At 50.5% G+C, this 248182-nt stretch overlaps 4 protein-coding genes, 3 long non-coding RNA genes and 1 other non-coding gene across 14 annotated transcripts; 5 read left to right on the top strand and 3 right to left on the bottom strand.

Annotated features, from left to right (window-relative positions):
- Positions 1–8440: 8440 nt before the first annotated feature.
- Positions 8441–44713, top strand: ZC3H7A (zinc finger CCCH-type containing 7A). 5 transcript variants are annotated; one of them, XM_053894430.1, is made up of 24 exons: positions 9501–9625; positions 16599–16820; positions 19006–19107; positions 20236–20275; positions 22227–22424; positions 23825–23983; positions 24224–24304; positions 24418–24456; positions 25097–25130; positions 25621–25904; positions 28375–28579; positions 29667–29731; positions 30293–30479; positions 31180–31341; positions 32927–33123; positions 33399–33499; positions 33963–34144; positions 35031–35107; positions 35737–35870; positions 36327–36432; positions 38796–38904; positions 40825–40958; positions 42820–42983; positions 43799–44713. In XM_053894430.1, the coding sequence occupies exons 3-24, from the start codon at positions 19040–19042 to the stop codon at positions 43986–43988; spliced, it is 2916 nt and encodes a 971-aa protein (XP_053750405.1). In that variant the 5' UTR covers positions 9501–9625; positions 16599–16820; positions 19006–19039; the 3' UTR covers positions 43989–44713. The 5 variants fall into 5 exon arrangements, with proteins under 5 accessions (XP_053750402.1, XP_053750404.1, XP_053750405.1 ...); XM_053894427.1 differs by lacking the exons at positions 9501–9625; positions 16599–16820 and adding an exon at positions 8441–8577; XM_053894429.1 differs by lacking the exon at positions 16599–16820 and having other exon boundaries at positions 9496–9625.
- A 3925-nt stretch (positions 44714–48638) lies between these two features.
- On the top strand, positions 48639–108712 carry TXNDC11 (thioredoxin domain containing 11). Of its 2 annotated transcripts, XM_019468608.2 has the most exons (12): positions 48639–49045; positions 55786–56002; positions 59664–59761; positions 63335–63464; positions 73480–73573; positions 90007–90119; positions 92217–92417; positions 96615–97407; positions 99874–100016; positions 100335–100444; positions 103562–103642; positions 107955–108712. In XM_019468608.2, exons 1-12 carry the CDS (start codon positions 48789–48791, stop codon positions 108595–108597), a joined length of 2880 nt encoding a protein of 959 aa, XP_019324153.2. In that variant the 5' UTR covers positions 48639–48788; the 3' UTR covers positions 108598–108712. The 2 variants fall into 2 exon arrangements, with proteins under 2 accessions (XP_019324153.2, XP_019324154.1); XM_019468609.2 differs by lacking the exons at positions 48639–49045; positions 63335–63464 and having other exon boundaries at positions 55888–56002.
- On the bottom strand, positions 108636–118565 carry SNN (stannin). The gene is made up of 2 exons (XM_053894432.1): positions 118431–118565; positions 108636–111686 (listed from the first exon to the last, which is right to left on the bottom strand). The coding sequence occupies exon 2, from the start codon at positions 111597–111599 to the stop codon at positions 111336–111338; it is 264 nt and encodes an 87-aa protein (XP_053750407.1). The 5' UTR covers positions 111600–111686; positions 118431–118565; the 3' UTR covers positions 108636–111335.
- Positions 118566–118777: 212 nt separating this feature from the next.
- LOC109278334 (uncharacterized) lies at positions 118778–184825 on the top strand. The gene is made up of 5 exons (XR_008419386.1): positions 118778–118899; positions 129563–129741; positions 180874–181151; positions 181556–181731; positions 184795–184825. It is a non-coding gene; the product is annotated as an uncharacterized LOC109278334 (long non-coding RNA).
- Positions 179625–179709, bottom strand: TRNAP-UGG (transfer RNA proline (anticodon UGG)). Its single transcript has one exon. It is a non-coding gene; the product is annotated as a tRNA-Pro (tRNA).
- Positions 184826–184852: 27 nt separating the features above from the next.
- LOC128774878 (uncharacterized) lies at positions 184853–187422 on the top strand. Its single transcript, XR_008419387.1, has 3 exons — positions 184853–185273; positions 185442–185614; positions 186989–187422. It is a non-coding gene; the product is annotated as an uncharacterized LOC128774878 (long non-coding RNA).
- An 8412-nt stretch (positions 187423–195834) lies between these two features.
- LITAF (lipopolysaccharide induced TNF factor) lies at positions 195835–223257 on the top strand. 2 transcript variants are annotated; one of them, XM_053894582.1, is made up of 4 exons: positions 195835–195948; positions 215781–216005; positions 218742–218898; positions 221638–223257. In XM_053894582.1, exons 2-4 carry the CDS (start codon positions 215786–215788, stop codon positions 221744–221746), a joined length of 486 nt encoding a protein of 161 aa, XP_053750557.1. In that variant the 5' UTR covers positions 195835–195948; positions 215781–215785; the 3' UTR covers positions 221747–223257. The 2 variants fall into 2 exon arrangements, with proteins under 2 accessions (XP_053750557.1, XP_019324151.1); XM_019468606.2 differs by lacking the exon at positions 195835–195948 and adding an exon at positions 196619–196638.
- LOC128774879 (uncharacterized) lies at positions 222518–225668 on the bottom strand. Its single transcript, XR_008419388.1, has 2 exons — positions 225180–225668; positions 222518–224498 (listed from the first exon to the last, which is right to left on the bottom strand). It is a non-coding gene; the product is annotated as an uncharacterized LOC128774879 (long non-coding RNA).
- Positions 225669–248182: the final 22514 nt, after the last annotated feature.

The raw sequence follows: 248182 nt of genomic DNA, 5'->3' as shown, positions 1-248182 counted from the left end.
TGCTCATGCTGTCTCTCTCTTTCTCAAAAATAATAAATAAACATTAAAACAAATTTTTTTAAGCTATTTTACTTCACAGCCTTTTTCAGAATTCTGACTTAATTGCCTTCGTGAGGCAAATCCTTGCCAGTGCTGAATTTTTCAGTTGTAAAAAGCACAGATTCAAAACCCCCACGCTTTGCCGCTTCTGTTGGTAAACACCCTGAACTTTGTTCAGAAAGCTTTGGCTTTCCTGAAGGACAGTTTGCTCCTTGGTTCATCACATCTCATTGTTGACTTTTCCTTCCTTGTTTTTGCATTTCGTTCCTGGGGCTTTGCTGATCTCATCAGTCTCTGCTTTATTTCCTCCCGGGGAGCATCGCCTCTCTCGCGCTGACCTGCCCATCAGTTCGGCTGTACCGCGATCTCCCACTTGCTGGATTTTCCCCAACTAAATACAAAATGCTACACTCACCCTTGGGATGGCCTTTTACTTAGTTATTTAATTTTGTAAAAAAAAAAAATTTTTATTACTGAAGTACAGGTGACATCAGGATGGCCTTTTATTTTTTATTTTTTTTTTATTATTATTATTTTTTATTTATTTTTGGGACAGAGAGAGACAGAGCATGAACGGGGGAGGGGCAGAGAGAGAGGGAGACACAGAATCGGAAACAGGCTCCAGGCTCCGAGCCATCAGCCCAGAGCCCGACGCGGGGCTCGAACTCACAGACCGCAAGATCGTGACCTGGCTGAAGTCGGAGGCTTAACCGACTGCGCCACCCAGGCGCCCCCAGGATGGCCTTTTAAATTGTGGCTCAGGCAGTTAAGCACCGACTCTTGGTTTCTGGTGTTGACTCGGGGCTTCGTGAGTTCGAGCCCCCGCTCTGGGCTCTGCGCTGTCTCTGTCTCTCTCAAACAAATAAAACTGAAAAAAAAAAATCCCCTTAGAAGCCCTGTTGCAGACCAGTGGTCATCAAGGAGCATATATTCACAACCAGCTTTTTTTGTTTTGTTTTGGGACAGAGAGTGCTCAAGTGAGCGAGGGGCAGAGAGAGAATCCCATGAGGGGCAGAGAGAGAGAGGGAGGGAGAGAGAGGAGAGGAAGTAGGGCTCACCCGATTTGGGGCTTGAACTCACAAACCATGGGCTCATGACCTGAACTGAAGTCCGATGTTGTTTTTCTTTTTTTGAAGTTTATTTATTTATTTTGAGAGGGAGACAGCACGCGCAAGTGGGGAGGGGCAGACAGGAGGAGGGAGAGAGAGGATCCCAAGCAGGCTCTACGCAGTCAGCACAGACCCCCAACAGCGGGGCTCAAACCCACGAACCTCCAGATGGTGACCTGAGCCGAAATCGGGCACTTAACCAACTGAGTCACCCAGGCGCCCCCACCGTGACTTAGATTTAGAATGCGTTCACATTTATGCCTTTTGGCAAATGTCTTTTAAATGTTGACTTCAATTTTGCTGTAAGTCAGTCTAGAACAGCAGATGGAAGTCTGTGCTCAGTGCATTTTATAACAACTTCGCAGAAGGGAAAAATGGCTTTGGACATATTTTTGGAAACATTCATGGGTTTACTCAAGGGGGAAGGTGTGCCCTCTTTATATTTATGGTTTCTGCGAGTTTCCTAATAAGCCTTGGCACCCAGCCAAGGGATATAAATGACTGAGTAAAATTTATGATCCTTGAGTATGTTAAAAAAACAAAAAAACAAAAGTCAGCCCTCTCTTGTCGATCTGTTGCATTCATGGAGCCTGACAGCACTTCCCTTTCATTGAAGGCAGTGTTTTTTCAACTGCAGTCTTGGTGGTGAGTTACCTTCTGATGTCACATTAATTTTCGTCATTTATACACATCCCAACAACCTCGCATCTCCAAAGAAAATTCTTTTGTGTTAATGCTTACTTATTTTGGAGAGACAGAGAGACAGAGCACGAGCAGGGCAGGACAGAGAGAGACCCAGAATCCGAAGCAGGCCCCAGGCTGTCAGCACAGAGCCCATCGCGGGGCTCGAACTCACAAACCGTGAGATCCCGACATGAGTCAGTGTTGGACGCTTACCAGACGGAGCCACCCAGGCGCCCTCCCCCCCCCCCCCCCCCGCTCGCATCTTGAAAGACAAAGATCCTGGCCTCTACATTCAAACAGATGAGGTTTTTGCTTCATCACAGGGTCCTGGTGTTCCTGCTGGTTCCGTACTCCGTTTTCCAAACCCACGTCCCGGAGGGCCTTCGAATGGCATGTTTTATTCTAAGTATCTTGAGTGTGGGAACCGTGACTGGCGGACTTGGCTTCTGGCAAACTGCTCTGAATGTAGTTGGTGCTTGTATTTGTTGAAAAGGTGAATGAAGTTCCCTAGGTTCTATCCACAGTTCTGGAAGGACCAGTTCCCAGTGGCCTGAGCTCCAGAGCCTGGAGGCGGTTGAAAGTACTGGAAGGATTAACTCCATAATCACAGGGTAGGGGAGGAAAAATCAGCTGGGAATAGTATTGAGGGGAGACAGAACACAGGGGAAAAGGATCCTCTATGCCCATACTGGGGCAAAAAAAAAAAAAAAAAAAAAAAAGTAGGGGCAAGAACTGAGCCTGGGGGGCGCCTGGGTGGCGCAGTCGGTTAAGCGTCCGACTTCAGCCAGGTCACGATCTCACGGTCTGTGAGTTTGAGCCCCGCGTCGGGCTCTGGGCTGATGGCTCAGAGCCTGGAGCCTGTTTCCGATTCTGTGTCTCCCTCTCTCTCTGCCCCTCCCCCGTTCATGCTCTGTCTCTCTCTGTCCCAAAAATAAATAAAAAACGTTGAAAAAAAAAAATTTAAAAAAAAAAAAAAAAAAAAAAAAAGAACTGAGCCTGGGTCTCAGAAGGGAGAGCCCTCATTTCTCATGCTTCTCTGTTCTCAGAAGCTACTACGATTTAATGGGGTCCTTTTTTCTGGTAAATGTGTTGTCTCCCCCAATACGAGCAGGGAACTGTGATACACCATGATATTAAACTAGGTGTCAAATCCAGAAAGACAAAATGTCCTTCAGAAGCAAAGATCTGCTTTCCTTTTTTTTTTTTTCTTTTTAACGTTTGTTTATTTTGACAGAGAGAGTGTACGAGCGGCTGAGGGGCAGAGAGAGCAAATCCTGAGCAGGCTCTGCACTGTCAGCATGGAGCCCGATGTGGGGCTCGAACTCACCAACTGCAAGATCTTGACTGCGAGATCGTGACCTGAGCCGAAGTCAGACGCCCGGCCGACTGAGCCACCCAGGTGCCCCAAGGATCTGCTTTCCTATCACTGTGCAGGGCGTCCTTCTGGAGAGCTCCTGAAAAGTTACTGGAAAAAAAGTGCTGACAAGTAAAATACAAAGGCTGTCTTATTGGCCCCCAAAACCACTTACGTAACTGCTTTTTTCCCCCCTTTGAATACTTAGGGTTCTCTTCCCTTATCTCATGTTTAGTAGCCAGCTTTGCAGCTAGTTACGTATTCAAATTAATGTCCAAGCAACCAGCCTACGGACATAAAGGAATCCAGACAATATTTTTGTAGGTTTCTGACCCTTCAGTATTTTGTCAGAGCTTAATTTGGAAGAAGTATAGCCCAGGTGATTCGCAGGGATTGTTCAGTTCACTTGATGATTCAAGAAGGAATGGAATAATATTAAACTTTTTTTATGCTGTGCACAGAGTTCCATATGATTAACTGACAAATGTCAATGCATGTGGCTTGTACACTTATCATATGGTTGCTGGGCAAAACATTTAGCATAGGTCTTTCACATCCTGAGTGCTACCAAATTTCCTTTTCTGGTACAGGTATGTAATGTGAGAAAACAGATCATTTTCGTTTTTCTTCTTCTTCTTCTTCTTCTTCTTCTTCTTCTTCTTCTTCTTCTTCTTCTTCTTCTTTTTTTTTTAGTTTATTTATTTGGGGGAGAAGGGGCAGAGAGACAGGGAGACACAGAATCCGAGGCAGGGTCCAGGCTCTGAGCAAGCGGGTCAGCACAGAGCCCAACGCGGGGCTCAAACCCACGAACCGTGAGATCACGACCCAAGCCGAGATCAAGAGTCAGACACTTAACTGAGCCACGCGGGCGCCTCCATTATTCTTTCTTATTTGACGTTGTCCCTCTGGTCAGTCCATTTCCGTAAGTAGTGATAATGGTCCCAAGATTGAGGCTCCATTTTTAAGGCAGTGAGTCTCAAGGATTTCCCTGCTGCAGTGCACCGAAGAGATAGGTCACCCCTCCGTCATGCCCCTCAGGAACAGTTTCTCCAAAGTCATCAACTCCGGGGCAGTGGTGGGGGGGCGGGGGGAGGGAACGGACCAGGGAACATGCTTCCCCACGTCTGGGAGGTGATGTAGCATTGTAAGTGCCCCATCCCACCCCCAAGATTATGCTGGAAAGCTTACTCTGTTCATTAGCTCCTCTAGGGAAAGGTAACTGAACACCCCCTCTGAGACAGGTGCCTTACCTACACACACTTTATACCGTCCTCACCACGCCCGAGGGGTTGTTATCCACATTTCCAGGAGATCGAAGCAAGCCTCTGAGCTGTGAGGTGCTGGCTGGGGCCACCCACATGGTAGGGAACAACTTGGCAATTAGCCCGTGTTTCCCAGGCCCCAGAGCCCCTCTCCACTCACCACTAAGCTCCCTCCTAGATCTCAGATGTTCACTGTCTTCGTCCGTTTGGCTGCTCTAGCAGAGTATCATAGACTCAAGGGCTTAAAGACCCTGATTTCTCAGGGGCGCCTGGGTAGCTCAGTCGGTTAAGCATCTGGCTGCGGCTCATGTCATGATCTCACAGTTTGTGGGTTCGAGTCCCACATTGGGCTCTATGCTGACAGCTCAGAGCCTGGAGCCTGCTTCAGATTGTCTGGTTCAGATTGTGTGTATCTCTCTCTCTGCCCCTCCCCTGCTTATCTTCTCTCTCTCTCTCTCTCTCTCTCTCTCTCTCTCTCTCTCAGAAGTAAGTAAACATTAGAAAAATTTAAAAAGAAATACACATTTCTCACAGCTCTGGAGGCTGGGAAATCCAAGAACAAGGTGCCAGCTGGTCTGGTGTCTGGTGAGACCCTCTTCCGGCTTGCAGACGGCCACCTTCACATGGTGGAGACAGATTGTCATCTCTCTGGGCCTCTTGTAGGAGGGCACCAGTCCCCATTCAGAAGGACTCTGCTCTCGTGACCAAATTACTCCCCAAAGGCCCCAGCTCCTAACACCATCACCTTGGGGATTACAATTCCGACCTAGGCATTCAGGGGGACACACACACAGATTTATTCCACAACATTCACCTTGTATTTATTTGGAGGAGTTTGAGAGAGAGTGTGGTATTTATCACAATATAGAACATTCTTGTTTTTTCCTTTAGAGGCAACTTAGGATGTAAATAGGTAAAACAAAAACCATTCTCATCGTGTGGTGCAGGCCAGCTTCAGCTGAGAATCTTGGAGAACTTTATCTTCTTTAAAAAATTTTTTTAATAGTTATTTTTGAGAGAGAGAGAGAGAGCAGGGAAGGGGCAGAGAGAGAGGGAGACACGGAATCCCAAGCAGGCTCCAGGCTCCAAGCTGTCGGCACAGAGCCCGACGTGGGGCTTGAACTCACGAACCGTGAGGTCATGAGCTGAGCCGAAGCTGGATGCTTAACCGACTGAACCACCTGGGCGCCCCGAATCTTGGAGAACTCTATACCGGAAACAGAGCTAACACTGCCACCCCTGCCAGGGTGTGGGAGCTGAGTCCTGAGACGGCCCAGGGGGCAGTCACTCCCGCATTTCCAGATGAGCACTGGAGATGACCTACCTTCACTGAGATGTCTACTCTAGTGCCCAGCTGAAAAGAAAACCAAGGGGACCAGAAAGAGTCCTATATAGTGACTCCTAATACAGTCAAGTAAGGAGGGCAAACCCCCCACCCCACCCCATCATATCCAAGGGAAGTAAGGAGACTGAAAGCACAGACTGACGGAACACACCCTGGGAAAAACAAACCTATAGAAAAGGAATGGTGTCTCTTGAGAATCCAGATCGTCGGGTCACAGGATGAAGTCCGACGGCTGGGCATTTGGGTTACCTGGATGGGCTCCGTGTCATCGCAAGGGTACTTCTGAGAGGAAGAAGAGAGCCGGAGAGGAGCCTGAGTCAGGCGTCCAGTTGGGGGGAGGCACCGGGGGCCCAGGAACTCGGGCGGCGGCTCGAAGCTGGGAAGGGCGAGAGAATTCTCTCCTGCAGCCTCCCGAAGGAAACCAGGCCTGTCGGCACCTTGACGTTAGCCCGGGGAAGCCCATTTCGGTCTCGGGATTGTCAGATAATGAATGCGTCAAGCCGTTGAGTTTGTGGTGATTCGGTAGCAGCAGGTGCAGGCGACTGACACGAGCCCATTGAGTTCTTCCTCGTACTGGCAGAATAGCGTGCAACTTCCCGTGGCTTTTCGATGTCCTTCAGGGCCTGGCCTTTGCTCGGGTTGTCGCCCTGGTGCCCCGCCCAGCTGGCCACGGTTTGGCCACCTGGCGATTTCAGGATCTTCCCACTTAAATGTGTCCTTTTCTCTCCGTGCAGCCCGGCAGCTCGTGACTTCTTGTACATCCTTGTTGGAACGGAGACCTGACAGGCTGCTGGCCCGGAGAAGAGCCTCCTTCTTAGAGGACCCTTCACTGAAGTCCCAGCCCCGGTCAGTGCTCCTTGCATGTTTCTGTCACAGCGCTTCCCTGGACGGATTTGCGTCCCCTCTGAATTCGTATGTCTCTGTATCTGGGGATTAAGGCCTTTGCCGAGGTGATTAAGGTTAGGGTACAAGAGTGAGCCCTAAACCAGCAGGAGGGGCATCCTTATGACTCACCAGGGACGTGTGTGCACGCAAGAAAGGCTACAAGGGGACACGGCGAGAAGGTGGATACCTGCAAGCCACGGGGAGTGCTCACAAAAACCAACCGTGCCATCACCTTTATTTTTAAATATTTATTTTTGAGAGAGAGGGAGAGAGAGAGAGAGAGACGGAGTGTGCAACTGGTAGAGGGGCAGAGAGAGAGAGAGAGAGGATCTGAAGGAGGCTCCGTGCTGATGGTAGAGAGCCTGACATGGGACTTGAACTCACTAACGGGGAGATCATGACCTGAGTGGAAGTTGGACGCTTAAGGGACGGGAGCCCCCCAGGCGCCCCCCCCCCCCCATACTATCATCTTTATCTTGGACTTCCAACCTCCAGGACTGTGAGAAAATTCTTGTTTTAAAGCCTCCAGGTCTGTGGCCATTTTGTTAGGACAGCCCGCGCAGGCTAACACATCTGGTTTGTAAATCTATGTCCCCTTGGCGACCGTGAGAGCCACCTAGCTAGTCCGTCTGCTCTCTGCTCTGTCTTGTCCCTCCTTCGGCCTAGTCTCTGCACAGGAGCCCGAGAGAACTTTCCAGAATGTAAACCAAGGTTAGGCCCTCTGGATTCTGATTTGTCAAGGAACTCCCACACCACACAGAACGGCACGTTCCCAATCACGGCCCCTCTCTTCTTTCAGACCTTTCTCCCCTTACACCCACTCACCATATGTGCCTTTCCTGCTCCCCAGACACCAAGCTCCAGCCTCAGGGCCTTTGCACTTGTTCTTCCCTCCGCCTGGGGCACGCTCCCCATCTCCGCACAGCTGTCACCTTCTGAGGCCTTTCGTCACTCAGCTCCCACCTTCGGTGTAGCCTTCCATCACGGTCACGTCACCTGGCCTCAGTGTCTTTGGTTTTCACTGGTCTAAACGGTGGACACCCCGCTCCCGATCCCATTCCTGGGTGGTAACTCTGCCTTGCCCGCGGTTGAGCCCCAGAGCACAGGGCAGGGCCTGGCCCCCAGGGGCACCTGGCTGTTACAAGTGGGGTGGGTGACGTGGCATTTGCCTGGCACCTGCAGGGCAGGGAGCCAGGCCCTCGGAGAGCCAGCACACGGAACGCGGCCGAGGCGGGCCTGGCATCCACAGCTGCCCCCTAGCGCTCCGCCTCTTTTTCATCTGGAAGACGGGGCGTGGGGGGGGGAGTACAATATGGTTGTTCCGCGGCCCCCCAGTTTCCATTCGCAGAGTAGGGAGCACCGGAGGCGGGCTTGCCAAGGGTGTCGGGAAGCCCTCTCGGTCCCCGAAAGTGGGTCAGTTCCCGACCGGGCGCCGCGCTAAGTCCCCGCTGCTCCGCACACGCGGCGCCCGGAAATGTGAACGTGCGTCAGCCAGCGGTCGGCTCTCGCGCCCAGCGAGCGCTCCACCGGCTCCGGCCGCGGCCGCAGCCCGCCGCGCCCCGCGCGTCCCTCCCCGGGGCCGCCGGGGCCGCCGGGGCCGCCGGGGCCACCGCCGCCGCCGCCGCCGCCCGGCCCGACGTGGCGCCGCCGCCCCCGGCAACGACGCTCGCGGGCGCAGCCAATGGCGGCTTGTGCCGGGAGCCGGGCGCGGCCTCCCGCCGCCAGAGGGCGCCGCGCGAGCGCAGCGGAGCCGCTGCTGCCGCCGCCGCCGGTCGCGGAGGGAAGCTGCGAGCGAGCGAGCGCCCAGGCCTCCGTCGCCGCCGCCGCCGTCGTCGCCGCCGCCGCCCGCTCCGCCGCGCGCCGCTGTCCGCCCGCCGGCCGGCGCGGCCGTCCCCGCAGGTAGGGGGGCGCCGCCGGGCCCTCTTGCGCCCCCGGCCCGGCCCGCGCCGCCGCCCCTCCCCCGCCGGGCGCCCCCGCCCGGCGCGCGCCCGCCGCCGCCTCGTGCTCGCGCGCGGCCGTTAACGGACGCCGGGCGGGGGAGGGGCGGCGGCGCGGAGGGGCGCGGGCAGCGGCGGCGGAGCGGGGGTGCGGGGGGGGGGGTGGGGATCGCGGCCCCCCGGGGTGGGAAGGGCGGAGCGCGCGCCGCCAACCGGGCCCGGCTGCTCGCGGCGGACGCGGGCGGGCCGGGTCCCGGGATCCCTTCCTCCCCGCCTTCCCCTCCACTTGCCCTCGGGGCGGCGGGGACCCCCGCCCCCCCGGGGGCGCGTCGGCGGGACGGGGGCGCGAAGGGCTGCGGCTCGCTGTCCTCCGCGCCCGCATGCGTTTCCGCTGGCTCCGCACCTCCTTTCGCCTTGCTTACCCCCCTCCCCCACCAGCAGTGTGTTTTGATCATTTGTGTGTGTCCGCTGACCGTGGGTCCCCTAATTGAGGATTTCGGGTTTGGGGGGCGGGAAGGATGCGCGCAGAGTGCGTGGCTCGTTGATTTCATACCCCCCCCCCCCCCCCCCCCCCCGCGCGCAGTCCCTCTTTTCTTTTGCGCCGGGCGCACATCTAGGACCCGCGGCGAATGGTTTCCTGTCTTTACCGGGGATGCGGACACCGCCGGGCTTTAGGTTTCTTTCCCCCACCCTTAAGGAATGGAGACCTGTCAGTTCTCATTAGCGCGAATTCACGGTTGGGGACGGTCATCGCAGGGGTGTGGTCAAGCAGCGAAGCGCCGGCTGGGCCCGAGAGTTTGCGCCTGCGCCCGGGTTGGGGAATTTGTCGTGCTCGGGCATTCCACCCCCCCTCCCCCCGCCCCGGCCCCCAGTGTTTAGAGATCAGAGGGGGCACCCTTGCTTAGGGATTGAGAGAGCGGGGATCTGCTTGACATTGGACCTGCACGGCCCTGGAGGGTGGCCGCTGGCCTCTCGGGACTGTGGAGCACTTGGTGTGTGGCTAGACCCAGGTGAGATATGCTCAGGGTGAAAAATACATACGTGGTTTTTTAAACACTTGGTATGGCGGGGGGGGGGGGGGGAGTTTATCACATTTATAATTTTTGTGTGTAATACATATTAAGATGGTATTTTGAACACAGTTGGGTTAATTAAAAGCGTTAAAATAATTTCCTCCAGTATCTTGCCACTTTTGTTTAACGTGGCACCTTGGAAATTTGAAATTACATATGTGGCTCGCATTGTATTTCTATTGGACCGCGCTCAAACAGAGCATCTGAGTGGGGGCAGGTTGGCTGGGAGCCTGTGCCCTCTGCTTATCTTTCCCTGCTTCTCTGATGGCATGTGGCCTCCTGTCCCCCAGGCTCTCAAGGAGGCCCTGCCTCTTCCTTCTTACCCTGAGCTGAACTGAACCGTGGAGCTGATTGCAAATGAGGATCTTGTCCTAATTTGCAGAATAGTTCAAGTTATTAGAATTTTCTTTGTTGAAAAATGTTCATTCTGTGCTGTCTCTTGGAGTCTGGAAACGGTTATGTTTAGTTCGAATCAGAATTAGATGGTGAGTTGTCCAGGCTCTGTATTACCAGTATTTATGTGCATACTGCAGAGAGCATGTTAATTTTCAGGGCCTCTGCCCCTGAAATGAACTGGAAAGCCCATGGCTTCCTTTGAGTTATTGTGACTTTTGCCTGGGGGCTCATCATTGCTCTCCTGAAGTATCCAGTAGAATAGTCACTCTTCCAAGAAGATGGTAGAACATCTGTGATGTTGCCCTATCTGGGTTTGTAGTCTCTGAAGGTTACATTGTAGCCGTATGCTTTTATAAGTTTACCAGAGTAAACTAACTGTTGCAAGACAGGCTTGACAGTAATGTTACTTTGAAACTACTTTTTGTTTGTGTGTGCCCTTACACAGCAGAGGCGGGAGTCTGAGGATAGAATTTAATCCAGAGCGGTATTACAATCTTTCACTTGAAATTTAGGAATACCTTTTTAGGCAAAAATACCAGCACTGTGCCATATACCGTCAGACCACTTTCTCTTCCTGTGTGTGTCTTGTAGGACTGTTTAATATTCAGTCTTTGCGTATAAAGATATTATGGTGTGGGTGGAGCATATTTCCATATGCAAAGTTTCCCTGGACTGGTATTTTAACCCTCTGTGTCCATTGCATTCCCCCGGAAACCCTCTGCTTTGTCTAAGTTTCTTCAAATGATGTTCTTTGAGCATGTTGGTGTGTGTGTGTACAAGGGTGTGATTATTCTGTTCGCCTTGAGTGGCTTTGAAATGCCCACCTGTCTGTCAGAGCTGTGTTTGTTTTTCAGAGCCCAGCCCAGGGCTGACTTAGACTGCTCGCCCTCCTCCTGGCGTCCCTGGCACTTACAGTGCAGAATAGGGTGCTGGATCAGGATTCGGGCTTGGAGCCAGACTGTCTGGCTCTGAAATCCAGCTCAGCCACTTCCTAGCCATGATCGTGCACTGCTTGCGTCACTTGTCTGTGCTTCGGTTTCCTCCTAGTACCTATCCCTTAAGACTATCACGGGATTAAATGATTTAATACATGCCAAGCGTTTAGGACGATGCTTGGCATCCAGTAAGAGCGCTAAGGGTTAGCTATTGTATCTGTCTATACAACATGTTGCAATCAAATTTCTCTTGCCTCCGTGTCTTGTGCTAATGGGAGCTAGTTTCTTAAGTTACCTTGTGTCATGGGCAGGAATACACAGCGGTTGCTAGCCTGGAACATGGTGAGTATAATCAGTTTCACGTAAAGCAGGCACTGAGTATGTACTTAAGGAATTATAATGAAGAGCAGGGGTACCTTTCCTCCTTACATAAAAGGTCAGAATGAGTAACATTTAAGACCAGCTGATAAGCAAAAGATAATGTTCCAGCTCACAAAATTTTAGATGATTTAATGAAATTTACATTTAATTGGGCTTCTTTGCTTTGCCGTGTACTCTTCAGAGCCCTCCCACTCCATTTCCCTTTCACGTAGGGAGAAGACAGCGCGTCTGACTTGCTCCCCACCCCCAGTTGGTGATGAAGGAAACCCATCCCTGCACTACTTCCTGGGTCGCTTGTGGTCTTTCTCTGTGGCTGTCTCAGGTCAATCCCCGCCTTGTCGATTGTCTCCCCACCTTGTGCCCCTAAAGGGTCCAGGCAGAGTGCACCAGAGCCCAGTCTGCCCGCGTGGTCATTTCCTCCCTGGGGACCCCCCCCCCCCCCCCCCCCCCGTCGTGCTTGCCTTTTCATGAACAGTTGTGTCAGGCGTTAACTCTTGCGCCTCTGAACTTTGTGTGAAGCATTCTCTCCACGCTTGGCCACTTCATTCGTTCTTCCCATTCAAATATGTATCGACCCCGGACCCAGATGTTGGAATGCGGTCAGGACTAAGACGAGGTAGCTGTGGAAGTCAAGAGCACAGTGAGAGTGAGGTGGGGCAACCACTTAGGGGGCACGGCAGGGAAGGTCTCGAAAGGTGATATTTAAACCAAGATTCCAGGAAGGAAGGAAGGACCAGCTCTGGGTCCCTCTGGGAAGTGTGTTATGGGCGGGGGGAGGGGCTAGCGCGCAGTGCCCAGGGGGCGGAGCCCCCGCACTCCTGCACACCCCCGGGCGGCGGGGCGGGAGCACAGCCAGCCTGCTGCGCCTGCGTGGGGGCGGGGCCGAGGCAAGAGCTTGAGACTGTCTTCCTCGGTCTGAGAGGTCAGGGTGAGGACTCTGGGTTTTACTCCAAGTGCTGGGATTTAGAGCGTGGCTGTAATAGCTGGTGGACGTTTTCAGTTTAGTGTGGGAAGTGGGTGGGGGAGGGACAGGGGGAGGACCGGAAGCTTAGAGGGGAGGCAGGGACAGGAGGCCGCTGCCACATCGCGTCACTCGAGATGGTGTGATGGTGTGACCGGGCCAGGGGGTGCGGGGAGCTCGTGGGAAGTGGTCAGAGTCGGGGTGCCCTGTGCATAGTCTGCAGTGTCGCCGGTGGGCTTCATCAGCAGGGTGATGGGTTGTGGGTGTGGGGGAAAGAAGGGCGTGATGCCAGGTCTCTGGGCTCTGGTTTGAGCAGGTGGCTAGCAGTGGTTTCAGAACTTTGAAAAGGTAAGAGCGGGCAGAGGGGTAGGATTGGCAGGAGAGCCTGGGGTTAGGACCCTTTAAGTTGGAAATGCTGAGTAAAAATCAGGGGCAGCCCCAGAATTTTGTATGCATAGCAGTGTAGACTAGATGGCCTTTTTGTAAACAGTGAAGGAATATATATACATCCCTACATCACTCCTTACAGTCAACTGGTAGATCTCATTAAAATGTTTGTTTACTTTTTTTAATTTTTAAAAAATCAAAAACAATTTTAGTTTTTAAAAAATTAAAAACAATTTTTTAAATTTTTAAAAATGTTTATTTTGAGAGAACATGAGCCGGGGGGAGGGACAGAGAGAGAGGGAGACACGGAATCCGAAGCAGGCTCCAGGCTCGAGCTGTCAGCACAGAGCCCCGCCGTGGGGCTTGAACCCCCAAACCGCGAGATCATGACCTGAGCTGAAGTCAGATGCTCAACCAGCGAGCCACCCAGGTTGCCCCCTTCCCAAATTAAAACAAAACAAAACAAAACAAAACAAAACCAAGAGTACTAGGAGAACACCCAGAGAATTATTTTACAGTTTCAAAGTATGTCAAAATCAGGTGCCATTAAAGAAAATATTGATAATTTCAACTACTTAGAGATAGAAGCTTCTGCTGTCAAAAAGTACCATAACTGAAGCCATAGGATTGATACGAAGTTGGGAAAAATAGTCCAGCGTCACAGAAGACTGCTTTCGTCAGCACATGAAGTGCCTTCCTGAATGAGAAAAGCTCAGCCTGGAAGGAAATGGGCAAAGGACACGAACAGACAGTTTACGGAGAAGGACTAACCCGGCGACTCTGAAACTTGAAGGGCTGTGCAGCCTCACGGGTGACGGAAGGGCCCAGACAAAACCTCGTCACATTGTCTCCCCATTGTCACATGCTTGTCACTTCCCCGGTTGGCACGAGTGGAGTGAACCGCGAGGCAACCGCGTGCCGAAATGGGGGCCCTCAGGCCTTGTTGGTGGCAGGGTGGTGTCACACGTGGGCAGGAGCAGGTAGAGTAGACGGAAGACACGCTCCCTTTAGCCCGTGGACGTCCTCTGAAGACGGACTTCTGTGAAATGCCCTGGGTCCCTGGTGAGCTTCAGAGACTGGACGCCACCAGAACGTAGCGTCTCTGGTGGCCTGCAGCCATATCGCGGATCGCAGCCGGTAAAGCCGCTTCACGTGTCCTGTCGGGGAGTGACCTTTGAGGTTAGGTACTGGGAGAAAAAAAGCAGGGTGCAGACACGTCAGGAGCCTCAGTTTGTACAAAAGATAACATAGGCACAGGATGCTTGTAACTTTTTATTTTGAAGTGATTATAAGCTCGCAGGAAATTGCCCGATGGGTATGTAGAGCCTCCACGAAGCCTCCCTTCGTCCACTTCCCCCAGTGGGTACCAGGAAGCTGGTGTTAGTGGAGTACTGTTAACCAGACTGCGGGCGCTTACTCTTGCCTGGTTTTTTTTGCATGCACCTGTGCTGTGTGTGTGCGCGCGTGCGCACAACGCTGCGCGCGATGTTATCCCCAGGTGTAGATTCACATATCACCACCGCAGTCAACACAGTTGAGACCCACTGTTCCGCAGAGTTCCTCTGGCAGGACACAGAAGAGCCCAGTAACACAATGGGTGGTTGTCCTCGGGAAGGGCGGGTGGGTCCTGAGTGACAGGAGAGGAGACCATCCTTTTTTTCCTCCGTCCTGATGTTAAAATCTTGCCTTTTAAACTATGCGATGTAGGGGCCCCTGGGTGGCTCAGTCGGTTAAGCGCCCGACATGTGGTGTCAGCTCAGGTCATGGTCTTGTGGTTGGTGGGTTTGAGCCCCGTGTTGGGCTCTGTGCTGACAGTGCAGTGTGCTTGAGATTCTCTTTCTTTCTCTGTCCCTCCCCGCTCGCTCTCAAAAAATAAACATTAAACACTATTAAATAAAGAGTCTGTGATGTCTGTGAGCTATCTAGTAGAACCATCAGAACGGCAGGCAGGCGGTCTCCAGCGTTGGGCCATGTGGGATGTCCCAGAGGTGAGCGTGTGGCTGGGGGAGGGAAGGAACTCCAGTGATGCCCCAGGGCTCCCACGTTTAGAGACCAGCTGGACAGAGCCCCAGGCTCAAGGACGGAGTGTGCACCTGTTGTGTGCTGCTGAGTTAGGATAAGTAAGATAGGGGGCTGTTGGGTGAACTTTATCACGTTCTTCCTCACTTTAAAATTGATGCCAGATTTTAACTGCGTACCCAAATAAGATGATGTTTCAAGCGTTTATCTTTTCTTTCTTTCAAAGTGGGAAGTGGGAGGGTGAAACTAATCTGTGGTGGAAGAAAGAACAGTGATTGCCGGGGGGTAAGGGTGGGGCAGGGATTGGCTGAGGGAACTATCTGGACTGACCGTAATGGTGAACTCAAGACTGGGGTCTGGGTTACAGGAGTGTGATGTTTGTCAAATCCTCCCTTACAATTTGTGCATTTTATAGGGAAAAAGATTTTGTGCATATAGCCTTAAGAAAACCCATAAATCTTGAAACCTAAGTAATGATACATATTCTGAAGCATTTATTGATGAATTATAATTGATGTCTGCCACTTTGCAGTTCATCAAAGTAATAAGGTACATTGATGCATGGACAGAGGGATGGGCGGATGGATAAAGATGGGTCGATGTACTAGGTGTTTATCCGAGGGGGACAGGAGTGGTGATTCTAAGGGCCACACGCACCCCAGTGTTTATAGCCAATAGCCAAAGTATGGAAAGAGCCCAAATGTCCATCGATGGATGAGTGGATAAAGAAGATGTGATACATGTATACAATGGAGTATTACTCGGCATTCAAAAAGAATGAAATCTTGCCATTTGCAACTATGTGGATGGAACTGGAGGGAATTATGCTAAGCGAAATTAGTCAGAGAAAGCCAAATATCATATGACTTCACTCATATGAGGACTTTAGGACACAGAACAGATGAACACAAGGGAAGGGAGGTAAAAATAATATAAATACAGGGAGGGGGACAAAACAGAAGAGACTCTTTTTTTTTTTTTTAAACTTTTTTTTTTTTAACGTTTTATTTATTTTTGAGACAGAGAGAGACAGAGCATGAACGGGGGAGGGGCAGAGAGAGAGGGAGACACAGAATCGGAAGCAGGCTCCAGACTCAGCCATCAGCCCAGAGCCCGACGCGGGGCTTGAACTCACGGACCGCGAGAAGAAGAGACTCTTAAACATGGAGATAAACAGAGGATTACTGGAGGGGTGGTGGGAAGGGGGATGGGGTAAATGGGTAAGGGGCATTAAGGAATCTACTCCTGAAATCATTGTGGAAATAAATAATTAAAAATAAATAAAATCCATTAATATTTTCAAATTAAAAGAGAAAGATGGGCAGATGTGATAAACAGCAAAACATTAATTGTAGACCATAGGTAGGTATACAGTGTTCACTGAGAAAGATTTTTAACTTGAGGGAAAAACTACAAGAACCTGAAATTCTCCTTCCTACTGTATTTGACTCTCCCCTGATTATCCGTTCCCAAATCTTTAAACATGGAAAGGAGAGGTGGTTCATGCTATTAAAAGAGCCTGAGTCTTATTTCCTCTTAATCACCTACTTGAGTTGTCAGCTCTTTGCCACATGCCCTTTGTCCTTAAGAGGTTGAGGTTCAAGGTTTTCTGGCACTTTCTGGGGAAATGGCTCTAAGGCTATTAACTTAGTGGATTATCATTACCTGGGAGTCCCTTCTGTGCCAGCAGATTTGCCTTTTGAGTGAACCTCAAACTAATTCCTCACCTTGCCTGTGCAGGGGTTGAGGGGTTGGGAGAAAGGTGACTAATCATTGAGGACAGGCAAGAATTCTTGCTTTGGGTAACCCTTTCCTTGGCCCCGTCTTTCAGGCCTGACTGCCGTGACACCCCCAAGTGCCCTTCTGGGTGCCTTTGGGCAGTCGGTTCTGGCTCTACATCGGCCCCATCTTACATAAAATAGGAAGAAGGCTTGGTGGTCCCTTAAGTCGTCTTTCCAAGGAAGGGGTCAGAGGCTATGTGGATTTCTAAAAAATACTTCAAATTTTTTCTCAGCGGTAATTCACGTTCAGCGTTCAGGAAAAAGTTTTAAAGGTAGGTATGCAGTGCAAAGGCCCTTCTCACCGCGCCCTGAGCCCCCAGGTTTCTGCCATTGCTGTGGTTTTCTGAAATTCCCTCTGGAGCTGTTGCGAGGATGTACAAGGAAATATGAATAGACAGCCTCCCCTGACCCTTTCTCTAAACAGAACAGGGTCCTATTGTGGATACCGCACCTTTACTTGGTCTTTTTTTCCAACACACTCCATGTCCTTGATAGACATTGGATACGTTTTTGATCTTTTTCTCTTACAAATAGCGCCTCCTTTAAATACCTTTGTACATCCAAGTATGATTTAACTTTTTTTGTTGTTGTTAAGGAAATGGTCAGACGAGTTCAAGTGGAAGATTAGAAAGACCCCTCCCCCCCCCCCCCCCCCCCCCCCCCCCCCCCCCCGCCCTCACACGTCCCCATCACAGGTTAGGACAGTGGTCCATGTTTTTGGCGGTCTTGTCTCATTTCTACCCATTCATCCCCCTCTAAGCTAGACTGTCTGAAACACAAATTCCAGAAATAATGACATCTCGCTTCAGCATCCTGGGCTTTGTACCCTTTTGATTTTGAAACATTTCAGACGTTGACAAAGTACAGAGATTCCCTGTATTTGTCACTAGTTTTGGGAACATTCAGCTGTTTCACCCCCTCCAGCCCCCTTTTGTTTTTGTTTGCTGGACTATTTCGTGGCAAATCTTGGATAGATCATTTCACATGTAAACACTTCAGTAAAGTAACAACTTTTATTATTAAACGTTTTTTAAGAATTATTTTATTTTTGAGAGACAGAGAGGGATCGAGCATGAGCGTGAGTGGGGGAGGAGCAGAGAGAGAGAGAGTCCACAGCAGGCTATCTGCACTGTCAGCACAGAGCCCGACACGGGGCTTGAACTCACAGACCGTGAGATCAGGACCTGAGCTGCAGTCAAGAGTTGGACGTTCAGCCGAGTCACCCAGGTGCCCCAGGAAAGTCAACAACTTTGAGATTAGAAGATTGAAACATGTAGAGCTACAGTGTTTAAACGATGGAAAAAAATGATCACCAGTTACCAGCCTTCGGGGCCTTTCAACCCTTGTCCCCACCTCTACACTTTGAAAAAGGTAGATTCTATAATAAAACTATGAACGTCAAGCAATAATGAAACTAGAATATTTGAGCTTGAAACCTGGGTGCAAGTTCCCCGTCCGTCATGCGCATTCAAAGACACGGTTTGTGTGCTAAGATGTCCTCTTAGGTTTAGAGCCCAGCGCTTATCTTGGAGGGATGATGTGCCCCCTCCCCGTCCCTGCCAGGGGACACACAGCAAAGCCTGGAGGAAGTTTTGGTTGTCACCACTGGGGGAAGGGGCGTTACTGGCATCTCGTGGGTGGAGGCCAGGGGTGTATCGTGCACAGCGCAGGCCCCTAGAGTCAAGGACTGTCTGGCCCGAGCTGCTGAGGTCGCCAAACCCTGGTTGAGGACCCTGGGAGATGGTGTTTTATCATGGATCTCTTCCCTGTGGTTTTCCTTTAACTTGCTGGGAATTGCTTAACGAACATTGATGGGGATGGGCCAGTGGGGGGGGGCGGGGTGCAGATCCCAACGGCACTGTTTTGTGTTGACATTTGCCACTGTTATGTGGAAGGTGAACCCTTACCTTCTCGGGAATTCCAACCGGATGACTTCATTTAGATTTTTCATTCTATCAGTTGAATCAGCAAGGATTATTTCAGAAGTTTGTGTAACAAAACGTGTGTGAGGTTTCGGCTCTGCTCACCAGGAAGTCAGACTCCCTCGGAGGTGAGCGGATGTGAAACCTTTTCACTTCTGGAGCGCTTCCAGAAGCGAAACAAGGCCAGGACTGTTCCAGTGCAGCATACGCGTGCGTGCCTGCGTACGTGCGTGCATATAGACACGGAAGAAATGAAACCTGTAGCCCAAGGGGTGGGGGGAGATGACTTAGGAGGGAGCAAAGTCTGCATGGCTGTGCAGCGTTAAAGGAGAGTGAAAACCAGATGCTTTCGTGTGCTGGGCAGCAGGGACCGTGCGGATGAGCCAGGGTTCCTGGTGTCCAGCAGCCCAGAGTCAAGTCAGCAGAGAGGGATGTGCCCACAGCTGATAGCGTGGCAAGACCGCGGACTGTGGGTGTTTTAGTTGGGGTCCGGAGCTCTGCACCTCACGTGACTTTGTGCCTCGTTTCTTTCCAGGTCGATCGTTTAGAAAGTGGATGTGCGGGGTAACATGTCCAGTGTGTCCGAGGAGAGAAGAAAAAGGCAGCAGAACATTAAGGAAGGACTGCAGTTTATCCAGTAAGGGCCCGACTCGCGTGTGTTCACGCCACGTATACAACTGGCCCTTGTGCACCGCGGGGTCAGGGGCGCAGACCCTTGCACAGTTGCACATCCACGTGTAACTTTTGACTTCCCAAAACAGGGCTACGAACAGCCTACGACTGTTGACCGGATGCGTTGCCAATAGCGTAAACAGTCGATGAACACGTTTTGTGTGTTATGCGTATTATTTACCGTATTAAAATAAAGTAAGCTGGAGAAAAGAAAAAGTTAAGAAATTCATTAGGAAGAGGAAATGCATTTACAGCACCGTCCTAGGTTTATTGAAAAAGATAACGTTGTAAGTGGACCCCGCGCAGTTCAAACCCGTGTTGTTTAAGAGTCGACTGTACTTTTTTATATTAGATTAAGAAACCTCTACTCCTCTGTTTATAAGTCCTCTTAATCCGGGTTAGAAATTAGATATTTTTGTCTAGCAATATTTTTGGCTCGGGCACATTTGACTTCCCATGTGTTCTGAAGTCTACCTTCCTGTCCCTGATTTTTAGAGCTAAATCCTGTTGTGTCTCAGAAAATATTAGACCCAGAAGGATCAGAACCTAATCCCATCAGAGCGCTTCTGATGACTGAAAAGTGATGAAATCACCACGCACATAGGGCTTTTGTAATCAGACATTTCTCTTAAGAAGCTCAGTCTCTAACCGGCCTCCATGAAGCAGGACAGTGACAAGGCAGCCCAGGCCTTGGGCGGACACGAGCAGGCAGAAGTCCCTCTCTGTTTGTCCTGGGAGGAGACATTCTCTGTACTGCAGCGAATTGAGTCAAAAAGTATTAGTGGTTCTGTGCTGTAGGAAAAGTTTTTTGGTATTTGAAGAATTAGGCCTTCTTTTAGTAGAAGTAGGTTTAGGGAAAAAAGTGTTATACTTAAGAAAATATAAGGGAATAGTTACAGATCTCCCCCCCACCCCCGACCATGTTGTGTGTGAATATGGCATATGTGAATAATAGTCGTAAAGGAAGGTAGGTCTTTAAAATGTGCTTTGAACCCATAGCAAGCTGATAGAACCTTAGCTTTACAATGACGTCTGGATGAAGAAATCCTGATAAGAGTCTGATAATTAAAATTCATTGGTTTCTTTTTCTTAGGTCACCGCTGTCATATCCAGGGACACAGGAACAATATGCGGTAATGATTGGGAACATCTACTTAAAAGCTGTGCAAGTAACTTGTGAACCATAATGAATAGTGGGGGTTGGCAGACTCCAGCTTTGTGGGCCAAATGTGGTCCGTTGTCTGTTTCTGTAAATAAAGTTTTATTGGAATGCAGCCGCACCTATTTGGTGATGTATTTATGATCTGTGGCCGTTTTCACGACATATGGTAGCTGAGACAGAGACCATATGGCCCACAAAGCCTGAAGTATTTACTCTCTGGGCACCTACAGAAAGAATTAGTCAATCTCCTCCATATAGAGGACAACATTGCTTTTGGCACATGGGGACAGTTGTCCTCCATTTTCTTTCCTCCATGAGTGTAGTTTGCCTAAGTTTTCTTCCGAGCCCCGTGAAAAATACTTTTTTTTAAGTAAAGTTTTCTTTATGTTTATTTTGTGAGAGAAGAGAGAGACAGAATGAAGGAGGGTCAGAGAGGGAGGGAGGGCATCCCGGGCAAGCTCCACACTGTCTGCGCAGAGCCTGATTCGGGGCTTGATCTCACCAGCTGTGAGAGCATGACCTGAGCCGAAATCGGAAGTCAGACGCTTACCCGCTTACCCGACTGAGCCACCCAGGCGCCTCCTTCGAAAATTACTTTTAGCCTCCCTCTCATTTACCGAAGACAAGTTGGACGGGATATGTTGTGAAGGAGAGAACCCAGTATGTTCTATTTTTATTTAGGAGAAAAGAGGTTCTCATAGGAGCAAAGGATACCTGGATCCTAGTAGAGAGCAGCCGGAGGTGAAACTAGTTAGAAACCCAGAGAAAGCCCAGTTCACCGGGCCTCGTCTATGCAGGCTGTTAGTTCACCTGCGGCTTTTGGTGTCCGAGGGTTTTGATGCTTGCCAATGTTCCTTCTTTTTCTCCGCCTCTCCCCCTCCCTCTTCCCTGTTTCCTTATCTGTCTTCTTCCTTGCCCCTGCCCTCTCTCTCTCCAAACAGATGTAGAATCCTAGAGTATTATGGCTAGAAAGCACTGGAAACAATCCGTTCATTGTACAGTTCATTTTACGTTCCTGACTTTTATAACTGGACCCGGGATCTCGAGAGGTTAAGTGGCCTGTCCTGAGCTACCGCCCTTGTTAAAGGTTGATCTGTCCAGTTGGCTTTACTAATTCTGTCAGCTTAGACACGAATTTCAAAAAATGAGACCCAGAACCTGAGTATTTACCTGATCTCGTCATACGTATCTGATCTTGACGTGTGAAACATTAGCACAGTGATAGGAAATCATGAAGGAAACTTCAGAACTTTTATATGAACCAAAAGAACCTTGTATACTGTACTTGGCGAGAAAAAGGTTTAACATCCCCTCTCCCCGGACCAGTCCTGAGCAGACATTTACCAGAGAGGAAAGACAATGGTCCATAAAAATGTGAGAGATCCTTGGTCATCAGGCACAGGGATAAGAAAGGGTACCGGTTTTCACCTAGAAATTAGTAGGGGTTTTGTGTCTTCCCACACAGGCACGCACACGCTGCCCGGCGTTGGTGGGGGTGCTGTGAGCTGGGGACCAGACCGCTGGATGCGTCCACTGTTCTCGCCGCTTTGGAAGCCAGTTTAGAAATACTGGTCCAAGGCCCAAGATGCTCCTTCCTTCAGACCTAGAGTTTCCACTCGTAGGAATTTGTTGTAGGCACAGAGTTGGGGATGTGAACAGGTTTTTACCAGGTGCTTTTGCCGCACTTTTCCTCCTGATGGGAAATTGCATTTTCTCTTGAGAAAGCACGCGAGGTGAAGGCCTTGCTGGGACAGTAAGCGAGGTGGCCTGGGTCCCCCGTTTCTTACAGCAGCGCTCACTGCTGCGTCACATCTAAGACCAGAAGTCTCCAGTACAAAAATTGAAGTTTCCCTGTACCCTGTCCTGTTTCGTAAAGGGCTTCAAGTGGTCACTTTCTTTTTTCTTTTCTTTTTTTTTTAAAGGTATATTTACGTGCTCTTGTGAGAAATCTTTTTAATGAAGGAAATGATGTTTATCGGGAACACGATTGGAACAACTCGATAAGCCAGTACACAGAAGCTCTGAATATAGCTGGTTATGCAAAGTCGGAAGAAATTGTCATCCCTAAAGAAATAATTGAAAAACTGCATATAAATCGTATTGCTTGCTATTCTAATATGGTGAGTGGTGATTTTTTTTTAGAACAGAACAGGGTTTCTAGAGGGATAAAATGTTTTTGATAACAAAAGTACATTGTAAGTCAGTTTTCTAATTTAATTAAAAAAATTATTTTGTGCGGGAGAGAGGGGCAGAGAGCGAGAGAGGGAGAGAGAGAATCCCAACCAAGCTCTGCACTGTCAGTGCTGACTCAGGGCTCGAACTCACGAACCATGAGATCATGACCTGAGCTGAAATCAAAGGTTGCATGCTTAACCGACTGAGCCACCCAGGCACCCCTCTAATTTCAGTTTTTAAGAGAATCGTATTACTGCTTTAAAACATTTTTTTAAAATATGTATTTATTATTTTAAGAGCTAGAGAGGTAGAACACGAGCAGGGGAGGGCCAGAGAGAGAGAGAGAGACACACACAGAGTCTGAAGCAGGCTCCATGCTCTGAGCTGTCATTGCAGAGCCCGATGCGGGGGTCGAACTGACAAATCATGACATTCATGACCTGAGCCAAAGACACGCATTTAACCAACTGAGCCACCCAGGTGCTCCTCTAACTGCCTGCTTTTAGAGTGGTCTGGAGTTTTGAAAAGCCAGCTTTGGATAAATGTTGAGGAATTTTAAAAATAAAATTTGTTTCTGGGTGACTGGTCCTTGGAGTTGCCACGTGAGTCTGGTTTCTGGGGTGTGTCCGCTTATAACAAAAATCAGCCCAGGAGGACGCAGGTCCCAGGTCCATGCATCAGTCAAGTCCCTGTCCCGACAGTGCACTTGGTCAAGAGTGCGTTAGGCCGCTTTGGAGCCCTGTTAGTGCAGCGTGGTGTTTAACCTTGGAGAGATTTAACACGAGCTTTTCACATGTCTGAGCTGGGAAAAGCAATATTTTGGTGCACTTCGAATTGTCACCGTGGACATTCAGTAACATTTAACTGAATTTAAGCAAGGTGTCCATGTTGTCACCCGATTCTTACTGAGTGAATATTCACCGATGGCTCGTTTTGTTTTTTCTAATGGACTCTTCTCGGGCTAGCTAGCTGTTTGGGAGTTAACTTCCAGTCGACATTTTAATGATCTCCAACAAAGGGTAGCTAGTGGAGGAAGCAGGAAGGGAGAGTGCCGCCTGGGGCATCAACTGTGTCTGGAAAGCTTTCTTTCTTGGAGACCTGGGGCCTTTACGGCCAAAGGTTAACATTTGTCTGGTCTGGATGATGGTTACGTGGGAGTTCATGATATTTGTACTTTTTTCCATTTGGGAGTTTCATGATTAAAATTTTTTTTTTCAAAGAAAAATAATACTGCTAACAGAGTTTGAAAGGAGGGCATTAGTCCGGGGTTAATTTGTTTGCGTTGGCAGGAAGACGTGTGTGCCAGAAGGAATTGTTGCTAACCTTATTTGCTCTTACACCCCAGGGTTTGCACGATAAAGTTTTAGAAGACTGTGACACAGTGCTCAGTTTAAATGCCAGTAACTGCAAAGCTCTGTATCGGAAATCTAAGGCTCTCAGTGACTTAGGAAGATACAGAGAGGCTTATGACTCCGTAGCAAAGTGCTCCTTGGCGGTGCCTCAGGTACGGAATTTATATTTGAGTTCACTGGTTGACATGGTAACCATTTCGTTGCTTCCTTGTGGAGAAGGGGCGTCTAAAGAGTTCCATTTTCCAGTCCGCGGTCCACCCGCTTTATTTGGGATTACGTGCCCACCAAGCAAGTGTCTCCACGGAATATGAGTTCTAGCTGTTTTGCGATTTGCCTCCACAGTTGGTAAATATAACCCTCCGTTAGTCATATTTTCATTTTTTTTTTTTCAGGATGAACATGTGATCAAACTAACTCAAGAACTAGCTCAGAAATTGGGATTTAAAATAAGAAAAGCGTATGTCAGGGCTGAGGTAAGCTGGAGTTCTCCCCACGGGGTATTTTCGTTTTCTTTGGTTGTAACTTGGTTACAGTTCTGTTTTTCACGTAATTTTTTTTTTTAATTAGCATCTTTGTTTTCTTTCAGCTCGCGTTAAAATCCGTTCCTGGGGACGGGGCTACCAAGGTAAAGTTATTGCTCCTTTAAGACGCGTAACTTTTTGGGAAAAAGGAGCAGATGGCCACGTTAGCAGTTCTGCTTTTAATATTTTTGGTTTGTGTCTATTTTTGAGAGCTTTTTGTTTCTTAGACACATAATTGGCCAGAGCTTCCTGTCCTATAAAAAGAAACAAACAACTCAAGTAGTATCTTTCAACCAGCATTTCCTCAAGTCCAATGGCTCATTTTACAGGGTGTTCATAGATGTTAGGTTTTATTAGAAAAGTGGCCCGGGGCCAGATAGTAATGTTGGGAGCCATTGGGTTGAACACGGGTCCCAAGCGGTTGGTTTTTAAAAGGTAAGTCTTCGTGGAGCTGTTAGGATGCCTTTGTGACTTGGGGAGTGAGCGGTGGCTAGACGAGGCCCTCCAGAAATTGAACACTCCTGAACGGCCTTTGGGAAGCACCGTCCACGAGGGCCCAGCGGTCACGCCGGGCCACGCGTTCCCGAGGTGTGCCCGCTCCATTTATCTCTCGGATCTCCATTGGAAGGAAGTAAAATTTCTGCGAGAACTCGCATTGCTGTCTCGGAGTGAGATTTACAGACTGCTCGTAGTCTGGAATCCTGACCGTACGCACGATGATCGGTTGTTTGGTTTCATTTCCAGGCTTTGAGCTGTTCTGTGGAAGATATCGAGCCAGGTACGTTTTCTCGCGTCATGTTGGTCTAGAAAGTGGCGGCGTTAGACGCTCTAGATGTGATAGCGTTGTCAAATACAATTACCGTGCGGCCGTTGGTATGAAAGCAAGAATAATTCTGAAAACCACCTTAGTACTTCTGGACGTGCTGGCAGTGATTGGTAATTCTGCGTGTCAGTAAGCGGTCAGTGAGCGCCCCGGGTGGCTTTACCAGTGTCTCGTAGCTCTGCCCGGAAGGCGCTCGGGCATTTTGAGACACAAGGATAAGTTTTCACAAGCCGCTATGTCTATCCCTGGGTAAAACCAACGACTTCGAGAATTATTTTTACCCTTGTCTCTGACCTGCTTCTGCTACTGTCTCATCTATTTATTTTTATCATTGCTTTTGTACCCTCACCTGGCTCTTCCGTTTCTCTCTTATTGGCTCTTGACGCTAGTCTTCGGTGAGTAAGTACACCGAAGATGAGTGGGTACGTTTCGATCCGTGTTACAGATTTGTTAACTCCGAGGCAGGAAGCAGTTCCTGTCGTCTCTGTGCCTGCGTCCAGTTTCTCCCACCAAGTCGGAAGTGAGCTGGCCTCAGTTCCTATCATGCCCTTGCCCTCTATGCTGCCCCTGCAAGTGGACGAGAGCCCCCTGCCATCGGCGGTGTTGGCAAACGGAGGAAAGACCCCCTTCACCATGCCGGAACCTTTTCTGGATGACGGAGATATGGTCCTCGGCGACGAAATAGATGACCTTCTTGATTCGGCACCTGAGGCCAATGAAACTGTTATGGTAAATGTCAGCGTCACTCCTCTCTTAGGAAGCCAGGCTTAATTTTGTAAAAAAAAAAAAAAATTGCTGTACGACCTCCTTGGTATTTTCAGCATTTCCTGTAGGTTATACTTAGCTTAAAAGGTACTTTTGTCCTTCTCTGGGGGTACCATACCCGTGTGGTTATTTTTTAAATAAAACAAAACGCCAGTCTAGTAATGAGCCAGTTTCCCTCAATACCTGTTGGAATCACATAGTATGGAAAGGGTAAACTTAAAATTCTGAAAAAGAATAGGCATTTGGTATTTAAAGAAAAATAATTTCTTTCTTTCTTTATTTTTTTTATTTAAAGAAAAAGAATTTGTTTGTTTGTTTTGGATTAAAGTCTTAAAGGATAAATGCCTCAGGGTAACTGTGTAGCCAAGGCCCGGCCATATCTGAAATGCTGCAAAATAAGAATGGGTTTTACGTTTTTAAATGGCTGGAAGGGAGAAAAACAGACCAGTATTTTGTGACACATGGAAATTATATGAAATTCATATTTCGGTGTCATCAATAAAGTTTTATTGGAACACAGCCACGACCATTCACTTCTGCATTGTGTGTGGCTGCTTTTGCACTGAAGCAACACAGCTGAGTAGTTGAAACAGACCGCGTGGCTAAAATACTGAATATCTAGTCCTTCACAGGAAAAGTTTACTGACCCCTGCCACAAAGTGTATTAACATAGCAGCATGAGCAGCAACACTGTCATGAGGAGGATGGGGCAATTCAGGGCTGGTTCCAGCGTGGCTGAGATAGATGATGTCTGTGGGCAGTTAACTGATCCTGTTTGGGTTTGATTCTTACCACCTCTGTGGTCTTGGGCGGCTTTACCTCACCTCTCAGGACGTCAGTTTCCTCGTCTGTACAATGGCGATCACAGTAGGTAGGACGCATCTTGGAAAGTTGAAGAATTCAACAGATAGCGTGGAACTTGCATCAGTACTTAGAAGGCACAGGGAAACCCTCAGTAAGTTGTCGCTACGATGGGGGAAGAGAGGGGCAGCATTCCGTGTGTCCTTGTGAGATCGTAAATTCACATCCCCAGAGAGATGGTCCAGCGTTTCTGCCTTCTCTGGCTCCCTTCTCTTGAGGACCTTCCATTTCCCCCTGCCCCTACACTATTGCTATTGCTTCTTAATAAAGCCAGTTCTTCTGAGCCTCGTGTAAGGAATCGGAAGGAAATGAAACGTGAATGTAACATTGGATTTGAGACAATATTGGATGGACATCACACCCTGACCCCCACAGAGTATTCACGGGCATTTATTTGGGATTCTGAAGTCTATTCTAGTCCATTTGCCTTTTTTTTTTCCTCCTAATTTTTTATTCTCAAGTTAGTTAACATGCAGTGTAGTCTTGCCTTCAGGAGTAGAACCCAGTGATTCATCGCTTACATATGATGCCCAGTGCTGATGCCACTAAGTGCCCTCCTCATTGCCCATCACCTGTTTACCCCATCCCCCCACCCACCTCCCCTCCAGCAACCCGAAGTCTGTCCTCTGTATTTAAGTCTTTTATGGATTGCCTCCCTCTCTGTTTTCATCTTATTTTTCCTTCTTTCCCCTGTGTTCATCTGTTAAATTTCTCAAATTACACATATGAATGAAATCATATCTTTCTCTGACTGACATATTTCACTCAGCATAAGACCCTCCAGTTCCATCCATGTTGTTGCAAATGGCAGGAGTTCATTCTTTCTCATTGCCGAGTAGTATTCCATTGTGTATGTAAACCATATCTTCTTTATCCGTTTGTCAGTTGATGGACACTTGGGCTCTTGCCGTCATTTGGCTATTGTTGATAGCGCTGCTGTAAACACTGGGGTACATGTGCCCCTTCGAATCAGCATTTTTTTGTAGCCTTTGGCTAAATTTCTAGTAGTGCAAATTGCTGGGTCATAGGGTAGTTCTATTTGTAAGTTTTGAGGAACCTCTTCAGTGTTTTCCAGAGCGGCTGCGCCAGTTCGCATTCCCACCAACAGTGCAAGACGGTTCGTTTCCTGAGACCTTGATCCTTTTTTGAAAGTGGGCTTGGAAAGAAAGAAGCTCCATAGCCTAGATTCTTCTTCTTTCTGTTTTGTTTTGTTTTTAACATTTATTTATTTTTGAGAGACAAAGTGAGATAGAGCACATGCAGGGGAGGGGCAGAGAGAGAGGGAGAGACAGAATCCGAAGCGGGCTCCAGGCTCTGAGCTGGCAGTCCGACGTGGGGCTCGAACCCACAGACTGCGAGATCGTGACCTGAGCCAAAGTCGCAGGCTTAACCGACTGAGCCACCTAGGCGCCCCCGTAGCCTAGATTCTTCTCTTGAGTCTTGATACTGATTTCAGCTTTGTTATGTAATTACCCAGTGCAATAATTTGTTTCTGTACGCTGATGTTCAAAGCAGGTTGGCCCACTTGTAATCGCGTTTCCTGGGGTTTAACAAAATCTTTTTTCTTTTTTAGCCGTCAGCTTTAGTCCGAGGAGCCCTTCCCGCAGCCAGTGTCCCCCCTAGCATGCCTTTCTCGGCATCTCTGTTGGGCACCTTGCCCATTGGTGCGAGGTATGCCCCTCCACCCTCCTTCTCAGAACTGTATCCACCTTTGACCTCATCCTTGGAAGATTTCTGCTCTTCTTTGAGTTCATTTTCAATGAGTGATTCCAAGCGAGGTAAGAATCGAGCCGTTTGTTTAAATAACCGCAGTTCGTTTTCTAAAGAAGGCAGTCAGTTTGGCAATTACGTAACTCACTTTAGGTAGTTGGTGCTTGAGTTACTTTCGTTGTAGCTGTAAAAATGAAAACTAAATCTGCAGTTTTAATTCGCCTGGGCGTAACTGTGCCATTCAGGAGATGAAGGAGCAGGGGAATACACAGGAATGTATGTGGTACTTATTTTGGTGTTTTGAGTTTTTAAACAAGATAGTTTGCTAAGCCGGGTGTCTATTGTTTTGGGGGACAAAATGGCTTTTAATGTTTTCTCCAAGAAAGGCGTACCCCATCCTCACGGGTCTTAAAGGCAGGCTATCCTTGTGAAATTCTGAACGAAGCAAATAGTTAAAAGACTAATTTAAGGCGGAATTATTCAGAATGAAACCCATAGAATTAGATCTGTCTGCTTTAGGCTTTATCCCCAGAGGGCCCCAAATTGTGCGTGGTGCCTTAGTTTTGCAAGAGATTGCTGAGTTTTTGGTCTGGCCCCTGCCTCTGTAATTTTCTAATATCTGCTTTCAACAACATTGATCAAAATCTTCCTATTTTCCCAAGGTATTGTTAGGTGGTTAAAGAGAGAAAAATCAGAACGATTGATTTAAAGATTGACACCTGAAAAAACTAAAATTTGTGGGAAGCAGAGGGCAGAGAGAAGGTAATCGAGGGGCAGCCTGAGAAAAAGTCACTGCACCTTAGTAATTTTCCTAATGTTGTGGTGAATTCCTGCTTTGTAGTTTGAAGAGGCTGTTTTTCCCATTTCGGACAGGAGTTATTTTCTTGGTCTTTTTAACAGCCCTACTCGGCAGGCCCTCCTTCAGCCAATGTCTCCGAAAACAGTTTGCCTGAGGGTTATCTATGCCCCTGGAAATTTCCAGAGGGAAGGAGACCATCCACTGCCCTCTGCGAGTGTCCTTGATGAGCAAGAAAGCTCCTTGGAAGCGGGAGCGGGAGGGAAAGTAACACGGGGGAAGCGTAGTCAGCCACTGAGCCCTGATGTTGTTGTGACATGATTAGAATGAGGTCTGTTGAAGTGTTTTTATTATTTTAGATGTGCCCACCTCAACTTCTAGAGAGGGAACAGCGCTTAGCGGCAGTAATTCCTCCCTTTTACTTGTAAGTGCCACTTCCTCTTTTGTAAATAACGTCGCTTAAATTGAACGTAGGTCTTTTACTTAAGTAACGGAATTACCCGAATGGACGTGATGGTCTCCCTTACATCTCGCGTGTGCCGGGGGAAATGGTGGTGAGACAGGACCCTCGAGCAGCAGCCAGGGACGAACGCCGCGTGCGTAAGACCGCGCCTGTCACGGCACAGTCCTCGCGGTGGCACGGGGCGCAAGAGGCTTTAGCACCACAGAACCCACACAGGGAAGATGAGATCAGGGCATAGGAAGAGTGTGTGCCGTAGGAGCAGAACAATGACCTGTTACTTCTGTCAACTCGCGAGAAGCCAGGAAGGTGGGGGAGGGGCCCAGAGACCCAAAGAGTGGAAAACCCAGAAAGAACCAGTTTTTCAATAGAAGCACAGCAACGGCAGACTAGTACCAATTTCAGTACGTGAGGAAATGTGTTGTTTGTCACAAATTTGTTTCCTTCTTTAGTGAGAGTGCAATATTTGTTGGCTGTTTTTTTTTTTTTTTTTTTGGTTTTTTTTTTTTTCTTTCCTTCTTGCAGATGAATGGACCAGGCAACTTGTTTGCTTCTGAGAGTTTCCTGGGAATTTCAAGCCACCCTAGAAATGACTTTGGAAACTTCTTTGGAAGCACAGTTACTAAACCACCTTCATCCGTGACCCCAAGACACCCCCTTGAAGGAACCCATGAACTGAGACAAGCTTGTCAGATGTGTTTTGTAAAATCAGGTCAGGACCAAACAAAGGAGCTTAGTCGATAGTCTGAGAGTTCCGGACTCATAAATACGCGTGGAGAACACCAGCTACCATGGTTTTTCCGTCCCTGTTTGAGTTCTGGGTAGAATAAGTCTGTTCTTATTTGATATAATTTCATTTATACAATCACATGGATTAGAATACCTTACCTGATGATGAAGTCTTACTGAAATTTTTATGAAATTCTTTACTTTTCTATATATATATTCAAAAATGTGATCATTTTCAAATAAAGCAAGAACTAGAAAAAAAGCATTTTAAGACCAGTATCTGACACAGTGTTTATAAAGTCTTTTCTGCTGGTTTGTTTCATTATCCCCAAGTCAGGTGATATAAACACAACTTATCCGAAACCAAAGCCTAAATTCGTTTTCTTTCTTAGTTAGGTATATTTCAGGGTATTTTTTTCCCTTTAGAAGCCATCAGAATTCCTGTCCTCATAGTTAAATAAGTATGTTTTCAGGGCACTGGTGTTGAATAAAACTTTGTGTTCTCTGACAAATAGCATATAAAAGGCACAAATTACTTCGGTAGCTTATTTACATTAAGGGGTTATAAAAATAGGATTTTTGTGGGAATTTAATAATCAATATCCGTCTGCTTGTAAATGTGCCTGTAAAATGAAATGTCGCTCTTTGTGCCTATGAGCAATCCTTTTTTACATCTTTTTCAGGCCCTAAGTTAATGGATTTCACTTACCATGCTAATATAGATCATAAATGTAAGAAAGATATTTTAATTGGTAGAATAAAGAATGTTGAAGATAAATCATGGAAAAAAATACGCCCAAGACCAACAAAAACAAATTATGAAGGACCTTATTATATATGTAAAGGTATGTACTATAATTACTTAATTGGTGTGCATGACATTAGTGGTAAATGATTTGTTACATTTATTATAATGATTCCAGTATTACTGTTATTAAAAATGTGTAGGTAGAGTTAATTTTTTTTTTTAATGTCTATTTTTGAGAGAGAGACAGAGAGTGAGTGGAGGAGGGGCAGAGAGAGAGGGAGACACAGAATCCAAAACAGGCTCTAGGCTCTGAGCTGTCAGTACAGAGCCCGACGTGGGGCTTGAACTCACAAACTGTGAGATCATGCCGTGAGCTGAAGTCACACGCTTAACCAACTGAGCCACTCAGGTGCCCCTAAAAATGTGTAGGTAGAATTAAAAGTTCCTTGGATTGAGACATTTGTATCTTTTATATTATTTTTACCTTTGTTTTTAACTTCTTTCAGTGCTTGTGTCTGTGTGTGTGTGTGGATTTTTTAATGTTTATTTATTTTTGAGAGAGAGACAGCATGATCATGGGAGGAGAAGAGAGAGAGGGAGACACAGAATCTGAAGCAGGTTCCAGGCTCTGAGCTGTCAGCACAGAGCCTGACGTGGGGCCCGAACTCACGAACCATGAGATCATGATCTGAGCCAGAGTCAGAGGCTTAACCGACTAAGCCAACCAGGCACCCCAGTGCCTGTGTGTATAGATGGTTATGGAAACCGGGCTTTGGCCAATTTTAAACAGGTTTTAAACAGAAAACCGTCTTACACTTTAGGTTCCCTTGCTGAGTCTAAACAGAATCAGAATATTGAACTGAGGCTTTGAAAATATTCTTTTAAGTTGCTTTTGAGAGAACTTTATATATTCAATTTTTTTTTTTAACAATTTTAATCTTTATTTATTTTTGAGAGAGACAGAGACAGAGCACAAGCAGGGGAGGAACAGAAAGAGAGGGAGACACAGAATCTGAAGCAGGCTCCAGGCTCTGAGCTGTCCGCACAGAGCCTGATGCGGGGCTCGAACCCACAAACCGTGAGATCATGACCTAAGCCGAAGTCAGATGCTTAACTGACTGAGCCACCCAGGCGCCCCTGTATTCATTTTTGTCAGATTGCTTCATCTGAATGTGCTTTTGAATGTCTCTTAAGTGATTTTTTAAACTTAGGTGGAGTATGTGAGAGCCTTTTCCCCATCAAAAATAAAAATAATCCAGACCCGTGGTGCTATCGTTCTAGAGTGAGTTCCATCCCTGCATAGTAAAATGTGTATCATTGCTTGAAGCTATCCGTGAGCTATAGAGGTTCAGCTGGTGCCCTAAAAATGTTTCATAATCATTGGCTTTGAAGAAACAACGACTAGGAGCACCTGGGTGGGTCAGTCGGTTAAGCGTCCAACTTGGGCTCAGGTGATGATCTCATGGTTCGTGTGTTTGAGCCCTGCATCGTTCTCTCTAGTGTCAACACAGAGCCTCCTTCGGATCCTCTGTCTCCCTGTCTCTCTGCCCCTCCCCGGCTTGAGCACTTGCTGTTTTTCTCTGTCTCTCAAAAAGAAAGAAAACACTAAAAAAAGTCAAAAACCAAAAAAACCCAAACCGATGGCTGTGTTTTAAATGTCTTTTGATGGTCTGTCTTTCTAGATGTTGCTGCTGAGGAGGAATGTAGATATTCAGGCCACTGCACATTTGCTTATTGCCAAGAAGAGATAGATATCTGGACACTGGAGCGGAAAGGGGCGTTCAGCAGAGAGGCTTTCTTTGGTGGCAATGGAAAGATCAACCTCACTGTATTCAAACTTCTCCAAGAGCATCTTGGAGAGTTTATATTCCTCTGTGAGGTACTATCTCCAAACCTTATTTTCTGACATAAAATTGGTGATCGTTCCTGACTTGCAAGCCCAGAAATATAAAATACTTAGCACACGTCCTGCTACATGGTGAGCGTTCATTCAGCCAATAGTCGCACCTCCCAGTATCCAAGAGAATGCAAAAACTTCCTATGAGATATTAGTTGGCATCAGTTTGTAATGTATAAGTATGTGCATAAGTATGGTACAAAAGTTCTAATTTGTGTGATGTTGTTGTGGTAATTCTTCTTCTCTGTCTGTTCCAGAAATGTTTTGATCATAAGCCTAGAATGATAAGTAAAAGAAATAAAGATAATTCTACTTCTTGTTCTCACCCGGTTACAAAGCATGAGTTTGAAGACAATAAGTATGTTGGTAGTTTCTAATTTTTCTAGTGACACAATAGATTCTGTCTTTAGACCCAAATAAAACCAGAGTAGTGTTTGCCCAGGCATTTTACCCCTGTGCTTTTTCCTTGTTGCTGTTTTGAAAGATGATGACTATTTAAAAATGTCTGTTAGTATATTTTGCTGGGAATTTTTAAGTGGTTTATGAAATTTATGTTTAATACAAAAAAGCATTATTGATGTGTAGCTTCTCATGACATGGATTTCAGTATTTTATGGCCTAATTTATGGTGTAATTATCCACCCCCCCCACCCGCCCCACCCCCCGTTAATCCAACAATTGTGTAAAGGGACTTGTTTTTTCTGGTAAAGATTTAGCATGTATTTTCAGTCTAGAACTTGACGTTATATATATTTACTTATTTGTTTTCCTTTGAAAAAGCTAGGGTAGAACAATAATGTGTCACTCCGTTTTTATCTTAGGTGCCTTGTCCACATCTTGCGAGAGACAACGGTAAAATACTCCAAAATACGTTCTTTTCATGGTCAGTGTCAGCTTGATTTATGTCGCCATGAGGTCCGGTATGGCTGCTTAAGGGAAGATGAGTGCTTTTATGCGCATAGTCTTGTAGAACTGAAAGTCTGGATACTGCAAAATGAAACCGGTAGGTCGGTGCATGATTAGGAAATGGCTCCTCACCGGGCGCCTGGGCGGCTCGGTCGGTTAAGTGTCCGACTTCGGCTCAGGTCATGGTTTCAGTTCTGGGGTTCGAGCGCCGGGTCGGGCTCCGTGCTGACAGCTCAGAGCCTGGAGCCTGCTTCGGATTCGGTGTCTCCCCCTCTGTCTGCCCCGCCCCCCCCACTTGTGCCATGTCTTTCTCTCTAAGATAACTAAACGTTGAAAAAAAAAAAAAAAAAGGCTCCTCAAACCAAGCAAGAGACTCTTAAGTCATAGAACAAACATAGTTACCAGAGGGGAGGGGGGCTGGCAGGGGAGGGGGGGTAAAACAGGAGATGGGGGTTAAGGAATGAGTGGGCAGGATGTATGGTGGGGATAAGCGCCAGGATGTGTAGAAGTGCTCAATGAGCTGTTGTACCCCTGAAACTAATATAACACTGGATGTTAACTGTACCGGAATGAAGACTAAAAGCAATTTTAAAAAAACGTTTCCTCAGGAGCCGTCAGGGTTTGACAAAGCACTATCAGACAACTTTCTCCATCATCCCGATACGGCAACACCATTCATTTTATCCTCGGCTATAAACCGTTATTTTTAGAGTGGCTTATTTTCAGAATTGCCTCATGCACTTAATTGCTGGTACCAGTTCACGCACGTAGTATGCTTTTGTGAGGTCGAGAGACTCCCTAGAAGGCACCAAGAGCTGTATTTGTAAATATCCTGTTGCGAAAAAGAGGGACGTGATGGGCATTCACCTTTGGTGACGGTTTATGCTGCGTAGGGGATGGCGGGGGAGTTGAGGCTGTGATCGGGCTGGTGGACTGTTGATATGTAGAGGGTGAGCCTAAAGGAAGGCTTGTACGTTTCACAGGTATCTCACACGATGCCATCGCTCAAGAATCTAAACGATACTGGCAAAATCTGGAAGCCAGCGTACCTGGGGCTCAGGTATGTTCTCTCATAGACTCGCTGCGTTTGGTGTCCTTTCTGGAGCGGCTTAATGGAGGTCATTTGGCAGATGTAGTTTCCACTTGCAGTCAGCTTCTTTCCTTATTGTTCAGTGACTTGAGTTATTGTTTAATGTGAAAACGAATTCCAAATTTTAGGTGATCATCGTAAAAAAAAAAAAAAAAAAAAAAAAATCAGCCAGCCCATGATACCTGCCAAGATGGCAGGATACAGTTTTCTTACTCAGTTTAATTGGCAAAACAATTGGGTGCTTGGACCATGGGGACCCCGGGAGTAAGGGAGGTAGGTAGACTGTGTGTGGTTCTGCTTCCCAGCTGCCAGAAGTGCTTTCTCCCCTCCACCCCCGATTTCTAGTTGTCTCCCTTCAGAGCTGGCTTTCACAAATTGAGTTGTGGCATTGATAATCTGCTTCTATCATATTCTCTTGCGTTTGGGTGGGAACTGGAGATTTCGTTATCAGGTAATGTATATAATGGTCAACTCATCAAACCAGACAGTACCAGAAATTGTATGCTATTATGAAAAAAGAAATACGTGGCAATTCAGAATTTTGTTGTCAGAAAACTGGTATTCTGTTAAAAGTAAAACTTCGGTTTTAATTGTTTAAGGTACTTGGCAATCAGCTAATGCCTGGATCTCTTAATATGAAGATAAAATTTGTGTGTGCTCAGTGTCTGAGAAATGGTCAAGTCATTGAACCAGACAAGAACAGAAAATATTGTAGTGCAAAAGCAAGGCACTCGTAAGTAGTGTGTATGTCTTTGTGTGTGTGTGTGTGTGCATGTGCGCACGTGTGTGTGTGTGTGTGTAAACATTGCCTGTTTCATGATTCTCTGTTACTTGGGTATAAAATCATACGTATAAGAAAAAACGATTGACTTTGAAGAGAGCAGAGCAAAGTAGATAATGTAGGAGTGATTGCAAAGCAAAGGGAAGAGATTTTTACGATTTCATAGATAAGAATTCAGTCAGATTCCTGATCTTTCCTTATTGGTTCTTTGTTCAGGGTTCAAAGGGAATGTTTGTTAACAAATATCAATAGGAAGTGAAATGGGAGAATCATAAGGCATTTCTTTGAGAAGGGTTGAGAAAAATCTCTGGTCCTTCAGGTACGAACGTTGTACCTGTTCCTTTATATTCCTTATATGCTGCCTGTGCCAGTGTGTCTTTGTTTTTTCTGAACTCCCATGTTTCTTAGGTGGACCAGAGATCGGCGCGCGATGAGAGTGATGTCCATCGAACGTAAGAAGTGGATGAACATTCGTCCTCTCCCCACAAAGAAACAAATGCCTTTACAGTTTGATGTACATACGTAATTTTTAAGCCACTTTTTTTTTTATTAGGCATTTCAAATCATTAGAAAGTAGTAGTGATTGAGAACGAAACTTGGAGACCTTTAAATGCTCGTTGAAATGATACAATTTTCAAATGGTCCCGTTGCTTTCCTTCCCCTTTTGTGCGTGTGGCTCTGTGACAGTTTTCAGATTGACTGGGATTGGAGGAGTTACTCAGAAAAAGGAAATAGACAGTGGACTCAAGAAAGAATTATGGGCATGACCTAACTTATTTTTCAGATGAATTACTTGGGGAGTGAGTGGGGGAGAATTTCATTGAGATCTGATTCCTTGGCTTTGACATCAAACTTGTGTTACTACGAATACTATTGACAAGTTTCTTTGACTCAAGTCGTGGATACGAGCTAAAAGATACCCCCCTTTGTAGGCTTTTCTAAAAGTAACCCCCAGGAAAAATGTTGAGTGTGAGAGGCACGTGATCATCAAAAACCCAGAGAACGAAAATAGCAGACCAGCTGACCGTTCGGGTAGTATTTCATTCAGGAGGTGGCACATGTCATCTTGCTACCCTCTGGTGCCTTACGTGATTTTAAAGATGACCGTCCGAGCAAAGCCCTTGAGTTGGCTCTGGACTTCGCCCTTCATGAGACAGCGGAGGGTTCCACTGTGTGAGTGAACGGGGACACTTAGAGCATTGACAGGTAGTAAACTGTCTGTCCCGACGGCAGACAGGAAGAGAGATTTGCCCAGAGAAGCAGTGGGATGTATCACAGACCCCCCTCGTAAATGAGGCCCCACCCCCTCTGAATTGCCCAACAGAATGAAGGAAGAGGAAGAGGCACGTTGATTCCCCATCACCCAGAGTGCCTTGCGTTTTGTAAACTTACGCAGGTCACCAGGTCAGTGTCTGAAGGAGGCGGTACATTTGTGTTTCATCCACCGTGGTTTTAGACCCCTCCATCCAAGTGATGTCATCAGTGGGCCTCCGAGGAGGGGAAGAAGGCTTATTGGAACCATTGGCATCTGATGCTTTAAAAGACGAGGTGGTGCGTGTGCTCCTCATTCTTTGTTAACACGAGGGCGACTGAGAACGGTTTTAGTCCAGCCGCCAGGACTTCTCATGATTCCTTATTAATCTTGGACGTGCCGTACTGCTGTGCAATGTTACAGTGGCTCATTTCCTCTTTTTTTTTTTTTTCTCTTTTTATTGCTAAGGGATCCTTTTCCTAAAAGAAGAAATAATACTCTGTGTGTGCATGTGTGTAGACAGTATGGTGAGGTGGAAAGAGAATGGGCTTCAGGGTCTGCCAGAAGGGTCCTGGTCAAGTTACTCAGCCTCAGTTTGCTCATCTGCAAATGGGAATATTTACATCATAGGGAAGATTACATGAGATGGTGTTATGTAAAAACCCAGCACAGTGGCCGGCCTCCTCTCCTTTATCTTCTCTTTTCCCTGTTCCTTATCGTTGAACTTTGAAAGACTATGGTAAATGTCTCCCTAGTAGTACCCGACTAAGTACTTACTGGGGTTTCGCTTTATGCGGAAGATTGGAAGGCTGGGCCAGCGTCTGTTGAAGCACACACTAAGCCAAAGGTTCGTTGTACTGGAATGTGTGCTCTGTGAAGACAAGCACACTGATGCTATTTAAGAATGAGCTGTCTCAGTGATGGAGGTTTTCTTGATAGTTGTGGTCCTTAGAGACGTCTGTGTCCTGCTGATCGCTCTCACTTCATTTTCCTACCAATTTCCCTGTGTTTACTTTGTAAAAGCACAATGCAGATAACCAGAGGGGTGTAGCTGGATGGCCTGGCCACTGTCATAATCTTCCCCAAACAGTGCATAGCGAATGCGTGGAGGGTGAGATTCGCTGCCAGTGTTGGTGATGGGTCAGCTGAGTGGCCGAGCTTTTTCCCGAGACTCTTTAGTACCTGCAGCTTCTTTACTGCCTCCCAGAAGCTGACAAGGAGGCTTGGTGGGCATTAGGCAGGGAGAGCGTGGGAGCTGTCAGACCAAGGGGGCCGGAGAGCTGCGCTCTGTAGGTCAAATGCTCTGATGCGTTAAAAGCAGATACTCTGAACAAGGGAGATTGTTGACATTTTCTTGTATGAAAATGTTCCATCTCCCAGTTCCTTACTTTTTTTCCGTTGGAGATACTGTTTTGAAAAATTTCAAGATAGAAAGCTTAATCTCATCTCCTGTATGTTGGGCTTAGAGTCCATTTGAATATAAAGTAATCTTATTTAATAATTATGTTACTCAGCACTAGCACAGAGAATAATGCTTATTTGGCCTCAGTAAAAACTAGGCAGTTTTACTGAATGTACTCTTGTCTTAAAGCATATTCTTTTTTTTTTTTTTTTTTTTGGTACAGCTGTGCAATCATATTGCTTCCGGGAAGAAGTGTCAGTATGTTGGGAACTGCTCGTTTGCTCATAGCCCCGAGGAGCGGGAAGTGTGGACGTACATGAAAGAGAATGGCAGTAAGTTGCTGTCTTGACTGTGGCCTGTTGACCACAAAGTATAGCTTGTGGGGAAGTCTCCTTCCTCCCTGGAAACATGCGAGCTCACCGCGAACGCAGAGAGCGGCTCGCATCCCGCACAGTCGTGCCGTTGAGTCAGGGGAGCAGAGCCTGACCTCTGATCTGTGTTTGCTCAGGGCAGAGCTGGGTGTGGATCCGTAGGGTTGCATGTGACACAGATGTGTTCCTGAAAGGTGGTCTGGGAAGTTCAGTCCTTCCTGACCACCTGCGCCAGACCGTCTGCTCCTATTGTGAAGAGCCAAGGCCCCCCCCCCCCCCCAATCGGGCTAGAATCGAAAGTTTCTTCAAGGAGGCCTCACCGGGAGAACAGGCTCAGATTCAGAGGCCCGCGGAGAGAACGTGTGCCTTGGTCACACTGCATGTTCATTGTGGGAGTCTTTGAGAGGAGCCTCAGACAGCCTTTGACTTTTGATCAGAAAGGTTGGCTGCAAGGGCAGGAATTGGTGTTGTTTACTCTCTAGCAGACTGATGGAAATTGACCAACTGCTGAAGATCCGCGATCTCTGAATTACGTGAACCGTTCAGATTTAAGCGTGTCACCTACCATGTTTCACCAGTGTTCACGTTTGGGGACGTGTGGAGGGGACTCCTTCCCGCTGTCTTGTTTGGAGGAGGGACATGCGGTCGGGCCTTACTGAAGGTGTTCTTGCACACCAGGGTTCTGGTGGTGATTCCTGTTACCACTGGTCCGAACGAAGGATTTCTGGGTTATCTCTCCTCCCAGTCTGATGATGTATTGTAAGAAACACTTGGGTAGGCAACAAAGCCCATTTAAAAAAAGGTTTTTTTTACATTTTATTTATTTGAGAGAGAGAGAGAGAGCATGAGCGAGGGAGGGGCAGAGAGATGGAGACAGAACACGAAGCAGGCTCCAGGCTTTGAGCTGTCAGCACAGAGCCCAACGCGGGGATTGAACTCACGAGCAGTGAGATCATGACCTGAGCCAAAGTCGGACTTAGGCGCCCCCTCAAAGCCAATTTCTGGATCATAACCTCATTCCCAGATTTCCCAGCCGGGGATGAATTTGGCCAGACTTCCCCTCTCCCCTGGGGACGTTTGGCAACGTCTGGAGACGTTATTATTGTTGTGACTTAGGTGGGATGTCCTCTGGCATCCAGCGGGTAGAGTCCGGGAATGCCGTTGAATATCCCACAGTGCCCAGGACAGCCCCCTACAGCAAAGAATTATCTGGCCCAGAATGTCACCAGCACTGAGGTTGAGAAACCTGGCGTTAGCACTCGCCAGTACTGCTGAACGCACTTGCTCGTACTGTAGGAAGCAGCTTGTGGCCACTGCCCAAGACCTGGTCACAGTTGTGCTGTTGTAAATTGCACCCCAGCGTGTGAATCCTCAGGGATGGCGGCTTCACTCGATGGGCTCCCGTCAGGGTCAGAATCATGGTCCCAGTGGTAGTGCGTTTCTCGTCTTTTTCAGTAGACAGTGAGGAGCATATCTGTTCTGGGCCCCGAGTCGTGTAAGTGGCTATGTGATTATGGCAGTGATCATGAGTATTTATCTGGGGGCAGTGTGAAGCATTGAGAGGCTTTCTTTTTAGCAATATCCTTATAATAGTTACTGAATTTTCAGCACCCCCAAGGTGTCTTGCAAACGTAGGGAGGAGTTAATTCATCTTGAAGACTAGTGCTTGTGGTCTAACAGTCCGGAATTTGGTTCATACCCACCAGAGTTTACCCGTTGCATGGATGTGGCCCCTCTCCACGCCTACTGTAATCCGTCTCTGTTCCACCGTCTCGCTTTCCTCTTGAAAACGTACGCCACCTGATACAAAAGGTCTGCATGATCTTGTGTGTATTTCAATGGTGTATTCAAATCTGCTGAAATCGATTCATTTTTCTTTAGTACAAGATATGGAGCAGTTTTATGAGCTCTGGCTAAAGAGTCAAAAAAATGAAAAAAGCGATGATGTAGCCAGTCAATCAAACAAGGAGAACGGAAAACAAATCCACATGCCGACAGATTACGCTGAAGTTACTGTGAGTCCCCAGGGGTCCTTCTATCTTCGTCCTTCTTTTCTCCTTTCCCGCAGCCTGGCTCCCTGCTGCCCACGCTCCTCCCTCAGGTGGCCTTGGGCCCCTAGCTTACGCCTCCTGATTCTAGAAAATGCTTTTCCTGACTTTGGAGGCAGAGAATTTTGAGCCTAAGTGCTTGTGTCCCCTCTTACTAGCCTGTAGCCTGGGCAAGTCATCGAGCGCCCTGAGTGGGGTTGTGATGGGTAAGCGAAGCAGGATGGGTCCTGGAGCATTTACCCCAGTGCCGGGCCCCAGAAGATGTTTGGGAAATGTGGGTGCTATGCCCGCATTCCCGCCTTACGTGCCAGTGTCTGGCCTCTGGCTCCAAGGTTCACTGGAGACATTAAGTCATCTGTGGTTTTGTACTGTTTTGGTTTTCTTTTACTTTTTTTTTTTTTTTATAAAAGTAAAGGATAATATAATGAATACCTTGAAGCTACCATGTTAGCAGTTTGTTGTATTTTCTTCTGTGAAATAAATAAAATGTTACAGAGTTAGAACCCCATTTGTTCCCCTTCCCAGACGGACCAGATCCAGTCTGTATTTGCCAGGCTACGTTTACGTATCTTTGACATATTTCTTCCTCATCCATAGTTCTGTCTGGCTTTTGTTTGTTTGTTTATGTTTGAGAGAGAGAAAAAGAGCACAAGCACACGTGCGAGCAGGGGAGGGGCAGAGAGAGAGGGAGACACAGAATCCGAAGCAGGATCCAGGCTCTGAGCTGTCAGCACAGAGCCCGACGCAGGGCTTGAAATCACAGACTGCGAGACCATGACCTGAGCCAAAGTCAGATGCTTAACCGACTGAGCCACCCAGGCGCCCCTGCCTGGCTTGTTTTTTAAAGATGACATGGGTGTGTGCATTATCCCGTTTCCTATTTCTTGGTTTATATTTTGGCACCTCCCCGTAATTGATTCAGCTGGATTGGGTCACGTCTGGGGCCTGGCCTTGCCCCACGTGTGTGCCTGGGGATGTGCCCTGTGAACTCTCCCTCCTGTGCCAGGGTGCAGCGCTCACTCCCTTGACACCTTGTTCCTGTGTTCCCAAAGCAGGGTCACCTGGACTTCCTGGGTCTTGAGATTTACCTGGGCTGTTCAGTCAGGTGGATCTTCATCTGTCCCCCAGACATAGTGACGATCTCGCAGGAAGCCTTCAGGAATCTGTTCTTACCTGTGTGCACATGATTCTTAGCCAGTTGGGAACCACTGCTCAGACCTTACAGCTTGCATCTGTGGTCGTACCTACAGCGACCTGAGCACAGTTCCTTCCGTGCCATCTGTGCCCCAGGGGCAGTGTCTTCTCAGCGTCTGGACTTTCCTGGTCCCTGGCACGAGTGTGGCCCGTAGTAGGAGGCTCACTTCACGTGCCCTGGATGGAGCGGCTGCTGCTCCCTATGCAGCTGCAGAGCCCCGGGCTTTCACGTCCTCTCAGCTGTTCCTTAAGAGTTCCTCCTCCCCAGGGTCCTCTCATGAACCCTCGTCCTCCCCACAGACATCCTTGTTTGCACACCAGTCCGTCACCTCCCTGCCAGAGATCTCCCGGAACCTGGCCGAATCCATCACCCCCGCTCTCTGCTGCTGCCGGTGTCCTGGCCCGCCTCCTGGTGTTGGGATCCCTTTCTTGGTCCTGTTTCTGACCCTGAGCTTGAGCTTGATCTTCCTGCCTGGTTCCCCCCTCTCCCGCCCCGGCCAGACAGGCTCCCCGAGAGTGGAGGCGGGGTTGTAGGTCAAGTGGTGCCCAATCCGGGTGCCCTCCCTGAGCAGCGTGTGGCCTGTCAGGGGCACACGGCACCCCTGATGGCACGCGTGTCTCTCGTGCACTCCAGGCCGACTTTCACTGCTGGATGTGTGGGAAGAACTGCAACAGTGAGAAGCAGTGGCAAGGCCACATCTCCTCGGAGAAGCACAAGGAGAAGGTGTTCCACACCGAGGACGACCAGTATTGCTGGCAGCACCGCTTTCCGACAGGGTATTTTAGTGTTTGCGATAGGTACGTAGCGCCCCCCCGCGGGGACGGCGGGTCTCACGCCGCTTTCCTGGCCATTACGTCGTCGTTAGGCCAGGTCGTTGGGTCGGCGCGCGGGGATCACCCGGGGGTGGAGTCCTCCAACACTGGATGCTCGGATCGGGGCTCAAAGTGGTGGTTGCTCCTTGGACGCTCGTTCGCTCTTCTGTGGTCATGCGACAAGAGTCACTGGTCTGCTGATACGGGTCCGAAGTGTCTTGAGATAACGGAAGAGAGAAGTACGTGTGTTCGCATTTGTCCCAACCCCCTTCCCGTCGTCAAGGGCGGGTCGCTAAGCACAACCTGCCCTGTAGCTGGCGTGTGTGAGTGCTGAAACTGCCTTTGAATGACTGACTATTCAAGTGCACGTGTGGAACTTAGGTCAGAGGAGAACGTGACTCTCGCTCCTTTGTTTTCAGTGGACCTAGAACATCTTTTAGCCACCAGCCACGATTTTGAATTGCTCCTCATATTGTTAAATCACTCTTCATATTTAGTTTCCCCGTTTAGATGCACGTGATACCCCACACCATGGAAGGTGTCTTTTCCTCGCTGCCAGTTCAGATTTCCTTCCACTGCATCAGGAAGGACTGTAGTCTTTTCCGCCCCATCAATCGGTATTTCTCATTAATACATTTAAAAGTACTAATTTTTCCATTGTGGATGTCAAGGCTGTGTCATAGTCACTCCCGTAGGGTTAAGGTTTTGAACTAAGGGGGTTTTTTTTGCTGGTGAAGCAGGTGCTCCTCAGGTTTGTGTGAATCACTTGCGGGCACTCACCACGCTGACTTGCCCCGCAGGTATATGAACGGCACCTGCACAGAAGGAAGCGGCTGTAAGTTTGCACACGGCAACGCCGAGCTCCACGAGTGGGAAGAGCGGAGGGACGCCCTAAAGATGAAGCTCAACAAAGCAAGAAAAGATCACTTAATCGCCCCAAATGATAATGACTTTGGAAAATATAGTTTTTTGTTTAAAGATTTAAACTAATATGCTGGCTTTTATGTATGTTACCTAATCAGAGCATCGACCAGAAAAAATGGAAAGTGTTCTCAGGCACGTGGCAGAGAAGCCGCAGACTTTCTGCTTGTATTGGCGTCTATCGTACCTCCTGAGCAGCAACCCACAGTAGGTAGGAAAACGGGCTGTTTGACAGGTCTGGCCATGCTCTCGTGGCACCATTGGCATCGCATGGCGAAGTGACCGCTACCCGGTTGCCATCTGTTGAACAGACTTTTGGATGAAGCGTGTTGGGGAAGAGGATGAGGTTGTGTCTAAGACGACTCCTTGAGTTGGTCCTTTGGATCAGAACCACGGCGGTGAGAGAGTAGACACTAGGGCCGGAATACATGATGGATGAAATTCTTCACAGGTTTGAAACGGAACGACTTTGTTTAATATAATAAAGTTTGCTACTTATCTGTACGTAGGTTGCTAAAAAGGATTTTCTTAACTCAGATTTTAAGCCAAATAACCATTTAACACTAGTACATGTTAAATGGGGTATTTTTCTGTATTTGTATGTTTCACTATAATAAGGGAACTAAGGATAATGTGCATTGAGAATATTTTGAAAAATAATCAGTCGACTCAAATTTTATTTCTTGGTCTTTTGCTGTTTAAACGATGATTTTGAAAGATTACACTTGTACTGTTGGTATTGTGTAGTGTATGGACCAATATTGCCTGTAATAAACATTTTATATATAGAGGTCTTTCATTTTTCACTGTTATCCTTTGCCCACAAAGAATTATTGAAACTGGGACCTAACGTCACAAGGTTTGATTTTTCTCAACACTTTTATTTAAGCAGTTAGTGGCAGGATGCAAATTAGACACGAAAGCGATTTTTCACTCTGTCCTGCGCTCTCCCAGATTTGGCGTGAGAAGCAGCTTCTCTGGTTCAGGGACGTGTGAACCCTTGTGGGGCTCTTCTTTGTTTCATTCAGGTGTGGGCTGTGGGCTTCTACAGATGACTGGCATTGTTGGTTGCTGGAGAGCACCGAAGGCATGTCAGGACGGCCGGCAGAGACAGAGACAGAGCTAAGCTGTCCTGTGGGACCCTGACCTGCTTCCGAGGCTGAGACCCAGCGAGCGAGAAGGGCCGACAGTCGGGCTTGGGGGCTGCTACATCCTGAGGGTATTACCAGTGCCGAGTCCTTGCTGGGGATGGGGGTCAGGGGGCGCGGTGGACGGACTTGGAAGACAGAGATCTGCTGGGCTGTGATGTAACCAGCCTCCAAACGGTTGGGCAAAGCCACTCCCTCGTGACAGCCTTGACTAAGCGGGTTTAGGGGGTAACAGAGAAGGGTCTTTTTTCTGCATGTGAGTCCAACCAGGGTGGAGAGGAAGGCACAGTTGGTGGTGGTGAGACGAGACAAATAGAGCATTTAGAAGAACCAGAGGCTGCAGACGGACAAGCAAGCCCCATGACTCCTTCAAGGACAGACTGATTTCCCTCCATGTGTGACAAGGCAGTTGGGACCCACTTGACTTGGTGGATGTGTCAGGAGTGCCTCTTATTTGCCAAATAGATAATCTGCTACAAGTGACCTTTTCTGGAGAGTAGACCAGTAGTGTAAGTTTTGTACGAGGTCTCTCTAGGCAGAAGGCCTTCACTCCGTTTTTTCTTTGTACTTGCTTCCCATCTCCTTTTTTCAGGGAGAGTAGCAGGTGTTCAAAAGTTGTCTCTGGTGTTCTGCTTCGGTTTACAGATTAAAAAGTTGGTTGTCTTGGGGCGCCTGGGTGGCTCAGTGGTTAAGCGTCCGACTCCTGATTTCCTCTCACGTCATAATCTCCTGGTGGTGAGATTGAGCCCCGAGTCGGGCTCTGCACTGGGCTGGAGCCTGCTTAAGATTCTCTTCCTCTACCCGTCTCCCACTTACGTGCACATGGGCTCTCCCTCCCTCTCTTAAAAAAAAAAAAAGAAAAAGAAAAAAAGTTGGTTGTCATCGTGTTCAGAATCCAGGCTGGAAACTTAAAGTTTGAGATCCTGTGAGTGTCCAAGATGAGAATGAAAACACTCATCAGTTGGCCTTGAGAGATTAGAATTTAGACTTCCTGTGGGTGTTTGTTGCAAGGAAAGAACGCTAATTTCTGGAAAGCCAATTCTGGGGTCTTGACACAAAGTCTCCAGGAAGCATAGCGACCACTGCATGGACCACTCAGGCTCAGGGGTCGGCTTCCCTCCCGAAATTCCTGCCAACCTGGACCTCGTCAGGCACATCCTGTTGGCTGGGTAAATGCTTAGAAGCTTTAAAAGCTAATGAGTATACTTGTCTCGGGTTCTAAGAAAGCGTTTATATATGGTATATAATCTCCCTGCCCCTTTCTCCAACTCCACCAACTTGAGTATGGTATAAAAAGTGACCATGAAAACTCACATGCAGGTTGATGTGGACAAGTTAGGGCTGACTTAGCCCTGTAGAGCAGTGCAGTCTGATCCTGACTGCCTGGGATATTCAGAACTGAATTTGTCAGTTTCAGAAGTACATTCTGGTGTCAGAGAAGCAGCCACATGTCTACATAGAGAAAAGGAAATCAATCGCCTTTTTTAATCCAGGGTGGTTTCCTGGCCTATAAGACATCACGTTGTATTGCCACAAGGTATTGTGGGTCTTAAGAGACAACCCACAGGCAGCAAAAGTTCTTTGAACCTTATACAAGGCCTGTGCAAATGACAGGTGTCTTATAGAAGTGTAGGGTAGATTCTGTTCTAGCACCCTACAGTGAATGGGGACCGGGTGACTTTTGACCAGTGTCAAAAGTGTATTAGTAATACACTGTTGAATTCAGATCTACACGGACAAATTGAGGACTAGAAATGGTAAATAAGGTTAATATCAAAAATGTATTCCTAAATACATTTTTTTCCCCCGGCATCTATAAAAACAAGATTATATAAAACAGTAATAGAACACGGAATTACCGGGTTTGTAATCGAAGAGGTGGAAAAGTAATAATAGCACAAGAACAGGAAGAGGTAAAAGCTAGTTTGGAGAAGTTTTCAGATCTTCCTGGAATTAAGCTAGTAGAAATCTCAACTAGAAATTCTGAAATTCTGAAAAAAATGTATACAGCGATCCCCAGAACAACTGCTAAGGATAGAACAACAAAAAGGTTTAAAATCATTAAAGGAAGGGTGCCCGGGTGACATTTGACTCTTGATTTTGGCTCAGGTCATCACCTCACAGTTCATAGGATGGAGACCAGAGTCTTGGGATTCTCTCTCTCCACCTCTCTCAAAATAAACAAACATTAAAAAAAAAAAAAATCATTAAAGGAATTAATATACTAGCAAACATCCACTTAATACAAAAGGAAGAGCGAACAAAAGGAGAGATGTAAGACAAATAGTAAAATGGTACATGTAAATAAGTTACCAACGTTTTGGGCCTCAGTGGTGGACACGCTGAATGTCCTGGGCCCCTAGCAAGGTAGCCACTGGTGGCCACATTTTATATCCCTGGAAACCAGACTCAAGGCTCACACAGCTGCCCTGTGGCAGAGGGGAGGTCTCACCCTAACTTCTGGGTCTGAGCCATGCTTTTTGTTTGTTTTTTGCCTGCAATCATAACTGCTTTGTTCCCTCTGCGTTTTATTTGCCTAGTTTGTAGTCATTTACAGCGCTCTACGGCCCCCAGAGCTGTTTAATGATTAGTGCCAGATGCAGTTGTCCCTCTCTCTCATGGAAACGACTCCATCCCATCTCATCCCCTGGCTTGTCCTTTATAATCACAAAACGTATTCAGAAAGGACCTAACCTTCAGAGTCAGGGAAGTGTTGAGAGTCAGCAGTGGGTTCCTGGAGCAGTTTCTTGGGGGTGGGGGTGGGGGCTGCCTCTGAGTCTGAATTTCTCACCCAGTAGCTTTGCGGCCTCAGGGAAGTGACTTTTCCAAGCCTCAGTTTTTCTTCCCATCTGTGAAGCTAGTACAGGCGGCACGCACCCTCCCCCAAGGGCTGTGGTGGAAGGGATGATAGTAGGCTTAATTGAGGCAGGTCATGGACACTGGGAGACTACAGTAACTAAGAATAAGACCTCACTATGGGCCTGCCATTTTCCATAAATTCCATTGATCCTCAAAACAACCCTGTCAGAGAGGCACTCCTATTACCCCCATTTTACAGACGTGCAAACCGAGGCCGAGTGACCTCTCCTGCCCGCCTCACTCCTGGGTCCTTGGACACTTCTCATCTCTGCCGGTACTTTCCTTCAATACGGCGGAGATAATGAACGGTACCTATGTCCCCGGAGCCTGTACGGATTCGCGGGCACGAATGCCGTCGTCATTATGGCACCTAAAATGCAGCAGGCCAAGCTGGGAGCCCCGACGGCCGGCGGCTGCCTGCACGCGCCCTGAGCGGATCCCGGTGTGGACTGGAAGACGCTCGACCCGCGACTGCGCAGACTCCGCGGACGGAGGGCGGGGCCTGTGGGAAGACCGCCGGGCCGCAGGTGGCGCTTGCGGGGAGGCCGTCTGCGCAGGCTCCGCGGGCGAGGGGCGTGGCTCGGTCGGGGGCGGGGCTGTCAGGCGGGGCCGGCGTGCGCGCAGACTCCGTCAGCGGGGGGGGGGGCGGGGTCCGCCGGGAGGTGCCGGCGTCCGCGCAGGCTCCGCGGGCGGGGGCGGAGCCGCCTGCGCGGGGGCGGGCTTCGCGACGGCGGCGGGGCTGACGTGGAGGGTCCGGGTTAGCGGGCGCGGCGAACTGCGGGATTGGGGAGCGACGGGCCGGGCCGGGCCCTGTGGCCCGAAGCGGCGGCGGCGGTATAAAGCCGGCGACAGGGAGCATGTAATGTCGGAATGCGGAGGCCGCGGCGGCGGCAACAGCAGCAGCAGCAGCGACGACGCCGAGGACGAGGGTGGCGGCGGCGGCGGCGGCTCCGCGGGCTCCGGCTCCTTCAGCCCGGCCCCGGCCGGAGCGTCCTCGGCGGGCCGGCTCCGCCGCGGGCTGCGCGGCGCCTCCCTCATGGCGCGCCGGCGGCCCGAGCTGCTCTGCGGGGCCGTGGCGCTCGGCTGCGCGCTGCTCGTCGCCCTCAAGTTTACCTGCAGGTGAGGCGGCCCCGCGTCCCCGGGGCCCCGGCCCGGCGGCGGCGCAGGACCCGCTCCGGGCCCGCAGGGTCGGGGGTCGTCGCGGCCTTCGCGTGCAGCGACGGGCTCGACTCTGCCCAGCCTGCAGCCGAGCCCGCCACCTGGCCCGCCCGCCAGCCAGCCACCGGGAGAGGTCTTCGGGCGCTGCCCGGGGCCCCTTCCTCCCGTTTTAGCAGCGAGGGAAGTGCGCCAGCTTCTGAGCCGCTCGTCACCTGTTGGGGTTTCTTGGGGGTGCACCTGTCACTTCTGCCCAGGCTCTAGGGCCCGCATTTAACACGCATTTTGTTGCCCTTGTGCGTCGAGTGTGATGATTCACAGCTGTTGGAGCCCTTCGAGAATTCGTGCATCCATCGATCTAAAGATTATTTATCCACACGTGCCGTGCGGGGAGCGCTCATCAGGGGGAGCGTTGACGATAAAAAAATCACACTCTCCTTTCCAGTGGGTGGGACAGGCAGAAAACAACTTCATGTCATTTTGAAGGACTTGTGGAAGTGCTGTGCAGGCAATAATAGAAGGGATACGAGGGTGGGGCAGATTGGCCTTCGCGATGGAGCGACCAGGAAGCTCTTACAGGAAGGAGGAAGGGGCCAGCATTGCGAAGATTTGGGGGAAGAGTGTCGGAGGTAGAGGGAGCGCAAGTGCAAAGCGTGGGCAAGCTGGTGTTTTCCTGGAACTGGAAGGAAAGCCCGAGTAGGCTGGAGCACAGTGAACAGGAAAAATTAAAAGTTTATGTGCTGCTTTTGGGGGAAGGGACGCAGGTACAAATGTTAATTCAAATTTCAGGAGTGTTGGGGGCGTCTGGGTGGCTCAGTCAGTTAAGTATCTGCTTTGGGCTCAAGTCATGACCTCAGGGTTCCTGATTCCTGAGTTCGAGCCCCACATCTGTGCTGACAGCGCAGAGCCTGCCTGGGATTCTCTGTCCCTTTCTCAACCCTCCCCCGCTTGGGCACTCTTTCGCTCTCAAAAAAGTAAACTTAAAAAAATAAAATAAGACAAATTTCAGGAGTACTTTTGGTCTCCCAAGTCTTCAGTATTATCTCCTGGGACTTCCATTGTAGAAGTCTCGGTTGCAACTGACTGGCATATTAGCTAAAAGGAAGATTTCCCCTTGGAGCATTTGTACTGAGTATGTTCTGCATAGTATGTGGCCCCCGTTGTCAGAGAGGCGTCAGAGGCTTGGGAATTTTAGTGGAAAGAGAACAGACTATAACCGCCCTTGAACATTTGCCAAGTGCCAGGTGCTATGCTGCCCGCTGGGCGAAGGGGGCTGTCCTGTCCATGTTAGTGCCCAGCAGTAGCCTGGCTTGTAGCTACTAAATGCCAGTAGCACGCAGCCCTAGATATGATAACCGGCACTGTCTCCAGACGTTGCCAAGTGTCCCCTGGGGAACAAAATTGCCTCCTCGAGAACTGTAGCGAACATCAGTGCATGTATTCATTCAACGCATAATCTGAGAGCCTGGTCTGGACCTTTTAAATCTCAATCCCCAGTAAAGCCTGGGTATATTTTTATGCTTCCAGCTGATAGATGAAGAAATTGAGCTTTGGTCCGGTTACAGACTTGCCCAAAATCACACCCCCCCCCCGCCCCCCCCCATTAAGTGGCTGATCTGGAATTTGAATCCTTCGTTGTCAGTGCTAGGCTCTTAACCTTGCTCTTCATCGCAAGCTGCGCAAAGGAAAATGGATGAAGTATTTTACATGGTGAAGTTACAAGGTGTCACGTGGGTTCAAAGCAGGAAGAGAGGTTCCCCCCTCTCCAGGGTGGGAAGCTTACCGCTTGTTCATCTGTAGAAATAATGCTTAGTGTTTGTTCTGAAAGAACCTGACTTTAAATGGCTAAGAAGGTCCTTTGAGATTTGGGGAAGCAGGAATTGTGTAAATCGAGTTACTAGAGCAGGCAGAGCAAGGTCCCTTCCTGCTTCAGGCTAGGAGGGAGCCGGTGAATGGCTGCCTGCCTGTCCAGCTTTGCTCTGCTGCTGGCAAATCCGGACCGTCATTCAGTAGGCTGAGATTGATTTTGGAGAGTCTCGTTTGAGTGAAGGGTGTCATCATCTATTACATACACCAACACGTCTGGTCCCCTTTTTCTATTTTGCTTTTAAGATTTTTGCATTAATGAAGACAGAGGTTTCCGGGAGAGTAGGATTTTAAAAATTTTTATTTTCATTAATAGCTCCAGGCTTAAGATCAGTGACAGCCCTTGTCAGTATTGGTGGCTTAGCTGAGTTCAAACCAGATCACATAGAAAAGGTTGATTTAAGGGCGTGTGGGTGTCTCAGTCAGTTGAGCGTCCGACTTTGGCTCAGGTCATGATCTCACAGTTTGTGAGCTGGAGACTCACATTGGGCTTGCCCCTGTCCGCGCGGAGCCTGCTTGGGATTCTCTGTACCCCTCTCTCTCTGTCCCTTGCTCGCTGTCTTTCTCAATGTTAAAAAAAAAAAAAGGTTGGGCGTTGAAACACAATAATTGTGCATTTTGGGGGGCCTTAAATCTTTTTTTTTTTTTTAAGAGGAAGAGAGAGAGCACACTTGAACGGGGGAGAGGGGGGGAGAGAGAGAGAGAGAGAGAGAGAGAGAGAGAATCTTAAGCAGGCTCCACCCCATGACCCTGGGATCATGACCTGAGCTGAAACCAAGAATCAGATTCTCAAACCGACTGAGCCCCCTAGGCGCCCCTTTAATCTTTATTTACCTGCCTTTCTCTGCAGTGGATCTCCATAGCTTCATCCTGCTCTCTTTCCTTTCACCCTGGTTTTGGAGGGAAAAAAGTTGTGTGTCTGTATCTATATATGTACTTGTGCGTATATTCATTTTGCTTTATCGCATTTTCTAATTTCAAAGCTGCTTCAGATCCTCTTTGGATGGAGGTGTAGGGGTGTGTGTATTTCTTATAACACTTGGGAGCTGCAGCCTGCCTGTTTTGTTTGCAAGCAGCTCTGGAGTCTTGTGTACCTGAGACTACTTACTAGCCTTCAAAGCTGCAGGAAATCTTTGATCTAGATACAGTGTCTCAAAAATGTGTAGCGAACTTAAGAGTTAAATGGAAGCTTGTCACCCTTTCTGGTGGAGCAGAGGCAGATGTTTCTCTTCCCTGGTTAATGTTTCCCTTTTGATGGGCCACGTGTTTACCTGGCTGACTTAGTCTAGGACCCGCTCTGAGCACGCGGGGCAGTAATACTGAGTTCGTCAGTGCCCTTTGGCTGGCTGTCACAGACCTACGTTTTTCCTCAGATTGCATCATTTCACACTCCGCACCCAGTTTGAATAGTAGAAAAGGACTTCCAAGGAGGGGAACTTGGGGGCTTTTAATAATGTGTCACACACAGGGCCTCCGTCATCTCTTTGCATGACTGCCTGTCATTCGGGTCTCAGCTTAAAAGATGCCCTGTCACCTGCCAAATCACCCTGTTCCATTTTCCACGCAGCCGTGATCTTTTTGTGTGTTGCTTACGTGTTTGGTTGTCGGCGTGTCTCCTTCCTTGAGAAAGTAAGTCCCTTGAGGACGTTATTACGCCCTCTGCTATAGCCTTGGTACCTGTAGTGCAGTTTCTGAAGCATAAACAACATGTGCTTGATGAGCATTTTTTGAATTACTGTGTAAGTGACCGAGTTTTTCAGGTTATAAAGACATTTTGCCTAAGCTTCCTGACTGCTGGGTTGAAAAATTAGTTTGAGTGAGTAAATAGGGGATTTGCTCTTTGGTACTACCACTTCTTTAGGAGATTGATAGTTTTTGGCTAAAATAGGGAAGTAGTAATTTTAAATCTGTCTTCTTAATTCAGGAAGCTAACACCTTCTCGATGCAGAGGAAGGTGTGGGTTCCTTCCCTTGTGCTATATGACCCAAGACTCTTAGAGGAGTCTGGGTCTTGGGTGTTGACACTTTCTATTTTGGTTCTAAATACTTGTCTATCTGCTGCATGTCTCAGAGCTGGCAGCGCTCTCCTCCTCGTTCTTCCTTCCTGCTCCTCTGCTGTGTTCTGAGAAACCAGATCATCAGGTTCATTTGGACACATCTGTGAAGTTAGAACATAAGGATGTGGCCCTTAGGATCGTCTCTAGTAAAACACATGGGCCTCTGGTACTTGGGTTCTGAGTGTTCTTCATAATGTCTATCTGTATGGGTTTATATTTAATTTCCTTTTGTGTATGTTCAGGTGAGGTGAGTAGGGTAGGTTTGTTCATTTCACAAATTATTGAACTTCAGAGTACCAGGCGCTATAAATCGTGAGGATCTACCAGTGGAAAAGATAGGGTTCTTGCCCTCATGCAGTTAATGACGTGGTAGAGTAGATAAATAATTGGTAAAAGAAGTAAGTTACTGATTGTGGTGAGGGGTATAAAGACAACGAATAGGGAGCCGAGAGAAGAAGTCAGGTCTCCCGCTTCAGTTGTCAGAGCAAGCCTTGCTGACGAGGGGGCACAGTGGCCAAGCTTTTCTCCTCATCAGCTTCATTTTGGTGTATGTTACACTCAGTGGAATTACACATGTGACACGTACAGGTTGATGACATAAGTTTAACCACCTCCATGCTTTCAGTTGAGACGCATAAGATTTCCTTCTCCCCAGAAAGTGTCCTTTCTGGAAACGTATAAATGCATTAATGTTGTTTGTATCCTTTAGTGTCTTGCTTCTTTCATTTGGTGTACTTATTTTGAGACTCATCCAATTATAGTATGTTTCAGTTCTTTTTTTTTTTTTTCTTTTTAAGTTTTGCTTATTTATTTTTTAGAGAGAGAGCGTGTGTGTGCACGTGTGTGTGAGGGAGAGAACCCCAAGCAGTCTCTGCACTGTCACTCTGGAGCCGGATGCATGGGGCTCGAACCCACAAACTGTGATATCATGGCCTGAGCTGAAGTTGGACACAACCACCTGAGCCACCCAGGCGCCCCTGTTTCAGTTCTTTTATTGCTGAGTAACATTTGATTGTAAGAATATACCTAGTTTTGGTCTCTTACCTAATGAGCTACTCCAGCTTCCTTATGCATACTATTTAGATAATTTATCTTTTCCCATCCTTATACTTTCACCCTTTGAATTTATGTTTAAAATGTGTGTCTTTTAGATAGCTTACGGTGGGTCTTGCTTCATTATCCAGTCTGGCATTCTCTTCCTCTTAACTGGATGGTTTAGTCCTTTTATGTTTAATGTAATGATTGATATTGTTGGAAGTAAGTCTACTTTCTGGCTATTTGTTTTCCATTTTTGTTCGTTTCTTGATCCTTCTGCTTTTTGGGGTAATTGAGTATTTTCTCGGGTCCCATTTTTATTCTGTGGGTTTCTTGGCTACACCACCATTATGGTTTTATGCCATGTTAGGGCAGATGTGTGAACAGCTCAAGGTGTTCATAGGCTCCTTTCACATGGTGGGATATGCAGCTTCAGCCAAGACCGTTTTTGTCTTGATGGGAAAAGTAGTGGCAGCTCTGTGACTTCAGATCACTCAGTTTTTCCTGTCTCCTCTTGATCTCTCCCTTTTGAGAACCTCAGGGATTCAGGAAGCCTGGTGTCCAGTTAAAATGGGCTGTTACTTTGTTGTTCATCATTACTAGCCTTGGGATCATGACACTGTGGTGGCTCAGTCAGTTAAGTGTTTGACTTCAGCTCAGGTCATGATCATCGTGGTTTGTGAGTTCAGGCCCCGCGTCGGGCTCTATGCTGACAGCTTGGAGCCTGGAGCCTGCTTCAGATTCTGTCTCCCTCTCTCTCTCTGCCCCTCCCCCACTCACCCTCTGTCTCTCTCAAGAATAAATAAGCATTAAATAAAAAAAATTTTTTTAAGTTACTTTACCAGAAAAGTGGGTTTATTCGGGAACAGCAGAGAATTGTCATCTGGGACATACAAGCTATGGCAAGCCATAGGCAAGTCCCACATACAAAGGAGAGGAACATTATTTTATGGAGAAGGAGGAAATTGGGAGGGGTTGTTGTGAATGAAAGTAAATTGGAGAGAAGCAAGAGTTCAGGGGGATGACAGTTTTTCATTGGCTCATCGCTGATGAAGTGGTCAGTTTTGGGTAGGAGGTGTTCTATCTTTTCCTCTTGGGGCCCCTATTTCTTTTCCTGTTGAGGATTCTCCTGTTGGAGTCTGTAATTGATCATTTTCCCTGTAATTGACCTGGAGAGGTGCTGGCTCCCCCCATCTGGCCCCCCCAACTCCATTATAGTGATGCTTCCCAATATGTATAACTTCTGCCAGAATGCCCTGGATAAGTACAGGCCAACTCCAGCTAAGAAACTTAATGTCTTCTCAAAGTTCAGTTGATGTAAGAATTTGCCATACAAATCTTAGTAGCGGTAGCCCGCGTGTGCTCCCTCCCCTTAGTTCTGAGCCAGCTCGCTGGTTGTTCTGACGTTGTGGCTCCTGCCACAGAGAGCCGAGGATGGAGTGTTTGGGGTGTGGGAGGGAAGAATATAGGTTATTCCAAGACATCCTCCTTGTCTGCTGCCTTTCCATCCCACATCTGGGGAGACAATATTAGAAAGGCGTTTTCAGCTTATCGTTTATGTCTTGCTTGCTTTCTCTCAGCTAAATATCGCCTTAGCACAGAATATTTTTTACTCCAGGACAATGTTTTGGGAACTCCTTTTCCTTATGCCAGAGATTTGTCTTTTAAGCTCTGTTCTCCTTCCACACGAAGCTGTCCTCAGAAGAAGATAAACTTAGCGATCTTGTCTGTGTTTGCTCTTTTTTAGTCGAGCAAAAGATGTGATAATACCAGCAAAGCCACCTGTCAGCTTTTTCTCCTCGAGGTCTCCGGTTCTTGACCTCTTCCAGGGGCAGCTGGACTACGCAGAGCACGTTCGCCGGGATTCAGAGGTGGTGCTGCTGTTTTTCTACGCTCCGTGGTGTGGACAGTCCATTGCTGCCAGGTCAGAGATTGAGCAAGCAGCGAGTCAGCTGTCGGACCAGGTAATGCTGACGTTGAACCCGAGAATCGAATCGAGTGACCGTGTGCTGGGCGGGTCGTTCCCAGAGAGGCACACGTTGCCCCGCTAGCTGAGTTAGCCCGGGTGAAGGCCCGGAGCCTCGCTTCATCCATCGTGAAGGCTTCTGTAAAGAAACAGGATCTCTGGCTGGGAGGGTCATAGGTGGGTAGCGGCCGGAGAGGGAGCCGAACGTGCATTTCCCTGTAGCACAGCTCAGTGCTCACCGAAGGGGCCCAAGCTGTTTGGTTTCAGTGCTGGGAGACGTAGTTGACTCTCCTTTTGGTATTTGATTAGTTGTTTACCGTAAGACACATTTATGTGTCACGAGTACTACGTAGCAGTATTTAAAAATACTTGAAAAAAAATAAAAAATACTTGGACCAGAGAGCCACCTGCAACAGATGCTTAATGAAGGTCACCTTTGTGCTAGACACGAGGGATATATGGGCCCGTGAGTCCTCTTTGTGCCAGTGGTTTTCAACTCAGTGGGTCCCCGTTGCCATTTATGCAACAAGTATTTTGTGATGTGCCATTTTCTGTCCTGAAAAGGAATTCACAGGTGATAAAATTTCCCTACACATATGATTTCAAGATACTCAATCCAATACACTAATTACCGCATAAAGGTGGGGGAGACCAAAATAATGTATAACTAGACCATGTGTGTTTCCGTATGTAAATGCTCGGGCAAAGTAGTTTCTGTGCCTTTATGTGGAACGACTGCGGGTGGGCGATTGGAAATGCAGACTCATAAAGGTGTGGTGTGTCAGAAACTCAGTTACTGGAGGGGCTCTGCTTACAGTGATTCGAGTTTCCTAAGTGGTGAACAACTCTTGGTAAAGTCCGGAACCAGTCTTTTCTGCCCTGTATTCGTATAGGCGTTGCCTTCTGGAGAAATTCAGTGAATACAAAAGCCATGATGTGGCTTCACATATAAAAAGGAGTTCGGTCCTAGGCTTGAGTGATAAACGGGTTTTCCCCCCCACATCGTTTGGACATTTAAAGCTGCTCTGGGATGACGCAACATCATCCCAGGCGTACCCCTAGGGCAACCCCTGCCCACACATGCCCTGCAGCATCTGGGTCATTGCAGCCCCTGCCCACACATGCCCTGCAGCATCTGGGTCATTGCAGCCCCTGCCCACACATGCCCTGCAGCATCTGGGTCATTGCAGCCCCTGCCCACACATGCCCTGCAGCATCTGGGTCATTGCAGCCCCTGCCCACACATGCCCTGCAGCATCTGGGTCATTGCAGCCCCTGCCCACACATGCCCTGCAGCATCTGGGTCATTGCAACAAGCCAGAGAGCGAGCCTCCCACAGATTTCTGAGAGGCGGCTGCTGAGAACCACTGATCTGAGGTAACTCATGCAGGCAGCTGGGGTCCCAAGTTTCTTTGGAACTCTGGGTTGGTTCTTCTTAGTAACAATGTTATAAATGCTGGTGAGGCTTTTTGCCGGGCCTGGCAAAGCCTTTCAAACCGTTGTATGTATCCCTGAATGTGGTGCAAAGCACTGTTTAAATCTAGCTCTTCATTATACCTCTGTTTCCAATGACATGGATTCTCAGGGGTGTGATTCTGTGCTCTGACTTGGGACCCAGGGGATCAGTCAATTCCCTGTGCCCCCTTTACTCTCCTCCCCTTTGAAAAATGGCTAGTAAGAGCTGCAGCTGGCTGGCTCAGTTGGCAAAGCAAGTGACTCTTATTCTTAGGGTCATGAGTTCAAGCCCCACGTTGGGCAGTAGAGCTGACTTCAAAAAAAAAAAATGCAAATAACCTGGTAGACCCTTCCAGGGAGGAAACAGGAACTCCACTGGAGCCCTGGGAGGCAGGCGTTCCCCAGGCCTTCCCCCAAGTTTTCTGAAATTAGAGAACGTGTGGGGAACACGGGGAGCATGTACTGTGTTCCAGGGTGTCGGTTATTTGCGGTCTAACCGTCCTTCCGAGTGACGGTGGGCACGGCGTTCTGGTGTGCCGGGCTCTGTGCTTTCTCCCGGCAGCTCTGGGGCTGGCACTCACGTCCCTGTTGTCGGAAGCGGGACCTCACACCTCCACGGTGGCCCGCTCGGCTAGAGATCACGTGACGAGTGGTGGAGTGATGGTGCCATCCACAACTAATGGGCACTGCTTTTTTCACATTTTTTTCTTCCAGCTCCTTCCAAATGGAGAGCTTAGGTTATTCTGTGTTCTCACTAGGGAGAAGGAGGGGGTTTATTCTTGGAAACAGGCAAAAAATCTTTTAAGCCCTACCGCTTAGTAAAATTAGCAAATGTGGTAGAGTGTGCCCTATTTTTGAGTAAAAGAGTGAGATGTCCCCTTAAGTAAAGATTTTGTTGCTTTTCTTTTTCGTAAATGGCTCCATAGAGCCTCTACAGAGTTTAGAGCAATACTGCTACTTAGTAAGTACAAGGAAGGCATTTGAAAGTGATTTTTCATTTGTAGTTTTCATATTTTTTCAATGTTCTTATGAAAATTTCTTCACGTAGCAAAGATGAAGGAGTTTATATATACCTGCCACGTGAGTTTTGCTATTCACATTTTATTGTGCTTGTTTTATCATGTATTTATTCATCTTATTATTCCTCTAGTCAGTGGTTCTCAACTGGAGGAAGTTTTCTCCCCCAGAGAACCGTGAGCAGGGTTTGGGGCCATTTTTGGTTACCGCTGCTCTGGACGGGGAGCTGCTGGCCTGGGGTGGGTAGAGGCCAGGTTACTCCCGGACATGGCGCCCCCAGAGTGGGGGACGGCCCCGCACAACAGAAATGCATGTAACACAGACCCTCCTAACGACAGAAGGCCAAAATAGCCGTAGTGCAAAAGCTGAGAAACTCTGCTCTAATCTGTTAACTCATCTTGGTTTGGGGACGTTTCAAAGTAGATTGGAGATTTAAATACTGCAGCATCTACCTATAAATATGTATTTAATTCATACTTTTGCTGTGTAATATTCCATTTCAGAGCATGCCTTAATCTATCTGTTATCCTTATTCATGTTTAATATAGTCATTAATAACGGTCCTTTGGCTTTAGCGATGTTTTATTTGCAGGTTTTTTTTTTTTTTTTCTTTCCTTCTCATACCCTCAGTTTGACTATCAAAAGACCTGTCTTTCTTTCTACTGAGTTTTAGTGTAATGCTTGCTCATTCACTTTAGAATTCAGAGCAAATCCAGGCTCCTGGGTGGCTCAGTCAGCTAAGCGTCCGACTTCGGCCCAGGTTATGATCTCAAGGCTTGTGAGTTCGAGCCCCGTGTCCAGCGCTGTGCTGACAGCTCAGAGCCTGGAGCCTGCTTCAGATTCTGTCTCCCTCCTTCCCTCGCTCACCTTCTGTCTCTCTCTGTCTCTCCCTCTCTCAATAATAAACATGAAAAATATTTTTTAGGTTTCAAATGAAACCATTTCCCTCTTGGGCTAAACTATAAAATGCTACTAAAATGCTAGTGTCTGAGCTAGACACGTAGAGGAGAGTCTTTCTTTTTAATTGCAGAGGTAAATTATGATCTTCTTTGAATACTCGAAATAATTTTTTTTCATACTTTGTGTTTCAGAGAGGAATAGTTCCATTTCTATAATTTTATCTTTAAAATCTTGGTAATTTTTCAGTTGTTATTCATAGTCACTTGAAACCTTTTTTGGCTCTGCAGGTGTTGTTTGTGGCAATTAACTGTTGGTGGAACCAGGGGAAATGCAGAAGACAGAAGCATTTCTTTCATTTCCCTGTAATACATCTGTATCATCGGAGGTAAGAACTGTTAGCTAGTCTTCAGATTTTGATTTCTAATTCCAATTAAGTTCCAAAGCAAATTCTTTTTTCTGTTTAAAAGGATTAGATATTCCCTGTAGGGAATTGAGAAAATACAGAGAAGCAAAACTACATCAGTTAAAGGGTCTGGATATTTTATCAACCTTACATAATCTCTGTGTGTTTTGATTTATATCTTCTGTGACTCTACATACCCACCCTCTTTTTTTTTAATAAAAAAAAGAGGGGTCATGTAGTGATAGTATTTTCTAAACTGCTTTTTCGTGCTTTTGTGAAAATCTTGTCATGCCATTACATAGTCTGCAGCATTGTTTTTGATAATTCTGGCACCCCATTGTGTGGCTGTATATTGCGGATAACCTACAAGTATTTTATTGTGTGAGAATACGCAGAAGTCCTTAACCCTGCTACCTGGCAACATAGCATAGTCAGGAGGGAGTCGTAGCACCTTTTCAACTGGGACGAAAATTACTACGAGTCCACAATCCTGTGCCCATAATACTGAAACCCAGAGAGCTTTGAAACCCTAAAAGGTTTTCGTAAATTTTGTCCCCCAGTGCATTCATCTAGCCCGAAGTAACAAGAGGCTGCCTTTAGTCTGTATCCCACTTAGGGAGTCAGTTTATTATGCTGCACAAATACTGGTGTTTGAGTTTGGAGTACTGCCCAGACCTTGCTGTGTGTGTTAAATAATGTCTGAAATCTGACTTGAAGAAGTTTGAAGAAAGGGGATGGCTTCAGTGTAATTGGCTTGAAGTTTGTTAATGAAGGTAAAATGGGCACGGAAGCTTTCATTAGTAAGAGCTTTACTTTTTACGCTGCGTTTTCCCCTCCTCTGTCTGAACTTCTTGGGTTTCCGTCAGTGGGGATTTATGACAGACATCATCAAAGTATCACTTGCCGACTGTCATGCTCCATGACACTTCACGTTTCCAGTACAAAATGTTGTGTGGCTCATAGAACTGTTTGTTAGGAGCTGGTAAATAATACTTGAGCAGAAATGCACTTTTTTACCCCGTCTCCACCTTCAAAGTCTATTCTAGATAGAAGAACCCTTCTCATATCGTAATGTTAGATTTGAAGATGTAAAAGCTCTGTGCTCTGTAATGGGATCAATAAGTTTGCCCTGCGAAGGTCCCTGCATTTCTTTTTCGGGGGGCTAGGAAATAGGGCACAGGTGCCTAGCGAGGAGGATAGGCCTTGCAACTCTAGGTAAGCACGCCAGCTGCCCAGAGGTGGGCTTAGCTTGATGTGATATTGCAATCAGGAGAGTTCCCTTGAACACAGTGCAAAATACCATTTTGGGCTGTATGGCTGTGCAGTATATCGTCTCACCCTGTTTTCTTAGATTTATAGAAAGAGTGCAAGGCCACGCAGAGAACCTTAGGAGCATCTAGTCCAGCCTTCTCATTTTCCTGATGAGGGATTTGAGGTTTCTGCTGCCCTCGAGGTGTGGCCCCTCCTCTTCGCCTGTTGAGTGTTACTTGTTTAAATTAGTTCAGACCTCGTCCTACGCATTTCAGTATCCACCGTTCCCAGTGTACCTGAAACAGAAGAAAGCGCTCAGGCACAGAAATACCTAAAAAGCCCTCTGTTTTATACGTAACGCATGTGAACGAATGCGTTTCTTCACCCAACCTCTCTCGTGACCAGTCAGTAGACTTGAGGTTGTTTTGGTTAATAGCGCTTGCACACGTGGCACTTAGGCCCCGTCACTGGGCAGGACGTTGCAGTTTGTATTTTTGTTGTTGCTGTTTTTGTAACGGCGAAACTAGTGTCGTAGTAGCTGCTTGAAGAAATTAGTAGACTTTCTGTTTTGCTTAAGTGGATTTCATTTTTTGGCGTGTGTTGATACCAGTGAGGAGGAAAGTTTTTTAAAGGCTCTGAAGCAGGGAATCGTTTCTTAAAACACTCTCCCCAAGGCCCTGCAGCCCTGGACCAGCTTGTCCTGTGGTCGTGGCAGTGATGGCGTGTTGGTAAAATGCACTGTGCGTCCTGCATTCCGAGGTTCCTCCGCTTTCCCAAGTCACTGGGATCCTTATAGCAACACTCCCGGAGCCTGTTTGCCTGAGTAGATGAGGTTTCCAGGTTTTTGGCCCCTTTTTGCGGAAGAAAATAAACTATCAGATGATTTTTCGATTTCTTCCTTTAAATTAAGCATTGTTGGCAGCCGATGGGGTCATGGCGGTGGTAATTTTTGAACTTAAGTTAGTTACAAGTCTTGAATTGATAGAGCTGTTAACTCTATCTCCCAGCTGTGCATGTAGAATGCTGTTTTTACCTTTTTCATGCTAACATTCTTTTGTTTGGCCTCATCTTTTGCAGTACACACTGAGGAATTGTGGTCATCGCATCACATTATGTGTGTGTGTTCATTTACATAACCATTTACTATTGGGATCTCACAGCATTTATGTAATTCTTGACTGTTTATTGCTGCAATGAACAGGAAGCATAATGTCAGTTTCTGTGTGGACAGAAGAATGGTTATGGAGTTGTTGAATTTCACCTGACTCCACTTCCCCGCCACATACCCTTCAGTTATATTTGAGGAATGTCTGTGTTGTGCAAGATTGAAGAAAGCCATGTGAGGACTCTGATTAGCTTAGAAGGATAACTGAATGTTGGTATTATTGCTTAGCAATGCGAAATCCAATTCCTGGGCATCCCTCAGCACAGCTGGAAAGGAAAATAAGACCATTTTTGCAGGTCCCTGGCTTTGTCCCTTCACATAATCTTATTTTGTTGCAATAAAACTTTAAATAGGTTTAAGGTGATTTAGTGAGCCCTTGTGTAAGTGCCTGTGGGAATATTTAATAAGTACATTTTAGTAGGTCAAGGGCCAAGTGCGTACCTTGTTTCCTATTTAAGAGTGATGTGTATGGGGTGCCTGGGTGGTTCATTCGATTGAGCCTCTGACTTGCGCTCAGCTCTTGACGTCATGGCTCATGGGCTCAAGCCCCACGTCGGGCTCTGTGCTGACGGCTCAGAGCCTGGAGCCTGCTTTGGATTCTCTTGTCTCCCTCTGTCTCTGCCCCTCCCCCACTCATGCTCTCGCGCTCTCTCTGTCTCTCTCTTTCTCTCAAAAATAAGTAAACAATAAAAAAACATAAGAGTGATGTGTAAAAGTAAATTCTGCTTGTTGAATTACGTACTTAAGATCCTGGAATCCTGTAGCAGTTTTGGTCAGTTTCCAGGATTGCCTCTCTGTTTGGTTTTGTTTTTTTAAAGAAATATTGTTTGGGGATTTTTTTTTTTTTTCTTTTCTAGAGGCTAGAATGAATGAATGTTCTTTGCTTTGAAATTCCATTTGCAGTTGAATTAAGCTCATAGAAGGGCAGTGGCTGTTTGTACCTCTCCTCACATGAAATGCTTAGTTGGCCCTCCTTTCACCTGCTGGGACACAGAAGGCTACTTCCCTGTGAAGCAGTCGGGATCCTAAAGCGAGACATTTTCGTTTCGTGGTGTTGATGATTTCAGTTACACGTAACAGGTCTAATGCATGGTGTATTATTTTTATTTGTTATTTTTTTTTTATTTTTTTGGTACTAGTTTTGGACCAATCGAATACAAAGGCCCCATGAGTGCTGTTTACATTGAGAAGTTTGTCCGCCGGGTGATGAAACCACTTCTCTACATCCCATCTCAATCAGAGTTACTAGATTTTCTCTCAAACTACGAGGTACTTGTCTTTCATATCTCCTCCCGTCCCCAAGGCTTCACCGGGTGGTGTTGGATTGTGTACATTAGAAGGGTTTTTTATACCTCCTGATTTGCAGCATTGAAAAGATCGCATTATAGATAAGCTCCGCTTAAATGCTTTTTGAGATACTTGATTATAGGGATGGTTTGGCCAAGTGAGTTTTAAGGGAATAAAACACTTGTAAAACCTTGTGAATTTTTCATTTGGGAATTTCCAGCAATTTTCAATTTGTCTTGTGATGAACTTAGAGGATATAAGAATTAAATTACAATTTTTATGCACTGCAAATGTCTAAACATTTTATTTGACTCTCATGGCATGTTACTGTGAACTCCTTGTTTTTTTGTGTTAGTTGTAGTTTAGCTTTAAAAAAACCTAGGAATGTGTGCCTTTCTGTTTTATAAAGTGCATAACTGTTTCAAGGCCTTGTTAACAGAAAGTTTCCTAACATGGTTCTCTGCTGCTTTCCCATTGCCAGCTTCATCCCGTGGTAAATCACTTTCGTAGGATCTTCAGTGTGTGTTCAGGACAGCTTATTATTTCAGAGGCCAGTACAAAGCTTAAAATAATCTCAGTAGATTATAAGAATAGTTCCACAAAAATATTCCCTGGAACAAGTGTAAATCACATTTGGGTGTAGAAAGTAAAAATGATCCTTAGGTACAACAAAATCAGGACCATAAGTACCTGAGCGATAAACCCTATGAACCCAGACCTCACTGAGGGATTTACTAATTGTGATTGGGTTGGATTTTACCTTTTGCGTTAGGGAGGTTTTCTGTAGACTGGACATGAATTTCTTTTACTGGGACCTCACAGCTTTTTCAGTCAAGTTAGCAACACTCTTTGATGTGTTGTTAACTGTGGGTAGATTTCCTGGGCGGTGGTGTTAATATCTAGGTACTGAGCCTGTAAGTTCCCAGATGTGAATTAGTGCGAATGTGCCCTTGACCTTACGTGGAGACTAGATAGATTTTTACGCCCTTCGTGGGCTTGGCTCTTGTTCTTCCCAGGCACGCTGGTGGGCGGGAACCATACTGGGAGGCAGGGCACCTGGGCCTAGTCCTTTGGTGTAACAAGGACAGTTAGGTGTAAGAATTGTGTGGGAAGTGGGTTTTCATGTAGATTTCCAGTGGATGACAGAGGCACAGAGGCAGTACAGCCAAATGGTGACTTAGGACACCGAGCTCTGTCACTTGTTAGCTATGTGGCCTGTGGGCTACTTAACTTCTTTAAGTCTCCATGTTTTCATCTATAAATCGGAATTACATAAGACATGAAAATGCCTAGTGGATGTAGTCCCAAGAAACGAAAATTTAGCAGTAGAAATGACATCATGGAAAAATCCTGGATATTCAGCACTATCGAGAGAACCCCCCACGTGCATAGTACTTGCTGGAATTCCCTACTTACGTAAGAAATCTTTTGTGTGCAGGGGCAAAGAGGTTTTCCTTCAGGTAGGCTCTGTAGGGATTTTACAGAACACAACCTTCTTTTTTTTCTTTACATTTTCATTCAGTCTCTCCTCAAAAGTAAAGCAGAATGCCAGAGGAGCTGTGGCACACACACACACACACACACACAAAATAGGGAAAAAGTTGATATCATTTAGCCTTGTAATAAGAGCACCAAGAGGCGGCTTCATTATCTTCAAATGCCCTGTTAGAGATTTGTATCCGGAGAGTTCTGAGCCAGTTCTTAGCAGGGATCACATGATAAGGAGGGATTGCTAGAGGCCTGCGTTGTAGCCCTGACGTTTGCGGTCTCTGATTTCTGAGTTTTACGCAGATTTTTCATCTACCCAGATTTCTCATCTCTGAGTTAAGTGAATTGGCTCAGATAATCCCTCTGGTCTTGGCCAGGTGAAGTTTAGAGGCTGGAAAGAGGCAGGCAGAAGAAGGTTCATCCATTATTGGTTGGGAAGTATTTTTCAGACCATGCCTCTGGACATCTGTATCAGTGTTCTTTCTCATCTTGTTTTATTTATTACCTCTCTAATGTCTCTGTGGTTGGCTCTGCAGGAGAGAGACAAGTCCCTCATAGTGACAGCAGCAAGGCTGATTCCTTAACCTTTAGCCTCTGCGTTCTCTGAATCTGCTTTTCAGCAGTGCTTTCAGAGATGACGCTCCGAGTTTGACAGAGTCTATATCAGATGCACTGACGTGCCGGCGACATTACTCAAGGCTGTGTTCCGGCAGCCCACTTAGTTAGAATGATGTCCAACGATGATTAGCCTGCCTTTCAAACAGGACCAGGATGGGGCCCTGTGTGGTTTCTGCCGGCCTTGAAAACGCTTCCTCCCGAAGTGGTAGATTGCTTTTATTATGTTGGTCTCATCTTTGTCACTGGGCTGCTTCTCACTGAGGTGAAATTGTCTGGTTGGCAAGAGACAATATTTGATTAATGGTGGAAGAACTCGGGAGTCAGGCCCAGCACAGGGCTCGTGAAACCATTCAACTTGTGAGACGTACCAACACTGCGTAGATGTGGTCTGGGTTTCATACGCGCTGTCTATAAGATAGCACAACGGCACAATTCTAGATCCAGAAATGAAGCCACTGTCATGGCTTTGAGAGTTGAGTAGAGAGAGGAAGGATACAGGGATTTTTGGAGGCCCCACTCCAGAGCACCATATACTTTTGGATGTTCCTCTCAGTTAAGGTTTCTCAACCTCAGCTTGATTGACGCTTGGAGTCAGGTGATTCTGTGTTTGGGGGTGGGGGCTATCCCATGATTTCCAGAATGTTTAGCAGCATTCTTGGCCTCCACCTATTAGATACCAGTAGCACTCCCTTCCCCCCTTAGCTGTGACAACCAAAAATAGCCAGGCATTGCTATATGTCCCCTGGGGTGGGGACAGATCACCTCAGTTGAGAACCTCTGTTTTCAATTACTGTTTTTCCAAATAAGGCCTTCAATGTCTCACAGGTATTAGTAAAAACACATCTTTTTTTCATGTAGCACACAGAATGCCACCATCTGATTGTTCCAAGTTTATCCGCGTATGACAGGGCAGAGAGCATATGAAAATAAAGCAGTGCCTTGACTAGAAAATTCTGGAGTGTTATCTGTGGAAGATTAGAGACAGAAATTATATATATGTATATATATACCTATACATATATACGTATACACGTACACACACACACACATATACATATGTATACATACACACACACACATACGTATACATACATACGTACGTATACGTATGTGTGTGTGTGTATGGTGGTTTTTTCGTTTTTTTAAATTTTAGAGCACACATGAGCAGGGGAGACAGGTGGGGGGCGGGGAGAGAGAATCTTTGATCAGGCTCCACGCTCAGTGCAGAGCCTGACACAGGGTCACTCTCATGACCCTGGGATCATCATGTGAGCCAAAATTGAGAGTCAGATGCCCAACCGACTAAGACACCCAGGCGCCCCAGGAATGACTTGTATTGTCATCAGCAGAGCTCTCCCTGATACTCCACCTTTTATTCACATTGTTGGTGCCCCTCCCCCAAAAGCATGCCTCCTAAATATCTTAAGGATCTTGCCAATTTAAAGAAATCTTACTAACGAAAGATAATTTTATCAAAACCCTTATCTCCTAATTTCTATTTTTTATTAATAGGGATTTCAGTATCAAGCGTGTTTAAATTTGAGTATATCCGAATTAGGCTGAATCATGAATGTTTCTGTGGTACTTCTGGGGTTTGTTTGCTTTTTGCTTATGTCTCTAGGTGTGTTCGTGACATCTTGTAGGAATGCATTTGGTAGTTTCCCCTCTTTAGAAAAACCATATTGATTAATTGTAAGTTTGTCTCTCATCCAGATATTCGTGAGTAGTTTGGACCGACACAAAATTGTGCCATTAGTATTTATTCCTTGAGAAGTGATGATATTCTGAAGTTAACAACTTTGAATGTAAACTTTTATTATATTGTACGCATCCTGACCGTATGTGTATATGCTTATGTCGCTCTGATGTCTCAAACCTGTGCAAATCCGTTTGTCACTAACCCCGGTTTTGTTTGTAGAGTAGGACTCTGAGCCCAGATGCAATGTTGAGGAAAATAATTTTGCCTTTAACTTACGGAACATGACAGAAAGACATTAAAGGGTGAATATTGTAAATATTCTGTAAATTCCCCAATACTTAGCTCATTATTAGCAAACGAGAGTGTGTAAACTAGCCCTGGTAAGTGCCCTCCAGTGTTCACGTGCTTTTACTTCTGATCCTCCTAATAGCCGTGTAAGACAGAAATGATAAGATCCTTCTGAACAGATTGAAAAGATGGAGTACGGAGGGTGTAATTTAACCCTAAGTGGAGACTGGACTATGGCTTAGAGTTTCTTGCTCCCCAGATTCTCCCTTGTGTACGAAGAAATGTTTGAGGTCCCGGAGTTGAAACTTGACTATGTATCTAGAGGTCAAAACTTGGGATATTTAACGATTTTATGTCATTTTTGAGCCTTTCTCTTTCAGGATGGAAAAATTTTGAAGGTGTCGGCCTCTTAATTTGACTTCAACTTTCTTCCCTTCATTTTCAGGAGTGTTTTTTAAGAATGCTGATTAAGGATGGGGCCATGGCTATTGACCTGTTAAAGCAGCAGAGTTTTACCATTTCCTGTTATTGATTGGCCCATTTGCATTTATTCTGCAGGGTTGGGAGTGTTCTTTGGTAACCCCAACATTGAGGCAGGGTATGGTCTAGAATTTCTTCCCGGATGTGCACTCAAGTCTTACCAACTTGGGGCAATTGGCTGACTCAGTTGGTGGAGCGCACAGCTCTTGATCTTGGTTGGGATTGTGAGTTTGACCCTCATGTCCAGTGTAGAGATTCCTTAAAAAAATAAAGTAAAATAAAATAAATCATACCTGCCTCATAAATAATGAATGTAGCTAAAAACTGAAGTAAACTCGCCAACGAGGGAGAAGAGCTGGAAGTCCTCTCATTGACAAACCATGTTAAGACATTCTCCTTTCTGCATTCACTCCAACTAACTGGAATCCCTCTTCCTGGAGGGTTCTTCCTGCCTATTTGAGATGCAGACAGGAGAGTCTAGTTGATGACTTGTGGACAGCATGGACACACATATGACATGGTCATTTTGGTGGCTCTTGAGTTCAGTGGTTAGGGAATAGGAGTCAGTGATGGTAATGTCACTGGCAAAGAGACTAGATCTAACACGGTTCTAATTTTAGTATTTCTTTTAATTAATTTTTTTTTCAACGTTTTTTATTTATTTTTGGGACAGAGAGAGACAGAGCATGAACGGGGGAGGGACAGAGAGAGAGGGAGACACAGAATCGGAAACAGGCTCCAGGCTCCGAGCCATCAGCCCAGAGCCTGATGCGGGGCTCGAACTCACAGACCGCGAGATCGTGACCTGGCTGAAGTCGGACGCTTAACCGACTGCGCCACCCAGGCGCCCCTAATTTTAGTATTTCTTAAGGTATCATTTGATTTGGTATCACTAGCTTCTACATCAGTAATGCTTGCTTTTTTATTTTTTAAAACCCTTGACAGAATCATCTGATTTGTGCCTTATAATCTACCCACCAGTGCCAACAGTTTATTTAGAACTCTTTCCTTGTAATTTTTAATGAATTTCTATAATTTATCCATTTAAGATGAGTGATTTAGCATATATCCTTTCATTCATTCTTAGCAGTTTTGGCAAACCACCATTGTTTTAAGTTTAAGTGGCATGGGGAGAATCTTAGCAATCTTTTGGTGGGGGAAGCAGGTGTTAGGAAAATTGCCAGGTGAGAGAGAAAACCCGGGTATTGTGGAAGAAAATGGAGTAGAATGCCTGGCACCTGCCGTCCTATTGTTTGTTAGTAAAAGTCAACTCTGAATGTTGAGCAAATTAACAGATACTGCCTCTATCAATTCATAGTTCGACAGCACTGAGCGAAACGGTTTTAAATTTTCAGGGTGTGATAATAACATTAGTACAGAAATATTTCAATTGCCTTGGACTAGAAGCACTCTGAAGTAACTAGTGTTACGGCCACTAGAGGGTGTGTGCACCATTTGCTGAAATTTATGCCACCCTGCAAATGGTGTTCACTTAGTAGAGAGAGAACTCGTGTATGCTGACAAGGATATGCTGGCCTCCTATAAATAGCCTGTTTCCAACCTCATTATAGCAGGTGCTGAATATACTCTACCCCCATGGAATGGAATTAAAAACACGCAAACTGGGTCAAGTTAGAGTCTGGTGTTCATCATATTTTATTCTTTGCTGAATTGTCAACTTAACGGAGGAGCTTTGTCTCCCTTATCTTTTTGTCTCCATTCTTTCACTCGTTCACAAGTGTTTATTTTGTGCCTGCTCCGTGCCAGGTACTGTCGGAGCTGGGTATGTAGTGATGAACGACAGAGTCCCTCTGTTTTGTGGAGGTAAACACGGAGATAACAAACAGGAACACAGACAAAGTGCAGGGAGTTGAGTAGTGCCCCTACCCCCCCCCCCCCCCCCCCCCCCCCGGAACATCAGAACGTGGCCTTATTTGGAAATAGGGACTTTACAGGTGTCATTAGTTAAGGATCACGAGATGAAATCATGTTGGACTTAGAGTGGAGCCTAACCCCGCTAATCGGTGTCTTTATAAGAGGACGCAGAGACGTAGGCAAGAAGGCCGGGTGAAGACACAGGCAGACGTGGGAGGAGTGTGGCCAAGTTCCGTCTGGAGCCACCCAGAAGCTAGGAGAGAGACAAGGAAGGATTCTTAGAGCTTCCAGGGAGGGCACGGTCCTGCTACCCCCCTCGATTTTGGACTGCCAGCCTCTAGAACTGTGAGAATGCATTTCTCTTGTTTTAAGCCACCAGGTGGGTGGTAATTTGTTACCCCAGCTTTAGGAAGCTAACACACGAGGTCATTTCAGATAAGTGCCCCCAGACAAAGAAAGAAGAGGGATAGGATAGACACGAGGGCGGGGAGGTAGGGTGTAGCTGTTTCGGAAGGAAGAGGAGACCTCTCTGAGGAAATGAGGTTTGAGCAGAAAGTCACAGTGAAGCCTGTGTGTGGCCCAGCCCTGAGGAAACTTGGCGAAAGTGCTCCAGAGGGCGGGCGCGGTGAGTCGGAGGTCCTGAGGCGGAAATCGGGCCGGTGGAGCCAGAGCAGACGGGAGATTGGTAGGAGACGAGGTCCCAGAGGGGTCTTGCTGCTTTGCTGCCCTGTGTCCTGATTAAACCTGTGATGAGCTGCACACGTGAAGGAAGAACACCACTGGCATCTGAGTTCCTCTGACTGTTTGCGTGGTGGCTGCTTAAGCATCCCGGGAGCGGACTCACGGGACACTGGGGTGGGAACCTGGGGTCGGAAGACCTTCACACGTGGGTCAGCATCCAGTGAGAAGGGACAGCCTGTGTCCCAGCGCCTGGTTTATGTGTTCGCCCAGCTCATCCGAAAGGGCCTTGCAGGTGTGGGGGGGCGGGATAGGGTTGTCTGCTCTGTAGCGCCCCCTGGGTTTATTTGCGGCTGAGCAGACAAGGGCCCTGGATCTGGAAAGGTCCTGGTATGTGAATATGCATATGTTGTGTTTCCCAAAGTCCCCCTTTTCCAGATGTAAGAAAGGACCATGGAGGAACCTAATCATGGCTCAGAGACAGCTGTTGGGAGACATGGAAGTTCTAGGGACGTGGTCGGTATATTTGTCTTAGTTAAAGCACAACCAGAGCCAGTTTAGTAACGTTTAAGTGATAATTGGCAGTAGAAATAAACAGGTAATTATCACCTCACTTCTTTGCTTTTTTTATTTTGAAATATTTCAAGTTACATTCTGAAATATGCCAGTTTTCAAAATTTAATACAGACCGTTAATGGTACTGTGAATACTTGAAAAGTAACACTTGAAATCGACTTTGCCCATTTCTCGAGTTCAAAGTGGCTACTTTTTTTACAGTTTCTGTAGCCTTTTATCATCTCCTGTAGCTGTCGAATCTTAGGATTTTCATTTCTTTGGCAATGAGAAGTGAAAATAGTTTTTCTTATGGGGTTGTGTGCTTCGTATTGTTTATGGAATTACTTTGGTCAAACTGCTTGAAAATTTCGTTACGAGTTCTTCTGCAAAGAGAGTCTCCTTCATCTGAACTACGTAGCTCCTCAGAAAACAGCAGCAGTGACACCATCAGCAAGAGAAAACCTTTACGCGGTCAAGGTGTCTACACAGGACCCCTGCGAATGGTCCAACCATTACTCGTGTTTAAAGGCTTAATTTGGGTTTCCCCTGAAGACTCAGAATTCACATTTTTCTTACTTGCGTTGCTGTGTGCACACGTGTGCATGTGTGTGCAGAACTATGTGTGCAGCTGTGTCGTGCACGTAGATTTGCACATGCTCACAGGCCACACGAGTGAGCAGTGAAATTTGATTTTTAGCCACGAAACTTTTAATAGGCAGAATGGATTTATTCCATTTGATTTGGGTTTGGAACATTGGTCAGAATTTAAAGAAACTTAAATGAGTCTGTTTTCTATCAGTTTACATTTTTGTTAACCTTTGTGCCCAGTTTTAACTAAGTGCCTAGAATTTCTCAGGATTTTGTCTTCCTTTGTGCGTGGTAGAAAGGCTTGTTACACCGACCTAGCCTTGCTTGGAACATTCGGAACCCAAACACTATAATTCTCCTTTAAGCCAGTTCTGGGTTGGCTTGTTAAACACATTTTGAAGGAGTTAAGCAAAAGAAAATCCTGTTTTCAATAACTTTGCTTTTTGATTTCCTCAGTTGTTGGAAAAATAAATTATTTTTATGATTTTTTTTTTTTAGGTGTTAGAAGTAAACATTCTGACTATCCCAGCTTCTAAAACCAGTTCGTTTGTTAAGAGACTAAGCAAGTGATTTAGATTTGAAAGATAGTGTGTTCCACTACAGATGAGAAATTTCCTCTTTTATACCACGTGCTGATGTAAACTTTTACCAACAGATAACAGTTTCTCCTTTAGCTTTGGTATCTGATTTTGTCCCAGTGATCAAATCAGCTCCAGTTATGTATTAAGAGCGTGCTTTTGGGCCAAAAGAGTCTACATTTGCCTAGTGCTCTTTCAGGCTCATTCTTCTCAGTAACCCCATGATGCGTTGTCCCCGTTTGCCCGAGAAGGAAGCCGAGGCCTCCCGTTGAATGGTCCACCCAAGACCCTTCAGCGTCAGACTGGAGCTTAGGTCTTCTGACTCCAGGCCTGGCACTCTTTCCCACTTTGGCTCTTAAGATGGATACTGTCAGAACAAACACCAGACAGAATTGGTGCCACAGAGCCTTCAGACAAGGAAGAAATTATCCTGACCTGGAAGGCAGAATACGTCTGGACAGTTAACTGGCTTGGCAGAATGCAGGGGCGCCCTGTGGCGAAGCTTAAGAGAAATGGGATGAGCAGGTGGCAATACATGGATAGGAAGGAGGGGAGGAGCAAGAGAGCAAGAGACGAGCCCTCTGCAGACCGACCTGATGAGCCAGGAGGATTGCCGTTGTGTGGGCGGCAGGCTTCTGGGGTGGGGTGGGGGGGTAGGAAAGAGCCCCTGGAAGGATGACCTTGAAAGATATAACCTGATGTCCAGTAAGTGGGAAGGCATGTTTGGAGTGAATGAGAGGAAGTGATTGAGGACGAAGTCAGAGAGAGGTTAGAAAGAAATCATTGATACAACATGCCTGGAGATGCTAAACAAAAGCCGTGAGTACTTGAACTTGATGGTGAGGTTTCTCGCCAGGGACCTAGGAGAACTGTCCGAAGAGGCTGGAGAGACCTTGGGGAGAGGGAAGGAAGTGTCAACTCTGACACCCCCCCCCCCCCCCCCCCGTAAGCTGCGCCTCCGTCCTTTCCCCGCTTGTTGCCGAAATGGAGGGAAAGCTGAGTCCTATCCCCAGCTTTCCCCACGTGTTTAGGCTTTTTAAGAACTGAGGCACGACAGGTGGCACTTGCCAAATCATGATGTCCTAAAATATTCGCGTCACGCCATGTCCGACGGTACGTCAGTCACCCAATTCTGTTCTTGTTCCCACAGCCTGGAGTCCTCGGGTACTTTGAGTTCAGTGGCTCACCCCAGCCTCCTGGTTATTTGACCTTCTTCACTTCAGCGTTACTTTCATTAAAGAAAGGTAAACACGATTCGTATCTAGATGTCAGTACTTTTAGCAAATGTGTGTATATTGATACTTTCTTTTGTGTACGTTGTCTTCATGTTTATATGTTTAAAATGTTCTGATTCCTTTTCTCTGTATTTTTATTAAATGGTTACACTGTTTTGTGTTGTATTGACAAACACAATACCATGCTGTTTCAAATAGAGTCTCCTAGATGTTTAGCTTTTGAAAAATGTGGCTTGGTCATCCTGTGTCTGCAAGTCCGTGTTTTGTACTTGAGAATTGATAGCATAACATCTTTTTTGAGTGTGTAGGTACAAGGTTTGGTCAGAGTTTTTAGTGGTTGTATTATTGCCAGTCGGATGTACCATGATTTAGGAATATGTTTCCTTCAGGAAGTGTTTTTACAAGTAGGAAAGTCATACCACATTATAGCCTAAGCCTGCTGACAGTTTCACTATTCTCAAATTTATTTATCTACCTACCTACCTGCTTACCTACCTATCTATTCTTTTACTTGGTGGAATCCTCTTATTTGAGGTCCCTATTTGTAAAGTTAAACATTGTATCCTGGCCATCTTTTCACGTTGCCCATGTTCTTCCTCTGTTACAGTCACAACCTCCTTTCAGTTCTCTGTCCGGTACACTTTGTTCTGCTCCCTTGTCTCTGTCTCCTTTGTTACCACTCTGGTCCAGGCCCCTTCCCCCACCCCCTGGACTAGACCAATGGGCCCTTAACTGGTCTCCGCTCTTGCCCTCTCTTCTTCACATGGGAGTCTGTTCTCCCCGGCCTCTCGGGCCCAGCTCCCCACACAGCAGACCCCCTGTTCACCCTTCGGGGTCCAGTTCAAACACCCCACACTTTCCCCCCATCTCATTTGGCTACCCGCTTGGTTTCTTTCATAGTGCCGGACATGGTTTGTGTTTACGTATGAAGTTATGAGATTTGTTTAACGTCTGTCTTCCTCCCCAGACCGTGAGACTTCTGAGGGTAGGGCCTGTGTGTCTTCGGTTTAGTGTTCTTTCTTCAGCATCTGGCACATCGTGGTGTTTCAGTTGCTTTTTGCTGAGTGACCAGACTGATAGTTATGTCATCTTTCCCCCAGTAAATCAACCAAAAACACGTAAATATCCTTCTGTTACTGGGGTATTAAATTGCCTCAACATTTTGGGGGGGGGATTAGAATAGTAGAGTATTAATACTTTGAACAATCGTATGACTGGCCATTTTAAGATACACACTGCCTTAAGGTTTTGTGCACAGAGAATCTATTCATGTTTTTCATCTTGGGTGACATTGCAAGAGGAAATTAAGCCGTCACATAAGTATGTGTCTGTCCACTTGAAAGATTCCGAGCTGCACAGATTCAGGTGACTGAGAAGACTTAGTGAGTGAAAGTTTGAATTTTGGAAGCAACATACTGCCAAAATAAAAAAGCTTAAGAAGCAGATCCTCAAAAATGTTCGTAGAAAATGAAAGCTCTTCAGCGGTCCCAACTGAAAATTGTACGTGTAAGGCTAATCTGCAGTCATTCCCGGAAATGATGGTAGCGTCCAAGTTCTTGAGTTGAAGAGGGTGTTTCTCGATCATGGATGGATGTTTTATTATCCAGTTAGCTTATATTATGTGCTAATGATTCATCTTAAGTTAGTTTGTCATTCAGAGGTTTCCAAAATAGGACTTCTTTTTTGGAAAAACCTTTCCAAGTGAAGAGAGTAACTTTTCGCCTGTGTTTTCTTTTCGTTGTCTAAGCCAAGGAGGGTGACACATGGCTAGAAACTACTCAAAGGGACAAAAATGAACCTCTTCGGCCAAATCACTAATATTGACAAATGATTACATGACGTTTCTTCTCAGAATAAATCCAGTCAGATTACCTTTACTTGCGACTCTAGTTGGGTCTGGTAAAACCCTCTTGCGTCTGAACTTTGCGAGAGCTGAGATTCATTCTAATTCATCGTTTTTCACCTCTCCCTTAAGGTGAACGAACCATTTTTAGAAGCAAAAGACAAATTTGGAATGATACCTTTCCATAATCTGTGCCCTGAAAGAAATCTTGCCTTGAGCGTCTTGTTTGTTTTCTATGTTGCTTTCTCATACCCAGCAGTCACATGGTGTCTTACTTACTTTTAATAGTAGGTGTTCGGTAAGAGAAACATGTGCCCGCTGGTTGTTTGTTTTTGTTGGTGGTGGTGTTGTTTTATGTTATAGTTTGAAATGTAAATTTTAGGGCAGGGCTGTGTTTAGATTGTGTCCACAGATTGAGGCCTAAGACACATTTGCCACACTCAACGCTTGATTGTACAGAGCTCAACCAAAGAAGCGTTTAGACTGTTGCGGTAGAAAGCACATGTCCGGGCGCAGTGCACGGGTGTTCCCGAAATGCGCACACCTTTCCTTTGCCTCAGTCTTTTTGTAACTGTCTCAGAAACAGCCAGGACTCTGACATTTGTCTCGAAGCTAGCCGGCCGGCCATCGCTGTCCAAGAATTTGGAGAATGTCCTGTATGTGAAGCCTCATGCCTCGGTGCTGGGAGAGTGCTAAGAGTACACGCCTGCCTCAGGTGCTGGGAGAGGGCTAAGAGTATATGCCTGCCTCAGGAATGTAGGCGTTCAGTTGTGAGATCTGGTTCCGTGGTACTTTGCTGTTCTCTTAAGTTGGTTTTTTTTTTTTTTTTTTTTTTTTTTTTATGTTTTTATTTACCTTTGAGAGAGAGACAGAGAGAGAGCACGAGCTGGGGAGGGGCAGACACAGAATCGGAAGCAGGCTCCGGGCTCCGAGCTGTCAGCACAGAGCCCGACATGGGGCTCGATCCCACGAACCCCACGGTCATGACCCGAGCTGAAGTGTGATGCTTAACCGACTGAGCCACCCAGGCGCCCCTTTGCTGTTCTCTTAAAACCGTTTGTCTAATGTTTGATAGTTTTACACATTATTATAAGGGAAATAGGGAATATTGGCTTTCCACCTGACCACTTAATATTGACTGCTTTCTCTTGTCGTTTTAACTGTTTCCGCTCGTCTCAGTTATCCAGGCCTTTGCTTCACCGGCTAATCTCAAGTCTTGGTGTTGATTTGTGAGTTTATGTAGGTCCCCCTGTTAGGAGGTGTGGGCCCCTTTGTTACATTTCTTCCCTAGCCATTTTCATTTTACTTTTATTGTTTTTTATATAACACTTCTGTATTTTCATGTAGTTAAATCTGTGGTTCTTTTCCTTGGTTTCTTTGATTTTTTTTTTTCCTAAAAATTTGATCACTAATTACTTCGTTTTCTTTTTAAATTTAAAAATTGTCTAGCTCTTCATGCTACCTAGATTTCTTTTGGCTTAACATACAAGGCAAAATATATTTTTCCTCCTCTTCTTACTAGCTAATCACCATTTACAAAACAATGCTTCCATTTTTCCTCATCCTGATGATGCCTGGCTTTATCACAGAGTGTTGTCTTCTGTGTCCCAGGGTCTTTTTCTTTGTTTTCTCTTGGTCTGGATTCCTCTTTTTGTATGAGTAAATACCATTTCATTTCTTGCTTTGTAAGTTACTACCTGCTAAAGTCAGGACTTCACTTCCTCTGGTTCTGGTGTCCCATGGAATCTTCTTCCTCTTCTTTTTTTTTTTTTTTAATTTATTTTTATTTATTTTGAGAGAGAGAGACAGTGCAAGGTGGGTGGGGGCAGAGAGCGAGGCAGACACAGAATCCCAAGCAGGCTTCCTGCTGCCAGTGCAGAGTGCGACATAGAGCTTGAACTCACGAAACTGTGAGATTGTGACCTGAGCCAAAACCAAGAATGGACGCTTAACCGACTGAGCCATGATTCAGGTGTCCCTAGAATCTTCTTTTAAATCCATCCGTGCATCTTGCTGGATTTTGGTTGTAATTGTATTAAAGGTATAAATTGACTTAGAGGTGAGGGCCACGTTCACAATATTTGGCTTCCCTTTTTCTAAAAGGATCACAGCATGATTATTCATTTATTCAAACCTTTTTGTTTTTTATAATAGGCCTTAGGCATTCCTCATTAATGTTTAATCATTTCTGAGTGCTGAGTGATTGATGACTTGTGGGCCAGCAGTCTGTGTGTGTTTCAGGATTTGGAGGGAAACCAGTCTCATACAGTTCTCCACTCTCCCCAGACCGCAAAGCCTCTTCGAACCATTTCACACTTGATCTTGGCAGGCAGGCTTTCTTCTTTTGCCCAAAGAAAATTTGGTAGAAGGGTCAGTGTTTTTAAGTTGCTTACTTGATTTTTTTCCCATCTTATGATTATTTCGTTATTTGCTGTAAGACTGTTCTGGTACAATGTTGTTATAGTTTGCTTTGATTCAGTGACTTTCTGAAAAGAAAATTAGCAACCAGTTTTGATCCTGGTTTTCATTTGGCCTCTACAAAAGGGATGCAGCATCGGTGAGTGGGGGAACCCGTGGCCTGGGCGCCCGCACTGCCTGGTCCTTACCTTTTGTCCGCCACGGACGGGATCTGTAAACTTGAACAAAACATTTAACTTTTCTTTGAGTTTGTCTAACTGATATTGTAGAAGGTGAGGAGAAGAGTAAAGCATGCTTTATAAGGCCACGTCATGTGTGCGACACCTTGTGAGTAAGATCATAGTCCTAATGTCTGTAGTAGCTTCATGAGAAAGCCAGCTGGTGGAAAGGGCTCAAAATAAGTATTGGGTCTGTTTCCTCGGCTGATACCTCCACCAGGTATCGTGTACCCTGACTGACTAATGAACGGACAGGCCTTCCTTTGCTTGTAGCTTCTCCTTGAGCGGCCTGGTCTCCCTGTGGGAACGACTACAGCCCTCTCCCACCAGGATTTGAGTTGCTTTGTTCAGATAGTATTTCGATCGAGTGTCTTGAGGCCAGGGTTTTGTCCTCCCCTCCTCCAGCTTCAGCACCCTGCTTGACCAGTATTGTCGTGGAAAGGTTGAACGAATGGCTCTAATACAGGGCACTGTACCTTGAAATCGCTCAAGTGAGTGATTTGAACAATGAGATGTGAAGTCACCTTGGGCCCCTCCCCCCACCTCTCCTCATGCCTAGACTTTTGGGTTCCTGAGACCAGGGTGTAGGCAGTGGTCACAGCTGGACTGGGTGCACCCCTGCCTGATGCATTCTTCGTAATTACGCTTTCTTTCCACTGACTTTTCACAGTCCCCTGACACATGAATTGAACTGAAATTCACATGGTACTTAAATGTTACCTTGAGAATACACTAAACCATGAATTTAGGATGTCCTTTCTACTTTCTTCTGCCACCGTTCGGAATTCCTAAACATATATGACTAGGGAACCTTTGGGAAATAACTGTTGTAATGAATTTTTTTACAGAGGAATTTATTAAAGGAAGGGGTGTTTTTTTGTTTATTTTTCAGAGAGAGAGAGAGCGTGCGAATGCACAAGCAGGGGAGGGGCAGAGAGAGAGGGAGACACAGAATCTGGAGCAGGCTCCAGGCTCTGAGCTGTCAGCATAGAGCCTGATGGGGGATTCGAACCCAAAAACCATGAGATCATGACCTGAGCTGAAGTCGGACGCTTAATGCAACTGAACCACCCAGGTGCTCCATATTAGAGTAAGGACTTCAAATTCCAGTGTAGGGTCCCTCTACTCCACCAGGTGGCGTCGGATTAAGCTGTGATTTGCTGGTTGAATTGGGTCAAGGCACAGAAAAAATGGTCTCCTCCATATCCTTATTCATGAATAAAGCTAATTTTTTTGGAGCACTTTTCTGTTAGATTCTGAAATTTTATACAACATCAAGAAGTCTGAAGGGTAGGGTTTTCTTATTCTGTGACAGATATTCTCAAAGGTATAGAAAAAACGAGGGACTGATTTCTTAGGCAGCATTGATTCTGAGGTTCCTTTTTTTTCCTGGGTTCCTGGGTCTGACTCTTGGGAGTTTGGATCAGGCATTGGGTTTAACGATTCTCGCTCGTGAATGAAACAGGTTCTAGGGTCAGTTGGATTTCTTGGATGATCTCACTCATTGTCACTGTCCTCACTCATAGAGGGAAATCTTTTCCTAAGTATCGCCCTGTGTTCTGAGGCCCTCTGGGTACCGATTAGTGCACGTTAGAATAAGCATGTTAGAAATTCCATACTTTTTGTTCCTGTACTTAAAACTGCTTTTTTTCTTAGGTGCCGTTATTTTAGCAAGGATGTCATTCTATTTCACAGGAGATGCTTTTATTCCCATTCTGACTTCTCTCTTAAGCCTTGTAAATGCTTCTGGGTAAGAATTAAGGCCAAAAGCAGACCTCCCCGCACTCTAAGGTTCAGAAGCATGACTAACTCAACAGACATTTGAGATCTGTGCTCCAAGTGTAAAGATGAATAAATCCAGTACCAGTCAGTACCGCCAGATAGTGTGGTGGGCAGGTAGGGTCGCCTACAGTGTGAGTCCAGGGATGGGTCTGTGACAGGTTGTTGGAGCGTGGAGGCGGGACATCCACATCAGGTCACGGAAAGCTGCTCAGAGGGGATGGTGCTGGGGCGGGAAGGGTTTCCCAGGAGAGTGAGTTGTCAGCCTTCAGGTGAGTGTGTTGGAAACTAGAGAGAAGATGGAGGGGTGGGGGAAAGCAGAAGGTGTGCAGGAAGCTGAGGAGCAAGTTTGGTCACATCTGTAGTTGTTTTGATTCCTTGAACCCATATAGGAATATAGCTATTTTGATTTTCTGAATTCCTTGTATTTTAAAAATAGCATCATATTCATTTTCTAATTGTTTTCTGATGTTTTCTACCTTTTGAAGGTTGTCCTGTTTCTACCTATTTGAAGGTGTGTGTGTGTGTGTGTGTGTGTGTGTGTGTGTGTGTGGGAAAGAGAGAGAGAATCCTATTTCTTCAAGGTTTTGGTTTGCTTGTTTGATGTTTTTTGTTTTTGAAGCTGGAGTAAGACTCTAAAGAACCAAAAACATTAAAATCTTGAAAAACTCTCAGGGATCCTCTATAATGAAGTCACAAGCTTATAGCGAAATAACTCAGTGCAGACAAACCCATTTGCAGTCTCTACTTGACCACTTTTGATGTAAAGTTGAGTAGGTAAGCTGATGCTGGGCTGAGCCCTTCCCTGAGTCAAGCCCTTTGTCTGGATGAGCCAGTCTTCACTGCCAGTCTCTGAAGGAGGAGCTGTGACTGTCTCAGGTGGGGGACAGGCCCTCAGGAGGTTGTTAACGCCCTGGAGGCCACTGCGGTGGGCAGAATAATGCCCCCCCCCAAGGATACCCACGCCGTAATCACCACGGCCTGTGAGTATGGTACCTTACGTGGCAAGCAGGAACCCAAGTTGCTGATCAGCTGACCTGGATTATCTGGATTATCTGAGTGGGCCCAGTGTAATCAAGAGGATCCTTGAAATTGGAATTGAGAAGCAGGGGCACCTGGCTGGCTCAGTCGGTTAAGTGTCCGACTCTGGGTCTCGGGTCAGGTCCTGAACTTGCAGTTTGTGAGTTTGAGCTCCACGTCGGACTCTGTGCTGACAGTGCAGAGCCTGCTTGGCATTCTCTCCCTCCCCGCGCCCGCCCTAAACCGCTCTCTCTCAAATAAATGAACTTAAAAAAAAGTTGGAATTGAGAGCCAAAGAATAGTGTCAAAGTGATGCAATTTGAGAAGGACTTGTCCTGCCGCCCCTGACTTTGAAGCTGGGAGGGGCCGCGAGCCAAGGAGCGCAGGGGGTCCACCGGAAGCTGGAGAGGGCAGGACCTGGGTTCTCCTCCCCTGGAGCCTCCCGAAGGAGCATGCCCTGCTGACCCCGTGATGTTAGGCCAGTGAGGCCCGTTTTGGAGGTTCTGGCCTCCAGAACCGTGAGATTAATTTGTGTCCTTTTATGTCTTTTAATCTCCTGAATCTGTGCAACTTTGTTATGGTGGAGGGAGCTGACTCAGTCACGAAGCAGTGCACGGGGAGCCGAGGTAGGAAGCCAGGATCCCCTTCCTCCCATTTACTGTCGTGCTGTCCTGGGATGAGGAGAATGACCCAGTATGGTGTTTCCCGCCTCCTGGCCTTTGCCCCTGACGCTGCTTTACTGGAAGCCCTTTCCCTAGTTAACATCCGCCTTTCTGGTTTCTCCAGGCCTACCTCAAGGCCTTGTGGCATTTATAAACACCGCCTTGCTAGCGTTACGTCTGGCACGTTAGGGACATGGAATGGAGACGTGCATCCCACCAACCCCCTTCCTGGACCTCGTGCTGCACTAGTTGGCCGTGTTCCCACTCAGCAGCTGGCATTGTTTTCTAATGTTCCCTTGAGGTTTCTTAGTGTCTTCCCAGCACAAAGTTCCCATAGGCCCAGACTGAGCCTCCTCATAAGTCATTTTAGTGGCAGGTGCCCTGTGGGACCACAGACTACCCGGTCCTTCCTTCCAGCTGGTCTTCCATCTGTAAGATGCCCTGGTTGCATTGGACCTTGGCCTGTTTTTGGAAGCTTGGGAGCTAAGAATTGTTTTTATATCGGGGAAGGGTTGTTGGTGAGAAAAAAAATAAAAGGAGGTGTGACCCCTAACTAAGAGCAGCCTAAATGGGGTTGGAGGAGGGATTTGTAACCGAGTGGGTTTCTTTTGTGAAGTCCTTCCTTCTCTGAAGGTGTAAAAACAGAAAGGAATTTAAGCGCAGTGCGCACAAGGAAAGTGTTTGAATTGATCGTTGTAATGTGCTTTGGTTAAATGGGGACGGAGGGGGTGCGGGTGTCAGTTCATGTGTATCGCTGCATTTTGTGCTCCCCTGAATGCATTTGGAGGTACATTTCTGTCCTCCCTAATTCAAGAGAAAGTAGAAGTCCCAGCGAAAGAGTTCCGTATCTACTTAGCACTCAGCAGTGTCATGGCAAGCCCCGGAATGCGCGTGTTGTCGTCTCGGGCACCCAGTGCCAGATTAATTTCTAGATGATTGCTTTGTGCCTCATACTGACTTTTGAAAATACACACATCTCAAAGTGACATTTCTAGGAACAAAATGCAAGTAATAGCTTCAGTTCGTTATGTTGAAAACAAACATTTCTGTGATCTGTTACATTTCTTTGAAGGTTTTTTGCATCTGGATGAATGTTTTATTGGAAATGTGGGAAATCATCCATTGAAAAATTATGAATCACTGTGTAAATGCCGAATAACGGGAGGGGAGTAGTTATTCCTTTTAATACAATCCCATTTCCCTTTTTTGTGCCTCGTCTAAAACCTTGGAAAGGAGACTGGGAAAGCAGAAGGTAATAGAAATGGCAAAGTATGGAGTAAAATGAGGATCGTTCCCAGGGTGGAAGGTTCCGTGATGCAGGTTTGCCTTTTGGGATGTCACTGTTGCCCAGAATACAGACAGGAGAGCTGTTTTCCCAGGGGGTCTGTGGCCTCCTAACTATGCTGGTGAAAAGACTTGATCCAGTGGGATTAAAGTATCATGCTTTATTTGTTAGCAGTTCTCTTTAGGAGTATTTTTCTTGACCTGATACTATGTTTCGCTCCACCATCCCTGAGAGATTAGTTCACACAGATGTCTCCTGGATAGCACATGGCCCGTCCTGATGTCAAAGTTTCTGCAGTGCTCAGCTCCAGTGTTTCTGCGCGTTCTTTCAGTGTATCTTTGGGGGCCTTACTCTGCAGTGCACCAGGTGCTGTTAGCTCTGGGCTTCTGAGAGAATTTCACAGGCTCACTGGTTTTATACCTAGAGTCAAGATCTGGAGACCCACCTTTTCCTTCCTGAAGGAGAGATAGGGACACACACTATTAAAAATGAAAATGATTGGGGCATCTGGGTGACTCGGTGAAACGTCCGATTCTTGATTTCGGCTCAGGTTTGTGGGTTCGAGCCGTGCATCGGGTTCTGCCCTGACAGTGTGGAGCCTTCTTGGGCTTCTCCCTCTGCCTCTGATTCTCTCTCACTCAAGAATAAATAAACTTAACAAAGTTTAAAACTAATCATTCTCTGCTGTTGGAGGGGTTTTTGTGGGGAAAAAAGTGTGAGAAACATTCTTAGGTCTCCTTCCCAGATCATTGCCCATCATTAAGACTTACTGGCTAAGGGCGCCAGGGTGGCTCAGTCGGTTGAGCGTCTGACTCTTGATTTTGACTAAGGTCATGATCCCAGGGTCATTGGGATAGAGCCCTGTGTCGGGCTTCGTGCTGAGCGTGGACCCTGCTTAAGATTCTCTCTCTCCCCCTCCCTCCGTCTCCCCCACTTACACGCATGCGCTCACTCTCTCTAAAAAAAAAAAAAAAAAAAAAAGACTTACTGGCTGCTAGATTTATTATCTCAGCCTAATTTTCTTCCTGAGTTTATATGAATCTCACTTTTTCATGATTACCACTGTGGCATAGTCCAATAGAAATGTAACACAAACCATATAGATATTTTTAAATTTACTTGTGGCTGCATTAAAAGTTAAGAAGAGGGGCATCTAGGTGGCTCAGTCAGTTAAGTTAGGTGGCCAGCTTCTGCTCAGGTCATGGGTTTGAGCCCCGTCAGGCTCTGTGCAGACAGCTTGGAGTCTGGAGCCTGCTTTGAATTCTGTGTCTCTGCCCTTCTCCCCCTCATGCTCTGTTTCTCTCTGTTTCTCAAAAAATGAAGAAAAACATTAAAAAAAATTTTTTTAAGTTAAGAAACTGGTAAAAATAACTTCTATCTATAAAATAATACATTTTGTTTAGCCCAGTGTATTCAGGTTATTGCCATTTCAACAGGCGGTCAGTGTAAAAACTATTGAGATATTTTATAGATATTTTTTGAACCAAGTCTCTTATGCTTTTACACTTAACAGCATGTCTCAATTCAGGTGCTGAATTTTCATTGGAAACACCTGATCTGCGTTTCGATTATGTAAAAATTACAGTGGAAAAAGAGGTATATCCTCAAGCTGTTTTATATATACTTCAGAGTTGTCCAGGGACTGAGTTGAGTGTCGCTTTAAAATTAATTAAGATCAAGTAGAGATAAAAATTGAGTCCCTTACTTGCTCATATTTCAAGTGCTTGTTAGCGTAGCGGCTCCCATATAGGACTGTGCAGCTGTGGACAGAGGCCTCTGACCCCAGTGTCCCAGCGTGACGCAAATTTTTCTTGAGCTACTGAGTCCCCTGCAAGCACATCCCCGAGGTAAATGTGTCAGATTTGTGCTCCCGGCTACCTGTCATTGCTGAGTGTGAGTTGTATAATGTTCCTTCAGGCAAATGTATTATTAATTTTGAAGCCGTCAAAACTCTGTCCTCTTTGCTAACAAAAGAAACTATTGTTACTCTTTCTGGAATGGTTGAGAGTTTTAACATTTTTGCCTCCACGAGGTAGTTCTTGCCTCGGTGTGTGTGTGCTTTACCCCAGTACCAAACCGAAGTTTTAATATTAAAAATTGAATTTAAGTCATGTGGTTTTAAGTAAAATAAAGTACTTTGATGTTAAAACAGTATGCAAAAGCCCCAAAACAAAAATCTTGATGTAAACCAGAGATCCCAAATGAGCCAGATGGATCTGAGTAGAAACCAGATGGACTTTCAGATTCTCGCATCCTCAGCGCGTCCTCGGTGGCTGACGCGAGGTAAATGGTGACCGTGGAAGATGGAAGGCACAAGAAGGTCAGCAGAAGCCATTCTAGGGGGGAGTAGTGGGGGAAGCAGGGGTGGAGCTTTGCATCAGCGGCACAGAAGCAGCCCAGCCTCAGAAGATCACAAGGGCGGTTTGCCTAAGCGCCAAAAGTAGAGGCCCGATGATCGGATCCAAGTGAGACCATTTGGTACCGAGTGCACGCGAACCGTGATGTGGCGCAGGGGGCCCAGATGCTGGCCGTGTGTGCTGTGGGCCTCGCAGCCCAGGGACCCGGGGCCAGGGGCTCAGCGCCTTTTGTAGCAAGCGATGGATGCCTATCGCCGGTCTTCACGCGGTGGTCACCTTGACCCGCGTAGTTGCCTGAGGGACCGGCTGCAGGAACTGCTCAGCGACCACTGCTTTTGCCCAGACGGTTCTTTCCTGGTCTTGCTGTATCTTGCAGTGGTCTCTGTGACACCTTTCACTGGGTGGTGAAGAGACTTTACATTTTTAAAAATTAATTGAATATGATCATGTCTGTCATTGTTTGACCTTTTGGTGGAGGAGGGGAGAGCATTATTCTGAATTTATTTACTTAATTAAGTTTTTTTATGTTTATTTATTTTGAGAGAGAGCGTGCATGTGTGCAAGCAAGCAGGGGAGGGGCAGGGAGAGAGGGAGAGAGAATCCCAAGCAGGCTCCATGCTGTCATCACAGAGCCCAACTTTGGGCTCGATCCCCTGAACTGTGAGATATGACCTGGGTCAAAGTCAGACATTTCACCGACTGAACCACCTCGGAACCCCTGAAATTACTCACTTTATAAATGACAGAGATTCCCTACTGTAGAAAGCCTTGGAGCCCTGCTTAACAGAAAATGTTCTGGGCATAGAGATAAGAAGTGTTATTTTTTTGTGTCTTTCTTACGCTATAAACTTCCCCTGCTAATTCAAGTACTCCTTGTACACATGAGAGTGCAAATTTAAGCTGCTTCTTCTAGCAAGATTTCCGCTATATGCAGGAACTTAAAATAGATGTGTGATTTTCGTAGATCTCTCTATGTGTGAAAAATAAAATTTTGAAATTGTGATATGTTTGGACGTGCGAGAATCTGCTGTGTGCAGGCAGGCTGTCCATTCTTTTTAGTGCAGTTAAACAGGTTTTTGAATGGGCCTTTTCAGCTTACAGGGCAGGCTGTCCCTTATTATTCCTCTGCTCCAATAAACCATGTTGCTGACATTGGCAGACTTTCACATGAACTTCGTCACTGGCTGCCTCCTTCCTTTCCTTCTTGTCTTCTTAGCTGTGGGCATCCACCAAGATTTAGCCTTCTCCTAGAGGGTGGCGTCTTCCATCAGTTCATACCCTCTCTTACATCCTGCTTTTTCTTCTGACAGATTGGCATCTGAACTTACCTGCTGTGCCATTTTTTAAAATTCTGATTTTGAGCCAATTTTGTACTTGCAGAAAAGTTGCAGAAATAGGACAGGGAGTTCCTCAAATCTCTACCTTCACCTCGCTTCCCCCATTGTTCACATATTATGTAACCATTTGTTATAAAGGTGCTTGGGCCAGAATTAAGAACGTAAAATTGGTATGGTTATTATTATTATTATTATATTTTTTTATTCAAAACAAATGTTTAATGTTTATTTTTGAGAAGGAGAACGTGCGCAAGCAGGGGAGGGGCAGAGACAGAGGGAGACACAGACTCCGAAAGTAGGCTCCAGGCTCTGAGCTGTCAGCGTAGAGCCCGACACGGGGCTCGAGCCCACAAACCATGAGATCCTGACCTGAGCCGAAGTCCAACACTTAGCCGACTGAGCCACCCAGGCCACCCAGTATCATTGACCGAACCGCAAAGCTCATTTGCATTTTTCCCATGTTTTCACTGATGTTTCTTTTCTGTTCCAGTATCCAGTCTTGGATCCCACATCACTTTTAATTCTTTTTTCTCCATCTCCTCCAACCTGTGACATCTCCTTAGTCTTTCCTTGTCTTGTATGACCTTGACACTTTTCAGGGATAGTGGTCATTGTTTATTTTGTTGCTCAGATAGTTGCAGGTTCCACCTTTAGGAGTGTCTTGGGTTCGCTCCTGTGTCCTTTGAACAAGTTTCATCCTTTTTATGAGCACATCTTTATTGTGACACAAAACGTTTCGATCTCCTTTTGTACTCTCCTTGCCTCAGCTCTGGAATTGGCTTCTTCTCCAGGGAGCCCTGGTTTCTTTTATCGAAGAATGGCGTTTAGAAACCAAGATCTGGGCGTTGGGTGTGCTCTTTGGTATGAGGTGTCATAACTTTTAGGCCTTTTCAGCAGGTAGAGCTAGGACATCTATGTATTTATACCCACACGTATGTATATGTTTGTAGTTCTGTTTCTGTTACGTGTGTGTGCGCGCGCGCATGTGTGTGTGAAAAGCTGTAAGTTTATCAAAATTCCTTCTGATTCCAGTCTCACACCAGAGTAGAGCGCTCTTCCGTTAATGTCGAACTTCGTCCACCCACCCTGAGAATCCTGGCTCTCGTCGTCTTTAGATTTGCAGTGCTTGGTCGGGACACTGTTTCAGTGACTCACTTCTTAACTCTCCACCCCTACCCCCTCCACCGTGGAGTGGCAGTTAGTGCTTGTATTCCACATTGGGCTCCCGCACCTAGTGGTCGATTTAATGATTTTCGTTTCTGAGGATGTGAAGGGTGAACCATGCTCTGGTTCCAAGGGTCCGATACACAAAGGTCTCTGAGCAGGACCAGGCTGCCTCACCCCTGTTCTCCAGAACCCGTTTCCTTTCCTTTCCCGTCCTGGCCCCCCTTCCTTCCACACATAACCAATCTCTGTCACTTGTGACTTATTCTTCTGGTGTTTCTTTGGTTTTGTGCCGTTTTATGTTTTTGTTATTATTTTTTAATGTTTGTTTATTTTTTAGAGAGAGTGCACGTGCAAGTGGGGGAGGGGCAGAGAGGGAGGGACAGGATCTGAAGCAGGCTCTGCACCCACAGCAGAGAGCCTGGCATGGGGCTCGAACTCACGGGCCATGAGATCATGACCTGAGCCGAAGTCGGACGCTCAACCGACTGAGCCACCCAGGTGCCCCGGTTTTGTGCTATTTTAAACTCCTCAGATTTGGGGGAAAGATAGATGGTCCAACGTAGCCTCAGAGATTGCTGTTCCTGCTTCCTCCCTGCTGGTCGCACCTTGTCTGAGGGGAAGAGGGCACCTCTGCCAGGGAGTGGGGTTAAGCTGGAAGCTTGGTGTGGTCAGTACCTTAATATTTTTATATTTTGGCTGCTTGGGTATAACTTGGTAACATTTAAAGTTAAACCGATGTCTTACTTCACATCTAATAAAGCAGAAGGGGGATAGGAAAGAATGTACCTTTTCCTACATCGTCTTATCCGCTAGCTCCCCACGAGTACTAGATATTGTAGTCAATTTTTAGGCACACAAATGCTGTGTGTACTCCTTGAGGGAAAGAAAGCTTACACTTTCTTTGATCTCCCCCCCCCACCCACCCCCCGGCCACAACTATTTTTCTTACGTTTTGGAGGCTTTATTCTTTCCTGAACACATGTGCCTCTAAGAAACAAACGTATATTGTTTCATCAGGTGTGAGTTATTTTTTGTATTCTGAGAGAGAGACAGCACGAGTGGGGGAGGGGCAGAGAGAGAAGGAGGGAGAGAATCCCCAGGACGCTCTGTGCTGCCAGCGCTGAGCCCAAAGTGGGGCTCGATCTCACGAATCATGAGATCATGACCTGAGCCGAAACCAAGAGTCAGACGCTTAACCAACCGAGCCAACCTTTTAAATGAAGAGGTACACTTTATCTTTCTTCAGCTTGCTTTTTCACTCACATATGGCATTGTGTAGACAGCCCTGCCCCATTGTTTTTCACATCTGCAGAGTACTTCCTGGTGACTGTCCTTCGTGTGCCTCTTGGTGCACGTGTGCGGAGAAGCAGTGGGGCTGCAGCCTGTGTCCGCACCTCCCTGTGACAGGTGCAGCTGCTTGTGCTCCCGAGCAGCTGCCGTGTCACCGTTTCCCACCAGCGTTGTATCCGAGTATCATCTCTCTACCGCTCACCGTGCTTGGTACTTCCTGTTGTCTCAAGTTTGGGGCAGTTGGAGGGGAAAAGGGGGTATTTTGTTCTAACGGGCTTTCCTCTGAAATAGGGAAGTTGAGTGTGTGTTCATGTACTTGTAAGCCTTTTACATTTTTTCCTTTGGTTTGCCCATTTTTAATTGCTTTCTTTTTCTTATTAATTTGTATGAGTTCTTTGTTCATGCTAGGTTCATTCATTTAACCCATATGTTTTGAGCTCTTAATATGCCTAGGCACCACTACAGGTACTGGGGTAATAGCTATAAACAAGATTCCTAATTTCACATAAGTTCCGAGGAAGCTGGACTGAAGAAGAGAAAAATAAATCAACCAGATTCTGTAGATGTTAATAAGTGCTATAAAAAAATGGAGTACTGGTAGAGCATCTACGTGAGTCGGGGAGGAAGCCCCGGTTTTCCATTACGGACTTCATCCTCTAAATGTTTGCATCGAGGCGGGGTGGTCAGGGAAGGCTTCTCGGAGCAGGTGGGGCTGGAGTTGACATCTGAATGACGAGAGGCCAGCCGTGGAAGTATCCAGACAGAGCATCATGTGCCTGGGCTCTCCAGCGGGGCTAATGAGTGAGGGGAACCAGGTAGCCGGCGATGAGGTCGGGTCGTCGCAGGGAGACAGCGTGCGGGTGATGATCAGAGACGTTACTCAGGAGTAGACGTGAGGTCTGTTTCTGGAGGAGATTTCTCCAGCTCCTCCTCCTCCTCTTCTAGGCTAGGTGACCACAAAGAACTTTGCTCTGGGGAATTTGTGCGTCAAGACTTGATGATTGGGTTTTGTGGTGGTTTTAAGGCATAGGCTTTTTCTTTAATAAAGGAAAATTTTCTGTTTCAGATTACCTAGGAACAGTACGATTTGGGGTTATCACAAATAAACATCTTGCGAAACTGGTATCCTTAGTACACTCTGGAAGTGTGTATTTACATAGACATTTCAACACATCACTTGTAAGTATTTTGAAATCACATTTATATTAGTGCAGTGGTTCTTAACCTTATTTAGGTCACAGACTTCTTTGAGAATCGGATAAAATCTCTGGGCACTCTCCCTAGGAAAGCGAACATGATTTTATATGCAAATTTAGGGTTTCTGCAACCCCACTCTGGAGCCCTTGTCCCCACTTACGAACCCAGGCATTAGAGGGCTCTCGAATGTAACATCGAGAAATTCTTTGTTTATATTCTTTGGTTTGGGCCTGGCCTCATTAGTTTTCCTCCTTGGATGCAACTGCAGGCGTAATCTGTTGGGGAATTGTTGCTCTGGGCCCGTGTCCTCAGAGGTTAAGCTTCCATCAGGCGACGACGTTGGTTGTTCATTTGTGCCATTGGTCAGGAGTAGTAACGTGATGCGCTTTTCTCCTTAGCTGATGAAATGGGTTTTGAAGTTCTTGTTAAGGCACAGTGAGAAGTTGATGGCTTCTCACCCGAGAGCGCCTCAGTTCTCCATTGTCGTCTTTGTTCCCTGATTTCACTTGCTTTTTGCTGGACCAGCCCCAACTCAGCTATTTCTAAGCTTTTGACCTGTATGTATCCTGCTTAGTCGTGTGCCTCTGCTTAATTTATTGTTGCATCCTCAGTCCCATCACCGAGAGTTTATTTTTCTTAAGCATTTTCTGTCTCTGACTTCATTGACAGTGTCATTGACTGACAGGTGGAGTGAAGGCCAGTGTCTCTGTACCCTCTGTACGCAGCCCGTTGAACCTGCGCTCCCCTTAGCCCAGCGCGCAAGTCTTATGCCTCTGGGGGCGCCTTTAGGCCCTCTCCAGGGTACCCCCTTGGTGGCCAGTCCCCCTGGCTTCTGCAGGTCCCTCATAGCCCAGATGCTGTGCTTTATTTCTTGTAGTTCCTGTTCCCAGAGTCCAGTGTATTTTTGTGTTTTCCAAATAGAAATGCGTATGTGACGTTTGGGTATGTTGTTTCAACCTCCCGCCGTCCCACTTGGAGAGTCACTGTGGTGGTGGTTTCTCTCCCGCTCTCCTCGTGCCTCTGTCTAAGCTTCTGACTTGCTCTGCTTTCGCTGTGTGCCCTTCTCCTCCATCCTCCTCGTAGAGCCAGCACAGGGCGGGTGCATCCACAGGGGAGGGCGCTGAGCAAGGAACTTAAAATAGAGAAGAGAAGGTAGGGCTGTGAGAACGGCGCTGACAGATCCAGTGGGTTTTACTGATCAGGTTTGTAGTCTCTAAGGTTGGTTGGTTGGTTGGTTGGTTGGTTGGTTGGTTGAACAGCAGAATTCCTCTTATCAAATGAAGTATTCCTGGGACACCGGTTTTCTAAAATAGCCGTGGACGTCTTTGTCACGAGGCAATTTAAGCCTCTGCTTTGGAGAGTACAAAATATCTTGTTTCGTGGAATCCTCCAAAGCACTTTTTTGGGGGGGCAGTTTTGTTTGAAACCCAGTGATTCATCTCGTTGGAATTTCAGAAATAATTTTACGTTGATGTTCTTCGGTTGTTTCAGAAAAAAAAAAGCAAAAAATCTAAGTGTCTCTTTGCTTCATTCCATACACGTTAAGTGTGATCTGTGGCCCGATACAGGTTCTAGGTCATTCACAGATCCGTTCAAGTATTTGTTCTTCTAGTCCCTGGGGGGTACAGGTGACCAGAACCCATGCAAGCCTCTGCCCGAGCGGAGGGTCTGCTCCCGCCCTACGAGCCGATTTTCGAGGAAGCAGTGTAAAAATCTAAAGGCTCCTTGACTTGATAATTTCTCTGATTCATCCATTGATGCTTCTCTAAGAACCCAGTCAAATGAAATAGGTCCCCTTGGCCAGGGCAGAAGAGGTCCTTGTTGCCAGAGGCATCCAGGGAGAGTTCTTTGCTCTCTCCCTGGCTGGGTCTGTCTGAAGGGAGCAGGAGGCATCTGTGATGGGAAAGTCACTTCTCGCAGCCACTTTTTGCTTTTCCCAAGCACTTGGTAGGCGCCGCTGCGTCTGGAGGAGCGGGGGCAGGTCCCGTCCCCGCATCTCCCGTCTGCCCCTGGGCAGTGGTGGGGCGGTGGGGGCCCCCGGGGGCCGGCCCCGCGTCTACCCTGTGTCGCCCTCCGCAGGTCTTTCCCAGGGAGGCCGTCAACTACACGGCGGAGAACATCCACAAGTGGGCCCTGGAGAACCGAGAGGCGCTCCTCCGCTGGCTGCGTCCACACGGCGGCAAGAGCCTCCTGCTGAACAACGAGCTGAAGAAGGGCCCGGCGCTGCTTGTGTTTCTGCCTTTCAATCCGTTAGCCGAAAGCCACCCTTTAATAGACGAGGTAAGAGTCGTCATGTTCAAAGATGCCCTGTAAGGGGCAGGAGAACCTCGTGAACTTGGACGTCTTGCTCCACGTTCCACGTTCCGAGGGTTCTCCGCGTTTCCGTGGCGATACTCCCTCCGTCCGTCCGTGCCCGGGACAGGGTCCGCCGCAGCGTCTGTGGCCACACTGACAGCTGCTCGGGTCTGGGGGAGTCGGCGGGGACAGCCACACCGAACCGCGCCTGGCCGGGGAAGGACTCTTCTGTGGTGACCGGTTCGGGGAGTGGGATAGAGGGGCTGGCCAGCGGCACGGGCGGGTGTGGCCTCGGGGATGCCCGACCGCAAGCCCTGGCCGTCCTCAGCCGGCAGCCCGAGTGGAGTGGTGACACTGGCCCCCTTGTTTCTCTGAGCCTTTCCTGTCGCGTGGATAGAGCGGTTTCCAGAGGCAGCCGCTGTCAGGAGTCCCTGCCCCTCCTCCTGCCTCTCTGGTTTCGTCTGGAGCTCTCACTCTCTCTGGGTGTCAGTTTATTTTCTAGATGGGTCATTTGGAGGCACTTAGAGAGAGTAATGACAATAACCGGGGAGTGCCTGGGATTGCTAAATTGGATTTACTGGGGGGTTTTATTTTTTCCTTCCCTCAAGGATCCCTTCGTTGGCCAGAACCAATTTCAGACAGCCAGTGTAGCCCTGGCAGGGCTAACCAGACACCGCCTCTCCCTGAGCCCTTCCACGAGAGCCTGATGGTCTGCCTGGAGGCGATGGCGAGATGGGGTTCTTGCCCAGCCAGACCCCTGGCTTTGCCACTCTGGGGGCCTCTTTGTGAACATTGTTATTCCTGCTGCTACCCTGGCTTAGTGGAAGAGAGGAGAGAAATGAAATCGGTTTGTTTCTTCTTCTCTGATTAGGGAGGACCTGATGTAGTAAGACTTAATTCTTCAGAAAACCTTCACTGGCTCAGATATTTTATGGACTGAGACTTTCTCCCAAATTACTCGGCCTTCACTGCATCTAATAATAACAGCCTTAAGGCTCTTTGTAGGAGAGATGGGATTTTTAACCAAGATGTTAGCTCTGGTTTTGGATCTTTGCTCCAACTTTTAAAATTTCTTTCTGGAGAATTCTGTTCTTGTCTGGTTTGGGCAAGCCAGGGTCCTGGATGGGGTGGTGGTCTCTGACCGGAGCCCGGTTCCTCTGTTCAGGGGGTCGTGGTTGGATTTCGGCCCTTGGTGGGAAGGCACTTGGTTTTCTGCCTTTTTCCCTTCTCTCCCCCACTTCCTCCATCTGCGGCCAGGCCGCCTTGTATTATCAGAGTTTGCCTGTGGCTCCTTTCCTCAAGGCTCAGAGTGTCCCCGCAAGGTGAGTGGATTCCCGTAACATCAGCGTATGGCTGAGGGGTTGTTGAAAACGAGATGGCATCCTAACAGTATTATGGACTCCTTAGCCAAGCAGAGTGCTCTGCGCAGTACATTTCCCTCTTTGTTTTAAATCGATTTAGCAAATGTTTATTGAGCACTGTGTCAGGGAGCCGTGGGGAGAAGGATGGAGGAGACACAGCCTTGCTCTCATGGTCCCAGAGGCTTGTGCCGTAGGGCAGCACGAGCTTGCTCCTTGTAATTCAAGGCACAGGAAGGTCAGCCCCAGGTTTGGATTGGGGGGAATTGGAGGAGACAGGGCTCCGTCCCAGGAAGCTGGGGGCTGGGCTGGGCGGGGCTGAGGCTGGGAGAGGCTTCGGACAGGGCAGGCATTTGGGACAGAGTTTCTCGGTGGCCGGAGGTAGGGAAGTTGCTGCGGGTCCAGTGTTCGGATGTAGTGCGGGTGGTGACCCCCATAAAGGGCTGGCTGGAGAGACACAGAGTTAAAGCCTGAAGAGGAGAGGCCCTTGGGGGCTGCTTTGAGGACTTCAGGATTAATCGTGGCCATCGGAGCCTCACTGACCAAGGAGAGGTGTCAGCAGAACCGTGTGTTGCCATTATCGACGTTTTCCAGGAAAGTAGGAAGATGTAAAATGCTCGACTTGGACGGTGGTGGGGATGGGAAGTGGCAGACGGTTGAGGAAGCTTACGGGCTGTTGAGCGCAGGGAGGCAGCATATGGCGAGGGCGGTAGAGTCGGGGCTTTGGGGTGGGGGGCGTGGCGGGGGGTTCACGGGCGGGTGACCGTGTGGTCATTGCACTGCGAGGCCCGGTCCAGGACCAGCAGCTGCTCGCACACGCTCCCGGCTCCGGAGGACACGGCATGGGCCGCACACGGCGTCAGGCCGCTGACCCCCTTGTGTGTCTAGAGAGAGTCCTAGAGGGGTCCTGAGACATCTCAGTGTGCTTGTCAAAAGACCCGGTGACTTGTTTTCAGCTTGAACAGCACTGCTTTAAGGCATTCACGGCATCGGAGTCCGATAAGCAAAGTCACGGTTGTCTTATTGGGACTTGAACATTTATCTGATTAAAGAAAATGGAGGCAGGCATTTATAGCACAGACATTTCAGGTTATTTGTCACATTTTCCTTATTCGTTCACGTGAAATTAAATAGGACATGAAGTGATTCACGTGTAAAGCCGCCTGTTGTGTCAAAGTAATAGAAGAGTAAAAACCAGTTCAGTTTACAGGAGGAAACTAAGAATTCCTCACTTTTTAAGAGCATTACTCTACACAGAATATTTTCTTTCTTTTATTTTCATTGTTTGTTTTTGAGAGAGACAGAGCGAGCAGGGGAGGGGCAGACAGAGGGGGACAGAGGATCTCAAGCAGGTTCCCAGCTGACAGCAGTGAGCACAACGCGGGGCTCGAACTCAGGAATTGTGAGATCATGACCTGAGCCAAAGTCAGACACTCAACTGACTGAGCCACCCAGGTGCCCCCAAGATATTTTCTTCAATTAGAAGAAATCGGGGCACCTGGCGGCTTTGACTTTGGCTCAGGTCATGATCTCTAGGTTCGTGGGTTTGAGCCCCGCATCAGGCTCTGGTGCTGACAGCTCAGTGCCTGGAGCCTGCTTTGGATTCTCCGTCTTCCCTCCCTCTGCCCCTCCCCGACTTGCGCTCTGTCTCTTTCTCTCAAAAATGAGTAAGTGTCAAAAAAGTATTTTTTTAATGAAATAATAAATAATATAAAAGCATCCTTTATGTGGCTGTGAGGAAAAACGCGTTTTCAGGAATCTTGCCCTTAGTATGCTCCTACCTGGACTTTGTAAATACTTGAATTTTTGTGGGTTTTTTCTGGGGGCTGGGGGGCATGGCTAGGAGTAGTGATCTGTTGTGTCTTTGAGTGCAAAGCAGTCCTCAGATGGGGCCGGAGGGTTGCTGGGCCCTTTATGGATCATGTAGGCTTGACTTGGTTAGTCCCGTGTGCTCTCAGAGACTTATCCAGAAAGGGTTGAGAGGTTTTTGTATGGGGAAGAAAGTGAAACACTGGTTTATCATCTAAAATGATCTTTTTTTTTATGCCCAAGAATTATTCAGGGTATTTTTCTGTATGAATGCCTATGTCTTGAGTTAACATTGTCTGTAAATACCATATATAAAATTTGTAGGTTTTTTTTGAAATTGGAAAAGCACTCATTAAATGGTTCTACACACGTCCGTGTACACACACACACACACACACACACACACACACACTTTAATGAAACAAAGTCCTGAGTGACTTTACACCTTTTAACTAACTGGCAAATTTGATCCAAATTCAAATTTGATCCAAAACTGGTGAGTGGTTTGGAGCAGGTTGAATTCGGAGCCTCCTGTGAGGTGTGGATTTATTTGGAAACCCCTATGCTGTGAAATACTTTGATCCACTCAGGTGTTTGGGAAGTTTTTAGACTTAGTGGAGGTGAAGAAGGAAGACATCGTTTGTATGGAGAGGGGCAGAGGTGTGAAGGCAAAGGCGCTCCCCTGGGCGTTGAGATTTAAAACCTGTTGCTGGTCGCTCGACGGCCGGACGCACGTCGAGGGGCGAGCTTCGCTCTGGTCCTGTGCTGGACGGAGACGTCTGCCTCTCGGGCCCCTTCTCTGCACGGGTGGTTCACTGTCGTCAGAGGCGCGTGTTCCGAAAGAGACCCCGAGCCTCTAGATTCAGGCTTTTGGTGTGGCAGCTTCCCGTTTGAGGCGACGCGTCCGGCCGGGGCTCCTTGTGACTCACGCTCCGATGCTTTCCAGGCCTGACGGCTGCGGGGTCGCCCCCTCGGCCCTCGCTGCGCCTCTCACGAGCTCCGCCCTGTGTTTCAGATCACCGAAGTGGCCTTGGAGTACAACAACTGTCACGGGGACCAGGTGGTCGAGCGGCTCCTTCGGCACCTGCGGCGAGCGGACGCCCCGCTGTTCCGGTCTCTGGCGCCCGAGCCCCCCGCCCGGCTGCCGGACCCGTCGCCGATAGCGGCGTCCCCCTGCTGCAACACCGTGGTGCTGCCCCAGTGGCGCCCCGTCTCCAGGACCCACAACGTCTGTGAGCTGTGCGTCAACCAGACGGCAGCGGGCCTCGGGCCCAGCTCGGCCGGCGTGCCGCAGTGCAGCTTTTTTGAGATGGCGGCAGCTCTGGATTCTTTCTACCTCAAGGAGCGGACCTTTTATCACGTGGTGTCCCACAGCGTGGAGTGCAGCAACTTCCTCAGCTCCTACAGCCCTTTCAGCTACTACACTGCATGTTGCAGGACCATAAACAGGGCCGCGACGGGCTTCGTGGATTCTGCGCAAGGTGTCTTTGAAACCCCGGCCGTTGCGTTTTCTTCCCTGGAGGAGAAATGCCATGTTGAGACCCCGGGCTCCCTTCCTCACATTGAGGAGAACCGCTATCTCTTTCCTGAGGTGGACGTGAGCAGCACGAACTTCACAGGCCTGAGCTGCAGAACCAACAAGACCCTGAACATCTACCTTTTGGATTCGAATTTATTTTGGTTGTATGCAGAGAGGCTGGGGGCTCCGAGCGCCACCCGGGTGAAGGAATTTGCCACGATTGTCGATGTGAGAGAAGAGTCTCACTACGTCCTGGATCCAAAAGAAGCTCTTAGGAAGTTCACCCTAGGTACCGTGGGCGCCTCCCTTCCCCAAGCGTAAAAAGGATCCCTTAACCTCACACTGGGAACTTTCCTCCGGGGATGGCAGTACCCTTGGTCATGGGTGATGTCGGCTCTTTAGCTCATTTGAATTCTTTAGACTGCACTTGGTCATAGTTTTAAGAGAAGCTGGTTTTGTCTGTTAAGTGGACCGGAAACTTCCTGACTGCAAATTGTGGCTAAGTTTCTCATGCAGCCCCTTGGGGGGTGGGTAGAAGTCCGTGTTGCAAGTTGGCGGTCCCTGTCCTGTTTGGAGGTGGAGTGAGCTGCATGGGGTGGGAGCATCCCGGGGGCTGAGGAATTTGAGCCCTGACAGCGGGGTCCCTTCTAGAGGAGCTGAGACAGAAGGCACTGAACCCGCACAGCAGCCTGTCCTCCCTTTTGGCCCACGGGTTTGGATGTAGAAATTTCCAGGCCACCAGACCTAATTTGTTCTGCCGCTGTTTGTACCTCCTTGAGAAACGCTGCTGTGACCTTGGGTGCCTGAACTGTCACAAACACGTGTCACATTGCAGACCAGCAGAAACCACTTTTGGGGGCGGGGTGGGTAAGGCCCATTCTGGGAAAGCATCCGGGAGCTCGACCTCGGGGCTCGGCGGTGGCAGCGGCTGTAAGGAACACCAGCTGTCCTGTTCCCGGGGCTCTGCTGACATCCTTGATGTCCACACGAGGAAGTGAGAATTCAAAAGCCGTGTTAGTTCAGCCTCACTGGAAATGTGGGGGAAGCCAGCGTTTGCCAGATGGAGGCAGGAGCAATTTGGTAGAGAGGGAAACCTTTCTTTTCCAAGTTTTAGAGGGTATGAAAGCAAGAGGAAACTCCAAGCCCCCTAAATAATAGTCCTTTTAGCTGTCTTCTTTTAAGCCCAGGCGAAGCTTGTTTCTTACAATGGCCACCTTTGGAAAGGCTCATGTAAATGTTGATTCTTGTCCTGTGTCAAGGTCTATATTAGAAATGCGAAGCTCCCGAGTGTTTAAAGGAACCTGTGACCTATCGCTTTATGAATTGCATTCTCTATCGTTACTGTAAATTACTCCTGATTGGTGTTTTCTAAAGTTACGTTTTGGTGTTCGGAGTTTTTCTAAAGTGAAACAAGCCTGTATTTTTGGAGTGTTTATTGGACTTTCCCGAATTCTGTTCAGTAATACACAAGCATTCAGTGAGCTCATAATGTGTTCAATTTGAACTTGAGGGTAATCTGAAAGAAGCCTTCTTCAGATTTATTTTCCTCTCCCTTCCCTCCCTCCCTCCTTCCTTTCTTCCTTTCAGAGATAGAGTGCACAAGCAGGGGAGGGGCAGGGAGAAAGGGGGACAGAAGATCTGAAGCGGGCTCTGCACGCACAGCAGAGAGCCCTCTGTGGGGCTTGAACCCGCGAACCATGAGATCATGACCTGAGCCGAAGGCAGACGCCTGACTGACTGAGCCACCCAGGCGCCCCGTAATTTCTTCTCTTCCGTATCTGCTCTGAAATGTACATGTAGCTCAGCTCTTTGTCCTGGAGTTGGTGACAAAATTTGTAAGGGTCCTTGTGAAAAAGTACCTGTGTCTCGCTGGTTTGGAGAGTTGACTGTTAAGTCGGCTGTCTCTGGGGCAGTTTCAGAATTGAGGCTTCATTCAGATTAGGAGATAAGTTTTGGTTTTATGTTTCAGAAACATAGCCAAGTAAGTTATTCAGATGCAGATAATGAGTTCTCTTTAGTATGCACAGGACATCCTTCACTTCCTCCTCCCTCTGCGGAAAGTGTCACTCACTATTCGTTAGGACCTCAAAATGGAGAGAGGAGAGAGAGAAAGAAGGGACCCGCCGATCAGTGCTGCTCTAGACAGGTGCCAAGGAGTCTGAAGGCAGTGGGAGGGGAAAGCTGTTGGTTCGAGTTAGGTTTTTGGATTATTTGTGAGCCTTATGGGATTTTCCACGAAATATAATGTGAGTTTATTTTTCCTACACTTTCAAGAAAGAAACCTGAAGGACTTGAACAAAGGAAACAAAAACCACAGCTCCCCGCCTCAAGTATTAAACGCCTGTCACCTCCCAGTACCTTGTGGAGTTAGCCGCATCTGTAGTGCTGTTTAAAGGTCTGAGCGTTGTAGGTTGAAGTCTCTACGGGGTGGTGGCATGTCGATCAGGTGTCTGTTTGGGGACCAGCCCCGTTAGGAGAAAAGAGAACTCCTGGCCTGTAAATCCTAGAGCCTGTGACTCCGCGTGGTGTTTTGGTAGCTAGATTACTGTCTGCCGAGGTCGCACTCAGAGCTGAACCTGGTGCCCGCCCCCCACCCCCACCCCGGGCAGCCTCGTCCAGGGCGCTCCCTGTGGGCGAGGTGTTCAGAGTGCCAGCCTGTGAAGCCATCCCAGCTTTTACATGCAGAGTGTACAGTAGGCCAGCTGCTCCCCCTGTGCTTCGCCAAGAGCTGATCTCATTTTCTCTTTATTTTTAGAGTCTTTTATTCAAAACTTCAGCGTTCTCTACAGTCCCTTGAAAAGGCACCTTATTGGAAGTGATTCTGCCCAGTTCCCCCCTCAGCATTTAATCACGGAAGTGACAACTGATACCTTTTGGGAAGTGGTCCTTCAAAAACAGGTATGGAGTCAGAGGGGCACAAATCCAGCCACCTCTCCCTGGTGAGGTAGCTGCCGAAGCGGCGGGCGTCGGGGCGAAGGCTGGGTTTTGATAAGGCCCAGGTCAGTCGCGGACGGTCTCCCTGCACGACATACGCGTTACCCGACGCTTCTCTCACCGCAGAGAGTCCTTAAGAAAGCACAGAATTGGAACGATGTGAAGCTGGAGGTATTCCCTGGCAGGGGTGCAGTAAGCAGCAGCTCCTGAATGCCCGCTGGGTTCCGAGCGCGGTCGGGACACGCGTGCGCCCTTTGTGACCACCGTCTTCCCTTCCCCCAGGACGTGTTGCTGCTTTATTACGCACAGTGGTGCGGCTTCTGTCCATCCCTCAATCACGTCTTCATCCAGCTAGCTCGCCTCCTGCCGGCGGACGCTCTCACCGTGGCCCGGTAAGGAAGCCCCTTCTGTCCGTTTTCGCTCCTCACAGCGTAGCCGTGTGGTTGGCGAGGGCCTGCCCGCTTTTCATAAACCTTGGGTGAGACTGGGTGCAGTTTGATTGTCAGCTTGAAGCCAGAGCAGAACCTCATCGAAACCCGCGTGCTCCCAGTGAGTTCTGAGCGTTGCTTCCGTGGTGCCAAGTGTGTGTAGCCCCGACCGAATTCCCAGGAGGGTGAGTGTGGGGGCGGCGCTGACCCCTCCCCGCCAGCGGCCGGCTCCCCGGAACCCCATGGGAAGGGTGCCCACGGAGCTCCGTGGCACGGTGGCCTTGGCCCGGTGAAAGGGGGCGGTCCTGACGTGCCGCCCGCCGGCCCCGGGACCCGGAGCACATCCCTCCGCCAGGTCTGTCCTCCCTCCTCACTCCTCACATTAGGGAGAAACACTGGTTGGTACCTTTGTGTTCTGGTTTTGTGATTCCGTGGGTACCGGATGTGGGCTCCGTAGTCAGCAAAACCGTTTTTAAATCACTGTTTTGTAGAGACAAGCCTCAAATGAAGACTGGATAGGTACTAAGCTGTTGGGCGGGGTGGGGGGGGGGGTGCAGGTGGTGTTTAGATTTCAGCCTTCCAGACAGAATTCAGTACAAAGATTAAATCATAGGAAAAACAACAGAACATAGAATATTGAGTTTGCTAGTTTGAGAGATGGAAACTTTCCAAAGTGAAGCAGTTAAAAAAAAATAAAGAAAGATGGACAGATTGCACTAGAAAAGTGTGCAGTGAAACACATAAGGAAAATAGGCTTAAGAAAGAAAGAAAAATAGGTATGTTTTACAGCATCTCTGTTTCACCCGCTGGGTCTGCTCTGAGCAGCATAGAGCCAAACTGCACCGTGAGATTTTTCTTTGTACGTATCCTCTGACCTAATTGTCGCCGCACTCGGTGAAGCAGGCGCGGCTGTCACTCTCTTTTTACCGAGGAGGAGACCGAGGCACAGAGAGATGTGGTAACTTTCCCAGAGTCGCACAGACTATAAGTGAGGGCCCAGACTTCCGGTCAGGCGCTCTTACTCCGACCCTGAGAAATGACAAAGGTTTAAGGAGCTGCTGAGAAGAAAATGCGGTCTGTCCACACAGTGGAATGTTACTCGGCCTTAAAAAGGAAGCACATTCTGAAACCCGTTACGAGGTGGACAGACCTTGAGGGCGTCAGTGCAAAGTGAGATACAGAGATACGAAAGGACACATCCTTCGCGATCGCACATATGCAGGGCACCCAGGGCAGTCACATTCGCAGAGACGGAGAGGAGATGGTGGGTGCCCAGGGGAGCGGGGGTGGGGGCTGTGCAGCGGATAGAGATTCCCCAGTTTTTCAGGATGACAGAACGCTTCTGCAGTTGGGTGGTGGGGACGGCCGCGCGGCATTATGAATGCACTTTGCACGACCAGACTGTGCGCTCAGGAGTGGTTCGGATGGCACGTTGTGTGTGTATTTTACCGCAGCGACAAATTGGGGGTCCGGGGAGAAACAGCCGAGAGGGACTCCTGTGTGAAGAAAAGACACGAATAGGCTTTTTCACGGCCGGAGGAGGAGAGTATAAGTAAGCAAGTGTGGAAGTTACAGCCTAATAAATGTAAATGAAAACAATAACAAAGTATCATTTACACTTATTAACAGATGCTTTGACGTGACAGAATCTTGTGTTGATAAAATGGAGTGAAATTGGCACAGAGAGATGGAGCTAATAGCAGAAGTGAATTGGCGTCACCTTTTTGGAAGGCATTTTAGCAACATTTGTAAGAAAGCACAAAAATTGTTATACATTTTTGACCCAGTTAATTTTACTTTGGGGAATTAAGGAACTAGGACTCGCAGAGAAGCATGAGCTAGTCACTCCCTGTAGCATTGTTTGTATCTAATGGTAGAAGCACAGCTAAGTAAATTACAGTTGGGCGTTTGATGGGATTTTTGCCCATTTATTAGAACAATGCTTTTCGTAGAATTATTGAAAAGAATTGCATTCGAAATATATGAATACTGCTCTTAACAACATGTGGGTATATACACCAAGCCTGAATGAGAATCCCAGAAAGAAGGCCCGATTGGCCCAGTGGAATTCTGAGTGATATTTACAACAGTGTTTTTCTTTCAATTTTACATGATTTTGGAGTGAAAGTCGGGAGGAAAAACGGTATTTGATGATAGGCTAGAGCGTGCCCTACCACTTGTTTAAAAAACGGAACTCTGACGTTTCAGGTAGGCTCGCCCAGGCAGAGACGGGAGTGCTGTTGAGTTGTTTAAAACCATTCTAAAGGGGTCCCCCTTTTGGGCGAGTGCATGGCGCTGGTTGACGCCCAATTGCCATGATTCTCTGAGAACTACTATCAAGTTAATGATTCAGAAAGTCCCCACTTTTGTATGCATTATTTGTGATGATTGATATCCGAACCGCCTGTCCGAATGGCCCTCCAAGGTCTGCTCCCTTCTTCGAGGACTACTGTTTGTTTGTGTTTTTCGTTCCATCTGAGCAGTGCCTGCCAGCTGAGGTTGGGGGGGGGAAGCTGAGTGCCGGCTGCAGGAGGGGCCACTACCTGCTTCACCAGTAATAAACCCCAGGTTGGGTAATTCAGCACACATGGCATTTTCCAGATTAGAAAATTAATCTAAAATCTGCTAAGAAAATGTGTGTTTTGTGGCCTCCATCCGGAGTTACAAAATATAAATATAAAAGAGAGCATCACCTTTACTCTCCAGTTTTCTTACCTCTTCAGAGGCTTGATGTGTTTTGCACAATGATTTCCTTTCTCCAGAGCTAGTCCAGGGATTTCACTGCTTGCCCAGACCCCGTGAGGGGAGCGTGGACTGCTCCTGAGGTGTCAGTGAGGTGTTTTTCTTTTGAAAGTTCATTTTTACTCTCAGGACATGTCCCTTCTGCTCCGTAAGTTAAAGTGGAGAAAGTTGCATGTTCTGGAAGCGTCGGTTCTTGTCGCCTGAGCTGCACCCATCCTGGCGTAGTAGTACGTTCACTCAGAGGGCCAGGATCTTCATTTGTTGGAGAAAGTTCTTTGAGTTCGGAGTGTCTTGGGCCGATCTTTTACTTACTCTCATCTTTCCCTCTGCCGTTGTCAGGATTGATGTATCTCAGAATGACCTTCCTTGGGAATTCATGGTTGACCGTCTCCCTACTATCTTATTTTTCCCCTGTAGCAGGTAAGTTTTTTTCACTATTTTCGATCTTTACTCAATATTTGGGCAGATGGGATTCTTTTGAAAATGAAAAGGGTTTAAGGTGCTTCACAGAAATGAAATGCAAATCATTAGCTGTTACTAAACTATTTCGAATAGAATGTATTGTAAAAAAATGTTCCATTGAGGGGGAAAAAAAAGAAAAAAAAATGCGCCATCAGGGACCCGGGGTAAAAGGGCTTTCGTGTCACAAGGTCGGAGGTGGTTTTTGGTAAGAACTTCACCCCTCCCACAGTGTTTTCACGAGCGTGCATGTGGCCGTCAGAACTCGTTTGCCTTCTCGGTCTTATGAGCCTCCAGTGGATGCCGAGATGGATGGCAAAGAGCCACGTTCACCTGGGCCAGACAGCAGCTCCTCTCTCGAGTCCCCCAGGCGTCAGGCCCTGGCTGACCCAGGCTTTCATGTGCCTCATTTTCCATCGAGTTCTCCTGATGCCCGGCTTGTCCCTCCTGTGCAAGCTGGAAATGGAGACGACTCCTCACTGTACCCCGTTCATGGGATTCAAGGAGCCTTCTCCCCACGTGTGCAGACTTCCGTGAACGTCCGCCACGGGGCTCTCCCCTTGATGTCTTCACATCATGCAGGCGGACTCCAAGTCCAGTGATGACAGCAACTGCCCTGAAAGCCCGGCAGGCGGGGACGGGACCTAAGCAAGGAGGATGAACGGCCTAACTTGGCAATTACTAAATGTTGGGTGCGGATGTTTTGCTAAAAGGGAAATGAACTCTTGGCCTTTAAAAGCCTGATAAACGAGATGTTCTGACCCTTTTTAAAAAAAAAGATTCTCTTTTGTTTTCAAAAGGGTCCTCAGGGACCTAGTCACACAACTCTGATGGTATCTTTATAGGGAAAAAGCATTTGCAGGTTATTCTAACGAGGTCCTTAATTCGCGTATGTGGTGTCTCCTCTTTTAATTTCCTGCCCTCACTTTTACTGTTCACGGCAGCCACTGCCGTACTTTTTATTTCTCATAGATACCTAATCATTTCCTTGTTGTTTCCTCTTTATCTCAAGGAATTTTTGCTGGAATACTTCCTGGGGTAGTAGGGTCCTGTCACATCATGCACTAAAAACAGAGCGTGACTCATCCCGTTGTGCTGACTGTTGTCATGAGCCTCTTTCCTTCTAAGAAATAAAGTGCCGCACAGCCAAGGAATCATGGACCATAAAGCAGTTTCATCTGCGTGGGATGGAGGTTGGGCAGGAAGTTTAACGAAGCATGGTTTTCGAATTTCAAACATAGTTTGGAAAAGTATTAAAGTCCTAACACCCAGCAGGTGCCAGCAGCTAGAATGCATGAGTATGTCTTGAGCGAGACAGAAAGAGATACACCGAGAATTGGTGACGGGGTGTGTGTTGGGGGACTGAGTCAGGCTGGAGTGCCTTGCAGTAGAAAGTTGCCTGATTGTCCATGTGAGGATGTGCATTGGTGGTCCCTGCAGCCCCTTAGTGTTTTGTTTTTAGCTTTTTTAATGTTTATTTATTTTTGAGACAGCACTAGTGGGAGAAGAGCAGAGAGAGAGGGAGTCACAGAATCCGCAGCAGGCTCCAGGCTCCGAGCTGTCAGCACAGAGCCCGACGCGGGGCTGGAACCCACAAACCGTGAGATCGTGACCTGAGCCGAAGTCAGACGCTCAACTGACTGAGCTGCCCAGGCGCCCCTGCGGCCCCTTAGTATTGGAAAGTCAAGAATGTAAATACTGAACGTGAGAAGAGTGTCCAGCTCTTTGTTAACACAGAGAGCTTGGTAAACCAAAAAACCTCATTACTGCTCTGGAATGGAATTTTCCTTATCTCCTAAAAGTAAAGAGTAGTCGCAAGAGAAGTGAGCTCCCCGTTAGCTGGTCCAAATTGAATGAGTGCTCAGGTTACTCAGAGGGTGTGAACAGGCAAAGGGTGTGAGCTGACCGCTGGCAAGAGAGGAAAGGAGAGAGCCCTTTTTCACGGGGACTGTGCTTACGTCCTCTTCAGTGAAAAGAATGCAAAAGCGTACGTGCGTTTTGATAAAAGCAGCCTGCCCACACGCTCGGTTACGTGCGCAGTAAGTAGGGAAGTGTGAAGATGTTGACAGTTACTTTGGAGGAGGATTCCAGGTGATGGGGGGGTGCCTCGTTTGCTGTGCACATTGCCTCCAGCCAGCACGTGTTTCACAGTCCTGGAACAGAACCACATGCAAGGGCTTGTCCTCTGCCACAGGGCGCGCCCTGGGCCGCCTCCTGCGGCCGCTGGCTTTCCTGTGCAGGTGCGGCATAGAGCCGCTGTTCCTGCCACCACTGCGTGTGACGTTTCAGAATCGAGGCGCTCCTCTGGCCCCTGGGTGAAGACGTCACAAGGATGGGCTGGTTCATTCTAGCATGTGCCCTGGCAAGGACCGGGCCTCGTGAGAGGAGCAGCCCGCCCGGCCGCAGTAGCACGGCCCCGTCTTTGGAGAAGATGCCTTACACCCTCGGTCAGGTTTTTATTTGGCCGTTTAGGTGCTAGAGCTACGTGAACACACGCCTAGGGAATTCCGAAGGGAGTCGGACCGCGGGGCCTTTTACCACCACGTTTCCGAAATGATTCTTTCCTGGGGAGTTTGTTCACACTGTGTCCTTGCTACTTGTAAAAAGTGGGAAAGCGCTTTAGCACGCGTGTCAGGCAGATTCACGGGGGTGGCGCCCCGAACTCTGCTCTGAAATAGCGTGCTTACAGAGGTCGTTTGCGGTCACGTGAAGGTCTCCCACCCACGCTCCGGTCCCTCGGCAGCCCCCTCTGGGGGCAGTTCGGGTCCTGTGCCCTACAAGACTGGGTTTGCGCCGCCTAGATGGGTCTCAGCGCCGATCCGGCCTCTGCTCGTCCTTCCCCGCCTGCAGCCCACAGGCACCAGGTGGCTTGTAGTCGTCGAATGGCTGGGAGGGCGCAGTCGAAGAAAGCTTCTGGAGGCTAAGAAAACCATGTTTTAAAGTAGGGTGTGGTTATATATTTACTCTGAATATTTGACTTTTCCATTTCCCTGAAAGTCTCCCTGAGTGTGGTATAAAATGGGGCATATGCGATTTTAATTTCCCTGTGATACTTATTTCATTGGGAAAGAGCTACCCATCAGTAGAACACCTTTTGTCTTAGGTATTTGGCCTCTGGCTTTGTGTGTGGCGAGGGCTCGTGAGCTTGTAATGAGTGGTTTCTGGTTGGGCTTTGAAAGAACAGTATGATTGACTTTAGGCTAACGCTCAGCTTTCAGGTAACTCGTGCCCTCCTTCCAACAGTCCCGTGAGGGCAACAACACTCCCGTCACCCCTTCCACGGGTGAGGGGGTGCAGGGTTGCAGAGAGGCCGCCGGGCTGGGCACTCACGACGGTGGGCGGCAGTCTTACAGGTCTGCCTGGCAGGTGGCCCTGCCTCACCCCCGTTGCTTTAGGACAACATAGCTGCTCTTTGCCCACCTTGTGCGTCAAGCTGGTGGCTTTGATTTAGTGCGGCCAGATTGTGTATACACAGGTCACTGTACACACGCCAGACATTTTGGTCATCAGGCAGTTAAATGACAACTTCTCAAAAGGAATTTTCTGCATCAGGGCTTGCAACAGAGTTTTGGGGAAAACCCCCTTCCTACATCACTTTGCTTCCTTATTCTGTGCTCTCAGGGCGGGGCAGCCTTCCTTTCTCACAGTCCCTTGGTGGGTCTGTTTGACCGGAGTCGGGGCCTGAGTGACACTTCGCCCATTTTGCTAATAACAATGTCTCCAGATGTTGCCAGATGCCCGTGGCAGGGGCGGGTTATAGTCTCCCCCAGGTAAGAACTCCTGCTCTGAATAACGCGTCCTACCGGCTGGCTGAAGAAATCCGGCTGAGTGTTCAGTCTTCATTTCACCAAGCACTTTGACGGCCACAGGGTGACACAGGTGATGTCCTGCCCGGGGACGCCCTTCCTTACCGGCCACTGGGCCTCCCAGAGCTCGAAGAGGCCCCTCTGCCCACACGCTGCCGGTGCCCTCTTGGGCCTGGAAGCTCCTTGTCTTGCTTAGAAGGTTGTTAACAGAAACTGAGCTCTTTGTCCTGGGAACAGACACACAGTTGAGATAAGCGGCCTTAATTACAGAACAAGCACAGGCGACAGGCTCCGCCTTGTAGAAACATTTTTGCCCAGATAACATTTTCCTTGCTGACTTCCCGTAAGTAAAATCCTCAGAATGTCTCCTGGTGGGAAGCCAACAGCCTGGCCTCCGGTGGCAGTGCCGTCCGGACGGAGCGTGTTGACGGGGCTGTCCCCTCTGACTCCTTTCCCTCTCTCTCCAGGAAGGACCGCAGTGTGAAGTACCCCGAAGACCTTCCCATCACCCTTCCCAATCTGCTGAGGTTCATCCTGCATCACTCGGACCCGGCTTCTTCCCCTCGGAGCCGGGCTGATCCTCCCACCAAAGAGTGCGTTCAGAGCGAGGCCGTCTTCCAGCAGGGGCACATCTCCCACTTGGAGAGAGAGATCCGGAAGCTGAGGGCGGAGATCGGCGCCCTGCAGCGGGCGCAGGGGCAGGTGGAGGCCCAGCTTTCGAGCGCGCGCAGGGACGGGCACCGGCTGCTGCGGCAGAAGCAGAGCCTGGAGGCGCGCCACGGGCTGCTGCGGCTGCACAGCGAGCAGCTGCGGGCGCTGGCCGAGCGCAAGGCCCGCGAGCTTGAGGAGCTGGCCCGCAGGCTGCAGGAGCTGGCCGACGCCTCGCAGGACCTCCTCACTGAGAACGCGTGGCTCAAGATCCTGGTGGCCACCATGGGGCGGAAGCTGGAGGGCCGGGACGGAGCGGACGAGCTCGCTCCCCCGCGAGAGGCCCGCCCCGACCGCCCCGAGCCTTCAGGTTCCCCCCGGCTCCCGGGCAGCGCCCCTCCGCCTCCCAACGTCAGCTCCGCGCCGGCGTCCGAAAGGAGCGATGAGAACAGGACAGGCTGACTTGTAAAACGACACGAAGAAATCCGAGGAGAAAGCTGTACGTTGGGAATATATTTATGCAAATTTTATTGAAATTTATTGTAAATAAAGATTTTCTCAGTGGTCTAGAAAATCACGTTGAGTGTCATTCAGCTTTTCTTGAACAGGGATGACATCCCTCCGCTCATGGCACAGATTTGGTAGCTTTGAGACGGAAGCAGTAGCCCAGCCCGTTTGAAGATGTGGCTGAAACATCGGTCGGCGTCTCAGCGGCTCAGCCACCGGGTTCCCTCCCCACCCCCCCGTCGCTTCTGTGAGGACTCCCGGGATGAAAGGCTGATTTCCTGACCGGCCCATTGGAAGACCTCAGCACAACAGTCGGGCTCCTGAGAGAGAACTGAATGAGAGGCCGTGACTAAGCCATGTGGTTTGTGGCTCTGGACATTACGCTTAAAAAAAAAAAAAAGTAGCTGTCGATCCAGGAACAATGAGTCCTATTATGTGGTGGTTCTCGGCCTCTCCAGGCACTCCCAATGGCCCCACAGAGACACCCCCCCCGCCACTGGTGCCCCGCTGTGCCTGTGACCGTGACCGGGCACCCACTGCCACGGCAGGGATGTCACCCCTGGCAACTGGGGCATCGTGGGATCGAGGACCCGCCGGGAGCGGAACCCAGGACAAAGTGGCGGTTCATCATTTCAAAACCCAAACCTCCCTGGGACCTCCCCGCTCGGGGTCAGCCCCGGGGTCCTCGGCTCCCCAAGGGGACGCAACCTGGGCGTGCGCTGATGGCTGGCTGCGGGAAGGAGAGGTAGAAAGCCTGGAAGTTCTGAAATGCGGGGAGAACAGATCAGACACCCCGACGCCTTCCATGTTTGTCTGGAGGGCCCTTCAGCAGAAGGCCAGCTATCTCCCTGATCTCCTGCCCAGCATCTTGGAACGAGCTGGCCCCCTCCGGCCTCCGGGGGCTCTTGCCTGACTTCTCAGTCTCGGCCATCCCCATTTAGGGGCCGACATCTCTCCTGGGCTAAATAAGGTCCAGCCACCTTGCCCGGGCTCCTGGGTAGCCCCCTGGGGCATCTCATTCCTGCCTTCAGCTCACCCGGCTAAAGAGCTACCCTCCTCCCTCCCCCCGAGCTGATACTTCACGTTTGACCCCCAGTTTAAGTGCTGCCAAAATGAAGTGTTCCCTAAGCTCCTTCCTTGGGGGTTCCAGAAAGTAGATGAGTTCAACATGCTTTGTTGAGGAGACTTGGTGAGGCCAGAAGAGCCTCGGCCAGCCTGAGCAGGCGGCCAGAGCTTGGGAGGAGGAAGGGGTGGGCTGGGAGTGGGGTGGAAGCCGCCGAGGGCCAGGGCTCCCAGGTGAAGCCCGGGCCGGCCCCCAGTTTACTACGAAGGATGCCTACACAAGCCACGTTTTAATCACCATAGCTGAGGATGTGCTTCGGGATTGGGATTCACAATCTTAGCGAGTTCACCCAAGTGGGACGCCTTGGGGATGCAGGCTTTGGGGGTGCCGGCCCCACCGAGACAGCCACCAACTCATCTTCGTGGAAACCCGGTCCTGAACCTGACACTCACTCTCCCCCCACCCCCCTCCGCACCCTCCCCCAGGCGCCCTGTACCAGGGGCCGTCAGGCAGGTGATGTGCTCACAACCCTGGGCCGCACTCGGGGCTCTCCGAGCCAGGTCAGGGTACTCTCCCAGGTGGCCCGCCAGGGAAGGAGGGGCCTGGGACCCAGCAGGTGGGTGGTACTCTGAGAAGAAAGGAAACTAATGTGTGAACAGGGGAGGGAAAAACCCCTCGAACCTCCCCCCACCCTCCAGTGCAGAAAATACTAAATACGACAACAAACAAAAAAGCACGAGTTCCTCTTTCCCGGGCCGGCTGGGTTTCAGATGAAGGTTGGGGCCACGGGCTCTGGTGTTTCCAGCGAAGCCTGTGCTAAGTGATGCCAGGGAGGGGGACAGCACGGGGGGGGGGGGCAGTGTTCGGCCTGCTCGAGAAACTGCTCCGCCGCCAGGCCGCCCGGCAGCCCTCGGGACGCGTGCCCTGACTCGTCCTTCACCGGCTCGCCAGGGGCAGCGGCCTCCTTGCAGTAACTCTGCTCTCAACGGGAATTGGTCTCCGGCGACCGAAGCAGGGGCGTGTGGTTCCTCCATCCGTTGCCAGCCAAGCAGAAATCCCCACAGCACCCCAGCTGCTGAGCCACGACACTGAGAATGAACGGGTCACGTCCTCTGCCTGCACACGCCCGTGTGGAGACCCCTGCGCCGTGGACCGCAGGCCCTCCTGTGTCCCAGGCCCCCGCCCCCGGCGGAGCCTTGCGTCGGCTCATCGCTACGGTCGGTCCCACGTGCTCTACACGGTATCGTTAAAAATCAGCAAACCAGGCTCTAAGCACATGCTTCCAGGGCCTATTTACACTTCAGAGGGTTGTGAGTCCCCGCATTACAGAAGTAGCTCCTTCCGGAACAGGCTCAGCTAAACATTCAAGTAACAAGAGCGCTACGGGGTCGAGAGCCCCGGCGAGGTCAGGCCTGCCCACTGCCTGCAATGGGCAGTCCCACCAGGAGGCCGAGGGGACGCCCGGGGCCACCGGGTCCTGGCTCAGGACGGCCAGGACGTCGGGAGTCCGTGCATGCGGTGACGAAGCCCGGCGAGGCCGTGCCAGCAAGCGTCAGCCCCGCCTCTCAGCGGCCCCCGCCCGCGCCTCCGCACCGGCTGCAAGCGGGCCTGGGGGCCTCGGCATCCCGGCTCAGCCGTGGACTTCTGGGCCGCTGGGGGTCAGCTTGGCCTTCCTCTCCACGCACGGTCCCTTGGCGGAGTACTGCACCAGCAGGAAGGGCTCCTTGGTCTCGCCATCCCCCACGATGCTCTCCTCGTCTTCCGACTGGCTGATGCGCTGCAGCCGCAGGTAGCACCAGCAGCCCAGGATCAAGGCCCCCAGGGCCGCGATGGCGATGAGGATGACGATGACCGTGACCACGCCCGTGGTGGGGCTGTGGTCCATAATAGACATGGTCAGCGCCTGGGGACGCTTCCGCAGGAGGAAGCTCGCAGGGCGGTCGGCTCAGCGAGGCTGGAACTCAGGCTGGACGCAAGGGCCCTGGAAGACAAAGCAGGGGTGAGGCGCCGGCGGGACTCCGACAGCTAACAGGCTCGGAGTGGGGGACGGGGGCTCTCCCACGGGGTCTCTCTGTAATCAGATCTCAGGCCTGACCACCCTGCCCTCATCCCAGTGAAAGACACTGGGAAATGACATCAGTCCCTCTCTCAAACAGGCGGCATGGGGAAGTCACCCAGTCTTCTGGAACACCTGGGAGAGGGAGCTGCAGCCGGCCTGGGAAGAGCCCGAAGCAGCCCGGTCCTGGACCGTGGAGGCACTCAGGACGGCTCTGGGGAGGGCAGGGAAGGGCGGGACAGAGCAGACCCCACGGGCTCCAAGCTCAGCGGCAGGCACAGGACCCAGACTGCACACGGGTCAGTACACCAGTGCCTGTCACTACAGATGCATCAGGGCCACGCCCAGGGCCACGGGGGACCTGGTGTCCGGATGCTACGTTGGGCGGGGTGGGTGAGACCCAGGGAGGCGAGGCGGAGGCTGAGCTGGCAAGAGGGGACGGCCCTTGGGGAGGAGTGTTCCTGGCAGGGGAGTGGCGTCTTTGAAGGCTCTGAGGCAGGAGAGGGCCTGCTGCTGAGAGGGCGCAGGAGCCGCAGGCGGTGGGCAGCTGGACCCGAAGCGTCAGCTGGTGCCAGTGGGCGGCCGGACCACCGTCTGGCCGCTGCAGGCTCAGACCAGCCCCTCCGCCTCGCAGGGCCTCGGGATCCTCCTCTGTTAACGGGGCTGGGGACTGGCACGGGCGGCCGGCAGCGGGAGGCACAGCACATACAAAACACCCAGACTCTTCCAGTGATGGTGGACGAGGCTGGAGGTGCTGAAGCCAGCGGGCTCCCCTGGGTCCCAAGACCCCGCACTTTCTGGCTTCTCCTCCTCACCGTACACGAACCAAATGATAGTGACTCGTACCCGAATGGTGTGAGGGTGGGGAAAAGCCCGCGCCCTCCGGGCACGCGGTAAGAGCCAGCTGCGGGATCCATTTCTCTGGTGAGAGGGACGTCAACGCAAGGACGCAGCACTGGACGGGGAGGTTTTCCCTCCAGACAGGATGGAACTTGACGTCCTTGAGCAATCATCGCCTTAATTAGAAATGGTTCTCACCCACACCAGGGAGACTCCCCGCCCGCCCAAGGCCAGGCTAGCCTGAAGGTCAGAGGCAGCTAAGTCCACGCCCCTGGGGTCTGTCCTGGGACCGGGGGCCCCCCAGTACGGCCCTGCCACCGGTGCTCACGTTTGCAGAGGCATCCTGGGCAGGGGGGGTGGCACTGTCCCTGCAGTCTGCCCCCTTCTTCCCACCTGCAGGGTCAGGCTGCTGTGGTCACGGCCAACAGGCTCCCTGGCCCACCTGTACGGGTCCACTGTAGCCAATACCCGGTCCCCCAGAGGAAAAGCCCCGAGTCCTTACAGTGACCTACAGGGCCTGACGGGACGCATCCCTACCTGCTGCTACTCCCTAGCCACAGTGACCCCACTGCCTCTGACCTCCAGGCCTTTGGCCCCGCAGGTCCTCCTCTGCCCCAACGCTCTGCTCCCCTCGCCCTTGTCCAGTGGCTCTCAGCTGGGGCGACTGTGCCTCCCAAGGGACATTTGGCAATGTCTGGAGACATTTTTGCCGTCACCACTGGCTGTGGGGGTGCTACTGCTATGGAGTGGGCAGAGGCCAAGGATGTGCTAAACATCCCACAGTGCCCTCCACGAACAGAGATCGGGCCCCAAACATCAACAGTGTGGATGGAGGGTGAGAAGCCCTGATGCTGTTGACGCCAGCTGGGGGGAGGGGGGGGGGGGAACGCCTTCCAGGCTCCGCAGTCCAGCGGGGAGAGTCCAGGAGGGTCTCCTTGTCCTACAACTGCACCTGCTCTCCCCCCCCCCCCCCCCCCCCGCCCACCACTCCCTCCAGGGCACTTGCTTCAGTGCGCAACCCTGGCTCCCACAGCACAGCCATCTGGTTAGCACTCGCCTCCCCCATCGGGCTGTGTGCTCCAGGAGGGGCCCTGCACATTTCTGTGCTGCCAAGTGCACAGGCTTATCCTGGCTTGTTCCCCGTCCTCGGCAGGGCTGCCATCAGCTCCCACAAGCCCTCTCAGCCTGTCCCCCCAGGCCTCCAGACAGGACAGGTAGCCCCCCGCCCCCTCCGCACACCCCTAGATGGCCTGCCAGCTGGGCCGGGGAACCTGTCCCCACCCCCAGGCTCTCCTCCTGCTAGGGAGGACAACCCACGTGCCTCGTCCCTCTCCCCGGACCTCTTGTGTCCAGGGCCTGCTGGCGCACCTGCCTTCCCACCAGGCCCCCGGACAGGAAGACAGCGCGGTGTATCAATTCGGAAGGGGAAGTGTGTGTGTGTTTGGGGAGTGGGGGTGGTTTGGGGGCAGGAAGTGGGAAATCAAACAGTGGCAGCAAGATGGAGGGTGGGGGGACCCCAGGGGCCGAACCTGCCGGGGGGCCTAGGAGGCACCTACAAGTCCAGGGGGAAGCCAAGTGGCCCCTGGACTGATGAGGAAACAGAGACAGCAGCAGCCCCAGTTTAAAGGGACCCTTCGAGAGGAGTGGTGACCTCCAAGCCGTGTCTGCTGCACCTGCCCCAGGCCAGGAGGACTGGGCAGAGCCAGGTATGGGCCTCTCCCCGCCATGAGCATAGAGCCGGGTGACCAGGCCATGGGCATGACCGGCCTATGCTCCCTGGCACCCCCCGGAATGCGTTTGCTTATTGCTTCATTCACTCGGCAACACTTCCTGGGAACTGATTAAAAAACAAAAAATCTCACCGCGTCATCCGCTGCTCAGAACCCTGCCTGGCATCAGCAGAGAATCAAAACCCCCTGCCCCTCCCCGTCTTCCCACCTCAAGGCCTCTGAACTTTCTGTTCCTTCTGCCTGGAATGTTCTTCCTGGGTTGTCCCATGACTGGCCCCTTCCTATTATATGGGACTTCCTCTGCAGGTGCCTCTGGGAAGATATCTTCCCAGACCACCCTGGCTCCAGATGCCCCACCGCCCCACGCCTGCCACCGCCTTGCACAACTTTGTGTCATTCCCTAGGGCTCCCTGCTGCCTGAAGTTCTCTCGGGTCAGAGAACGTGCCGCCTTGGCGGACTCTGAGTCTGTAAGCAGAGGGCATTGTCCATCTTGCCCACGGCTGATCCCCAGCCCTATTCTCAGCACACAGCAGGCGCTCAATAAACGTCTGCTGAGAGTTCCGAGCCTGGGGACAGAGTGATGAGACAGAGGGGCCCCTGCCCTCATGGGGATCATGGTCAGCAGCACCCCGCCCCCGAGCCAGCTCTCCAACCCAAAGCCACTACTGGGACCCTACGCGTGGGTCCCCGCACCTGTCCCAACCGACTCCTGCCAGAGGCGTGCAGCCTGAGAGCGAGGGCAGAGGCATCGTGTGCAGGTGGATCCACAGCAGGCCTGAGCCCATGAAAGGCAGCTGCCTCCACGTGCTGGGGGGCAGGGAGAGGAGGGGGCCACCAAGAATCAGAGCCCAGAGGAAACCTGAAGCATGAGGGCGGCTGGCTGGTTCCAACCCCTGCACCCCCTTTGGCCCGGGCTGGACCCCACCTCTCCTGGACTTCTCTCATGCCCTTCTGAACCAAAGTAGCTCCTGCAATCAGCAGACGCCTGGCCCTGATCCAGGAAAACCCACGGGGTGGGATCAGGAGGGCCACAGCTTGGGCCGGGTGGGTGCCCAGGATGGCATGTGGGAGACCCGGACCCCTGAGAATGATCATCAAGGAGTTAACATTCATTCCCTATGTTTAATCCTCCTAACGACCCTGCTCGCTGGTCTCAACCCCCCCTTTACAGATAAGGAAACTGAGGCACAGACAGTTCGAGTAGATTGCTCAAGAGTGAAGAGCCAGAAAGCAGGATGTGCCCCCAGAAGTGGAAGCCCAGGTGACCAAAGGAAGGGGTCTTCCAAATGCAGAGGGTGGGGCCAGACTGGTGAGGGGGTGGGGGCGGGCAACAGAACGTACTCCCTCGTCCCCCACCTCAGCAGCACGTCCTCACGAGCTCCCTCGGTCAGGACAAAGATCAGCACTGGAAACCCGAGGCCATCTGGATTCCCTGGAACATACAGGACCAACCCTCCACCCTCCCACTCTGCGGACCCCCGGCCCTGCCTCCCTCGACCAGGGTGGCCTGTCCCTCAGGTCTCCCCCACAGCTCCTGCAAAAACAGGCCCTGAAGCCCCGCCTCCCAGTCTACTGAGGCCGCCCCCCTGAGCCCCCCATTCCCTGCCCCCTCTGCCCACCAGCAAGTTCAAAAGGAGAGTCCCCACCTCGGCCACCAGCAAGCTGAGGGCAGATGCCTTTCACTGTCCTGCTCTCCCTCAAAGGCCCACAACTTAGGTCTTCCCCAAGGTAGCACTGGGGTCCAGTTACCTGCCTCTTCATGGGACCCCAAAACAGAGCCTTAACCCCAGTCCACGGGTGACCTTACACACTCAGGCCCAGGGGGGCCACAGCTAGCAACAGGATTCACACCCCCACCTCCCCCACGGCCTTCCCCCCTCTACTGTGAGCTGTTCTGACCTAGCCACGCAAACTGCCCCGCATGGCCTCAGTTTCTCAGTGTGCAAAGTGGGAATGAGGCCCTGACCTCACCCCCCAGGCTGTGGGGAGGATGAGCGGTGATAAGCAATGGGAAAACGGAAGGGCCATGGGGCCATGGGGTTTGCGTGTCACCAGGCACCACGCCTTCCTGGTGCCACAGGGAGGACAGTGAGCCCTTGGGACCACCTCCGCCTCCTGTCCCCAAGGACCTGCCTCCCAGGAGGGTACAGAGCCTGGTCCGGGCCTGTAACGACACACAGCCTCTTCCTCAAGGACACCTGCCACCTTCTCGCTTAACTGGGCATATCACGAGTGTCACCCCGCCCAGCAGGACGCCAGCTCGCCACCCCAACCCTGCAGCCTCCATCTCTGGGACGACCCTGCTTACATGGGCCCCTGCTTACAGTGCTTGTGGCACTGCCCCTAGGGGTTACGCCATGCCCTGCGACAACAAAGCCATATATCTGCCAGGTGTGCCAAGAAACCAGACACTGCCCCTTGGGGGGACCCCAGTTCACAAGCCAGAAACATTTCCTGCCTGGTTTTCCGATTAGAAACACAGGATTGCAGGCAGGACACAGGTGAAACATCTACTCGGTGCCAGGCCCAAGCAGGCGTGGGGACCCAAGGATGCATCCCGTGAGGTTCCTGCACTCCAAAAACCAGGATTGAGAGTAGCAGGGATGCCGATGGGAAACTAACCATCACGGGGCTGTGCCCAGCCACGTAGCCAGTGTCCCCTCAGCCTCCGTCACCCACCCAACCATACCCCAGCCCCCCCGAAGAGGAAGCTCGCACCAGAACCCCCTAGGTTCCCCGCGGGCAGAAGAGGAAGCTGGTACAGACTGAGCCGAGGGATTGCCCCAAGGTCAGTCTTGGTCTTGCGTGGCCCAGGCCTGAGGCTCATGCCCCCACCCTGTGAATCAGCCACTGGTCATTCTCACAGGGTCAGCCACTTGGCCCAACGACTCTGGAAATAACAGTAGATGCTGAACAAAAGTTGGCAATGATTACTTTGTGCTAGACGCTGAGATGCTGAACGCTTCACACGAATCAGCTCTCCTTTCAGCCTCAAAACAACCCTAGTGTTATCACTATGCCCACTTTGCAGATAACATGCGGCTCAGAGAAGTTCAGTCAATTGCCCAAGGTCACACAGCTCAGAAGTAGCCGCAGAGGGATTCAAACCCAGGCAATCTGCATCTGGAATCCCAGATTTCAACCCTAACAGGGAAATATCATATTCTTGACCCCCACCTCCCCACTCCCCTGCCTCAGGCCCAGGTGAACCCCTGTCCCACTGGGGCAGGCAGAGTGAGGAGGGCTCGATGCTGGGGACACAGGGATGACAGGCGCCCGGCAGCTACCGCGTGCCTAGCGCGGTCGACGTGCAGGCGCGGTGCCAGACGAGCTCCACGCACCCTCTCATTTAACCCTGCCAGGCGACGCCATCTCCACCCCTCCACCAAGGAGCTGAGTGAGGCTAGAGGGACGAAGGGGCTCAGCCTACTGGGGGACAGCTGGAGGGGGAGAGACAGCTGGAGAAGCGACTCCAGTCTGCCCGCCCGGGGGGACGGAGGGGGGGGCCCACTATACCCAGTCATGCCCACGCCGCGCAGTCATTGCCGATGGAAACCCGGCACCAAATGCTGCGGCCCGTCCTCAGTTTCCCCACTTGCGAAATGGGCGCCAGACGTCGCCAGCAGCCGCACTCCCACCCCTAACCCCCGGAGCCCGCCGGACCACCCTGGGGGATGCCAGGACGCCCGACTTCTCCGTTAATTTTAAATATCCCGAGGAGCCCGGCGGCCGGCTTGGGGCGCGGAACTGCGGGCCGCGGTGGCGGGCATGCAGTGGGGGTGGGGGGAAACACCCGCTCCCCGCAAAGCGGCCGCCGCCCCCCGCCGCCTCCTTTGTCCCGATCTCGCCGCAGCGCAGCGGACAAAGAACCCCCGCCCGCGGGCGCGGGCCCCCCGGAACAGACCCTCCGCGCCCCCCCCGCAGCCGCGCCCCCGCTCGGGCCGTCCCTCCCCCGCCGCGGCGACCCCCCACCCCCACCCCCACCCCGGCTCGCGGCCGAGCCGCCCCTCGCGAGCCCCCAGCCCATCGGGGGCCGCCCCTTCCCCTCCCGCACGTCCCCGCCCGGTCCCAGCGCCCGACCCGTCGGGCTCCGCTCACCATGGCGCCGCCCGCAGCCCGGCCCGATCGCCCCGCGGCAGCCCCGCGGGCCCGGCTCCGCCCGCCAGCTAGCCCGGTCCGGCCGCCGCGCACCGTCGGGACGCTGGAGCCCCGCTCTGCGGCGGGCGGAGCATCTCCGGCTCCGCCCCGGCGGGAGGCGTGGCCCTCTGGGAGCGGCCAATGGAAGCCCGCGCTGGGACGGTGGGGCGGGGCGGACCGGGGCGGGGTCACGTGCGCGCGGGGCCGGGGCGGCCCGGGAGGGGCGGGGGCTGAGCGCAGCTGGCAGTCCTGGGGGCGGGGGCCGGGGGCCGGGGGCCGGGGGCGGGGGCGGGGGGCGGGCTCGGCCTCGGCGCGCGCGGATTGGGCGCCTGGGGCTGTGCGGGACGCCGGCCGCAGCTCTCCCTCCAGCGCCCCGTCGCTGCCCCTATTCCCGCCCACTCACGGAGAGGGAAACTGAGGCGCGCCGCAGGTAAGGGTGTAGCCTGGAAACGGGGAGCGGCGGAACCCCGGGCCGGGGCAGCAGAGAGGCGGGACCTTGGAGTTGAACCTGCTAGTCTGGGGAAGGAGCAGGTCATTCACTCGTCCCTTCATTCGTTCATTCATTCATTCATTCATTCATCGTTCATGCTTCCGTTGGCTCCACACTACGGAACACCCACGGGTGCCGGGCTCGCCGGTGGCCACGCGAACAGACACGAACACGACAGACAACGCCCCTGCCCTCACGGAGCTCTCATGCAGGTGCGGGCTGAGGCCGCGGGGCATTTGGCCGCTTGTAGTCATGGAATTGAACGTATGAACCCTGGGATTAGCCCCCACCAGGTGCCACGACCTGTACTAACCGCTCAACACACTTCTTCGACCCGACCTGGGACAGAAGAACCAACCCAGGCTCCAAAGTACTGAAGTACCCCCAGCCCTCTCGTGATAGAGGTGGGATTCGAGGCCGGGCCTTGTCTGCCTGTAAACCCCAAGGTGCCAGTTAGTAATCTCCATTTGTCCACCCAAAAAGGCAGTCCAGCGAGATGACACTCCCTTTGTGGCCAGCTGGGGCCTACAGGAGAGGTGAGAGTGGGTCCTCCAAAGCCTCTGTGGCCCAAGTTTCCAGGGCCCCCCCGGTCTGGAAGGCAGGAGGGGGGCAGGGGGAGCCCCTCATCCTGGGAGCTGGAAGTCTTGTCTGCTGTAACAGTCTTTCCCAGCCTCCAGCAAAGCCTCTGGGAGAAGATGGGAGGACCCAGCTCACCAGGCCTGGTGGCCAGGCCCTCCTTACTCCCCCCACTCCACAGCTGGCCTCTTTCCAGGTTTGCACGCACCCAGCTGTTTCCCCGCTCTGGGCCTTTGGCAGTGCTCTTTCCTCCTCCTGCTGCAGCATTCTTGCCCTTCACCTTTCAGATCTCCACAGCAGTCCCCTTCATTATTCTCCCTGGTCTGTCTCTCCCCCTCAGGACTGGGTCTGTCCTTTTCTGCCAAGTCTGCAGAATCGCACCTAGCACCCAGTAGGTGCTGAATATGGGGATGATGCGTGAATGAATGAATGAACAATCACACTGCAGAATTCCGGGCCTGGCCCCGCTACACCCTAGCCTAGGAGGTCCAGATGGTGAACTGGGGGAGGGGGGGTGGGTGGCTGGAGGGGGTGTAATTAAGCGGGAACAGGGGACAGAGAGGCACAGGGAAGCCCAGCTTGAGGTCAGGTACCCCTGAGGCCAGATCAAGCATCTCAGAGCAGCTCCTGGGCCCTGCCCAGAGGAGCCACACCTGGGAGCCCAGAGCAGGAGGAAACAGGTTCTTCCCAAGGAGCCAGTTCTAGCGGGTCTGGACAGCCCCATCCTTAGTTGGCAAAGACCTCATTAGTGGTGAGGACATGGCAGGGGTGAGCTCAGAATCCCAGTGCCAGGACTGGCAGATGAGTGAGGATGCCAGGGACACTCTGGGGAGAAAGATTCTGGGAAAATGCCCCATGACTTAAAAGTTGAGAGACCACTGGGTTCAAATCCAGCCTTTCCTGCTGGCTAGCTTTGGAAAAGCAGCCTACCCTCTCTGTCCTTCATGTGAAAATGGGGGTGGGAGTTAGGTCACCATCACAAGGTCATTGTGAGCCCATCAAATACTTGGTTCCGATGCAGAGGAAGCAATCCTACCCATTCACTTTTACAAATTTTTTTTTTAATGTTTATTTGAGAGAGAGAGAGAGAGAGCATGAGCAGAGGAGGGCGAGAGAGAGAGGGAGACACAGAATCTGAAGCAGCTTCAGGCTTTGAGCTGTTGGCACAGAGCCCGATGTGGGGCACCAACTCACAAACTGAGATCATGACCTGAGCTGAAGTTGGAGGCTCAACCAACTGAGCCACCTGGGTGCCCCGCTCTTAACATTAGTAACAGGGGCAGACAGGTGTGGGGTGAACTTGGGCTTCACCATGTGGAATTGGGGCAAGTCACCGCACCTCTCTGAGCCTCAGGCTCCTCCTCTTCACAGGGGGGTCCCATGAAACCCACCCGTGGGAATGCTCAGAGATGGGGGGGCTGGTCGTAGGCGACCTGGGACCAGGCTTCCTCTTGTCCGGAGTGACTTGTTTCAATAACAAGAACACGAGTAACAGTAGCAACAGACAGCAAACACCACATATGCATAAGCACATTTTAACCCCATTTGACGGATGGGGAAACTGAGGCACAGAAATCACCTGGAAGTCGTGATAAAATGCATATTCTGACTCAGTAGGTCTGGGCCTGAAGTTCTGCTTTTCTCACAAGCTCCCAGGGGGTAGTGATGGTTTGTGAACTGTGCTTGGAGCGGTGAGAGGTGAGGCCCTTGGCTAGAGGTCACACAAGTGGGGGGCCCCCCCGAGCCTGTTTCGTCCTCACATCGTAGGCTGCCGAGTGCCCTTAACCGTGGCTGTAACTTCCTGCCTGGCCCCGGCCTTCTCCCCTACAGAGAAGAAGCAGGAAGCGTAGGTCCCCTCCCCAAGCCCATTTCCTCTGTCAGGGCCCCTGCCACCTTCCTCCAGGGTGACATCTGGCCCTTAGAACCTCCCAGCCCCCAGCATCTCCCAGGGGGGTCCTCTCTGTTGATGGCGTGGAGCTTCGCAGATGCTCATTAGCCAGGAAGATAATTAAGGGCGAGCGATGAGTTCACCCTGGCTCCCTGGGGCTTGCTGAGACCCAGCTGGGCCTGCCCTGTGCCAGCCTGGCCCTGTGCCCGCTTCCCTGGGGTGCTGGAGGGGCCGGAACCAGGGAGGGGCTTTCTGGGGAGCAGAGAGGTGTCAGCCAGCTGACTCCAGCTGGGCTTCCCTGCTTAGCCACAGCTATCAGGCTGGGTCTCCCCCCAAAAGGGTACCAGGCGTAAATACAACTGGAAACGGCTGGGCCTTCGGGCCGTTTCCCAAAGGGAAAGGTGACCCATTGGTGAGGTCTGCAGGGTGGGGTTAGGTAGGGCACAGAGAAGCCGTCACGTAGCTCTGAATCACACAGCGATTGTCTGGTTCAAGGGGAAGAAGCTTCACCTCCTGTTATGCAGCTGTAACATCACTTGAAGGCTGGCTCAGCCCCTTGTCACCCGGAGAGAGCAGACCCTGGGCTCAGAATCTTGCTCTGTCTACACCCTTGACCTGGAACTTAATAGCGTGTCGTTCTCTGCCTATGTATGTTTGCAGTTACTTTCTCTTTGTGGCACAGGTATTGCTTTGCCATTGATGATAGTGATATACCCATTGCTTATTACATCACCCTAATATTTAGTGGGGTGGGAAGAGTGAGTCACCTTGAAGCAGAATGTAACGGAAGATAAGTGTAGAGGTGACACGGGAACAGGGAAGCAAGGGGACGGTGGCAGATGGTTGGATGAGGTGGGGAACCTGTCCAGCCGGCCAGAACTCAGGTTAGGAGCCCCAGGTGCACAGAATTGCGGGCACATCATAATCTGGATCATGGTGTATTCTCTTTGGTCCTTGCAGGACCTGCTCTCGTTTTCTTGAATATTTTTTAAGGGTTTGTTTATTTTTGAGAGAGAGAAAGAGAGTGCACGAGCAGGGAGGGGCAGAGAGACGGGGAAACAGAATCAGAAGCAGGCTGCAGGCTCCGAGCTGTCAGCACAGAGCCCGACGCGGGGCTGAACCCACAAACCGCGAGATCACAACCTGAGCTGAAGCTGGATGCTTAACCGACTGAGCTACCCAAACCCCCTTAAAAATTGCCATAATTATTTTAGTCACATACTACGCCCATCCATCAATTAGGACCCTAACAATGGCCAACATCTAATCCCGAGGCAGCCCTCCCATCCCTGCCTTGTATCCTGTCTGTCTCTCAGCCTGCTTTCCCTTTTGATTGGTTTTATCATACCCACATCCTAAAAAATATACAGGCACACGGTGGAGATATTGTCGATTTTTTCCAGACCAACGGAGTAAAGCAAATACCGCAATAAAGCGAGTCAGATGCTTTTTTTTTTGGCTTCCCAGGGCATGTAAGAGTTATGTCTACACCATACTGGAGCCTATTAAGTGCGCAATAATATTAGGTCTAAAAAAACGATGCACATGCCTTTAGCAATTCTAAAAACACACTAGCCATCGTCTGAGCTTTCAGTGCGTCATAACCTTTCTGCTGGTGGAGGGTCTTGCCTCGATGGTGATGGCTGGTGGCTGCTGAAGGTGGGGGTGGTGGCTCTGGTGGTTTCTTAAAATGAGACAACAGTGAAGTTTGCCGCATCGATGGCTTTCCTTTCCAGAACAATTTCTCTGTAGCACGTGACGCTCCTCGCGAGCGTGTCACCCACAGTGTAGAGCTTCTGTCCAAACTGGAGCCAGTCCTCCAAACCCCGCTGCTCCTTCCTCCGCTCGGTCTCTGGAATATTCTCGATCCCTTGTTGCCGTTTCAACCACCTGCACGGCATCTTCACCAGGAGTAGATTCCATCTCAAGGAACCACTTTCTTTGCTCCTTCATAGGAAGCAGATCCTCATCTGTTAAAGTTTTACCATGACACTGCCGCGGTTCAAATAGAACAATAATGAAAAGGTGCGGAACATTTTGCAAGAATTACCAGAATGTGACACAGAGACACAGAGCGAGCAGATGCTTTTGGGGAAAAAGTCACCCATAGACTTGCTCAGCACAGGGTTGCCATGAACTTTCAGTTTGTAAAAAAAAACCACAGTGTCCGTGATGCACAGTGAAGCGAAGCGTGGCAAAACAAGTTCTCCCTGTGTTTTTAATTTTAGTTTCTTCTCGCTCACTTTATTAGAAGAGTATATTAGCTTCTCAGGGCCGCTGGGACGCATAACCACAAACCTGGCGGCTTAGGACCATAGAAATTTATTCTCTCTCAGTCCAGGAGGTCAGAGATCTGATATCAAGGTGTCGGCAGGGCCGTGCTCCCTCTGAAGGTTCCAGGGAAGGATCTGTTGTTCCCTGTCGCTCCTGGTGGCTGGTGGCCAGGCTTGGCGGTCCATGGCCTATGGACGCGTCACCCCAGTGTCTGCCACCGTTGTCCCAAGTGATCTCCCCTGTGTGTCATTGTCTCTCCCTCCCACCCCCCTACATTATTGAAGAGTAATCGACAAATATAACTATATATTTAAAGGGTACAGGGATGCCTGGGTGGCTCAGTCGGTTGAGCGTCCGACTTCGGCTCAGGTCATGATCTCTCATTTTGTGAGTTCAAACCCCGCACTCGTGAGCGTCCAAGCTCAGTTCAGAGCCTGAGCTTGCTTTGGATTCTGTGTCACCCTCTGTCTTTGCTCCTCCCCCACTCTCTCAAAAATAAGTAAACATTAAAAAAATTTTTTTAAGTATACAATATGATGATTTGATACACATATACATTATGTACCAAGAAAATTATATCGTGATGCTGAACATCCTTCTCAACCATGGATATACATGGTATATCAAGGTAATCGACACACCCGTCCCCTCACATGCTTGCCTCTCTGTGTGTGTGTGTGTGTGTGTGTGTGTGTGTGTGCGTGCACGTGTGTGTCCCACACCTGCTTCATCCATGCATCCGTTGATGGACATTAAAGGTTGTCTCCATGTCTTGGATCTTGTGAATATCGCTGCAGAGACATAAGGGTACAGGTGTTTCTTCAAGATCTTGATTTCCTTTCCTTCAGATCTATACCCAGAAGTGGGATTGCTGGATCGTAGGGTAGTTCTACTTTTGATATTTTGAGGAGCGTCCATGCTGTTTTCCCTCCTGGCTGCACCAGTTTCCATTCTCACCCGCAGTGCACCAAGGCTCCCCTTCCCCACTTCCTCCCCAACACTTGTCTCTTGTCTTTGTGATGACAGCCATGCTAACGGATATGAGGCGGTATCACCTTGTGGTTTGGATTTGCGTTTCCCTGGTGGTGAGTGATGTTGGGCACCTTTTCATCTACCTGTTGGCCATTCATGTATCTTCTTCGGGAAGATGTCTGTTCAGGTCCTTAGCCCATTTTTCCATCGGATTGTTTGCTGTTTTGGCTATTGAGTTGTATGAGCTCTTTATATATTTGGGATCCCATTCCGTAGATTGCCTTTTCGCTTCATGGATGGTTTCCTTTGCTTTTCACAAGCTCTTTGGTTTTATATAGTCCCACTTGTTTGTTTTAGCTTTTGTTGCCTGTGCTTTTGGTATCTTATATAAGAAATCATTGCCAAGACTAACATCAATGTTTTCTTCTGGAAGTTTTATGATTTGAGGTCTTACATGTAAGTCTTTGATCCATTTTGAGTTAATTGTTATGAGTGGTATGAGACAGGGGTCTGGTTTCATACTTTTGCATGTGGATATCCAGTTTTCCCAATACCACTTATTGAAGAGACTTATTTTTCACCTCTGTGTGTTCTTGGTACCCTTGTCAAAAAAATTAGTCGACCACGCATGGGTGAGGCCCATTCTCACCCAGTATGACCTCATCTAAACTTAATTAATCACATCTGCAAAGACCCTGTTTCCAAATAAGTTCATATTTACAGGTTCCAAGGATTAGGACTTGAGTATGTTTTGGAGGAGGGGGAACACAATTCAATCCACAGCAAAGGGCAGCCAGGCCACCAAAAAATGGTATCAGGGCATATGAATCTTCTGGGACTTAGTTTCTTCATGTAATAGTATGTAGCTAGGATTGACCCATAATAGTTCACTTGTTTTAGCTGTTCTGTCCCAGTCCACCAGGTCAGTGGACCCCTGATCCATCACCTCTCCTGCGGGTGGCCTTTTGGGCCGTGTCCCATTTGGGTCGTGTCCCACTTGGCTTTTGTTTAAATTTTTTTTATGTTTATTTATTTTTGAGAGACAGGGGGAGACAGCACCAGCGGGGGAGGGGCAGAGAGAGAGGGAGACAGAATCTGAAGTAGGCTCTGGGCTCCGAGCTGCCAACACAGAGCCCGACGTGGGGCTCAAGCCCACGAGCCGTGAGATCATGCCCTGAGTCAAAGTTGGACACCTAACTGACTGAGCCACCCAGGCGTCCCTAAAGTGGTTGTACTAATTACATTCCTACCCTCAGCATGTGCCACCCATGTCCTTTCTGACACTTGGTATTTTTAGATTTGAAAATGTTTGCCAATTGAGTATAAAATTATTTCTAGTTGAGATCTTGATCTGTATTTCCTTGATCACTAATGATACGAAGCATCCTTCTCAACCCTATGGACTAAAACATCTTCACATATACTTTCTACTAAGGTTCTGCAGCTTTGTTTTAGACATTTGAGTTCATAATCTATCATCCTTCCCAACACTGAGTTCTAAAGGAGATTTACCTATAATTTCTATTAAAGACTTTTAAGTGTTTTTTGTTGATCATTGGCATTTAAGTCTTCAGTCTAGAGTTGAGCTTTGTATAGATGGTACGAGGTAGGGATCGGTCGTATAATCTCAGGGGCTTTTGTAGGGTAGCAGGTGTATTTGGGGAACAGTGGGACAGGACATTCGACTGGAACTCTGGAGTGTACTGGAAATTGCTCACCGGATTTTCTCAAATTCTGCTTTTTCAAATTCTGCTTCTCGCATGGACTGTCGCCTGTGAAATCTTAAGCTTCATGTCTGTGAGCCTCAGTTTCCTCATCTGTACAACAGTGGATACTGCCCTGGGTATGGAGATTATATGAGTTAAAATATGCAGAATGCTCCCAACGTTGCCTGGTACACAGCATAAGAACACTGACTAGCATTTATTGAGCACTTACTGTGTGCCAGGTCACTTGCCGAGTACTTGATATGTGCTATTAAGTCAGTGGGCCCCTGGCAACTCCACGAAATAGATGTTATTCCCTACCGTTTACAGATGAGGAAACTGAGTCTCAGTGGGGATGAGTAAATCCTCTGAGGGCACACAGCTAGCATGCAGTAGAGGACTCGGACCCTGGCAGTCTGGCTGTAGACCCCTCATCCATCACCACCACCCATCAAAGCCATTTCCCTTCCTTTCCTCCGTAGTCCAGAGTCCAGCCCCTGGGCCTGGGGAGCGGAATGGCTGCCTCTCCAGGAGGAAGCATCTGAAGGTTGAAATGGAGTGGCGGTAGGCAGTGAGGTTGACCCCCCCCTCCCCCGATTCCCCTGGGGCCCCTGCCTTTGACTCTGAACTCATGAGAGGCTGTTGGGGAAGTCCATCCAGCCTCTCCCTCCATAGGCCATAGACCAGATGAATCATGGGCCATAATGTTCCCCCAGGGTCATCCATTATTCACAGCTGCCAATCTGGGCCTGGGGTGGCTTTGGGGTCAGGCAGGAATTACTCCCAAGGCCCGGCTCCCCGAGGCTTTTATCCACAGCTGAGCCTGAGCACACAGCCCCCTTGTCTACATCAGAGGGCTGGGGGCTTCCCACCGAGAGAACACGGAGACTCCAGCACGTGCTGTAGGCCTGTGGCCGCCAGTAGACAAGGGGCTCAGAGCTGCCTTTGAACCCAGCTTTGTCACTTTCCAGTTACTGATCGCTGGAGGTGCTGTTACTACATTTGCTCCTCCAGGGACGGTGTCCCAGCCCCGTTTAGGGTATAAAGGCAGAGTGACCCCTCAGGGAGTTGCAGCCTCCTGCAGGAGACAGACCCCTGATGTGCTGCATGCAAAAAAGGGCTTCTAATCAGCCAACACGTCCCCCCGAAGAAGCTGGTTCAAGGGGATGATTCATGAAACGGCTGTTTATTGAACACCTGCTATGTGCCCCATAAGCTTCTGTGGTGACCACCAGTCCTGTCCCCACCTCCGTGGCCCTTACAGTCCAGTGCCCCAGGAAACGCGGGGCCCTGCTAGGGGGAGACCTCCCATGGTCAGTCTGCGGCCACGCTGGGACATGGGCTGGGGGCAGAGGGCTCCCAGGTCTGCACATGTGTGGGGTAGGGACTCATGAACACCCATCCCTGAAACTACAAAGCCCATGTCCCCCACACCTGCCTGTTGGAAGACTCTGCCTGAGGGGCCGGAGTAAGAGTGGAGTCCCCCAGAACCACTCAGACCTGAGATTGTCTTTTGGCGTGTATGAGTTTATCGTTGCACAACAAACTCCCCAACCCTTAGCAGGCATGTTTTTTCTTGGAGGTTCTATGGGTCAGGTATTCCCGAGTGGCTCAACTGGTTGGTTCCGGCTCAGAGTCCCTCATGAGGCTGCGGACAAGAGGCCATCCAGAGCTGCAGTCACATGAAGGCTTCACGGTCGGAGAACCCACCTCCACGCGGCTCCCACTCACCTGGCTGTAGGCAGGAGGCCTCCGTTCTTTCACGGCGAGGGCTTCTCCAATGGGCTTCTTGAGTGGCCTTGCAATATGGCGGCCGGCTTCCCCAGCCTGAGTGATTCCAGGTAGGGAGCAAGAATGCTCATCACGGAAGTCACCCCCCATCACTCCTACCATATTCTGTTCCCTAGAAGTGGTCACTAAGTCCAGCTCACAGCTCCACTTTTTGAGGGAAGGGGTGTCAAGGAATTTACTTGAAAATCCCCCATGGAATATACTTGAAAATCCCCACACTGGGTGACCTTGGTGCAGTCCCTTCTGTGTCAGCCTCATTCTTGTCATCTGTGGGACGGGGGTAATGAGCCATCACACCTGCCTCGCAATTGCCCTGGTGACAGTGAGACAAGAAGATACAAGTGCAGGGCTTGTCATGTGAGAGACACCCCAATAAACCCCAGTCATTGATAGCACTGTGAGTATTTAAAGGGACTTAGCCAGGGTTAGCCCCCATTCTCTTTGCCCAGTGGGTCTCAACCCTGCCTGGCTGCACAGGAGGATCACACACAGAGCTTTAAAAATAGAAACACCCATTTGGGCACCTGGGTGGCTCAGTCAGTTGAGCGTCCGACTTCGGCTCAGGTCATGATCTCAGGTCCGTGAGTTCGAGCCCCGCATCGGGCTCTGTGCTGACAGCTCAGAGCCTGGAGCCTGCTTCAGATTCTGTGTCTCCCCCTCTCTCTACCCCTCCCCTGCTCACGCTCTGTGTCTCTCTGTCTCCCAATAATAAATAAATGTTAAAAAGAAATAGAAACCCATCTCTGAAACTCCCACCCCATTTTCTGATTCAGTAGGTCTTGAATGGGGCCTCTAAGTCCCCATCTTTTTTAAAGCATGCCAAGTAATTCTTATTCGCCACCAGGGCTGAAATCAGTGGCCTGACCTGGGAATTCTTAAGTCACCCACCAACAGATAAAATGTAAGGAAGAAATTAAAACTGAAGGAAGGGAGGTCCCTGTAATTCACAGTACTTCTCAAAGCATGGTCCTCTGCGTCACCTGGGAACTTGTTAGAAATGCACATTCCGGGGCTCCTTGGGAGGCTCAGTCGGTTAAGCGTCTGACTCTTGATTTCAGCTCCGGTCATGATCTCATGGTTCATGTGTGCTAACAGCACAGAGCCTGCTTGGGATTCTCTCTCCCTCTCTCTCCCTCCCTCTCTCAATAGATAGATAGATAGATAGATAGATAGATAGATAGATAGATAGATAGATAGATAGAAAAAAAAAAGAAATCCACATTCTTGGGACCCACCCAAGCCTACTGAGTCAGGAGCCCCATCAAGCTGTGTTTCAGCAGCTTCTCTAGGTACACAAGCCAGAGACCCACGACTCACTGCTCTCCCTCTCTCTCTCTCTCTCTCTCTCTCTCTCTCTCTCTCTCTCTCTCTCCTTTGCTCCCTTTGGTGAAACAAGTTGCCACGTTGGAGGGGACCAAACGGCAAGGAACCGAATGCTGCCAACATCTAGTGAGTGAGCTCAGACGCAAATTCTTCCCCAGCCAGCCTGCGAATGAGACCACAGCCCAGGCCGAGAGCCTGTGAGAGACCCTGAGCTGGAGGAGGCCACGCCCAGACTCCTGCCCCACAACAACCGTGAGGTAACTTTTGCTGTTTTAACCCGCTAAGCTATGTGGCCATTTGTTGTGCAGCAGATAGATAACTGATAGGAGGGTGGATACTGACAGGACCGAAGGAACTGCAGGAGTAATCTAGAAGCTGTGTTAAAGGAGATTTGAGAAAAGTTCAAGGCGTAGACCTTGTTTGGATCCCGATTGGGACACACTCATTTGAACAACACATTGTGGTTTTTTCATTGATATTCAGGGAAATTACCGCAGGGATCCTGGATGATATTAGGGTATAATTGTTCACTTTTTTTTGGTATAATAATACCACGGTTGGAGATAAGCTTTCAGATAATCAGGTGGAGGGGTGCCTGGGTGGCTCAGTCGGTTAAGTGCCCGTCTCTCGGTTTCAGCTCAGGTCATGATCTTACGGTTTTGAGTTCAAGCCCCATGTCGGGCTCCGTGCTGACAGGGCGGAGCCTGCTTGGGATCCTCTCTCTCTCCCTCTCTCTCTGTGCTCCTGTTCTGCTCGCACGCTCTCAAAATAAATAAATAAACGTCAACAACTAAAATCATCAGGTGGAGGGATGCCTGGTTGGCTCTGTCCGAAGAGCGTACAACTCAGGATCTTGGGGGCGAGAGTTTGAGCCCCACCTGGGGTGTAGAGATTACTTACATAAATACAAAACTTAAAAAAAATCAGGTGGAGAGGGGGTGTATATGTCAAACAAAATGATTGGCCACGAGTTGACGGTTGTTGAGGGTAAGTGTGGTGTTTAGAGGCTCCCTTTCTATTTTCTATGCCTTTGCCAATGTTTGAAATTTTCCATAATAAGAATTTTTTTTTATTTTTTAACGGTGTGAGCCAAATGTGCCCATTTTACAGATGGACAAAGCAAACCCCAGAAGCAGACAGGAGGATTGGAGGGAGTTTGGGATGGGTGGTACTTAGGTCATTGACCCTGAGGGCTATACCTGGGCCCCACCTGTGTTTTGTTCATCCTGGGGAAGGGGCTTGTGCACGGACTCTGGGGTCTGCTTCCCCGCCTGACGCTGGGTGTGGGGAGGGATGCCCCTGCCCTCTGAATCACAACTTTCCCGCACTCCATCTGAAGCACCTGCTGGCTGGCTATTATGTCTATACCCATGAGGGGCATCTTTTAAGTGCATGAGTGTTAATGTCACTTATGTTCTAATATATTAAGTCATCGCAAGGAGTATATTATCATGTTTTAATTTAGATCTTTTTTTTTTAACAAGATACTTAACCAAAGGGACGAGCCAGGCTCCCTCCCTTCTGTCCCCCAGTCATTTCCCAAAGCCAGCGATCTCATTCATTCATCCATCAGATGTTTGTTGAGTACCTACTATGTTCCAGACACCATGCTAGGCTGTGAGGTCCGATAGGAATGTGATCACGAGCCTCAAATGAGAGCCGCAGGTGAAATTTTAACTTTTCAAGGAGGTGCATTTGAAAAAAAAAAGTAGAAAGAAACCGGTGAAATTAATTTTTATAATATGTTTCTTTAGTTTACTATATCCAAACCCAGGACGTGGAACCAATTTAAGAATTATTAATGAGATAGCTTACATTGTTTTTTCATCCCGGGCTAGCCTGCTGGGGCTGCATAACAAAGTCCCACAGGCTGGGTGGTTTACACACCTGAAATGTACTTGCTCACAGCTCTGGAGGCGGGAAGTTCAAGACCAAGCGCGGGAAGAACTGGTTTCTCCTGAGGCTTCTCTCCTTGGCTTGTAGATGGTCTGCTTCTGGCCGAGTCCTTACGTTGTGTTGTCTCTGTGCCTGTGTCCCTGTTTTCTAATCTCCTCCTATAAGGACGCCAGTCACATCATATTAGGGCCCCTCTTAACTGCCTCATTTTACCTTCATCACCTCTTTAAAGGCCCTGTCTCCACATAGAGTCACATTCAGGTGCGCCTGGGTGGCTCAGTCGGTTAAGTGCCTGACTTTGGCTCAGGTCGTGATCTCACAGTTCGTGAGTTCAAGCCCCGCGTCGGGCTCTGTGCTGATAGCTCTGAGCCTGGAGCCTGCTTCGGATTCTGTGTCTCCCTCTCTCTCCGCCCCTCTCCTGCTTGTGCTCGCGCTCTCTCTCTCTCTCTCTCTCTCTCTCTGTCAAAGATAAATAAACATTAAAAAAATTCAAATACAGTCACTTTCTGACCAAGTGAGCATTAGGGCTTGAGCATATGAGTTTTGGAGGGAGACACAGTTGAGTCATAGCACACACGGAGCCTTCAAAACCCAGTGTGTATTTGACTCATGTCACATCTCTGTCCCAAGCAGCCCCATTGCAAGTGCTCAGTCGTCACCTGTGCCTGCTGGTTACCCCCTGGGACAGCGCCATTCTGGCTCAGGGGTCACAGCGGCCAACACGGTGGACAAACACCCCTGCCCTCATGGGGCTTCTTCTCTGGAAGAGACAGACGACAAATAAGGAGGTAAAGTGTATAGTATGCCATGTGCGTTTTAGGGAGAGGGACAAGAGAGAGAAAAGCGTGAGGGGTGGGGGTCCAGGGGTACATTATATGTCCCCTGTGCACCCTTCCAGACATATCCTGATGGATGGGTGGATGGACAGATTAGACATGTCCCCATTCTTTTGGTATATATATTTTACGTTTATTTATTTTGAGAGAGACAGAGAGAGAACACGAGTTGGGGATGGGCAGCTAAAGAGGGAGAGAGAGAATGCAAAGCAGGCCCCATGCTGTTGGCACAGAGCCCTACGTGGGGCTCGAACTCACATACAGCATGATCATGACCTGAGCCGAACCAAGAGGCAGATCCTTAACCAGCTGAGCCGCCCGGGCTCCCCTGCTCCTTTTTATTTATTTATCTTTTTGAGACATAATCAGCATATTAATTTCAGGTGTACAACATAATAATTCGATATTTGCATACATGGCAAAAAGATCACCACAGTAAGTGGCCTTAATGTCGGTCACCGCACAGAGTTACAGAGGTGCTTTTCTTGTGATGAGAACGTTTAAGATCTACTCTCTCAGCAACTTTCACGTACACAATACAGTATTATTAACTGTCGTCGCCATGCTGTATATGCGACAGCCCCAGGACTTACTTCTCTTGTAACCGGGAATTTGAACCTTTTGACCGCCTTCACCGCGTCCACCCCCGGCCCCATCCCTGGCCCTGGTGCCTGACCACCAGCAACCTGTTCTGTTTCCATGATGCGGCCTTTTCAGATTCTGCGTGTAAATGAGATCACACAACATTTAACTTTCTGTCTGACTGATTGCGCTTCGCGGGAAGCCCTCAAAGTTCCATCCACGCTGTTGAAAATGGCAGCATTTCCTTCTTTCTTTATGGCCGGGTGGGATTCCGCTGTATACGTATCCACCACATTTTCTTTACCCATTCATCCATCGATGGACACGTAGGTCGTTTCCATGTCTTGGCTGTTGGAAATAGTGCTGCAGTGAATCCGTATCTTTTAGCGACGGTGATGTCATTTCCTGGATCTATACCCAGAAGTGGAATTACTGATCACATGGCAGTTCTATTTTTATTTATTTACTTTTTGAGAACTGCACCAATTTGCGTTCCCACCAGCAGCGCGCAAGGGTTCCTTCCCTTTTCTCCGCATCTTCGCCGACACCGGTTTCCTCTTTGGTTTGTTTTTTGGTTTTTAATTTTTTTTATTCGTTTTTTTTTTATTTTTGAGAGGCAGAGAGAGACAGAGCACGTGTGGGGGAGGGGCAGAGAGAGAGAGGAGACCCAGAGTCCGAAGCAGGCTCCAGGCTCTGAGCCGTCAGCCCAGAGCCCGACGCGGGGCTCGAACTCATGAACCGTGAGATCATGACCTGAGCCGAAGTTGGACGCCCAACCGACTGAGCCACCCAGGCGCCCCTTGTTTGTTTTTTAATAGCCCTTGTACATGTGTGAGGTAGCACCTCGTCTTGGTTTTCATTTGCATTTTCCTGGCGATTCGTGACACTGAGCCCCTTGTCACGTACCTTGTACACATACTTGGCAAGTACTTTCACATACTTGGCTGTCTGTACGTCTTTGGAAAAATGTCTACTCGGATCCCCCTGCCCATTTTTATTTAAAAAAAAAATTTTTTTTTAAGTTTATTTATTTTTGAGACAGAGAGAGACAGAGCATGAACAGGGGAGGGGCAGAGAGAGAGGGAGACACAGAATCGGAAGCAGGCTCCAGGCTCTGAGCCATCAGCCCAGAGCCCGACGTGGGGCTTGAACTCACGGACCGCGAGATCGTGACCTGAGCCAAAGTCAGACGCTTAACCGACTGAGCCACCCAGGCACCCCGCCCCTGCCCATTTTTAAATGAGATGTTTTCTGCTCTTGAGTTGCATGAATGAGATATCCCCATTTTTAAAAATACAGATGGTGATCTTCTATACATGCTGTTCTTTGCGCTTCTTACTTGAAAATATATCTTAGAACTCACTTCCCATCATCACACATGGATAGGCCTTATTCTGTTTGATTTCTTGATTTTAAAGAATAATTTGGAACATATGAAAACATGGTGCTGCCGAGCTAGAGAAACGGAACCTGCCGTTGGTTGAGCGCCGACCCCCCCGATCGCCGGCCCACTCATCCGATCGTCCTCACAACCCCGCAGTGTGGGTGCTGTTCCCAAAAAACAGTTCAGGTTCATGAGCAGCTTTTATAAACAGGTGGAAAATAAGAACTACTAACTTCAGGGAAATTTCAAGTCCCAGATGGCAATATTACTAGATGGTAGGGTCCGAGAGACCTCCCTGCCAAAGTTACCAGGATAATAGACTAATCCTGTATAGTGATATCATATTTCATTAATATGGGGTCATTACAATTTAGCAATATAGTAACAAGAATATAACGTAATCAGGGAGAGCTGAGAAGTTACCCCTGCAGGGATTGAGACCCTGTGCTTGGGGATGAGGCTGTGGTTGGGATACCGGGGCACAAGGGTCCAGACGGGACTCTGCCCCCTCGGATCTCCCTCCAGGCAGGAAGAAGCTTCCAGAAGGGAAGGTGGTGCCAGGAGTCAAGATGGAACTGGCCTGCTGGCCTCCACGTGTGAGATGAGAGATGGGTAGAGGGCACATTCCTATAGCACAACCCACCTTCCAAGCCCCAGAACCTTCTGTGCCCAGCCAGCTAGCCGCTCCTTCCTGTTCAGGGTGATCCGGAGCCGGCAGGCTCCTCAGGGTCTCTACAAATGCTGCGATTTCAGGCAGTGTGCCTGTCCTGTCAGGAAATGCCTGTGATTCTGGAATGGGCCGATGGGCTGACCATAGTACCGGCCTCTGGGGTATGGTGAGGTCGGTGCCTTCGTGTGCACAGAACGCTCAGAGCCGGACCTAGAAGCACTGAAGCTGTTGTGATCACCTTGAGCCCCAACAGGCCCCGTGTGACTCAGGGGAGGGGATTTGCCTGGGACCAGACTGCCCCACACGGAACCGGCTCCTGAGAGAGCATTGTTCTGCACTCGAAGCCACGCGGTCTGTGGGTTCAGGCCTGACTGTGCCCCATCCCAGCTCTGAGACCCCCCACACCTCCCCAAGCCCCGCTTCCTCCATCTGTAGCTTGGGCTTGGTCCACGGGCGGCCTGAGCACTCGGCGAGAGCCCTGGCCGACTGGGGTGTGCCCGAAAATGAGGATCATTTCTGAGCAGAGCTGGTGCCCCTCAGGGCTCCCTGCTTGCTGATGCACTGAGGAAAACCCGCGCACACTGCCCTGGGCCCCTGCCAGGCCCTGTCCCTGCTGCTAGGGGCCCCCGAGGGAAGGGGTTGGAGCCAGCGAGCATGTCTCCTGCGGGCCCTGAGCTGCCGGGCTGGGAGGCTAGAGGGAAGTGAGCTGCTGAGGCAGGAAGGTGGCCCTAGGCCCTGAGTTTCTGCTCTGATTCCTGGGGCCTCAGCCTTTCCGTCTGTCCTTGTTTTCTCTGCCCCCTTCCTCCCTCCCTGCATCGCAGCCCCACATACTCACAACTGTGCGTGTCTTTCCCGGCCTCCACATCTTTGCATGGGCTGTTCCCGAGCCTAGTGGTCCCCTCCCCAGCCTTTCAGACCCCCTGCCCACTGTCTAAGACTCGCAGGAGGAAGCCCTCCCTGCACCCCTGCTCTGTGGGCCCCACAGGGCTGGGGTCAGGTCTATACCAACTTTGTAGCCCGGCCACAGTGGATTCTTAGTAAGCGCTTACTGGAAGCAAACGCATGAGTGCGTGAAGGAATGAACCTGTCTTCCCAGTCCCCAAACTTTGAGATACCAGGTGCGGTCCTGGGGGAAGCTGGGTAGAGAGGGTTCCCACGCCCCGGGCACTCGAGGTCTAAGGGGAGGCAGATGTTAAACAAATAGTTATATAATTACCCCATACAGTCCCTGAAGGCAAATACGGTGCCCCTCGAGTGTGTAGCAGGGGGATGTGACCTCGCTAGGGGTCTGAGAAGGTCTCCTGGAAGAAATGACATTTGAGGGGCCCCTGGGTGGCTCAGTTGGTTAAGCGTCCGACTTCGGCTCAGGTCATGATCTCGCGGTTTGTGAGTTCCAGCCCCACGTCGGGCTCTGTGCTGACAGCTCAGAGCCTGGAGCCTGCTTCGGATTCTGTGTCTCCCTCTCTCTGTGCCCCTCCCCCAATCTCCCTCTGTCTGTCTGTGTCTCTCTCAAAAATAAATAAAACATTAAAAGAAGAAGAAGTGACATTTGAGGCCTGATCTGCAAGCTGAGAATCAACAACTAACCAGGCAGAGGGAACCGCATGTGCAAAGGCCCAGTGGTCAAGGAAAACGTAGAGGGGAGCATGTGAGACACCATAGCACAGAGACCAGGGTGGGAGGGTCGGGGCTGAGGGGAGGGTGGTTGAACTTTTACCCTCAGAGAAATGCCAGGACATGCAAGGATTTGGCATCCCTGGGGTGGGACTCCAGTCAAATTTTAGAACATGGCCGTGTTGTTCTGCCACATGGAAAACAGATCAAAGGGGCTGAGAGAACAGGGAGGAGGCTCCTACAGCCCCTGAGCCACTGGGACTGAGGCAAGGATGGAAGGATGAGGAGTTCAGAGGATTTTGAGCAAAGAGCTACCCCCACCCCCCACCCCCCACCCCCAGCCGGGTGGGGACTGGCTCTGCAGAGAGAAGAACAGGCAGACCCAGGGTGAGGCCTGGTCCTGCCTAAGCAGGGGCCAGGCCAGCCAGGAGCAGCCCCTTGTCAGGAACAAGGTCTGATGAGCCCGGAGTCCCTGGCCGCCCACCAGTCACCAAACAGACAGGAGTCCCCCCAGAGCCAGGGGCCTGGGGACACAAGGGGTGCTGACCCTGTCCCCATGGAAAACATATTCCAGGAGCCAACACCCTTCTCCCTCCCAGAATCCCAGCAATTGGTGCCCTGGGGAGGAGACCTTTGAGGCCCACCCTGCCGTCCCTCCTGGGAGCTGCTGGGTGACCCTCGCTGGGCAGGGAACCTCACCTGCCTTCTGGGCTGAGAGCCCGCTGCCGTTCCCAGGCTTCCTTGGGAACCCGGGGCTCCTTCCCAGGAAGCCCCTGTCCTGCTTAGCCCAGCCCCCCGCGGGGAGTGTCCCTTCAGCCATTCAGGAAGCACATGCCAAGTCCTGGGGACAGGTCGCCACAGGAAGAGCTGACATCCTAGAGAAGGAGGCAGGGCACATGCAAGTTAATAAGGTAATTGTATGAGCGATTTCAGAGAGGGATCACTACTGGAACAGTGATGTGATGGGGGCCAAGCAGAGGTGGGGGGAGGGGAGAGTGGAGACTATCATCACCGTGACCCTGGAGGTGTGGCAGGTTTCTCTCCTCTCAGCCACCAGAATCTCCCTTCCACTTGAGCATGGAAAGCCCCTCACCCGCAGTGCCCTGTGTCAGTCCTTTCCCAGGGTCTTTCCAGCATCACCCCTTTCCCCCATTGTAGGTGTTCCCTTGGGTGGGGTTTCCCCAGGACCTGAGCCAGAGAGGGGAGCTAGTGCTCAGGGTGAAGGCCACACGCGTGGACCTCCTTCCACCTGCCGGGTCTGAGCCCCCCAGAGCCTCATAGCTGTTGCATTTTGCAGATCAGGAGACCCAGGCAGCCAGCGAGGCTTCTCCAGGCCACGTGACTCAGAAGGCAGGAGTCAGGATTTGAAATCAGCTCAGTCTCATCCCAAAGGCCTGTCAAACCCTGTCAGAGCCTCAGGACAGTTTTGGGTGTGTGTGTGTGTGTGTGTGTGTGTGTGTGTGTGTGTGTGTGTGTGTGTATGTTTAATGGTTATGTATTTATTTTGAGAAAGAGAGAGAGTGTGTGCTTGTGAACCGGGAGGGGCAGAGAGAGAGAGAGAGAGAGGGAGAATCCCATGTGTGGAGCCCTACTCGGGGCTCGAACCTACGAACCGTGAAATCATGACCTGAGCAGAAATCAGGAATCCCGTGCTTAACCAGCTGAGCCACCCAGGTGCCCCCTCAGGACAGTTTTCTGATGGGAGTTACAGATTCTTCTGTCCCTTTCCTACCCCTCCCTTCACTGTCCCCCTTTCCCATGGTGGTAAATGTCACTACCAGCTCCCCAGTGGCTCAGTCAGACACCCCAGAGCCGTGCGACTCCTCCCTCACTGCCCTTCTTCCAGGGGCTGGTCATTAAATGCCCCTCAATGGGCCTCGTAGCAGCTCGAATCCCTCCTATGTAGGTAGAGGTTGTCTCTCCCTCCCTCTTGGGAAATTGTGGCAGGTTATCACTGATCTCGAGAAAGCCGCACTGGGGTCTGTGGGCACCTTTCTCTAAAGATACAGCTCACGTGATTGCTATACATGCGACGTATCTCTAAGCCGGGCCAGCGGACAGTTCCCCGGGGTCCCTAAAGAACACCCCAGGCCCTGCCCGCTGGCAGTTCCTGAGACTTGAAATGAGCGAATTGCATGGCATATGAATTACATCCCCATCTGTTGAAAAAGCCCTCAGTTTGAGGGAGCCTGGGTGGCTCAGTCGGTGAGGGTCCGCCTTCGGCTCAGCTCATGATCTCATGGGTCTTGAGTTCGAGCCCTGCGTTGGGCTCTGCACTGACAGCTTCGGATCCTCTGTCCCCGTCCCTTCCCTGCTGATGGTCTCTTTCTCAAAAACAAAAATAACCATTAAAAAAATAGATTAAAAAAAAAAACCTTCAGGCTGTCCTGTGTCCTCCTCCACAGAGGTGGGGTCCAGATCGGCTCAGACAAATGAAAAGTAAAAAATACCGCGTAAACGCTCAAATGCTACCTCGTAGCAGTAATCAGAGCTAGGATTTCTTTTTCACGAGTGACATGCTAGGCTCTGTTCTCAGTGTGGACTCCTGTGGCTCACAACGGCCCCGTCAGGCTGACATTGTCATCCCCTGCTTGACAGACGGGGAAACTGAGGCACTTAGTGGCACTGTGACTCGCCCAGGTCACAGAAGTGTCAGAGGCAGGGTTTGAACCACACAGGGTAACCCAAACCCTCATTACCCACTCCCCCCCACCACACTCACAAAAGTACAGAGGGTTATAGTATAAAAATCAACAAGTGTCACCACACAGTGGGCCAGTGGGCGGGTCCCGCCGTGTTCTTCTCCGCATCGGTAAACCGCAGGCTGGCCCCGTTCCTGACACAGGGCGTTGACTGCAATCATGTGAAGTAGGTCTTCTGGGAAAGGTGCAACTTCCTCCACGTTTCTTTCTTTTCTTTCTTTTTTTTCTTTTCAGGTGCAGCTTCCTCTAGATGATCTTGATTCGGGGCCAGCCCCGCCCACTTGCCACCCTGGGGAGGGTAGGGGGCCCTCCCCACGGCTGCTGGCTTATCCTGTCGTAAATCATATTGTTAGGTCATTTCATCCATAAATCCTTCAGAACATATCTCTAGAAGATAAGGACTCTCCCTTCAGTAACCACATTTTCATGGAATTACCCTTCTCACACCTACCCGAAGTTCATGATCCCTTAATATCCTTGAAAATCCCACCTTCCTGTCATTGTTTCCTGAGTGTATTTTGATGGGTGCTTGGTTCACCCTGGGAGACAAAGTCCTACATTGCTTTTGGCTGGTAGATCTCCTAAATCCCTTTTAAGCTATAATGATTCTCTCCTCTTTATTTCCTCGCATTTTGATCATTGCACACAGTGTGGAGTCCTTGATTGATTTGCTGCCTCTTTAATGGCCTCCAGCAGAAGTGGGGGGTGGGGTGGGGGATGGGTGGGTAGGGGATGTTTGAGGGGAGGGTTTGGCCCAGCCTCCAGGCCTTATGGAGAGCCTGGGATTTCCACTTCAGTGGTTGTCTGCAAAGAAATAAAATTAGGTCTGGGTAGAAAACCGGAGGCACGTTGACGTTGGCAGCAGCTAAATATATTCATTTGTGCATCTCCTGAAGGTGTTGTCAATCCCACCTTCAAAGCATATCTACAATCCGCCGGCTTCTCAGAGAGAGAGCTGATGGTGGCCTGGGTCAGGGTGAAGACAGAACAGTGCCCAGGAATATTCTGGAGGTAGACTTGGTCAGGTGCTGTATGGATGAGGAGGGCGGGAGTCATGCCAGGCTTACTGCTCCTTTTTTGCTGGGAAAAGCAGCCTTCTTGCCTGGAGCTCATGTACCCAGACTCCTCTCCCCAGCTCACAGCTGCAGCTGGGGAAATCTCAAACACACACACACACACACACACACACACACACACACACACAAGATGAGGGTGATTCACGCTCAGCATGGGCCACCAGCACCCCACTCTCAGCCTTCCAAAGAGCCAACAAGAGGAAAGCGGGGTGGGCAAGGGGAATGACCAGAATCAGCTGCCAGAATCAGCTGCTTCCCAGTGGCCTGACCTCAGTCAGCGTAGTGCCTCTCTGAGCCTCAGTTTCCCCATCTGGGCAGTGAGAATGCCTCTTGTCTGGGCGCCGTGAGGAATTCAGTGGTGATCCCTGCTCTTAAGGTGGTGGTCTTGGAGAGAGCCTGGTTGGCCCCAAGCACATCAGGAGGGTGTGACGAGCGGCCAGTAGAAAGGCTGGCATAATGACACCTGGGTCTGCACCTCCCAGCCGGTCCCTGATCAAGCCTGAGCACCCTGGGTATAGGCACAGCTGAACCCATGAGGGGGGTAGTGATTGGGGGTGCTGTCCGTGGTTCTGAACGCTCCTCCTCCTCCTCCTCCTCCTCCTTCTCCTCCTCCTCCTCCCCCAACTCCCCGCCCCCCAACCCGACTGGCCTCTGCCAAGCTTGGGGCTGTTATCCTCATTTTCCTTTTTTACTTTGATGCTGAACATCCAAACATTAATGAAGAGGCAACTGAGAAGATGGCTAAGGGCATGGACTCCAGTTCAGATCCTCATACAGCCCCCTACCCATTGCATGACCTTGGGCAGCTCGCTGAATCTCCCTGGCAGTCGCTTTCCTTATCTGTAAAATGAACATAACATACGGCCCTCCTAGGATCATCTTACACACTTTCTACCTGGAATCAGCTGTTTCTCATGGGAGTCCTGTTCCTTTGGGTGATCCCTGGGAATTAGGGACCACAGTCTGGACATTCAGGGGTGCTCACTGCCACTGGGTTTTCACGGAGTCGGGGCTTCAAGCTGGAGGAAGTGAGAACTCATTCACATTCAAGATGACAGGGTTGTCATTTAACTCCTTCGATTCTGCCTTTGTATCTCTTTTTCTCTTCAGCCTATATTATAAAGGTAATAGTTTCAACATAATGATACCACTATAATCACTACCTATAAAATGATGGAGGGCAGTTGAAGATTGCCTTGTGGTTCTGTTTCTTTGTGATTCTCTGGTCCTTAGGATAAAGCCCATTAGGGATGTACAACCAAAGTGCTGTTTTAAAATCACTTCCAATCATCCTTTTTAGTGTGGTTGCCAACTTGACTTTCAGCCAGGTTTACTCGTTTTTTGTTTTTTTTTTAATATTTTAGGGGATTCCTTTTTCTTGTCTTTGCTTTACACTCTTGTAAGCTGTTTACATATATAAAATAAGAAACAAGATACACTCGGGGAGGACTAACTTCCAGTCCCCTTCCCTTTACTCGTTGCCTCCCTCCTCCACAGGTGACCATTTTTGTTCGTTTATGCTTTATTCTTCCATTGTGTATTTTTTGAAAAAAGAAGCAAGGGTGTATATACCCCACGCACATATTCAAAAGATGGCGAACACACTTCTGTCCCGTGGATTTTGTTTTTTTATTTTCTCACATGAATCCCACATCCCGAAGATCACTCCAGGGCAGTGGCAGAAAAACTTCCCTGCTCCTTGTCACGGCTGTAGAGTGCTCTCCTATGTGGCAGTCCACGGTTTATTCAACCAGTTCCCTCTCAGTGGATGTTTGGATTGTTTCCAGTTTTCTGCTGTTTCCAGCAGTGCAGCAACAAAAGCCTGGCATGCAGAATTTCATACTTTGGGCAGTGCATTTTGAAGACAGATTTCTAGATGCTCTCATACAATTTTTGGTTTTGTTAACTCTCCTAAGACTGTTGTTTTAGAGCAGTTTTAGATTCCCAGCAAAATTGAGGGGACCTCATGGGATTTTTAATTGTAACTGTGGCACATGTTATGTAGGAATTCATGATGCTATCGGCGGGGGGGGGGGGGTTGTCACAAGGGCTCTGCCCTAGTCAGGGCAGTCACTGAGGACTTCCCTGAGTCCTCAGTCACTGAGGAAGAAGTGGTGGTCATGCTGAGATCTGAAGGAAAAGTGGGAAATGGTTAGATGATGAGAGGAGGAAGAAGTGTTCCAGGCAGCAGCATGTGTTAAGGTCCTGTGGCAGGTGCGAGCATGATACATGTAAGCAATTGACAGAAGGCCCATGAGGCTGGAGCTCAGAAAGTGAGGGGAGTGAGGGGGCCATGCCTTTGCGGTGAAGTTGGTGGAGATTTGAAAGAAGAAGATGAACGTGGGTGGTAATTAGGAGATAAAACACACAGAACCTGGTCATTCTATTCGTTGGGACATAGATTCACCTGCCACTTCAGAGTCCCAAAGTGCTGGTTTAAACAAGATAGAACTCTATGTCCCCTCTTTTGTATAGTCCTGGTGTAAGTGTTCTCCTTCTGGTTTGGCTGGTCCAGGGTGTTAAGGCCCCGGGCTCCTTCTGCCTTGTTGCCCTGCCATTCCCATGCTACTGCCTTTGCTCTTGTGGTCCAAATGGATCACACCATGTCCTGCACTATGACGAGTGGGAAGGGAAAGCAGAAGGGAGAGCAGGGAAGGGGGAGGACCTCCCGGGGAGTTGCGTGCCTCTCATTTGCCAGAATTTAATCGGTTGAGGACACCTACCTAGCTACAAGAGAGGCTGGGAAATGTAGTTTAATTCTGAGTGGCCATACCCAGCTCCACATGAGAGGTTCTATCACGCCGGGGAGAAGGGATGGCGGAGGCTGGGGCTCAGCCGGCAGTCTCTGCCACTGGGAGGGTTTGGAGGTGGGGGAGGGGAGCAGAGGGAGGTGGTAAGGAGGCCTCCTCGCTCTCTGGCTTGTGCACACGTGTGGGTGGAAGTGCCACTTGCTGAGACAGGAAGCAGAGGGGGGCGGCTCTTTCTAACCTCGCACCCCGTACGGTAGCACATGAGCTAGCTTTGTGCATGGCAGAGGGAGCAGGATCCCGGTGTTGGGGAACGGAGGCCGAGGTAGGGAGGAGCATCCCTGTAGCAGAATGCTCCAGTCGCAGCTGATCGGGAAGTCCCGGTGTCCCCAGACTGGTCTTGGAGAAGGGGGCCACCTCCAGCTCCCCGTGAAAGCACTGCCTGTATCCCCGGGCAGGGAGCGGATGGGGGCCGAGGGACCAGTATCCACTGTTGCCGACTGCTTGCAGTCCCCTCTGGGCTCTGGCTGGGATAAGAAGGACCGCCGCCCCTGCAAGCCCGGGGAAGGCAGCCCGACTCTGTCCCGGGACTAGGAGACACGCTGAGCTGAGTTCAAACTGCAGCTCTGCCCTGTTGACCTTCGGTAAGTTGCTTAACCTCTCTGAGCCTCGGTCCTCTCCTCTGTCCAATGGCAGTGAGGCAGGGCCTGCCTAACGATGGTGAGGACACGGAGTGGCGTGTGAAGTACCCGGGTGGCACTGGCACACGGTCGTCGTACTCGGAGTGGCTGTGTCCCTGCGGACCTGCAGAGGGACAGCGTCCCCCAGCTGCTCCGGGCCAGTGCTGGCGCTCAGCTTGTGGCAGCCCTGGAGCGGGTAGGATGCACTGGGCCCTGCTCTGGGATGGAGTCTGAGAGGAAGTCGGGCTGGAGAGGAGGTGGTCACACGCCGGCACCACAGTGCGCCCCTCGGTCCCACCCAGGACGATCCCAGGTGCCCAGTTCCCAGAGGTTGATGGGAAAATCACGACACGCAAACAGGATCCTTCACAACCGGACTTATTTCTGTCTGCACCAGGTCTGAGGGGGAGGAGGGTCCCACAAACCCTCTTGCCTGTAGACAGTGGAGGAAGCTGCACACGCAGAAGTCGGACTACTGAGCTGCAAAGCCTGGCCTCACCACTTCCTCTCTAGCTCTCTCACAGGCTCTGAGCCTCAGTTTCCCCACCTGTCAAGCGGGGGTAATGAGACCGCTTGCCCCATAGGAGCGTGGGATGATGTTTAAATAGCTCAGACATTTAAATAGCTCGGTCCAGAGCTGGGCACGCGGAGAGTGCTGACGAATGTCACAATTGGCGTCCCCGCCCCAGGGGGATGTTGTGTGCGGTCAGCTGGACAGGCCAGAGGCGGTGAGGGGCGCGAGGGCAGGGGGTGGCTTGTGCGCAGCTTTGCAGCCCCTGAGAGGGCGGGCACATGAGTGCAATCAAAGGATCCGCTTTTTGCAAAGGGAAACCCACCACTCCCGTGCAAACATAAGATCCTTGAGCGTGTGTCAAAGATTTTCTTTAACGCCTCAATTAATGAGGGAACTAATACGACGTAACGACCGACCTCAAGGAGAATTAAAAAGCACACACACGTGGGCGATCAGGACCGCTGCCGGGGATGTACAAACAGGTGCAAAGCTGGTCCTTACCCACAGGGCAGTAAAGTGTATCCGGGCACAATCTGCATTACCATCGGCTTGCTACGACCTAAGAGTTGTAAGATGCCTTAAAGTTGAGAGAGGCCGCGATAACCACAAACGACGCACAGAGAAGGCGCCTGTTATCTATTTGCCTGTTTCAAAATGTATCATCTTTCCTGACGGTATGCACACACTGACACATGTGCACACGCACGTATGTGTCTGTGCACACACAGTCATGCTAATGCGTGCCCAGATCACAGACAGGTCTCAACGCTCACACTGTGTGTGTGTGTGTGTGTGTGTGCGCGCGCGTGTTTCTGGGTGTCTTTCTCAGTCTCTCAGACGCTTTCCCTCTCGGATGTGACACTGACATTGACTCAGACCCCCACTTTCAAGCCTTTAGTCGGGCTGCCTCCCCTGCTAAGCACACCTCCTCGGGCTTCTCTGCCCCCTGACACCCTCTTGAGCGTCTCTCAGAGCTTCCCGTGACCGCCTCTCTGATCTAGAATCCCTCCAAGCCTCGATCTTTATGTCCCTCCGCCTTCCCTGTGCCTCCACCGGGGGCCGTGTCCGGTGGACCGAGACATGGGCTGCAGAGTCGTTCAGTCTGGGTGTGGATCCCAGGTCTGCCGCTTCCCCGCGCAAGACCGTGCGCAAGTCACGGCATCTCCCTGAGCCTCAGTCTTCCCACCTAGAAGGTGGGAGAATAGAACCAACCTCCTGGGGATCTTGCTTTGTTGTTTTTTTTTAAAGATTAAATTAGCAGAGGAGGGGCGGGCTCTTCTTGGCAGAGGGTCTGACATACATTAACTGCTCAGTAGATGTCAGCTGTCATTGCTGCTGTGAAAACAGGCCTCGAGTTCACATTTCCTGGGTGGCTGTGACGCCCCCTGAAGACAATGCCCATGAAAGGGCTCTGTCAACTTGTCTGCGGGGAAGGGGTTGCCTATTAACAGCGGGGTGTGTAGGGTGTGGGGTGGGGAAGTAGGGGGCGGGGGGATGGGGAAGTGGGGGGGACCTGGGGCCAGATGGCTGTGACACCGATGGATGGGACAGGATGCGGGCAGCCCTGGGAAGTCTGGGGGGCTGAGAAAAGCTCACGCCAGATCCAGGCAAAACCTGGGTGCTCTGCTAGAGGAAGAGCCTGGTGCCCGTGTTAGGCAAGGGGCCTGGAGGATTGAGGACAGGGAGCGCAGGCCTCCCGGCTGGGTGACCTTGAATGGCCTCGGACACAATGTGCCCTAGACACTCTTTCCTCGTATCCCGTCCTGAGCCCCCACATCAGGCGCTTGGGTCCAGGCGGTGACAGTTTGGCAGGTAGAACCAACGATGTGACCCCCTTCAGTCCTCACAACCACCTGAGAAGTGTATTACTATTATCCCAAGTTGGCATCTGGAGAAACCGAGGCTCCGATCAGGTGAAAGGAACCAAGCCCTTTCCACGTCCCACGAGGCCAAGAGGCCCCTCTCAGTGGCGCTCAGTCGCCATTCCTGTGCTCCCAAGCTCTGGCTCGCTCATCCAGATTCGTGCGTTCAACCGTTCGTTTGTTCCTTTGTCCACGCACCAACCCCCAACTGATTTTCTTGCTCTATGCCAGGCCCTGGGAAGGTGCGGGAAACACCCGCGTGCTCAGACACGGGCCCCTGACCTCACAGAGCTCACGGTCCCCAAAGGCAGAGAGACCAAAAATAACCCGGTACATCCCCACCCAGCATACCCCCAGTATATCCCGACCCAGCGTGCACAAGTGCCGAGACTAAAGGAAGGATTCTGGGGGCGTGGGGGTAGTCAGGAATGGCTTCCTAGAGGAGGCGGAGACTGGGCAGAGGCTTGACGGACAAGTGGAAGGAGGGACCCACTCTTCTCTGGGCAGCACAGGGAGTAGGGAGGAGAGGTCTTTTCACCTGTGCCCTGGAAGACGAGTTGTGGACAGAGATAAAGGTGAGGTCTTTCAGGCAGCAGGAACAGTAGGTGCAAAGGCCCAGATGCAGGAATCACACGGGAGGAGGGGGTACAGAGCGAATTTAGCATGCAGGAAGCTAGGATGGAACAGGAAACGGTAAATGATTGGATTAGAGACAAGACAGGGCCTTGCACTACAAGATTTTTCTCTCCAGTTTTACGGAGATATAATTGGCCTAACACGGTACTAATTTTAGTTGTCTGACATAATGATTTGATATACATATATATATATATATTAATTTTTTTAATATTTATTCATTTTTGAGAGAGAGAGAGAGTGGGGGAGGGGTAGAGAGAGAGGGAGACACAGACTCCCAAAGCAGGCTCCAGGCTCCGAGCTGTCAGCACAGAGCCCGACGCGGGGCTCGAACTCACGGACCGTGAGATCATGACCTGAGCCGAAGTCAGACGCTCAACCGACTGAGCCTCCCAGGTGCCCCCGTATATATATTTTAATATCTATTTATTTTTCAGAGAGGGGTAGAGGGGCAGCGGGGGCGGGGGGGGGGGGCGGTACCGAGGATCTGAAGCAGGCTCTGTGCTGACAGCACAGAGCCCAAAGTGGGGCTCGAACTCACAAACTGTAAGATCGTGACCCGAGTTGAAGTCGAAGGCTTAACCAGCTGAGTCACCAGGTGCCCCGAGATAGGTCTACATTGTAAAACGATCGCCACAGTAACTCTAGTTAACATCCTTCACCACACACAGTTACAACTGAGTTTTCTCGCGATGAGAACCTTTAAGATCTACGCTTGGCAACTTTCAAATATAGGACACGGTATTGTTAACTGTGGTCGCCATGCTGTACGCGACATGCCCGGGACTTACCCGTCTCATAACTGGAAGTTTCTACCTGTGGACCACCTTCACCCATTCCGCTCCCTAGCCCTACCCCCGCCTCTGGCAACCGCCGACCTGTTCTCTGCGTCTACGAGTTCAGCTTTTTTAGATTCCGCGTATGAGATCACACTGTGTGTCATCATTGCCAATGCTTGTTATCTCTGTCTCTCTCTCTCTCACAGCCATTCAAACAGATGTGAAGTGAAATATTTTGAATGCTGGGCAGGGCGTGACTTTATCTTTAGGGTGCTAGGGAGCCTTGGAGTGTTGCGGGCAGTGGAATGGCTCATGAGATCTGTTGTTTTAGAAAAAAAGAACCTTGGCTGCAGTTCCGAGGGCGGATGGAAGCGGAGCCTGGGGGCCATTTGAAGGATGAGGCAGGAATTCGAGAGAGAGAGGCTAGCCCGGGGAAGGGACCCAGGGGTGGGCGGGTGGAAATGGCAGCATTGAGGATGCAGAATGGACCAGGCTCCGGGGCAGTCATTTCCTGGGCAGATGTTAGCCCAGAGAGGCACAGATGTTCTGCTCACTGGCCATTCAGCCGGCCGTTCTGTCGCGCTCAGCGTGGGCTACAAAAACAGCCCTGAGGGAAGGACTCTGCCCCTGTTGACCGGGCGTGGGGAGTGTGGGAGAGAAAGGGAGGCACGCATGGGGCGCTTTCGTACACACTCAACGGTTTGTGGCTCACATTACCTGTATCCGATCCTCATCACAATCCTGCGGGGGGCTGGGGGGGGGGGGTTAGTATTAATGCACCTGGCAGGCAGTGTTGAGATTTAGGCTGGTGGCTGCATGTGGGGGGGACGAAGCAAGGCGGCAGTGATTGGGGATGAGGAGGATGGGGTTTTCTGGGATGCTGACAGTGTTTCGGTTCTTGCCCTGGGTAGTTCCCGAGTGTGTTTTCTTTTATTTGATGTTTATATATTTATTTTGAGAGAGAGAAAGAGCGCGCGGGGGGGGGGGACGGGCAGAGAGAGGCAATCCCAAGTAGGCTCCCTGCTGTCAGCAGGGACCGTGACGTGGGGCTCAGTCTCACAACCATGAGATCATGACCTGAGCCGAAATCAAGAGTCAGACGCTTGACCAGTTGAGCACCCAGGCACCCCGCCCCCACCTCCAGTGTGTTTTCTTTATGAGGGTCCGTTGAGCCGGGACTTAAGTAAGATACGTGTCTTTATTTCTGTAAGGGTTTTATGCCTCAACCCAAAATAAAGATATAAAAAATACGTCATATGCATTTTACAAATGACAGAGCATCGGGTTAAGTTTTGATGCGGTCAGGGGCACACTTAAGTTTCCATTAGTAGGTGGAAGAGCCCGGATCTGAAGCCGGGAGTGCCCCAAATCTGGAAACTGGGTTCTGGTCTCTCTCGGGGTGATTTTCAACGGACCTGCCCTCCCCCGAATGACCTGCAGGGGGAAGCAGAGAGCAAGGGATGCGCCACGGGGGCCAGGACGCACCCGGCCAGAAGGGGGCGCTGCTGTCACAGGAGGCGGGCGCGGGGGCGTGGTTGCTGGGCCCGCCGGCCTCGGAGTGGGGTGGGGGGAAGGGAACGCAGGACTGGGCAGTCCGCAGGGGGCCAGCTCTTACCCCGTTTTACAAAGAAGGACCCCAGAGGGCCTGGGAGCCCGAGTCTCCCAAGGGGTACATTACAACCTGAGGGTTCTCCCAGTCCGGTGCTGCTGCCAGGGAGCACTTGGAGATCAAGAGTGGGGTTCAGGACCGCCAGGTCCCCCCTTAGGAGTAAGCCTTTCTGGTTTCACCGATGCTCAGCCCTGCTCTGCTAGGGGGTCAGGGGGATGATGGCGATGAGCCTCGGGGCATGATCCAGGGAGCAGTCAAGCCTCCTTGAATGAAATGCAGGGGCTTTTCCCTGCCGGTGGGCACCCACTATGCCACCATGCCCTGTATAAAGGGGAAGGGGAGGGACGGTGCCAGGTGGCGCCTTCAGGCGGGGCGTCCTGCAGCTCCTCTCTTGACCTTTTAAATTTCCTAACTGGAGTTTCTGGAGCTGTAGGGGGGAGGCCTCTGAAGGTGCACACACGTGGGCACCCGTGGTGTCCCGTGAACAGAGGGCAGAGGACCCAGGCTGGTATAATGGCCCCCCTGCGTGGCCTGGGTTTCTTCCTGCTCGCCCGCAGGTGGCTTTAGCAAGCACAGCCTGCAAAGAGACGGGTGGGAATCCGGTGTGTTCAAACGGGACAGCTGCCCCCCTGTGGCCCCGCGGCTCTGCGGTCCCCTCTCTGAGCCTCATCTAGTAAGTGGAGGAGGCCAGCCCCATTCTGCCAGCAAGCAGCCTCGTGTGGGAAATGAAAATGCCTCACGCAGGCCTGGTGCACAGAGGGGGCTCGCTCTCCTCTGGCAGACCCTGTTTAGCTGGCTGGAGTCTGCAGCCTTGGGAGCCAAGAATTTGGGGCTTTGCTGATAACTGGTTGTTTTTGTTTTTTTTTTTTTCTTAACTGGGAGTAAATCTCCCATGCAGAATTCCAAATAATTTGCCTCCATCAGCCTGGTGAGGTTAACACCAGCGGTGATCAGTCATCTTGAAGGCATCTACCCTTTAAATTAAAAAAAAAAAAAAAATTTTTTTAATCTTCCTTTATTTTTGACAATGAGAGAGAGTGCGAGCAGGGGAGGAACAAAGAGAGACAGAGAGAGAGAGACACAGAATCTGAAGCAGGTTCCAGGCTCAGAGCTGTCAGCACAGAGCCCAACATGGGGCTCGAACTCACATTCATGAGATCACGACCTGAGCCGAAGTCGGACGCCCAACCGACTGAGCCACCCGGGCGCCCCAAAGGCATATACCCTTTATACGACTGTGACAAAATGGCCCTTGTTTGCTGTGGTCTCCCTCCCCAAACGCACAACCCTGTTCTGATCGCAAGGAAAACATCACACAAATCCCCATGGACGGACATTCTACAAAGTACGGGACAAATACTTCTCAAAGCCGTCAAGGGGATCCAACCAGGGAAACTGTCCCCAGCCCAGAGGAGCCTAGGGACCCGTGATGGCTACACATAATGTGGGGTCCTGACTGGGATCCTGGAAAAGAAAAAGGACATTAGGAAAAACAAAGGAACTCCGAAGAAAGCAGACTGCAGTTCATAAGAACGCGTTTGTGTTGGTTCATTACCTGCGGCCAGTGCCCAGGAAGGCGTTAATGATACAGGAAGTGCATGTGAGTGTCCCTGGAACATTCTGAACCACCTTCACAGACTCTGAGAGTCTATTAAAATACGAAGGTTATTAAGAAAATTTTTGAGGGGCACCTGGGGGGCTCAGTCAGTTAAGCATCCAACTCTCGGTTTCAGCTCAGGTCACCGTCTCAGGGTTTCATGAGTTTGAGCCCCGTGTCGGGTTCTGTGCTGACAGTGCAGAGCCTGCTTGGGATTCTCTCTTCTCCCTCTCTCTCTCCCCCTCCCCCGCTCACACTGCCTCTGTCTCTCTCCAAATACACAAATAAACTTAAAAAAAATTTTTTTTAAAAAGCAAGTTTTTGCAGGTGGCCATGAGTTTGCTAACTTTTTGTTTTTAGTAATGAACACGTTAAAAAATCTCACCAGCCCATTTTCCCCCCTTGAGCTGTTTCAGAAAAGGAAGGATGTTTGCAACAGCAGGAGGCCCTCTGGTCTCCGGAAGAAAGGACAAGAGTGGGCGGGGAGTGAGTCCAGGTTAGCAAAGAATTCAGACTCTTCCTTTTTCTCATCTCGCCAAGGACCCGTGGGAAGCGGGGGCTGGTGTTAGCCCTGGAGGATGTGGGCGGAATGAGAAATGGTTACAGACTGTGGCCGAGAACACCAGCCACCCCACAAAAGCAGGGGTGAGGTTCTGTAGTGCAAGATGCTAGGGGAGCAGGGACAGCGGGTGATGAGGCCCCGGGCCCAGCAGGGTGACCAACCGTCACCAGTTTGCCTGGGACCGAAGGGGTTTCCCGGGTCCTGGACCTTCAGTTTAAAACTAGGACAGAGTTGGGGCGCCTGGGTGGCTCAGCCGGTTTAAGTGTCCGACTCTTGATTTCGGCTCCGGTCATGATCTCACAGTTGTGAGACTGAGCCCTGTGTCGGGCTCTGCACGGACAGCGCCGAGCCTACTTGGGCTCCTCTCTCTCCCTCTCTCTGCCCCTCCCCGTCTCATGCACGCTCACACACGCACGCTCTCGCTCTCAAAATAAATAAACTGAAAAAAAAAAAACACCAAAAACCCTGGGGCGGTGTTAAAAGAATAAAATAAAACTTAAAAAACTGGGATGGTCTTGGGCAAACCGTGTTGGGTAGCCACCCTAACCCAGCAGGTGAACTGGGGTGGGGGGTGGGTAGGAGAGAGCACGGGCTTGTCCAAAGGGGGTGGCATTAGTCTTCAGCAGCTGTCCCCAGCCTCCTAGAAGGGGAGAAGCAGGGTCCGTGTGGCCAGATCTCGTGATTTCTATTTTTTGTTTCAAAAGACGCTTAGAAAGTTGTTTTTTTTTTAAAAACACGACAACTGCCAAGTTTCAAATGTGGGCAGCTCATCAAACAACTGTGAAATGCTTTTCAGGCCAAAGCAAACCGCGCATCCCATGTTGGCCCCCAGGGCTCCAGTTTGAGACCTCTGGGGGGGGGGGGTGGGGGTAGCTCTGACTTGGATCCTTGAGCCGGGCCTGTGGCTCTTCTGAGTTTCCATGATTGTGACACGGGAACAGCTTTGCCTCCTGGAGGGCTGTGTGGTCTGTCCGCACGGCACGTGGTCAGGCTGACCCGTAGGAAGCTGTCGGTCCCCAGGAGTTAACAGCAAGAAAGCACCCAACACCAGTGCAACCACAGGATGGGTCGCAGACGCGTGGATAGATAGCGCGCGGTCTGTCCGTACGGGGGAGCGTCGTTCAGCCTTACGGAGGAACGGAGGGCTTATTCCTGCCACAACAAGGGGGGGCCTTGCAGTCGTGGTGCTAAGGGAAAGAAGCTGATCGCTGCAGATCGTGTGCTGTGCCATTCCGTGTACATGGCGCGTTCAGAATAGGCGAATCCACGAAGACGGAAATTAGCTCGTGGTTGCCGAGGCAGGGGAGGGGGAATTGGGGGAAAACCGGAGTCGGGGCGACTGCTCACGGGTATGGATTTGGGGGAAGGGGGATGCAAATGGTCTGCGGTTGACCCTGGTGACAGAGACACGGCGCTGTGAATAGACCGCAGAGCCTGTAAATGGGAGGCCGGTGTGGTCTGTGAATTACATGCCCATAAAGCTATTAAAGTAAAGCAAACAAGCAGCAAGCACCCTAATCCCCCTTGTAGCCCTGCTCCAGCTCTCTGGGCAGCCTAGAGCAGGGGGCTCCCCCCCCGCCCCAGCCCCCGCCCCGGGGCTCAGTTTCCCCCTTGGGAAACCCAGGTTCACGCTGAGTGTGTGCCCATCTCTTACTATCACAGATGGTCACACGCTCACCGGGGCCGCCTGCCCACCGAGACCCGAGACAATGTGGGCCGTGGGTGGCCCGTCGGCTTAGAAGCACGGAGGTCCGGCTTGGGAGCCCACCCTTGTCCGACAGACGGTGGAGACCGGCGGGAGCCAGCCGGATGGCAGCAGAAACACACAGATGTTTGCGGCTGACAACAGACATGTCAGCAGATGGGAGTGAAGAATTTGCCGGCCTTTGTCGCCTGTTTGCCAAAATCCCTCGGTGAAGTTGCCCTTCGGCCCACGGAGCGGGTAGAGGGGGTGCTGCTTGGCTTGGAGTCGGGGATGCCTGGTCTGATGTCCACTTAGCGGCTGTGTGGCCCCGGGCACATCGCTCGTAAGCCTCTCTGAGCTTCAGATTTTGCGAGTCTGAAAGGGAGGTGGCAATAGCTACCTCCCAGGGCGGTGGCCCGGGTTCAGGATGGTCTCGTGTAGGGCTTGGGGCTGGATCACCTCCTTACCCGGCCGGGAGGAGCCCGCTCAGCCCGCACCAGCCTGTTGCCTTGTGGGGGATGCTTTCCCCGTTTCAAACCCCACGTGCGTTCCTTGTTCTGCCCAAGCGCGTGCGGACGTCACACAGCACCTGGCCACCCCGGCTGCCATATCTGTCCCCTGTGGGGAGGGCACAGGGTCCTTCACTCTGTGACACAGGAAGGGTGTGTGCAGCCCACAGGCCCTCCATCAGCTGCCGCGAGGGCCTCCCAGGCCGCGGGGGACCAAAGCCCGCTGCTGAAGCTGCGTCCTGTCCCTTCTCCAGGCACACGGAGCGTTGTTCTATCCGGCGCTTGATGGGGTTGTGTTTTCCTTGGCGACCGCAAGACCACCGTGCAGCGGGCACAAGCGTGGGGCCTCCCCCTCGGTGATAGGCAACAGATGTGACCCGATCACCAGCCTGGGTTGTTCTCGGCGCCTGGAGGCAGTTTCCAGAAAGTTACCGTCTGATGATTCTTGGCTTCCCCAAAGCACAGAGCTCTCCCTCACTTTCCTCCCCTGCAGGGGGGCAGGGGGGAGACTACCCGCCTCCCAGGCTGCTCCGGGGACCACAGGAATACCAGCCATGACAGTGACGACAAGGAACACGTGTGTGTCACTTGCCGTGGGCCGCACGTTGTGCCGAGCGTTTTATATGTGTTCGCTCACCACTTAGGGGGAGGTTCGATTATTCCTCCTCCTTCACAGATGAGAAAACAGAGACACTGAGTCACTCGTCCAGATCATACCGTGACTAGGTGCTCCCCCGGATGGGGGTGGCTTTTTAACTCGCCCCCCGTGTGCCCATGTGGCCTTCTGCACACAGGCCAGTGCCCTGGCTGCGTTAGAACCTGGTGGGGCAAAGGCCCGTGTGGCAGGCCTGGAATTCTGGGCTCTTCTGCGCTCTCAGCCCAGGCAGACCCTTCCCTGGAGGCCTGGGCTGCAGCGTGGAGGTCCGAGGGGAGAATCCTATAGCCCCGGGACATTGGAGCGGGCAGGCAGGGCCCTGTGGTGGGTGCTATACTGTTTTACCCACCCAGGTCCCCCAGCCCCTTCTGGGACCAGCACCCAAATTGCATGACTCCATTTGTAAGAAATGACCAGAATAGGTAAATGCATAGAGACGGAAAGTCAGATTAGTGGTTGCTAAGGCTGGAGCGAGCAGGGGTAAGGGATAGGGAGGTGACAGTTAAAGGGTTTCTTTTTGGGGGCGTTGAAGGTGTTGTGAAACTGACGGTGGCGATGGTCGCACGACTCTGTGACTAGACTAAAAACCACTGTGATGTACATTCAAAAGGGTGAGTCGTGGGGCACCCAGTGGCTCAGCCGGTTGAGCGTCCCACTTCGGCTCAGGTCACAATCTCTAAGTTCAAGGGTTTGAGCCCTGCGTCGGGCTCTGTGCCGACAGCTCGGAGCCTGGAGCCTGCTTTGGATTCCGTGTCTCCCTCTCGCTCTGCCCCTCTCCCGCTCACTTGCTGGCTCTCAAAAGTAAAGAAACATTAAAAAAATAAAATAAAAGGGTGAGTTGTATGTGAATTGCACCCTGATAAAACTGTTAGAAAGAAAGAAAGAAAGAAAGAAAGAAAGAAAGAAAGAAAGAAAATAAAGGAAAGAAAGAAAGAAAGAAAAAGGAAGAAAGAAACGAAGAAAGGAAGGAAGGAAGGAAGGAAGGAAGGAAGGAAGGAAGGAAAGAAAGAAAGAAAGAAAGAAAGAAAAGAAAGAAAGAAGGAAAGGAAAAGAAAGAAAGAAAGAAAGAAAAGAAAAGAAAGAAGGAAGAAAAGAAAGGAAGGAAGGAAGAAGGAAAGGAAGGAAGGAAGAAAGAAAGAAAGAAAGAAAGAAAGAAAGAAAGAAAGAAAGAAAAAGAAAGAAAGAAACGAAAGAAAGGAAGGAAGGAAAGAAAGAAAGAAATGAAAGAAAGGAAGGAAGGAAAGAAAGAAAGAAAAGAGAGGAAGGAAGGAAGGAAAGAAAGAAAGAAAGAAAGAAAGAAACAAAGAAAGAAAGAAAAGAAAGAAAGAAGGAAAGGAAAAGAAGGAAGAAAGAAAGAAAGAAAGAAAAGAAAGAAGGAAAGGAAGGAAGGAAGAAAAGAAAGAAAGGAAGGAAGGAAGAAGGAAAGGAAGGAAGGAAGAAAGAAAGAAAGAAAGAAAGAAAGAAAGAAAGAAAGAAAGAAAGAAAGAAAGAAAGAAAGAAAGAAAGAAAAAGAAAAAGATTCCAAGGCTCCTGGCTGAGCCGAGCCCAGTTTTCAGGGTATTTCCTCAAACAGCGCACACTTGGCCTCCAGGGGGCCGTGTTCGGCTGGTGAAAAATCAGGGCATTTTTATTCCTGGATCTGCCTCGCTCATATCTGTCACCAGCATTTCACCTGTACGTTGCCTGCTTGTCTGCGTCCCCTGGCTGTGTCCCCATCTGCCTCCAAGACTGTCCTTCTGTCTTTCCCTTACCATACGTCCCAGCTGTTTCATTCTTTAAAAGGGGCTCCCGGGCCAGCAGATCAGGTGGGGTCGTGACCGGGGACCAGAGGGACCAGTTATCCCCGTGCTGGGAGAGCCAGAGGGGCTCTGGAAGGCAGCCTTGGGCCAGAGGGACAGGAGGAGGTGGGGTGGTGACCAAAGCCTTGAGGCCTGGGTTCTGACCTCAGAGGAGACAGGAGACTCAGAGAGTGGGAGAAATACCCCGGCTTCTTCCACTGGGTCTGGAAAGGGAGGCGGGCTCTGTGGGTTGATGGGGCGCAGAGTGGGGAATGTCCTGAGAGTCCGGCTTGACCAGATGGCCTCTTGGGGACAATGAGAGGTGCCCCAGCATGTGATGGGGCAAGGGGGAGGGGACACCGTCACCAACTTCTCTGTCCGATCTCCTAAATGGGAAGGTCGCCAACTCCTCAGCCCCTCCCTAGCTGTGACTTCCTCCTTGGGTGTCACTGACAAACATCGTTCAAGTCTGTCCCTCCCCTACTGTGTGCAGACTCAGGTCACTGCTGTTCGGGCTTGTCTGCTCCAGGGGCCCCGGCAGTAGGAGGGAGGCGGGCAGGGGTGGCCATGGTCCCAGGTCCTTGGCTCGGAAGTCGCGGCATGGGTCACTTTTCTGCCTCGGCCTGACTATGCAGAAGTCAAGAGTCCCGTGACCCATGAGATGAGGAAGGAGGCAGCCGGGTGCAGAGGAAACGCGGGGGCTCTGGAGATGCACTGGGTTCGAATCCTACGTCTGCCAGTCCCTGACTGTGGACTCTGGGCAAGTGGTCTCCCCTGCAAGCCTCAGTTTCCTCATCTGGAAAATGGAGCCAACAACAGCCCATCCCTTGTAGGTTTGTTGTAAAAAATGAAAGGCCGTGACATGTCCTAAGCACCTGGCAGTGTGGCGGGCGGGCGAGTGGTTTATGCTCAGTGGGAACGCTGTGGGTGAGGCTCTGGAGTTTCCAGCCCCGGGGGAATTCTGGCCAGCTGTGTGACCGCGGGCAAGGCCCTCAACCTCTCTGAGTCCTCTTTCTGCACCTGTGAGATGGCAGGAACCATTCTGCCTGTTTCCCAGGGGGACCAGCAAGGATTCAGCGGCACCCAGCACCCTGCAGGCACTCAGTGCGCCTTAGCTGTTCTTGGAGTTGTGACTGCGTCCTGCCCCCCACGCTCCCCTGCACACGGGACGTCCGTCCAGGCCGCCCACCGCAAATCGGTCCTCCCCCCTCTCCAGCTTGCTTCCTTCCTTCCTCCCTGGCAGCTCTAGCCAGTGAGCAGACTTAAAGACAGCTGAGCCGAGGGGGGCAGGGACGGTGGGGGCAGGGGGGGGATGGGCTGGGTTTGGAATGCATGTCATGGTGTCGTGGTTGTGAATGAGGCGCTCTGCCCGCCTGGCTATGACTCAGCAGTGAGGATGCTACTTCCTGTGCCATGGTGGGGGGGGGGCGTGCCCCGTGACCCGCCCGCGGGGCCATCAGGACCCCCCATCCCAGCATCAGTGAAGGAGACCTAGCAGCTGGTCCTCCGTGTCTTGGTGCCACACCCAGGGTGACTGTCCTTCCAAAGCGGGAACCTTTCGCTGCCTGCACCCCCAGGTCTGGGAGGCAAATCAAAGAGGGAATCTTCTAGAGCCGTGCCCGCCTTGCGTATTTCCCTTTGTCCTTCGTCAAGATTTCATAATGTTGACCTCGGTCGTGCAGGTGACGCTGGCTCTGTCACCCACAACATGTGTGACCTGTGAGGTCACCTCATCCTCGCTTTGGTTTCCCGGACTGCAAAACAAGCATCGGGACCAGGCCACATTGGCTCACACTTCAGCTCAGGTCATGATCTCACGGTTCATGGGTTCGAACCCCGCGTCGGGCTCTGTGCTGACAGCTCAGGGCCTGGAGCCGGCTTCCGATCCTGTGTCTCCCTCTCTCTCTGCCCCTCACCCACTCTCACTCTGTCTCTCAAAAATAAAAAGTAAAACCGTTAAAAGAATTTTTAAAAATTTTTAATGTTCATTAACTTTTGAGAGAGAGACTGACCGTGAGTGGGGGAGGGACAGAGAGAGAGAGGGAGACACAGAATCCAAAGCAGGCTCCAGGCTCCAAGCTGTCAGCACAGAGCCTGATGCAGGGCTCGAACCCACGAACTGCAAGATCGTGACTCGAGGTGAAGTCGCATGCTTAACCCACTGAGCCACACAGGCACCCGTCGTATGTGTCTATTTTAAGTAAAAAACAAAAACAAAACCAAAAACACTTCAACCTCATGATGACTCTGAGACAGGCCTATCATTATCCCCATTCTAAAGGTGGGAAAACTGAGGCACAGAGAGGTCAAGCGGCTTGCCCCAGCTCTCTCGGTAATAGGAGGAGGGATTGGAGAACGAGGCTGAGTACTGTCAGGGTTGGGGGTGGCTGGAGGCGACTCCCGGGTGTCTGGCTGGGTGACCGGTGGGTGGCGATGCCCACGGGATGCGGGGCGCATGGGGACGAGCAGTTCTGTCCGCACGGTGCCCTCCCTGAGGTTGTTACCGGGGTGGAGCAGGGTCCCTTTGCTGCACCTGGGTTTCTGGCCCTTCTTCCAAGAGGCAGCACGGAGTTGTTGTGAAGAATTCAGGCCAGGAGGAGCCCGGCTGGCTCGGTCAGTGGAGCACGTGACTCTTGATCTCGGGGTCCTGAGTTCGAGCGCCACGCTGGGTGTAGAGATTACTTAAAAATAAAGTCTTGAAAAAAGAAAAAAGAAAAAGCCCGGAGCTGTGTGACTCGGGGCCATTCACATAACCTCTCTGTGCTTCAGTTTCCTTGTTAGTGAGATAGGAAATGGGATGATAGCTCCTCCCTCCAGGGTCTGCAGGGATGAAGTGAGATAATGTCTGTCTGGGGCCAGTACCTGGGACACGGTCAAAATAAGGAAGAAAAAGGAAGGAAGAAAAAAGGAAGAAAAAGCTTCAGGCGTGAAGAGGTGGGCAGCAGAGGGACCCGATGGCAGGAACTACCTCCCGATGAGTTGTGTCGATAGTGACCGCTACCTACGGCCCAGAGCTCAGGTATCCCCACTGGCCAGGCTCCCTTTGGGGTAAATATTGGGGTTCAGGGGCCTGACTTAGCTCCATGCCAGGCTCCGGCAGGGGGAAGGGGTCACTGGCACTTGGGCCTGATGCCTCCCACGGTTTCCTTAATCTGAAGCAGGGACCAGAAGGCCAAATCCTCGCGGGCTCCAACCACTGCCCACGCAGCAGGGTCAGGCGGCCGTCACATGCTGCCCCGTGTTTACATGGTGACCATCTCCGTGTGGTAGAGTCATCTGAAAATACAAAACCTCAGTCAGAAACCACATGACCCTCAAAGGGCAGGAGAGCAGGGAACTGAGCTGAGATGTCCCCGAATCCCTAGGGCTCCTTTGGCAGCCTGGAGAAGCCCAGCGACCCCTTCCAAATTTAGGCTTGTTTCGTGTTTCTTTTTTAATGTTTATTTCTTTCTGAGAGAGAGAGAGAGACAGAGCGCGAGCCGGGGAGGGGCAGAGAGAGAGGGAGACACGGAACCCAAAGTGGGCTCCGGGCTCCGAGCTGTCAGCACAGAGCCCGGCACGGGGTTGGAACCCCTGAACTATGAGATCATGACCTGCCCTGAAGTTGGCCGCTTAACCGATTGAGCCACCCGGGCAGCCCTTGTTTCATGTTTCACGATGTACCTGGATTTTATTTCTGTTGATTTATGGGTGGACAGTTCATTGAAAAATTATTTAACATATACACTTTTTACCTTATTTGTAAACATCCTGGGTTCTGGTTTGACAGTGTCTCCCAGAAGTACTGACCACTAGAAAAATGAAAAAAATAAAATAAAATAAAATAAAATAAAATAAAATAAAATAAAATAAAATAAAGCCATGTACCCGAAGGTAAGCAGAGGGCAGCGATTACGCTCTCTCTGGCACATCCACATCTCACTGGCCTTTGAAAGAACAAATCTGCGTGCCGTGAGAAACGCGTGTATCAGAATTTTCACGGTGGACGCTTCCTTTAGACCAGTCTTCCCCAGTAGAAATATAACTAACGCAAGCCACACGTGCCATTTAAATTTTTCTTGTACCTGTGTTGAAAAACGCAAAAAAGAAGCAGAGGAAATTTGGGGCGCCTGGGTGGCTCAGTCGGTTCAGCGTCCGACTTCAACTCAGGTCACGATCTCGCAGTCCGCGAGTTCGAGCTCCGCGTCGGGCTCTGGGCTGACGGCTCGGAGCCCGGAGCCTGCTTCCGATTCTGTGTCTCCCTCTCTCTCTGACCCTCCCCTGTTCATGCTCTGTCTCTCTCTGTCTCAAAAATAAATAAACGTTAAAAAAAATTCTTTGCCCATGCTTTGAACATTCTCTTCATTCATCTTTTCTCTCTTTAAAAAATCTTTTCCTCCAATATTTTATTGTGAAAATGTTCAAACATATAGAAGAGTTGAAGGAATTGTCCGGCAAAGAGCCATGTACCGATTACCCAGAGAACATTTTATTTGTTTTATCACTTACCCGTCCATTCATCCATCCACCCTGCATCCCACCTATCCATCCATCTATCCATCCATCCATTCCTCCACCCGTCCATCCCACCCATCCATCCGTCCGTCCATCCACCCACCCATCCATCCACCCACCCATCCATCCATCTATCCATCCATCCATTCCTCCACCCGTCCATCCCACCCATCCATCCGTCCATCCACCCACCCATCCATCCACCCACCCATCCATCCATCTATCCTTCCATCCATTCCTCCACCCATCCATCCCACCCATCCATCCGTCCATCCACCCACCCATCCATCCACCCACCCACCCATCCATCCATCCTTCCATCCACCCATCCACCTCCATCTCTCCATCTACCTTTTTGATGCATTTCAAAGTAAGTTGCTGACATCCGTACCCTCTCCTTAGACACTTGGGCATGTTTTTTTTGTTTTTGTTTTTGGCATGTATTTCAATAACTAGCGTTGAATGTTCAAGATCTTTTTCAATGCTCCTGACCCGCCCCCTCCCCCTGCAAAATACACAGCTGACAAAAGAAGCTAGCTAAGTATATCTACAGTGACAGCCATGGGATAAAAAAAGTCCCTGTGATTCCTGATGATGACAGAGTCACAGGTCTGTGGGTGTTGCTACATGAGGAATTGAAATTACATACTAAATTCCAGCTGTAGGGGCGCCTGGGAGGCTCAGTCGGTTGAGCGTCCGGCTTCAGCTTAGGTCATGATCTCCCGGTTTGCGTGCTCGAGCCCCACGTCAGGCTCTGTGCTGACACTTTGGAGCCTGGAGCCTGCTTCAGACTCTGTGTCTCCACCTCTCTCTGCCCCTGCCCCACTCATGCTCTGTCCGTCTGTCTCTCTCTCAAAAATAAATAAACATTAAAAAATAATAATAAAGAAATAAATTTCAGTTGTAGGCTAGTGAAACGAAGAGGTGATTTTTTTCCTCTCCAAATCCACAGACCCTCTGAATTTGAGGACCCACCCTTCATTCTTGCATTAGGAAGCCCAAGGAAAACATGCCGTTACCATGCTACGCAAGTGCTACCAAGGAAGGAATTCTGACCATTGTTATGTGTGTTATCTTACCTAATCCTTGCAACGTTCCCGTTCCGTGAGGACAAACGAAAACTGTTTCTCCACTCACAACACTTCTGACATCAAATGTTAGGGATTGCCCCAACCAGTTCTCGAACTTTCCGCACGCCATCCCGGCGTCCCATGGTTCAATTTCATTCTGACCGTAACTACCTGGAATTAACCCCACAGGTGAAGGGCTCAGTCCCACAAGACTACCCCACTTCAGACGTCGGTCACAAATATCCGGTCCCCACAGAGTCCCCACTTCTGTCTGACTTGGCTGCAGTGGAGGATTCTCATTCCCCACCCAGGTTTGATAATTTTCTGGCACAGCTCGCAACAGAGACGCTGATGTGTACCGTTTTGTCGTAGGGGATGTGATAAAGGAAACATAGGGACAACCCAGTGAGGACATCCGTAGGGTGAAGTCTGGGAGGGTCCCGAGCGCAGGAGCTCTGTCTCCGTGGAGTTGGGGTGTGCCACCCTCCCAGCACATAGATGTGTTCAACTCGGAAGCTGGCCAAAGCCTACAGTTTAGGGATTTTTATAGAAGCCTCATCACGTTAGGCAGGATGGATCATTACCTCAGGCTCCAGCCCCTCTCCCCTCCCTGAGGGTGGAAGATGGGGCTGAGAATTCCAAGCTTCTAATCACGGCTTGATCTTTCTAGAGAGCAACTCACATCCAGGAGCCCACCAAGAGTCACCTCAGAGAAGCAGGAGACACTCCTGTCACCCAGGAAATTCCAAGGAGCTCTGTAGACGGTGATCTAGACTGACTGAGGGAAGCCAGCTGGGGTTCAGATCCCACCTCTGCAACCTCGGGGGAGTCGCTCACCCTCTCTGTGCCTAGTTTCCTCTTCTGCAAATCAAGATGATAGTACCCGCCTCCGAGGGTTGTCAAGAGGGCTGGCTCGGATGGTTTAGAAAGTGCATTCTTGGCAGGAGCATTTCAGGCGGGGTTCCTTCTGTCCCCAGGGCTGCAGGCCCGGCCCCAGAAGGTGGCTGTCCCTGCCACCTACACTGGAGCCCCCCGCCCATCCCTGCTTCTTTGTGGCACCGGTACCTGCTCTGTCTGGCGCCTGTGGACCTAGTAGCCCAGCTTGGGTCACATGCCCACATCCTAGCTGCCAGGAGGCCTGTGAAGTGCAGGACCCATCATCCGTGGTCTTCCCAGGGGGAAGCAGACCTTCGCCTCGTTGAGACCCAGAGGGTGAGCATTTCTGCACGTGTGGGAAGGGCACAGTCTGGGCAGCCCCCACACAAAGCCCACCGCCCAAACAGACGGTTCACTTCTTGCCCAGCGTGCGGATGAGCAGACCGAGGCTTGGGGGCGGGGGTGAGGGGCACAGGCCCCACTGTCTTGCACTTTCCTACCTCCTGCCTCCCCCAGAAACACTCAGGGGCTTTGTGCCACTCTCGCCCAGCCCTAGGGGGGCATGCCTGAGGCAAAGGCCAAGGTCGGGGTCCTGGATCAGAAATGCCCTTTGTGGTTTCAGTCCACGGCGTCAGGGGTGGGGCGCTGATGGCAAAAGGGGTCCCGCTGGAGACGCTGATCCCTGATCCAAGGAGGGAGGCTGGAGGAGCCCCTGGGCTGCGGCTTGGGTCCCTCTTCTGTTCCCTGGCCCAGCCTCATTTCCCACTTTGGGGCGCTGCAGTGGGGGCGGGGGTCAGCTTATGCCCCGGGGGGGGGGGTAGGGCAGGGCAGGGGGCTGTGGGGTGTCTGTGGTCAGACAGACAGAAACCACCTTGTGTGGGACGGCGTGTTGTATCCGGGAAGATCCCTCAAGCGCCTCTCTGAAAACGGGGAGGCCTCCTGGGCCCCGTGCCCACACCCAGATGTGTCCTGGGCACAGTGGGGGGGGAGTGCTGGGGGAGGGGAAGTACTGGAAAGGAGTGAACCACATGGGGAGCTGGCCAGGGGGACCGCGCGCACGCACGTGGGCACCCGTGTGGACATGTGTGTGCCCACCTCCGCACACGCCTGTGCCCGTGGCCCCTGTGCGACCGTGTTTATGTTCTGAACGCGCCTGTGTGCGTCCTTGTGCGTGTGCACGTAAGGTTTCCTCTGCGGCTGCATCTGTCCCCCTGCGTGTGTCTTTGCATGTCAGTAGACAGCCTCACGCTTGCCTGTTGTTCATGCTTCCATGGCACGTCCTGTGTGCCTGGCTCCCGGGAGCTCACGTGTATGACCTCGGTTAGCCCCCTCAACGATCCTTTGAGGTCGGGGCTCTTATCCCAATGTTCAGACGAGGGGAGCGAGGCCCAGAGAGGTCGAGTGACTTCCAGAGGTGGGGACCCCGGGCTGCCCATGTCCACACAGACGGGCACCCCCCTGGAAATGTGTCCACCCGTGTTCCATCCCAGCGATCCCCCGGGGGCCGGGGCGTGTGGTCAGGCACGCATGTGGACGGGTGTGGGGGTCACGTACATGTGTGCGCCCTGCACGTGTGCTGGGCCCCAAGTGGGGGCTCCAAGAGGGGCCCGTGGGCGCTGGCTTGGCCTCCCTTGCTCTCTAAGAGCAAATCTCAGGGCAAGGCAGTCCCGGGCCACCCCCATGCCCTCCCGCCCCCCACCGGGCCCAGAGCCCGCCTTTGTCCTCTCTTGGGGCCCGCGCCGTGGGATCCCATGGAATTCTAGGCATTTGCCTTTGGAGGCCGGGTGAGGGCTGAGGGCACGCGGCCCGGTCACTTGTGGGGGCTGGAGTCTGTCCTCCGAGGGCACAGGACGGTGATGTTTGCAGAGCCAAAGCAGGGTCTGGGTGACAGCTCGCTTGGGCCTGGAGCCCGGCTGGCCGCAGCCTCTGCCTGGCACTGCGGGGCCTCCTCCGCGAGGGCCCCGCCAAGGGACCCCACGTGCCAGGCCACAGGGCCAGAGCAGGAGGTGTCACAAGAGGCTCTGGGTCACAGGTTCAGGGGCAGCTGACACTGCACCTGTAGTGGGTCGATGGTGACACCCCCCCACACCAAAAAGATACGACCCCCGGGACCTGTCGCTGTGACCTTATTTGGAAACAGGGTCTCTGCAGGGGCCCAGGCCAAGGAGCCCCCGGGGCCCCTGGAACCTGGGAGAGGCCAGCGTCCACCCCCAAGGCCTCCCGAAGGCCTGCTGTCAGCTCGATTTCAAACTTCTGTCCTCCAGACTGTGAGTGAAAGAGGAAGTCTCTGTTGTTTCGAGGCACAAACAGTCTGTTACAGCCCCCCGGGCACCTGCTCAGCCACCCACAGCCGCCTCCGCGTGGGTGCCCCTCGCCCGCTGCAGCCTGGTTATTTATTTTCTGCAGATCTGCTCCTAGTCTCTTTCACCACGTTAAGCCTCAGTTTCCACAAGTGTAAACCAGGGACGGTAATAACGAAACTGCTCAGACCTTGCCGAGCTGAGCCGGATCCGTCGAGGGCAGCACGGATCGCAGGGGACTGCTGCTCACAGGCGCTACCTGTCGCCCACTCATCAGAGGCCATGGGAAATTGTAATTTGATGGGGAGGGTGTACGTTACAGATAAATGTATCTTGGAACGATTTGGCCGTCACAAACCATGGGCAACATCGGCCTGGAGGATAGTATGACCGGCCGCCCACCCCACTTACCAGCTTCGTTCATTCACGCCACACCTCCTTCCTGAGCATCTATGTGCCTCGTGTCTGCACCGCGGACCCCGAGGCAGTCAAGCCCGAGGGCTATCCCTTAGGGCATTCAGTCTTGTTGGGGAGGCAAGTGAACAGGGACAGCGACAGCACAAGATGGGGAGGAGGGTGGGGGACAGGAAGGAGAGCTAAGTCAGGAAAGGCCTTCTGGAGTCAGGGGAGGCACGAGGCCAGAGCCGAGGACAAATAGGCCAGGAGTAGGCAGGGGAAGGCATTCTAGGCAGCGAGCCCAGCAGGTGCAAAGGCCCAGGGGCAGGAGCGTGTGGAAAAATAGTGACTCCTCAGTATTCCAAGCAGCCAGGAGGTGGGTGGTGGTGAGCGATGAGGCCCAAGAGGTCTCCCCTAGAAGCCTGGCCTGTGAGGGTCTGGGCTTGTCCTCGGGGCCTTAAGGATCACTGAAGCAATTCCGGTTCAAGGCCAGGGCCAGACTTCCTGTGTCTCTTCCTGAGTTCCTCCTCTGCCAGTACCCCCCAGCTTTATGGTCCAGACCTGATTCTCATGCCAATGCTTTTCCATCCGGAGGGACCAACGGTGGGAGGGGAAGTGGGGAGCCAGGGTTCCCAACACAGACAGGTTTCGGACACCCCAAAGACTGGGGCTCTGGTAACGTCTGGCACATAAGGAAGGTCAGTGTCTGCAGGTGCTGGGAAGGGCCCAGGAAGACGCTATGCACACACACACACACATACACACACGCACGCGCACACACACCCCTGCTGACTGATTCCAAACCTTGCACCACAGACCCCCAGGCCCGGAATACTCAGAGATGTGCGCAAAACCAACACTTTGGGGCACCTCCCACACGTTGGGCTCTGGGTGCTCAATCACGGCGCCACACTGTCCCTGGTGAATCCCTCCCAGCCCAGCTGCAGCCACTGGATGAGTCCCTTCCCTGAAAGCAGGCATGCGGTCCCAAGGAGGAAGGAAGCGCACCAGGCTGCACTGGGCCGGCTGCTGGAAGCAGAGGCTCCAGCCGCTCAGCCGCCTCCCTCACTCCCTTACCCCCCTCTGCAGCCCAAAGGGAAAGACCGCCCCCTCCTCCGGAGAACCTCCCCCTGCAAAAGCCACATGCACCTAAATCCCCATCTCGGGCTCTGTTTCTAGGGGACCTAGCCTAGATGAGATCATGTCTCATTTCCCCAGCCTAGAATCTTCCCACATGGTCTCCGTCCTTCCAGGAAGAGTCTCATTTCCATGGCTCAGCCTTTGATACCATTCCTCCTCTGTCCCCTGCTGACCCCCACCCCCACCCCCTGGCTTCTGAGGTCCTGTGCTAGCCCACCACTCAGTAAGAAGGGGCAGGACCAGCTTCTTGGGACCCTCTCCAAAGAGGTGTGAGTTCCAGAGGCCCCCCCACTGGGTGCATCACAAGCATTTGTTGGCTGGACATTCTACAAAGTGTTTTCTTGGAGCTTTAGAAAACCCAGCTCCCAGGATTCTGAGCTGGAGGAGAAAGGACCAATGGCACAGACATTCTTTTCACACGGACGTGGAAAATCTGGGGCAGCTCTGAGGGTAGCAGGTTCTTTGGGGCCACAGCAACCTCAGGGCTGGCTGGGCCTGGATGATTAATCGTTGTTAGGCAGAGTAACCTGCTTGAGAAACGGGCGGTCTTTGTTTGGCTGTTGATTCATCACGAAAGAATGAGAGGTATTTTCCCCTCCCTCCGCATCTCCTCCAAAGAACAACCGGGTCTCTGTGTTCTGAAGGGCTGTGTTTGCCTTGGGCTAGAGTCAGCAGGCCTTGGTACCTTCCTATAAAGCCTAGTACCTGAGTCAGGACTCATCCAGCTGCAAATAATGGAATCCCACTGAAATTAGCTTATGTTTTGTGTCACTGGCAAGTTGGGAGTGCAACAGCTTCAGGCATGGCTGAATCCAGGGGCTCAGGCAGTGTCGCCAGGGATCTGTCTCCCTTTCTTGGCCCTGCTTTCCTTCATTCGCTCGTGGGCTTTCTCCATATGCTGGCAGGGATGCTGCCTCACAGCCCCAGGCTTTTATCTCACTGGCCGCGTTGAGATGTCCCCTTCAAAACTTCTAGTCAGAGTCTGGAGGTTGAGTCTCATTGGCTCAGCTTGGGTCATGTGCCCATTACTGAAGCCATCACCATGGCCAGCCTTGGTCACGTGCACAGCTCAGCCCTGGGAGCCTGGGGCGGGGCTAGGAAGAAGGGGAGTTTGGGCAGCAATGATAAGAGGTGCTGTCTATACCCAGAATCATAGGGGGTGGAGACTGGCTGTCTGCAAGAGACTTGTAGGGCGTTCTCTAGGGAGGCAGGCAGGGAGGGTCAGATCCCAATTTCATCAGCCTTAGAAAAGTAAAGTCATGAGATCTTTCTCACAAGTATTATGGAATAAATTCATACCATTTACCGGGAGCGAATCCTAAATTCTGGAGCTTTCCTCGATAGGCTCAGTCTCCAGAACTTTTAAGGAAGTGGCTGAGAACTTAGGATATCAGGGAGTCGACCCCTAGGGAGGAATCCTGGCTCTGCCACTGACTAGCTGTGTGACCTTGGGGCAGTCACTCAACCTCTCTGTGCCTCCACTCCCTCACCTGAAAAATGGAGCCCTGACGTTTCCTATCTCATGGGACCTTCGTGAGGATTAAATGAAGCTCTGCGAGGTTGGGTGTCTTGCCCGCATCGCGGGGCTAGGATTAGCACCAACTTGGTTAACCCCAGTTCTGGGCTCTTTCTGTCCCCAGTGCTGACCCACAGCAAGAGATCGTTGACTGTTGAATGAATGGAGAAAAATTAATGGAGGGCAGATTTCCCTCTTCCTTTTTTCTTTCTTTTTTTTTTAAATGTTTGTTTGTTTGTTTATTTATTTATTTATTTATTTATTTATTTATTTATGTTTATTTACTTTTCTCTGCCTCTCTCTCTTTCTCTCAAGAGAGAGAATCCCAAGCAGGCTCCGTGCTGTCAGCGCAGAGCCTGATGCGGGGCTCGAACTCACGAATCGTGAGATCATGACCTGAGCCGAAATCAAGAGCTGAACGCTTAACCCACTGAGCCACCCAGGTGCCCCCAGGCTTCTCTCTTTGTGCCCTGAGCTCCCTCACTGGGTTCCCTCGGCACTCAACACAGCGTGGGCGGTGGGGGGGCGGCTCAGGCTTCCCCAGAAACAAGGATTTGGGTGGACATCATCCCCGGGCACGGCCTCATCTCATCAGACGACGCCTGCCTTCCCAGAGTCTCATCCACTGCTTTGCTTCCCCTCTCCAAGCCTCTCGCGTGTTCCTCTTCCGGCAAATTCTGACCTGGGGCCACGTGGGAAGAACATCCCGGGAAACCGAGTTTCCAGCTGACATGAGTGGACAAGGCACAGTTGTCCTGTCTCCTCACGACTTCCGGTCCAGAGCCGGGCAGCTGGGTACCCCGGCTCTCCCTCACAGGACCGCACCTCTGCACGGAGGCCGCCTTACGCGCTGGCCTCAGGCAGGACTCCAAGAGGGTGACAGTGGAAACCCAGCCCCCCAAGGCCTAGCCTCAAAATCTGCAGGGTCACTTCTACTGCCTTGTGTTAGTCAAAGCCAGTCACGAGGCCAGCCCAGATCTGAGGGGTGAGGAAACAGATTCCTTCTCTCGATGGGAAGAATTACAAAGTGCCGTGGCCGTTTTTCAATCACGAGGCACCCAACTGCCATCGTTGGAAGTCTGTTTCGATAAAACGTATTTGTGTACGATGACAGTGAATGTAAATGGAGCCCGCGGGGGATGTGCAGTGCGCAATGTGTGCAACTGTGAGGACGACCCTGCTGTTTTCACACACCTCGCCGTGGTAAGCAGCTGTTTTGTTTTTTGTTTTTTTTTTTAATTTTTTGCAAATGTCTATTTTTGAGAGAGAGAGAGAGAGAGAGACCTGGGGAAGGGCAGAGAGAGAGGGAAACATAGAATCTGAAAGCAGACTCCAGGCTCTGAGCTGTCAGCACAGAGCCCGACACAGGGCTCAAACCCACCAACCCTGAGATCTTGACCTGAGCCAAAGTCGGACGCTCGACCGACTGAGCCACCCAGGCTCAGTTGTTATTTTTGAATGCCCGGCGTCCAGCATTCCTTTTGGGTGTGGTAGCTACCCATCCATCCCTACCTGACTTTAGTGGGGCTGACACTCTCAGACTCCAGGTATGGGCGTGTGATCAGGAATCCTACCATAGGGCTTGGTCACAGGATGGGCACATGATCCACGCTGGACCAGTGAGATTGGGTCATGGGGCTTTTGCTCAAACTGTTGGGAAAAAGGTGTTCTCTTTCCACCCTTTTGGATTGCTTGGCCGATCAGAAGCCTGGAACTGCTGGGGACCATCTTTGCAATCAGAAGAGAAGGGACTGCCTGAGAATGAGACAGGCACAGAGGAGAGCAGAGCCAAAAGATAGAGGGAGGGAGAGAGATTCCTGATGACAGCATTTGAACTCCTGGATCCAGCCATGCCTGAAGCCCTTACCGTGAGTTTCCCATTTATGTAAGCCGATAAATTGCCTTCAATGTAAGTTTCCACCCCTTGCAACCGAAAGACGTCTTAACGACACAATGCGATACAGCTATTTGGGTCACACTCAGGACTAAATGAGCTAAGGATATGTATAGAATACGTGGCTCATAGGGGGCCCGTTAAAGGTAAGCTGTCAGGAATTTCTCTTCGGCCGCCCACCCCCGCCCTCTAGTAAATATAGTTCCAAGTTAAAATCTTCTAAACGTATTAAACAGTTTATAACAGGCATGGATGGGCCTGGCTGCTCGTCGTAGAATAAACACGCAACACCAAACTTTGACATTAACGCCTGTACCCTTGACACCCTGTATTCTTAATCTAAGTTCCGAAAATGCAGCAGAAGAGCGGTGGCTTGGAATAACCATGGGGAATGGTACCAAAACGATCTCAAGAGACACCCTCTGTGTTTGCTCTGCGAGAGGAGGGAAGTGGGGCAGCGTGGAGAGATGGAAATCTGTAAAGACAGTCTTCTCCATCTGCAGAGAATTAAAAAGCAGTTCACAAGTGTGAGGTCTAGAAGTGCTGCTCTCGTGACGGCCACCTCCTCCCTCCCTCCCTCCCTCCCTCCTCCTCCTCCTCCTCCTCCTTGGCTGCCCTGAGTTTATCCTGGGACTGAGCTTAGATGTGGGGCCGGGTGGAGGGTGTCCTGGGATTTCTCCCCACCCGGCGAGCCAGGGGGAGGCCGCAGGCGGCTCGGGGTCTGCATGTTTGGAAAAGCATCCCAGCCGATTATTTACTCTGCGTCTGTCTACTGCCGGCCCACGGTGGCCACACCGGCCCCTCCAGATGCTTCCAGCTGGCCATGCCGCCTGGCCCACCGTGGGGCCTCGCCCGCCTTCCCCACTCAGGCTGCTGGCGTGGGTGGCCAAGGCGACTCCCCCTGTCCCCCCAACCTAGTCCCCCACCGCTTAGAACTTTCTGTACCCCTCCCCGCCCGCCCGCCACCAACCGCTTTGAACTGGCAGGTCAAGGACCAGAGCAAGCCCACAGATGCGTTCTGGTTTGTTCTGTTTTCTTTTGTGTTGTGTTGTTTAATCTGAGCTGGCAGCTAAGACTCAGGAGGCTTCCCGGGGAACTCTGGATTCGGGTCTGTCTTGAACAGATCGGAAGGTCCTGCAATACGGGGTCTGCCTTGCCCCCAGCGGCGAAAATTGGCCCCTGCTAGGCAGCATTTGGGCCCTTATCTGAGTTTCGGTGTCCCCCGGACCTGGGTGCAAGTTAATTATTAGGGAGGGGATCCCTGGAAGCACCGAGGCGGGGGTGGGGAGGAGAGGATGCAGGGAGACCGGGCGTCAGTGGGCAGGCGCTGCTGCGGGCCCACTGGGCACCTCTGGGAGACGACACGGAACACGCCTCAGAGTCGTGCTGCCCGTTGGGCACGGATGGGGAGTCACCGTTATGTACACACTGTTGACGTACCTGACGGTCAGCTGCAGAGTGGTGTGGGCAGGGCCACCCCAGCGCCCGCCGCACCCTTTAGATGGGGCCTTGTTCGGCCCTTTGATGCAGTCCCCCCCACCCTCCGTGGGGTCTCTCTCCCCAGCAGGGGGCCGTGGATTCCTTCCCTGAGTCCTCATTCGCGTATGGCTGATTTTCGTACCGAAAACAAACATCCCTCTCTGTTCACATCCCCTTCAAGCGTGGGAAAGAGGACTATAGGCCAAGGATGCTCTGTGGTTAGCTCCCATTCAGGTTCCATGATTTTCTAGAAGGACTCACAGAACTCAGGAAAGTGCCGTTCTTGCTCTGACAAAGGGTACAAAGGAACAGCCCGATGAAGAGGGAGGTAGGGTCTGGCAGGGTCCCGATCACAGGGTCCTCAGTCCCCGTGGACTTGGGGTACATCACATGGATGTGTTCACCAGCCCGGAAGCCCCTTGAACCCATCATGTAGGGGTTCGTCTTGAGATTTCATGATTCCATAGGCATGATGGGCCACTGGGGAGTGAACCCAGTCTCCGGCCCCTCTCCCCTCCTGGGACCTTCCCATCTTGATCTCAGTCACTTGGCTGGTTTTTCTGGTGACCAGCCCCCATCCTGAAACTGTCTAGGCCCCCTGCCTGGAGTCATGTCATTAACACAAGAAAGACCTTCTATCCCTCAGGAAATCCCAAGGGTTCTAGGGGCTCTGCGTAGGAACCCAGGACAAAGACCAAATACATACTTTTTAAAAAATGTTTTATGTATTTTCAAGGGAGAGCACGAGCTGGGAGGGGACACAGAGAGGGACAGGAGATCCGAAGCAGACTGTGCTGACAGCACAGAGCCCGACGTGGGGCTCGAGCTCACCAACCGAGAGGCAATGACCCGAGCTGAAGTCAGACTCTCAACTGACTGAGTCACCTAGGTCCCCCCCACCCCACCCCACCAACACACCAGATACATACGTTTTAAGATGCCCTTCCTGCTTCTGCTGTTTTCCCAGCCTCCTTCAGCTTAAAGATGTTTCATCCTTACTGGAGAGGATCACCTGGGGCCCTGGGCCCTGGAACACCTTTCTTTCCTTTTTTTTAATTTTTTTTAAATTTTTTTAACATTTATTTTTGAAGGAGAGAGAGACAGAGCATGAGTGGGGGAGAGGCAGAGAGAGAGGGAGACACAGAATCCGAAGCCGGCTCCAGGCTCTGAGCCATCAGCACAGAGCCCGAGGCAGGGCTCGAACTCGCGAACTATGAGATCATGACCTGGGCCGAAGTCGGACGCCCAGCCGACGCCCAGTCCCCCCCTGTGGGACACCTTTCTGAACCTGAACCTCAGCTGCCTCTCTGCACGTGGGGATCCCCATGGGAGTAGATGAGATGAGCAGGGACATGTGTGAATGGCCTGGCGGGGGGCCAAGGGGCCACACAGAGCGGTGACCTCCATTACTGTTCCCCTCTTAGAGATGAGGAAACTGAGGCGAAGGTGGCTTTACCCAGAGACACCTGGCTCGTGGCAGGGCGAGGCTGGCTCTCTGAGTCCCCATCCCGTGTTCCAGGATGTTCTTTCTGTTCAGCCGCATGTTTCTAGTTCCACCATATCTCAACTCTGCCCCCACCCCCACCAGACAATGCCCTTCCCACTCTTCTCCCAATGAACCCTGGCTTCACTCGGAGCTGCTTCCTCCTGGAAGCCTTCCCTGACTGCCCTTTCCCTGGAAGCCTTCCCTGACTGCCCTTTCCCTCTGGGGGCTCTCCCAGGAGCCCAGTCTGAATCATCAGGGGCCCTACCCTCCCGGAGTTGGCAATGTGTGGAATCACTGATGCCTCCACAGTGAGGCAGGTCTAAACAGGCAGAAGAACAGAGTCTGACACCTCAAACCCAGCTGTGAAGGAATTACCCGGATAATTAGGAGAAAGCAGCCCCAGGGACCTGGCTTCTGGCTGCGTTGACTGTCTCCCCACCCGCCCCAGGTGATACAGGAGCTCGGGTCCCTCTGCCCCGGTGAGTGTCCTTCCTTCTCTCCCGCCACGGGGATCAGACGTGGAAACATAAACCAGAGTCAAGAACCCGACTGGCTGGCCCTCTCGTGGGAAGAGGGCGCCTTCTGGTTGTGCCCCACGTGGGACAGCTTTTGCAGGGAACACGTGCCCCTGTGCCTCTCTGGGGAACAGGACTCTGGGGTAAGGGTGAGGGGACCCGCAGCCGTCAGGAGCCACAGGGGAGGCTCTGATGGTGCCCAATCACCTCCGACCTAGCCAGGTGGAATTTATTCCCAGAGAGGGCTGATTCACCCCTCACATGTCATTTCAGCCCCTCCTGGCCTCCCTGCCCTTCCCAGGGACTCAGACAAACAGAGGAGTGGGGAAGGGGGGGTGAGGAAGTCAGTGGCCGGTTTGTGAGCTGGGGCAGGGGAGCCGAGAGACCCTCTTTCTCTCTGCCAGGGCCCTTTGGGGGCTCAGGATCCAGGCCTTTCCTGCTCGGTCCTTGGATATCTTTCTGTGCAGATTCCCCGTGCATGGATGCATCCTGCCTGCTGGACAGGCTCCACCAACCGCTGGCCACATGCAGTTTGCTCTGGTCACAGGTGGCCCCACAAGAGGTCGGCCAGTCGTTCCTGTGGAAGCCACCTGGGAGATGACTGAGGCCTCTCCTTCCTCACTCTCTGCCCGCCTTCCAGAAAACCGACCTGGCTTGGACTTGAGCACCAACCCCCCACCCCCACCCCAGGCTGACCCGGCTGTGGCCCCACTGCCATAAAGAAGAGACACTGGAGCCCAAGGCCGCCACGGCTTGCGGAAGCCACAGCGTCACAGTCCTGGGGAACCACCCGGAGAGGCCCGCTGGTAACTCTGGGCCCAGTCAGCCTTGTTTGTGCAAGATCCACTCCTCCAGTTTCGGTGGCGTGGGCGGTGAGGCTGTGTTTCCAGTCTTCCCCACGGGGCGTGTGGCCACACCGGGCACCTACATGCAGACGAACCTCTTAGCCAGGCTGGGTGGCAAGGTGGTCATGTCAGAGCCCCCAGGGGAGGAGGGAGAGGGAGTGGGAGGTGGGGTGCTCATGCTCCTCTGTCCTGCCTACAGAACAGCAGCCAAAAAGGCTTGGGGGAACATGCTCTAATTAGCTGCTGCTTTAATAGCTATTTCCAGGCGGTAGTGGGTGGGAGAGTTTTTATAGGCATGTCCTCTGGAGGCAGGGTTGCTAGAGTTAGCAACTAAAACCAGAGAATGTCCAGCTAAATTGGAAGGTCAGAGAAACAACAGATAATTTTTAATGTAAATATATCCCATGAAACATTTGGGACATAATTCTGCAAAAAAAAAATATTCATTGTCAATCCAACATTCAAATTTAACTGACTATCCTCTGTTTTTTTTCTGGTAACCATATCTGGGAGGTAGGATAACCCACAAATTTTGAGGCTCCTACCCCTTTGGCTTTTCCTTCCCCCTGCCTTATATTTAGTTGTGCGTATTGGGGGAGAGGGGCTCAAAGTATTTGAATCTGTATTGACATTGGTGACATATGTCTTGCTGTGTCTACTTTGCTGACATACAAACTGGCCTCCAATTCACGTCCTCCCAGCTCCACCCAAGAGTGAGACCCCGGCCACAGGAGCCAGCTGTTCCTCCTTCTGGGACATCATGGGCCACTTCAAATGGTCATACGGGTTGTACACAGTTCAACGCCATATTTGAAAATACGTCCCTCGGCAATTGTGCAGTGCACGACCTGCACAACCTGCACAACCCCATATAGCAACCCAGTTTGTGTGTCTAGATTTTGACCACCAGGAGCTTTCTTTCTCTCATATACTCCTCAAATTAGGCCGCCCAAGGGACACCATCCCATTATCCCTAATTCTCTCCAACCAAGGACAACTCAGGCAATCTGGGAAGGCACTGTAGCAGTGTTTAAAAACAGTCGAGTGCCCAGGCTGTGCACAGAAGGGCTTTTGATTCTCAGCGCCGACCTGACATCTGCTGGAGGGGCACTCCCTTCCCGCTGCCCGGAGTGCGCAAAGAGCGGGATTAAAGATTTCCTGCCCGCCTGCCCGCCCTCCACATCCTTTCCCGCTCCTGGGCCTGGCCAACCCCCCAACCTAGGCATAATTTTAGAAACTTAATAGATGCTGTGCCGCACATTCTTGGCCTGGAGCCTGTGGGGGCAGTTCCTAAAAGAATACAGACATTTCTTTCTTAGGCCATGCCAATAGAGATCCTCTGTTTTCCCTGGGGACAGGTTTCTGAGGGGCCATTGTACACGGACAGGCCCCTCACACACTTGCTCCTTTGTGGGGTCCCCCACCACCCCATCCCACCCGGGCTGGATTATTTTGCAGGGTTCGTGCCAGCTTCTCTTCGCCTTTCCTGCGGCCCCCAAAGCTCCCGGGAGCAGTGGGGACGGGGGAGGGGATATGGATCCCAGGGCCCCAAGTGGCGATGGCTGTGAAGATCCCTTCGTGCGTCGCTGAGGTCATTTGGTGTCTTGAAACTAAGTGACGGATGAGGGCCTCCGGGCCTGGGCAGGATTTTAGGATCCGGAGCTTGGACGACAGTGAAGGCTTTTGTTTCCTCCCCGAGCCGGGAAAGGCTTCCGTGGTCTTTTCAGATTTCAAGGAATTGCCTCGTTCCTGGAACGGGCGTTCTCCAGGCTTCTGGAGTTCGAGGGAGCAGCGGGTAGGACGAGGCACAGCCGGAGGCTAGTGTCCTGTGACTGATGTCTCTGCAGCACTTGTGTGCCAGCCTCTGGCTGCAAGCTTCTCCCTTTGTCTTGTCTTCCCTCAACCGTAGCAGATGGGCAACCTCTGATATACCCATTTTACAGATGAGGAAGCTGAGGCTCCAGGAGATAAAGTGCCCGTGGTCACGCGGCGAGAGAGCGGCACAGCCAACACCGAAGCCTGAATCCTCAACCGTGAGCGTGCCCCCACCTACCCAAGTCTTTTATCGCTTGTTTAAAGAACAGCGTCGCTGAGATACCGTTCATGTGAGGTGCAATTCCCCCGTTCAAGTGCACAGTCCCATCCGTGGCTTTCAGTATCTCGAGCTGTGCAGCTCTCAGCGGTCGGTAGAGCCAGGTTGAGAATGCTCTCGTCATCTCGAAAAGCACCCCTTCCCCCTTCTCTGTCACCTCCCGTCCCCCTGCCCCCTCCCCTCCCCTGCCTTCTGTCCCTATGGATCTGCCCCTCCCGGACACTGCATGTAAATGGAATCAGACAAAATGTGGCCCGTTGTGTGTCCGGCTCCTTTCACGGAACATCGTCCGCATCGGGGCGTGTGTCAGACTTTATTCCTTTTACGGCCGAGTGATGTCCCTGATGTGGACGGACCGCACAGTCATGGGTTTGTCCTTGGATGGACCCTTCAGTTGTTTCCACCTTTCGGTTATTGTTAATAGTGCTGCCGTGAACGTTCCGGGCAGGTTTTCAGTTCTCTGGGGAGTCCCCGTTCCTAAGAAAGCTGTTCTGGTGCCTGCCGCTGTGCCTTTCTCTTGCCGGGACTTCCCTCCCTGGGCTTCCCCCCTGCCCAGTCAGGTCTGACCTGTGCCTCCGGCCCCAGCGCACATCCCTTTTCTCACAGTGGTCACTCTCTGTTCTTCTCAGCTTCCGTCAGAGGCAGGGAGGTTGCTCGGCCCTTGCGTCCTTTGCCCCGTTACCCTCTTGCTGTGTGATGTCGGGCTGCTCACTCAGCCTCTCTGGACCCCAGTGCCTTTATCTGTGAAATGAGGACCTAAGTCTGACCCCATGGGGCTGCTGCAGGGGACGAGACGGTAAGAGCTCTGTGTGCTGGGAGCCTGGAGCGTTGAAGACGTGCCCTCTCCAGCCGGGGGTTCTTACCCGGCCCAAGTTCCAGCCCCAAGCAGGCCTTGGTTGTTGTCCTGAACCACGCTCGGCCTGCCTTCAAGGAGCAGTGCGAAAGTGCAGGTTTTCAACCGCGTGCAAATTTACTGCCCAGACACATTTAGCAATGGGCCTCTTCTGTTGTCACAGTGGGGTGAGGGCTGCTCCTGGCATCTGGCGGATGGAGGCCAGGGCGGCTGCCAAGCGTCCTTCAGGGCACAGGACGGCCCCCGACGGAGAAATACCCACCCAGCTCCACCTGCTAACAGCACCTGATCGAACGATAGTATCGTCACTCATTTTTCGTGTGCGCATTTATTTCTCGATCAAAATGCTTTTCGTTGACGTAGACGGACATAGAACATTGTGTCAGTTTCAGGTTCTAGCCTGTTGATGCGATGCTTGTATACGTTGTGAAATGATCGCCACGATGATTACTACTGTGTAATTACTGTCACGCCACAGTCACAAAAACTTTTTTTTTTCTTTTGATGAATGCTCCGGATCTGCTCTCTTAGCAGTTGTCAAATACACACCTCGATAGTACTACTTAAACAGTTTTCTTTAATGTTTATTTATTTTTGAGAGACAGAGAGAGAGCACCAGTGGGGAAGGAGCAGAGAGAGAGAGGGAGACACAGAATCCGAAGCAGGTTCCAGGCTCTGAGCCGTCAGCACAGAGCCCGACGCGGGGCTCGAACTCACGGACCGCGAGATCATGGCCTGAGCCGAAGTCAGACGCTTAACATGACATTCTCGTGACTCATTCATTTTATAACTAGATGTTTGTACCTCTTGATCGTTTTCATCCATTCGGCCTCCTACCCGGCCTGCGGCCAGCCGCCGCCAAGCTGTTCTCCGTTATCTGTGCGTTTTGTTTGGTTTTATTTGTTTGTCCTGTTTTTTAGATTACACATGTGAGTGAAATCATCCAGTGTTTGTCTTTCTCTGTCTGACTTACGTAACTTCGTGTGATGCCTTCAAGGTCCATCCGCGCTGTCGGAAATGGCCAGATTTCCTTCTGTGGAATGGCCGAGCAGTATTACTCTGTATATACACACCACGTAGTCTCTACCCATATATCCATCCGTGGACACTGAGGCTGTTTCCGTATCTTGGCTGTTGCGAATAACGCTGCAGTGGGCACGAGAGTGCAGGTATCTTCCCAAAGAAGCGTTTGTGTTTTCTTTGGGTCAATATCCAAGAACGGAATTGCGGCATCGGATGGCAGCTCTGGTTTTAATATTTTGAGGAAACCTCCACACCGTTTTCCACGGTGGCTGTGCCGGTGTGCGTTCCCCCCAGCAGGGCGCGAGGGTCCCCTTTCCTCCACGTCCTCGCCAACACCTGCTGGCTCTTGTCTTTCTGACTCTAGCCACTCTGACAGGTGTGAAGTGGTATCTCCTGGTGGTTTTGATTTGCATTTCCCTGGTGATGGGTGGTGATGAGCCTCTTTTCGTGGGCCTGTTGCCCACCTGTCTGTTTTCTTTGGGAAAAAAAAGTTCCGATCCTCTGCCCATCTTAAAATTGGATTCTTTGTTGTTTCGATATTGACTTGTATGAATTCTTATCTTTCTTTGTTTTGGATATTAATCCTTTACTGGGTATATGGTTTATAAATAGCTTCCTCCATTCCGTAGGCTGCCTTTTCGTTTTGTTAATTTTTTTTTCTTCTTTTTTTTTTCATTTATTCATTTTTGAGAGACAGAGAGAGACAGAGCACAAGAGGGGAAGGGGCAGAGAGAGAGGGAGAGGGAGATACAGAATCCGAAGCAGGCTCCAGGCTCTGAGCTGTCAGCACAGAGCCCGATGCGGGGCTCGAACTCATGGACCGCGAGATCATGACCCGAGCCGGAGTCGGACGCCTAACCGACTGAGCCACCCAGGCGCCCCAATATTTTTTTTCTACGCAGAAGACTTATAGTTAGATGTGGTCCCATCTGTTTGTTTTTGCTTTTGTTCACCTCGCCTTTGGGGTCGGCTCCAGGAAAAAATCATCATCCAGAGCTATGTCAAGGAGTTCACCACCTGTTTTCTTCTAGGAGTTTTATGGTTTCAGGTCTTAAAGGTAAGTCTTTAATACATTTGGAGTTAATTTTTGTGCATGGTGTAAGAAAGCGGTCCAGTTTCAGTCTTTTGCATGTGGCCGTCCAGTTTTCCCAGCACTGTTTATTGAAGAGACTGTCCTTTACCCACTGTAAATTCTTGCCTCCCTTGTCGTAAATTAACTGACCTTATATGCGTGGGTGTTTTTCTGGGTTCTCCGTTCTGCTCTATTGATACTTCTGTCTGTCTCGATGCCAAGACCACAGTCCTGATTACTGTAGCTTTGTAGCATAATTTCAAATCAGGGAGTTTGATGCCTCTGGCTTTGATCTCAAGATTGCTTTGGCTGTTTGTGATCTTCCGCGGTTCCATACAAATGTTAGGGTTGTTTGTTCTATTTCCGTGAAAAATGCCGTTGGAATTTTGACAGGCATTGCATTGAATCTGTAGATTGCTTTGGGTAGTCTAGACGTTTTAACAACATTAATTCTTCCAACCTGTAAGCATGGAATATCTTTCCGTTTATTTGTGTCTTCTTCAATTTCTTTCATCAATATCTTTCAGTTTTCAGTGTACTGGCCTTTCATCTCTTTGATTATATTTATTCCTAGGTATTTTATTCTTTTTTTTTTTTAACGTTTATGTACTATTAAGAGACAGAGAGAGACAGAGCATGAGCATGGGAGGGGCAGAGAGAGAAGGAGACGCAGAATCTGAAGCAGAGTCCAGGCTCTGAGCTGTCAGCACAGAGCCCGACATGGGGCTCGAACCCATGGACTGTGAGATCATGACCTGAGCCCAAGTCAGACGCTTAACCAACTGAGCCACCCAGGCACCCTGGTATGTTATTCTTTTTGATGCCATTCTAAATGGGATTGTTTTCTTAGTCCCTCTTTCTGATAGGTTGTCATTACTATATAAAAATGCAGCCAACCTTTGCATATTGACTTTGTACCCTATAACTTTTTTGAATTTATTAGTTCTAATGGTTTTTTGTGGCGTCTTAGGGTTTTCTGTGTATAAAATCGTGTTGTCTACAAATAGTGACAGGTTTACTTCTTCCTTTCCAAGTTGAATGCCCTTTATTTCTTTTACCTGCCTAATTGCTGTGGCTAGCATTTCTAATGCTTTGTTGAATAAGCGTTGTGAGAGTGGCTATCCTTGTCTCTCTCCTGATCTTAAAGGAAGATCACCACTTCCTTTTCACCACTGAGTATGATATTAGCTGTGGGCTTTTCAGACATGCCTTTATTATATTGCAGTATGTTCTGTTCATACCCACTTTGTTGAGAGTGTTTATCATAAATGGATGTTGAATTTTGTCAAGAGCTTTTTCTGCATCTATTGAGATGATACATGATTGTTATCTTTCCTTTTGTTAATGTGGTGCATCGCGTTGATTCATTTGTGGATGTGGAGCCATCTTTGCATCCTCAGAGTAAATCTCTGTATATATTTATTTATAAACTTGCCCTTCGCCAAAATGGATTAGAAACAACTAGGGGTGCCTGGGTGGCTTACTCAGTTAAGCATCAGACTCTTGATTTCGGCTCAGGTCATGATCTCACGGTTTGTGAGTTCAAGCCCCATATCAGGCTCTGTGTTGACAGCTGTGGAGCCTGCTTGGGACCCTCTCCCTCTCTTTCTCTCTCTGCCCCTTCCTCGTTCCCCCCCCCCTCAGAAAATAATAAATAAACTTAAAAAAGTAACTAACAAAGATAGCAACAAAACAATAGGATTTTTTTAAATGAGGAAACGGTCATAAAAAAATAGGAGAAAAGAAAAATAAAACATCACCCATGTTAAAGCACACTACTGCTTACAGAGCTGGGATGTACCTGTGGTCTGAGCTTCCCAGTGGCCAGAGCAAAAAGGGAAACAACCAATTTCAAGATGTTCACCCTTCCAAGATTGAAAACAAATTAAGAGCTCAAGGGAAGTCTGGCTTTTCTGGATCTGAAGAACTCAAGGCTTTTCTCTTGTCTGCCTTTTATACAGGGGCCGCAGCAATGTGCTCAAGTTGACAGCACTGTCCTCAACAGCAGCCCTCCACAGTATTGAGTGCCACATTCTCCAAAGCAGGTCTGTGACCTAAGGCTGAGGCCAGCTCGGCAAAAGCAGCCCTTTTCTAAGCATCTAACCTGAGTCTGGTGGTTTACTTTCCCGACATGATGGCAGAAGGCAAGGCCCCATGCTTTAAGCAGTTCAGAACGGTGATGGGAGCAGGGGCTCTGGATCCAGACCGCCTGGGGTCAGGATCCGGATTTTCTCCCCAGGTAACTGTGGGACCCTGGGCCTTTCCCTGAAGCTTTCTGAATTCAGTTTCCTTATCCATCACATGGGGCAGAGCTACTACTTACTTTACAGGGCTGATGGCAGAAGGACATGAAATAATACGGACCCAAGGCTGAGCCCAATGCTGGCAAATGTAGATGCTTCATGCATATCAACTCTTGTTCTGTTCACGGAGGGTGCTTGGTAAATACTTTTGGAACCCCTGCATTCGGTACGCGTCGTGAAGGATTCAGCCTTCGGGGTGGGGCGTATGCTATGGGATCCAGACCCGCCCTGGAAAGCAGTGCAAGGAAGGTTTTGGGTCGTGGGACACCTGCAGCTAGACACGGTCAGTTATGATCCTGCTGTGTTCCTGCTGAAAACCTTCTCTGATTCCTCGTCGCAGGAGAGCAGCCTTCGAATGCTGTATCCCAGGCACGTGGGGCTCGTCCCTGACTCACCACCAACCTTTCCGCTCTACACCCACCTGCCTCCTATAGTAACTCCGGATGCCAGCCCGTCGTCAACTCACCAGTCCTTGCTCGTGCAGTGTCATCTTCCCACGTCTGCCTCGCTCACGTAGTAAGACTTGCTCGAAGCATCGACCCCTTTATTGTTTTAAAGTGTTTAAAAGTTTATTTACTTATTTTGAGAGAGAGAGAGTGAGAGAGAGAGAATGAGTGGAGGAGGGACAGAGGATCTGAAGCAGGCTCTGTGCTGCCAGAGGAGAGTCCGATGTGGGGCTCGAACTCACGAACCGTGAGATCATGACCTGAGCAGAAGTCGGATGCTTAACCGACTGAGCCACCCAGGCGCCCCTCAGCCCCTTTAAAAAGTGTTGAATTTCCTACCCACTAGGGAACAGTGGTTTCTTCCTTGTATCCTCCCCAGGTATTCCCCTAAGTCTGCTGTCAGAATGCATATTCACTCACTCATTCATTCATTCACTGATTCGTTCACTCACTCACTCATTCATTCATTCACTCATTCATTCATTCACAAATTCTTTCACTCTTTCATTCACTCATTCATTCACTCACTCACTCATTCATTCATTCATTCATTCGCTCATTTATTCACTCATTCTTTCTTTCATTCACTCATTCATCCACAAATTCTTTTACTCTTTCTTTCATTCACTCATTCATTCACTCATTCATTCATTCCCTGATTTGTTCACTCACTCACTCATTCATTCATTCACTCATTCATTCATTCACAAATTCTTTCACTCTTTCATTCACTCACTCATTCATTCATTCATTCATTTGCTCATTTATTCACTCATTCTTTCTTTCATTCACTCATTCATTCACAAATTCTTTTACTCTTTCATTCACTCATTCATTCACTCATTCATTCATTCACAAATTCTTTCACTCTTTCATTCGCTCATTCATTCATTCACTCACTCATTCATTCATTCATTCATTCGCTCATGTATTCATTCATTCTTTCTTTCATTCACTCATTCATTCACAAATTCTTTTGCTCTTTCTTTCATTCACTCATTCATTCACTCATTCATTCATTCCCTGATTTGTTCACTCACTCACTCATTCATTCATTCACAAATTCTTTCACTCTTTCATTCACTCATTCATTCACTCACTCACTCATTCATTCATTCGTTCATTCGCTCATTCATTCACTCACTTACTCTTTCTTTCATTCACTCATTCATTCACTCATTCACTCACTCACTTATTGATGCAATCCATCATTCATTCACCCATCGAGGACTGGGGAGCTATCATGTGGCAGCCATTGTTCTAGGCACCGGGGTTGTAGCAGCGAGCAAAACAGACAAAATCCCTACCCTTGGGTTTCTGTGTCTCCAGCCCTCATACCAAGTAAGTGCTCAGTCACCCGCCCTAACAGAGTTCTCCAGCTCTGTCCCCTGCCTCCCTACCCCATGCCCTGGGTCCCAGGGCATATTTGGTCCCCAAATATATGTCCCACAGGCCCCTACCCCCTTGCCCTCGTTCCTCTGGCCTCGGAAGCCCCCCCGCCAAGGTCAGCCCCATTGTCATCCCTGCTTTTCAGAGAGGCTGCTGCAGAACCTATCTCGGGTCGCACACCCAGTATGCCCCAGAGGAAGGACTCAGATCCTCCCCGCTGCAGAGCTGGTGCGGGCAGCGGCCAGGCTCTCAGTGCTGCTGGGGCCTCTGACTCTGAAGGCCGCTCATGCTCCAACCCCTCGTGAGGGACCTAGGGTCGCGTTTGCAGAAGGGAGACAACTTTGAATGATTCCATGAAGCCCCAGGGTGGGGCTCAGCCAGCAGTCTGTCAGGGAAGCGGGACATCTTAACAGAAAGGAAGGCGCTCGATGATCTAGCGGGCCTGGGTTCAAATCCCAGCGTCACCACCTGCTGAGTTCTGTGACTTGGCTAAATCACTTCACCATTCTGAGGCTCAGTTTGCTCTTCTCTAAAATGGGCTTTACCTTTACGGTCTCTACCTGTTGGGTTATTATAAAGACTAAGGGAGATGCCATCGGTAAACGAACACACCAACAGAATCCAGGGATTGTCACCCATCGTGATTCTTGTTCATGATTATTATTGTTAATCGTACTTTGCTCATCAGCATTGTTCAAAATAATAAGAGGGCTCAGCCACTAGCTTCAGGAGTTTACATTCAGCACTCTTGCCCTCACCTCCTCCAGGAAGCCCTCACTGACCACTCCCTGCCCATGCCCCTAGAACCTCTACATCCTTCCTTTGTACCCTTTTCCCACTGACCCTTACAAGTACATTTTGTGGCCTCTTTAAGTCCTCCACCGGACTCAGACTTGTTCTTGGCTCTCGCTTGTTCTCCAGGGCCTGCGATTAGTGACTGGCATCTTGTAACGATCAGTATTTATTTGTTGCGTGACCAAACGGAGAGAGGACAGTCTCAGATGTCCTTGTTCCTCCTTCTGGGGCCGAGAGGAGGACATTCCTGGGGTCCTCCTAGAGGAGACAGAGGTCAGGAATACCTCTGCAGGGCACCGATGTGGCTGAGGGTGCCCACGTGGGTGTCGGTCCATAAGAGGGATTGACTCCTGGCCTCAGAAGCTGTGCCACTCGCCCATGTGTCTTCATGCTGCTAGGGAGCTTCTGGGAGTGGGTGAGGCCGGCCCGGCACAACCTCCCCTACAGATCACAGCATCTGGCACAGTGAGCTTATGTCCTGGGCCCTCTTTACTTGCTCCTTCGGGCATTACTCCTTGCTGTGCAGCCTGGGGCAGGTCGTTTCACCTCTCTGTGCCTCAGCTGTGTCTTCTGTAAAATGGGCTCACAGAAAGCGTTTCCCCCTCAGCACGACTGTCGGGATTAGATGGAAACATCTGAGTTGCCCAGCTTGAGAACCGCTCTGAAAACGGGAGCTGCCCCTGGAAAATTCTTTAGCCTTATTTTTTCAACCCAGCGAGGATTTACAGAGCACCTACTATGTGCCAGACGAGCCGAATGCCAGGTCCTGGAGGCCCAGCGGGCAGGATCCTGTTTCAAAGAAGCCAGATTTAAAAAAAAAAAAAAATGTTTATGAGACAGCTGGGGAAATGTAAACCCAGACTGGATGACATTGGATGGAATTCAACAATGTGTTTCTTTCTTTCTTTCTTTCTTTCTTTCTTTCTTTCTTTCTTTTTTCTTTTTGCAGCGCATTGTAGTTTCGTGGTTGTGTTTTTTAATTTTTTTTTTTTCAACGTTTTTTATTTATTTTTGGGACAGAGAGAGACAGAGCATGAACGGGGGAGGGGCAGAGAGAGAGGGAGACACAGAATCGGAAACAGGCTCCAGGCTCCGAGCCATCAGCCCAGAGCCCGACGCGGGGCTCGAACTCACGGACCGCGAGATCGTGACCTGGCTGAAGTCGGACGCTTAACCGACTGCGCCACCCAGGCGCCCCTCGTGGTTGTGTTTTTAAAAGGAATCCTCATCTTTTGAGAGCCTCAAACCAGCGTGTTTGCAGATGAAATGATCCGATGTCGGGGATTTGCTTCAAAGTCATGGCAGTCTCTAAGACGACACTGATTCCCCGGGACCAGCTTATTTAAAGCAAAAAAAAAATCCAGTGGCAGAGGGGACGTGGGGGACCTGGATGAGATCTGTGAAGCCTCGGTGGATGCTGTGTGGGATGTGAGTTTTGCAAGGTTGCAATCCCTTAACTAAGTGGGTAATGGCACACCTTGCGTGAGCGAGGCCCTAAGGAGAAGGTGGGGAGCAGGAGTCTGGGTCACAGGTCACGGGGTCGTCTGGTCTTCATGCTAACCGGTGGGAAAGCAGCAGCTTTTCATCTTTTTTTAGCTATGAGAACCCCAGGCCCCGTGGAGGTCCGTGGGGGTCCCCGAAGGCAGAGCTGATGCTGAGCTGTACCCCCATCTGGACAACGGATGGCCTTGATCCTCTCTGCTCAGAAATGCCCAGTGCGACGGATGGATGTGTGTGTCCCCACCACCCCCCCCCAGCAGGTCCACAAGGTGAAACCTCACCCCCAGCGGGATGGTGTGAGAAGGTGGGGCTTTGGGGAGGCGACTGGTGGATGGGGGCGGAGCCCTCATGAATGGGATCAGTGCCCTGATGAAAGCGACCGCTTGCACCGTATGATGACATCCGGGTCATCGGCCACTGAATCGGCTGGCCCCTTGGCCTGGGACATCCCAATCTCCGGAACTGTGAGAAATACATCTGTGTTGTCTCTGAGCCGGTCCTACTGGGGCCTTCTGTCCTAGGAGCCCAAACCCACCAAGATATGCAGCGTGACGTGCTCTGGGCCACATTCTTCATGCTTGCAACCTCCCGATGGGGCCCGCGGTGCACAAAGCAGCCCAGTGAGAGAACACACCCACCTTCCCAGCCCTGGCTTCCAGATGGTGCCGGCCTGGCCTCCAGGTTTCCACGGTGGGGAAGGGATGCCCTCCCCGCCCTCTGGAGTGTGGCGGAGAGGGGAATGCTTTTTCCCGCCTTCCTCCGGGCTCCGTGACACAGGCACCTGGGTCACAGATGTGTCCCCGCAGGGAGACAAAGGTGGCGATGACCTAACCACCCCCATAACGGGCAGTTCTTTGAAAAGGCGTGAGTCCCCAGCTCTTTCGGAAAGCAGCTCTCGGCAGAGTGTATCAGGGGCCGGAAAGGTAGACGCTTCCCTCTCCAGCGATCACACTTCTGGGAATTTGCCCGAAGGAACTAATCCTAAAAAAAGAGAAAAGAAAGACCGCACACCCAGGGATATCTACCAAGGTGACAAGTGTAATAGGAAATCATTGGGTGCGACCGGTAGGTTGTCACCCTTGTAGGCATTTTAAAAATGAAGTCAGGGAGGCTCTTTATGGAAAATATGGACTCTGTAATGCTAAACAGAAAACAGAAAACACAATGGCCATTGCGGGGTGGGGGGCGCCTGTTCCGTTTTCGAAAATGAAGACTGACGTCTTAAGGCGTGTTTCCTTTTTGGATGGTCCCGTGGCTTTCTGGAGGGGAAGAGAAGGACGAGTGGAAAAAACCCGGGGAGGCCCTGGAAACCCTCTGGGAGGGAGCGCCCCTCGGGACAGGGCTTTGGCCTTTTCCACATCAAAAACTAGTTGACAGTTCAGACAGCCCAGCCTCTTTCCTGGAGACTGAGGCAGGCATGTTTATGTTTTCTAAAAGGTTTTAAAAGTTCTTTATGTTATTGCAAAAGCAAAGCAATGCGTGCTCATTGTTTAAAAAAAAAAAAAAAGCACGGAATTGTATAAAGTAAGGCTGCTGCCCGTGGCCTCCTTCTCTTCAGAGGGGGCCACCTTGAGTCCTTTCTGTCTTTTCATTTTTTTCCGTTTCCAGGGTTTTCAAAATTTTTTTTTTTTTTTTTTTTTTAGCTCCAAGCCGCAGTGAAAAAATAGATCCTGCATTGTAACCCAGTATACGCGGACGCTGGCGTATAACTAAATAGAAAACTTATGCAATGCTACTTATTATAAGAAATGCCATCTGGGGTTGTCTCTTGGATGCTGTCTTCCCCGTCCTGTCCTGTCTGTCCTGTCCTATCTCATCCCATCCTGTTCTGTTTAAAAGGCAAGGTGGCTGGTCATGACCCAGTCATATGGCTTCATGTCCCACCGCTTGGCGTGACCTTCGAGGAAGCAGGTACCATACATGTTCCCGTTCGGTGTCCATTGCCCAGCCCCCACCCCACCCCCTCCCTGCTCTACAGCTTGTCTTTCCCCCTGGAGGATTTCACAGCCCGATCTCTGTAACTGGACAGACGGGGCTGGGGCCATTTTGTCCTCCTAAATGGTGGCAGAGCAGTTTCCGCACTGATTTTTCATGATGGGTTTGTCCAGCTCCCTTTTAATGGCCATTTGCATCGTCTCCACTCTGGGCTGTGGAGGCTCCGTGGGGTGACCCATCTGTGCCCAGCCACCGGGACATCTGTGCAGTGAGTGAGTTCTCAGTGCGGATCGCCCACAGGTCTACAAGCAAGCGCCTCTCCAATATCTCCACGGCCGCCGAGGTTGGCCCAGAGAGGGGCTCAGGGAGGTGCGGTGGGATCGTTTCCTCCCCACAGCCCCCCAACCCCGGGCGCCCTGAGTCCGATGACTCTACAGGATTTCACTTCTGTTTTGTTCTCGCGATGCTGGGAACTACCTATGTGGGTCTGAGAAATGAGGCAGGGCTGCAGTCCGCTTCTCCTTTCTGCTTCTTCGCTTCCTCTTTGACCCTCTTCAGCCCTGATGCCACAGCTGTTCCCTGCTGCTGGGGATTTCTGTCCAGGGGCCTTAGGGCCTTCGTGCTGTACTGACTTGGCTTGTCAGCTCCCAGGCGGGACAAGTTGGCTCCCTGCACAGAGGCACACGATTTGGAATGGGCGGGGGCTTGGCTGCAGTGAATTAGAGTGAGAATTCGAGCAGTTCACATTAGAATTTATTCGTAGTCCTGCCTTAGGTTCAAATCCCAGTTCTGACACCAGTGGCAAAAACCTTGAGTCTTGATTGCTTCCTCATTTATAGCATTTTAGAGAGGGGACAGCCAGTGCAAAGGCCCTGAGGCAGGGCTGTGCTAGAACAGCAGGGAGGCCTATTTGGCTGGAGCAGAGTGAGGTCGAGGGTGTCTGGAAATTGAGGGCACAGAAGAACAGAGCTCAGATCATATAGCAAGCATTCTGGAGGCCTTAGGGAGGGTCCTGACAGCACTCTGGATTGTGGGGAAACTGAGTCAGGAGCTCAGGTAGGGGGTGTTTGGTGATCTGTGTCCAGACTTCATTTGTTTGAGTGGGACCATTTTCTTATCATGGAGCTGTGTCTGTGGCCAGCGGATCAAAACTGATTGGAGAACAAGGGGAGGCACTCTCAGGGACTTGTGGGTTTTTTTGTTTTGTTTTGTTTTAAATTTTTTTTTTAATGCTTATTTATTTTTGAGAGACAGAGAGAGACAGAGCACGAGCAGGGGAGGGGCAGAAAGACAGGCAGACACAGAATCCAAAGCGGGCTCTAGGCTCTGAGCTGGCAGCACAGAGCCTGACGCAGGGCTCGAACTCACAGACCGCGAGATCATGACCTGAGCCGAAGCCGGACGCTCAACCGACTGAGCCACCCGGGCGCCCCATGTGGGTTTTTGTGTTTGCTGGAAGGGGCGCTTAAGAACAATAGCAGGTCAGTAATAGCAGCTCTGAACCCCCGAAGCCTTCCTTTGTGCCGGCACCTTGCCACGCTGCTTCCCTTCGTGACTTCTTCTCACTGTCATGGCCACATTGGGAGCTGGCAGGACAGCTGAGAGAGCGGGGGAGTCTGCAGGGAGGGGCCGGCTGAGGTCTTGCTCCTGGGAAGGAGCCAACAAGGAAACTTTGGCCCAGGCCTCGTGCCAGACTCAAGGCATCACCACTGCTCCGTTTCCTCAAACCGTCCATCAGCCCCCCCAACCCACCCCCTGAGCCCTGGTCAGACCCTCTGGAGGTGGGGCAATTCCAGGCTTCCCCGGACCCACAAGCCCAGCCCCCGGCCTGCCGGTCTCCTTCTGGCCGGGGGAGAAACCAGCCTCGAACCAAGTTCTGCAGTTGAGGTCAGGCGCCCCGGAGCTGATGGCCGAAAACTCATGTTCGGGTTCAAATCCACAAAACGCAGAAAAGGCCCAGCGATGGTGAAAGTCGCAGACAAGGACGTCCCTTTGAAAGCCAGGTGGGGAGCCGTGGACAGACACATCCATTGCGTAGCTCTGGACTGGAGGCCGGCGGAGGGGGCGGGGACGGGCCGTGCAGGGGTGAGTGGAAGATAAATGCCAGAATCCCATTTATTTGACACATGGTGACATGGTGCACCCACAGCAGAGTTTTCAGTGGGAAGAGAAACAACTCTATGAGCAAGTATTACTACTTCCACTTGATACAGGTGACAGCTGAGGCCCAGAGAGGTTAAGTGAGCTGCCAAAGGCCACCCAGCTGGTCACGGTGGCAGTGGCGTTTGGAACCCAGGCTGCCTGGCTCCATGCCTGTGTTCAGCCCCCATGTTGTGGACAGCTTCTTGGAGCTTAGAGCCTTCCAGATCACTGAGAGCTTTCAGGCTGGGGCCTCAGAGCCTTTCCCCCCAGTATATTCTCCTGCAGAGCCCCAACCCACAAAAGAGAAATAGGCAGTTCTGTATGAGCGGAAGCCAGCCCGTGCCCTCTCCAGAGTGAAAAGACAGTTCTGCCAACTTCCTCCAGCCCAGCCCAATCCCCCTGCATGTTCTTCCCGCACCATGGGCACCCACGGAAGCCCTGTGCCTCTTACGCCTCTGTCTCCACAGGCGGCCCAGATGCTGGAACCTCTCCGGGCCTCAATCTCCCCATCTCGAGAATATGAGGGTTTTTGCAAGGAGACAATGCGATGACGAATGTACGAGTGCTTTGCCCAGGGCCTTGCAGCCAGCGGGGGCACAGTTGGTGTTTCCCATCACCACCACCACCACGGGCAAGCTTCTGGTCCCCTGGCCTCATTTCCCCATCTGCGTGTCTTCAGCGGTAAGACTCGCTACTCCAAAGGGCTTCTTCAAGGATGAGTCATGCGATGTGTGCAGCAACCATGTTTTGGAAATGGAAAAGGTATTATGGAAACATTAGTTACCAGAACTTGTTGTTATGAATAGCACAAACCAGCCAGTGGAGGCTATTTCTGGCTACTGAGTTCCTTCTTTGAAGATTAGCTTTTTTAAACAAGCAATTTGTATGTGTCCTGTAAATATCAGAAAAAATGGCCAGGAACAAAAGGAGACAATCCCTACTCAGGGGCTCCCGTTGGCGGTGTTCTTTATCCCTGAGAAAGTGTCAAGGCATTTTCCCAGGGTGTGTGTGTGTGTGTGTGTGTGTGTGTGTGTGTGTGTGTATCTTTTCCCCCCTCTTTTAACAACTACAAAAAGGATGGGATCGTTCTCTGCATTCTCCAAGCAGCTCGTTTTTCTCTCCTGGCTGCTGTCATTTCTGATGTCTCAGAGCACAGCCCGAGGGCCGCCCTCCCTTTCTGTCTGCCCATGTGATTCCGGGGTATCGGTGCATGTGTCTTCACGGCCCGGATCTCGTGCGAGACTTTTTGGGTTGAGCACAACAGCAGACTCTTCGGTGGGAACAGAAACAATCACAGATGTCATGAAAAGCCATGTGGCCCCCTTTGGCTGTGTCCTAACAGGGCATAGGTGAGTGCCTGGTTTACTTTTTTTTTTTAATTGAAATAAAATGCACACAATACAGAATTTAAGATTTCAACTATTTAAATTTTTTTCTTTTTTTACAAAATGTTTACGTATTTATTTTTTTGGGGGGGCGGTTAGTGCACAAGTGAGGGAGAGGCAGAGAGAGAGAGAGAGAGACACAGAATCTTAAGTCAGCACAGAGCCTGATTCGGGGCTCGAACCCATGAACTGTGAGATCATGACCTGAGCTGATGTCAGACATTCAACTGACCGAGCCACCCAGGTGCCCCCCCCCATTTTTTTTTTATTTTAGAGAGAGAGTGCAAGTGAAGGAGAGGTGCAGAGGGATGGCCCTGGCATCACGACCTGAGCCAAAATCAAGAGTTGGATGTTCAACTGACTGAGCCACCCAGGAGCCCTAGTGTTTCTCAACTATTTTAAACTCTACGATTTCGTGGCATTTAGTACATCAAAGTAGTGTGACCATCGCCACAGCCAGCTTCCAGAACATGTGTAGACAAACCCCATACCCATTAGAAGTCGCTCCCCCTCCTCCCAGCCCCAGGCCCCCACGAATCAGCCTTCTGCCACTGTAGATTTGCCTATTGTCAAAATAACCTACAAATGGAATCCTATGATATGGGACCTCGTGTGTCAGTCTTCTTTCAATGAGCACAGTGTTTTCAAGGGTCACCCACATTGTAGCGTGGGCCTGTGCTTTCTTCCACTGTGTGCCCGAACGGTATTCCGTCGTGTGGATGCACAACGTCTCGTTCACCCACTTATCAGTTGGTGGACATTTGGTCATTTCCACACTCTGATGGGGGGTGAATATTGCTGATAAGAACATTCCTCTGTACCTTTTTGTTTGAATGCCTGGTTTCAATCATTCTGTGTATATATTTGGGGCCGGAACAGCAGCTGCGGTGTTTTACATGGCCCCCAGCAACGTGTGAGAGTTTCAATTTCTTGACGTCCCTCCCAACCCTTGTTATTTTCCATTGAAAAAAAAGAAAACTTTTTTTTATGGCCACCACAGCAGGTACGAAGCGGTATCTCATTGTGGTTTTGATTTGCATTTCCCCGATGACTAACGATGTGGAGCTTTTTTTTTTTTTTTTTCAGCTGATTCTTGGCCGCTCGTATATCTTCTTTGCAGAAATGTCTACTCGAGCAAAGGTGCCTACTTTTACTATAACTTACTTTTAGTTTTCATGGGAAAATGTGCATGACGGTAAAATTTACCCTTTTAACCATTTCTTAGCATACAGTTCAGTGGCACAAAGTGCTCACAGTGTTGGGCAACTGTTAGCACCATCCAGCTCCAGAATATTAAAAAAAAAGACTCTTTTAAAAAGGCACCGAGATTCCCCCCCATACGCCCCCAGCCCCCCGAAAGGCACAGCCCTCCCCCGTTATCAACAGTCCGCACCAGACTGGGACGTAACGCTTGCCTGAAAAGGCAGCTGAGATTTTGAAAGACATCACACCGATCTGTACCTCAGTTTGGGGAGTCTTGCCGTCTGTGATGGTTGTTAGCCTTAATGTCAAGTTGGCTAGGCCATAGTGGCCGTTAATTCAACTACACACTAATCTAGGCCTTGCTGTGAAGGTATTTTTGGAAGGGGTTAACTTCTACAACACGTTTTTGTTGTTTTTTTTTAAAGGGAAGTGCAGGTTAGTTTATTTTTCTGTACATTTCTCATTTTCTTTATTATTTTGCATTATATTACAGTATTGTAATCATTTTTATATGAATATTTTTGGGTTGTGGAATGAATCATCCGAGTTTCCATTATTTCTTGTGGGGAAATTCACTTTGATATACAAGTGCTTTGGATTACAAGCGTGTTTCAGGAATGAATTATGCTCGCAATCCAAAGTCTTACTGTACTTGAAACAGTGCAAGGAGTGAATCATGTTCCATACCACAAGTTTTAAGTAAAGGAGATTATTTTGGTAATTTGGGCCTCATCCAATCAGTTAAAAGGCCTTAAGAGCAAAACTTAAGTTTTCTGGAGAAAGGATTACACCTGTGGACCAAAGCTTCTACTCCTGCCTGAGGGCTTCACCTCTCTCTCTCTCTCTCTCTCTCTCTCTCTCTCTCTCTCTATCTCTCTCCACATTCATTCATCCTATTCTATCTATCTGCCTACATACCTATCCATCCTATCTATCTGCGTATCTGCCTCCCTATCTATCTATCTTATCCTATCCTATCCTATCCTATCCTATCCATCCATCCTATCCTTCCTACCTACCTACTTATCCATCCCATCTATCTATCCATCCTATCTATCTATCTACCTATCTATTCCTTCCTTCCTTCCTTCCTTCCTTCCTTCCTTCCTTCCTTCCTTCCTTCCTTCTTCCTTCCTTCCCATCCTATCTATCCATCCATCCATCCATCTATCATCTCCTTCCAGTACTGTTTCTCTGATAGAACTCTGACTGATACACTACACGAATGTCTTTCCATTTCATTTAGGTCTTTAATTTCTTCAACAATATTTTGTAGTTTTCACCGTATAAGTCAGACTTTCTTAACTTATTTTCTGATTTTCATTGTTGTGTCATTCCTTACTAGTGTACAGAAATGCAACTGATTTTTGTATGTTGATCTAGTTCCCTGCCACCTCGCTGACCTTGTTTATTAGCACTGATGATGTTTTGTGGATTCCTTAAGATGTGCTCTGTGTAAGATCATGTTGTCTGTGAACTGAGATAGTTCCTACTTCTTCCTTTCCATTCTGGATGCTTTTTACTTCTTTTTCTCGTGGAATTGTCTTGGCTAGCACTTCTGGTACAATGTTGAGTAGAAGTGGCAAAAACACGAGTGGCAAAAGTGCTTGTTCCTGATCTCAGGGGGGGGAACATCCAGTCTTTCACCACGGAGGATGTTGGTCACAGTAGATGCTCTTTATCAGGTTGTGGGATGTTTCCTTCTATTTCTACCCTGTTGAGTATTTTTCTCATGAAAAGATGTTGGAGTTTTGTCAAATGCTTTTGCTGTGTCTATTGAGATGATCGTGTGTCTGGGTTACTTTCCTTCGCTTCTCAGAAGCCCTGGGTTAGAAATTCAATCTCTATGGTTTCTTGGGGATTGAAAAAAAGAGTCACAGTTTTACAGCCCTCCCCATAAATAATCGCTAGCTCACAGGCGCAGTTAAGTGTTTAGGACATCTGAAAAACAAACAAACAAACAAACAAACAAAGCCAGCTCCCGTGATGCTCAGCTGTTGAAGGAGAAAAAAGGAATGACGTGGTGGCATTGAGTAAAAGACAGAAGTAATTCAGATGTGCAATTACTTTTCCCTCTGCAGAAAAAGAAAGAAAGAGGTGGGGGATAGGGGAAAGGAAAGGAGAGGAGAGGAGAGGAGAGGGGAGGGGAGGGGAGGGGAGGGGAGGGGAAGGGAGGGGGAAAGCATTCACACAGGCTGTTCCTTGAACATTTTGCGCTGACAGAGTTTCTGTAGGGCTTGTATCTTGCTAGTGACAGTCCGTGATACTCTGGTTTTATGTCAGGACAACATGCCTCTTTGCCCACCTTGAGAATGGAGAATGGCAGAGGCTGGGCTTATTCCAGCTTCCTCAATAGTTTTAAAATAAAAGATTGGCCTCACTAATAAATAACCTTTCCCTGGCGATTACTCACAGTTGGGAGGACTTTGAAATCCCCTCCCCCAATTGAGTAATACCTTTCGTGGCTGGTAGTGGCTGGGTCCATATGGTAAAAGGTGGTGAGAGCTTTGAACAGGGGCAGAGAGGACAGTTTGCTCTGGGACTTTGGACAAGTCATTCTACCTGTCTGGGACTCAGTGTCTCTGGGGTCTTCGTGTGAAGGCAGAGGATTCCATCACCGGAAGAGTCTTAGGATCCAGTAGGATCCAGATCTATGAATCCCTGGAGGGACTCAGAGGCTCTCCGCCCAAGTGGCATTTCTCTAGATGGCCGCATCAGGGTTCCTCCCATTTCCAGGACTGTGCGCTCTGAAAGCCACACAAGCTCCTTAATGCCTTGTAATGACTTCTCCCAGAACCCTGCTGGATCAGGGCTGCGGTTACTACCTTACCAGGCAAATGGGGCTCTTAGCGGATAGGCAGGCAGCACCCATTTAGGGGCAGAGGACTGAGTGGATGTTGAAACAGTAGATATTGATTTGCAGATTCTAGGGGCAGGGGCACCTGGGTGTTTCAGGCCATGATCTCATGGTTCATGAGTCTGAGCCCCAGATGGGCCTCCCTGCTGTCAGCACAGAGCCCACTTCAGATCCTCTGTCTTCCTCTTCTTGCTCACGCACATGCTCTCTCTCTCTCTCTCAAAAATAAATTTCAAGATTAAAAAAAAAAAAAGAGAGAGAGAGAGATTCTAGTGATGGAATAAGAAAGTACCTAGGGGGCGTGGACCTCCCTGGGGACATAGAAGGTGGTAAGACAGGATATTGGTTTTATTTAACACCTAACCTGTACTAAACCCTTTGCTTGCAAGATCTCAATGCATTCTTAGACATATGCGACAGGTACTGTTAATGCCTATTTTACAGACAGGAAACTGAGGCCCAGAGTGGGTGACTTTTCCAAAGGCACACGGTGTATCTCGGGCTATCCGGATGCGTCTGAAGGTACGGAACTCAGTTACGGGTAGAGTAAGGGCTGCTCTACTGAGAGCAGGGAACCCTGAACCTGGGACTCAGAAGTTGGTGGTCCACGCTGTCTGAGGGTGGGAGGGGTTAGGAATGCCAGAGATGGGGGACCTAGGGGAATGGGGAGAGCAGGATGCGGAAATCAGGAGGGGAGGGGGATCGACGAGCAGGGGCAGAATCCGCAGTGGGGGGAGGGGGACAGGATGGGGAGACTGGGGGGGCCCCCCCGAGGTCATCGCGAGGAGCCTCGGCAGAACCTAGGGGATCCAGGGAGTGAGCGGGGTCGGGGTGCACTCTGGGGATGTTCCGCGGGACGGAAGGGACGGGCAGAACCCGGAGGGGGGGGGGGACAGCCTCGGGCACGTTCCAGGCCGCACTGGGCGGGGTGGGTCCGCGCGCGGGCTGAAGGGGGAGCCGGAAGCCTGAGCCGCCCCGCCCCCGGCCCCGCCCCCGGCCCCGGCCCCGCCCCACCCCGGTCCGGCCGCCCGCCTGCGCGGCTCGCTCAGACCTCCCGGCTCGACTGGCTGCGCGGGCGGCGGTGAGTGTGGCGCGGGCGCGGGCGCGGGTGCGGGCGCGGGCGGGGGGCGCGGCGGCCCGGGAGGGAGCGGGGCTCGGCGGCGCGAGCACTGGCCCCGGACTCGGGAGCAGCCGAGGCCGGGAGACCCGGGGCATCGCGCCGGTCATGGGGCTGGGGGGGCTCCGGCGGGCCCCGGGGGTCGAGGCGGGGTGGAGGGCGTAGGGGACCGGCCGAGATCTGGCGCGCGGGGCCCGCCCGGGGCCGGGTGTCCAGCCTCCCGGCGCTTGTCCCGGCCGTGGGACAGGCCGGGTTCCGTCCCTGCCCCGACGAGTGGGCCGAGCGCCAGCGCTGGGGTCGTCCGAAACAATTTCCGGACGCCGGTCCCGGAAAGTCGGCTTTTATGGGCCGCGGCATCGGCGCTTTTTGCCTCTGCCACTGTCAGCGCGTGCCTTTGTGGACACCTGGGGGCCGAGGGAGCCCCCGAGAGGCGAAAGTCCGGACACAGTGAGAAGGGAGCCTTGGCCCTGGCCAAACCCCTTCCCCGCGGGTTAAGGTGGGCACCCGGTGAGCTCAGGGATGAGCCCCGACAGACCCACCTACTGGCGGTGCCCGATGCGTGCTGGTGGCTCCGGCTGGGGAACTTGTGGCGGAGGTGGACATCACCCCTCCCGACCAAGCTAGGCAGGTGGCCTCCTCCCCTCTGCTCTCCAGGTCAGTATGGATCTGGGCAGTGGTGTTGGTCAAGGTCAGGGGATAGGGAAATGGCCCCATTCTAGAAAGGCTGAGCATTCCAGGGCTCAGGCCAGTTGGACCTTCACTAGTTTTCTGATCACTTTTGTGCTTCCGATTCGTGGGGCTGATGTCATTACCTGTTGGACTGAGCTTGCTGGTTGGGAAATCCAGTTTCTGGAAGTCAAGGGCCTTCCCTTGCCCCATCAGGTTAGACTGTCCCACCAGCCCTCCCCAGGGGGTACAAACCCTGGCCTTGGCCTGGGGGGCTGGTGCTGGTTCAGGGGCAGCCTGGAAGGCGGGTTGGCCCTGCAGTTTCCCCGGGGGCCCTTTTTAAGCGAGGGCATGGTTTGCATGATTGTATGCTTGACTGCCTCGCTTGCTTGCTTACCTTCCTGTCCCCACCCGCAGCCTTCTAGGGTGGTTCTTTTAAAGTAGGACTAACCTGGATTCCATTGTAAAGAGAGGCATGAGCTGGTATCTGGGACTCCACGACCGTGTTTGGTTTTCTCGTAGTTGGATCAGACTCTGGAGAGCAGGTGACCTGTTCTACCTGCATGAAGTAACACCCTTGCTGTACTTGGCTTACCGCTCAGCCAGCCTTTGTGTGGGATCAAAAAGTGCACCAGACTCTCTAAGAAACATTAATTGTAGATCTACTATGAGAGAGGCCCGTCTTCTCTCTTTCCTGTTACTTTAAGGCATTAATAATAGATGCTTTTGTTCACATTTGAAAAAGTATCCTTGTAATGTTTTTGCGGATTACGTGACTGGGTGATTGATCTGAAACAGGATCAATTTCTTAGGTCTCTAAAATACTAGATACTTTGGTGAGTATACCTCCCTTTACTCCTTCAGTCTCTTTTATGGGCTGGTTGTGAAGAAACAAAGTGCCGCCCTTGCCCTTTAAAGGACTTGGAAGAAATGGCTCCTGGTCCTGAAGGATTTACGCTGTGGGTTAAAAGTGGAAACACATGCAGGTGAAAAAGTCAGTGCTCTCTAATGCCTGGAAGGAGCTTGAGGGGAGTGGAAAGGAGGGAGGTGTGAGCAAGAGGCCAGGATAGCCACTGTGGGTTTAGTAGCAAAGCCAAGGCCTGAGCATATGTGGACACGTGGGGGGACATGTGGAAGCAGCAGAAGGATCTCAGCAAAGTTTCAGAGGAGGCACAGACAAGACGAGGGTTGGGTGGTAAAAGGGGAACCACTGGGAGGGAAGGAGCCAGAAGGCATTTCCAGCCTAAGTTAATTTTCAAGGAGCTAAGCAGCACATACTCTTGCTGTTAATTAACCACAATGCCACTGTGAGAATGGGCTGGTGCCCATCTGGGACTTAAAATTCTGCTGCCAACCATGAATCAACCCAGAGCTCCAGTGATGGTTGGAAGAAAGGAGATTCATGAGAGGGAGTCCTAGAGTCCGGGCACTGCAACTTGTGTTGTATTTGTTTTTGCTTTTATTGCAATGAAAACAGCCCAGTGGATGAGGGGGTCCGTCTCATCAGGCAAAGAGACCCCCTTAACTCTGCATTTCTCTAGTGCGGACATGTTTATGATGTCCTTGGTGCCCATTTGGCCTGCCATAGTCCGTTCTGAGCTCGACGGGTGTTTGCTTAACCTTCAAATTGTTACTTGAGCTCCAAGTGGTACTTTCCTGGGTCCACACAATGTCTTATTATTCGAATCTTTGTATTCTGGGCCGCCGTGATAACACTTCCTTGGCTAATGTAGTCGTCCCTGCGTGCAGGTTATTTCAGTAGAAGAACTGTGTGTGATTTCACAGGCTTTAAGATACAGACAGAGGGGCGCCTGGCTGGCTCAGCCGGTGGAGCCTGCGACTCTTGATCTCGGAGTTGTGAGTTCGAGGCCCATGTTGGGTGTAGAGATTACTTAAAAATAAAATCTTAAAAAAAAAAAAGGCACAGACAGAAGAAAGGAAATATAGAGGGTATCTGCTTGGTGGTTCCTTGCTTCCCTGTAGTGGGTGGGAAATTAATTCACCAGGATCCTAAAGGCTCAAGGCACTGTGTCCTTTATGTCTTCTTTCCTTATAGGTGTTAACTTTCGAGAAAGGAACAGCCAAAGAATTTCAGCTGCTTAGTTCAGGGAACTTTAGAATTGTCAGTGTTCCTGGAATAAATTTAAGAGCTTATCATTGACTTTTGCCTTAACCTTGAGTGCAGGGAGGTTATTTGTAGAGGATGCAGTGATATTTCTGAAAGTTATGTAAAAAATAACAATATTGCAGAAAGTGTGGAAGTTAAAGAAGATCGGGGACGATCTCAGCCTGTGAACCAAACAGCTAGCCTCAGTTTACCTTGTTGCATGGCTTGGTCTGTTATCATGGAGCCTGTTTTTTGTTGTATTTTTTTTTTTTTTTCTGAAGCTGTAATCAGGGTCCGTTACAATTTTGTATCCCGATGCAGTCGTGTTTGTGTTCTCGTGCCGTTTCATCAAAACTCATCATTCCTGTGGAAACTTGGGGATGTGGTTTCACCAGGAATCCAGAGGGAAGTTCCCCTCTCCCGACTGTGGGGGTGGGGGGCGGGGAGGGAGGAGAAGCCCACCTCCCCAGTGGAAGGATTTTTCCATTTCGCGAATCACTGTAATTTGTACTTATGCCATATTTGAACTGGCCTTCAGATTGTAGTAACTTTATCTTTGATTTGTGGGACGTGTCCCCCTGTAGAAACAGACTGAGTCCAGATGATGGCAGTTGAAAATATTGCCCTGAAATCTTTCCTATGAGCTTGAATTTGTTTGAGGTCACATAGCCTAAGAACTGTCGTACAGGGTTCTCGCTTCGTCTTCCGAAGAAGGCAGGAGATCCCGTTTTCTCCTTTTGTCGAAATTCCTCCCCTGTGGTAATTTAGAGTTTAGGAAGTCCCGTTCGCCTTGGGGCGAACATTTTTTCCGGAACCGTAGGCAGTTTAAATTCCATTCTAACAAAACCGGCCTTTTGCAGAATCTGTGTATTTTCAAGACTGCTAACTAGTCTCAGTTTAAGAATTTGGAGCACTATTCGATTCACTACATGTACGAGTCTGGTAGTTCCTTAGAGTTTTTATAATCAGGTTTCACTTAATGTTTGCATTCTTGTTAGAGAACATTTTTCTCCAGAGATCGCAAAAGACCCGATCTTTTTGGCCTTGCCAGCTGGCTCTCCACCTGTGTACCAACAGGGGCTGTTTTCTTAGATGTCCGTCCTGACATGAGTGCCCCCCGTTTTTATTTTTTGGCTTAAGGAATTCCCCCTCCCCCCCCATCATTTCAGTGTTGCAAATATACCAATCGGAGCTGGTCTCTGGGTTCCTTTTCTGGGGCTGGACGGTGGGGACAGGCTGTAGGATTGAATAATCTTCCTTTTCTCTCCTTGAAAGAACTGATTTTAGAAGGAGGATTAGGTTGGTGATTAAAAAAAAAACAAACTGCTTTATCTTCTCCCTGAAGGCCTTGCCCTTTTCTGTGTTGATCTGATGTATTTTTAGAAGAGTTTATCGCCCACATGTGTTTAAAACCGCTTTGTGAGAGTTTGGAAATCTAATGTTTTAAGGGAGGGGTACAGATGTGTGGCCAGGCGTCCTTGTACATCCAGCTGAGGGGTTTTGGAGAGTCCCCAAACCTCGGGGTCTGGACATTTGCTTACATTCAGGCATCTGTCTCTCTCTCTCTCTCTCTGTCTACCTCCCTCCCTCTGTCTTTTCTCTTTCTTTCCTCCTTTTGCCTTCCTTCCTTCTGTTCTTTCTTTCTTTCTTTCTTTCTTTCTTTCTTTCTTTCTTTCTTCTCCCTCTCCCTCTCCCTCTCTCTCCCCCCTCCCCCTCCTTCCCTCCCTCCCTCTCTCTCCCTTCCTTCTTTCCTTCTTTCCTTCTTTCCTTCTTTCCTTCCTTCCTTCCTTCCTTCCTTCCTTCCTTCCTTCTTCCCTTCCCTTCCCTTCCCCTCCCTCTCCCTCTCCCTCTCCCTCTCCCTCTCCCTCTCCCTCTCCCTCTCCCTCTCCCTCTCCCTCTCCCTCTCCCTCTCCCTCTCTTCTCTCCCACCCCCTTCCTTTCTTCTTTTTTTTTTTCTTTTCCTCTCTTTCTCTTTCTTTCCTTTCTCCTCCCCATTTAGAAATATTAGAAACCCTGGTCACAGAAACCGGCTGCACGTAATGTTTTGCATTTCACCAAGATACACTTTAAAAAATTACTTTCTTTAAAAAAAACACACAGAACCCTTTTTTTAAAAAAACTTGTTTTTTAAAATTTGAATTGAATGCCTTTGGGCAAGGCCTGCCGGCCCCAGTTCACCTCATGGTTCAGTTTTAGGCTTATAGGAGAGTCGCAGTTAGTATAGGGGGTTCCCCAGGGACCCCTCGCCTGGTTTCCCCCATTGTTTACAATGTCCTTTGTCATCCCCACAGTACCTCTGTCAAACCGAGGAAATGACATTGGTGCTTCACCATTAACAAAACTCCAGGCTCTGTTTGGAGTTCACCAGTTTTCCCACTGACATTCTCTTTTCTGTGCCGAGGTCCCATCCCTGGGACCCCATGCCGTTTATTCCCTTTTCTATCATCCTCTGGTCATACGGTGCCTCAGTCTTGTTTCTCTGACTTCTTGAGGCGTACCCGTCAGGGATTTTGTAGAATTTCCCTCAGATTGGGTTTGTCTGGGGTTTTTCTTCTGGTCACACTGGGGTTAGGGGTTTGGGGAATTGGCATGGATGTGTCTCATGACCTCAGGGGGTCCTAATAACGTGAACCTTCATCACTAGACTGAGGTGGTGGTTGCCAGGTTTTTCCATTGCAAAATTCCTGTCTTTGTCTGGTGGACTATCCCCTAAAAGCGAGATACAAAATGCAGCCCACACCCAGGAGGGGGATGGAGGGACTAAGCTCCACCCCCTGGAGGGAGGAGCGTCTGCACCCACTATTTGGAATTCTTCTGGAAGGAAGACTTGTCTTTTCTTCTGTATTGAAAAAATGCACACTTCTAAAGAGCTTGCACAATAGACTTGGCTTTCGTATGTGGAGTATACATACTGTTCTATGCATGTAATATCTCCCTTCTATGAGGACGCAGTGTGGGCATCGCCTTCCCAAAACCCTGTGGGGACCCCGGAGAAATGTAGCACACAGCCCTTGCCCTGGAGGGGTGCAACGTGGTCCAGTTAGGGAGACGCAATCTAACTTGCAGACCGGAAGCAATTAGGACGCTGAAGGAGGGCATATGTCGCAGAGGGCTGGATTGTCTGGGATGGGCCAGGGGAGCGGGGCTCAAGGACTTAAGAGAGCTCAGTGGGGAACGTTTCCCACCCTGTTCTCACCTTAAGTCTTGCTAAAGGCAAGGTGGATATTTCCCTTAACTTTCAAAGACGGGACAGTTATAATCCCCCGCTCCCCAGGGTCAACTGGAATATAGCCAGAGTTGAGGAAATAAGCAAATAGGAGACTCCCGAGTAACACAGATATTTATCATCAAGACAGACGCCCAAGCGTGTTTACCTTACTCCTAGGAGGCACCTGAGGAAGGTAGTAACTCTTTCTTCCTCTGCACAGAGTTCTCACCCAGTGGGTGCTGGTTTCCCAGGCTCGAGGCTTTGGCACAGCAGGGGTGGGGGTGGGGGGATGGGAGCTGCCAGCGGCCCCAGGCTGGACCTTCCACAGTGTGGGATAGCGCGGAACCTCCGCCTGCCGACCCAGGTATGTCTTTCTTACTTTTTGCAGACTTTAAGGAAGCAGAGAGAAACGCAGAATTGATGTTAGAAAATGGTTCAGATACTTTTGGGGGAGGGATGCTGAAAGAAGGCATCAGTCAGAAAGAAGCAGCACCGGAAGTTACGAGGCTGGAGTTTTCCTTGCCTGCGGACAGGATTTGGGGAGAGGGACGCCCCCTTGGCCTTGGGCTGTCGGACTTTGTCGTGTGTCTGTGCTGATGGGCCGCTGCTGCCCGCATGGCTTCTGCTGGGGCTGGTTTCTCTTCGTGTTCTAAGTTTTGAGGCTTATTTTTAGAGACTAACTCTCGTTGGCAGGAGTTGAATACTTTTAGGGGGTTTTCTAGTTGTTCTTGGGCTGCTGGTTCATTAAGCAGAACCCTTACGTGTGGGGTCCCTCCCTGGAAGGTCCAGCCTGGTGCCCACCTTGCCTGGGCCCGGCTTTTTGGTGGGAAGGCCCCCATGACCGGACCCCCACGCTCCTGGCCACGCGCTGCTCGCCTCCCCACGGGACACAAGTCTATGTCCGCTTCTGCATGTCTAACCATGCTGTTCCCCACCCCCTGGCCTGCCCTCGCCTGTGTCCCCGAGACCCGCCACTTGCCTTAGAATCTGGACTCAGTTTCCCCTTTGGGTCCCCTGTCTCCCTTATGTTGCTTAACTTTGCCTCCTCAAAGGGATTCCTTAAGGCTGGTGAGGGAGGGCCCATTCTCCCTGGTCTGATATAAACCATCAGGCTTCAGAACTGGGTCAGAGCACAAAATTCAAAGAGAAGAACTTTATTTTGGTAAATAGGAGATTGTTGTATGGCTTTGGGGATGATATAGTGAAAACAGCAGTCTATACCTTTTCTCACCAGAGGTAATCAGAAGCTTTAATCACTCTGCAAACACTCAGGGAGGGGCTAAGGCCAGGTGCCGGCCAGCAACCTGAGACAGTTGGGGGGACAAAGGGCTGTGATGACATCATTTCGCCCACGGGTGGGAGGACCCAGGAGGCTGGCCTGGGGAGGACATATCCAGGTTTGCAGAGGCTCTTTCTCCCCACTAAAAAAAAAAAAAAAAGTTTTATTTTAAATTAAATTACATAATTATAAATATATTATAATTAATAAACATATTAAATGATGTCTGCTTAATAAGTTATAATTTACTGCATTGACTTTTTTCTTGATTTGGTTTTTGATCATGCAGCATTGCATAATTATGACAAAGGGCTCAGTACACAGAAGATCAGCAAAGGTGTAGGTGAAGGATTGTCCTTCCCACAGTCTACCTCCCTCCCCTGCTCACAGCCACTTTACCAGTTTCTTTCTTTTTTTTTAAATTTTTAAATATTTATTTATTTTTGAAAGAGATTGCGTGCAAGCGGAGGAGGGGCAGAGAGAGAGAGGGAGACACAGGATCGGAAGCAGGCTCCAGGCTCTGAGCCATCAGCACAGAGCCCGACGCGGGGTTGGAACTCTTGAACCTCGAGATCATGACCTGAGCCGAAGTCGGCCGCTCAACCGACTGAACCACCCAGGCGCCCCTTAGAGTTTCTTATATATCCTTTCAGAGACATTTTATGCACGTTCTATAAGGAGATATATATATATATATCCTTCTTCCTTATACCCAAATGATGGTCTGTTTGGACTTTCTTTAATGTAGTGATCTATCCAAGAGATGCATTTCCACACATAAAACTCTTGCTTGTTCTGTTTTGATGGTTGCTGTACTGTTGTTCTGTTGTGCGGTTGGCCCATCACCGATGTGCACCGTCTCCTGCTGATGGAGAGTTAGGTGGTTTCTAGCCACATTGCAGTGAATGCCCCTGTGGGCTCATCATTTGTCTCTTCGCCCACGCGTGAGACGTCTCTCCCCTGCATGCCTAGAGGAGGAACTGTTGGGTCGAAGCGTTCGTGCATGTTACAGTTTGATAGGTGCCTCCATTGCACATTTACAGAAAAAGTTGCAAAGTGTTCAGGAGTCGCACACACCCCGTTCAGTTCCCCCCGTTGTAAGATAGACATCGCACGGCATCAGGGTGTATTTGTCACGAGTAAGAAACTGACATTGGTGTGCCTTACTCTTTGCCAACTCCAGGCTATTTGAATTCAGAGGAGGAACTTTCTTCTACTGGATTCTGTTCCGGGATCCAGTCCAGGATCCTGCATTGTATTTAGTTGTTAGGTCTCGTTCTCTGGTCTGTGACAGTTTCTCGGACTTATTTTCTGCGACCTTGAGGCAGTTTTTGAAGGAGTACTGTCCTGGTCCTCTGTAGAAAGTCTGGGTTTTCTGATGTTTTCTCCTGATGAGCCTGGGTCAAGGGTCTGGGGGAGGAAGACCACAGAACTGACGGGCACTTGTCACCCCATCCTGCCAGCAGGTGCGTGATGTCCACAGGACTTCTCACCGATACTAGGCTTGACTGTCTGTCTCTGCCCCATTTTAACTGCATCTCCTGTAGCGAGATGAGCATCTTTTCGTGTGTGAATACCCCCAGGGGAGTTGTCCAGGGTGGGTGGGCCAGGATCAGCTTGAAGGGTATGGGGTTAAGGAGTGGGTGTAGACCCAAGTCCCTGGGGATCTTCTGGGGGACGGCTGGTGGGGAAAGAGCAGCCCCTGAAGGAGACAGAGGTGCAGCCCTCGGCCAAATGAGGAAAGCCCTCCAGCCTGGGAAGAGGAGGACAGGAAGTGGGAAGTGGGCTTAGTGGGGTTGTGGCTGAGGGAGGAGTGAGGCCGGGGCAGGGGGATGGAGAGGAGGCGGGGGCTGTACCTGGGCACTTAGAAGAGAAGCAGGGGGACAGAGGGTCCGAGCACCCAGGCAAAGGGAAGAGAGGTATTCATTTTGACATGTTGATAAGGAAAGATTTGAGGGGACAGCAGAGTCCCCGGGGAGCTGGCCGGGCATGCAGACGCCAGGGTGGCCACACTCAGAGGGTTAAATGAAGTTGAGCCAGAGAAGGCCTCCTTCGGAACTGAGGGCAGGCGGACCGATGCCTGGGAGTTCAGATGGGAGGTTCAGGGAGTCAGGTCAGCCGGGGGAGGGGGGTGGTCAGAGGTGCAGGAGGCCCCCACTGTGGGAAGGAGGGGAGTCCCCTCGAGAATCCACAGGTGGGGAATCTGGGCCGCCCAGCTGGGAGGTGGGTGTATCCATTTCCTATGGCCGCTGTAACAAATTACCCTAAGCTGGGGCGGGGGCTGGGGGGGGAGGGGGGTGCTGAAAGAACACAAATGCATTATCTGCCAGCTCTGGAGATCAGAAGTCCAAAATGGATGTCACTGGGTTAAAATCAAGGTGTAGCGTTCCTTCTGGAGGCTCTAGGGGACACTCCATGCTTGCCTTTCCCAGCTTCCAGAGACACCTGCGTTTCTTGGTTTCTTGGCTCGTGGCCCCTTGCTCCTGTTCCAAAGCCAGTGGGGGAGCAGCCCTGTCTCCTCAGGCCCTCCTGCCTCCCTCTTCTGGGGGCCTTGTCTATGCTTGAATCTTCCTGCCTTGTGGCAGTGACACGTCTGTGTCACTGGGCAAGTGACCCCTCCCTGGTCCTTACTCCGCTTCCCTGTACGTCATTAGAATGAGCGCTTGTATTGTAACGGTCATGCCCAGTGCTCTGAGCACATCCGCATGCACCCCTCTGAGGGCTGGGTACTGTCAGCCCATTTTCCAGATGAGGACACCGAGGCACAGAGAGGTGAAGCAACTCACCCGAGTTCACCAAGCCTAGAAGGGGCAGAGTTGGGGGTTTGAGCCACGGGAGCTTAGTTCCAGAGTTTTCGGCTCTTACACATCCCACCTGCCTTTAAATTCCATCATCTGGATTTTCTTTTGGGCTTTTACGTTCCCCTCTCCATGCCGCACGCACCTGCTTACATCATTCCGAGTCAGCAAGCTGGGCCGCAGTCCGTGCCGCTCCTAGTGACCCGCGGGAGATAGCTGGTGCCTCCCCACTCTTGTGAATGACTTGGGCGTTTCTGGAAACCGTGTGATGGTATCTTGGGCGCGAGGCCCACTGCACCGTCTCTGAGCTCGGTGGTCACGGCCTCAGATTCTCCACCAGGCCAGTTCCTGGTTGGAGTCTGCGGTGAAGCCTGTTATGTCCTGTACTCTTGTGCCACGAGACCTCTGAACGTTGGGCATCGTCTCTCTGTCCTCCTCCCCTGCTTCTGGACCTGCCTGTTGGTCATCTCAGCAGAAAGGGATGGGGGTGGGAAGGACAAATGACCCGAGACTCCTTCAGCCCCTCATCTGCCAAGAGTGCCCATCCCTTCGGTCCTCCCTGGTTATAAACGAGCCCCGAGGAGGGAGGTGCCAGCCAAGCTGTGACTTGTCCTGTCCCCACGCGTCCCCTTTCCTGTCCCCACGTATCAGCACCAGTTGCTGACATTTATGGTCTCTTGGGGTACAGGATGGAGCCTCTGAGTTTTCTTGACACCATGAAGAAAAGATAGATGGTCATTTCTGAAGAATCAATGAGTCATCATCCGGTTACCCCGTAGTGAGCATGGAGTGACAGGTGTTTCTGAGTGGGGGCTGGTGGCAGTGCGGAGCCTGCTCACGAGTCCTCCAGATGTCGGACGGGTGCTACAGTCACAGGACGAACCCCTCCCTCTCTTCGGTAACCCCAGCCAGAACCAGGAGTGGGCGTTGGCACAAACCAGGGGCACCTTCGCAGAGCAGGTCAGCCCTGACCTTCATCATTGGCATCAGCTTCCATCAAGGAATAGAAATGAGCCCATCTTGACGTTCAGAGATCGTGGCTTCTTTTTTTTCCTCTCTGATTCGATCTTGTTCATGTCTGCCCGCCTCCACACTTCCTTTGCCACCCACGTCTTGACTCGATCTCCTGCCTTGACATCCCCGGGGTGCCCCGTTGAGAAACACCACCTTCCTCAGGAATCCTGGAGGAAATGAAGGGTTTCAGATCCAGTCAAGTGATCCCAATTCTGGGGCGTGATTGGTGCCACTTTGGCCAAAGCCTTATGTTAACCTTGAGCTGAACCGGGAGACCATGTGTTACCGAGGCTTGTCATTAGATAAGCATCTTCCTGCAAAAAACGTTCTCAGCTTCTGGGTGGAGGTGTTAGGGTAAGACCCTCAATGATGTCTGCTTCCAAATGTTGATGCCGGGATGGGATCTTATTTTCCCTTTTTCCTGGATGGGTCTTATTTTCTCTCCCCATTTGTTGTTGAAGTGTCAGGATGACCAGCTTGTCCTGTGCTCCCCGTGTGAGCACCAGAATCCCGTATCCAGAGGAACCCCTCCATCTCAGGCGCACTGGGGTGGAGGGTCACCCCGCAGAGCACCCGTGACCTTGTGAGCCTAGTTCTAGATGCTAGGGATGCAGATTTGAAGGCATTTCAGTGCTTGCCCTTACAAGGCCCACAGACTGATCAGGAAGAAAGACCAGTAAAGAGAAGTGCTCTGTGACAAATAGAGCAGAGTGCTTCTGTGTCCCCCATTGTTCTGGGTGCTTTTCACAAGTGGATTCATTCAGGGGCACCTGGGTGGCTCAGTCGGTTGAGCGTCCGACTTCAGCTCAGGTGTTGATATCATAGGTCATGAGTTCGAGCCCCACGTCCGGCTCTGTGCTGACCGCTCAGAACCGGGAGCCTGCTTCGGATTCTGGGTCTCCCCGCCTCTCTCTGCCCCTCCCCCACTCATTCTCTCGTCTCTCCCGGTCTCAAAAATAAGTAAACATTAAAAGAAAATTTTTTTTAAAAAGTAGATTCATTTAATCTTCCCAAAAGCCTTAAGAAACTACCAGTGTCCCCATTTTACGGATGGGATCAATGAGGCACTAAAGTCATGCCCTGAGGCATGCCATTTGGCCAGAGGCAGTCCGGCTATAGACCCTGCACCCTTGATTTCCGCCCTGTGTAGGTTTAATTCTCCCCTCGGAAGGCCAGAGATCGCTTCTTGGGGGAGGTGATGCACAAGCTGGGATGTGACAGATGAGGGGAATTTGCAGCCCATCGGGAAGGAAGGAAACCGAGGGCAGTGGAAAGAGCATGCCCAGGGCATGTCTGGAGATATCTAAGCGAGGCTGCAGACGCATAAAAATGTGCAGGGGCGCCTGGGTGGCTCAGTTGGTTGAGTGTCTGACTTTGGCTCAGGTCATGATCTCCCAGTTCATGAGTTCAAGCCCCGCATGGGGCTCTGTGCTGACAGCGTGGAGCCTGCCTCAGATCCTCTGTACCCCCCCCTCTGCCCTTCCCCCCGCCCATCAACAGTCACCCCTGTTTCCTCCCAGCACCCTCCTTCCAGCTCCTGGCCTGCCCTGACTTTCTGGGTCCGGATATACCTGTTCTGGGCGTTTCATGTCAATGGACTCCTACCCTACGTGGTCTTTGCGCCTGGCTTTCCCCCCCACCCCGCGGCATCGCGTTGCCGAGATTCACCCGGCGATCTCTTGGGGCCAACTTTGCGGTGGGAAGGCCCGTCTGCCGGTTGTCTCCAGACTTCCCGGGGTCAGCCCTTACCCTTGGACTTGAGGATGCCGCGCAGACCGCGGCCGGGCTCAGCTCCGCCAACACCGAACGCGCGGCTCTGTGGGAACAGAGCGAGGAGGACCTGAAGGCCCGAAGTAGGTCCCACCAGGGTGTTCCAGAGAGTTCTGAGCCCGGTCAGGCCGAACGTTTTAGGAGCAGGAGGTCTCTCTGGGTTTGTTCCCGTGTCCCAAGGATTCAGGACCGGTTCATTATCAGCTCAGGATGTGAGGATCGCTGGGCTCGGCCGGCCTGGCTTCTCTCCAGGATGCTGAGGGCCTTTTCCTTCTCTTTCAACAGAGCAGGTATTAAAGAGCCGAGGCTGAGCTGCTCTGAGACTCCTCAGGGAAGGGGCCTTTGCCTTTCCCCGCGCGGGTGTGGAGGCAGCTGGTCGACCCGGCCCGGCACCGTGAGGTCCCGTACATATGAAGCTGCAGAACAACACTGTATCTTGGGGAGGTTCTGACCTCTTCCCATCACAACGGGAAGGAAGAGCTTCCTGGAGATCTGCCTTTGGCTGATATTAAGGTCCTGAACCCCCCCCCCCCCCACACTCCGTCCTTATTAAAGAAGCAGATCGCTTTGCATCGCAAAGTCGCCAGTGACAAAATGAGTTGGAATCCATAATAGGCAGGCCTTTTGTCGCCTCGTCCTGAGTGTGTGGTGCGAGCGTCTGCATAAAATGCATCTTTTTACACGTGTGAGGGAGGCAGAGCGTTCAAAGAATGTCGCCCCCCTGTTTTTCTTTTCACGTGTCATTTGGGGGTCAGGTGTGCAAAACACGGCTGCTGATTGTGTCTGTGTCTCCCTGGGAGGTGTTGGGTGAGGTCAGAAGCATTCCAGGGTCTAGGGGCGTCTGGGGGGGCTCAGTCGGTTGAGCGTCTGACTTCAGATCAGGTCATGATCTGGTGTGTGAGTTCAAGCCCCACATCAGGCTCTGTGCCTGCAGCTCAGAGCCTGGAGCCTGCTTCGGATTCTGTGTCTCCCTCTCTCTCTACCCTTCTTCCACGATTGCTGTGTCTCTCTCTTTCTCTGTCAAAAATAAACATTAATAATAATAATAATAAGTCTTCCGCAGTCTGATGGGTGCAGGTTCAAACCGTAGCCCGATGCACTCTGTCTGTGTGACTTTGGACAAGCAGCTTTGCCTCTGTGGGCCCCAGTTTATTTCGTGTGTGAATTGGGATGACGACAGCAGTAATTCCTGAGTCAGCGGGACCACGTGGGGTGACGAGTAAGGGTGTCAATTACGGAGGCGGCGGCAGTACAAGAGCCCCTTATAGTTCCCGTTATAGTTCATCGAAATGCAGTGCTGGGTGAATGCGAATTCACATCTTAGTGTGAGCCTGGGGTGGGGAGTGGGGAGTAGGTGACAGAGAGCAGGTTTTGCTCAGACCAGGACCTCTGGGTTCAGAGATTCCCAAATAGGGTTCAAACAGCCTGGTTATCTGGTACCCTTTGCATCGTTCACTTTCTTGCTGGGGGAGAATCCTGCAGGTTCAAGACTCCAGTGCCGGAGGGAGTGGGCGCCAGCCAGTCCAATCCTGGTTGGCCCCTTTAGGCAGAGGGGAGGGCTCCCTGGGCTGATCACTTTCCCTCTGCCCACCTCCCTTGGTTGTGACTCACTAGATGAAACCATGAGAGGCTGGGCATGATACGGACCTAGGGGACCCCAGGGCTCAGTCAGTAAAAGGTTAAAATTCGTTCAGACAGCTGCATTCATGACAGCAAGGAGAGGGGAAACAGATTTTGGGACTACTGAATGAATAAATGTCAGTGGTTTGGAAAACTCATGGGCCCCCAAATACCTCATTGCCCACCTCTCTCTCCCTTTCTCAGTGGGGACTTAGGGGAGTGAAAATTGGTTTGGGGGGTGGGGGAGAGGTTAAAAAAAAAAGTCTTAGATAGTACGGTGCTGTGTGGCCCTCCAAAACTCAACCCTATCCAACGAAATCTTATTTCTTAGTATTTAATTTCTCTTGTTAGGTAGAAATTAAATTATATTTAAATTCATTAATTAAATTTAAATGTAATTTAATTTTTTCCTTGGGGGTGAGGAGGGGGTGAGGCAGCTATAATGAAAACAAGATTGAGAAATCATGTTCTAAACCAGGGTTTGATGAATGAGCTACTCCCAGACTCATTCCTGTAAGCACAGGAATAAGTATCCATTATATACCCCTCCCTGCCCATTTAAGAGAGAATCTCTCATTGAGGAAATCCGTTGAGACTGCGAACGAGGGGAATTTTCAGCTAGGGACCCCAAAATTCCAAGTGGCACATTTACAGGTGATAAAGTGGGGGCTGGGATGGTGCAGCCAGTCACGGGCCAATTTCTAGGTTCAAGTCCAGGCCTTTTTGTGTTAGAAATGCCTCTGTGTGCATCAGACACGCGTCCTTTTCCTTTTCTGTGACCCGTGGCCACACTGGGCTGCGTGACATTGGGCCCCAGTGCAGTATGGAAACGCAGGGCCCCGCTTCCCAGAGTCTTCAGAATTTCAAGTTGGGGACAGCAGAGGATCGGGCTGAGCGCGGGTCCCCCGGGTGTCGGGCCCCCCGGGGCTGCCACACTCCGGTGACATTTTCCGTGTCTGAACAATGGGTTTGGAATGCCTTTGTGGATTTAAAGTCGCTGATGATGGAGCCCTTCTGAGGTGGGGAAAACAGAGCTCCCCAGCCCCGAGCGTTTCCTGGATGCGTGGAAGGTGGTGGAAGGTGGATGGAGAATTGCCTTCAACGTGTCCTTTTCAATGGGCGGTCAAGGAAAGCCACTCTCAGGGGCCTAATCACAAAGTTAAACAAGTGGGGAGGCAGGGAGGACACCCCCTCGTCTTTTCCTTTATTCCCGCCCCCGCCCAGGCTCCCGGTAACGATGGCAACCTGGGATCCGCGGCCGCCTCCCTGGCCTCCCTGGCCGCCAAAGGGATTCTCAAGGCTGTGCTTTTATGTGGCAGCACTGTGGCTTTGCTCTTCTGTGAAACTCGAGGTGCCTTCCTGTGGGTCCCAGAGGGAGGAGTGCCGGAGTCAGATATGACTGTGGTAGCACCTCAGCACGTAGGGGGCCTTACCTGGAGGGACGCGAGGGACGAAGGGTTCTCTGGTGACCGTGCAGTGCGTATGTGTGTGTGTGGTCTGTCTGTGTATCTGTCTTGTAGGTCTCTGTGTGTGTGTGTGTGTGTGTGTGTGTGTGTGTGTGTACGTGTGTGTTGGAGTGAGAGAAGGCTGGCTGCCTTTTCAGAGTTTCACGTTGGGGGGTGAGGACCAGGAGGCGGAGGCCGGTTGAGCAGAGCTTTCTGGAGGGGCGGCTAGGTGGGCGGCTAGGCGGGCCTGCTGCCCCCACCCCTACCTCCACCCCTGGCGGGGGGAAACCAAATTACAAAGAAACGGGGGAATGTGGGGAGAAAAAGAAAAAGAAATAGGACTGAAGTGGCATTTCCTGGCCTGGGGCCTGGGGAGGGGAGGCCCTGGAATTTATTTAGAAAGCCTTCAAACCAGCTGGCTATGTTTTTGGATGTTTTTTTTTTCCCCCCCACTATTCTAGCCTGTTCTTGTACGTTTTCACGATTATAAGTGTTTATCCTGTGGCTGTTTGACACAAAGTCAGTGTTCCCAAGAGACACTGTCCCGAAGTTCAGAAACTAGGATGTGGCCGCCAGACCCACGATGCCTGGACAATTAAGCCGCCCAGCCTTGATTTCCAGAAGCGTTTTCTAGAAGCGCAGGCCCTTCTTCCTTCCTTTAGGGGAAAGTAGCCCCCCCCAACACCCCCACGTTCACCCTTGACCACACAGTTTCTGGCTGCCTTTTGTCACTTTGGGAGGAAGGGGCAGTGGTTTTGAAGCGGAGGGATTTGGCCTTCCGAGTTGAGTCATTGTTTCCCGGCCGTTTGACCCAAACCTTTTCTGCACAATTTAGGGCCCCCCAAGGCCCCCCCAGACCATAGTTTTCCCTCCCAGAGCAGCTCCCTTGCAGCCGGAGTGCTCGGTGCTATTTTAGGCTCTCTGTACAACCTGTGTTTTCAGCTCTTGTGGTTTTCTTCTATGACTCAGTTTTTAGAATAAACTGTGGAGGCAGCTCGGGGTCTGCCTTTGTTGAGACGCGAAGGGACAGCGAGTCCTTGACCTTCAGCGAGGTCGGGAATTTCTCCAGAGCGCGCCCCCAGCCTGAGTCCCCTGGAGCCCATGCCGGGCCGGGAGCAGCTGCCGTCTGATCCCGGGGCTGATGTTTGTGTTCTGTCTCCCTTCTTCCTTCTGCTTTTCTGTTTCCCTGTGTCAGAGGAAACTGACAACATACCGTGACCACTTTTCACAAGGTTCCCATTTTTAAACCCTGGACCTGTTTTCACAGATGCCCCTGCCTTCCTGACTAGCTGTCCCCCCCTGCCCCCCCACCAATAGACTTGAATGTAGCCGCCACCCACCGTCCCCTCCACCCACATGTAGGGGCCTTCCACGGTTTGTTTCTTGCTTCTGTTACTCACCAGCTTCAGCTACACTTCCTAGGGTTGGACCACTCCTCTATAACCTTCCATGGCTCCCCGTGTTCCATAGTCCTGCCGTCCTGGAGAAGCAGAAAGTGAGCCACATAGATAGTTGAAAATTTTTCGGCTGCTACATCTAAAAAAGTGCAAAGACACAGGTGAAATGACTTGCAAGGACACATTTTACTTAACTCCACCTGGCTAAAATATTGTGATTTCAACATAACTGTCCGTTTGAAAAACTAGGAATGAAATATTTCACGTCAGTGTTTTAAAATTTTTTGAAATCCGGGGTGTGTTTTATGTTGACATCATATCCTAAGTTGGATGCTAATATTTTGTCAGAAATGTTTGATCTAGATTCGGAGCTCCTTAAATTTGCTGTAGATAAAGTCGATTCACATAGCCGAGGGGTCCTTTGGAAAGGTGGAAAAGTTTCCATAAGTTTTCCAATAATTGCATTCATATTAGATGTTTTTTTTAAAGTTTATTTACTTATTTTGAGAGAGACAGCATGTGTGAGAGGGGCAGAGAGAGAGAGAGAGAGAGAGAAGGAGAGAGAGAACCCCAAGCAGTTTCCACACTGTCACTGCAAGGAGCTCGAACCCATGAAACCATGAGATCATGACCTGAGCAGAAATCAAGAGCTGGACGCCTAACCGACTGAGCCACCCAGGTGTTCCTGCCTATTAGATTCTAAATTTAAATCGCTTAAACTTGAAATGCAATTTAAAAATTCAGCTCCCGGGTCACACCAGCCACATTCTGAGAGTCCAGCAGCTGGGGGGTGCGTGGGGGGGGGTGCGTGGGGAGCTGCTGGATGGCCATATTGGACAACCCAGATGGAGAACCTTTCCATTCTTCCAGAAGGTTCCATCGGGCAGACATCTCCAGTTAAGCCCCACCACATCCATAGGACTTTCAAATTTTCAACAATCCGGCCCCAACCTGTCTAGCTTTATTCACTGACTTTGTTTTACACGGATTCACTTTCCCTTGCCTCTGTCTCTGCTTTGGAACCCCCTCCCCTCTCTTCCCCCAGAGAAATGTCCTCTTTTGGCCGCAGCTCAAAGGCTGAGCTTCCTCGAAGGAGTCTCCCCTTCTCCCCGCGGCAGAGTTAATTGCTGCTTCTGCTTCCCACGGGTTCTAGAAGACAAGGCAGAGTGCAGGGGATCTCGTGCACACCGCCCTCCAGCCCATTTCCCCATTTCTCCTGAGACAGGTTTCAATGGATCTTCTAAGGCTGCCTTAGCCCTGTCCCTTTAGAAAAACAGAGCCACACAAAGGGCGGCACTGTGTCCTTCTCCAGCTGCCCTGGGGCCGCTGAGCACGGGGCTTCAGACAGGAATGCACTCTGGGTACAGGCCACGTAATTCTAGGCGGGCATCAGCTCTGCGAGGTGGCGGCGGGGGTGGGGGCACCCTTTCTTTGCCCTCACAAAAGGAAATATGTGCCTGGCTTCTCTGATTACTCCTTTCTCAAAATGGGAGCCGTGTGTGTGTATGTGTGTGTGTGTGTGTGTGTGTGTGTTTACTTTTTAAAAACCGTAACAGGGCCCCTGCGTGGCTCAGTCGGTTAAGCGTTCCACTCTTGATTTCAGCTCAGGTCATGATCTCACTCACCGTTTTGTGAGTTCGAGCCCCGTGTGGGGCTCTGCATGCTGCCCGCACACCGAACCTGCTTGGGATTCTTTCCCTCCCTTTCACTCTCTCTCTCTCTGCCCCTCCCCTGCTCTCTCTCGCTCCCTCCGTCTCTCTCAAAATAAATAAACTGAGAAAGAGAAACCTGTAACTTACCAACAGACAAGTGCACACACCTTAATTGTATCGCTTGGATTTTCACATAGTGTTCATACCACGTGATCACCCCCCAGCATGAAGAACAAGACCAGCCCCTTAGAAGACTCCCCCCTCACCCCTGCAGGATTCACGGCTTTCCTGACTTCTGGCCCCTGTGACTCCTCTCGCCTGCTTCTGAACTGTATTAAAATGGTATCACACGGTGTGCATTTCTGGCTTCCTTCGCTCAGACACTCCATTGGTGATAGGTTGTGGTTGAGTTTGAACGCCTGGGTCTTTTCTGGCTCCTGAAACCCCATCCGTAAAAACCACAGTGGGTAAAAAAAGAAGAAGTCGCCAGATGTGAAAGGCGGGCCACCGTTGGGCAGGAGTTTGAAGGGTGAAGAAAAAAGCTTCGGCTCCATTTGGAGGTGATGTGTGCTTGGAGTTTTCTAGGTGCTAATGATTTGGCGTGGTGATTTTTTCCCTTTTAGCCTTATTTGGGGAATCCCTCGTTCAGGTGATAGTTCTTGGGTCGTGGAGGGACGTTAATTAACTCCCTTTCTGGCTTTTGGACGCGGCTGGACACAAGCCATTTCCTCATTTTCTGTCTGGTAGGGATTGGAAGATTCGGGTGGAAGGGGGTGGGGGAGAGAGAGAGGGAGAGGTGTCGCTCACATTTCTGATCTGGTGTCTTCTGTTTTGCTTTAGGTAACATGTCTGTTCCGGGATCCTATCAGGCGGCCGCAGGGCCTTCCTCAGTGCCGTCCGCACCCCCGTCCTACGAAGAGACAGTGGCGGTTAACAGTTACTTCCCCGTGCCTCCTGCACCTGTGCCAGGGCCGACCACGGGGCTGGTGACGGGCCCAGACGGGAAGGGCATGCATCCCCCCGCGTACTACACCCAGCCAGTGCCCGTCCCCAATGCCAACGCAAGTACGTGCCGCCTCCCGCGCCCCCTCCCCTCTCCTTGGCCCTCTGCCCTGGCTTTGGGGACTCCGCAGGAAATCAGGGGAGCCACCGGAGTCCCTCGGCCTGAGTCTAAATGAAATGCTGCTCAGTCGGCCTCTACCCCCTGTCCTGGAATTTTCCATCTAGTCCTCTGGGTTCCACATCTGTGGGGCTCCTGTCGTCTCCCTGATAAAGTACTGTTTATGAACTTTCCCACGTCTGCCACAAACCAGTCCTTTGGCGCTGACCATAGAGGCACACGGCAATCCCAGGGAAAGTGGGGGTGGGGTGGGGTGGGGTGGGGGGTTTGCTTGTAAGTGTCCCCTCCCTGCCCGCTGAGGCTCAAACCTCTGCCCCGAGGCCGGGGCTGGAGTAGGAGAGGGAACAGAAAGCCAGGAGTTAGGAACCGGTGAGCCGACCCTGTCCCAGCCCGCCAGCCCGCCCGCCTGGCTTCCCGGCCTTCCAGCAATTTCTTCATGGCCTTGCCCTCTGGGCCTTCCTGCTGCCCAGGAGTGCCCAGGCACACAGCTGATTCAGTATCGCAAGCCACTCGGGAGGAGATCAGCAGTTCAGAGAAAGGGCTGTGAGTCAGACTGCCTGGCCTCACCCGATGGCCTCGGGCCTCAGTTTCCCCACCTGTAAAACTGGGCCTCATCAAGTGCCTACATCAGTGGTTGTTAAGATAAAAATAAAATTCTATGAGTAATCATTTGATAAAAGGGAGCCAGTGTTGACATGCTCGAGCAACTTTGACCCCTTCAGCTGGAAGAGAGCGAGGTGACTTTAGACAGTTTCACATCATGCTCTGATCAATAATTCATTCTTGCATCAAGTTAAAAAAAAAAAAAAAGATTTTTAACACCGCTCACATGTGAGCGTTAGCAGATGCTTTCATACTCCTTTTCTGGAAGGAGAGGCTTTCTGGGACTTTCGAGGAGTATTAGGTTCTGTGAGCTTGGACGACAGTTAATTTCCCCTCCTGCCTGGATCACAGAAATGGCGTTCCAGCTGGAACAGAAGGTAGTCACTTTGAGAGGAATACGAGCTTGCACAGCTTTGCCAAAAACCAAAACCATTTTGAGTGCTCAGGCCTTCACGATTTATGTCACTCGAGGCTCACCTCTGGTGACTGTGAACGCCTGTACGTGTTCTTTACATAGTTTTCTCGCTTTAGCACGAGTTTACGTACTTGGGCCACGGGCACCTCGATTCCCTGGACTTGCCCCAGAGTCTGGGCCGGCGTTCCCAGCCCAGCGATGAGGCGGTAAACTCCTGCCTTATCGCTGGCCGTTGGACTTCGTCAGGAGCCCCGTGTGAAAAGACGAAACTATTTATCGAGTGTTCACCGCGCCCACGACACGGCCTGAGGTTCCTTACCCCCTTCCCCCCCTGCCCCCCCTTATCTCACGTAACCCTGGCAACAGCCGTTACTTCATGTTTTCAGATAAAAGCGTTGCTGAGATATGATTCCCGTACCGTAAAGCTCACTCTTTTTAAAGTGTACAGAACTCAGGGGTTTCAGTAAAGTCGCAGACCTGTGCGACCCTCAGCGCTAATTCCAGAACGTTTCCAGAAAGAAAGCCCGTACCCGTGAGCCGTCCCTCCCCGTCCCCCAGCCCCTGGCAACCACTAATCCGTGGATGAAGAAAATTGAGGCGAAACCCCATCGTATCACTGTTTCTGGAATTAACCATCCGCAGACCACCTTCGTAGAGCTACTTAGGGAGCTTAAAGAGCCTTTTGGGGACCCTGCCCCAGTCTTGCTGAATCAGCCTGTGTTGGGCAAGGTGGGAAGTGCGGGGGGGTGGGCAGCAAGCTTGCTACATGTTTCCAAGTTTGAAAGCTCGGTCGGGGCTGAGCCGCAAACGGCCGCAGGAACTTCTCCCCACCCGCCCTGTGTGGGGGTGAGGGGGGTTGAGAGCCCGTCGCAGGATGATGCTGGAAAGACGCCACGTGTTGTAAAACACACGTAACGTACAATTCGTCATCGTAAAGCGCTTCTCAGCATGAGGTTGAGCGGCGTTAAGCACGTTCACATTCTCACGCGGCATCACCGCCGTCCCTTTCTAGAACTTTGAAACCTCACAAAACTTGAAACCCTAAACTTGCCGAACAGCAGCTTCGCGTGCCCTTCCCCCACCCCTGTCCCAGCCCCCGGCGTCCGTGGCTTTCCACTGTGAAGTGGATGGTTCTAGGTGCCTCGTCCACGAGAAATCACGCGGTATTTGTCCCGTGGCTGGTTGATTTCACTCCGTGTGATGGCCTTAAAGTTCATCCGTGTTCTAGTGCGGGTCGGAATGTCCTTTTTTTTCCTGTTTTTTTTTTTTTTTTTTTTTTTTTAATTTTTCATTTATTTTTGAGAGAGAGAGACAGGGTGAGTTGGGGAGGGGCAGAGAGAGAGAGAGAATCCCAAGCAGCAGCACAGAGCCTGACACGGGGCTCGCACTCACAAAACCGTGAGATCATGACCTGAACCCTCAACCAAGAGTCGGCCGCCTGACCGACTGCGCCACCCAGGCGCCCCAAGATGTCGCTCGAAGGCCGAGTGAGGCTCTACTGTCTGGAGAGGTCCCTTCGTGCTTATCCACTTGCTCACTGGGGATGCTCGGGTGGCTCCGGTGAGCGGTGCTGCTGTGAACGTGGTGTCCAAGCCCCTGCCCCCACCCCCGGTTGTCCCGGTGGCCCCCCGCGTTCACCGGTCGCCCGTTCCTGTTCCCCCAGTTGCTGTGCAGACCGTCTACGTGCAGCAGCCAGTGTCCTTTTTCGACCGTCCGGTCCAGATGTGCTGTCCTTCGTGCAACAAGATGATCGTGACCCAGCTGTCCTATAACGCCGGTGCCCTCACCTGGCTCTCGTGCGGGAGCTTGTGCCTGCTGGGGTAAGTCCGGCGGGCTCGGCCCCCAGGCTTTCCCCCGGGGGTCCACCGCGGGAGGGTCAGCGGCACCCCTGCCCTCCGCACCCCGTCCCCCGACAGAAGTCGTCCCCAGTGGGGGACCACCGCTCTCCAGCACATCACAGCTGGAAGCTGCTGTCCCATCCTCCACGTCTGGCTCACCTGCTCACACCCCTCCCGGGCAGACACAGCAGCCCCCTGCGTCTGGGTGGGGTGATACCCTTAGACATTTCTTTTTCTTTTCTTTTTTTTGTTTTAACGTTTATTTATTTTGAGAGAGACCGAGACAGAGCGGGAGGGGTAGGGGAGGGGCAGAGAGAGGGAGACAAACAGAATCCAAAGCAGGCTCCAGGCTCTAGGCTCTGAGCTGTGAGCACAGAGCCCGACGCGGGGCTTGAACTCGCAAACCGCGAGATCACGACCTGGGCCCAAGTCGGACGCTTAACCGACTGACTGCGCCGCCCAGGCGCCCCCAGAAAGGGAACTTCTGATGAGTGTCAGACTCTGCTGATCTTAGCTTTCAGATTGGGGCAGCTCTTCTGTCCCTCCCTCCTTTTCTGATTACATGCAGGGTTGTAGGGTTGTGGGGTCAAGTCCTGCCGTAGTACTGTGTGCCTCTGGGCGAGTGACTTCACCTCTCTGCTCCGTTTCCCTCTTCTGAAAACTGGAGGTGATAACGCTCCCCGCCCCTGCCCCCAGGGGTTGTTGGGGATAGAATAAGTGAATGTATGCATCCCGCAGCTTGGAGCTGTGTCTGTGTGCCTAAGACCCTGGCGAGGGTGGTGAGGGTTAGCTCGAAGGCACTGACTGACCTTATTTGAACTTGGGTAACCTTAGACCATAGGGGGAATTTTTTTTCATAAGATTATTTCCTTACCAGGCGGTATCCTGTTTCTGCTTTGTGTAAGCCAACGTCTTCCTGTAAATTGTTGATTTTTTTTTATTGAATGATAATTGACAGACATTATTAGGTCAGTTTCAGGCATACAAGATAGTGATTCAGTGTTTTCATACATTATGAAATGATCACCACGGTAGGTCTAGTTCCCGACCATCTGTCACCGACCAAAGTGATTACAATAATGTTGATTACGCTGCCTGCCCTGTGCATTGTGATTTTTAACTACATTTGGGCAAACATGGCCTGTGGGGGTGTTTTCTGTTACCAACCAGCTCTCCAACCCCAGCTGTGATTCAGTTCAGTTCTGACACTTACGTACCTGCAGTTAGCACAGACCCCACAGCTTAAGCACCCAGTCCCATAGACTGCGCCCCAGTAGAGATGCGAGTCACAAATCTCGGGCCATCCGTCCTTCTGACCCCGACCAGCTATAAATGGGGTGTCCCACTATCCCTTTAGATTTGATAATTTGCTAGAACGCACAGAACTGTTTGCTGTTGGCTCACAGAACTCAGGAAGGCACCGTACTTAACATTTACCAGTTTGTCATGAAGGGTACAAATGAACAGCAGGTACGTGAAGAGATACCTGGAGTGAGGTCCAGAAGGGTCCCGGGCGCACAAGCCGCTGTCCCCGTGGAGTTGGGGTGCACCACTCTCCTGGCCCATGGATGTGTTCAATCCGGAAGCTCTCCAAATAGATTGTTCAAGGGTTTTTACAGCCCCAGCCCGTACCTATCCCCTCCTGAGTTCTAACCTAGGAAGCCCAGCAGCCCCATCCTGAGGCAGGAACCCTGCCCTGGTCGCCTTGTTAGCATAAAAGCAGGTGTGACTGAAAGGGGATTGTTTTGCATGACCGAAGGCACTCCGGTCACTCCGGAAATTCCTAGAGTTTTGGAGCTCCTTGCCAGGAACTGGGGACAAAGACCAACTGTAGTTCTTATTATCCCACAGGCTATCTGAAGGTCCAGCCTGTGTGCACTGATAACAGATGACGTAGGTTAAGAGCTGTTCTTTGGGGGATTCTGATTGGTTGCAGCCTCTCCATATGGAAGAGTGATCAGTCTAGACAGGGGTCAGCAAACTGTAGCCTTGGGGCCGAATCCAGCCCGTTTTAAGTTCTAGTGGGACAAACACCCCCCCCCCCCCCAATTTGTTTACAGATTGTATCTATGGCTGTTTTCAGGCCACGATGGCAGGACGGCCCAAAGTATGTGCTTTCGGGCCCTTTACAAAACAAGTTTGCTGGTCCCAGTCTGAGACTTTGAAAGATGCCCAGATGAGCCAGGATTTGAAGATACACCCAGGACAGTCTGTCTGAGATAGCAGCCTTGGCGTTGGTTGGTGTATTAGTGCCCTGGGGCCGCCATTGCCAACAACCACAAACCGGTTGGCTTAAAACAATAAAAACGTGTCCTCTCACAATTTTGGCGGCCGGAGGTTCAACATCAAGTGTCGTGCTCCCTCTGAGGACTCTCAGGGCAGAATCCTTCCTTGTCCAGTGGCCCCGGTGGCCCTCGGCTCCTGGCCGCACGACGTCGGTCTCTGCCTGCGTCTTCACCCTGTCCCTCCCTGCGTCTCCGTGTCCCTCTCCTCTGTCTTCTTGCAAGGATGTCGGTCATTGAGTTTAGGGAGCCCACCTCGATAATCCGGGATGATCCCATCTTGAGATCATCAATGACACCTGCGAAGGCCCTTGTTCCGAGGAAGGTGACAGCCGTAGGTTCTGGGGGGGTTAGGACGTCGACGGATCCACCCCCCGTCCCGAACCGAAACCCTGACGGAGGATGGCATGCTCCGTGTGTGGCTCTTTGTTTCTTCCAGGTGCGTGGCAGGCTGCTGCTTCATTCCCTTCTGCGTGGACGCCCTACAGGACGTGGACCACTACTGCCCCAACTGCAAAGCTCTCCTGGGGACCTACAAGCGCTTGTAGGACTCGGCCAGACCCGGAGGGAGCCGCGCGCCGCAGGAAGTGCTCTCCGACTCGTACCCAGTCCCGCCCCTGGTGGGGGTTCCACCTTGCCGGCCTCGTCTCCCCAGGGGCTTCACCTTCGTGTCTTCTTTTGGGGGCAAAAAAATACATCGCCAACGCACCCCACCTCCAGAACCCCAGACGTTGCTGCTTGGCGTCGTGCACAGGACACGCAAAGACGTTCACCTTGAGTGCTGGTTCAAGGGCCTCCCGCCTACCGTGACCCCAAGTCACCCCGTCCAACTGTGACCGTTGCCCCGTCCAAGTATCTTCTGGTGATTGGCCGGTGGCCGGCTGCCTCGGGGCCCTTTTCTTGCCTCGGGGGCCTTTCCGGGGGACAGTCTCAAACCGAGAAGCCACACGTTGCCTTATTTTTTGAGACTGTTCTGGCCCAGATACCGAATACGGCTGACCCAGCCTTTTGAGTGCTTGCCTTCAGGCTCATCTGTGTCCCCCCCGCCGCCCCCCTTGTGGCGACAAAAAATCTTGCCTTATAAACTAAGGGCTTGGCTCTCAGTCTGTAACGGCGGGCTTTTCATTAGCACACCGATTCACTTTAATTTCTTCATTCCTTAAGTGCAAGGAGGACCTACTCACACCCGCCAGACACACATCGGTGAGGTCAGAAATGCATGCTGAAAACGTAGGGCCGGATCCACCCATGGATCTGGTTTCCCTCAGCTGCTTTCCATGAAGGGCTTTTTTTTTATTTTTGGAGAGGAATTGTTTGTATTAACCGCTCTTATGACCTCCTTTTGGTCTTAAACACCTTGGGACCTCATTTTGAAAGGAGGGATTTATAGAACCATTTTTCTTAACCGTATGACTGTCACCACGTTCCCATTTGCCAGTGCACTTTCTCTCTCTCTTTTTTTGTTTTTGGTCCTTAACGGAAAAAGTAATGGATAATTTCATCCACTGCTTCTCCTTGGGTTTAGCGTGGTTCTTAAAAACCTCTATAATGGCGCTCTTAAAGAGGGACCCCATTTGGGTTCCCAGTGGTTAGAAAGGCCAAGGAAGAGCAGTTTCAGCACATCCCGGTACCACGGTGCTGGAGAGCTTGGGGACCTGACTATTGCAAGGGAATCTAAATTCTGATTTTATTTTTCAGAGATACAGTTTGTTGTAGGACGTCGGAAGACATGATTTCTGGGACTCAATCGGCAAACCAGAGTTCTCGGTTGGCTGTTGTGTCATCTTCGAAATCAAGATAAAGCTGGGGTCCGGCTTTCAAGAGTCCCCGTTTTGATACTGAATATGCACAGGGCGTGCATGTGAATGATATGTAGAAATCAAGCCTAGGGCTTGAACGAAAATCTGTATATTGGCTGAAAATCCTAGCTGTAACCATTGATTCAGCTTATACATTGGATGTTCTGAAAGTAATTATTTTTGCAATGATTTATGGATACTACATAGTACTTTGGTGTTATCTGCTTTTACAAAATAAAGTCTTTGGTTTACTCGGTGAACTATTTGTCCATTCTTAACGGTGTAAAGAAAGGTCTCGTGTTGCGTTTCCAGCCGTTGCCACAAAGAACCTTTATTTGGTCCCTAACGGTAGAAAAATCCTTCATGATAAACAAACGTCAGGCTTGCTGAATATCCCTCCACTTCAGGACGACCAGGGCGAAGCTGGGCGCATTGGTAGTGAGTCAGAATTGAATGTTAGGCTGTTGGAACTCACTAGGCATCATCTCTGGCAGGAAACCATAGCTTTCAGGTTTTAATGAAATGCACAGAAGAGAGCTGTCCTCATTCATTCTCCAAACAACACATGCTTTGTTCATTGATCAGGGTGGTTGTGAGTTGTGAGAAAAGAGGGGCATTGTAACTCGCCAGGAATATGAATGTCCTCCCCCCTTGTCCTACCTGGTCACAGAGCCTCGTTTCGGAAGGCACGGGAAAATGACAGCATCTCGGCGTGGCTTACGTTGTCGTTTAAACCCTAACTTAAACGGTCCTGAAAAATCGCCACCGACCTCCTCTCGATCGCATGGTCTCATTGGGCAAGATGGGGGCCGGGCGGATGGTGGTACAGAACTGGTCTCAAGCTGGGATTAATTACATATGCAGGGTCCACAAGACAAGAGCCCTGTTTCAGGGACCAGAAGACGTACACTGTAGAACTGAAACTGACATCAGATGCCTGGAGTAGGAAGCATTCATGGGTCACTCCTTTGTGTTGGTCCGAGCGCGGGCGCACTCATACATGTTTACAAATTACAAGGCTCTTTTGTGTGGCCAGTGTTTGTCGGGGACGTTGGGAGTTGAGTGTGTCGCCAACGCTGAACCACATCCAATGAACGAAAGAGCTTTATGTCTACTAGGACCTCAAGAATTTTACCGATTTCGAATGCCAAGCGGCTGTCTGTCTCATATACCGTGCATCCATCTGGGAGAGGTGGCCTAATACATCAGTGTTGGTTGGCGTCTTGTAAACAAAAAAGTATTCAGGGATGGCACCTATTTAAGCCAGCTGGAAGCCCATGACTTTTCCTGGCTGACCGCAGCACCGCCCACAAAAATGTTTTCCCTGGGATAACTGGTTTCCCAATTTCTACTGTGAGAGCACCTCTCCGGGGCGCCAAACGATTCGTAAATGTGGCTTCACACACTCATAGCGCAGTTTGGCCTCGGTTTTCTCCCTGGCGGCAGCCTCTTTCGTGTTCAGGATGTTAATCCTTCTCTGACTCTCTGGGCTCGAGGATCTCTGTTAGGAGTAAATGTAGACGTTGGAATTTTACTTGCAAAGTTCTGATTTGCATTTGGGATCCTATTAAAGTTATCTCCTGCATTTATGACTCAACTGTTCTCCGAAGAGTCGTCTGTTTTTTATAGATGCAGGAGAGGATTGTAACTAGATCCAGCAAGGTGATGAAAGAGAAACCAGTTTGCGTGTGTGTGTGTGTGTGTGTGTGTGTTTCCAGCCTAAGAATTTTAAAGAAACAAGATTCTGAGGGTCAGATTTAAACACACACACACACACACACACAGAAAACCACAGCTCACAGCCAAGTGTATCACCTAGTGCATTTAACTAACTTTTGGGACTATTCTCTGCGGTATTAGGAAAATGTTCACGCGTTTACTTTATTTCCCTTTTAAATAAGCTACTTGAGATCAGTTTTAGGTTCACGGCCAAACGGAGCGGAGAGGACAGAGCTCTCTCATACACCCCTGCCCTCACGCACAGCCTCTCCTCCCCCCACCCCCCCGCAGGGGCTATATTTGTTAGAACTGATGAACTTAGGGGTTTGGACACATGTGTAATGATAGGTATCCACCGTGATAGCATCGCACTGAGTAGTTTGCTCTGCCCTAAAAATCCTCCGTGTTCTGTCTGTTCTTCCCTCCCTCCCTGTTAACCCCTGGCAACCACTAATCCTTCTACCGTCTCCGTAGTTTTGCCTTTTCCAGAATGTCTCAGAGTGGGAGCCGTCCAGCGTGGAGCCTTTTCAGATTGGCTGCCTCCACTTAGCATGACGCATTTAAGGTTCCTCCGCATCTCCCCGTGGCTTGAGAGCTCACTGGCGTTGAGTGCTGAGTGGTATTCCATTGTGCGGATGTACTACGCAGCCAAGGAGATCCAAACAAGCCTCTTAGGGCGCCGCGGCGTCTCCCAGGTGATGCACCTTTTCCCAGATAGGCCGCATCGGTGTAGGGGTCTTGGATCCGGGGCCTTGCGCAGCTCGGGTACCAAGCACAGCCCAGCCTGGGAAGAGGGAGCAGTGGGCCCAGCACGGCCCTGCCAACATTGCTTGGCGGCGACTGCTTTTGAAGCTAAAATCCACCTGCCATTAAGGTGTCTGATGCGGCAACATTTGGCACATCCACGGTGCCCAGCGCAAACGTCACCGCCAGCAAATTCTGAAACTTCGGCGGCGGCGGCCCAACGTAAAACACCACGCCCTCTGCCTTTTCTCCCGGCACCCGGCAGCCTCCCATTTGCCTTCCGTTTCTCTGGATTTACCTAGTTTGGATAGTTCGTGTAAAGGCGCCTCCGTGATCCGCGGCCTCCCGTGGCTGGCTGCTTTCACCCGGTGGCCCGGTTTTGAGGTTCGTCCGCGTTGTCGCGTGAATCCGTGCTTCATCCCTTTTAGGGGCTCAAAGATATGCCACGGGGTGGCCATATCCCACATTTTGTCAGTCCCGTAGTCTGTTGACAGACATTCGAGTCGTTTCCGCCTTTTGGCCGTTACGAGTAGTGAACGCTGCTGTGCACGTACGTGTGCAGGTTTTTGTGCGGACGTCTGTGGTTGGTTTTCCGGAGTATATGCCTCGGAGTGGATTTGCTGAGTCATCCGGTGGTTCAGTTTAACTTTTTGAGGAACCTCCTAGTTGCTTCTTAAAGAAACGTTTCCTGGGGCGCCTGGGTGGCTCAGGCGGTTAAGCGTCCGACTTTGGCTCAGGTCATGATCTCGCGGTCTGTGAGTTCGAGCCCCGCGTCGGGCTCTGTGCTGACACCTCAGAGCCTGGAACCTGCCTCGGATTCTGTGTCTCCTTCTCTCTGTCCCTCCCCAACATATGCTCTGTCTCTCTACGTCTCTCAAAAAATAAATGTAAAAAAAAAAAAAAAAAGAAATGTTCCCTATTGCGAAGCCGCATCTAGCAAGGTCTCCCCATTCCGAATATGCTCTTGGAGCACCCCCGTGGCCACAGAGATGGATTTGCCCTGACTCCTCAGCTGATCTGAACCCCATTCAGCCCCTCTGTGTGGACCCTCTTTTGAGAAGGTGCTATGAACCCCAAAACAGAGTCCTCCGGTGCTGTTGGTCACTTGTTTGTGCGCTCTGATTGGGGGTACAGCTGGGGTTCTGCTGTCCCCTCCCTTGTGGAATTGACTGTAGAAGGGAAGAGACATCAAGTAAGAAAGGCTCAGTCGGTTGAGCGTCTGGCCTCGGATCAGGTCACGATCTCACGGTTTGTGGGTTTGAGTCCCGCGTCGGGCTCTGTGCTGACAGTTTAGAGCCTGGAGCCTGTTTTGCATTCTGTGTCTCCCTCTCTCTCTCTCTCTCTGCCCCTCCCCCACTCTCTCTCGTTCTCTCTCTCTCTCTCTCAAAAATGAATAAACATTTACAAAAATTAAAAAAAAAGAAAGAAAACCTAACATTACAAAACTGTTGATGTGCTTTTGGGGTGACGGTGGGGTTTGTGGGGTTCAGAGCCGATGCCCCAGAAAGAATTCTTGAAGACATCTTTGGTGCAAAAAGGTGATTTAAAAAGACTTTTTTTAATGTTTATTTATTTCTGAGACAGAGACAGAGCATGAGTGGGGGAAGGGCAGAGAGAGGGAGACACAGAATCCGAGGCAGGGCTCTAGGCTCTGAGCTGTCAGCACAGAGCCCGACGCGGGGCTTGAACTCATGAACCGGGAAATCATGACCCAAGTCGAAGTCGGTCGCTCAACCGACTGAGCCACCCAGGCGCGCCAAAAAAAAAAAAAAAAAAAAAAATGTGATTTTATTAAAGCACTAGGGACAGGGACCCTGAGCAGGAGACTTTCATATGCTAAAGACTCGTGATTACTGAAGGCCTAGCTATTGTGGAGCTAAGGTGATTTTTCCCTCCAGCAAAACATTAGCATTAAGATTTAGGGAGTTCCTGGAGAAAGTTCTACTCTGCCTGCCTCAAGTATCTGTCCACGGACTGCAGGTGAATAAGGAGATTCAATTTTATCTGCCGTTTCCTTCTGCCTTTGTTTCCCCACATCACCGTGGAGGGAGGGTGATGTTGGGGCTCCAGGAAACTGAGCCTGTAGGTTTCTGGAGATGAGGCTATGGGTAGGATTGCCTTTTTCTTGTAATTTACGAAGACATTTGTAAACTGATGGAGACTGTGATCGCTATCAGTTACTGTCGGTTTTCTTTCCTTTCCTTTGTTCTTGGGCAGCCAGGAGAGCCCAAGGAATGTCACCCATATCCCACCTGTGCTTGACCTCAGCTTGCCTTATGGCCCCTCGTCACTGTTACAAAGTACAGGCCAACAGCGTTAAGGGCAGTGATGGCTTTTGCAGGGAGGGGTGCCTTATCCTTTAGATGATCAAGTCCTTCTGCCTTAGGAGGGCAGCCTTCGGGCTTCTAGGCCGCAGTCTGCAAGTGTGTTTGTTGTTCTGTGCCTTTGTGTGATTCAATTTGCTGTTTCTTCCTCCCTGGGTGCAATCACCGGATTCTTGCCATTTTCTGTGGAAGAGCGGTAGTCCTTGAAACATAATCCTTTCCCCTAGCTCTTGTCTCCTGATTTCCTGTCGATAAGCAGGAAGCCTGGGGCTGGCTTCCAGTAAGTGGGCGGCCCAGGCGGGGTATGGCTCTGCCTACCTACCTGCCTGTGACCAGTGGAAAACGTGACCTCTGCCCATGGGGCTGCAGTGTTCTCCCAGGCGTGTGCCCCTGAGGATGGGGGCACACCCTCTTGAAGCTGGCTCACCCGAGCAGACTTTGCCGTCCCCAGTGAGGACATTGCGGGAAACATTTGAGGACCGCTTACAATTCCCAGTGGGGATGTTTTTGTTGCTTCGTTCCCAGTGGGCTCCCAGGCCGAGAGAGTGGGGAAAGCATGTATGGTACAAATACAAGCTTCTTCGGCTATAATTTCCTTATAACCTGCAGCCCGTGGACAGATGCTGGAGGCGGGCAGAGTAGAACTTTCTCCAGGAACTCCCTATGTCTTCATGCTGATGCTTTGCTAGAGGGCAAACGACCCTAGTCTGGCAACAGCTAGGCCTCCCCTATCTTGGGAGTGTTCTTTAGCATATGCAAATCTCACTGGAAACTTCCCTGGGCTTTACCCCCCAACCCCATAGTATATAACTAGTCTCTCCTCATGGTCCTGGGGCAGCTCTTCCTGCCCACGGGTCCCGTCTAATGAGAATCACCCTTTTGCACCAAAGACGGCTTCAAGAATTCTTTCTTGGTCATTATCTCCAGATCCCCCACCATCACCCCAAAACCTCATCCGTGGGTTCCTTTCGTCTTGGCTTTCTGCACATTCTCAAACCCGAAGCTGTTAGCCCAGCAGGAAACTGTGTGTGTGTGTGTGTGTGTGTGTGTGTGTGTGTGTGTGTGTGATCTTGGTGTGGTTGGTACGGACATCTTGACCACGTAATTACAGGATTCTTGCCCCGTTTCACTGAGAGCCTTTCTCTGTGGCCGGCCCGGGGAACTGTCCCTGCTTTGTCGCTTTTCTAACCAGGAAACCTTCCCTCCTTGTTTTATGTTGAGCCTGCCCGCTTACATCAGCGCAGTGGTTTATCAGTGAGACTGCATGTGTGTGCATGCGTGTGAGTGCAAGTGAGTGTGCGTGCCTCTGTGAGGGTGTGTGGGGTCTGGCTATGTGTGAGTGGGTCGGTGCATGGGTGGGTGTTTCTGTGGGCGTTTGGGGGGGCTCTGGGAGTCTCCCTAGGTGCTGTGTCTAGCTCTGCGTGTGTCTCTGGGTGTGTACAGGCAAAGGGCAGCCACAGGGCTGTACCGCCTGGAAGCCACGTCCTGCACGTGGCCATGTGGCTTCCTGGCTGTGCCTTCAGTCCTCCAGCTCGGGGGCCCTGCAAGGACGTCCAGGTCAACCACCCCAGCGGGGGCGGGGGGGGGGCGGATCTTGAGGACTAAAGGGTCTGAATGATTGTCGTCGTTCCTGCGTTTAAGCTGTTTGGATACTGCGTAGGTGTGGACGCACCTGGCCTCCTGGCCTTGGGCTTTGACAGCCACTACCGTCGTCAGGCTTCGGGCTGGTGATTCCGGGGCGGGGGCCCCTCTGAGGCTTCTGTGGTGGGACCAGCCTAGGCCATTGCGCTCCCCCTGGGCCGCACCTGTGAATCCCAGCCGCAGCCACAGCCCAGACCCCCTGAATCAGAAGCTCTAGGGTGCAGCCAGGCCTCAGGTGACCTCTCCCCTGGGCACCGTGGGCACAGTGCCGGGGGCCCACGATACTTCTGGGGCTCAAGGAAATGCTCTGACTTTATTTTTCTGTAATCAGAAGGGAAAAGCCTGAAAATAGCAATAAGGAATCCAACCTGGATTACATTCCTCTTTCTACCAATGCAGTCGGAAACTACACTTTTTTGGGGAGGGAGGGAGAGAGAAGGAGAGAGAGAGAGCAAGAGCGAGCCGGAGCAGGGGAGGGGTAGAGGGAGAGGGAGAGAGAGAATCCCAAGCAAGCTCCGTGATCAGTGTGGAGCCTGATCTCAGGGACTGGGAGATCATGACCTGAGCTGAGACCAAGAGTTGAACCTTGCTGGGGCGCCTGGGTGGCTCAGTCAGTTAAGCTTCTGACTTTGGCTCAGGCCATGATCTCGCCGTTCGTGAGTTCGAGCCCCAGGTCGGGCTCTGTGCTGCCGGCACGGAGCCTGCTTGGGATCTTCTCTCCCTCTCTCTGCCCCTCCCCTACTCACACTCCGTCTCTCTCTCTCTCTCTCTCTCTCTCTTTTGCTCGCTCAAAAATAAATAAACATTAAAAACATTAAAAAAAGAGAGAGAGTTGGACATTACTGTGGAAGGAGGAGCCCAGGGATGTCTGCACGTGGCTCCCACGTGCCCCCTGTCTGCCAATCCTGGTCTGGGGTTTGGTGTTGCTTTCAAAGCCCTTCTCATTGACGCGATGGTCTTCTTCATGCCTCTTTCATCCAGTAGGTGCTCATCGGGTGTGTGACACATTCCAGGGACACACAGGGCAGCAGAGATACAGGCTCCTGGCTCCTGGGGTTTTAGACAAGAATGTCATCATTTTAGGACCGTCTTGCATGTTTTAAGGTTATTGTGTTACTAATACCTTCTTCACGTATTTCGTATTTCTTCACCAGTCCTGCCAAGAAAGCTTCCAGGGGGGAAGTAAGAACATCATCACCGTTTACAGAGAAAGTAATGGAGCCACAGAGTAAGTGATTTCCCCCTGGGGGCCGCTGAGCCATCCATAGAACAGTGTGACTTCCGGTCCTAAAATTCACCTGGCGCTTGCTAAAATGCAGATCCCCGGGCCTCTTGCCTGGAGATTCCGATTCAGAAGACCTGGGAGGGGCTCAGGAGTATGCTTTTTTTTTTTTTTTTTTTTTGAAAGCACAGGGGCCAGGTGCCTGGGTGGCTGTCAGTCGGTGAAGCATCTGACTCGACTTTGGCTCAGGCCATGATCTCACGGTTTCGTGAGTTTGAGCCCCGTATCGGGCTCTGCACTGACCTCACAGAGCCTGCTTGGGACTCTCTCTCTCTGCCCCTTCCCTGCTCCTGCTCGCATGCTCTCTCTCTCAAAATAAATAGTTAAAAAATAATAAAAAAGAAAAGAGTTTAAAAAATTAATAACAGTGAAAGAAGGTCAAGTCAAAGCAAATCAAATCAAATCATTCGTTTTGGGGCGCCTGGGTGGCTCAGTCGGTTAAGTATCCAACTTCAGCTCAGGTCATGGTCTTGCAGTTTGTGAGTTCAATCCCCGCATCGGGGGCTCTGTGCTGCCAGCACGGAACCCACTTCGGATCATCTGTCTCCCCATTTCCCTCTGCCTCTCCCCAACTCGTGCTGTCTCTCCATCTCAAAAATAAAATAAACATTAACAAATACACACAATGGTTCGTTTTATGTTAGGTGAGTTTTACCTTCATGCCAAATGTGCCAATTTGGGTGATTTACTGTGACAGTGTGTCAAATGGGGCCAGAGTGAATTAATTGTGCGCCCAGTGTAATCAGAAGGGGTACGTGCACGAGGTGGTAACCATTCACAAGTGTAATAAGAGTGCAGCGTATAATGAAATAATATTGGAAAGCAAAGGGTAGAATTTGAGGGCAGGGCCTCCCTACTACCGTCTGGGGAACCAGGACAGCGTGGCGGAAGGGGGCGGTGCGTGCTTGTCGACCTTGAGAAGGAAAAAGAGTGGAGAGGGTCTCCACCAAGACCTGTGTCTGAGCCCCCACAACCTGCTGTGTGGTTGGGGCAAGTCATTTTAACTTCCTTGGGCCACGTTCGTCTCCTCTCTAAAAAGAGGCAGGCGGATCCTTCCAGCTCTAAAAGTCTGCGCTGGGCAATGGGGGTGGGGGGGCGTGGGGCTCTAGGGAAAGGCCAGGGCACGTGCTGGAACTTGCCGGTGGCTGGCAAGCTAGGAAACTTCTCAAGACGCAGGCCGGGCACGGAGAAGTCAGTGTCAATTAGGACCAGGCAGCGTTCAGCTTTGACTAGCAGGATCAGCCTGGCCCAGCGGGTGAGAGTAATCACAAGGACTGGCCACCCGTGTCCCCTTCCCCACCATCTGCTGCCAGGTGCAGTGTGTGCCTCAGCACGCGGGGCTCCCTGTGAGAACGGAGCCCGTGGCCACCTCTGCACGTCCCTCGAAAAGCCTTCACATTCCTTTACCGGTGGGTCGTGGAGGCCGCCTTCCTTTCTAGTCTGCGAACGCCACCATCGGAGCGTTTCTTTTGCGTTCTGGGACCTCAGGCCAGGCGTTTCTTCCCGGGGTCATGGTTCCCGGAGCCCGGGGCGCGGAAGCAGGACCGGATAAATGCCCGGACGTGAGTTACGGTCCTCGCAGGAGCTCACGTAGGACCCTGCAGGCCCCGCAGCTGGAGTGAATGGGATGCGGACAGGTGTACTTTCGTTTGGAAGAGGCGGGCTGGCAAGCAGGTGTAGACGATAGAGGTGAGGCCCAGGCGAGGTGGCTGCTGGGGTAAAAGTGGGCGAGGAGGGGCGGGGGAGGCCGTTTTCCCACTCCAACGCCTAGAATTTCCTCTGTAAACGGCCACCGACAAAGGGCTTCAAGGTGAGAGCTTTTTCTAAGGCGGGGAAGGGTAATAGCTTTATTTTATGGAGATGTTCTGCCCCCATTTAAAGTGTGTGATCAGGGAGGATTTTTTTTTTTTTGTCTGTTCTTTCATAGGGTTTTGCCACTATCACCACCATCAATTTTACATTGCCATCACCCCTAACAGAGACCCCGAAGCCGACAGTTATCACCCCCCCATCTCTCCCCAGCAACCCCCCACCCCCACCAGCCCCTAAGCAACGGCTAATCTCCATCTCTATGGGGTTGCTCATTCCGGACCTTTCAGACAGTGTGTGGTTTCTCGCGTCTGGCTTTTTTCACTTAGCCTGGCCTTTTCAGGGTCCGTCCGTGTTGTTGCCTATCCGTCAGTCTTTCGTCGTGTGGACGCACCGCCTCTGGTTTCTCTGTCGATGGCTTCCTTTTACCGCGAGGGAATTCATGGTTCCAAAATTGCCGCTCCCTGTGTCGGCTGTGGACAAAAGGAGTAGATGTGTCCTCTTTCTAAGACCATGGCTTGTTAGACGGTTTTTCTGAGAACAAAGAGGGACTGCTGTTGACGAGGATACGAGATGGCAGGTGTGAGAGGGGGCCGTCCTAGGCAAACCTGAGGTGTGGATGCCCCCCACTCCCCGCTCCTGGGGCAGGTGGGGACAGGCAGCTGTGTTGTTCCAGCAGGCCCTGGATCCGGGAGCTGAGGAGGCCAGGCCTTAGCGAAGCCCCTCTGTGTGCCTTTTCCGGCCCGACCCCAGGCAGACCTCGCGGGAGAGCTGCCCTCCCCGCAGCAGGCTTGGTAACAGCACCGCGTGGCAGGCCGAGGGGGCCCCCAAAGGGCTCAGGCCCCCGGCCTGCCGTGCTCTTGGCAAAGCGACGTTCTTGGTCTTGGTGCCTTTCTTCTTAAGTCTCGTACTCGCTCCCTTTTTAAGTTATTGATGTATTGGGGGGAGGGGGTGGGCGACAGAGGACCCGACGTGGGAGCCGAGCTGACAACAGAGCCCAATGCGGGGCTCAAACCATAAAGTCATGACCTGAGCCGTCGGACCCTCAACCCACTGAGCCCCCCAGGTGTCCCTTCCTAAGTCTATTTATCTGAGGCTGGAGAGGGCGTTTCCTTCAGGTGGCTCTTTATGGTGAGTGCAGAGCGGCGGGCCTTAAACGCTTTTCCCACTTGGACTCAGAGCTCAGTGCTCCCCACATCCCCCACATCCCCCTCCAGCTCAAGGTCCACAAAGCACCCAGAGCCTTTTATTTTGGGAAGACCCCCCCCCCGCCCCCGCACAGGGCGGTTCCCTGGGGAGAGTAGAACCTGAGAGGGGAGTCCCACATCCCCCATCACAGTGAGTGAGCAAAGGCTTAAGGTGTCATCTCGGCCTTGTGGCTTGAACTGGCTGCTCCCCAGCTGACAGCAGCTGAAGTGGGTCCTCGGTCCTTGCCAGCAAAGCGGTGTCTGTACTTGAGGGGGTGGGGGTGGGTGCTGGAGCTGATGTATTAAATTCATGGTATGCGGGGGCACCTGGGTGGCTCAGTGGGTTAAGCATCCCACTCCTGATCTCAGCTCACATCTTGATCTCACGGTCGTGAGTTCCAGCCCTGGGTATAAAGCTTGGGTTTAAAACCCCCACCATCAACAATATGCAGATGATGACCAGCTGAATACGGAGGCACAGGGCCGCCCACGTGGGGTCCCTGGGCAGGCAGCTCCCGTGGTGTGGGAGCTCCCACCTTGGGGAAGTGAAACCCATGGGGTGGTTCTGATTGAAAGTGCAGTTTCAATTTACCGACGCACAGGAAGTAGAGTCCCAAGATTTATGATGTAAAGAATTGGGGGGGGGCACCATGAGCCGGGGGATGGCCAATCCTCTATCCCAGGTCAAGGGGGAGCAGGAGAGGGAGAGCAGGTGGCCTGCACCTGTTACTTGGAAGGTGATGGGGCGGAGGGCACTAACTTTAGAGTGCTCAACTCAAAGTGGTTTTTGTAAGAGGTGCCCCCAGAGAAAGCGAAGCAGGAACTTGGGGCGGGAGCCTCAGGCTGGGTTGCACATCTTCAATGTGCAGACTTCAGGCATGAGCTGGGTTGTCATGCGGTCACGGGTCTGCACAGCAACTCGAAAGAGCTGATTTTGCGTCAGCCTTGACCCTGAGATGAGGGATACAAGATTTTCTGCAAAGCGTCCAAATCCCTTTCGTGTTCCTTGTCCCTCATTCTTCACGAGTGGCCGATATCACATGCGGACTTCTTGGCCTCTCACTCATAAACAGTTAATTTGGGGAGGCGCCCGGGTGGCTCCTCGGTGAAGAGTCTGCCTTCAGCTCCGGTCATGATCTTGAAGTTGGTTACTTCGAGCCCCGCGTCGGGCTCTGTGCTGGCAGCTCAGAGCCTGAAGCCTGCTTAGGATTCTGTGTCTTCCTTTCTCTCTCTGCCCCTCCCCTGCTCATGTTCACTCAAAAATAAACATTAAACAATTTTTTTCAAACAGTTAATTTTTCTTAAAATGTTCCCAGTATGTCTTTTATAGTATTTTTTTAAAGTTTTATTTTGGGGGGCGCCTGGGTGCCTCAATCCATTGAGCCTCTAACTCTTAATTTTGGCTCAGCTTGTGATCCCAGGGTTGTGGGATCGAGCCCTGAGTTGAACTCTGCCCTGAGCTTAATATTGTCTCTCTCTCTCTCTCTCAAAAAAAAAAAAAAGTTTATTTTTTAAAAATAATCTCTTCACCCAACTTGGGGCTCCAACCATCAACCCCAAGATCAAGAGTCTCAAGCTTTTCCAACTGAGCCTGCCAGGCACCCCCATAAACAGTTATTTTTTGACTGAGCAGCATAGGTCCCCGAGCAAAACTCAAATGGTGCAGTGAGAATGGCCTCTCACCTCTGGCCCCCCACGCCCACCCGAGACAAAACCGCAGTTGAGAGTTGCTGGTAGGTCCTTGCCCACAGAGTTCTAGACAGTAGCAAGCAAACACACACACATAGTGTCTCTGGCTTCAGCCTTTTAACACTTGACGGTGGCCTAAAACCTCCAACCCTCCGCATCTTGCTTCCCTGCATGGTGGAAATCTGGTGAGCAGGGCAGCTTGTTAGAGTACAAGGCCACAGGGACATGGCAGGTTCGATGAAGCTTGCAGACCTTCCCATAGGGAGACTCTGGCTTGCCTGGGTGGGCCCCACCTGTTGAGCTGATTATGGGCCCCTAAATAGGTTCGCCTCCTAATCCCCAGCCACTCTGAATGTTACCCTTAGGTGGCCAAAGGGACTGTGGATAAAGGTATGGACCTTGAGATGGGGAGATGATCCCGGATAATCCTTTAGATAGGGGCAGGGGCCATAAGCCAATGAGTTTAGGAAGGTTCCAGAAGCTGGAAAAGCCAAGAACATGGGTTGTCTCCACTCAGAGGTTCCAAAAGAAATCAGCCCTCCCAATACCTTGATTTTTGGCTCCTGAAGATCCACATCTCCCTCCCGTCGCCCCCCCCCCCCAGATTTTGAGAATAATTTTCTTTCTTTCTTTTTAAGTTTATTTATTTATTTTTTGAGAGAGAGAGAGAGAGAGAGAGAGAGAGAGAGAGAGAGAGACTGTGAGCAGGGGAGGGGCAGAGAGAGAAGGAGAGAATCCCAAGCAGGCTCCACACTGTCGGTGCAGAGCCTGACACAGGGCTCGAACTCATGAAACTGTGAGGTCATGACCTGAGCCACAATCGAGAACTGGATGCTTAACTGAAAGAGCCCCCCAGGCGCCCCGCCAAGACTTTATTTTTAAGTAATTTCTACACACAACGTGGGGCTCAAACTTACAAATCCAAGATCACCAGCCACAGGTTCTACCGGCTGAGCCAGCCAGGCGCCCCCATATCAGACTTCTCACCTCCAGCGCTGTTAGAGAAAAAAATTTGTGTTGTTGTAAGTCACTAAGTTTGTGGTAACTGACTATAGCAGCAACAGGAAACTCCTACTGCCCTCTGTCTTGTGAGCCTTTGAAAGCTGAGAACCTGGGTGGCTCAATTGGCTGAGCGTCCGACTTCAGCTCAGGTCACGATCTCATGGTTGGTGAGTTGGAGCCCCGCGTTGGGGTCTCTGCCGTCAGCGCGAAGCTCGCTTGGGGTCCCCTGTCTCCCTCTGCCCCTCCCCTCCTCACTCTCTTTCTCTCAAAAATAAATAAAACACATTAGAAAACCCCAGGCCTTTCAGGGGCACCTGGGTGGCTCAGTCGGTTGAGTGCCCAATTTTGGCTCATGTCATGATCTTGTGGTTCGTGATTTCGAGCCCCACGTGGGGCTCGCTGTTGTCAGTGCAGAGCCCCCTTCGCATCCTCTGTCTCGCTCGCTCTCTCTGCCTCTCCTCTGCCCGTGCTCTCTATCAAAACACAAAATAAAAATAAACATTAAACAAATCAAGGAGAAAAACGAGAATTTCTCTGGCTGGTGGCAGAAAGATAAAGTGGAAGGAAACATTGGAAGCATGGTGGGGGCTGCAAGGAAAGCCTGAGAAGGCGTGAGGTCAGCCTCTGGGAGCTAAGCCTTGCTTTTTTAATGTTTGTTTATTTTTGAGAGAGAGAGAGAGAGAGAGAGAGAGCGTGAATGGGGGAGGAAGAGAGAGGGAGTCAGAAATCTGAAGGAGGCTCCAGGCTCTGAGCTGTCAGCACAGAGCCCGACGCGGGGCTCGAACCCACGAGCTGTGAGATCACGATCTGAGCCGAAGTTGGAGGCTTAACCGAATGAGCCACCCAGGTGGCCCTGGATGTACTTGCTTGTTAACATGTCAGATTCTCTGGAAGGATCCATAGGAGCTGGTACCAGGTTTTCTCCACCTCGTGTGGCTGCAAGCAGAGAACCTGGCCAAGCCACGCTGTACCTGGACTTCGGGCCTTGGGACCTTGAGATAATGACTGGGTGGTGTTTCAAGCCACTTAACTCCTGGTAATGTGTTAGGACTGCAATAGAAAACTAACAGAGGTCAATTTCTCTAAGTGGTATCTCTTCTAGAAGCGGGTCAAAAGGTGGGTGCACGGCACATTTTGGCAGCTGCTGAATTTCCTACTCAAGGGTTTTGCCCATTTCTGCCCCGCTGTTGTGTATACCGGGGGTTGCTTCCTCCCCCTGTAGCCAGAGGACTGATTCCTGGAGTCACAATGTTGTCTCCGTCAGTCTGGTTGATGAACAGGATATCACATGATAGATTAAAAAACCTTTATTGAAGTATAAGTGATATAGAGCAGACCACACCTATTTAATGTTTATTAATTTTTTGAGAGACGAGAGAGAGAGAGAGAGGGAGGATGGATGGATGGATGGATGAGCATGGGAGGGGCAGAGAGAGGGAGACCCAGAATCCAAAGCAGGCTCCAGCCTCCGAGCTGTCAGCACAGAGCCCGACGCCACGAACCGCAAGATCATGACCTGATCCGAAGTCGGAGGCTTAACCAACGGAGCCACCCAGGTGCCCCTAGACCATGTGATAAATTGTGACATATGGCCATCCCCATGAAATTGTCACGGGTTTCGAGATACGGAAGCGGAGGTAGGAAGCCCATTTGTTACCCACAAAAGTTGCCTCATTCCTGACTGTAGTGTCAATTTCCTGTCCCCTCTGCTCCCCACCTCCACACCAAACAGCCATTGATCTGCTGTCTAGAATTTTTAGTTTTCAGAATTTTAGATAAATGGAGACATACAGGATGTACACCTGCACTTTCCCCACAACTCCAGCATCGTTCAGAATAATTGTCGTAAGTTTCGCATGTATCAGTCATTCGTTTCTCTTCGTGCCTGAGGGGTATTCTCTTGTTGGGATGTTCTACGCTATGTGTGTCCAGTCACCTATTGGCGGACGTTTGGGTTGTTCCCAGGTTTGCACCTGAGAAACAGAGCTGTATGAATATTTGTGTCTGAGTCTTTGTGTGGACATAAGGCTTTCTTTTAGGTCAATACCTCGGAGTGGAGAGGTTGGGGCATAGAGTTGATGGACGTGTGGCTTTCAGTGATGCACACATCATAGGTTTATTCTGTGTTTTCAGTCTGATGTTGAGTCTCTTGCAGTGGGATGAGAATCTATTGATGGGTTATTTTCTGTGAACGGGGTGCTCCCATACCTCGTTCATTTATTGAATAATCTGTCTCTACTATGTGGTGCTGTTTTCATCATGTGGTAACTCCTATGTGTACTTGATTCCTTTCGGGTCCCTCTCTTCCCCACTTGAACACGACATGAAGCCAGAAGACACTCAACAAGTAATTTCCAAGCCCTGTATTAGGCCAGTGAATACGTAAATCCACAGAGGTCACATGACTTTTCTAAGATCAGGCTGCTCATTGCACAAGGCAAGAGGTTCCCCACCTCCAACCCCAGCCTTTCCAAACTCCCTCATCAACAGGGAGTAGGCTTTATTTCAAAAATAAAAGATTCAGAAAAAAAAAAAAAGCCTGCAACACCTGCCCTAAGATTACAATGAAATTTGGGGCGCCTGGGTGGCTCAGTCGGTTGAGCGTCCAACTTCAGCTCAGGTCATGATCTCACAGTTGGTGAGTTCGAGCCCCGTGTCGGGCTCTGTGCTGACAGCTTGGAGCCTGGAGCCTGCTTCGGATTCTGTGTCTCCCTCTCTGTCTGCCCCTCCCCCACTCACACTCTATCTCTCTCTCTCAAGAAATAAATAAACATTAAAAAAATTAAAGAAAAGATTACAATGAAATTAAACTGGAGATTAATAACAGATAGCAGGAAAATCCCAAAATACTTGGTGATAAATAATACACTTCTTGTTTGAGGCAGCAGGAGCAGGGGAGGGGCAGAGAGAGAGAGGGAGACACAGAATTCAAAAAAAGGCTCCAGGCTCTAAGCAGTGAGCACAGACCCTGATGTGGGGCTGTAACTCAGGAACGGTGAAATCATAACCTGAGCCAAAGCCGAACACTTAACTGACTCAGCCACCCCGGCGCCCCATAAACAATACACTTCTAAATAACACATGGGGCAAAGAAGCAATCTCCAGAGAAACTAAAAAATATTTTGACCTAAATGAAAATGAAAACACAACTTCTCCAGATTTGTGGGATTCAGCAGAAGCAGTGTTTACAGGGAGAGTGATAGCATTGAATGCCTAAATCAGATAAAAAGACAGATCTAAAATCAATCAGCTTCCACCTTAAGAGAATGATACTAGAAAAAGATGAGCAAATCAAAGAACGCAGAAGAAATTCTGAAAATCAGAGGAGAAACCAATGAAGCGGAAAACAGGAAACCAGAGAGTCTACAAAACCCAAAGTTGGTTCTTTGAAAAGATCAATACAATTTACAAGCCTAGAGCCAGGTTAACTAAGAAAAAAAAAGAAAGTATACCCATTACTACTGTCAAAAAGAGAATGTATCATTATAGATCCTGTGACGTTACACATGACAAAAACAAAACAAAAAACCCAAATACACACACAAAAAAAGCTACGGTCCGATAGCTTTCGTGAACGTCGGTGTGAAGATCCTCCACAAAATATTAGCAAGTTGAATCCAACAGTGTGTAAATAGAATTATATACCATGACAAAAACTCTTGGTAAGCGAGAAATAGAAGGGAAAATCATCAACTTGTTAAAGAATATCTACAAAAAAAGAAAAACAACCCTATAGTTAACATCATACTTAATGGTGAGAAACAAGAAACTCCCACTGGCATCACAAATAAGGCAAGGATGTTCCCTCTCACCACTCCTTTTCAACATTGTTCTGGATGTTCTAGCTAATGTAATAGGACAAGAAAAGGAAATACAAGGTATACAGATTGGGAAGGAAGAAATAAAACTGTCTTTCTTCCCAGATGACATGAGTGTCTATGCATTAAATCTGAAAGAATTGACTAAAAAACTCCTGGAATTACCAAGCTATTATAGCTAGGTTGCGGGATTCAAGGTTAATATACAAAAGTCTATCGGAGTGCTTGGGTGGCTCAGTCAGTTAAGCATCTGAGTTTGGCTTAGATCATGAGCTCATGGTTCTAGAATTGGAGCCCCACACTGGGCTCTCTGCTGTCAGCACAGAGCCCCCTTCAGATCCTCTGTCCCCCTCTCTGTCTGCCCCTCCCCTGCTTGCATGCACACACACACATACACACACACACACTGTCTCTCAATAATAAACATTTACACACACACACACACACGTCCATCACTTTTCTATCAGCAGCAAACATGTGGAATTTGAAAATAAAAACAGCACCCCCCAAATGAAATACCTATAAACCTAACAGAATGTGAGGAAAATGACAGAACTCTGATGACAGAAATAAAAGAACTAAATAAATGGGAAGATGTTCCCTCTTCCTATGTAGGAATCGCCAGTATTGTCAAGATATTAGTTCTTTACAACTTGATGTACAGATTCAGTGCAATCCCAATAAAAAATCCCAGCAAGTTATTTTGTGGATATCAGCAAATTGATTCTAAAATTTACATGGTGAAGCACAAGACCCAGAATAGCGGATACAGCGTTGAGGAGGAGAAAAAAGTTGGAAGACTGACACTCTTTTACTTCAAGATGTACTGTAAAGGTATTGGTGAAAAAACAGACAAGTAGATCAATGGAACAGAGTACAAAGCTCAGAAATAATCCCACAGAGTCAACTGGCTTTTGGCAAAGGAGCAAAGACAGTACCATGGAGCAAAGATAGTCTTTTCAACAAATGGTTTTGGGACAACTGGACACCACATGGCACAAAAAATATAGACCGAGGTCTTAAACCATTCACATAAACTAACTCAAAATGGATCACAGACCTAAATGCAAAACACAACGACATTCTTGGGTTTGCTGATGACTTTTTGGAAGGGACGCCAAATGCATGATTCCATGAGAAAAATTGATAAGCTGGCTCCTTTAAAATTGAAAATGTCTGTTCTGTGAAAGACAGTTCCAAGAGAATGAAAGCCACAGACTGGGAGAAAGTATTTGCGAGTGACACATCTGGTAAAGGACTGTTATCCAAAATGTGGAAAGAACCTTTGACACGCAACAAGAAAACAGCCTAATTCACCGACGGGCAGAAGATCCTAACAGACACCTCACCCATGATCTATGGATGGCATCTTTTTGCCATTGATTTCGTCATCAGGGAAATGCAAATTAAAATAATGAATACCACTCCGTACCTATTTTGATGGCTAAGATCTGAAACACACATCAAATATGGGTAAGGATGTGGAGCAACCAGAACTCTCCTACATTGCCAGTGGGAATGCAAAATGGCGCAGCCACTCTGGAAGAGAGTTTGGTGGTCTCTCAGAACATTAAACGTACGCTTACCATGAGATCCAGCAGTCGTGCTTTTTGGTACTTACCCAAAGAATTTAAGAACTTACATCCATATAGAGGCCCCTTTAGTAGAGCTTGTGACTCTTGACCATGGGGTTGTGGGTTCAAGCCCACAGTGAGCATAGAGTCGTCTTAAAACAAGCTACCTATGTCCACACAAAACCCTGCACACGGATGTTTATAGCACCATGATCCATAATTGTCCAAACATGGAAGCATCAAGGTGTAGGGTCACCTCAGTCGCTGAATGGATAAAAAAATGTACATCCAGGCAATGCAATATTATTATTATTGTTGATATAATATTATTGAGTTCTAAAGAGAAGTGTCCTATCGAGCCATGAAAAGATAGGAGGAACCTTAAAAGCATATTCCTAAGTGAAGCCGTCGTCAGAAGGCTACGTCCTATGTGATTGCAACTATATGATATTCTGGAAAGGGCGAGACTATAAAAAGATCAGTGATTTCCAGGGACTGGGGGAGGGAAGAATGAATAGGTGATTTGCAGAGGATTTCTACGGCAATGAAAATACTCCGTCTGATCCCCCAATAGCAGATATAGGTCATTAGACAGGTGTCCAAACCCATAGAATGTTCAACACCAAGAGTGAACCCTAAGGTAAATGATGAGCTTTGGGTCATAACGATGTGTCAATGTAGGCTCTTCACTTGTGTCAACTAGACCAGTGTGGTGGGGAATTTTGATTATGGGGGAAGCTGTGCCTGTGTGAGGGCAGCGGGTGTATGGGAAATTTCTAGGCCTTCCTCTCAGTTTTACTATGAACCTAAGACTGCTCTAAAAAATGATGTCTTGGGAGACCTGGGTGGCTCAGTTGGTCAAGCGTCTGACTTCAGCTCAGCTCATGATCTCGTGGCTCATGAGTTCGAGCCTTCTGTTGGGCTCTGTGCTAACTCAGAGCCTCTTTCTCTCTCTGTGTTTCCCTGTCTCTCTGCTCCTCTCTCTTTCTCTCTCAAAAATAAACGTTAAAAAATTAAAAAGCAAAAATAAAGTCTTAAAAAAATATGGTGGTAATGGTTCATAAAGGACAAAATCTTTGGTGAGATCGTCCACCGAGGTAAGAACTCACTGCGCCCCCTACTGGTTGGTTGTCTACCATGGACTATCTGTTGCCCTACCTGCTCAAAAAAGCGCCATCTTTTCATGGGTTACACCGAAGTCTGGCTAATTTTTGTGACTCTGGCTTGGGTGTGATGGGCCTTAAATCATTCTCTGTCTTAATTCAGAACTGGAAGCTCCATCCGCACGTACTGATAAGCCCAGCCCTGCATTTTTTTTTTTTTTTTTAAGAGGAGGAAGCTGAACTTAGTTTTGGTGGGAGGCTGAGGGGTGGGAAGGCTTGTCTAGGAGGGTCTTTCTGGGAATCAAGTCCTGGAGTCCTGTGCTCCATCCATCCAGTTCACCAGCTTTGTGTCCAGTAATGAAAGAAAAATGGGAAGCGAGGCCAGAGATGCTGGGAGACTACCCTGGCCAGCTCTGGGAGAAGGGGGTGATGGGTGATGGCACACCCAGAGTGGCCTGGAGGGACCCCCTCCCACCCCGGCCCCAGTCCTCCTGGCGGTTCTGAGCGTCCAGGCCTGGAATGTGATGCCGCTGTGTGGACTGGGAACCACGGCGTGAAACATGGAGGGGTTGTGTCTCAGATTCCTGACCGTGAACAGGGCAGGATTCTAGGACCATGGGCAGAGGCCAGAGTCTCCTGGAGGAAAAGATGGAGGAAGTGATAACCATTGATCTCAGCTGCGGAGTTGAGAGAGAGGAGACTCTGGAGCCAGATGGGGTCCAGCCGTGTGACCTTGAGCAAGACTTAAGGCAGTGGGAAACGGAGGGCTTGTCTGTAACAACAGAATGATAGCATTTCCACCTTGCTGACCATTTTTAGGGGTGGAGTTTGGGGGGAGGTTTGACTGAATGACTGACTTAATATTCTGCGAGCGCTTTGCCCACTGCCTGATACAGGTTTTTAAATTATTAATTAAAAAAATTTTTTTTTTCTTTTTTTAAGAGCGATGTACACAGAGTGCGAGCGGGGGAGGGGCAGCGAGAGGGCGAGATGCAGAATCCCCAGCAGGCTCCAGGCTCGGAGCCGTCAGCCCAGAGCCCGACGACGTGGGGCTCGAACCCACACGCTGTGAGATGATGAGGTGAAGTTGGACGCTTAACGGACGGAGCCACCCAGGCACCCCCACGGTTGTTTTTTTTCTAATTGTGATATACTTGACATACAGCCCTGTGTAAGTTGAAGGTGTAGAACGTATTGACCGCATACATTTATATGGCAACGTGGTTGTCATTATAGCCTCAGCTAATACCTCTATGGTGTCATATAACTATCATTTCTTCTAGTATCGGTGACACCCAAGTTCTGATCTCTTAGCCACTTTAATATTTATAATCCAGTTTTCTTTTAGCTCCCAGAGGCCAGCCCCGTGGGCGGGACATAGTTTTCTCCTTTGCTTTATCGCGTTTGGCATCGCCCAGAACATGTTGTGGGTCCTAGGGAGCTTTTAAACGTTTAGCCCTGAAGCACCTGGGGGGCGGAGTTGGTTAAGCATCCAACTTTGGATCACATCACGATCACGAGGTTTATGAGTTCGAGCCCCGTGTCGGGCTCTGTGCTGACAGCTCGGAGCCTGGAGCCTGCTTCGGATTCTGTGTCTCCCTCTCTCTCTGCCCCGCCCCCACTCACGCTCTGTCTCTCTCTTTCTCAAAAAAAAAAAAAAAATTGAAAAGCAAATTTTGTTTTTAAAGGTGAGCCCTATGGACTGGGGGCCAGTGAGAACGTTTGCCTGAAGCGGAGGAGGGGTGGCACAATTACTGGTTTCAAAATACGAAAAGAAAATGGACCAAGTAGGAAAGTACAATTGATCGTTTCCCTAAAACATCTGGTGTCAGCCAGCCAGCTGTTTTAACTCGAAGAAAGTTACACTGAACGTGTATTTAACTGCCCAGCAAGGGCATGAATGGAGGAACAATCTGTGCTTTATCCATCCCAGAGAATAGTACACAGGCATGAAAAAGAACCCAGCCCTGACACCTGCTACAGCGTGGATGAACTTGAAAACCTTATGCTCAGTGAACGGGACCAGTCACTAAACGGCTGTGCACTGAGTGATCCCGGTGATATGAAATGTCCCCAGTAGGCAAATTCGTGGAGACGGAAAGCAGATCGGCGGTGGCCGGGAATGGGGAGTGAGTGCTTACGGGTGCTGGGGTTTCCTTTGGTGGTGATGAAACTGTTCTAAAACCAGTTTGATGAAGGTTGTACAGCACTGAACGAACTGAAGACCACTGAACTGTGCACTTCCAACGGGAGAATCGTGTGATCTGTATTATACCTCCATAAGGCGGTTTATAAAAAGCGTCTTTAATGTGGGAAGTAGGTGTATGTGATGAGAGGCCCACAGGGCCCAAGGAGGCGGTGGACCCGGAGATTGGCTGCCCGCAGCCTCAAAACCAAAGGTACAGGTGGAGGTGACTTTGAGGTGAGGAGGAGGAGGTGAGGTCTGGGGGGAAAAAAACAGGACGGTGGCCTTGGGTCAGGGCTTGGGAAGAGCCTGCAGCCATCCACTGTTGGGTGAGAGCCATCGCTGGCGCCTGGGTTCGCCTAGTTGGGCAGTGGGGCGGACAAGCCAGACCTCACAGCGGTGATGGTTTTGCAATATTGTGAATGCCCTCGGTGCCACCAAACTGCCATTTAAAAATGGTTGAAATGGTAAATTTGATTTCAGACCACACACACACACACACACACACATCAAGGTCGTGTTTGCCTTCTGCCCCAGAAGCTCCATTTACAAGGCTTGAAGAGGCAAACCTTTCTTTGCCTCTCCTGAAAAGGGATTTTCCCCCTCAGTAGTCAGAAGCCCCCCTCCTCCTGGGTAGAGCGCTAAGAACTTGATCGGAGGCTTCTGATTGGCTGGGTCTTTGCCCTGGAAGCCCCCTCCTCCCCTCTCCACCAGCCGGCTGGTGGCCGTGGTTGGGAGAATTGAGCAGGGCTGTGCCTGCCCCTTTGGGAAAGAAAGTCCTTTTCAGGGTTCTCTGTGCCATCAAGAGAGGCTGACAGTGCGGGGCTCCTTTGGGCTGGTGGCGGTGCAGGTGCCCATGGGGCTCTTCCGTCTGGTCCTGCTCGGGGCGCTGGTGGCAGTGACTTCGGGGAGTAAGTAAAGCTGCTGTGGTCCTGGTTCTGTGTGGGGTGAAGCCTGGACAGCAACTCCTTCACCTGGGACAGTATTTATGTAGCAAGGTGCCTGTTGACCTGCTCTTCCCCTCATTCTCATGGTTTTGCCTTCCATGGGGAGAAGGAAAGAGATTCCAGGTGGATCCTTATCTCTTGCCTCTGTCTTCCACCAACCTCCTCTGAAAACTTGAGACCAGATCTGTAATGCTGAGGGATGAAATGCTAAGTTGAGGGCTCTGAGCTTGTGCGCAGGGATGCTTAGCTGTTTGCAGGGGTGTGAGGTGGTGGGCATGAAGATTCGAAGCAGCTCTCTCTCGGATGCAGCGTAACTTGGTGAAGTGTGCTTTTTATCTGTTGTCTGTTTGCTACGGAAGTGTTGAGGGCAGCGAGATTCAATAAAAACATAATGGGAGACAATATGTAATTTCAAAGTTGCTAGCAGCCCTGTGTAAAGAAATGCTAAAAAGGAACAGGTGAAATTAATTTGGGGGATATAATTGACCCACTATTTCCAGAATATCATTAGAGAATGTAGTCGCTGTAAAAAGGTATTAATGAGACATATTTTCCGTTCTCTGAAATCCGGTGTGTGTTTTATACTGGGAGAAAATTTCCAATTTTTTTTTTTTAGCGTATTTCCATTCTAAGATTGTTTTTTTTTAAATGATCTCTATACTCAACTTGGGGCTCGAACTTAAAACCCTGAGAGCAAGAGTCGCACGCTCCATCGACGGAACCGGCCAGGTGCTCCCATATTTCAATTTGGAGGCTAAATTTTCATTGCAAGGACTTGATCTGTAATTAGATTTCCTAAGATTTAGAGTTGAAAAGGCGGGTTCGTACACTAAGTGGTTTTAAACCTACTTAAGTTTTCCAGTAGCTGACTTGAGTTACTGGTTTTTAATTGAAACACAAAACGGAAAGTTCCTCCATAACACCAGCCACATCTCAGGTGCCCAATAGCCACACGTGGCTGGTGGCTACTGTCCTGGACAGTGCAGGTCAGATTGTAGCTGGCTCTTTGATTTTGTTTTGCTGTATTTTCAGCACCTATTTGCCTGGTGCACAGTAGGTACTCAGTAAATCTGGGCTGAATAAATGAATGCATAGGGACCAGAACTGACATCCGAGAAGGCTAAAAGGAGACCCGGTTTCATTTCCAGGCTGTAGAGATCACATCCATTTCAGTCCCTTTCGGATCTCTCCCTTGAAATGAGTAGAATCCAATAGAGAGATGTATTACCTTTCCAAGTTCAATGTTTCCCCTCTTTGGCTGATCTACTTGGTAGGATTATTGAATTGTTTTGGAACTTTTTTAATTTAAATACTATTTTTTTAATACTTAGAATATTTACTAAAAAAATCTTAATATAATTTTTCGTCAAATTGGCTAACAGTGTGCTCTTGGTTTGGGGGCTAGATTCCTCTGGTTCATCGCTTACTTTCAACACCCAGTGCTCATCCCAACAAGTGCCCTCCTCAGTGCCCATCACCCATTTCCCCTCCCCCCGCCATCAACCCTCAGTTTGTTTTCAGTATCCAAGAGTCTCTTATGGTTTGCCTCCCTCCCTTGCTGTTTGTAACTATTTTCCCCCTTCCCCTCCCCCCCCTTCTGTTAAGTTTCTCAAGATCCACATATGAGTGAAAACAGATGCTATCTGTCTTTCTCTGACTTATTTCACTTAGCATAATACCCTCCAGTTGCATCCACGTTGCTGCAAATGGCACGATTTCATTCTTATTGCCAAATAGTATTCCATTGTATAAATATTGTTTTTTTAAGTGCTGGAGAAAGGAGGAGAACACGATTTAGTTCGAGCACAATACTCTTTGAACACACCTCGTTTCTGGAGCTCGTGGTGGATGGGGGCTCGCGGGCTGGGCTGCTTTGCAGCGTAGTTGGTGGGCAAAACAGATGTACAGGTTGTTGGAAGGGCAAACAAGCCGAACGCTGGGTCTGTGCACAATTGGGAGTCAAACGATTATGCATAAACAGGTTTAATTTGGTGCCCAGAGTATATGCTGTCAGAGACTTGGAGGAAAGTGGGAAGGGAAATCCATCGGGCTAAATGTCTTTGAAATGTGGTTTTATCCAGTGTTAATGTACTTGAGTGCGAAAAGCGATTTGTGAGACGACATAAAACATTTGGGAGGCGTCCTCTCACGTTCTATTGTT

This window comes from Panthera pardus, unplaced genomic scaffold, assembly GCF_024362965.1.
Source record: "Panthera pardus isolate Hobbes unplaced genomic scaffold, ASM2436296v1 HiC_scaffold_5, whole genome shotgun sequence".
NCBI lineage: Eukaryota > Metazoa > Chordata > Mammalia > Carnivora > Felidae > Panthera > Panthera pardus.
The sequence above is the reverse complement of the archived record's forward strand: the minus strand, read 5'-3'. Positions and strand labels throughout refer to the sequence as shown.

Coding starts and splice junctions, on each gene's coding strand:
- TXNDC11 (XM_019468608.2), top strand. CDS start 48,789: ATGTCGGAATGCGGAGGCCGCGGCGGCGGCAACAGCAGCAGCAGCAGC. Junction 56,003..59,663: donor CGAGTCAGCTGTCGGACCAG/GTAATGCTGACG, acceptor TTGGCTCTGCAG/GTGTTGTTTGTGGCAATTAA. Junction 59,762..63,334: donor ATACATCTGTATCATCGGAG/GTAAGAACTGTT, acceptor TTTTGGTACTAG/TTTTGGACCAATCGAATACA.
- SNN (XM_053894432.1), bottom strand. CDS start 111,599: ATGTCTATTATGGACCACAGCCCCACCACGGGCGTGGTCACGGTCATC.
- ZC3H7A (XM_053894427.1), top strand. CDS start 19,040: ATGTCCAGTGTGTCCGAGGAGAGAAGAAAAAGGCAGCAGAACATTAAG. Junction 19,108..20,235: donor GAAGGACTGCAGTTTATCCA/GTAAGGGCCCGA, acceptor TCTTTTTCTTAG/GTCACCGCTGTCATATCCAG. Junction 20,276..22,226: donor GGACACAGGAACAATATGCG/GTAATGATTGGG, acceptor TTTTTTTTAAAG/GTATATTTACGTGCTCTTGT.
- LITAF (XM_053894582.1), top strand. CDS start 215,786: ATGTCTGTTCCGGGATCCTATCAGGCGGCCGCAGGGCCTTCCTCAGTG. Junction 216,006..218,741: donor CGTCCCCAATGCCAACGCAA/GTACGTGCCGCC, acceptor CTGTTCCCCCAG/TTGCTGTGCAGACCGTCTAC. Junction 218,899..221,637: donor GGGAGCTTGTGCCTGCTGGG/GTAAGTCCGGCG, acceptor TGTTTCTTCCAG/GTGCGTGGCAGGCTGCTGCT.